General features: G+C 37.2%; 35 protein-coding genes, 1 long non-coding RNA gene, 5 other non-coding genes and 3 pseudogenes across 65 annotated transcripts; 13 read left to right on the plus strand and 31 right to left on the minus strand.

Moving 5' to 3' along the window:
* The first annotated feature begins 359 nt into the window (after nucleotides 1-359).
* LOC125219084 (uncharacterized) lies at nucleotides 360-3,615 on the plus strand. Of its 5 annotated transcripts, none has more exons than XM_048120953.2 (2): nucleotides 360-2,413; nucleotides 3,235-3,615. In XM_048120953.2, exon 1 carries the CDS (start codon nucleotides 750-752, stop codon nucleotides 2,406-2,408), a length of 1,659 nt encoding a protein of 552 aa, XP_047976910.1. In that variant the 5' UTR covers nucleotides 360-749; the 3' UTR covers nucleotides 2,409-2,413; nucleotides 3,235-3,615. The 5 variants fall into 5 exon arrangements, with proteins under 5 accessions (XP_047976910.1, XP_047976911.1, XP_088914237.1 ...); XM_048120954.2 differs by having other exon boundaries at nucleotides 3,243-3,615; XM_089058111.1 differs by having other exon boundaries at nucleotides 3,246-3,615.
* On the minus strand, nucleotides 2,643-5,879 carry LOC125219086 (cytokinin riboside 5'-monophosphate phosphoribohydrolase LOG8-like). The gene is made up of 7 exons (XM_048120955.2): nucleotides 5,694-5,879; nucleotides 5,512-5,609; nucleotides 5,379-5,409; nucleotides 5,188-5,287; nucleotides 5,041-5,111; nucleotides 3,217-3,360; nucleotides 2,643-2,913 (listed from the first exon to the last, which is right to left on the minus strand). Exons 1-7 carry the CDS (start codon nucleotides 5,787-5,789, stop codon nucleotides 2,836-2,838), a joined length of 618 nt encoding a protein of 205 aa, XP_047976912.1. The 5' UTR covers nucleotides 5,790-5,879; the 3' UTR covers nucleotides 2,643-2,835.
* A 5,703-nt stretch (nucleotides 5,880-11,582) lies between these two features.
* Nucleotides 11,583-17,741, minus strand: LOC148933305 (protein FAR1-RELATED SEQUENCE 5-like; annotated as a pseudogene).
* A 579-nt stretch (nucleotides 17,742-18,320) lies between these two features.
* LOC125221201 (uncharacterized) lies at nucleotides 18,321-19,375 on the minus strand. The gene has a single exon (XM_048123326.2). It carries the CDS (start codon nucleotides 19,273-19,275, stop codon nucleotides 18,454-18,456), a length of 822 nt encoding a protein of 273 aa, XP_047979283.1. The 5' UTR covers nucleotides 19,276-19,375; the 3' UTR covers nucleotides 18,321-18,453.
* A 376-nt stretch (nucleotides 19,376-19,751) lies between these two features.
* LOC125219544 (Peptidyl-tRNA hydrolase family protein) lies at nucleotides 19,752-22,397 on the minus strand. Of its 5 annotated transcripts, none has more exons than XR_007176164.2 (9): nucleotides 22,187-22,397; nucleotides 21,819-22,032; nucleotides 21,670-21,737; nucleotides 21,530-21,580; nucleotides 21,378-21,451; nucleotides 21,016-21,074; nucleotides 20,819-20,895; nucleotides 20,361-20,529; nucleotides 19,752-20,166 (listed from the first exon to the last, which is right to left on the minus strand). XR_007176164.2 is itself a non-coding variant. In XM_048121555.2 (9 exons), the coding sequence occupies exons 2-8, from the start codon at nucleotides 22,024-22,026 to the stop codon at nucleotides 20,390-20,392; spliced, it is 627 nt and encodes a 208-aa protein (XP_047977512.1). In that variant the 5' UTR covers nucleotides 22,027-22,032; nucleotides 22,187-22,397; the 3' UTR covers nucleotides 19,752-20,206; nucleotides 20,361-20,389. The 5 variants fall into 5 exon arrangements, 3 of the variants coding, with proteins under 3 accessions (XP_047977512.1, XP_047977511.1, XP_047977510.1); XR_007176163.2 differs by having other exon boundaries at nucleotides 19,752-20,206; XM_048121555.2 differs by having other exon boundaries at nucleotides 19,752-20,206; nucleotides 20,361-20,479.
* Nucleotides 22,398-30,487: 8,090 nt separating this feature from the next.
* On the plus strand, nucleotides 30,488-37,608 carry LOC125221828 (uncharacterized). The gene is made up of 20 exons (XM_048124106.2): nucleotides 30,488-31,941; nucleotides 32,277-32,480; nucleotides 32,715-32,819; nucleotides 32,923-32,988; nucleotides 33,075-33,239; nucleotides 33,453-33,527; nucleotides 33,620-33,774; nucleotides 34,141-34,276; nucleotides 34,359-34,428; nucleotides 34,509-34,636; nucleotides 34,734-34,790; nucleotides 35,186-35,371; nucleotides 35,482-35,574; nucleotides 35,716-35,801; nucleotides 35,883-35,949; nucleotides 36,040-36,106; nucleotides 36,190-36,326; nucleotides 36,428-36,519; nucleotides 36,673-36,739; nucleotides 36,964-37,608. The coding sequence occupies exons 1-20, from the start codon at nucleotides 30,712-30,714 to the stop codon at nucleotides 37,126-37,128; spliced, it is 3,351 nt and encodes a 1,116-aa protein (XP_047980063.1). The 5' UTR covers nucleotides 30,488-30,711; the 3' UTR covers nucleotides 37,129-37,608.
* Nucleotides 37,609-38,723: 1,115 nt separating this feature from the next.
* On the plus strand, nucleotides 38,724-40,202 carry LOC125185425 (ethylene-responsive transcription factor ERN1 pseudogene; annotated as a pseudogene).
* Nucleotides 40,203-47,393: 7,191 nt separating this feature from the next.
* Nucleotides 47,394-53,291, minus strand: LOC125221200 (uncharacterized). Its single transcript, XM_048123325.2, has 2 exons — nucleotides 53,208-53,291; nucleotides 47,394-47,843 (listed from the first exon to the last, which is right to left on the minus strand). Exons 1-2 carry the CDS (start codon nucleotides 53,289-53,291, stop codon nucleotides 47,394-47,396), a joined length of 534 nt encoding a protein of 177 aa, XP_047979282.2.
* A 1,589-nt stretch (nucleotides 53,292-54,880) lies between these two features.
* Nucleotides 54,881-60,619, plus strand: LOC148933306 (uncharacterized). Its single transcript, XR_016134594.1, has 4 exons — nucleotides 54,881-55,665; nucleotides 57,173-57,236; nucleotides 57,693-58,903; nucleotides 58,987-60,619. It is a non-coding gene; the product is annotated as an uncharacterized LOC148933306 (long non-coding RNA).
* A 20,152-nt stretch (nucleotides 60,620-80,771) lies between these two features.
* On the plus strand, nucleotides 80,772-84,223 carry LOC125185205 (5'-adenylylsulfate reductase-like 5). Its single transcript, XM_048081705.2, has 4 exons — nucleotides 80,772-81,210; nucleotides 82,391-82,572; nucleotides 83,137-83,261; nucleotides 83,575-84,223. Exons 1-4 carry the CDS (start codon nucleotides 81,034-81,036, stop codon nucleotides 84,006-84,008), a joined length of 918 nt encoding a protein of 305 aa, XP_047937662.1. The 5' UTR covers nucleotides 80,772-81,033; the 3' UTR covers nucleotides 84,009-84,223.
* A 3,911-nt stretch (nucleotides 84,224-88,134) lies between these two features.
* LOC125224477 (arabinogalactan protein 12-like) lies at nucleotides 88,135-88,534 on the minus strand. Its single transcript, XM_048127881.2, has one exon. It carries the CDS (start codon nucleotides 88,418-88,420, stop codon nucleotides 88,244-88,246), a length of 177 nt encoding a protein of 58 aa, XP_047983838.1. The 5' UTR covers nucleotides 88,421-88,534; the 3' UTR covers nucleotides 88,135-88,243.
* An 8,088-nt stretch (nucleotides 88,535-96,622) lies between these two features.
* LOC125221945 (bZIP transcription factor RISBZ4-like) lies at nucleotides 96,623-99,143 on the plus strand. 2 transcript variants are annotated; one of them, XM_048124293.2, is made up of 4 exons: nucleotides 96,623-96,901; nucleotides 98,185-98,275; nucleotides 98,346-98,499; nucleotides 98,578-99,143. In XM_048124293.2, the coding sequence occupies exons 1-4, from the start codon at nucleotides 96,707-96,709 to the stop codon at nucleotides 99,020-99,022; spliced, it is 885 nt and encodes a 294-aa protein (XP_047980250.1). In that variant the 5' UTR covers nucleotides 96,623-96,706; the 3' UTR covers nucleotides 99,023-99,143. The 2 variants fall into 2 exon arrangements, with proteins under 2 accessions (XP_047980250.1, XP_088918612.1); XM_089062486.1 differs by having other exon boundaries at nucleotides 96,686-96,908.
* Nucleotides 99,144-99,158: 15 nt separating this feature from the next.
* On the minus strand, nucleotides 99,159-99,319 carry LOC125185720 (U1 spliceosomal RNA). Its single transcript, XR_007170225.1, has one exon. It is a non-coding gene; the product is annotated as a U1 spliceosomal RNA (small nuclear RNA).
* Nucleotides 99,320-99,875: 556 nt separating this feature from the next.
* On the minus strand, nucleotides 99,876-100,494 carry LOC125221947 (chaperone protein dnaJ-like protein). The gene is made up of 3 exons (XM_048124297.2): nucleotides 100,339-100,494; nucleotides 100,145-100,273; nucleotides 99,876-100,071 (listed from the first exon to the last, which is right to left on the minus strand). The coding sequence occupies exons 1-3, from the start codon at nucleotides 100,471-100,473 to the stop codon at nucleotides 99,994-99,996; spliced, it is 342 nt and encodes a 113-aa protein (XP_047980254.1). The 5' UTR covers nucleotides 100,474-100,494; the 3' UTR covers nucleotides 99,876-99,993.
* A 157-nt stretch (nucleotides 100,495-100,651) lies between these two features.
* LOC125221946 (sequence-specific DNA binding transcription factor) lies at nucleotides 100,652-102,924 on the minus strand. Its single transcript, XM_048124296.2, has 2 exons — nucleotides 102,480-102,924; nucleotides 100,652-101,163 (listed from the first exon to the last, which is right to left on the minus strand). Exons 1-2 carry the CDS (start codon nucleotides 102,877-102,879, stop codon nucleotides 100,754-100,756), a joined length of 810 nt encoding a protein of 269 aa, XP_047980253.1. The 5' UTR covers nucleotides 102,880-102,924; the 3' UTR covers nucleotides 100,652-100,753.
* A 1,602-nt stretch (nucleotides 102,925-104,526) lies between these two features.
* Nucleotides 104,527-105,152, plus strand: LOC125185606 (uncharacterized). Its single transcript, XM_089065086.1, has 2 exons — nucleotides 104,527-104,793; nucleotides 104,908-105,152. Exons 1-2 carry the CDS (start codon nucleotides 104,665-104,667, stop codon nucleotides 104,965-104,967), a joined length of 189 nt encoding a protein of 62 aa, XP_088921212.1. The 5' UTR covers nucleotides 104,527-104,664; the 3' UTR covers nucleotides 104,968-105,152.
* Nucleotides 105,153-105,557: 405 nt separating this feature from the next.
* On the minus strand, nucleotides 105,558-112,607 carry LOC125218810 (uncharacterized). Of its 5 annotated transcripts, none has more exons than XM_048120583.2 (13): nucleotides 112,299-112,607; nucleotides 111,331-111,395; nucleotides 110,791-110,906; nucleotides 109,883-109,989; nucleotides 109,674-109,801; nucleotides 109,289-109,465; nucleotides 108,558-108,798; nucleotides 108,329-108,408; nucleotides 108,106-108,196; nucleotides 107,748-107,847; nucleotides 107,323-107,642; nucleotides 106,806-106,885; nucleotides 105,558-105,950 (listed from the first exon to the last, which is right to left on the minus strand). In XM_048120583.2, exons 1-13 carry the CDS (start codon nucleotides 112,546-112,548, stop codon nucleotides 105,909-105,911), a joined length of 1,797 nt encoding a protein of 598 aa, XP_047976540.2. In that variant the 5' UTR covers nucleotides 112,549-112,607; the 3' UTR covers nucleotides 105,558-105,908. The 5 variants fall into 5 exon arrangements, with proteins under 5 accessions (XP_047976540.2, XP_047976539.2, XP_088924949.1 ...); XM_048120582.2 differs by having other exon boundaries at nucleotides 105,560-105,950; nucleotides 109,674-109,804; nucleotides 112,299-112,606; XM_089068823.1 differs by lacking the exon at nucleotides 106,806-106,885 and having other exon boundaries at nucleotides 105,561-105,950; nucleotides 109,674-109,804; nucleotides 112,299-112,606.
* Nucleotides 112,608-114,855: 2,248 nt separating this feature from the next.
* On the minus strand, nucleotides 114,856-116,614 carry LOC125200109 (uncharacterized). Its single transcript, XM_048097878.2, has 3 exons — nucleotides 115,865-116,614; nucleotides 115,675-115,770; nucleotides 114,856-115,176 (listed from the first exon to the last, which is right to left on the minus strand). Exons 1-2 carry the CDS (start codon nucleotides 115,958-115,960, stop codon nucleotides 115,711-115,713), a joined length of 156 nt encoding a protein of 51 aa, XP_047953835.1. The 5' UTR covers nucleotides 115,961-116,614; the 3' UTR covers nucleotides 114,856-115,176; nucleotides 115,675-115,710.
* Nucleotides 116,615-116,934: 320 nt separating this feature from the next.
* Nucleotides 116,935-120,619, minus strand: LOC125222841 (uncharacterized). Of its 2 annotated transcripts, XM_048125682.1 has the most exons (7): nucleotides 120,499-120,619; nucleotides 120,265-120,410; nucleotides 120,059-120,187; nucleotides 118,323-119,842; nucleotides 117,976-118,093; nucleotides 117,727-117,807; nucleotides 116,935-117,643 (listed from the first exon to the last, which is right to left on the minus strand). In XM_048125682.1, the coding sequence occupies exons 1-4, from the start codon at nucleotides 120,505-120,507 to the stop codon at nucleotides 118,396-118,398; spliced, it is 1,731 nt and encodes a 576-aa protein (XP_047981639.1). In that variant the 5' UTR covers nucleotides 120,508-120,619; the 3' UTR covers nucleotides 116,935-117,643; nucleotides 117,727-117,807; nucleotides 117,976-118,093; nucleotides 118,323-118,395. The 2 variants fall into 2 exon arrangements, with proteins under 2 accessions (XP_047981639.1, XP_047981638.1); XM_048125681.2 differs by lacking the exon at nucleotides 117,976-118,093.
* Nucleotides 120,620-124,414: 3,795 nt separating this feature from the next.
* On the minus strand, nucleotides 124,415-124,602 carry LOC125185802 (small nucleolar RNA snoR143). The gene has a single exon (XR_007170299.1). It is a non-coding gene; the product is annotated as a small nucleolar RNA snoR143 (small nucleolar RNA).
* A 60-nt stretch (nucleotides 124,603-124,662) lies between these two features.
* Nucleotides 124,663-124,759, minus strand: LOC125185782 (small nucleolar RNA snoR31/Z110/Z27). The gene has a single exon (XR_007170280.1). It is a non-coding gene; the product is annotated as a small nucleolar RNA snoR31/Z110/Z27 (small nucleolar RNA).
* Nucleotides 124,760-124,850: 91 nt separating this feature from the next.
* LOC125185741 (small nucleolar RNA R30/Z108) lies at nucleotides 124,851-124,950 on the minus strand. Its single transcript, XR_007170243.1, has one exon. It is a non-coding gene; the product is annotated as a small nucleolar RNA R30/Z108 (small nucleolar RNA).
* Nucleotides 124,951-125,031: 81 nt separating this feature from the next.
* Nucleotides 125,032-125,140, minus strand: LOC125185785 (small nucleolar RNA Z107/R87). The gene has a single exon (XR_007170283.1). It is a non-coding gene; the product is annotated as a small nucleolar RNA Z107/R87 (small nucleolar RNA).
* Nucleotides 125,141-130,948: 5,808 nt separating this feature from the next.
* HK5 (histidine kinase 5) lies at nucleotides 130,949-135,787 on the minus strand. Its single transcript, XM_048121244.2, has 13 exons — nucleotides 135,285-135,787; nucleotides 134,090-134,933; nucleotides 133,955-134,011; nucleotides 133,642-133,869; nucleotides 133,467-133,560; nucleotides 133,178-133,384; nucleotides 132,967-133,097; nucleotides 132,830-132,879; nucleotides 132,443-132,747; nucleotides 132,247-132,350; nucleotides 131,500-132,171; nucleotides 131,256-131,414; nucleotides 130,949-131,140 (listed from the first exon to the last, which is right to left on the minus strand). The coding sequence occupies exons 2-13, from the start codon at nucleotides 134,804-134,806 to the stop codon at nucleotides 131,018-131,020; spliced, it is 2,847 nt and encodes a 948-aa protein (XP_047977201.1). The 5' UTR covers nucleotides 134,807-134,933; nucleotides 135,285-135,787; the 3' UTR covers nucleotides 130,949-131,017.
* A 6,195-nt stretch (nucleotides 135,788-141,982) lies between these two features.
* Nucleotides 141,983-145,867, minus strand: LOC125221199 (putative cyclic nucleotide-gated ion channel 14). Of its 3 annotated transcripts, none has more exons than XM_089062636.1 (7): nucleotides 145,658-145,867; nucleotides 145,027-145,564; nucleotides 144,325-144,537; nucleotides 143,920-144,221; nucleotides 143,662-143,773; nucleotides 143,284-143,520; nucleotides 141,983-143,186 (listed from the first exon to the last, which is right to left on the minus strand). In XM_089062636.1, the coding sequence occupies exons 1-7, from the start codon at nucleotides 145,684-145,686 to the stop codon at nucleotides 142,458-142,460; spliced, it is 2,160 nt and encodes a 719-aa protein (XP_088918762.1). In that variant the 5' UTR covers nucleotides 145,687-145,867; the 3' UTR covers nucleotides 141,983-142,457. The 3 variants fall into 3 exon arrangements, with proteins under 3 accessions (XP_088918762.1, XP_088918764.1, XP_088918763.1); XM_089062638.1 differs by lacking the exon at nucleotides 145,027-145,564 and adding an exon at nucleotides 144,871-145,026 and having other exon boundaries at nucleotides 145,658-145,866; XM_089062637.1 differs by having other exon boundaries at nucleotides 145,027-145,159; nucleotides 145,658-145,866.
* A 9,943-nt stretch (nucleotides 145,868-155,810) lies between these two features.
* Nucleotides 155,811-158,450, minus strand: LOC125221198 (aluminum-activated malate transporter 2-like; annotated as a pseudogene).
* Nucleotides 158,451-162,359: 3,909 nt separating this feature from the next.
* EP3 (homolog of carrot EP3-3 chitinase) lies at nucleotides 162,360-163,976 on the minus strand. Its single transcript, XM_048121632.2, has 2 exons — nucleotides 163,530-163,976; nucleotides 162,360-162,938 (listed from the first exon to the last, which is right to left on the minus strand). The coding sequence occupies exons 1-2, from the start codon at nucleotides 163,942-163,944 to the stop codon at nucleotides 162,529-162,531; spliced, it is 825 nt and encodes a 274-aa protein (XP_047977589.1). The 5' UTR covers nucleotides 163,945-163,976; the 3' UTR covers nucleotides 162,360-162,528.
* Nucleotides 163,977-170,584: 6,608 nt separating this feature from the next.
* Nucleotides 170,585-176,338, plus strand: LOC125223013 (pentatricopeptide (PPR) repeat-containing protein / CBS domain-containing protein). Its single transcript, XM_048125955.2, has 12 exons — nucleotides 170,585-170,917; nucleotides 171,206-171,388; nucleotides 172,025-172,157; nucleotides 172,392-172,489; nucleotides 172,598-172,759; nucleotides 172,861-172,929; nucleotides 173,177-173,312; nucleotides 173,783-174,015; nucleotides 174,519-174,596; nucleotides 175,298-175,366; nucleotides 175,457-175,633; nucleotides 176,016-176,338. Exons 1-12 carry the CDS (start codon nucleotides 170,699-170,701, stop codon nucleotides 176,229-176,231), a joined length of 1,773 nt encoding a protein of 590 aa, XP_047981912.1. The 5' UTR covers nucleotides 170,585-170,698; the 3' UTR covers nucleotides 176,232-176,338.
* A 245-nt stretch (nucleotides 176,339-176,583) lies between these two features.
* LOC125223014 (uncharacterized) lies at nucleotides 176,584-178,313 on the minus strand. Its single transcript, XM_048125957.2, has one exon. The coding sequence runs from the start codon at nucleotides 178,088-178,090 to the stop codon at nucleotides 176,924-176,926; it is 1,167 nt and encodes a 388-aa protein (XP_047981914.1). The 5' UTR covers nucleotides 178,091-178,313; the 3' UTR covers nucleotides 176,584-176,923.
* A 669-nt stretch (nucleotides 178,314-178,982) lies between these two features.
* On the plus strand, nucleotides 178,983-181,399 carry LOC125223017 (protein ENHANCED DISEASE RESISTANCE 2-like). Of its 2 annotated transcripts, XM_089062392.1 has the most exons (2): nucleotides 178,983-179,968; nucleotides 180,263-181,399. In XM_089062392.1, exons 1-2 carry the CDS (start codon nucleotides 179,141-179,143, stop codon nucleotides 180,269-180,271), a joined length of 837 nt encoding a protein of 278 aa, XP_088918518.1. In that variant the 5' UTR covers nucleotides 178,983-179,140; the 3' UTR covers nucleotides 180,272-181,399. The 2 variants fall into 2 exon arrangements, with proteins under 2 accessions (XP_088918518.1, XP_047981922.1); XM_048125965.2 differs by lacking the exon at nucleotides 180,263-181,399 and having other exon boundaries at nucleotides 178,987-180,242.
* Nucleotides 180,182-183,009, minus strand: LOC125223016 (aspartyl protease family protein At5g10770-like). The gene is made up of 2 exons (XM_048125964.2): nucleotides 182,733-183,009; nucleotides 180,182-181,598 (listed from the first exon to the last, which is right to left on the minus strand). Exons 1-2 carry the CDS (start codon nucleotides 182,914-182,916, stop codon nucleotides 180,310-180,312), a joined length of 1,473 nt encoding a protein of 490 aa, XP_047981921.1. The 5' UTR covers nucleotides 182,917-183,009; the 3' UTR covers nucleotides 180,182-180,309.
* A 1,021-nt stretch (nucleotides 183,010-184,030) lies between these two features.
* LOC125223389 (zinc finger (CCCH-type) family protein / D111/G-patch domain-containing protein) lies at nucleotides 184,031-187,325 on the minus strand. 2 transcript variants are annotated; one of them, XM_048126519.2, is made up of 5 exons: nucleotides 187,127-187,325; nucleotides 186,169-186,483; nucleotides 185,652-185,712; nucleotides 184,317-185,327; nucleotides 184,031-184,203 (listed from the first exon to the last, which is right to left on the minus strand). In XM_048126519.2, the coding sequence occupies exons 1-4, from the start codon at nucleotides 187,253-187,255 to the stop codon at nucleotides 184,333-184,335; spliced, it is 1,500 nt and encodes a 499-aa protein (XP_047982476.1). In that variant the 5' UTR covers nucleotides 187,256-187,325; the 3' UTR covers nucleotides 184,031-184,203; nucleotides 184,317-184,332. The 2 variants fall into 2 exon arrangements, with proteins under 2 accessions (XP_047982476.1, XP_047982474.1); XM_048126517.2 differs by having other exon boundaries at nucleotides 184,031-185,327; nucleotides 187,127-187,324.
* Nucleotides 187,326-187,857: 532 nt separating this feature from the next.
* LOC125219369 (DnaJ/Hsp40 cysteine-rich domain superfamily protein) lies at nucleotides 187,858-189,657 on the minus strand. The gene is made up of 3 exons (XM_048121333.2): nucleotides 189,393-189,657; nucleotides 188,237-188,386; nucleotides 187,858-188,149 (listed from the first exon to the last, which is right to left on the minus strand). Exons 1-3 carry the CDS (start codon nucleotides 189,573-189,575, stop codon nucleotides 188,072-188,074), a joined length of 411 nt encoding a protein of 136 aa, XP_047977290.1. The 5' UTR covers nucleotides 189,576-189,657; the 3' UTR covers nucleotides 187,858-188,071.
* A 2,114-nt stretch (nucleotides 189,658-191,771) lies between these two features.
* LOC125219046 (uncharacterized) lies at nucleotides 191,772-194,759 on the plus strand. Its single transcript, XM_048120901.2, has 6 exons — nucleotides 191,772-191,997; nucleotides 192,126-192,182; nucleotides 192,954-193,107; nucleotides 193,968-194,065; nucleotides 194,170-194,235; nucleotides 194,444-194,759. The coding sequence occupies exons 1-6, from the start codon at nucleotides 191,869-191,871 to the stop codon at nucleotides 194,477-194,479; spliced, it is 540 nt and encodes a 179-aa protein (XP_047976858.1). The 5' UTR covers nucleotides 191,772-191,868; the 3' UTR covers nucleotides 194,480-194,759.
* Nucleotides 194,760-196,688: 1,929 nt separating this feature from the next.
* Nucleotides 196,689-199,318, plus strand: UBP22 (ubiquitin-specific protease 22). 2 transcript variants are annotated; one of them, XM_048124311.2, is made up of 4 exons: nucleotides 196,689-197,759; nucleotides 198,095-198,213; nucleotides 198,427-199,012; nucleotides 199,098-199,318. In XM_048124311.2, coding segments are annotated over exons 1-4 (1,473 nt in total). In that variant the 5' UTR covers nucleotides 196,689-196,992; the 3' UTR covers nucleotides 199,099-199,318. The 2 variants fall into 2 exon arrangements, with proteins under 2 accessions (XP_047980268.1, XP_047980267.1); XM_048124310.2 differs by having other exon boundaries at nucleotides 196,690-197,759; nucleotides 198,427-199,318.
* An 862-nt stretch (nucleotides 199,319-200,180) lies between these two features.
* On the minus strand, nucleotides 200,181-202,400 carry LOC125221958 (enhancer of rudimentary homolog). Its single transcript, XM_089062596.1, has 5 exons — nucleotides 202,290-202,400; nucleotides 201,596-201,689; nucleotides 201,499-201,519; nucleotides 200,654-200,774; nucleotides 200,181-200,531 (listed from the first exon to the last, which is right to left on the minus strand). Exons 1-5 carry the CDS (start codon nucleotides 202,290-202,292, stop codon nucleotides 200,441-200,443), a joined length of 330 nt encoding a protein of 109 aa, XP_088918722.1. The 5' UTR covers nucleotides 202,293-202,400; the 3' UTR covers nucleotides 200,181-200,440.
* Nucleotides 202,401-207,219: 4,819 nt separating this feature from the next.
* LOC125222798 (putative phospholipid hydroperoxide glutathione peroxidase) lies at nucleotides 207,220-209,496 on the minus strand. Its single transcript, XM_048125613.2, has 6 exons — nucleotides 209,185-209,496; nucleotides 208,613-208,689; nucleotides 208,431-208,492; nucleotides 208,229-208,347; nucleotides 207,993-208,160; nucleotides 207,220-207,521 (listed from the first exon to the last, which is right to left on the minus strand). Exons 1-6 carry the CDS (start codon nucleotides 209,449-209,451, stop codon nucleotides 207,492-207,494), a joined length of 723 nt encoding a protein of 240 aa, XP_047981570.1. The 5' UTR covers nucleotides 209,452-209,496; the 3' UTR covers nucleotides 207,220-207,491.
* A 932-nt stretch (nucleotides 209,497-210,428) lies between these two features.
* LOC125222797 (putative protein phosphatase 2C 60) lies at nucleotides 210,429-216,208 on the plus strand. 4 transcript variants are annotated; one of them, XM_048125611.2, is made up of 11 exons: nucleotides 210,429-210,569; nucleotides 211,216-211,338; nucleotides 212,543-212,606; nucleotides 212,697-212,805; nucleotides 213,187-213,340; nucleotides 213,420-213,545; nucleotides 213,930-214,053; nucleotides 214,286-214,362; nucleotides 215,029-215,081; nucleotides 215,293-215,347; nucleotides 215,701-216,208. In XM_048125611.2, the coding sequence occupies exons 2-11, from the start codon at nucleotides 211,222-211,224 to the stop codon at nucleotides 215,899-215,901; spliced, it is 1,080 nt and encodes a 359-aa protein (XP_047981568.1). In that variant the 5' UTR covers nucleotides 210,429-210,569; nucleotides 211,216-211,221; the 3' UTR covers nucleotides 215,902-216,208. The 4 variants fall into 4 exon arrangements, with proteins under 4 accessions (XP_047981568.1, XP_047981569.1, XP_088918724.1 ...); XM_048125612.2 differs by having other exon boundaries at nucleotides 210,435-210,569; nucleotides 211,220-211,338; XM_089062598.1 differs by lacking the exon at nucleotides 210,429-210,569 and adding an exon at nucleotides 210,666-210,684.
* Nucleotides 216,209-217,194: 986 nt separating this feature from the next.
* On the plus strand, nucleotides 217,195-220,019 carry LOC125222799 (nucleoid-associated protein At4g30620, chloroplastic-like). 2 transcript variants are annotated; one of them, XM_048125614.2, is made up of 7 exons: nucleotides 217,195-217,357; nucleotides 218,492-218,631; nucleotides 218,849-218,949; nucleotides 219,054-219,093; nucleotides 219,350-219,421; nucleotides 219,600-219,656; nucleotides 219,744-220,019. In XM_048125614.2, the coding sequence occupies exons 1-7, from the start codon at nucleotides 217,294-217,296 to the stop codon at nucleotides 219,828-219,830; spliced, it is 561 nt and encodes a 186-aa protein (XP_047981571.1). In that variant the 5' UTR covers nucleotides 217,195-217,293; the 3' UTR covers nucleotides 219,831-220,019. The 2 variants fall into 2 exon arrangements, with proteins under 2 accessions (XP_047981571.1, XP_088920072.1); XM_089063946.1 differs by having other exon boundaries at nucleotides 217,205-218,631.
* A 6,524-nt stretch (nucleotides 220,020-226,543) lies between these two features.
* On the minus strand, nucleotides 226,544-230,860 carry LOC125222006 (transmembrane 9 superfamily member 8-like). 2 transcript variants are annotated; one of them, XM_048124378.2, is made up of 8 exons: nucleotides 230,734-230,860; nucleotides 230,126-230,280; nucleotides 228,877-229,041; nucleotides 228,682-228,791; nucleotides 228,455-228,563; nucleotides 228,259-228,371; nucleotides 228,031-228,181; nucleotides 226,544-227,922 (listed from the first exon to the last, which is right to left on the minus strand). In XM_048124378.2, the coding sequence occupies exons 1-8, from the start codon at nucleotides 230,747-230,749 to the stop codon at nucleotides 226,765-226,767; spliced, it is 1,977 nt and encodes a 658-aa protein (XP_047980335.2). In that variant the 5' UTR covers nucleotides 230,750-230,860; the 3' UTR covers nucleotides 226,544-226,764. The 2 variants fall into 2 exon arrangements, with proteins under 2 accessions (XP_047980335.2, XP_088918634.1); XM_089062508.1 differs by lacking the exons at nucleotides 230,126-230,280; nucleotides 230,734-230,860 and adding an exon at nucleotides 229,723-230,087.
* Nucleotides 230,633-232,553, minus strand: LOC125222007 (premnaspirodiene oxygenase-like). The gene is made up of 2 exons (XM_048124379.2): nucleotides 231,582-232,553; nucleotides 230,633-231,453 (listed from the first exon to the last, which is right to left on the minus strand). The coding sequence occupies exons 1-2, from the start codon at nucleotides 232,509-232,511 to the stop codon at nucleotides 230,842-230,844; spliced, it is 1,542 nt and encodes a 513-aa protein (XP_047980336.1). The 5' UTR covers nucleotides 232,512-232,553; the 3' UTR covers nucleotides 230,633-230,841.
* An 8,186-nt stretch (nucleotides 232,554-240,739) lies between these two features.
* On the minus strand, nucleotides 240,740-247,816 carry LOC125219458 (pleiotropic drug resistance protein 1-like). The gene is made up of 21 exons (XM_048121434.2): nucleotides 247,277-247,816; nucleotides 247,073-247,193; nucleotides 246,809-246,982; nucleotides 246,555-246,714; nucleotides 246,385-246,461; nucleotides 245,643-245,696; nucleotides 245,483-245,573; nucleotides 245,086-245,387; nucleotides 244,730-245,011; nucleotides 244,320-244,636; nucleotides 244,077-244,237; nucleotides 243,889-243,992; nucleotides 243,651-243,801; nucleotides 243,321-243,565; nucleotides 242,899-243,231; nucleotides 242,519-242,809; nucleotides 242,207-242,424; nucleotides 241,891-242,118; nucleotides 241,635-241,806; nucleotides 241,297-241,551; nucleotides 240,740-241,213 (listed from the first exon to the last, which is right to left on the minus strand). Exons 1-21 carry the CDS (start codon nucleotides 247,627-247,629, stop codon nucleotides 240,956-240,958), a joined length of 4,347 nt encoding a protein of 1,448 aa, XP_047977391.1. The 5' UTR covers nucleotides 247,630-247,816; the 3' UTR covers nucleotides 240,740-240,955.
* Nucleotides 247,817-250,698: 2,882 nt separating this feature from the next.
* Nucleotides 250,699-254,420, minus strand: LOC125219459 (protein ARV 1-like). Its single transcript, XM_048121436.2, has 11 exons — nucleotides 254,123-254,420; nucleotides 253,768-253,931; nucleotides 253,630-253,677; nucleotides 253,455-253,544; nucleotides 253,296-253,341; nucleotides 253,112-253,194; nucleotides 252,926-253,020; nucleotides 252,560-252,626; nucleotides 251,971-252,046; nucleotides 251,606-251,788; nucleotides 250,699-251,516 (listed from the first exon to the last, which is right to left on the minus strand). Exons 2-10 carry the CDS (start codon nucleotides 253,894-253,896, stop codon nucleotides 251,691-251,693), a joined length of 732 nt encoding a protein of 243 aa, XP_047977393.2. The 5' UTR covers nucleotides 253,897-253,931; nucleotides 254,123-254,420; the 3' UTR covers nucleotides 250,699-251,516; nucleotides 251,606-251,690.
* Nucleotides 254,421-262,368: 7,948 nt separating this feature from the next.
* On the minus strand, nucleotides 262,369-264,856 carry LOC125219792 (putative WRKY transcription factor 60). Its single transcript, XM_048121858.2, has 4 exons — nucleotides 264,690-264,856; nucleotides 264,024-264,311; nucleotides 263,802-263,918; nucleotides 262,369-262,849 (listed from the first exon to the last, which is right to left on the minus strand). Exons 1-4 carry the CDS (start codon nucleotides 264,792-264,794, stop codon nucleotides 262,472-262,474), a joined length of 888 nt encoding a protein of 295 aa, XP_047977815.1. The 5' UTR covers nucleotides 264,795-264,856; the 3' UTR covers nucleotides 262,369-262,471.
* Nucleotides 264,857-278,193: the final 13,337 nt, after the last annotated feature.

Consider the following 278,193-nt stretch of genomic DNA (forward strand, 5'->3'; position numbering starts at 1 on the left):
GAATCATGTATTTTTTTTTTAAATATTTGTACTTTTTTTTAATGGAATGGATTATTTTTCCCGTATATGTGTCGTAAATTTAATTCCGTATTTTAGTAATTTTAATTCCGTAAATGTAGTATATTTTGAATTATTTTTATTGCGGCTGGCCTAAATCTGATGTGGCAGGTGGTTTTTTGAGTGTTGCTGACGTGGCAGGGGAGAGAATGGCTGGCCTATGGCTGACCTATTACCCATTGCGGATGCTCTTAGGAACTGTGGGATCCACTGATCTCGATTTATTAACTTTTTCCTGTCTGAATTGAAAATTTATTTCGGTCTCTCTCTTGTTTTACATTTACTGCACTTTCCAGGATCTAGTTTATATTTTGCTGAAATCTTCCAGATATTGAGACAATGAGATTCAGTAAAATCGCTGCTTAATTATCAAACCTCAACGGCTCAACCCAAGCTCCACCTCTCTCTCTCTCTCTCTACGAAATCTGTATCCTAAAAGTCTCTTCTTCTTTTGTCAATCAAGATCCCAATTTCTCCATCAATTAGTTTTCTGGAAGAAGGCATTAACAGATCAGAGGTGGTGGTTGTATTCAAAAATTGAAGAACAGAACACCACTCAGTTCAGCTCTACTGTAAGCTCCGATTCTCTTTCTCCGCAATCTCTTCGACTTCAATTTATCTGCAGTCTCTGTAAAGATTTCTTTTTTATGAGTCCCCTTTAAGCAAATCGGTGGAATTAGGGTTCTGCACAAATGAACGACTTCAATCCAACAGATCCCATTGGGCAGAATATAATAAAGCAAATTAGCAATGTATGTTTCTCTGTGTTTGCATTCTCTGTGCTCGTCTTCACTGTAATCGCCATCACATACCAACCCCCTGATCCATGGGAGTCGTCGAGAGCTCTGACTAAGATTTTCACCGACGTCGAAAATGCCACCTTTAAAACCGATAATTCCGTGTTGAAAACTGGTGAGGACATTGCTTCCTCTCCGGTGGCGACGCCTGAGGGCTCATTGTCACCGATTACTGAATCTTCGATTGAGGAATCTGAGTCGGAGCTTGGGACAAATGCGACCTTGAAATCTGGTTGTGAGGATTTGACTGTGGTGAATTGCTCTGATCCTAGGGTTTTGATTGCGATCCAGAGGTTTAATTTGAGGCAGTTTAAGGCTATTGCGTTTCTGGATTACCAGACGCCGGTGAATGGCTCTAAGGAGGATGAATGTGACGTGGCGTGGAGGTTTAGGAACAAAAAGGAGAAATCTTGGAGGAAGTATAGGGATTTTAGGAGATTCAAGTTGGGATATAATGATGATTGTAGTTATAAGGTGATTCGTCCGGGGCGCTGGCATTCTGGATTGAATGCGCGTCGTCCATGGATGCAATCTAGGGGGAATGGGAGGGGGCAAAGTGGTAAGTTTTCTCCCATGGTTGACAAGGAGATCAATGATACAATTCCTGTGTTGGGATCAGATTCGGAATTTAGGAAGGGAAGGTATCTGTACTATTCGAGGGGAGGGGATTATTGCAAAGGAATGAATCACTTTATCTGGAGCTTCTTGTGTGGTCTTGGCGAGGCCCAGTTTCTGAACCGGACGTTTGTGATGGATTTGAGTATTTGTTTAGCTTCTACGTACACACAGAGCAACAAGGACGAGGAAGGGAAAGATTTTAGGTTCTATTTTGATTTTGAACATCTGAAAGAGGTGTCTTCAATCGTGGAGGAAGGCGAGTTCATGAAAGACTGGAGGAGATGGGACAGAAGTCATAAGAGGAAAATCCCAGTTAGGAAGGTGGCTAGCTATAAGGTGACACCGATGCAGCTGAGGAAAGATAAGACTCCCATTATATGGAGGCAGTTTGATGCTCCTGAGCCGGAGAATTATTGGTATAGGGTGTGTGAAGGGCCGAGTGCTAAATACATTGAGAGGCCGTGGGAAGCGCTTTGGAAATCTAAAAGATTGATGAATATAGTTTCAGCAATCAGTGGGAGTATGGATTGGGATTTTGATGCAGTTCATGTGGTTCGAGGGGAGAAGGCGAAGAATAAGGAGTTATGGCCTCATCTGGATGCAGATACTTCACCGGATGCCCTGGTTGCTAAACTACAGGGGGCGGTTGCACCTTGGAGAAATTTGTACATTGCTACGAACGAACCCTTCTACAATTACTTCGATAAGCTGAGATCCCACTACAAAGTTCATTTGCTCGATGATTACCAGCATTTGTGGGGGAATGCGAGTGAATGGTACAATGAGACAACTCTGTTGAATGGTGGTCGTCCGGTTGAGTTTGATGGTTATATGAGGGTCGAAGTGGATACTGAGGTCCTTTTCCGAGCAAAGACAAGGGTGGAGACGTTCTATAACTTGACCGCAGATTGCAAGGATGGGATCAATACGTGCTAAACCAGGTTAAAAAGCACATTCCATTTATTCCGTTCTTTATGTATGTTGTTTCACATATCCTTTTTTGTCAGTCTTGTTCTGTATCTGTTTTCAAGAAAAGTGTTTGTTTCGGATCTCTGTGCCTACAGATATTTTTTGTTGTATACTTTGATAGCGATCTTGTCATTCATGATACATCTATGCTGTATCGAAATACTTTTGGTTAATTTCTAGTGGAAAATGTCACTATATATATGTGGAAATATGTTTACTTCCATTATAATTTAGTTTCCTGAAGGAATGATCAACAACAAAGAGGAACATTACAATTTAGGGCAAAAATTCATTCACATGTTTTCCCTGTTTTGCCTCTCCCTTTCACACACAACTCTGTACCATAAATAGAAAAGCTTTAGTGAGACCAAAAACTTTGAAATGTCCACAACGGTTATAAGTTTGCTGTCTCAGGGTCTTCTTCGTTCCAACTTCTACTCGGTGCTACTTGGGCTTGCACTGGATCATGGCCCTACATCAGTTCCAAATTCTGATCAGTGGGCATCGAGTAATTAAACTGCATAAGATGAAATTGTGGTTTCGACTGTAAGATTATAAGACGGCGTGTTCTAGTTTCTAGAACATGCTCGGTTTATCTGACATACAGCTCATGTTATGTAGTACTAGTATGATGTAAGAGGTTTGCTGCTTAAATGTGCTTGTTCTTGGCTACTTTTGCAAATTGTTTCTTTCTTTCCTTCTTCTTTGCATTGATGGTTTAGGGATTTTTGGTTTTTATGGTTTAAGTGATGTGAGTTAGAAAATTAATTAGTACCTCCATCTTTTGTATAAGCTCTCCAGCAGTCTTAGCAGCAATGACTATATTTCTATCTGAGTGTTTGATGAACCCTTCTTGGACACCTTTGTCGAATATCCCAAGCAAGCAGTCATAGTATCCATCGACGTTCAAGAGCCCGACCTGCTCGAGATAAACACAAACTTTGTCAAAGATAGAAAGTCCTGATGTTTACATTATTGAATTATTGAAGACACGCTGACAATTGTGTATTTTTATCAGAAGTTTATTTAATTTGAGCATCATTTAGTCTTAAATCACAATTCAATGCAAATTTGTTGGAATGTATGCATCAGGAGGCTGTATCAGAAGTCAAATCTTGGTTGCATTATTTATTAAGAGTTGCAATTATCCAAAGCTTTAGTTTGTTGATCGACATGTCTTTTTCCACTAGCGGATTTTGTGTTGTGCATAGGTCAAGTCGACCAAAATTGTTTTGGTGGGATCTCAAGTGTGGTGGAGTGGTTGCCTAGTCCAAATTCATATTTTTTCATTCATTTTTACCTTTCTTGTCTATTCATTCATTCATAAGATAAAGACACTCTCAATTGAAATTTAGTAGTACTAAAATTATGGGCTTCCTTCATAATTAAAATAAGGCATATTGGCATTAATTTAATATCATGTAACTTTTAAAAATTTTGGTTTTTTCCACAAACTTTCAATTTGGCAAATAATATCATGAACTTTTACCCGAGTTTGTTATTTTCCACCAGCGAAAATTTTTTGACAAATAATATCATGATACGGACTTTTTTCGTAATTTCTCGACAACAACTTCGATAGCTTCAAGTTCTTCAATCTTTGAGGATCGATTTTCTTGAAGCACACCCTCCAAAATTGTTCTTCAATCCATTAATACATGTGGAATTTTGTAGCTAGTGGGAAATAATATACTCGGGTAAAAGTTCGTGATATTATTGCCAAATTGAAAGTTCATGGAAAAAAACCAATTTTTTGAAAGTTCTGTGATATTAGGGCCAATATCCCTTTAAATAAAGTAAGAAACTATGCTAGTTGGGTATGCCGGATTGAGCTAGATATTTACATCGAGATCGAGGGCCTGAAAAGACATCTTATAATTAAAATTAAAATCAAAATTTAACTGGTAGTTACAGTAATAAATTTATCAAAAGTTGAAAAGTTATATTTTTATTATTGATAGTAATTTTGGAGCAGAGACGAATAAGCAAATTAAAGGAATTGGTCATGGGATTAAAATTTAACAAGTTATCAATCTCTAAATCATCAAATAGCTGATTCAATGATAATAATTTTCAAAATTTATATATATAACACGAAAATATCAAATATGAAATACCCCTATATATTTTTTAAAATTGTTGAGGGTTAATTGGCTCGAGTATCACATAGGTTTTAGCTATGTCAAAGTATATGAAGGGGATATGCTTTGTATGAGAGTTGACCAAGCAATAGAGAAGTTAATGTCTGAGGCCAAGGTCTTTGGTTCGAGTTTTGTTAAAAAATAAAAGAGTAGTGCCTTGTCTTTTGTAGTTTAGTTTTGATACACATATCTATATAGTAATCACTCCATATTAAATTTTAAAGAATTTGAAATATAAAAAGATTATTGTAATAAGTTACTAGAATAAAACATAATGAAATCATAAAATTTTTAAATTATGCTTAGAAATTACTACCTAAGTAGGTTTATAATAGATTGATTTTGCAGTATTTATTTAGGTTGCGGGGTTTTGAAGAAGTGAGTGAGTAATTAATATGAGTACAATGTTTATGATTTGAGATTTGAGAGAGAGAGAGAGATGTAGGGTTAGAGATTACTGGTTTGTTGTGAATCCCAAGTTGTGACCAGGTTATCATCTCCAGCAACTCCTCCATAGTTCCGTAGCCCCCTTTCATAAATCAAAATATATAGTAGTATGAGATTTTAATAAGAAGTTAATTTGAAGTAGTAACTTATCTGGCTACCGGGAAGCGCTATAAAGGCGTCGGCTCGACTAGCCATCTCCGCCTTGCGTTGGTGCATATCAGTCACCACCATCACCTCTCCCACTGCGTGACCAGATATCTGCAACATCCATCAACCATTCATTCATTCATCTTAATTTCTATATATACCAACACCAACACTGAGGAGATGATGTAATTAATGTAATTACCTCCACAGGGACAAGAGCTGTTGGGATAACTCTACAAAAACAATTAATCAAACATTCAAATTAATTAGCTTATTTTTTCAAGTATATACATATTGACCTAAAGTCCTAAACAAAATAAGGTAGGCTATGTTACCCTAGAACGCTGCGTCCGCCATCGTAGACCGTTTGAGACACCAAACCCATGAGCCCCACGCTCCCTCCTCCGTATACCAGATCCATCTTTTTCTTCACCTATATTGTATCGTATTGTATTCGATATATAAATATAAAATATAATCAAAGAGATAGAGAGATTGATGAGCATGCATGTTTTACCAGTTCTTTTCCAAGATCAAGAGCTGCATCACTGAATATCTTTCTATATCCAACATTACTTCCACAGAAAACACATACCCTCTTGAATTTCACCATTTCCTTTTTCTATATTCTCTCCTGTCCCTATCTCTCAACTTAATATATAGCCCATCCTACCCTCAAATACTGCTATTTTTTTTCTATTGAAAAAATAAATGCTCCTACTATTCGATTCAATACTTGTATGCATGATAAGTGATAAATGCAAAAGTTTTTTAGGGTCCATTTCTGGGCCTCTTTGAGAATATCATCATTGTTTTTTGGGTCAAAGAATGTTCCACTTTTCTTCTCCCACCAAATTACTAACTTATAGTAGTAGTGTATAATTATTTCATTTATTATTTTTACTATTTAGATGATTCGAATTTTATGCTTGGGAGATGATGTCCGGTCTTAGTCCTTACTCTACTCCATCTCTCATTGGGCATGCATGTTGTTTTTCAAGATAACTACTTTTAAGTTTTAGTCAAAATTTAAGGTCACCATAATAAGTTTTATGATTTTCAATTTTTCATAATTTTGTCGTTAAATAACTTCTAACTCGACTGATCATACAAAAAAAAAAACAGTACTAACAACTAATTTCTTGTAAAGAATTAATTTCATTCCACTCTCCAATTTCTTAATTAACATAATTCAAAATTGAAACCTCGATATAGAATTAACTAAATGGAATCGACATAGACATCCATTATTCACTGTTATATCATGAGTTGGGAAAGTGAGGGCCACATAAATCTTTCAATTGCAGCATTTATATATTTTCGTATCTGTTAAAATATGGTGATCACCAGCATGCCTACATGCTGATTAAATATCTTATTATGCCATGATGTAAATAAATAAAATATTTGAGAGGAGCACAAATTTGGTTACTGAGTTAAGTTCCAAGCGTGCAGAAGCTGCAATGATGAAAGAAGCCCCCACCATCTTTGGAGCTTCACCTCCCATTCAATATTATTAATCCATACTTTATTTGGGTGGTTACATATATAATCATGGCTTTTGATCGATTTGAAATAAATTAAATTCAAAGACCTGATTCAATCATTTATGCTACTTTTCTTTGTGTTTTAATTAACAATAACGTGTCAATCAAAATGTATATGGCTCATGAAAATGGCAATATAAATTGGATGCACAATCCTCTATATTGTATAAATTGACTTTTGAGAGAGAGAGAGAAAGATCAGAATATTGTTATAGATACATCCTCTCAGTTGCTACATGAGTTAATTTGGAGGAAACCACCAACTTCCAACTTTATTACTTTAATACTCCCTCCATCGTCATTAGGAGTCTCGGTCACTTTTGCGCACTCATTTTATAAAAATCATAATAAATAGTTAAAGTGGAGAAATGGTAAAGTAAGATAGAGAATAATGTTGGGAGTTCTCAACAATACTCTCTCTTATTTTACCATTTCTCCACTTTTACTATTTATTAGTATATAATTTTTACAAAACGAATGTGCAAAAGTGACAAGGACCCCTAATAACGGATGGAGGGAGTACTCATTTAACTAATTCAAACGGATTTCCCTCTCAGAATTTTATCTGTCTTCACACATGATAAACAAATTTGAGCAAAAGAAAATGATAACTTTGAAAAGGGAAAAAACAATCTATAATTTGTCGAATAAAATAGAAAAGATTACAATAAAAATAAAAACGAAGAAGATAAATTCTAATCCAAATTGAACGGAAACATTATATGTCAATCGAATTAAAAATTTATGAATTTTGTAACAAATAGAGAAACTTAAAATTAATAGAGAAATTTAAATTGAAAACAATTGCAATAAACATATAAAAGCAATATCAAATTCAAGAAATGGTGAAATACTTTGATAACATTCCTGACATTAGGGATGTCAGTGCAGTCCACAACTAGTGGGTTGGTCTGAATAGCCCACCAAATTTATAGGATTAGAGTTAAAAATTTCTAACCCGATAAAATTACAACTCGATTAGCGCTAATCCGCAACCCGTTAGGATCAGACCCGAAAACCCAATAAAATATTTATTGTTCTATTTGTTTGACTCTTAATTCGATATTCCATTGATTATTTTTATAATAAAGGTAATTAAAAATTTAACTTTCAATTTTATACTCCCTCCGTCCCATAATAATATGTGCATTTTCTACTATCGATCCCACAAAAATATGTGCATTCCATTTTTAGAAAGTTATACTCCCTCCGCCCCCCATAATTTATCACCATATGACCCGACACGGGTTTTAAGAAATGTAATAGAAAGTGAGTTGAAAAAGTTGGTGGCATGTGAGTCCTACTTTTATATATTAGTTTTAAAATAAAATGTGAATGAGAATGAGTTAGTGGAATGTGGGGTCCATTACCAAAAATGGTAAAAGTGAAAGGTGATAAATTTTTAGGGACGGACGAAAAAGGAAATATGTGACAAATTTTCAGGGACAGAGGGAGTATCAATTTAATAATGTAGGTCACACTATCTACTAACACTATTTTAACTACCATTCTCATCATCTCTCTTACTTTACCATACCATCCTCCACATCTCTATTACTTTACTAATTTTATTTTAATTCTTGTGTCATATCTATTGTCCATATTTTTATGGGACTGAGGGAGTGTTAAATTTTTATTATATAATAATAAGTAAATAAATTAAAAACTTCAAATCACTAAAAAAGTATATACATATCTAAATAAGGAATAAGGAGGCGTACCCGCTCTCTCCCCCTCTACGTCCTTCATAGTTGAAGCTCAACACTTTGCCTTCTCCAATTAGTTGAAGCTTGTTCTTTCTACTGTACTGCAACGAACAAGATGTAATCATTATATCTCTAGGGACGACTCGCATGAATCGAGAGTACGACGTATCTCGTCTTGCACAAAGAAGTCTCCCTGGACTCGACTTTACATTTCAGTTTCAAATTTTATACTCCTTCCATCCACCAATAAACTTTACATTTATTTTTTTACTATTTTTTATAATGAACCTCACATTCCACTAATTTTATCTTACTCGCATTTCATTATAAAATTAATAAAGTTTAGAAAAATAGGATCTACCTTCCTTTAACTTTTTCAACCTACTACTCACATTTCTTAAAATATACTCCTACTACTTATCTATAGGTTTACACTAAAACTATACTAAAAACACTTTATAGTGATTTATTAGATTCAAGTCTAAATCATTTTATATTTATCAAATAGGGAAAGGAAAGAAAGAAAAATAAAATTTCAAGAAGAAAAAAGTATGGAAAAAAACTTACCAGAGAATATAGAGCAAACTTCTATCGATGGAAAAAAGAAGAAAATAGGAAATACTAGCCTAATTAAATCTATTAATATTAGGTTAGTTATTGAGTAGTGGGCTAGCCCATATTAGTTTATTACACGTTTTTAATTGATTAGTTAGGAGTACATTTAATTATAGCATAATGCAGTAGTAGGGGAATGTTATATTGCTAACTCAATACCTAATTGCTAACTATAATTAAATAATAGTTATTAGATATTCAAATTAAGGGCCTAGATCATCAACCAAGAAATATCAATACGATCAACAAAAAATGTCAATAAAGCCATAAGATTAATTCCATAAAATATCAATAGGGGTATTAATGTCAATTAACTACATGTTTAGTTATAACTAACTTTTAAAAGAAATCCCAAAACTTTAAATTCATATAACATATATCAAATTAAAGATAATTTTATAAGGATCCAAACGATATCATATATGCATATGTTCCGACGTCAAAATTTGAAAAAAAATTCAAAAAATTTTCAATTTTTTCGTAAAGCAGAAATGTCAACATACTATATAAAATATGTCAATATAATACATGTAGAATGTCAATATAAGCAATGGGTTAACATTCTTAAAACATCGTATTGACATTCTCAAAGCATTGTGTTGATATTTCCGAAACACTATATTGACATTTTCATCTAAAGCCCTAATTTGGCATTTTTTTTAATCTGTTTTTATTTTATTAATAAAATCGAAAATTACACGTGGCAAATTGTAGACCACACGTTTTCTAAAATCCTATGGCCTTAAATTAGTTGTAGTTAGCAATTAAATGATAAGTTATCAATTGATCACTCCCCTGCAGTAGTAAATAAGTTATATTAATAAAATAAATTACTAAATATGCGATTAAATATAATAAAATAATAATTAAACATTATTAATAAAATAATTGGTGGAGCTCTAAGTTATACCATTAATAATTGAGAGAAAAGATTTGCTGCATCGTTAATATGGGCGTGTGTGAGCGACTAAATCATACATAGGCCACTTTTCATAATTTTAGAATTTTATTAACAGAATATAATTCCCTTTCATCTATTTCCATATAAGCAATATTATTTATTTCTTTTATAGCTTTTTTTATGAATTTTCCTTCTCATTCTTTATCTTTCTACACGTATGAATACTACTCATAATTAACTTTTTCTTCGCCTAAACTAGACACTATTTCATGGTTAGCTTCTGATAAAATAAAATTGCATCGTTTTTTTTTTACTCTTTAGTTTTGATGATTTTAAAAGATAGTGCTATTTTTTTCAATTTAATGATTTAAATGAGATTTAATGTCTCAATGTAAAACTAGTTTTCGAATTACTTTAAACTAGTATTGCAAAAGTTTTGGAAGAAAAATCATTAAGGACTCAGATTTTGAATGCAATAGGCTTTGAAATGATGAAACTAATTAGATACCACGAAGTACTATGAAAAATAAGATGTATTCTATAATAAATTCATCAAAAAGTTAAAATATTGTCTTAGCAACACTAAGCAAACAAAATAAAAAAAATCACTAGCTATGGACATCAAGCTTTTTCATTTGCATATTCATTGATGTCGTGATCAGGGACGAAGCCACATTGGGGCTTGGGGGGCCACTGGGCCCCCCAGCTATTCAAATTTTACCTATATATATAATAAACTGATACCATTAGCATGATTGGACCTTAGCGCAGTTGGTTTGGCTTGCGGTCTCTCTCTGTTGTTAAGTGTTCGAATCCTACAAAAGGCATAAGTCGGTATTTTTTGCGTGTTCTTTCCTTTGGCATAATTCAAATATTTTAACTACCCCACACTTTTCACATACTTTGCCAGCCAAAAGACTTCTCATTTACATATTAGTACTAATTATATTTCCATTTCTAAATTTGGATTATGTTCATAAGACAATTATATCAAATAATTGGTACCTAACTTGATTAATTTAATGTTAGTCACTGTTTGTTGTACTTTCATTTCTTTTATTATTTTAATGAATATCTATAGGAGTATAACATTTGTATGATACTCAAGTAATTATTTTATAAAAAAATCAGTAAATTTTATTTTAAACAATACTAATTCATTAATAGAATTCTTTATATGTTAATTATAGATATGTGAAAAAAATGATACTCACTGCGTCCCTAAAAAATAGTTTCATTTTGTCATTTAGGTTGTTTCTAAAAAATAATTTCATTTCAAAAAGGGTTATCCACTTTTTTCTCTTCTATCCCTTACTTTTTTCTCTTTCACTCTCTTACTTTATCGATTTTTTCTCTCCTCTCTCTTACTTTGTTGATTTTTTATCTCCTTTCTCTGACTTTACCAATTTCTCATTAAACTCATGTCTTCCACAAAGAGGGACCATTTTATATGGACGGAAGGAGAATTATATAGTACTAGTAGTTTATTAATAGCAATTTTGAAGGTGTCCCAACCGCTTTTTAATTACATTATATGCTATTTTGATATTTATGTTGCTTTTAACGATAGTACACATATATATCACTGTTTTCTACTACTTTATCTCTAATTCTTTCCCTCTCATAGCCATCTTAATCTATTGCCCACTCGTGCACTGTAAGTCGCAGCTGCTTTCGGCTATATTGATGCCGACTGAAAAATATCTACCAGTTAATAATAGTGTTTTGGACCCCCCAGTGTAAAATTTCTGGCTTCGTCTCTGGTCGTGATGGTCATCTGCAACTGATCTGAAATATAAAGATAAGAGCAAAAATAGTAAATTAAATTTATTGGTCATTTAAAAAATTAAACAATGTAAATAATGGAACTCAACTATAATATACATACCTATCTTGCAACTTCAGGCAATTACGTTTATCATGTGATGCACCACGTAGTCCACAGCCACGACAAGCCCTAGTCTTTAAAATTGACTTCTCTTTTGATGATAACATTCGCTTACCGCATCCTTTTGATCTTATCTTAGAAGGATCACCAATGGTTTTAGTTTTATCTAAGCTCTTCCTTGTTTGATTTTTGTGCATAGTTGTTGGACTAATACCCATCTCCTTGATTTTACCATGTATGTAATCAAGTTGTTCATCCAAAAACTTTGTCCCCTCGTCAGTCAAAGATGCATAATCAATTAGTGTTGATGCCTTATAAGATTACTTGGCTCGTCGTGAGATCAAAAATCTTGTTGGATCATCATTGCAGTTTTCATCATCTAATATATAAGCAACACCATTCTTTGCTTCTCGTGTAACGCCCCATTTTTTGAACCCTAATTTTTTTGGGATGTGAAAATTTTTGCATTAAATGCTTTTAATGCTATGACATATGTGGATTAATTGATGAGTGAATTAATTGCAATATTCTATGTGACCTAATTGCGATATGGAGTTGAGTTTGCGTTGAATAGTCAAACTTGTTGAATATGTGACGTGGCTATTGAATAGTCAATATTGTGGAAAATATGACGTGGCCGTGGAATGGTCAAAGTCGTTGAAAAATGTGAAGTAGAGGTGAAATCCGAATATGTGGATATTTTGATGCGGGGTGAAATAATAATTGTGGTGAATTATTTCCCTAAGGGATGAGTGAGAATTTAATAGGAGCATTATTTAAGTATGTGGAATTTTCGACCCCTCCTATTTATTGGAAAGAAATCCTATTTTTTCTTGGATTTAATTATTGCTTGGGATAATTATCCAAATTAAATCCAAAGTCCGAATATTCCTTATTTTGGTGATGAAATTTTCGAAACCCTTGTCATATAATGGGATTTTCGAAAATCCCTTATATTATGGGAGAATGGATTATTTTATTCTATTATTTGATCCCTTGTTTATTCTCTCCCATAAATAAATTCAAATATCCTAGCATATCTTGCCAAATCTAAGAAAATCTTACCATATCCTAATTTAATTAGGATTATTATTAAATCCCTCTTGAAGAAGTCAAACTACACGCCTAATTCCTTTGAAATTGGGGAGGTTATTATTCTTTTCTTGCTTCGTGATATTTTATTCTACTCCGTGAAATATTCAAATTAAATCATAGGCTAATTTAATAGCCTAGAATTCGAAATTTCCTATTTTTCTCTACCACTTTAACCCACTTAACCACCATATCTTCTCCAAATCTTGATTTATTTAATTATTAGAGTATATCTTGCACTCTATAAATAAGGAGTGAAAATCCTAAACCTAATTCATCAAAAACCGTCGCCCACTCCTCCATATTTTCGTCCACCCCTTTTCTCCATTCTCTCCAAATTTTCTCCATTAATTCTTCATCTTTTGGAGAAGAATTGAAGCTGCAATTCAAGATTTTGTTGAAGAATCAAGATTCTACTTGTTTCCTACCGATTGTTCTTTTGAAAAAGGTACTTTTATTTTGATCTTCTCTTCTTCTACCGATCAATCGGTGTTCTTGAGTCCACATGCATTTAGATCGAGTGAAGGGGAAATTTAATCAGTGAAATTTTGGATGCATGTGATAAGTGTGTGTGTGTGTGACCGAGTGTGTGTGTGTGTGTGCCCGCCTCGGTGGGCGTGCACATGCGTTGTGTGTGTGTGTGCGTGTGCGTGTGTTGTATGTGGAAACACTCATGCGTGACACGATTTGATGATAAATCTAGAGTTGTTGTGTGAATGAAAACGATATGATAATCGTACTTTGATTTTGATTGGAATATTGAAAATAATCGATGGGAAAGGGAAACGTGAGAACATGCATGATTTTGATCCATGATTGAGACTTATTTGAAATATATGAACTAAAGGTGATAGTTCGCGTTCCCGGTGTGGTAACAAGAAGAAGTGCGTTTTTGAACTCGAAGGAAATCGAGGTGGGCTTTATTCTAAACTCTCTCTTATGTTGCAAATATATGAAAGTGGAGCAATAAGGGTGGATTAAACTGTTATGCCATGCCTATGAATTATTTTGGATATTGTGTGTGCCTGATGCCTAAATTGTGAGTACGCTCCATTAGGCTAAAGGGCTATAAAAAAACGAATTCGGGTCTGAGTAGGGCCGCAAACCCTATCAGGCTAGTGTACACTGGAGATCGGGAGCCGTCCTTGCTAGTCGGCCGATCTCGTGGGCGAAATTGTGGCCACACTTCGTCGCACCATATGAAATGATGATTGATGAGAAAATGGGAGGTATTGTTTGACTGGCCAGTCCATGATATATTTTGTGATACTCGATGCTTATCTTTAAATAAATGCAAAACCTCGAGTTCACTATGGTAAGGGTGGCATAACTATAAAATGTTTTGGCATGAGTCCACTGAGTATGTTTAAAATATTCAGCCCTGCATGTGTTTTCCCTATGTGCAGGTTGAGCGGCGATGGGCGGTCGGTGGTGTTGAGATGGGTGAATCAAATAATATGGATGGTTGGGATTTTGAGTGTAGTCGTGTCCTCATACATGGCTTCGCTTTCTCTTGAAATGCTTCCGCTGAATATTTGGAAACCTTATTATCTTAGGTTGTTTTGAACTTGTTTCTTTGATTTGGAATAATGGGAATTATTGCGTTTTGTTGGAGTTACGCTAAACCTTTGACTTTTGAGCTTAGTCCATTATATCTATTAAATTTTGATTCTCGTGAGTTAGCCGTTGACTCAATGCCTTGATGCTTCATTAAATACTTGGTCAAATCTCTTCAATTGAAACCCTAGTCTACTTTTCTTGATGTCTTAAGTTCGCCTAGTTAACAGTCGCCGTATTTATTATACCCTAGAAATGTCGGGCTGTTACATCTCGTGTCCATCGCTTAAGGATATACTTGTCAGGTAGTTCAAATATTTGGTTGACACGAAGAAAGCTAGCATATGTCTGCACGGAATACCATCAAACTCAAATTTCCCACAATTACATGAGATATGGTCACTATTTTTATCATGCATCAGTAGCCTTGGTTTTGAGGACGAACTACTTTGGAAACTCATCACATTGTAAATCACAATATCATCTCTGGTAGAGGCCTGTTGCACAAAGTAACCTTGACTTTGACTCATTTCATCTTGAAATTCCGTCCATTTTTTTTCGTGTACACTTTAACCATTTGAGCTTCCTTCGGCCAATTTGTTTTGACTTTTGGTTGCTCATTCATGTCAACATGGTCTGCAACCAACTCATTGTGTCTTTGACGTCTTAGTGTCCGATTGAATCGTGTGATAAAATCCATCAATGAATTCTTGTGGGAGACATACTTTTTAAAAAATGAATGCGAACTCTCTGATCTCTGACTACTTGACATCCCAGCAAAAAATACATGACTAAAATATGTCGGAACCCACTTATGCCGCAATTCATACATCAACAATATCCAACTATTTTGTTCCAAGTTAGCACATCTAATAACCTCTTCCCATCCATTCTCAAATTCCTCATGAGATGTTGAATTTTTAATAACATTCCTTATGCTCTGATAATGATCTCGGAAAGTCACTGGAGAAATCTTGTCTGGAAATTTGTTCAATATGTGCCACAAACAATAACGATGCACTGTTTCTGGCAAAACTTGTGCAAGTGCTTTCATCATAGCAGGATCTTGATCAGTAATGATTGCTTTTGGTGCATCACTTGGCATAGCTTCCATAAACTTATTAAGCAACCAAATATACGATTCTGTCTTCTCATCACTTAGAATCCACAACCAAAAACTATCATTTGATGATGATGATTAACCCCTACGAAAGGTGTAAAAATCATTCCATACTTATTCGTGTTATAAGTGGAATCAAACACAACAACATCACCAAATGCTCCATAAGCCCTCCTTGATTTAGGATCTGCCCAAAAACATCTTTTGAATACATGATCTGAATCTATCTCATAGTCAAAGAAAAATGATTAATTTTTCTCCTTCTCGGAAGTAAAGAATTCTATCAAAGTTTCAGCATCGATCCCCTTTTGTTCCTCCCTTAATTCTCTCTCTAAATTCCTGATATCTCTTTCTGTGCAACCTACACTTTCGGGCCCCCCAGAATCCATCTCCAATAGTTGCATTTGTTGACAGGTTGGTATATTAGCTTCTGAAAATTGTTGAGTCAACACTCTCTTCACATCAGAAACACTACAGTGTGATCGGAATAAATGCACCTTTGACGGAGTAGAGAGTCCATGATTATGACCTTCCATAAAGACGCTAACACTCCAGTTGCTTGACAATGGAAATCTTTGCCTTACAATTAGTTCTAACTTCACCACGAGCTCTTATCTGAATCGGACGACCAGTTGGTGCTCGATTTCTTGAACGAGCTTCATCTGTTTGACCAGCTTTAAAGCATACAAATTGTTTCCAAACAACTTCGTTTGTCATCTTATCTTTTCTGCTATTGCTATATCTTACACTAAAACCAGCTTCACGTGCATACTGATTGTAGAATTCAAACGCATCATCTATTGATTCAAATTTCATTCCAATTTCTGGCTTTCGATCATTTGCAACTTGAGGAATATATAATTGATCGTTCATATTTTCACTCATAACACTAAGAAAATACGTTCAAAAAATTAATGTAAGCAAACATAATAATAGAAACAATTAGAAAACACAAATTGATAATTTTATAATAAGCCGGAGGTTCTTAATTGGTGGTTCCTAATTGGTATCATTACAAGTATAGATTCAGTCAAGAGACAATTAAAACATGAAACTATTTAATAAAATTAATAAGCATATACGATATAAACAAGTAAAACTAGAAAACATGTAAATTATGTAAGAAATTCCAAGCATATATAAAGACCAAGGCTTAAAACTAACCTTATGCTAACGCTCCTCGAGAGAGACGGCACTTTGAAAGTTATGGAGTAATAAAAATCTAGGGTGTGTTTGGTTTGGCGTTTAGGGACAGTTAGTGGATGATTTCTGACATTTTCTAATGTTTGGTTTGAAATATACCGTTTTTGAACGGCCTGAGTAAAAGGACCAAGGCCCGCCTTAAAATGCAATTTTCGCCAGTTAGCAATTCTTCCCAAAAACCTCTGATACCATAACTCATCACTTTCACAAAACAATTAAATACTCTGCATTTACTAATATAGTAATATAATCCTCCTTTTTATCCCCAACAACCACATTTATTCCTTCTACGCAATAAAAATTCTTCAAGCTTTCCTTCCTCCATTCACGTTTTCTATAAGCTCTCCGACGAAGACGGTAGCAAATACTCTGCATAAAACTTCATCATGTGAGAAGGTCGCCGCACACACCCAAGGTCGGACACAATTAGTAGGAAAAGCCCTAATTTTTTTTGAATCAACAGCGGAAATTCCCTAATTTAACGGAAAACCCCTCCGTCGTCCCCAGAGAACTGTCGGATAACCTCTTCTATCGGCCGGCCGAGTGGGTTTTATAGGAAAGCAGCAGCCATAACCAACACCGTGCGGGTTGCCGCAGCGCAGATGGCCTCCGTCGACAACCTCTCCGCCAACTTCGCCACCTGCTCTCGTTTGGTGAAGACAGCAGTCACCGCCGGAGCCGGAGCATAGCAGATACCGCTTGCTAGCTAGGGATTCAAGCATTTGGTTCTCGGATTGGAAGCAATGGGAGCAACATCTTGAATGCGGCTAAGCATGTGATTTAAAATTGGATGGCACAGGTGGAAATTGTTCTTATGAATATGACAATATGACAAACCAAACATAGAAAACACAATTGGGTCATACTTAATTGACAAACCAAACAATTGTACAAGAAACCATTACTCAAGAAAAGAACTTTGCAAACCAACCTCCACCCTTTTCTTGAGTAATGGTAAAGGCCGAACCAAACACACCCCAGGAGAAAACATGTATTTAAAACAAAGAAAGATACTATAACTAAAAACATAAAAAAAGTAAAGTTATAAAAGAAAGTAAAATTCTAAAATTATGGAAAAGTGGCCTACGTGTGATTTAGTCGCTCACACACGCCCATATTAATGATGCAGCGGATCTTTTCTCAATAAGTGAAGCCTCAAAGGCAATTCCTCTCCTCCTCGAGCATATTGAACGAAAATTGAAAAAAAAATAAAAATAAATCAGCTGATTCTCCTCCTCCTTCACAAACAACAGTGAACAAAAATTGAAAAAAATAATAGAACAGCTAAGGGATACATGCCTCAAGCCCTAATTAGTGATAGCTTAATTTCAAAGCTGATAAACAATTTTTGAGTTCATTTAATCATTTAATATGAGTTCTTCAAACATTTACTTAAACCTTATAGATAGATGTATCATTAAACAGGAGACTAAAATTTCCGTTATAAGATAAACGTAAAACCAAAATTAACTAGTAATATCATCATGTGTAGAGAAATAATTTGGAACTTGAATAAATAACAATCTTAGTAAGTAGCAAAAATTGTAGCAGGCCATAAAATAAAAACAAAACATGAAATGGTGTAAGAAAATCTAAACCCTAATAATCGAAATCCAAAAAACTCGTTCAAAATAAAAAAACCAAAACCCTAGCAAGAGAACATCCTGTTGGTGGTGAAATCTTCATACTTGACTCCATCCTGATTGAGATTGTGAGCTCTGACCGTCTGATTTCTCATCATCATCATCTCCTCTTGATTCCCCAAAAACTGCATCTGCGGCTGCACCATCGCCTGCAGCAAGTAAGACTGCTGCTGCTGCGGAGGCTGCACCATGTACTGCGAATACGGCTGATAAAATCCGCTTCCCGACTCGTAGTAGAATTGGCGCTGCATTTGCATATTAGCCGCATTACTAGTTCCAATCCCCATCATCACGGGGCTAGGATGCAGTCGGCGATGATCCATTAGCATCGGGTTCATATTCATAAGCTGCTGCTCTGTTTGAGGCCTCTGCTTCATCTTCAGCATTTCGATTCTAGACTTCACGCACTGCGCTTTGCTGGTCAGCGCGGCGTGGAGATGGCGGAGTTGTTGTTCGTTGTACACGTTGAGGTGGTCGGGCCGGGTCGGGTATTTGGCCTCTTGATTCTTCCGCTTCAGCTTCTTGAGTTCATCCTCGATCTGCTTCTTCCGCTCCTTGAAAAACTCCGCCACGTCGAAGCTCTTCACGCTTCCGCTGTTTTTCGACTTGTAGAGCTCGATGATGCGCCTCACTTGCTCCGGGTTCTGAGGCGGCCAGATCTCGGGCCGGCTCTGCTTCGGCCCGTAGATGATCATGCAGGCCTTCACGTCGCACAGAGTCGTGAATTCGCTCAGTTTGCGGATTAGCCCTTCTTTTCTCTTTTTGAACGTTGTGTTTCGTGATTTCTCCTTCTCGATCAACTCCATCTTCAACTTTGCCCTCCCCATTTTGCTTCACTTTGATTTTTTTTTTTCAATTGAGGCTTGGTGTGAAAAATGGGTTTGTTATTTTCTGCTTTTATAAGGAGGAGATTTCCTTATTGACAGATTATTCTACTGCCTAAATTAAGGAGATTTTGCCTTGTCTAATTTTTGGTAACAGAATCTTTAATGGCAAACACGTCAAATTATTTATGGTAGTACATTTAATACTGTACGAGTTTTATTCAATTAAAGAATAAAGAGCAAATTATTAATTGAACGAGAATCTTAATGAAAATTATTCAGCAAGTTTGATCAATGAATGAAAATAGATGAGTTAAATAATTTTTTATTTGTTTTACTTGTTTTCAATTTTCTATTTAGGGAGTAGTTTTGTTTCATTTAAATTTTTGAATCAATTTTAGAAATGATTTTGTTTTTATGGTAATTTCCTTTTCTTGCGCTGCATTTCGTAGTACTATTACACTTACGAATTAGTCACCTTTTTAAAAAGAGTCCATTTATATGTTCAATAAAATATTCCTTTTAATAACAATACTAACGATGTTCAAATTTTAACTACCATCTAGGGAATAGTACTGTAATAGTACTGTTTAGCTACACGAACACATACCAAAAGCCGCTCTACTTTAGCAGTTAATTATATTTGTAATTAATTAAAAACCCATGCATCATCTAAAGGAAAAGAAAAAAAAAAGGTATATAGGAGTACTATATTTGCGACTCTATACGCTGCGCATCAACTGCAGCACTTGACTTGATGTGATTTCCACACCTCTTCGTCTCAGCTCCTTGTGAAGCTACACGACGCACTGTTTTCCTTCGAGGTATCAGCTACTTTGAGTTGTGAATATGCTACAGGAACTAACTCCATTGGCCTCTGGCTTTGCAGCAAGTCTGCAAACGATGGTGTTCGCGTTGCCAACAACTCAATGTCCTAGACAATGAAATAGAAAAGCCAAATGCAAGAGAAAAATTTGTTTTCAGAAAGAAATATTACCTCACAGCTTCTTGATGAATGCATTTATATAAAAATGAGTGGCATGTCATACTGATATCCAATTTGAAGGTTTTGAAAAAAAAATACTAACATTCATGAAATTCGGCTTGAGTACTTCTGTCATACTGGCATGGTTTGTAGTCTCAAGTGTTTGTATTTCTGCTCCTTGTTGAAGCATCGTGCACTCTCTGTGAGGCCTTTGGACAACACCTGCGTTAGAGCATCGACACCTTCTTGTAATGCAGCATCAATCTGCCATTCTAAAAGGGGAATATTAATGAACCTTTGCCTATATGATATCAGAGATGCATTCACAAATAGTAACAAACTATCAATGTTAAGGCTATTCAAGCTAAGTATTATCAAGTATAGAGCTCAAAATTCTCTCACTAAATCATGCAAAAACTAACTATAGATCATACGAGCTATTTGTAGCACGGCAGGTTCTCCTTCCTTTAAAGTCCTTTATGCATGAGTCATGAGCATCAAGGCTACCATGTAAAGCGCACTAACATATTACTTTAAGAAAATATGAGCACCTAGACATACCCTCTCTCGAGCTCTGACATTAAATTTTTGGAGTAAGAATGCTTTTGGATCCATTTGACCGGCAGGTCTCCCAATACCTAATAAAACAAAAGAATCACACTTGATTCCGTTATTTGCAGTTAAAAAGACGTAGGAAATTGTGTTATTTGCAGTTGAAAAGACGTAAGAGATTCCTTAGTTGGGAAAAACCAACATACCGATTCTTAAACGAGGAAATTCTCTATTCCCACGAAAATGATTGATAACACTCTTCATTCTGGAAAAATCGGATGGATCGTAAAGCTCAAACAGCAGAAAGAAAGTCCCACTCACCACAGGACAAAATCCAACAATTCCTTCTCATAACAATGGCCTTTAAATTTGCACAACAGTATGACGGAAGCCACAAACAAAGTAAAATATACTAAAGAGACCTAAAACTTTGTCATGAATAGGCTTATAACATTCAGTTGAAAGATGAGAAATTTAAGGCATCTATCTTCTCTACTAGTAACGAAATCCAGCACGAAAGAAAATAAATAACCAATTAGCACAATTCACCACTAAATCTATATATTACCCGTTATGACATCCATGATTTCCAAGGGGGTTCAGACGAAGAACTCCACAGGGCAAAGTCATGTCATCATGAAGCTAAAAATGAAATATTTAGGCATCAGTATGAAAACGTATCAAGTCAATAATAGTAAGAAACACAAATTTCGTGCATACCACTAGAACTCGGTTAAGGGGAAGCTTATAGTAGGCTGCAAGAGGACCACTCTGCCACCAAAAAAGAATGTTAACTTAACTAGTTCAGCAGCACACACACAAACAGAGTAGCCATTAACAAGTCTCATTGAATCTCTTACAGATTCACCACTTAAGTTCATGTGAGTCTGAGGTTTTGCCAAGAAAACTGGAACCATATTTATAATACCTGAAAACCACATTCAGCTAATTACAAAATCAAAGTGATTTAAATTCTTAGCACAGGTGTAAGCAATCATATATAACGTGCCTTTTCCAAATATGGCTTTGCAGTGCACAGAGTCCATCGCAATCCGATGTGATTTTGCAAATGCATCAATGAATTCAAACCCCACATTATGTCTGGTGCCCATAAATTTGTCGCCTGGATTGCCCAAACCCACGAAAAGCCAAGGTCGCGGTTCAGGCAATGCGGCGGCGGTGTAAATGCAACGCTTTGGAATCTGCCTTAGAAGCATTATTCGCTGTGTTGCAACAATTTTACAGAAGGATGTCATAAATTGGGAAATGGCAATTAAAAATTGAAAAGAGTTCACAAATTCCAAATAAATGCCCTAATCCAGTTAGAATCCATAATAGTAGTTCATAAATCTTAATCCGGTATTTCTTTATACTCACACAGTCAAACTCTCCGGAATACGGCCGAAGCTAGCAAAGGTGGCTTGTGATTCTGTCACCGAGCAAACTGTTTGTTGGCGGCGGCGGCGGCGGTGGCGGTGGCGGTGGCGATGCAAAAGGAAATAGGCGGTGGCGGCTGGTTCGGGCCGAGACGATAGAATCGGGTACTGCAAATGGGCTTCTACTAGTTTATTTTTTATTTTTTTTCAATCAAACTCTCATCTTCCACTAGTTAATTTCCTGTAGTAGTATTTTTTTAATTATTTAACAAATTTGTTATGTAACTACTTCCTCAGTCTCATTTAAAATGACACATTTTCCTTTTTAGTTTGTCCCAATTAAGATGACACATTTTCTTTTTTAGAAACTTTCTCTCTCCGATTAATATACTCAACCACTTTTTCTCACTCCTATTAAAATATTAATCTTTCTTTATCTTTCTATTTTAATATTATACCAACTTTTTCTCTCTCCAATTAAATACTTTAACCAATAACTCCTAAAATCTCGTGCCAGCTAAGTAATGTGTCATTTTAGCCGGGACGGAGGGAGTAATTTATTCCTCTATGTAATTAGAACATCTCGGCTTGAAGACATCCATCTTCATTTTTCTACTCTCGATACCATAGCAGTGGAGGTATTTCTTTTTGACACGGAGATTAAGAAAAATATGTGTAATGTATTAAATAAAAAGTATGCGAGAGGAAAAAGTAGAGAGAATGAAAAGTAAGTGAAAAGAAATATGTTGACTTTTATTAAAAATGGAAATGAGTCCACTACTATGGAACGTGCCAAAATGGAAAAATGACTCTACTACTATGGAACGGAGGAAGTATTTCTCTAAAAGTGTCCACAGTGGGAGGGCCGCGGCCCTTGGCCCGGAGTTGGGCAGGGCGCCGGCCCCCCACTACCGAGCCGCAGGGTGGACGAGAGAGAGCCGAGCTCTCGGCTAGGCCGAGGCTCTTGGGCACGCGACCCGGCCCGCCACTGCAGGGGCCGAGAGCCGCGGCCCTTGGCCACCGATTTTTTTTTTTTTTTTGTATTTTTCAAAAAAAATTTATATTCATCATTTCTCATCCATTTTTTTACCCCAAACCAAACTCCACTCTTTCCAATTTTTCAATTTAAGTTTTAAAACATGGATTCCGACAATGAAGATTTTCAACGAGCGATCGATGAGGAGTTCGAAGAACTCGTTGCAGCGGTGCAAGCTGAAGCGGACGAGGAGGAGGCGGCGTTGGCGGCGGCGGCGGCCGTCCCGCGGCCGATTTACCGTCGCCGGTGTTAGAAAAAACGTGAGGAAATTTGGAAAGCTTTAAGCTTTTCATTTTCCAAATCTCTTGGCCTTTCATGTTGTGTAACCTCCAAAATGTTTATGAGGTGCCTTAATGCCGAGACCTCTCATATAGTCACTCCTATCCTATAAATAGGTGTGGATTTGAGAGATGGAAACACACCAACAATCATTCTCTCTTCTCTCTAAGCTCTCAAGCATTCTAGTTCGCATATAGGAGCATTGCATTGCTTGGTTCTCGCCTCCAATTCAAGTTCGTCGGAGCCTATGAGTTTGAGGTGCTTCAACTCGGTAGGAGGAAAGTCGTTTCATCTTTGGGGACGTTGCGCCAATCCGTGAGCACTAGCCGGGGCGTATCTCGTCTTGCGGAGAGAGAGATACCTCGATTCGACTTGAAGAAGACTATAGTTTGCATCTTGATCCTTTTTATTGTATTTACTTTGTTTTATTTACCTTCTAGTTTTTGGTTCTTTTGTAATAGCAAGAGTTTACCCGTGTAAAGGCTACACTATTTTTCAACACGGTATATCAACCGTGACCATGCCGGAGCCGACCAGCGGATGATGGAAGACTACTTCGGCGATAACCCCCGTTATCCGCCGGAGATTTTTCGTCGGCGATTCAGAATGTCGCAACGACTCTTCATCCACATTGCGTATTGTTTGTCTTAGCAGTACAGATGCTTAACCTTGCGTCATGATGCCACCGGTCGACCCGGATTGTCGACATATAAAAAGTGCACGGTGGCAATTAGGCAGCTTGCCTATGCCGGTCCTGCTGACATGTTCGACGAATATCTGCAGATGGGCGAAACGACTGCCCTTAAGACGCTGAGACAGTTTTGCAAGGGTATCAAAGAAATCTTCAAAGGGGAGTATCTACAGAAACCAACGGCCGAGGAATGCCAGAGACTGATAAATATGCACGGGACTGTGCATCATTTTCCGGGCATGATGGGCAGCATCGATTGCATGCCCTGGGACTGGAGGAACTGCCCGGTGGCTTGGAAGGGGCAATTCACTTCTGGGTTCAAAGGGCGACATCCCACGATGATCCTTGAAGCCGTTGCTGACTACCGCTTGCGAATCTGGCATGCGTATTTTGGTGTCGCTGGGTCGAACAACGACATCAACGTTCTACAATCATCGCATCTCTTCAATGATGAGTCCCGGGGTGAGGGTCCGCAGGTCAGCTTCGTGGCCAATGGCACGCAGTACAACAGGGCATATTATTTGGCCGATGGAATATATCCTCGCTGGCCCGTGTTTGTCAAGACGATCCGACAACCAGTTGGGCCGAAGTAGACCTATTTTGCAAAAAAATAAGAGGGTGCTAGGAAGGATGTTGAGCGAGCTTTTGGAGTCCTCCAAGCTCGATGGGCCATTATACGGTGTCCGGTTCGACTATGGCACGAAAATGATGTCGCAAACATCATGACTGCGTGTATCATATTGCACAATATGATAATTGATGATGAAGGCTTTGTTACAGAGCGTTGGGCACCGGAAGATGGTGCTAACACAAGTCACGGTATTGCAACCCCTCCCATGCATATGGGTGTACCACGCAGTAATGAATACTTGATTCAGTGCTTCACCGATATGCGGAGTGAAATATCACATTCAACACTGCAGGCTGATTTGGTTGAAGAGGTCTGGAACCGTAGAGGAGGGGGCGCAACGTGATATGGGTTCTCTTTATTGTTCGTGTTGTATCGAAAATTTTCATTGTATAATTTTCCTTTTTATAATATTACAGCGAAAATTTTGTTATAATATTTACTATGTGTTTTAATTATTATATGCAAATAATATTTATTATAGCTAAAATTAAAATGTAACAAATGTGGCCAAGTTTGTTGGGCAGGGCCAAGTTTGTTGGGCATGCCCAACAAATGGTGGCTTGGGCATGCCCAAGAGGGCCACCATTGTGGTCACTCTTAGAGCGTCCACAGTGGGAGGGCCGCGGCCCTTGGCCCGGGCTTGGGCAGGGCGCGGCCCCCCACTACTGAGCCGAGAGGAGGACGGGGCCTGGGGGAGTGGACGAGCGATGGCTGAGCACTCGGCCAGGCCGAGGCTCTTGGGCACGCTGCTCGGCCCGCCACTGCAAGGGCCGAGAGCCGCGGCCCTTGGTCAGATTTTGTCTTTGTTTTTGTTTTTTTTTTTTTTATTTCGAAAATTGTTTTTATAAATACTATATTCCTCCCTTTTTTTTATCTTTCTCAATTCTAAACCCTAATTTCAATCTCTACCATTTTCAAAGTCTACAAAATGCAAGGTGGAGATGATTCTCCCGGCTATGGAGAATCGGGATTTGGCAATTTTTCGTCTTCCCAACCGTGGAGATCGAGTCCGACCCCCCCTTCAACCCACCTGTGGAGTCCACAATCGCCGCCGCCGAGGCTACAGACACCCCAACTCTGGGGCTAGTCCTCCTCTCAGCCGCAGAGGAACGTGGGTCGTCCCCAATCGGGGTTCGGTGACTACCGGCCCAATATGGACGCGATCAACAACTCTTCTCAGCAATTCTAATCCTCTCAATTCCAATACACCCAATCCCCTCTATCTGAATCTGATAGATTCACGTTGGAACAGTTGATGGGAACACCACCAGAGACCCCGGTGTCCGGTACTCAAGGCGGTCACGTGCGAAGTCAAGGCGTTGGGGGGCGAAACGGCGGCGGAGGTGGGCGAAATGGCGGCAATGATGGGGGGTGAAGCGGCGGCGGTGGTCGAGGCGCCGGTCGCCAAGGAGAGCAGGGGACCGGAGGAGGTGGCGGCCGAAGTGGTAGGCGAGGCAGTGGAGGCGGACGCGGTGGCGGCGGCGGTGGCGATGGCGGTGGAGGCCGGCGGTCGACATACTACAGCAATGAAGAATCCCTTGTTGTAGCGAGAGCCTGATTAGCGGTCACGACCGATTCTATAATCGGTACGGATCAGACCGACGTTTGCTTTTGAAATCGCGTTCTCGACGTGTACAACGAATTCAAACCAGATGGGAGCGTCGAGCGTACAACTAGCCAGATCCGGAAGAAGTTCGGAAGGATTACTAAAGCGTTGAAGAGGTTCGGTGGCATATACGAGACCCAACTCCGCCTTGCTGAGAGCGGCCGCACCGAAGCTGACGTACGAGCGTTGTCGTATGCCGAAGTTTACCTACTGGGACGGATACCTCGTTTTGAGAGACTGCCTGAAATTCAGGACCCTGATCGACAAAGATCCTGTCTCTGGGCCAAAACGGACTAGACTGGGCGTCGCCGGAAACTACAGCAGTAATAGTGACTCACGCGCCTTCGACCTGAACGATGATGCTTTGGAGGAGGAGCTCCCCTCCATACTCTCTCGGCGCCCACGTCCGCAAGGCCAGCGTGCCGCAATCCGAAAATCTAGAACTGGCTCTCAATTCTCCGCTGCGACCTCTACAGCAGTGCCCTCAACACCGAGGGCGGCTTTGACTCATACCCTAGAGGTCCAGATGATGAAGCAACTTTCGGAGAATTTGGCCTTGTACGAGAAGTCAACTGATCCGGAGACCAAGAGATTCTTCTACGACCTCATTATTTGACTGAGGTTGAAGTTGGGGTGGGGCGAAGGGTCGCAGACAGGCGGTGCCAGCGGCAGTGGGGGCGGTGCAAGTGGCAGTGGCGGGGGTGGAGGCAGTGGCGCTGTGGCGGCGGTGAAGATGATGTGATGGATGGCGATGACGACACCGAGTAGGCGGGCGGTGTGCGTCATTTTTTTAATTGTATTTAAAAAAAATTCGTTGTATAATTTTACCCTATCTATAATACGACGAAAATTTGGTTTCAATTTTGAACACATTTAAAGTATGCATTTTTTTTAAAGTATGCATTTTTTTTAACTATTATAGGCATATAATTTTTATTCTAGTAATATTAAAATATAACAAAAATGTATGAAAATAATTTTAATTATTCAAATATAAAAAAAAAATGGTAGCCCGGAGGGCCACCATTGTGGTGGCCAAGTTTTCATGGGTAGGGCCAAGTTTGTTGGGCATGCCCAAGAAATGGTGGCTTGGGCATGCCCAAGAGGGCCACTATTGTGGATACCCTTAATGCCAAGACCTTTCATGTGGTCTCTCATAGCCTATAAATAGACGGGTTATACCACAACTCAAAGCATTTCTCTATTTTCTCTGTTAGCTTGCTATCATTTTAGTTTGCATTTTAGGAGCATCACATTGCTCGATTCTCGCTTCTAAATCAAGTTTGTCAATACCTATGAGTTTGAGGTGCTTCTACTCAATAGGAGGCAAGTTGTTTCATCTTTTGGGTTATTACACCAATCCGTGAGCACTAACTGAGCGTATCTCGTATTGTAGAAAAAGGGATACCTCAATTCAACTTGAAGAAGACAATGGTTTGCTTTCTGCTTACTGGTTACTGTTGTTATATTGTTATTGTTATAATCCCTTCGTCCGCCAAATGTGTTATTGTTATACTCCATTTGGTGCGGATTTAAAAAAATTGTTAGACTTTGTAAAGAAAAATGAGAAAAAAGCTAGTGAAATGTGAGTCTCATTTTTATATATTGGTTTTATAATAGAATGTGAATGTAATGAGTTAGTGAAAATGAGATCCACTTACCGAAAATGGGAAAAAAAACAAAAAACAAAATGGACAATATTTCGTGGACGGACTAAAATGGCGAAAAAAAACAACTCTCTATCTCTTAACCATCTCTTCTCTTAATTATTCATGAGTCACACTATTTCAATTTAAAAAGACAGCCATTTAAAAAACATTTCATTGAAACTACTTAATTAAAATTTACAATTCTAAAAATTTGAAAGTTATAATGGAGTAATTAAAATCCTAAAAAATTTAAAATACATAATTGAAAAATTAAAAAAACATTTCACTCCTACTGGTCAAACTTATTCCAAATATTGATATATTTGAAGGCCTTCCCAAGGAAGGTATAAAAATGTGATAAATAAGGATAAACTAAATGGAAGATAATAATATAATGATTTATTAAAACAAAAATACGTAGAAGTTCTAATGATACTAAACATAAAAGAACCTATACATAGGTTTTGTCTGTTTTAATATGCAAGTTATATACTGCAGATGGGAGTTGCATTAATTAGCATAGCGGTTAAGTAAGTACTACAGTATACACTAAATTTGGATTACATGATAAATCAATTTTAAAGTACTCTCTTCGTCCACCATTAATAGTTTCGCTTTATCATTTTAGTCCATTCACAACTAGAAGTCTATGTTTATTTTTACTAATCTATTTCACTTATAGTTTATATAATACTAAGAGTGAACTACATAAATGGTACCTGATCTTTCACTTTCGCACATAAATGGTACTCCCTCCGTCCCAAGGTATTAGACCAACTTTCCTTTTTGGGATGTCCCAACATATTAGACTCATTTCCTTTTTTAGCAAAAAGCATCTATCTTATTTTATTCTCCACCTACTTTTTTCTCTCTTCTCTCCCCTACTTTTTCCCTCTCTCATACTTTACTCTCTCCACTTTAACTATTTAAATATCAATTCCTTAAATCTTGTGCCCAAAAGAAGTGAGTCTAATACTCCGGGACGGAGGGAGTACCTGATCTTTATTTTATATCATTTTTGGTACATATTAATCACATTTTTAGTACCTGATAAGATTTTCACCCCAAAATGCCCTCTAAACAAATGCATTTTCATTTGTGTCATGGTGGGTATTTTGGGCATAAATAAAACTAGTACCAAAATTGATATTATTATATCTTCTTTCATTCTACTCACTCTTTGTACTATTATTAATAATCAATATTAATATTATAATTTTATTATTATAAATTAATAATTAATTTATTTTTAATATCATTCAAATATAGTTAATATAATTATAGTTATAATTATATTTAAATTATAATAATAATATTATAATAATTACTTAAATTATAATATAATAATAATAATAATAATAATATAAACTAGTAGTAATTAATAAATAATTATAATATAATTACTTAAATTATTAATCATATATAATATTATATAATAATAACAATTATTATTATTATTTATATTAAATTAATAGCTAATCAATATACTCTTAATAAAAATTTAAAATTGTGAATTGTATTCGTAATGATATAAAGAGTTGAATATTTTTAGTTAGGTGTTTCAACTCTAAAATGAGTATAAAATAATTTAATAAAAAATATTTAATTAATTTAATTAGGTGTTTTTTTCTTGATTTATATTATGAATACAATTAGAAGTATGTATAAAACACTAAAAAGAAAGAAGAGAAAAGAAAAAAGAGGAAACATAAACTAATGAGAAAAAAGAAAGAAGAAAATGAAGAAAAAAGAAAGAAAGAAAAAAAAATCACATCTTTGATACTCTTACTTAATTGAAATTTTCAAAAATATCCTTCATAACAAAAAAATCACATGTTTGGTACCCAGAGTTATTTTTGTCATGAGATACCAAAAACGATATAAAATAAATATTAGGTAACATTTATATGCGAAAGTGAAAGATCATGTACCATTTACGTAGTTCATTTTCAAACTAAAATGAATTTCGTATTCCACTATTTTTTTCATACACTTTTCTTTATGAATATTTATTAAAACTCATGCCAAATAATAATGAGACTCTTAAATCTTAATATCGTATGGAAGGAAGATTTTAGACCATGAAATCGATTACAACTTTAATTGGAGACCTGTATTCACACTATTAAAGTTTATAAAGTGGTAAAGTCTTATTTCATGTAGTTGTTGAATTCATAATTTATTAATTTTGCCGTATATTAAAATTATTGCCAACAAAATTCATAATTTATTAATTTTGCCGTATATTAAAATTATTGCCAACAAATCCATTTCACATCCTGCTTTACCCTAATTAGGCCCACCTGAATCATCATTCGCCGCTGCTTTATTTTCGTCCCAGATTTTCCCGCTTCCACACATCGTACCCTTCGCTGCTCACGATTGTACATTCGGCCTCGCAGGATTCCGATCCTAGAATTTACCAAACTACCCACGCACGCATTCCGCGAACGAGTGTTTGTATGCGTGGCACCGTCACTGGATAGAATCAATTACATACACAGTGTATATATAAAGAGAGAGAGGGAGAAGGAAAGAGGAAGAGAGAGAGGCGATAGAAGAGCGCCAGCGCCACCCCACACAGAAAAACAACACACCAAAAACCCTAGAGAATTATCGCGGCGACTCGGGAAGATGGACGCCGAGTCGACTCAGATTCAGCAGGCGCAATTGGCAGCTATATTGGGGGCGGACCCGGCCCCGTTCGAAACCCTGATTTCTCATCTGATGTCTTCCTCCAACGACCAGCGATCCCAGGCCGAGTCAGTCTTCAATTTGATTAAACAGAACGATCCGAACTCGCTCGTGCTCAAACTCGGCCACCTTATCTCATCGTCCGTGCACCAGGAGGCGCGCGCCATGGCCGCGATTCTCCTGCGGAAGCAATTGACCCGCGATGACTCGTATATCTGGCCGAACCTCACCGAGTCCACTCGCTCCGCTGTTAAAAACCTCCTGTTGTCCTCACTCCAGAGCGAGGAGTCAAAATCGATTATTAAGAAACTGTGCGATACCGTCTCGGAACTTGCTTCTTCGCTCGTGCCGGAGAATCAGTGGCCGGAAATCCTGCCGTTTATGTTTCAGTGCGTGACGTCTAGTGCTCCGAAGCTGCAGGAATCCGCATTCCTGATGTTCTCACAACTGGCGCAATTCATCGGGGAAACGTTGATTCCGTATATCACTGATTTGCACACTGTTTTCCTCAACGTGTTGAATAATTCCTCCGATTCAGATGTGAAGATTGCTGCGTTGAGTGCTGTCATCAATTTTATTCAGTGCTTGACGAGCTCGAGCGATCGCGATAGGTTTCAGGATTTGTTGCCAGCTATGATGAGGACATTGACGGAGTCGCTGAACTCGGGGCAGGAGGCTACTGCGCAGGAGGCGTTGGAGCTGTTGATTGAGTTGGCTGGGACGGAACCGAGGTTTTTGAGGAGGCAGATTATGGATGTTGTTGGTGCTATGTTGCAGATTGCCGAAGCTGAGAGTTTGGAGGAAGGCACGCGTCATTTAGCAATTGAATTTGTGATTACATTAGCGGAAGCAAGGGAAAGAGCACCTGGGATGATGCGCAAATTGCCGCAGTTCATTAGCAGGCTTTTTGCCAATTTGATGAATATGCTTTTGGATGTGGAGGATGATCCTGCGTGGCACAGTGCAGAAGTCAAGGACGAGGATGCAGGGGAGACAAGTAATTATAGTGTTGGGCAGGAATGCTTAGATAGGCTCTCTATAGCGCTTGGTGGGAATACAATTGTCCCTGTGGCATCCGCGCAGTTTCAAACGTGCTTTTCTTCTCCTGAGTGGCAGAAGCATCACGCAGCACTCACTGCACTTGCACAGATTGCAGAGGGTTGCTCCAAGGTACTATATAACAATAAAAGATAAAAGTATTAACTTTGCTGGATTAGAGACATTGTGAATTTTCATTATAAGAGTTTTTGTGGTCAAGTAATAACGGGGCTATTATAGACATTGTCTCATGCTCATATACAATACACCATTTATAGCCTTTTTTTAGTTGTTTTGTTAAGAGTTTTGTTTTAGATGTCCCTTTGGTGGTTTTTGACATCTCGTCTCATGCTCACGTAAGTGCATTGATATATCAGTAGCATTGGATTCTTGTACTAGCTTTGTTATCAGCGCATATGTATCTCTTATGCACCAACGTGAGAGTACAATTCATTTGCATATTGCAGGTGATGGTTAAGGATTTGGAACATGTGGTGAGCATGGTCTTGAATTCCTTTCAACATCCTCATCCACGTGTGAGATGGGCAGCAATTAATGCAATCGGTCAGCTATCAACAGACTTGGGTCCGGATTTGCAAATTCAGTTCCATCAGCATGTGCTGCCAGCTCTAGCTGCAGCTATGGATGATTTCCAAAACCCTAGAGTACAGGTTTGTGATCAGGCTTATCTTCTGCATTACTTATCAAAATATGATTTATGTGGGAGCAATTTCCAACTTGTGATCAGGCTTATTGAACAGGAGGACAGGAGGTTGAACTCCCCCTGTTTCCCAAACCTCTTCCTTTTACTAGTCATTAACTTTTGTGTATTGCTAATGTCATTTATGTTAAGTTCCTAAAACTGAATTATGTGCTTTTTAAACAGTTCTGTCCATTTTCTGCAGGCACATGCAGCTTCAGCGGTTCTTAACTTCAGTGAAAACTGCACTCCAGAAATTTTGACACCTTACTTAGATGGGATAGTGCACAAACTTCTTCTACTTCTTCAGGTGAAGTTGCGTATTAGAAAAAATATGTGGGAATATATTATAGGCATGGCTATGCAATACTAGCTGTTGCTATGGACACTGATATATGTTTTGTAAATTATAGAATTCCAAGCAAATGGTTCAGGAGGGTGCCTTAACTGCTTTAGCTTCGGTAGCTGATTCATCTCAGGTACACCATTCTCGTTATAGCTCGCGCTGTTAGTTTCTTTATTTTTGGCTGGTTTATCAGTCATGCTATTGGAATTATGATTGCAGGAACACTTCCAGAAATATTATGATGCAGTTATGCCTTACTTGAAAGTTATCTTAGAGAATGCCACAGATAAGTCTAACCGCATGCTTCGTGCAAAAGCTATGGAGTGCATCAGCTTGGTGGGGATGGCTGTTGGGAAGGAGAAATTCAAGGAGGATGCTAAGCAGGTAGGTTTAAAAAGATCTGGGTCCTGATTGTTGTATTTATGATGAATGATTATTTGTGTTTGTTTAGTGCTTTGTATTGATTGACTTGTTGCTTTACTCACTTGCGCATTCTATGCAGAATGGTGTGTTTATATCTGCAATATCAGCATCTGCCCAAGGCTCAATCATGAATCCATGATTCAATATAATAGTAGTTTCATTCATTTTTGCTAGGTAATGGGAGTGCTTATGTCACTGCAAGGATCACAAATGGAGACCGATGATCCTACTACCAGTTACATGCTACAAGTAAGCCATTTGTCCTTGAGAGCTGCAGATTTCAGATGACTTGAAAAATTAGGGCAGTAACATTATAAGAATTACTGTTTTTTCTGTTGTAGGCATGGGCCAGACTTTGCAAGTGCTTGGGCCAGGATTTCCTTCCTTATATGAGTGTGGTCATGCCTCCTCTGCTTCAGTCTGCTCAGCTAAAGCCTGATGTTATCATTACATCTGCTGATTCAGACAATGAAATTGATGAATCAGACGATGAAAGGTGAACACTGTCTTATATCATGTAGATTTATCTTTAAAAAGTCTTTTTTCATGTTTTAATGAAAATTGGCCTTATTTGCCACGGTGCCACCATTCATTCTTTATCTATTAAGTTGCCCATTAACTTCTATCAACATCCCTCTGAGAATATCCCGTGCAATGTTGAAGGTTCTTTTATGTCTTGTATCTGAAATATTTGCAAGGTAGAAGATACTGTAACTTCTTTTGTGCATCTGGAAGAGACCCACTATTTTTTTTGTGTAGTAGTACTGTTTTCTTTTGACTATCAATTCCGTGTGCTCAAATTTTTTCCAATAGTGCGTGTCTCTAATTACTTCCGGTATGAACAAATTTCTATATATTGCAGCATGGAGACCATAACCCTTGGGGATAAAAGAATTGGGATTAAGACTAGTGTCCTAGAGGAGAAGGCCACCGCTTGCAATATGTTGTGCTGCTATGCTGATGAGTTAAAGGAAGGTTTTTACCCATGGATCGATCAGGTGGGTAAAAATGGAATGGTCTGCTTGATTCCGTTGATTGTGGACCACAATTTGAAAACGTTATGGCATGTTGTGCTTGCAGGTTGCCCCAACATTGGTTCCTCTTTTGAAATTTTATTTCCATGAAGAAGTCAGGAAGGCTGCTGTCTCAGGTAATGCAGATTTTACTTTGTATGTTTCCATATACAGAGTATTAAGTTGCTAATATAGAACAACAATTCCAAATTTCTAGCAATGCCGGAGCTGTTGCGGTCTGCAAAACTGGCTGTCGATAAAGGAATTGCTCAGGGTCGTAATGAGACTTATGTTAAGCAGCTCTTAGACTTCATTGTTCCTGCTTTAGTGGAAGCCTTACACAAGGTGTTTGTTTTAGTTAATCATACAAGCTTGAGATTTGTATTCTGTTATTGATGATTATAGTATCTGGGCACTAAATATCAATTCTTATGTAACGCAGGAACCTGATATAGAGATCTGTGCAAACATGTTGGATGCGCTGAACGAATGTGTGCAGGTTGGTCACTTAAGTCCGTATCCTCTAATATTCTAGCTAAGATATTAGGTCAGTTATTTCACCATGTAAGTTGAAATCTGTGCCAGGTGAAAAGTGTGAAAAATGGAAGTCCACGCTGACCTAATTTTTCAGTCCTTACATTTCTGGTGTATCGTGTTCTGTTGATTCTTTGAAGATTTCTGTTTTGAGAAATGTTTTCATTATCACACTTTTATGCATGATTTGTAAGAGGCTGTAACAACTATCTACCTACCTTAAATTCAATTTGCTAGAGTAGTCAGTTAATTGTGCTGTTCAGTAGAGTTGTATGAGTTTTTTTTAAATGAGTTACACAATTAGTCTGAACATCATTTATTTACTATTTGTACTTAAATTTAACTCATCATTTCTCTCAGATTTCAGGATCTCTTTTAGACGAGAGCCAGGTTAGAAGCATTGTGGAAGAGATAAAACAGGTGATCATAGCTAGCTCAAGTAGAAAAAAGGAGAGAGCTGAGAGAGCCAAAGCTGAAGATTTTGATGATGAGGAGGGAGAACTTCTTAAAGAGGAAAATGAGCAAGAAGAAGAAGTATTTGACCAAGTTAGTCTATTACACTTGGCTGTTCGGGATACAACCATTTTTCAATAATATTGTCTGTTTGGAAACATGAGACCTTCCTAACCTTTTGCTTCTAATCATTTTTGTTTCAGGTTGGTGAAATATTGGGAACTTTAATTAAAACATTCAAGGGCTCCTTCTTGCCATTCTTTGATGAATTGTCATCATACCTGATGCCTATGTGGGTAAGTAATTTCCATTCATGTTTTTAATATGATATTTTCATACCTGTCTGGAACTTGTTGGTGAGCAAGATCAGTGAATTAGAACAGAGTTTAACAACTTGAAACTTGAATCTATGTCTCAGCCCTAAATTTTTCTTGCAGGGAAAGGACAAATCGGCTGAAGAGAGAAGGATTGCCATTTGCATCTTTGATGATGTAGCTGAGCAATGCCGTGACTTAGCTCTGAAGTATGTAAACATACCATGAAATATTTGAGTTTGGTCTCAGTGTGAAAATACTTACGTACTTCCTGTCATTATTTGAACTAGGTATTATGATACATATCTGCCATTCCTCTTGGAGGCATGCAATGATGAAAACACAGATGTCCGACAGGTTCGCAGAAGCTCTGGACTTTCTTTGTGTTCTCACATAATCTTAATTATGTTAATCTATCATATCCTAATTGACTAATTTTATTTCCAGGCTGCTGTATATGGACTCGGAGTGTGTGCTGAGTTTGGAAGTTCTGTGTTTAAACCACTTGTTGGAGGTAAAGCTGTCTGAATGTGGCTCATAGAAAGCAAATTTCAGCTTTATATCTTTAACCTGACCTTTCTTTGGAATCTTGTTCAGAGGCTCTTTCGAGGCTCAATGTAGTTATTAGGCACCCAAATGCTTTGCAGCCGGACAATGTGATGGCATATGATAATGCTGTTTCAGCTCTTGGAAAGATATGTCAGTATCATCGTGATAGCATTGATTCAGCTCAGGTATCTCTCTCTATATCTCTCTATCTCCATCCCCCTCTATCTTGGTACTTCCTTGCTCTTTGCATTCGATTAGTTCTAACTGTGTAAAGTTGCATTAATAGGTGGTTCCCGCCTGGTTGAATTGTTTACCTATAAAGGGTGATGTTATTGAGGCAAAAGCTGTTCACGACCAGCTTTGCTCAATGGTTGAGAGGTGAGGGGACCTGAAGTTGATCCTCGTTCCTCTTAAAATAAAATTTGCAATTTTTTTGTTTCTGGTTTTGATCATCATCTCCTGTACTTATATCTGAGTTCTCATTTCTACTTTTTCCTATATTCTGTCATTGACCACAATTTCCCCTTTTAGGTCTGATTTGGAACTTTTGGGGCCCAACAATCAGCATCTCCCGAAAATTGTTTCTGTTTTTGCTGAGGTTAGTTATGTTAAGCAATTTCAGGACCATTATTCATGTAAACCCTATAAAACATTCTTGTGTAGTCATTTTGATAGTTCTGTAACAATGTAGTTGGGATTCTGATTTTTGGTTTGAGAAGCCCTGAATCTATTCTTATCTCTGTATCCCAATTTTTGGATCTTTTATTATCTCATTTCGTTTCTTCAGTGAGGTGAGGTCGTTCTATAATTGTTTCGTTGCAGGTTCTCTGTACTGGCAAGGATCTTGCCTCGGAGCAAACTGCCAGTCGAATGGTAAATTTGTTGAGGCAGCTACAACAGACACTGCCTCCAGCAACCCTGGCCTCTACATGGTCGTCCTTGCAGCCTCAACAGCAGCTGGCATTGCAGACAATTCTCTCAACGTAGTGCTCGTGACTGATGATGCGTGTAGCAATCGTTGATTTCATATTGAGTTGTTGGTTGTGGTTTGTGCCGGTCAAGCCTTTGTTCGTCCATTCTTTCTGATGAGAGAGACGTTCCGCATTCTTTTGCACAAGTTTTGGTCGAGCCCTCCATTTCAACACGAAATGGAGGAGAGTCTGTGGACTGTATATTACAAGATCACCGGTGTTGCATCCAAAAACAGGTGGAATCCGGTGCTCTTTTATTTATTTGTGGGGTTTTGTGAACATTTGTGCTATTTGTGGATTGCCATAGAGGTAATTCCTGTCTCAGTTTTGGTCAAATAATTCATTTTTGTACTTTTATTTTTGTTACATCTGTGATTGTTAATAGTACAGGGATTTGGCAAAAACATTTTATTTGTTGGAATTCTTGTTTCCAAAAAGTCATATTTGTACTTGTAATATATATTCATTTCTACAATAGTCCCGATATTGTTGTCCACTACATTTTAGTATTTCATCATTGTGTTAATGATACTTGAATTGGTTTATGCCTATAGGAAAGCAGACAGTTTGTTATATGGTTGGAGTTGAACTGCTCCAACAACCCAAGAACCTTTTCATCTTGTCCAATCACATCTTCCTAATATTATACTACCTCCGTCTTCCAAATTTTTTTCTATTTTGACCCAACACGGGTTTTAAAAAATGTAATGGAAAGTGAGTTGAAAAAGGTAGTGGAATGTGAGTCCTATTTTTATATATTAGTTTTATAATAAAATATGAGGAGAAATGACTTAGTGGAATATGGATCCTACTATAAAAAATGGTAGAAGTGAAATGAGACAAATTTTAGAAGACGGACGGAAAAAATGGTAGAAGTGAAATGAGACAAATTTTAGAAGACGGACGGAAATAGAAAAATGAGACAAATTTTTAGGGACAGATGTAGTAGTACTAGTTCTTGGTAGTTTATGACAATGGGGATTCCAAGCATGCGCATCAAGATTCTTTATCAGTCACCTATAACTTACTCTTTTTGCCTCATTATTAGTCAATGCTATTATAGGCACATTAATAATGAAAAATACTAGCGTGTTATACTCTTCTTTTTTTTTTCATTTTTATTTGCCCTCTAAAATTAGTTCATTTTCTACCAATATTCTTTTTTCTCTCTCATTTGACCAACTTTACACTATCTTTCATACTTGATCAATTATGCATTGAAATTTGTACTAGCAACAAAACAGACATTTTTTTGGTGGACATGGGACTAGGTTTTCGTTTTTTTCCCCAAACTAGAGCATTGTAGATTCATCCACGTGGCAGGGTTTGAGAGATTCTTAAAATGTTGTGAAATTTGGCAGGCCTTCGGATTATGTTGACCAATTGAGTAAGAGAATAATATGTGAACTTCAACAACTCCAATGATAAAAGGTAAGAATTGTCTTCATCTAGACTATGTTTGACCTTGGTTTGTTTATTAGTCCATTCATGTATAATCCAAGAATGAAATGTGGCACCCATGTCCTATTTGTTTATGTGCAAACTTGAATTATTGGACGTGTATGCAAATATTGTTGTCCTTGCATAATTTGACTCTCTCTCCAAAAGGAATCTATTCTCAACTCACTAGAAGCCTAAGGAATTTGAAAGTATTATATGGATGTGACTGTGTTTTTGATAGATTGATTTAGAAGGTGTTGATTTAGTATGATTATAGGCTCAACTCATGCCATGAACCCCCTCACAAAACTGAGCACTAAAAAGAGGCCAAGAACGTGTAGAGCAATATGCAAAGATGGGATAAGGCATGCCTAGCATAATAAATATACAAAACAAACATTGAATACAATAATACTAATTAGTCATGCTTACGACTCATGATTCACTAACTACTACTCCTCCCCACACACATATTTGAAGAAACCAGTCAACTCTATACAAATCATATACACTTCAAACCAAAAAAGAGAATAAGAGACAAATGCATAAGACATATTAATCCTCCTATAAAAACACCCTATCATCTCCTTTTTCAAATCAAGACTCAACACTTCTCTCTTCCTTCTTACAATCTTAAAACATAACTAAACCAAACCATGGAACTTCAATTCCGTACCTCCTCTCCAACCAACAACAACACAACATATAAGCCCACAAACAGAAGCCCTAGCAAGAGCAAGTTTGTGGGAGTGAGGCAGAGGCCCTCGGGAAAATGGGTGGCGGAGATCAAGAACACGACCCAAAAGATCCGCATGTGGCTAGGCACATTCGACACAGCTGAGGAGGCAGCTCTGGCCTATGACGAAGCTGCCTGCCTCCTACGTGGATCCAATACACGCACCAACTTCTTGAACACCATGCCTTGCAACCCAGCCCTCTCTTTGAAGATCAAGAACTTGTTGAATCAAAAGAGGAGCCAAAATAAGGCCACTATCCCTCCAACCGCTGCTAGAAGGTATTCTGATCAAGATGTCAACATCAAGGCCATTGCTCGTAGCAGTAGTAGTAGAAGTTGTAGTAGCTCTCAATACAGTACTAATGACAACTTTAGCAGCAACCAAATGAAGGGCTCTGTTGTTTTCACCTCCAATCCATCCGAGGATGCATATAAGCCCGACTTCAGCCATTTAGAGCCACATTTCAATCAGTGTAATCAAGCTCTGGATGTTGACACACCCGCGCTTCAACCATATGTCCCTAGAAGAGGTGGGGAGGGCGCAACTGAGGCAGCCCCATTCCCGGATTTTGAAAGATTGAAGGTTGAAAGGCAGATATCAGCATCACTCTATGCCATGAATGGCATAAATGAATACTGGGATACCATCAATGAGTCAAATGATACTTTCTGGGATATTCAAACTCTCTGCCAAATGTTTTGTCCAAGTTAAACAAAAAAAGTCAATCAAAATCATTTTTCCAACATTCTGAGCATGTCAAATAGTGGCTAAATCATGTTAGAAAGAAATTGATTGAGGTGGTGGTTGTTTGGGCAGAGTATTAGATTATTTCAGAAACTTCTAGAGGGATCATCCAATGTGCCTCGTTAGTTTAGTTTGTATTTTGATTTGGATTTTCACCTATTGAAGATGAAGAACTTTCCTCATCTTTATAATAGAAGCTATTAATAAATTGTGATGCTCCTCTCCTATCATCTAAATTTTTTTTTTCTTGCAAAAGTAGGACTACATTCTATATTTCTCATCTTTTATAAGCATAAATTGTTGGAGAATTTATACTTACATAAGTTAGGTTACATTTTCTATATCAAGTTCAAGGCCTAATTAATTAATTTCGCATGCAGTGCATGCTTCGACCTTATTCAAATGGCATTTTTGAAGTAGACACAGACAATTTTTTATTTTATCAAACAATTTTGAAGGATGAGTGCAACCATATAACTAAGTTTTTTAACATAATGCCGTCTACTTCTGATTGGACAGCGAAACTTGAAACAGATTGAAAATGAATCCATGAAATCAGTGGCGGATAGGAGTACTAAATTACTTATACTTGTGATCTAAGTATATTGTATCGTATTCTATGTGTAACAAAATAACATTTAAAATTATTATGAGATTTAAATGTTTACTATGTTACTTATATTACATTTAAATAGGTTGGCTTGAGCCAGGCTCAGTTAGACTCTCGACCCAGTTCAGACAAATGACTAGATTGGATTGGGTCGAGCTGAGCTTTTATAATTTTTTTATTAAATGTGATGAATTAAAAATAATACTTCCTCCTGCCCGGAATAAGAGTTATATTTTGACTTAACACGAATTTTAAGAAATGTAAATGAGGTGACTTGAAAAAGTTGATAGAATCTGCCTAGGCCTTTAGGATCACCAGAACCCAAACCCAACCCAACCCAGGTCAACCTAGCCCATACCAATGTACAACCCAAGCCCAAGCCCAAGCCCAAGCCCAAGCCCAAGCCCAGGATCGGCTCAGGCCATGCCCAAATATGGCCCACAACTAAAAATCTTAATGGTAAATTAAGAGAGATGAGGAGAATGATAGTTAAAATAGTGTAAGTGGATAGTGAGACCTATATTATTATTAGTGTTTAATGGTCCCCTAGTGGTATAAATTGTAAAAATAAAAATTAATGTATATTAGGAATGAAATTGAGAGAACTTTCCATAAATAAAAATGAAATATTTTTATGGAACAGACGAAAAAGGAAAATGTTCTTATTTTTATGGGGCGGAGGGAGTATTATAATTACTTCTCTTCAAATCTTAACATGATATTAATTATATTTATTTTAAATTTTAATAGTAGTTTATATTTTTTTAATTCCTCTTTACATGTTAATTTTCTAAAAAATCATTGCAATAAAATTAATTTGAATGTTAATTTATATTTTCTAAATATTAATGCATTTTTTATTGTAATTTTAAAACCATCTTATGAATATATATGAATTCTAAATAAAAATATAAAATCCTATAAATATTTTAATCTTATAAATATACTATTTATTTATTTATTTATAATATCTAATACTCGTTCTATTTCCTCAAAATAGGAACTCTTTCCTTTTTGGTATGTTTCCTAGCAATAGAAACTTTTCATATTAGGAAAATGGACCCTACAATCCACTAACACTAATTCCACTACTTTTTATCTTCCTCTATCTTATTTTACATAATTTTTCTCTCCATCTCTCTTATTTTACTAATTTTGCTTTAAAACGCGTGACATTTCCAAAGTTTTTATTTTTAAGAAACAGATGGAGTATAAAATTTCAAAATACATTAAACTTTAAAACCGCGTAATCCCTCCGTCCCAAAAAAATAAGGACATTTAGGACGACATGAGAATTAATGCATAATTGGTAAAGTAAGAGCGATGAGGAGAAGAGTAGTTAAACTCAACTTTATTTTACCCAATTAATACCCGCAAGTGTACGGGGTTATCGTAGCAAACAGCAAGAAAGAGTATATCGTATCCCACAGAGACAATTTAGTGTAAACCTAAGTACCACGAACAAATTTCAACTACTATCCAGACGATCGAAGTTTTGGGTTTGAAACAAACACTACTAAAAGCATATAAATCAAAGATTAAAATAAGCACTTAAACAAGAAAGCAATTAAGCAAGCTGCAGAAAATGACGGAGGAATATGCAGAATTCAAGGATCTGATGCACAACTCATAGCCTAACCCAATTGAAATTAAATTACCATTTAAAATCTCTAGAATTGTTGAATCAATCACATATATGAATTTAACCATTTCCCAAGGTGAGAAATCCGCAGATTAAGTGTAACAATCGAAGTCCCCTTCTAATTCTTAGACTTAACTCCCAAAAGATTGATTAGATTAAAGATCCCACTCAGAATCTCAACTCTCCCGAGTTTTATTGCATAAAGGTGTGGATTATTCCTCTTTCAAGATTAAATATTTCACCTCACGATTACTCTAAGGAACCCTAACGCTACCAATTGGTGATCAAGCAATTGACAGGAAAAAGCACAGGAATAAACCAAACAATCACAAGAGCTAGATAAAACGAAATCAATTGGATTAAAACTATGAATCAATGCATCTTCACCAAGAATTCTACATAAAAGAAGTTTAGCTACTCATATTCATGGAAGAAAACAAGTCTAAACTAAAGAAAACAATGGAAAACATGATACGGAGTACAATTGGCGGAGGAATTGAAGCTTGAATCTTCAATTTTCTTCCAAGAGCGCTTGAGAGAGATGGGTTGTGTGTTTTACGGTAGTAGTGAATGAGTAGAGTTGCCCTAGACCTTCCTTCTTATTCCCCTCTTCCAAAAATCACGTTTGCAATAAGAAAATCGCCAGAATGACGTACCCGGCCGGGTGGAATTGTTGTACTGTAAAACCACCCGGCCGGGTGGGACTTCTTCGGCACTCTCCGGACTCGCCAAGGCTTAATTACTCCACCCGGCCGAGTATAGTTGTTGTACTAGAAAATCACCCGGCCGGGCGGGTCTTCTTCCGAGCTCTCTGGACTCTCCAAGGCATCTAAACACCACCCGGCCGGGTGTCATTTCTGCACATAACCTCACCCGGTCGGGTAGACCCTGTTTCGCCCCATTTTTTTTTGCCTATTTTTCCAAAAACACTTAACAAACATGTGACTTCAAAACATATAGTAATTGGCTGGAAATAACCATTTTGAGCATAAAAACTCAACAATTAAGCATATCAACACACCAATCACGACACTAAAATACGAGTTTGTCAACTCCCCCAAACTTAGACTCTTATTTGTCCTCAAATAAGAATAAGAAATCATGAAGAACAAACTCATGCATAGAGGTGGGATTGATGTTTTGCTTCAGAAAATTTTTCAAACAAGTTCGAATGTAGGATACATACAAGAATCAACCAAACATTAATTGAAGCTACTGTCTCGTATATCACCTTGTATCAATGCTCTCACAAGGTTTAGGACGTGTGATTTTCTCCCTTTTATTCTCTCTCTCACTCAAGTGTATAAGAGGTACCATAAGCACTCAAATCAAGTAACATGTAATGCTTACCATAGGCTTGCTCAACGTCAAACGTCTCCTCTGTTCTGATGTGAAAGTGAACCTAAGATCAGAAAGGTCTTTATTTGGGTTGTAATGTAGGCTCTTTGGACGGTAGGGTGAATTTAGGCTATAGTGACTAAATAATATAATTGAAGCACACATCTCCACAACAACCATTCCCCAAAATGATTCTCAATACTTGGCTTTATCAAGCTTCCTTCCAAGACACCCTTATTCAACGCCCCCATCACACTTTTTATTTATTTACAATATTTTTCTCTTCTTTTTTTTTTCTTCTAGACTTCGTCTAGCTTATACCTCCAAATATATATATATATATATATATATATATATATATATATATTTATATATATTTATATATATCTTCCCATCCTGTGTAACATTGTGATTTTCTTCCCTCTTATAGGTTTTTCGAACATTCCCTTTCAACTATCAAACACATTTTTGGCTATGAAGGCTAACTAGGGATTTTATAAGCGTATGAGGATAATAAAAGAATGCCTAACTTCATCCCTTAAGTTCACATCCATTATATAGACTCGACATGACGAGGAGCAAGTTCTAGAAACAAAAGCAAGTACCCAATCAAATCACACATGAACAAAGTATGGCTCAAATCTCACCGGGATTAGCATTGACCAAGCAAACAAGCACTTCACTCGCAATTAAATCATGAAATGATCACGCAGTCCCTAACCATTCTAACCACAATTTTTAAGACAAAAACAATTATCATCATAAGCCATCAACCCCGTACTTAGCATCAATTATCTTACATTCATCCATATTCGAATTTGAGTCCCACTGGCGGGACTTACACCAAATGACACCAAATAAAACACAAAAAAGAAATAGTCTCAAGAACACAAGTACACATCATTAGCAAGTGGAGAAAGAGGGCAACCAATCCACGTTAGAAACCCCCCCAAACTTATTCAAGACAAAGGACAGAATAAGTTTGAAGAGAAGTAGATGGTTGAGATACCTCTATTCGGCCGGCGGTGGGAACCTCGCGTAGTAAGCATGGTAGAAGGCCTGGCGGTTGGCATCACTCGCATCGAAACGAGTCTGTAGCTGCTGAAGCTGCTCTCCATAGTGATCCAGCCGAGTTCCAAAGTTGTCAAGTCGAGTGTCGCACTGGGACCTCCATGCCTCGGCGTTCGCATTCGACTGTTGTGCCTGGATCCACCGGGCCTCCTGCTGGTCTCGGCTCACCTGAAGTGATTGAACCCCCGCAACAATCTCCGCCAAGTAACTGTCCTTGGATGGCCTCCCTCGTGGTCGGCTCCTCTTGGGGTGGCTGCTCTGGCCTTCTTCATACTCCGTGGCTGGTTCTTCATCATCCTCGTGCATAGCTGCTGGAGTGGTCTCTATCTGCATGGGTTCCTCAGGGATAATTGGTTGCGGAAGATAGTCAGTGCTGACATAAATCGGCACGGCATCTGCGGCTCCTTCCCCTTGAGGGGGGTCATTCTCGATCTTCTCCAAGTGAGCGGGACTATTCATCTTCCAATTAGTCTTGTAGCCCCATCCGCTGATCGCGAAAAGTTGTGGGTCGGGGAATCTAATGCACGTGTTTGGGTCTATTCTGAAGTACCCTGTGCCCTGTCTATCAACCAAAATGATGCTAGACCTCTTGAGTGTGTCCCAGTCCAATATCATGGGACCGGGATCTGGGGTTTTCCCCTCAAAGCTTAATCCATATTTGAAAGCTAAGTCCGCCACAATTCCGCCGCAACACAGCTTGCCACCCTGTTTCTTTGATTGCCTCTCCAGGTTTTTGATTATATAATGGCCGATGTTGATCCTCCTTCGTTTGAGCATTCCCCACAATAAAAATAGTATTTCCGTGGAGATGCTGCCTGCTTCTGTGTGCGCGAAAGGAAAGTAAACCAGGGCCTTTGCCATGTACCAAAGGACAAGGTTTCTGATTGTGTTAATCTTGGCTCTGGATGGGGTGAACACCGCTTCGCTACCGATCAAGCTCCAGAACTCGTTTCTCTTATAATCCTCAGGCTGGGGATCCTTTAGAATGCCTTCCTCGCCTTCTTCCATCAGTTGGAAAAGTTCATTGAACTCTTCGACAGAAATTGTATGTTCTTCGTTAACGAGGCGGAAGGACATTGACTTGATGTTCTTCCCCGAGGACTCCACTGTGAGGGTAGTGAAGAACTCCACCATGAGGGCCTTGTAGGACCCGAGCTTCAAGGAGAACAAATGTTCAAGGTGTCCAGCTTGGATAAGGACATCCCATGATTGCTGGATTCCGAGCCCGTGGAGAATTCCCCAATTTGGGTACCGGGATGGGAGGCTGTCTAGAGCTGCCAAGGCCTCCCATTTCTTGTTTTCCCCTTTTCGAAGGGTGACACCCACCTTCTGCGGTTTGAGAGTTCTCGGTGCCATCAGTAGTAGGTACCTAGAGATAGAAATATTAGTGACTCCCCCAAACTTAGGTTACAGACAAAGATGTCGGAAGATAGACTCTATTCCTAACATCCTCAATACCAATCACCACATTTAGGGCAGACAAGCAATCTAGCTAGAAATTAGAAAGATAGACTCAATTTCTAAAATCCATAAACACAACTTAAACAATTTTGGGAGATAGACTCAATCCCTATGCTCACATAAATCATCAATTGCATCCCTTATCATGTAGTCAATGCTCAATCAAAAAATTCAACAATATTATCCTCACAACTAAAGAATAGAACAATGTTCACGTCCAACCTCAAACTTCAACTCAAGCAAGATAATGTATACTCTCAAGTCAACAATGCATACTTAATGACTTCACCATAAGCACAATTCATACCAAAACCCATACAATTTCACAAACTAAGCACAAGACTCTCACCAATTCAACTTGTAAAGGCTATAAACTTCATACCCATCACACATTGCACATCATATCCATGGGTAGAGAGGATTAGAGGTGAAGAACATACCTTTGTTGCTTCTAGTGAGAGAAAATTCAAAAAATTAGGGCTCCTTCTTGAGTTTGTTGGTAAAACTCCTCCAAATACACAAATTAATCGGATCCAAACACACTAGCAAGATGGAATTGAAGCTAGGAGGGTGGAATATGTGGTGGGTGTGTGAGACGTGAGTGAATTTGTGTGTGTTTGTGAGAAATCGGGTAGGGGGAGAGAGGCGGGTGAGAGTGAAAAAAACGCATATACCTGCTTTATACCTAGGGCATGCGGCGACGGACCCGACCGGGTGGTATTTCACAACTAATAATCCACCCGGTCGGGTGAGAGAAATTTTGTACTCTCTGGAATCCCGACGCTGTTTGGACCTGACCGGCCGGGTGGAGTTGTTGAACTGATAAATCACCCGGCCGGGTGAAACCTTTCGACCCCTCTCTGGAACTTTTCTTCACTATTTGGATGACCCGGCCGGTTGGTATTTTGTTTGCGGTAAAATCACCCGGCCGGGTGATGCCTTTTGGGCAGATTTTTATGCTTATTCCGAGTCTACACTCCCTTTTAACAAGTGTTTACAACCCAATCCTGCAAAGCGTCAATTTCCAAGCAAAACCAAGTCCACATTCCACTGAGATACTTGAGAAAGAAAACAAAACAAAGAGACTAAAGATACAAGAACCAAAAGAAAGAAGGAAAAACAAACACACCTAAAATCTAAAGAAAAATCACACAAAAAGCGATAGAGTTACCTACTAGGGGTTGCTTCCCCTAAAGCACTTTTGGTTAAAATCGTTAGCTCGACATCTCCATAGTGCATCACTGCGCCTCCAAAGAGAGACGGAACACCTCTTCCTTTTGCTCCATATAGTGGAACTTCTTCACATTCTGACCATTGGCCGTGAACACTCGCTCATCATCAGCTTCGAGCTCCAAAGCTCCATTCTTCATTACCGTCTTGACTTTGAAAGGGCCGGACCACCTTGACTTGAGCTTTCCGGAGAAGAGTTTTAGACGTGCATTGAACAGTATCACCAAATCTCCAGGGAAAAACTCCCTCTTGTCTATCATCTTGCCATGGTACGTCTTGAGGCGCTCCTTGTAAATTTCCGAGTTCTCAAATGCCTCATTCCTAAATTCATCAAGCAAGTTCAAATAAGCTTGCCTCTCCTTTCCGGCCTTATAGTAGTCGGCATTTAACTGCTTCACCGCCCAATATGATTTGTGCTCAAGCTCCACGGGAAGATGACAAGATTTCCCAAACACCAACTAATAAGGTGACATGCCGATCGACGTTTTATAAGCCGTCCTATATGCCCAAAGTGTATCATCGAGTTTCAAAGCCCAATCCTTTCTGTTGGCATTCACCGTCTTCTCCAAGATGCCTTTGATTTCTGTTGACCTTCCTTCTTATTCCCCTCTTCCAAAAATCGCGTTTGCAATAAAAAAATCGCTAGAATGACGTACCCGGCCGGGTGGAATTGTTGTACTGTAAAACCACCCGGTCGGGTGGTACTTCTTCGGCACTCTCTGGACTCGCCAAGGCTTAATTACTCCACCCGACCGGGTATAGTTGTTGTACTAGAAAATCACCCTGCCGGGTGGGTCTTCTTCCGAGCTCTCTGGACTCTCCAAGGCATCTAAATGCCACCCGACCGGGTGTCATTTCTGCACATAACCTTACCCGGTCGGGTAGACCCTGTTTCGCCCCATTTTTTGCATAGTTTGCCTAAAACACTCAACAAACACGTGAACTCCAAAACATATAGTAATTGGCTGGAAATAACCATTTTGAGCATAAAAACTCAACAATTAAGCATATCAACACACCAATCACGACACTAAAATACAAGTTTGTCAATAGTGTTAGTGGATGCTCCGAGTATGCACAAGAATGTACTTGAAGTTGAACCGAAAATGTTACTCCCGTTACTTGAAGTTGAACCGAAAATGTTAACCGGACTCCGAGTATGCACAAGAATGTACATGCTCCTAATTAAATATTTTGAGATTGTACAGTAACCTTTATAGCGTCAACTGCAGTTGTAGGTGTTTTGACAAATATAATATTTATCTTCTCCGTTATATCCATAACTAACAAGGGTTATGACATGAAGATTCACACACGACGCATGGCAAGAAGATCTTCTATTCGCGACCTCTTCTTAGTACATCGTCGTCGTGACGATGAATGCATAACACAAGTCTTACAATAAACAAGAGAAGTATTGGCTTTTTTTTTTTAATTATTAATGTCACGACCGCATTTTGCTAAGGATAGCGAAAGAGGGTAAACCGCGACTAATAAGGGGGATTAAAGAAACTGGGAAAAGAAAAGGGAAAGAACTTAAGAATTTGCACAAAGGCTAAATCAATAAATATCATAGAAAAGAAGTCAAGCATGCCATTACATGGTCTTAGTAATAGTACAAACATCACATCAATGAATCAGAGTTCGATGGTGAGATTCTACAACTTCTCACTTCACAAAAGAGCAGCAGAATAAGTCCTTACTAAACGACTTCGTGTATGAAGACACGAATCGTGGGAAGATCCACTTGATTATTTCATATCATCGACTCCGATCATTTCTCCATCCTCTTGACGTTCAACCTGCACATTTATAAATACATGCAGGGCTGAGTACATGAGTACTCAGTGGACACATGCCGAAAAGCAAAACATACAATATATAGTTGTAATCCATCAACAGTATCACACAGAGCTTTTTCTTAAAAGGCCCGAGGATACTAAATTCTTTGTCATCTTAAAAGTCCGACTGATCAGTCTAAGTTCTTCAAAACTCATACCATATCTGAGAATCGTGTACCGTGAAGGTGGCCACCTTCGGCGGACACCATAGCCGACCAACCTAGGATGGCTCACAACCCTCGCGCACATTATTCCGAACAGGATTTGCGTCCCATTGGGAACCGAATTCGTTACATAGCTTTGGCGTCGCCAAAACCCAAGGCAAATAGCCCCAACAGACAAACCTCAACAACAAACATTTTATGGCATGACAACATCTTTAAAAGAATCACAGCTCCATTTTGAGAAAAATTCATATTTCATATTTTCACAAGTATTTGCTTTATATCCACGCTACAGTGCTGGATATTAAAAGAAAGCCCACCTGATATGCTTATTTCTCAACTCGATTACTCGCTTGGCCTCACTCTCCCTTGAGTAATTTATCCCTCAGCTTTGGTGATTCTTGCTGTCCGTCGAACTGCCTTCCCCTTGCGCCACCTCGCTCCTCACTCCGTTGCACTCTGTCGAGCTTCCCGTGAATCTCGACAGAATGTATGTGTGGAGTGGGGGAGTTGATGGTGGGTTTTTATAACCAAAATTATTGGCTTCTTGTGATGACAGTTCCATGGCAGTGGCTTTGCTTAATTTGACTTAAGTGTTCCTTTACTTTTGAGCTTGAAAAGGGCTCCTATGTTCTATTGGTGAAAGTCTCATGGAATAGATCTTTGGTCCGATCCATTCCTCCATATTTGAGGGGAGAATCTGATTTTCTTGCTTATCTTTGAGCTTGTACAGTGAGCTCTCCTCACTATGTTTCCTTGTTTTGATTCCCTCTTTGGTGAAAGTTGGAATGGAGACAATTTGGGCTGATCTCATAGCTTAGTTGGCAGCTCTTTGGCTGTCTCATTCAGCCTACTCCCTTATCTTTCTTATTTGGGCTTGCTTCTCCGTCTCCTTTACTTATGTGTTCTTTTTATAATACCCTTTTTGGTGCTAGCATTTCAAGTACAAGGGCTGGAAATTTGTAGTGTGGCGGCTGGAGTTTTCGAGAAGGCCAGAGGAAGACTTTTGCTCACATCATCTCTATTTGTTGTTTACTCAAAGTGGCTAAAAGCCATTCCCTAGTCTTGTACTTGTAGAATGTGGCTTTGAACTTCCCTTGTCTAATTGTAGCCTTTTTGTTTCTTTAGAGTAGGTTAGAAAATATGGTTGTAGAAATCTTCTTATGTAAACATGTACTACTTGTGATTAATTCTTCCAAGTATTTATCTAATAAAAGTATAGCCTTTGCTTTTATCCTTGAAATGTAAATTTCCTTGCACTTTATTTCTTCCAATGAAAATACTTAGGTTATCAAAAGTCGAAAATACAACGAAGAATGTACGAGTACACGGAAAATTAATTACACTAATTAATTACACGAAATTCCAGGGCGTCACACTTAAGGCAATTCTCTCATAGTCAAAATAAAGAATCTATTTATAAATTTCACTTGTTTTCGGGTGCGATTTTTCTTCAGCAAACAACAATTTGCCTATATCTTTATTATTGAAAAGTAATTAATAAAAATGTCATATAATAAAACTACAAAATGTTTACCTCTTTAAAAAATGGACAATTCTTTAAATTATGACACTTAATACATCAACGATAAGTAATAATGAAAAACATAGAACAAAAAGAAAAAGTGAATTATTATGATATAAGCAAAATCTATTAAATTATACATTTGCTAAATGTATAAAACATGTATAAACAATGTAAAATTGATGGATGACTAACTCTTGTTATAAGCTCCATACATGATTTGATCTTGACAAATTATTAGATGAATATGTGGATATTTTTTAGTGCTAACCGACTACTACAAGAGATTTGGGCTATGAGCCACTAGCTCGACTTTCAGTGAATTTTACTAAACTTCCTAACTTTGTGTGGTAAAGCGAGGCATGAGAAATCCAAATGCCCCTAGTTACTTTCTTCTTGTATAGATAGGATTCTTGAAACTTGTGAATTGAACTTTTGTAGGGGTTTTGTTTTTGAGGGCTTATCCCAAAATTGTCACAATGTTATGCATTTATATTAACTTTATTTTCTAGTCAAAATATAGAACTTATACAATTGCTATATAATTCTTCAAAATGTCGAATGCATAATTGTTTTCAATAGGTGATTCCAAGGTTAACAACTCAAAATAAAAGTGTTTCAGAGACAGAAGGATGCCAAAAAATTCATGAAATAAGTAGATGAGTACCTGAACTTGAATGGGTCCCCTGTAACACAAAAGACATTAAAAATTTGTTCAATTTAGTTTACAATAAAAGCATAGTTGTTTGGAAGAATAAAGATCATACCTTATTATCATGCAAAACACACTCTAGACTGTTATCATTCTTATCTTCTGGAACATCTTCGTATCTACAAACACGTCTGACTTTAACTTTATATTTCTAGTCAAAATATAGAACTTATACAATTGATATATAATTCTTCAAAATGTCGAATGCAGAATTGTTTTCAATAGGTGATTCCAATGTTAACAGCTCAAAATAAAAGTGTTTCAGAGACAGAAGGATGCCAAAAACTTCATGAAATAAGTTTATGAGTACCTGAACTTGAATGGATCCCCTGTGACGTAAAAGACATTAAAAATTTGTTCAATTTAGTTTTCAATAAAAGCATAGTTGTTTGGTAGAATAAAGATCTACCTTATTATCATTCAAAACACACTATAGACTGTTATCATTCTTATCTTCTGGAACACCTTCGTATCTACAAACACATCTGACTTTAATGGCGGATTAGTGATTGACTTGGAAAGATTGTTAAGCAGGATACAAAAGGAGCCATTACTTCACAATCTAGGCTATGAGCCACTAGCTCGACCTCCGTTGAATGTTACTAAACTTCCTAACTTTGTGGTAAAGCGAGGTATGAGAAATCCAATTGCCCCTAGTCACTTCCTTCTTGTATCGATAGGAGGATTCTTGAAACTTGTGAATTGAACTTTTGTAGGGGTTTTGTTATTTAGGACTTAAAAATTGTCACAATGTTATGCATTTATATTAACTTTATATTTCTAGTCAAAATATAGAACTTATACAATTGATATATAATTCTTCAAAATGTCGAATGCAGAATTGTTTTCAATAGGTGATTCCAATGTTAACAGCTCAAAATAAAAGTGTTTCAGAGACAGAAGGATGCCAAAAACTTCATGAAATAAGTTTATGAGTACCTGAACTTGAATGGATCCCCTGTGACATAAAAGACATTAAAAATTTGTTCAATTTAGTTTACAATAAAAGCATAGTTGTTTGGTAGAATAAAGATCTACCTTATTATCATTCAAAACACACTATAGACTGTTATCATTCTTATCTTCTGGAACACCTTTGTATCTACAAACACATCTGACTTTAATGGCGTATTAGTGATTGACTTGGAAAGATTGTTAAGCAGGATACAAAAGGAGCCATTACTTCACAATCTAGGCTATGAGCCACTAGCTCGACCTCCGATGAATGTTACTCCCTCTGTCCTGCTTAAGATGACACATTTCCTTTTTTGGAAACTTTCTCTCTCCAATTAATACACTCAACCACCTTTTCTCACTCTTATTAAAATATCCATCTTTCTTTATCTCTCTACTTTAATACTTATACCCACTTTTTCTCTCTCCAATTAAACACTTTAACTAATAACTCCTAAAATCCCGTGCCGGCTAAGGAATGTGTCATCTTAGCCGGGACAGAGGGAGTACTAAACTTCCTAACTTTGTGTGGTAAAGCGAGGCATGAGAAATCCAACTGCCCCTAGTCACTTCCTTCTTTTTTTTTGGGTGTTTCAATAATTTAAATTAGAATGCGAAGAAAGTACATGAGGGACGAGCCCTTGGAGGGAGAAGTGATGCGTGCATCGAAGCTCGAAAGCTTGGTGCGGGATCGCCATGGAATGGCCCATGGTCGATTCTACTAACTACTACTCTAAAAATAACAAGACCAAACATCACGGTCTTGGTTCGCAAAAGCCATGGACAGGTCCCATGGTAGTGAAAACTACGCCCTAACTACTATCTTAAGCTAGCCATACATATCCGATGTTGGCTGCGGTTGGTACAAGAACACTTGACATGGGATCCAAAATGTGATCCTTAACTTCCGCTGTGGCGCATAGATGGAAGAATTTGAGCGACCTTGGGCTAAGGTATCGTCTTACACGTGCCCCTTTCACATGGCCGTGTATACGCCGAGGGAGATGGTTGTATCCTCAAGGCATCCAAGGACCCTTGACTTAGTGGGACAACTCCCAAACTTCAATCTTAAGCAAGCCAACATGTCCGATGTCGGCTACGGTTGATACTCAAACCCTTGATACGAACCCTTTACCCAATCCAACGGACCACCGAGACACGGGTCCAACCACACCCCTCCGAGTTCCATTGGCACGTGGAGAGAGTGGGGACTTTGTCTCTTTCCCGCGAGGCGTCCCTATCGGGTGTGGTCCCCGATAGGGCTTATCCCAAAATTGTCACAATGTTATGCATTTATATTAACTTTATATTTCTAATCAAAATATAGAACTTATACAATTGCTATGTAATTCTTCAAAATGCTAAATGTTGTGAACAAGGTCTGCACACATAAACTACACATATATAAGTCTACCTACGACAAACACAAAAATAAAGCAAAAACAAAAGAAAGAAAGAAAAAACTAACTGGAAATTTAAAAAGTAAACTAACTGCTTGGCGGGGTGCCTTGTCGAACGTTCCTCCTGCTCCTTCTTGGGGCAGGGCTCTGTGCAGGTGATTCCTCGGGTTCCTCCTCAGCAGGTTCTGTTTGGTTTCCTTCTGACTCCTCCGGTCCATCACTTTCCGCCTTCTCTGGTTCAGTGGGTTCACTATCCTGGCCTCCATGGCCACTCGGTCTAGCTTCGATACTCTCCCTTCCTCTTGCTAGCTCCTTGAGCACACTTTCCATCAAGTTTGTCCGTCTTGCCATTTCTGCCCGCGATTGCCTGTTCTCCTCTGCTAACTCAGCTACTACCCTCTCCAGATTGGCTTGCCTCTGTCCTTGTGCTTGTTCGTTCTGCCCAACTTGCCCCTCTTGGCCTTGTTGTGCCCTCCCACCAGGGACTTCTCCCATTGGGTAGAATTGAGGGACTCCTTCCCGATAGTACACGATGTTGGTGCGGACGAAAAAAGGGACATCAAATAAGACAGGAGAGTCGACCATGTACATTGGGGATAGGTCATCTGCTTCAGTCACAATGATGTTGTTACGCACGAAGGCTTCTGGTATGTGGCAGATGGACAAATTCCTAGCTGAGTGGGTAGCTATCAGGTGGCATTGGTAGGTTGTCCAGAATCCCAAGTGTAGCCTTCTTCCGCGCCTTGCGCATCACACCATATAAAACTCTGTCATCGACGTTCTGGCGGCCGAATTGGTTTTGTAACACCCCGAGTTTTCGTGCGCTAGTTTTAGAATATAAAAAAAATATGGACGAAAAGACGATTGAAATTAAGATGCAAGGAAATTTAAGTTTGTAAACTACAATTATTGGAAGAGGAAAAACGAAAAAAGATTCATATTATGTGAAAATGTCCATGTGTAAAGTATGATTTTACTGTGGGCCTTCCTTATTACAAGAATTTGAAGCTACAGCTTACTACTCTAAAGTTTTGAAGCTCTAAGACTTGATTAATAGCTAGAATTAGTAGTAAGATATATCATCCCTCCTCTCTTCTCTTTCTTCTCGATTTAAACCCCACAAGAATCGAAATGACAGCCATGTATCTGCAAGAAAGATCCGAGACAAGAAAAAGGGTATTAAAAGTAAGCTACACAAAATTCAAAGATTATGAATTTGTCAAAAATGGAAGATGCCAAGCTGTGATAGAATGTTCACTACATCATCATCCTGCCAAGAGCGAAGGAGAAAACAAAATAAAAAGGGCCATGATCTCATCAAAGATACCTTTCCAAGACTTTAACAAATTTAGTAAAGAAACATTGTACCAAGGCTGAAAAGAGATAAGCTGGAAGCCCCAAAAATAGGAGTCTTTGCCCCCAAGACTTGCTCAATTAAGTAAAGAAATATGATGCCAAGAAAGAGATGGAGCTGGCAGCCAAATATGGGAGTCTTTGTCCCCAAGTTTCCAACACGAGAGGCCTATATAAGCAGCCTCATCTCCCTTTCTCCTCCCCTCATTTTCTACACCATAAATTTCACCAAATAACTCAAGGAGCATAGCAAGGAAGGAGTGGAGGAGGAGCGAGGAGGAGTTTTGAGGCAGGACATCGGTCCCCATCTGAGAGGAATCATCAAGGCTAGGTAATCCCCTCAACACCCTCTCCATTCCATCATGTAGACCAGCCACAGAATAGTCCAAGGACTTAGTAAAGTAAGTGCCATTCTAAGATCAGTAAGTAGGATGAGTATGCAAGGACATTGAATCATAGGATTTACCACAAGACTTAGCATAATTTTTGCCCAGAACCACAATAAATTGCTTCTACCATGAATTCTAATGAATAGATACAATAATCAATCCCCACAATATCAAAGCTTAAACAACACCAATAGTCAAGAAGAATCTTCTCATAGCCACTGCCCCAAGGAATGTAAATACTTAACAGAACAAGAAAAGGGGTTAGGGGAGAAGGGCTTAGCTTTGGTTAGGCGGAGCTGATCGGCGACGTACGGGCAGCAACGAGCTCCGGGAGACCTGGCAGGAACGGAGGCGCTGCCGGAACAGCAGAATGAGACGGCGGCTGGTGTCGACGCCGTCGAGGAAAGATCGAGAGAGAGCCGTGGAGAGCGCTGCTTGCCGGAAGGAGAGCTCGGTGCAGAGCAGCGGCGTACGACGAGGGACAGCGGCGGGAGGAGCTACTGCTCACGGCGCGAAGAGCCAGCACGCCAGTGGAACTCTGAAAACCGTTGAGATAGCGGCAGTTTTCGCCGGAGAAGAAAGACGCGGCTGCTGCCCTTCAACTTAGGGATTTTGACTTAGGAGGGATCGAAGAGGAGGCAGAGCCGGCGACGCTCCGGTGACGCAGAGGAGCGGCGATTCGCTAGAGAGGCCGCGAGGAAGAGGCGGAGGCGGCTGGATCGCCGCCGAGAGAGAGAGAGAGAGAGAAGGAGGCATTGCTATATGTTTGAATTTGGGTTTTCTGTGAAGAAGGGATTTGGGGATGAAGAGTTGACCGATGGGGGAGTTCGGTGGAGTTAGAATTGGGCCACTTTAATTGCTTGGCTTGGGTCCTTTTTCATTTTATTTGGGCCAGAAGGGAGTAAATAATATAGAGCTGGGCCTGTGAATTAAATAGAAATTGGGCTAAGTCCCATTTGGTTAATTAAAGGAATGGACCAATTTTGTGAATGGAATAAATGATCAGAGATTTTAATTGTTGAGCCGAGATTTAATTACGAGGGGTTGGAATTTATTTAAGGATTTGAGTTGGAGCTCAATTAATAAATTGCCGAATAATTTACTAAGTTTCCGAAGATGGGAAAAGATGTAGTTGGGGACGCGAAAGCCGACCGGCGTCGCCCCGCGACGCTATGGGCGGCCTTGAGAAAAATTCAAAGAAAAGATTTAAGAAGGGATTTTCCAAGAATCCATATTAAATGCTCAAGTAATTATTTTAAAGATAATGGAACTTCTCTGAACTTAGTAAAGTGAATTAATAAATTCTACAAAGTAATGAAGCCGATGTGGGATTTAGAAAATCCTATCATCCGAGACTGAGATATAGGTGCTACCCATAGGATGCATGCATTTTTCCAAGGCGAAATAGTTCAAGTACTAATTAGCGTGTCACACTATTTATTTTCAAAGGTTAAATTGCTCGAGGGCAAGTGAGGTCAAAGCGAATAATTGAATTGAAGAATAAGCATATCAGGTGGGCTTTCTTTTAATATCCAGCACTATAGTGTGGATATAAAGCAAATACTTGTGAAATTATGAAAAATTATCTTTTCTCAAAATGGAGCAATGATTCTTTTCAAATTGTTGTCATGCCATAAAATGTTTTGTCATGGAATGAATTGTCATGAAATGGATTGGCATGGATTGTCATTGGATTGTCATGGAATGGATTTTGTCATGGAATGATGGGTGACCGATGGAGCGGCACTTGACTGGAATGAATGATGAATGATGAATGAGGATTTATGAAAGAACTTAGTCTAGAGACGAACTTTTAGCTCACAAAAGAACTTAGTAAGCTCGGGCCTTTTAAGAAAACCCCCGTGTGTTACTGTGATGGCTTGACAACTATATAATGTATATTTTGTTTTCGGCACGTGTCCACTGAGTACTCTTGTACTCAGCCCTGCATGTATTTATAAATGTGCAGGTTGAACGTCAAGAGGATGGAGAAATGATCGGAGTCGATGCTACTAAATAATCTAGTGGATCTTTTCACGATTCGTGTCTTCATACACGAAGTCGTCTAGTATGGACTTATTCCGCTGCTCTTTTGTGAAGTGAGACATCTTAGAATCTCACCATCGAACTCTGATTTATTGATGTAATGTTATTCTAGTTCTAAGGCCATGTAATGGTACATTTGGCTTCTATTCTATGATATGAATCGACTTGGCCTTTGGGCATATTCTCAAGTTCTTTCCCCTTTTCTTTCCCCGTTTCTTTAATCCCTCTCATTAGTCGCTGATTACCCGCTTTCGCTATCCTTAGCAAAATGCGGTCGTGACAGGTTTGTCCCAAGAGGTTGTAGCCCAGATACAGTTGTACCAATCGGAATATGGGGTTGTTGAAATGGAGTGATCTGGATATCGTGGAGGAGTACTGGCCAGCAGCGGGATGGGTCATCTCTTCCCAGGCTTCTTGGGGGTTGAAATCCACATGCCTCCTCGGTGTTCCTCTTTCTCGGATTCTCCATTCTGGTCCTATAGCCTCCTCTAGACTACACATTCCCAGCCTCACAGTCCACTCGATCAGGCTCATAGACAACTCCCTACCAAATATTCTATAGGAGATCGATACCTCATCTAGGTCCGTTGTGACTTGGAACCTAAACGTAGTGAAGAACTCCTTGGCCAATCTCACAGATATCTCGGGGTCTCTATTTTCTAATAACAATTCGAAACCCAATGCTCCCATACTGGCCAGGAAAGAATCACGGACTGACAACTCCGTTAGAGAGGGTATGTGGAGTACCTTGCCACATTTCACTTGCTTGCTACTACCCTCATTATCATCAAAAGCGTCTTGAAGCTTTTTCGTGTTGTAATGCTTCATGTCTTCCGTTAGCTCATCGGTGAGCTCCACCCGCCATCGTCGGTATACAACTCTCTCCAGCGGGTGGCGGACTAGCTCACGGTGATTGTCGGGAAGTTGTTGTTCATGATATTCCTCGCCTTCTAGACAGACGTCGCTTTCTGATTCTTCGCTGGAGGTGTACTCACTGTCACTGATCCCCCCTTGGCGTGATGAGCTTTTCTGTTCTGGCTCCCGGATCACGACGTTGGTTCTGACCGTACGTTGTTTCTTGACGACCTGCTTCTTCTTAGCAGGGTTCTTCCCTTTCCGTTTCCTCTCCTGGAGGTACTTGTCCTCATCTTCGTCTCCCTTATACTTCTCCACGGCTAGTGTTGTGTTAAAGTAAGGGCGCCATTTTGAACGTGCAGGTTTTCGGTGTTGTGTTAAAGTAAGGGTGCGTCCAACTGATCAGGATGAAAATCCCAACCTAGCTGAGTCGTTGGCACGGCGATCGGAACCTGGTATCAAATAAATTCCTCAACCCACTTCTACTGGCTAGTATAGTAGAGGTAATGGTCGAATCCCACAGAGATGGACACGTTCGGATAATTGTGGTGATAATCTGAGAAGTTTTGGTTAGCTACCACGCTTTTGGGGTTGAGTTCTACCTAGGCGTAAAATTAAAGATGGTACTCTACTGACTAGTGGACGTGAAAGTGACCGACATGTTGTTGTGTACGTGAAAATAGGGAACAAGATGTCTTAAGGATATGTGGAAAGTAGACAGTTACTAAATAAGGAAATTTAGAATAGCAGGGGATATGTGGTGCGGTGGCAACTCTGACAGGTCCTAAAAAGAGTGGATTGTGATGTTTTCTTCTTCAACAAGTATTAACAGAAATTATATGAACACAAACTCCATGGATAAACTCAGATTCTCAACTTCAAACACAAGATCCATCAATTAAAAAGCTTAAACTTGAAGATTAGCGGCTAATAACTCCAAATTACTCCTACTGGCTAACATGCAAGGTGGTAATGGCAACGCAAAACGAGAAACTCATGCACGAAAACTTAAACTGAGACATGAACTTGAAATTCCAATTAACAAACTCCAGATCTAGCCTACTCGAACGAAGACATGCATAAACACTTAGAAAATAGATGCGATAACTAGATCTAACTTTCCTAGGCAGAATGAAGCAGATTCAAACCAAAGAGAGATGCATAAAACAAACTTCATAACTAAAACGTTTGGATCTTAACGAAATACTTCAAAAGGAAACAAGATTTAAGTTTGCAACAGATCCAACGAAGAAAACAAGTAAAGATTAAACTAGGAAAGCGATTAAAGATTGTTTATGTCACTCCGGGCGATGAAACTACTACTGCTACGAGACAAACTGGCTGGAACGGTGGATGATGACTCTCCGGTGGACGTCTGGAACTTCAGGTGACCATGGTTGTGGCAAGGAACGAGAAGAATGTAGACAATGCTGAAGGAACTGATCTTCGAGAGAGAATTCTAACTAAGTGTAGTGGTTCCACTATCCGAACTAAGAACTCCTTTTCTCTCTCCAAGTGGCTTCTTTTATAGGGAGGCTTGCCTTTGCTTTTAGGGTAGACTTCCTTCGCAAAATGACTCTCTTGCCCTTGTTTATGGTTGATCATCCCAGCAATCTTTCTTCTCCATCTCGAGCCTTTTCTCAGGCATGCATCCTGGTCAGTATTGCACCCTTCTGGCGCTCTTTTCACCTGAGTTGTCTGAACCGTCTCCTACTGACTTGGACCCCTTTATCCTGCACACTTAAGCAACTTCTTTGCGGATAATACATGCAATTCACGACATACTGACCAGTAACCAAGGCTTAGAATACGACTTATCACTAAACAATGATTACAAAAGAGCACAAGTGTGATCCACGCATGAACACCTATGAAACTCTAGCATGAAACAAATCATAGGAAGAGAAAAGGAGTTATACAAAAAGTAATAGCACATGTTTATTATGCAAAGAGAGCTTCCTCAAATTTTTTCTTTCCAAATTAACAGAGAATATACACTTTCCACGCTAATAAGATTATTGATTCTTTCAGGTGCAAAATGAGTGAACAAAAGTTCCAAAATAAGAAAGAGGAAGAAAATACAAAAGGGAAAAGAATATACATAATTTTCAATTTGGTACATTTGTACTATTGCAGAATTATGAACATGAATAAAGAGGTGTGATCAATTGCTAACTTTCTTAAGTTGCTAACTTTGCTAACTCATCAACGTAGTGTATTAAAAATGTCAACATGATGACATTAAAATATCAACATATAATTTTGTTGACATTTCAATATATTGTGTTGACATTTTACTGTCATTTTGTTGATATTTTTAATACACCGTGTTGATGAGTTAACAGAGTTAGCAACTTAAAGAGTTAGCAATATAACACACCTTTTTGAATAAATAGAGCTTATTGGAGTGTTTTCCATGCTTGAGTTCAGATTATATAAATTTCCATGGTAATAATATCATGATTCTTTACAACATATATAAATTAGAGTTAATCCACTTTCATACAAGATTCTGAAATTTATAAATTGACATTTTTAAGATTGCAGTTACAAATGTTTGTTGCAAATTCTGTGTATTTATGATCAAGTACAAATGGATTAATAGATTATTTAAAAGGTAGCACACTCAACAGCAGCCTTGAAAACATGAAATTTATCTTGTATATTGTGTTTTCACAGTTTCACATGAGCACACACAATTTCTACACTAGAAGCACTATATTATTTGTAATTTTCTGTAATAGTTAAACAGGAAGCACTATGAAGAAGCACTATATTATTTGTAACATTTGCAACAAAAAAAAAAGGATTGTTACACAGCTAACTCCCATTTTCTTGCCCAAAAAGGATGAAAAAGTACTTTCACCCAACTGACACTTTTAGATTATGATAGATTTTAAGAGCATCCCCATCCGTGCTCTTAGCTAAGAGCACGGAAGTGGGCCCGGACCCACTTTTACTGCTTGTCCTTAGCTAAGAGCACAACACCCACATCTGTGCTCTTAGCTAAGGACAAGCTCAAGGGTCCCACCATTCTATTATTCAATTTAAATAAAAACATTTCCACAATATTAAAATGCATTAAAATATCCGAAATACTATTACAAATTACAAAATAATTAAAAATTACATAATTAAAATCCTAAAAATTAAAAATTACACAAATAAAATCCTAAAAATTAAAAATTACACTACTCGTTGCCGAATTTCACCCAAATGTGATTGATTAGATCTTTTTGTAGCTCAGTGTAGGCTCTTGTATCTCGCATTGTGTGTCTTCTTTCCATCCTCTCGTTCACCGTCGTATGCACACCTCGACGTGGGGGAGACCTCGCGGTTGAGCTTCCGGCTCCATCCTCGTCGTAAAAGTTACCCGCCATCGGTCCTTCGTCAGCTATAATCATGTTGTGCAAGATAATGCACGTGTACATGATGTCGGCGATATTCTTAACGTACCAAAGCCGAGAAGGGGACTTCACAATGTTGAATCGGCCTTGAAGGACACCAAAAGCTCTTTCGACGTCTTTCCGAGCAGACTCTTGACGCTGCGCAAAAAGAATCCGTCTCGGCTCTTGTGGATTGCTGAACGACTTCACGAAAGTCGACCACCTTGGGTAGATACCATCGGCGAGATAGTAACCCATGTGGTATGCATTTCCGTTGACGGTGAAGTCGATCGCCGGTGCTACACCATTCAAAACATCATCGAAGAGTGGTGAAGAATATAGCACGTTCAAGTCGTTGTTGGATCCGGCAACACCGAAATATGCATGCCAAATCCATAGGCGGTAGTCGGCGACTGCTTCAAGGATAAGCGTTGGGCCGCCACCTTTGTGGTCGCTTAAGTGTTGCCCCCTCCAAGCAGTCGGGCAATTCTTCCACTTCCAATGCATGCAGTCAATGCTGCCTAGCATACCGAGAAAACCATGGACTGTTTCGTGAAGATGAAGCAACCGTTGACAATCGTCGGTGGTGGGTGCCCGAAGGAATTCCTCGCCGAAAGCAGAACGAACGTCGTCGCAAAAAATCTTGAGGCATAGGATTCCAGTTGACTCACCGACATGCAAATACTCGTCGAAGAGGTCAGCCGTTTGCCCAGTAGCAAGTTGTCGGATGGCACAAGTACACTTTTGCAACGCCGTGAGACTTTGCCGACCGGTTGCGTCTGCACCTTCTTGAAAATATTCAACGCGGGTGGACAATGTGTTGACAATACGCATAAACAACCGTTTTGACATGCGAAAACGGCGCCGAGAGTAATCTTCTGGATACCGCGGCTGGTCGGAAAAATAGTCGGCAACGAGCCTTTCATGGGCTCCCTCTCGATCACGAGGGATGTAGCGACGTTTTGCTCTAGTTGGTTGAGGAGGAGGGGCGGGGGTATTGGCGGCGACATAGGCTTCATAGGCGGCACGATATTGTTCATAATATTCTTGTTATTCGCGCTCCGCTTCCGCAATGAGATTGGTGAAATCCATTTTTGAATTTTTGAGAGAGAGTTTGGGTGAGAGAGGAAGATGTAGATGATTAGTATGAAAAAGTATGAATAAGAGATAATTTGATGTGAAAAGTGGATGATGAATGTGTGTATTTATAGATGATTTTGGGATTAAAAAAAAAATTCACAAAAATCCAAGAAAAGCGTCTATATCCAAGAAAAGCGTCTATTTTTTTGGGAATCCAAAATTATTTTTTTTTTTATTTTTTGGTATTATTTTGAATTATTTATGCATTTTGAAAAAAAAATCGAATTTGCCAACGTTAATGTCGTTGGCCAATCAGAGCATGCCACGTATGGCTGCTCAGCGGCACGGACGTGCTCTTAGCTAAGAGCAGCGCCGTGCCGCTGGCACGGACAGACGAGCTCGTGCTCAGCGGCACGGACGGACGGACGGCTTAGAGCAACCGCTGCGGATGCTCTAAGCAGTAGTATGTCTTTTTTGGGTTCAATTAAGATCATATGAGATATCACCTCACTATAAAAAATTAAAAATAGATGAATTAAAATAAATCTGCAAGAGTGAAACAACTATTGAGATAGAAATAGAAATTGTTAAAACAAATTAAACTAAAACTAAATTAAAAGTAATTATTAATTTATGATAGAATTGTTATTTTTTTTAAATTATACTTATTCGTTCACCACTAATAGCAATATTTTTATTTTGGTCAGTTAAAAAAAATTGCAATTAAGAAACTTATTGTTATAGATTTTATTTAGAGGTTACAAACCTTAACAAATTTATAGATTGTTTACAAAATTTTATACGCTCAGTTAAACACCAACTTAGTTAAATTTAGTAACTCTGGAATGTTTGCAATACAAATGATACTTTTGAATGTACCATATTGACATTTTGGGATGCGGAAGTTGTTGCATTTCATTTTTAATAGGTGATTCCATCAATCACAATCTTGGCTACATTATTATCAGATATTTCGATATCTTTGTGCAATTTCGAATTTTGAGATGGGACTTCATAATTTCAAATTATCGAACAATTCAATTAAAAATCCGAGCTGTTAACTAAATATTCACCCCTAATTACCAACATCAACCTTTTGATCCATCCGAGATGAAATGCTTCAAAGGAAGACATAAATAGGGTTTAGAAAATAATTGAATACCTTATTCAAACAATGGAATACCTTATCAAAAAAAATAACAGAGAAGTAAGATTTACTCATTCATTCACCACCATTCTTATAGGGAATTCTTTTTTTATTGAATCGGTGTATTAGAACAGAAGAGACAACATAATTTAGAAAATAAGTTGGTATCACTATAGAATGTGATGGTGGATAATTGCTTGGATAGTAAATCTAGTGGTTTAAGCCTCCATTGATAGAGTTCCCTAGTAGGGAAAAACATTAGGATTTCGGATTAAATTGTCTAATCGGATTCAACTTGAAAATTTGAATTTTTATGAAAATGAATCCGATTCAATTTGAATTGTCCGAAAATTTGAATCTGAAACCCGCTCCGATCCGATCCGAAATTGCTTAAAAGTATGAAAATTTAAAAAATCCAATAGCAAAAATCCAAAAATTTGAAAATCCAACACCAAAGTCCGAAATTCTACCCAAATTCTATTAGAATTGTTCACAAAAGTTTATAATTATAATGTATTTTATTATAATATATTATATAATATATTTCAGATTTTGGATCACTTCATATTTAAAATATCTGATGATCCCAAACATCCAACCAACTAAATAAATATTTAATAGTTCAATATAGGTAAATTAGTTCTATAAATGTTAATATCGTTAACAGAATTTTTAAACTAATACATTTTGTTAATTACATTAAAAAAGTACCTAAAATTAACAAAAGATCCATTCATGGTGATATAATTCAAGAAAGTGTGTTATTTAATTAAATTATCATACTGGGTAATTTTTATTGAATAAATAAGAGTATATTAAATATATAAACATATTAATCATTAAATTTTATTATATTAATAACTTAAATTAATTTGGGTTAGAGAGCCACTTAAATAAAAATATATAGACATCAAGTATTATTGACAAATTATAGTAAAAGGTAAATGGATATTGTTTAATGTGAGATAAATTGGGTTGGTCAATTAAATATATTGATACTTGGATTTTGGAGCGAATCTCCTAGTCACTTTTTCTACTTCATTCGTAATCCACCTCTCATAACATAATAAAATAATCTTATAACACGTGAGTGATGATTGAGTTATGGATCCTCTCCGCTAAGATTTGGTGTGTTATGTGTATTGCCGATCATTTTTGTCTGGGCTAGTACAAAAGCCCAACTTGTGAATTAATCTAACTGGACACTGCATAATTTTAAAAACTACTACTACTAATGATTTGAACAAACATGTAACTGGCTCTAACATTTTCCTTAGAGCATCCGCAATGGGGATGGATGTCTCGGCGGATACCAAAAAACACCTCCTGCCACGTCATAAGGACATCTCATTGTACTGCCACGTCATAAGGACATCTCACTGCACAATAGCAGACATCCCCAAGGACATCCCGACGGACATCCACAATAATAAAAATTCACAAATTCACAAATATGCAATTTACGGAATTAAAATTTCGACACGAACACAGGGAAAATGCATCGATTTTATTTAAAATAGTAAAAAACATTGTCAGTCGCGCCTTATACTGTCGATGACATTGTCAGTCGTTGCCTGCCACTTTTCCATGGCGTCTAGACTCTAGAAGGCTCTGCTGCTGCTGCATGCGGGCAAGTTAGGTAAGCTCGGGATTGAGCTGGGAAGGAGCTGCTGATTGGACCTCTTGGGACCAGCCGACGCTTCCCCTAGCCATCCGCATCGCGGTCTTTTGCCCAACCGGGCGACGGCGGTGGGAAGACGATTGAGGGGTCGGGATCTCTGTCTGAGCGTCGGGAAGTGATGCACTTTTTATTAGCACTAAATAAACCTGCAAGTATACAGAGTATATATAGTATAGCTAAAGGTTAGTACCGGATATCGAACACGAGGAAGGCAAACACAAAGTGTCTATCATCTACTAAGACTCAATTACTATCTGAAAAAACAAATAGGTTTTGAAACACTTTTGAAAAACTAAAAACAATAAAAGCATAGAACAACGAAGAGCAAATAAAACACGGAGAAAGACAATAGAGATAAGGGAATCCCAGGGATGTGTGTTCACAGTTATGGTTATACAAAATTCCAACTACAATACCCTAGCACAGTTATTACTTTGAAATGACGAGTCACCTAGCTTATGCTCATGCGATACAAACGTTGATTACAAAGTTAGGGTTGTCAATCCTAACACGTAACTCCAAAAAGCTCCTAAGACCCTTGAAAAGTCCTCACTCTCAATTAACAGTGTCGTTTTAAGGGAAGCTAACTATAGTGTCTACTAAATGAATCTAACTAGCTAGAACTCTGTCACAGTTATGAAGCAAGTTATATTAAATCATACAAGATTGTGTCACTCAATCATGCAGCATCAGAACTACTTAGGGAAGAAACAAAGTAAAAACAAAACGGATATTAAATAGAAAAAGGAATTTGTATAACCAAAGTCGTTACTAACACATCCCTAGAATCCTATGAGTTTAGTTACACATAATTGAATAAACTAAAAACATAGATTGAAGGGAAGACAATTTGAACATAAAACTAAAGCAAATAAAACCCGTAGGTTGAATCCTTGTCGTTCTTGACGTTTTTGAAATCCTTCTCCAACTCCATGCACAAGTGAAGTACTCTAGCTCTTGATCTCTATGAAGTATTTTGCAAGTAGAAGCTCTCTCCTTTTGACGAAGCTTGAGGTCTTATTTATAGGGAAAAACCAATCCTTGTTGTAGAAGGAAAAGATCTCCAAAATATGGTAAATCTTGGAGCAAATCTAGGGCTTCTCGGATTCGCCGCTTTCTCCGGCGGGCCGCTACACCTTGGCCGGCGGTCGCTGCGTTGGACTCCAGAGAGTCTGTTCCCTCGGCGGCGGACCGCCGCACGACTTCCGACAGTCGCCGGACGAGACTTCTCTTCCAAGCGTATTTTTCCGAGGCGGACCGCTGCATTGATCTGCTCGTCGGGCGCCGGCGGTCGCCACACACATCCGCGGCTGTCGGCGGTCGCCGATCGCCGTCTGACTCCAGATTTCCAGACTTTGCGTTTTGGTTCCTTTTTTCGGCTCAATTATGCACGTTGATCACAAAACACGTCAAAATGACAAAATATGCATAAAGTGGACGTGTAGAGTGACTTTGACATAAAAAACGGACCAAATAATGGCCTTAAAATAGTGCAAAATCCGTGCGTATCAACTCCCCCAAACTTACATTTTTGTTTGTCCTCGAACAAAACAATAAAGACACAAGAATAGACGCACAGAATGCACAAGGACTAGACGTCATAATTGCCTCAAAAGATGGAAGAACAGATTAAGCATGTATTAACGCAATCAAATCAAGTAAGGCTTATTAGTGCACTTTCACTACTAACTCGTGGAACACCTTGAATGTTAGAGTTTGTATACTAGAAATCACGTTTCGAGTGATTGAATACTGTAAAACTCTTATTTTATTTTCCAATGAATAAAACAGATTATTTTTGTCATAATGTTGTTATGTTTTACATTTAATGGATGTTAATACATGTTTAAGTGTATAAGTTAACTTAACAAAGTCTAAGTCTTTGTTTTAGTAGACCGGTTGTGGGCGTCATCCACTTTAAGGTAACACGGTCAGTTCTAAACAAAGAAAAAGATGAATTTCACAACCTAGATGGAATTTGACTATCCATCGAGAAAGGTTGCAATGTCAGTACGCATATTTCTAAGCCTTACTGAAATAAGATGACATTGGTGTGGTATAGCACTGAACGGATCTAACAGCAAGACTTGTCCTTAGGCTATCTACTGAAAGGCGAGGTCTTGATAAATATTTGTTTCTTAATCAATGTAGGTGTGCATTGAGCATACGGTATTGATTATGCATTACTTTGACTTATCAAATGGTGCGGGTTTTTCGTAACCCAATTATCCTGATATATTGGGTAGTGGTGATCAATATCTAGCGGTGCTAGGATTGCTATTATATTGAATCGTGCGCGAGCTAAGTCTCGTTTGATAATGTCCTCAAGAGGAGCGCGAAACAATGTTTTATTATTCGGAACCTAGCTAGTTGGAGTTTGATTACTCTATGAATAATAAATAAGTGTTTCATGCTAAGTCCACTCTTGGAATTAATAAGAAGTTATTTAATTAAGTCAATAGCAGACATTAATTAATTAATGGACATTTTAATCTTAAGCGCGGGAAATGAAAGTTAAACGGAAACCCGGATTACTTGTAATTTCGGATTTGGATGGGGAGAGTTCAATATTACTTCTGTAGCGGGTGCTCGTAATATTCCAATTATAACTTATATTAAATTGTGGGTTCAATTTAATTAGTAAAAAGTAAATTGGATGAGCCCATATCCAAAACCTTCCATAGATCCCTGTCTGGGCCCAAAAGGAACTTAATATAAATAGGAGAATAAAGGAGACAGAAATAATACAATTTCATTATTTGTAATTTTCGAAAATTTCAGCCTCCCCAGCTGTAGGAATTTTCGAATTCCACTCCTATTCCCAAAAGGATTTCTTCTGTCTTCTTTATTTAAGTCTTAGTATTCTAGTAAGATCAGCCCACACTGATATTAGAGTACAGTTCGGGAACCAGAGAGAAGATTTGTGGTCTAGTATTCAAAGCATCACGTGGAGAAGAAGCTAGCCATCTTCAATTCTTTGGAGAATTAATTAGGTATTTTTCTGCTCCGTAGAAAAGTATGTTTTAGGTTTCAATATTCTTAAAGCATGATTAATTCAAGTTATGAGCATGATACATGTGATAATTACGCGAATAGATTTTGTCTAAATAATCTGCTAAATAGATTTGATTATTATGTGATTTATTGGTGTGATTAATGATTGTAAAATTATGATAATCAAGTTCAACACCGCTTCCGCTGCCGGTTCCATCATTGAATTCACGCATTCACATGTGGCAATCTTCCAAAGATGGGAAGTGTTCTCTCACTCTCAAAGTGTATAGAGGCAATGTGTATATATATAGCACTCAAATCATGCATCATGCAAGGTTTACCATAGACTTTCTCAGAGTCTAATCCCTTCTCTACTAAATGTGATTAAGCTTCAAAAGTCCAAAAGGTCTTTACATTCGGTTGTAATGTAGGCTCTTTGGTAGGTGAGGAATATTTGGCTAAAAAGTGACTAAAATAAAAAAATATCCCAAGTAGAGTTAAAGTGACTCCACTTTTCTAAACCCAAGACACTTTTAACACTTTATTTATTTTTCTCCTTCAACTCACTTTCCAATCCTTTGTAAAAAAAAAAATTCTTTTCACAACCTTCCAGGCTTTTTTTTTCTTTCTTACACATTGATGCACTTTTATTAGCACTAAATAAACCTGCAAGTATACAGAGTATATATAGTATAGCTAAAGGTTAGTACCGGATATCGAACACGGGGAAGACTAACACAAAGTGTCTATCCTCTACTGAGACTCAATTACTATATGGAAAAACATTTTGGTTTTGAAAACTTTTGAAAAACGGAAAACAATAGAAATCATAGATCAACTAAGAGCAGATAAATCAAGAGAAAAACAATAGAGATAAGGGAATCCCAGGGATGTGTGTTCACAGTTATGGTTATACAAAATTCCAACTACAATACCCTTGCACAGTTATTACTTTGATAGAACGAGTCACCTAGGTTATGCTCATGCGAAACAAACGTTGATTACAAGATTAGGGTTGTCAATCCTAACACGTAACTCCAAAAAGCTCCTAAGACCCTTAAATAGTCCTCACTCTCAATTAACAGTGTCGTTTTAAAGGAAGCTAACTGTAGTTTCTACTAAGTGGATCTAACTCGCTAGAACTCTGTCACAGTTTTGAAGCAAGTTATATTAAATCATACACGATTGTGTCACTCAATCATGCAGCATCAAAACTACTTATGGAAGAAACAAAGTAAAAACAAAACCGATATTAAAAAGAAAACGGAACTTGTATAACCAAAGTCGTTACTAACACATCCCTAGAATCCTATGAGTTTAGTTACACATAATTGAATAAGCTAAAAACATAGATTGAAGGGAAGTCAATTTGAACATAAAACTAAAGCAAATAAAACCCGTGGGTTGAATCCTTGTCGTTCTTGATGTTCTTGAAATCCTTCTCCAACTCCTTGCACCAATGAAGTACTCTAGGTCTTGATCTCTATGAGTTATTTTGCAAGTAGAAGTTCTCTCTTTTTGATGAAGCTTGAGGCCTTATTTATGGGGAAAAGCCATGCCTTGTTGTAGAAGGAAAAAAATCTCCAAAATATGGTAAAACTGGGTGCAAATCTAGGGCTTCTCGGATTCGCCGCCTTTTTCCGGCAGGCCGCCGCACCTTGGCCGGCGGTCGCCGCGTTGGATTCCAGAGAGTTTGTTCCCTCGGCGGCTGACCGCCGTACATCTTCCGGCGGTCGGTGGGCGAGACTTCTCTTCCAAGCACATTTTTCCGAGGCGGACCGCTGCATTGATCTGCCCGTCGGGCGCCGGCGGTCGCCGCACACGTCCACGGCGGTCGTCGGTCGCCGTCTGACTCCAGATTCCCAAACTTGGCGTTTTGGCACCCTTTTTCGGCTCAATTATGCACATTTCTCACAAAACACGTCAAAATACCAAAATAGACAAAATACGCAAATAATGGACGTGTAGAGTGACTTTGACATAAAAAACGGACCAAATAATGGCTTTAAAACAGTGCAAAATCCGAGCGTATCACACATCCTTTTTTTTTTAAGATCATGCACATATTTAGAATTTTTCTTGATTTCACAACTTGTACTTTCTTTACATTAAGCACACTACTTTTATATTTCCCCCTTATCTCTCTAATTCTTTTACAAAATAAGATAGCAAAAACTAACTAACCCAAGAAATTGTCCCCATTATGTTGGCTTCCAAAGAAAAGGCTTAAAGGCTCAAAATTGGCTCCAAAGGGAAAAAATTTCAAAATTTTTGAGAGGGTCGAAAATTTTTGGATAAATGCAGGCTAGAAAAGATGGCCAATCATCCTCCTAAATCAACTTAAACACTATGTAAACTTAGGCAAAACTAAGAGCAAGTTCTAAAAACATGTACACGAATGCAGATAAATCACACAAGAATGAAATAATAGGCTCAAGTCCTCACAAGGTAAAAGCATGATTCAAGGCGAACAAGCAATTTACTAATTATGCACCTTTTCACCAAACCATCAAATCAAGACGTTAAGCCACACTTAAATATAGATGGAATGTAATATCATCGGCAACTCGATCTAAAGTGTGTCCCTAAGCATGCGTGTTTCTAAGTTCTTCATGTTCAGTTCACGACATAGATTCAAGAAAACATTTTTTTGAACACAAAATTCACCTATGGGGTTTTGAAAACAAAAACAAAAACTTTAAAACACGAACCTAAACTCACGGTCCACCACTTCATGCCCTCAAACTTATTTACAACAAAGTGTAAAATAAGTTTGTATAGTCGGTAGGGACGTGAGTGAACTACTGAAAAAAAAACGTACCTTGAAAACTCTCGCATCGAGGCTAGACCGGGCGAAAGTTGAGAAACTTCGAAAAAATCGCGCTGGAAATTACGCCCAGGCGGCGGTCCGCCGCGGCATGTTCGGCGGTCGCCGCGCAATAACAGATTGTTCCAGCGAGCAGGTGGCGGACCGCCGCAGCACATGCGGCGGTCGCCACGTAGAGGTCAGAGCCTGCGAAAAATTAAACCAAAACCAAAAATACTTAAAATTAAAGCAAAATTTGTCAAAAACATAAAAAAAAAAAAAAAAAAAAAAAAAAAAAAAAAAAAATTGTCTTAAAACATCCAAAAACATGGTACAAATGTTCATTTAAAGTCATTGAGCTTGACTTCTTCAATCTTGAGGAGGAGGGAAACGGGCGTTGAGGTCGTCGAATGCACCAACAAGATAGGCGATATCGCCACTCATTGTTTGGCGCTCTTGTCGAGCCTCGGTGGCCATCCGGTGGAGCTCTTCAATCTCATGATGGCGATGCACGTCTTCAAGCCTTTGTTGCTCCCAAAATTGTTGTTCTGCCGTGTGCCAATCGCCTTGAGCCGTCCATCCTTGGCGATTGTAGGCGTTCTCCCTTAGTTGCTCCGCCCACCGGGTGTCCCAAGTGTTGGACACGTTTTGCATGTAGGAGTAGATATCTCCTAGTTGGGCGGAGGTGTTTGCTTGAAACTCCTTATCGGGGTTCGGCCATCCGCGGCGGCGGTTTGCTCTAGTCCGGCGGCGATGTCCCTCGACTTCCTCCTCTTCTTCTTCTTCTTGGCGGCGGTGGCGGCGGCACTCGACTCTCTTGGGCGTGCGAGTGCTCCCCTTCTTCGGTGTAGTGATCGATAGCATCGAAGGCGGAGTCTTCATCGGCCTCAAAGATGGGGATGTGAGCCGGGATATTCCTCTTCTTAAACTCCCCGTTGATGGGGTTAGCCTCAATGGCTCTTCGGTGCGCCGGGGTGTTGAGCTTCCAATTAACTTGGTTTGCCCAAACGTCGACCTTAGTCAACTGCGGGATGGGAACGGGGAAGTGATCCCCCGCCACTTGTAGGAAAAATCATTGACCCCAATAGTAGGTCTTCAATAACCCCACCGAGAAGAGCACCTCATAGGTGATAAAGCGTTCACCGCCATATTCCGTCAAACCGACGAAAGAAACCTCCAAATGCTCAGCGATTGCCGTGATTAACCCCCCACAACATATAACGCCGCCATCCTTCTTCGTGATCCGGTCCACATAGATAGTAAAAAGGGTTCCATAGTCGAATCCCTTCTTGTTGAGGAGGCACCAAATCACATTCAACTCTGTTTGGGAGACACTTCCCCCGTCGACCCTAGCAAACATAAGTTGGGTCATGGCTCGGTGGAGGTACCGCAAAATCGGGTTGCGGATTGAGGAAGACTTGGCGTAGCCCGCGGCGTGCTCGTGCTCATTCGTCATCGCACCCCAAACCTCATCAAAGTCATAATTATTATCGGTCTCGGGGTTGGGGTCGAAGCAATGGAAGATTCTGCAAAGATCCTCCATGGTGAGCGAGTGCCATCGGTTGCCTAGGCGGAAATCGATGCTAAGCGGGATGTTTTGCCGGCGATCCTTTGTGACCTTCAACGAGCTTAGGAACTCGAGAGTATACTTCCTAAACGACGGCCGCTTCCTCTCAAACATGTACCGAAGGCCGTTCCCATCACCTACATCACATAACGCCCAAAAGTCCTCCGCGATCCCCAAAGTTTGAAGAGGGAAATCGTGGGGGTACCTTGAGGGCGTCGTCTCTCGCGCCGACAACTTCTTCCACATAGCCTTTTGCTCGTTCGAGGCAAGGCTAATGCCATAGTTCTTCGCGTTCTCGGGCTTTCCCTTTGATCTTATTTTTCTACAAACGAAAAGTACAGCACTTAAAAAGTATACCAACAATGGGAAATCAAAGGTTCCCCCAAACTTGCACTCTTATAAGCAATACCAAAGAATCAACATGTAAGTGCAAGCTTAGGTGTACAAAAATTTCTAGATGGTATCATGGAAACATGTAGAACATAAACATTCAAACTAGGAAACACAAATCCATCCCCCAACGCGAATTCATCCCCCATGCAGAGACGTATCAACAATAAATCAATACATATCAACAATCTCTATAGGATACTCAAGTATTGCAATTCATGGAAATAATAATAGTCTCACAATGCTATGAACATGATTGCAACATAAGAACAAGTATAAACAAGAAGGAATCACTATTCACAAAGTTTCAAAACTATCACCAAAACACAATATCACCATGGAAATCCACAAATAAACATACACAATCATCCCTCATCGTAAAATAAGAGTTTTCACCGAACAATTCATCCAAAACATGCTTAAATCCATGGAAGAAGTAGAACAAAACTCAGAAATTTAGTTAGGATTCATACCTTGTGTTGAGTGAGAATTGGAGAAGATGAACTCTAAACTTGGAGAGAATTGAGAGAATGAAAGTGTGGGTGTGTGAAATTGGTGATTTATAAAGGTGGGGGTAGTGTGCAAGGAAGGAATTTTAGAAGGAATGGGAGAAAGAATGGAAAACTTACCTTTTAAACTGCATTCTTGTCTCTGGACTGCGCGCAGCGGGCCGCCGCACGGGGCGTTTAAACAGGGATTCCTGGCAGGCCGCCGCAGCCCGTTCAGCGGTTCCTCTGGCCCGCCCTAAGCCTGCCCTAAGCCCGACCTATCCTGCACATGTGAAAACACGTGTGGCGACCGCCACGCGTTAAATATATATATTTTTTAAAGGGAACGAAAATAAAGAAAATAACAAAATTAAAGAAATTGGGTTGCCTCCCAACAAGCGCTTTTGTTTTTAGTCGTTTGCTCGACTTGAAGTGGCCCACTAATTGGGCGGATCAGCGACCCGAGTGTTGAAAATGGGCATAGGAAGCAACTTGGTCCCTAGCTTCTTCCACCACTTGTACTTCCCCTTATTGGTTTTGATAACATAAATCTCGGGGTCCTCCGTGGGTGCCTTCTTCCTCTTTTGCTTCTTTTTCTGCGGGATAGAGGTGGAGGGATTAGTATCGTCCTTTTTGGGAGAACGTCTTACCTCTTTTACAATGTAGATGGTGGAGGTAGCATGATCCTCTACTTCAAAGGGGTCTTCGGGTTCGGTCAAATCCGTGACCATGATTTCCCTAAACTGTCGTTCCATCTTTGCCCGCTTTGCTTCCTCAAACTTGAGCATCTCGCTTTCGATCTTATAGGTGGATTGGCTATGGTTATCGCTAATTGTGATCCGCCACGACCTACATCAATCAAAGCTTTGCAAGTAGCAAGAAAATCTCTCCCTAAGATTAGAGGGACGTTCTTGTCTACTTTCATGTCAAGCACAATAAAATCGGCGGGAAAAATGAAATCATCGACTTTCACTAGGACATCCTCAATCATACCAACAGTTTTTATAGACGAGTTATCGGCCAACCTGAGTGTTACGTCTGAAGTTTTTAGTGGCCCAATGTTGAGCTTTTCGTAGTACTTCAGTGGCATGAGATTGATGGAAGATCCTAAATCGCATAGGGCTTTGTCAACCTTTCCCTCTCCATTCTGGCATTGGATAATGAATTGGCCCGGATCTCTCTGTTTCAATGCCTTCTCCTTTTGGATGATCTCGCTACAATGATGTGGTAGCTTAAGGTTGGCTTTTGTCGGCATTCTCTTCCTCATCACCGCCTCCCTTAGTAGCTTCGCATATTTAGGTATTTCCTGCAACGATTCAACTAGAGGAATGTTAGTATGAACCTTACAAAACATGTTCAAAAAATGCTTGAACTGCTCTTCGAGTTTAAACTTCCTCTTTGGTTGAAAAGGTAGCACAATCCCACTGTGCCGCACGAGTCCTTGCTGAGTGGCTGCATCTGCCTTGTCTATGGCGGCCCGTCGTGGTGTGTGCGGCGGTCCGCCGGCGGCTGGGCAGATTCCATTCACTGCTTCAGCGGCGGCCCGCTGCAATGGTTGCGGCGGTCCGCCGGCGGCTGGGCAGTCCCCAATTTTCTGCTTTGCCACACACTTCTTATTGATGTCATCCACTCGTGCGGCTGCCTTTGCCCTGTCCTCGTCCAACTTCTTTTGGATTTGCTCCATTTGAGTGTTGATGTTGGCTATGGCAGTTGAGATCGTGTTCATTCCCTGCTCGAGGTTGTTTATTCTAGCTTCAACCACTCCGATCTTGGTGTCATTAACCTTCCTGTCTTGCGTGATTACTTCCAAGATCCTTGTGATCCCTTGGTCATACATTTCCTCCTTCTTGGTCGCCTCAACTACTCCTCCCTTGCTAACATTAAATCCTGCGGGGGGTTGCAAGTAATTATTGTTAGAATAAGAGATATTAGCATGAGGTCGGTTTCCATTATAATTATTGAAATTATCGCCCCCCTGATTAGGGCGATAATTATTGTTGTAATTTCCATTGGAACCGCCTCCTTGCATGTAGTTGATTTCATCCACTATCGGGGCAGGAGTTTCGGGTTTAGAGACCGCTATGATGGAGGTCGGTGGAATCAGGTCCTCCTTCCTTGATGTATCCATTTGGTCCACCCTAACTCTAAGCTCGGCCAATTCCTTCGCAAAAGAACTTTCCTCGGCCTCTTCAATTGCAGCTATCCTTTTCAAGCTATGCCTTTCTTTCGACCACCCCCTGCTGTTGGTGGCGAATTCCTCTATCACTGCCATGGCTTCCTCACCTGACTTCCTTACGAATCCTCCATTTGCACCTGAATCAAGCATGGCACAAATCTTCTCGTTAAACCCATTATAGAGAATTCTTACCTGATGGTCCACGGTGAAACCATGGTTAGGGCATTTCCGGAGAAGAGCTTTGAAACGAGAAAACGCCTTGTAGAGGGGCTCGTCATGGCCTTGGATGAACTAGAAGATCTCACTTTTGAGCTTCAAAATTGTGCCCAGCGGATAGTACTTGTCGAGGAAGGCAGCTACAATGTCCTTCCATGTGGAGACCTTTTCTCTGGGCATGCATTCAAACCACTCCGTAGCAGAATCAGTTAATGAAAAGGGGAAGAGTCTTACCCTTATAGCATCGTCATCGACACCGTTCAATTTGAGAGTATTTGAGATCTCCACAAATTTGGAGAGATGGCGATTGGCATCCTCTGTAGCCCTTCCTGCAAAAGGAGTTTGCTCGACCCTTTGAATAAGGGGCATGCGTAACTCAAAATTGTTAGCGTCAATACGAGGTCCTTCGGGAAAGGTAATCAAATTCCCATGATTGAACATGTTCATCACGAGTTGTATTTCCTGATTCTTCTTCTCCAAAGCCTCGTGGGCTGCCCTTTCCGCATCTCTCTCATCCATCAGCAACTTCATCATTTCTTGTAGCTTTTCGATGTTTGTTCAGTCACCCATTGTTCCTAATCCTTTTTCACTTCTTATTTTCCTACGAGTTCTTTCAAGTTCTAAATCGTGCGGTTCTAGGCTGTCCTTCCCAGAGCAAGTTCGCATACAAAACCTGCAAGAATCTAAAACAAAAACAAATTAAAGAACTAAAATAAAAAATGAAAGCAATTAAACCCCAAAGTAGCAAAATTATCCGTTTGAAGATATCACTCCAAAGTGAATTGTCTACTCCGGCAACGACGCCAAAAACTTGATGCACTTTTTATTAGCACTAAATAAACCTGCAAGTATACAGAGTATATATAGTATAGCTAAAGGTTAGTACCGGATATCGAACACGGGGAAGACAAACAAAAAGTGTCTATCCTCTACTAAGACTCAATTACTATCTGGAAAAGCAAGTAGGTTTTGAAAATTTTTGAAAAACTAAAAACAATAAAAACATAAAACAACTAAATGCAAATAAAACACGGAGATAAGCGATAGAGATAAGGGAATCCCAGGGATGTGTGTTCACAGTTATGGTTATACAAAATTCCAACTACAATACCCTAGCACAGTTTATACTTTGAAATGACGAGTCACCTAGCTTATGCTCATGCGATACAAACGTTGATTACAAAGTTAGGGTTGTCAATCCTAACACGTAACTCCAAAAAGCTCCTAAGACCCTTGAAAATTCCTCACTCTCAATTAACAGTGTCGTTTTAAGGGAAGCTAACTGTAGTGTCTACTAAGTGAATCTAACTCGCTAGAACTCTGTCACAGTTATGAAGCAAGTTATATTAAATCATACAAGATTGTGTCACTCAATCATGCAGCATCAGAACTACTTAGGGAAGAAACAAAGTAAAAATAAAACGGATATTAAATAGAAAAAGGAATTTGTATAACCAAAGTCGTTACTAACACATGCCTAGAATCCTATGAGTTTAGTTACACATAATTGAATAAGCTAAAAACATAGATTGAAGGGAAGACAATTTGAACATAAAACTAAAGCAAATAAAACCCGTAGGTTGAATCCTTGTCGTTCTTGATGTTCTTGAAATCCTTCTCCAACTCCTTGCACAAGTGAAGTACTCTATCTCTTGATCTCTATGAAGTATTTTGCAAGTAGAAACTCTCTCCTTTTGATGAAGCTTGAGGTCTTATTTATAGGGAAAAACCAATCCTTGTTGTAGAAGGAGAAGATCTCAAAAATATGGTAAATCTTGGAGCAAATCTAGGGCTTCTCGAATTCGCCGCCTTTCTCCGGCGGGCCTCCGCACCTTGGCCGGCGGTCGCCGCGTTGGACTCCAGAGAGTCTGTTCCCTCGGCGGCGGACCGCCGCACGACTTCCGGCGGTCACCGGACGAGACTTCTCTTCCAAGCGTATTTTTCCGAGGCGGACCGCTGCATTGATCTGCCCGTCGGGCGCCGGCGGTCGCCGCACACATCCGCGGCGGTCGGCGGTCGCCGTCTCCAGATTTCCAGACTTTGCGTTTTGGCTCCCTTTTTTGGCTCAATTATGCACGTTTATCACAAAACACGTCAAAATACCAAAATAGACAAAATATGCAAATAATGGACGTGTAGAGTGACTTTGACATAAAAAATGGACCAAATAATGGCCTTAAAATAGTGCAAAATCCGAGCGTATCAGGAAGGTCATGGGTACCGGCACTGCTGTTGTACTCACCGGAGGAGTTGAGCTTCGTCCGCTTCGGCCAGCTAGCTTCAACACCCATACAAAACTTGGCGGAATTCTGCACTACATGATAGACCTCCCAATAATTGAAGACGCCGAACTTCTTCTCCTTGTCGGGGTACTGCTGCATGGACACAGTCTTCACATCCTCCATGAACATGCCACTGGTTACAGTGCGGAGGTTGTTTTGGTAGATGCTGGCAAATCGACTGAGGGCCCTCCTCAGTCGCTCCCACTGTTTCCGGCGTTGCTCTCCATCGTGAGGCTTCCCACCCGGCAGTTTGAATTTGAGGTAGCTCTGGCTAATGCGCCACCACATTCTGTCGATATGCTGGTTAGCCCCGATGTAGGGTTCCTCGACTATACCGACCCAGGCCTGAGCCAGCGCGACACACTCCGCTACGCTCCAGACGGTCCTCTTTCCCTCTCCGACCTCCTCCTCCCCCCCTCGCCCCCCCACCCTCGTCCCCCGCACGTGTGGACGAGGTAGTGCCCTTGCCCTTGCCCTTCTTCTTCGACCTCCCTACCGCTGGTGGTATCTCAGTGGGAGACTCCCTGACCGGAGATATCCCAACTCCTCAAAAGAGAAAGTCTCCAGAGGCATACTCTAGGAATCGCTAGACAATAAATCCATGTAGGGGCGATAGACATTGTCCTCAGGTGATTGGGGGACCCCCAGCCTGCTATCCCCCGTAGCGGCAGGCATGTCCTGCATCATACCGGGCATCATTCCCCCCATCAACCTTGGCGCCATCTCCGTCATCCCTCTACTCACCCCTGGCATCTGGGCACCATCCCACCTATCCAAGGGTACATATTGTAGTACACGGCATCATCCCCGCCATTTGGGGTTGGGGATCATCTCGGACATCCCTGCAGTTCCGCCGGCGTTTCCCCTACCTCCAACGGGAAACGTCTGCGTTTGTGACTCGCTCGTGGCGGGAGAATCACTGTCGTGCTCCATTTATCTTCAAAAGAAATGAAATTAGAAAGAGAGAAACTGGTTTAAACAAGTGGTGCGAATGAAATGAAGTTCAACAAGCTGTATATAGGGACGTCCGCCGGGACGTCCGTCGTGGCACCGCAATGGCGGACGTCACGACGGACGTCGCCGGAAGGCCGCGGATACCTCACATCCGCCGAAGACGTCCGCGTCCGCCTCTCTCGACCTAATGGCGGACGTCCCGCGCGGATGCCCAGCACGCCGGTCCGACGTCCGCCGGGGCATCCACTATTGCGGATGCTCTTTTATAAATCCCAAATTCATATTATAATTACTAGTTATAGTTTATTTGATCAACGTTATTGTTTTTCTATTATTCTAAATTAAAGCCATACGAAATAAATATGCTATCCAATAACTATTTCTTATTACTCTCTTCGTCATTTTTAATTTGTCATCATTTCATCGTGTACAAGTTTTAATAAATGTAATAAAAACTATGTTGAAAAAGTTTGTGGCTTACGAGTCCCATTTTTATATTGTAGTTTTACAATATGAGTGAAAATGAGTTAGTGGAATGTGAAAATTACCAAAAATGATAAAAGCGAAATGTGATAAATTTTGAAGGATAGACAAATATAAAAGTAAGTAACAAATTTTCAGAGATGGATGAAGTACTTGGTTGAAAATAATACTAATTTCATGTAGTCAAAATAATACACTTGGATTCTACTTTTAAATCTCAAAATTTTGAATTACATAAAAATAGTTTTGTTATTGGTAATTTAACTTTCTCCACTAAAATACTACGCACTTTTTTTTTATATTATTAATTATGTACTAAAAGTAAAAAACTTTGTTATTATAAAAATATTTACGAAAGAGATTGTCTGAGATAATAATACTAACATTGTTAACAATTATCTCAACAAAAAGAAAAGAGGACACGGCACCTGTAGCCATTTTAAGAAAATTCATAATATATGTAAAATTACGTCCATTTTATTCGAGGACACATAAATATATAAGAAATTAAGTATGAAATAGCGCAGGTGGAACGAAGCAGCTGAGTGAGAAAGAGTCCGGAGATTAGAAGAAGAAAAGGTGAAAAAAAACATAGGAAAGAAAACGTTTGTCAATCCTCAAATTTGCAGATTCCCTTGTAATCGATAGTTTTACAATTTTTGTTTTTCTTTTCTTTTCTTGTTTTTCTTCCCGATAGAAAAAATCCGGTTTTTTCTTTATAATAATTAGAAGAAATCTGTAATATTCCTGATTTTGTTCATGGAGTTTCCGATGGGGAAATGTGTACGTATATTCATGTGTGTATTAGCAGCATCAGCTACGTCGTTTCGGTTAGTGTCTTCATCATCGACTTGTGAACGCGATTCCATGGAATTTCTTCACGATCTGAATTCTCAGTGCCCCTTATCGATCCATTGCTCCTCGCCCCCAATTCAGGTAATTTATTAGTATAATTTGTTTGTTGTAAAAATTTCCCCCTATTATTGCACATAAGTGCGTCTAGGGTTTCAAGGCTGTTGCTTTTGCGTCTGTTGATTTAGAAAAATGCTGTAATTTTTGTTTTAATATTTATATGTCTGGATTATTCGATTTTGTATGCGTATGTCGGCTATTAGAGGGTTTTTTGATGTTATCGGTGTTGGATTGCACGCCTTTTTTCTCTCTCCATGTTTTCTTCTTTGTTATTGTGAGCTCATATTTCATCTTATTACTTGAGCTGTATGCTTTTGCGCAAAAAGAGTAAAATGACGTGGGATAGAATTGTATGGAGCTGATTGTTATTGGTATGAACATATTTTTTTTTTTTTGGCTTTGTTGGAAGCCTATATTGATTCTTGACTTGTTTGTTATCTTCTGTTTCGAAACTCTTTGTCATTGAAATTAGGTACCTCTAGTATTTCCCCTCAGAAGCCTTTGTAACTTCAAGTCATATTTGTACTGAAATATCAATTGCACACACACAAAGACACAACCTAATGAATGAGCTATGTTATTAAAATGACTTAACAGTGTTATGTACCATATGCAAGTGCCAAGTATCAACCTTAGGAATTCAACTACACATATATGTGTTGTGGTAGTTTCAGTTATAATAGTTTTAGTAGTTCGGTGGGATTGATATACAGGAGTGATGTTGATAAGCATATAAGTTAGGGGTCCCTAACTTAAACCAAAACCATGGTCAAAGGCAAAGGGTTAACTCCACCTGTGGAACCGATGTGGGATTCGAATCAATCTATTCCCCTTTCGAATCAAGTCCCACCATCCATTTACTGCCCCTTGACCAACATCTTCAGTGGCACCCCTTAGGTCACACCTTCGATTAGCCCCTTTTTGTAGCTGTAGGCCGTCCAGATCCATGTTCACGCTCGAAATTGATAACCATATAAGTTAAGGAGCCTAACTTAACCCAAAACCATGGTCAAAGCTGAAGGGTTGACTTCTGCTTATTTGATATCCCAAACTTTCATGCAGAGTCGATGTAGGATTCGTATCAGATGTAGTTCTATGTTTTAAGTTTAAATTGTCTTTATCTTTCTGCCATGTTGATTTTTTAGAGGTTTTCCTTTATGGTTTATATTTAATCATTTATTCATGCATTAATATGTAACTGAAGGTGAATGAAGAATCCCTTGAAAATGCTATGAGCTCCATTCAAGACAATGAATATACTGCAGTTCTTTTTTATGCTTCCTGGTGTCCTTTCTCAAGCATCTTCAAGTCAAGGTTTTCTACCCTTAGTTCCATGTATCCACAGATCAAACATATAATGGTCGACCAAACCTCAGTCCTACCCAGGTAAGTGTTTTCTTTTCCTTATTAACACCTCTTCAAGTTAAGAAGAGCTTATGCATTTCAAACAATGGTGAACCTATATTGTGTAGTCTCCTATAAACCAGAGATATGGGCATCTCAACTTATCCATCACACAGCATCAGCTTAACACAAAAGTAGTAGATGTCTATTTGCAGCCGTCTGTTGTTGGCACTTTCGCACTTCAAAATACAAGCTTGTTAACCTATGAAATTCCATTTACAAAATTTCTTTTCACTACCCAGAGCTTGTGGTCATTGCCGCATCTGCTTCAACAGTAGTTTGATTAAATGCCGGGCTATCTGAAGATGTTACTTGGTCAAATATTTAGTATGAATTAATCTCTTAGCTTTATATCAATAGTAGTACTTTTGTAGGGTAGGGTTCTTGATAGTTATGGTTTCTTCTGTTTCTTAGCTTATTCTATGTTCTAGCTCACCTCACTAAACTTTTAGATGCCATATTCAGTTAGGGAGGGTTATACTCTTTCTTTTTTAAATTGTTTGTGTTCAAGTCTTTGCTTTAGTTTAACTTGTCTGTTGTGTGCAGAGTCTTCTCAAGACACGGGATTCACAGTGTACCATCGCTACTGATTGTGAATAAAACTACTAGAGTGAGATATCATGGCCGAAAAGATCTCCATTCTGTTGTAAACTTCTACAAGAAAACTACAGGTACCAGTACCACCAATGGTCAAAAGTTGATTTCCTACTATTGTTCTTGATTGAGTTCATGCATATATATGTTTGTGGATTGATGAGTGCGTACATGATCTAGTTTTACTCAAATTTAGCTTAAGAATCTGATCACATTTATCTTCGTGTGTTTTCCTTCATAAATGGCCTTAACTACGTGTAACGTCCTAATATCAGAAGATGGCCAAAATAATTTTCATCCCTCCTTGAATTGTATCTTCCTTTATCTATGTGATGACATGATCAGTATATTTAAGCATTTGTGGGTGATGAAATTCTTTTATTTGGTTAGGGCTGGACCCTGTAGTGGATTTGGTAGAAGACACAACGTGCAATATTGAGAGCGAGGAGCGAGTATTTGGGGTTTGGAAAGGAGCATCATTGAAAGAGATTTTCTTAAGGGAACCTTATCTACTAATCTCTGTCGTATTTGTCATGTCAAAAGCTTTTTTATATCTCTTCCCAGAGATCGCATCTCATATAATGTCAATTTGGTTGGCATACATTCCTCATCTGAATATGGGGATCTTCGGAGAGTCGAGGCAGCTTATAGGTCGGGCACTGCATCTGATTGATGTAAAGAGAATTTGGAGCAAGCTAAAGGTGTGCAAGACTAGGAACTTCCACAGGGGAGCCAGGAATGCTCGGGTTTGGGCGTCTTCATTGGCCTCTGTTTCATTAGGCGAGACGTCATCATCTAGAGCATTATCTTCCAAGGACTTGTGAACCATTTTTGTACACCATTTGTTGCCACTGGGGTTTTCCCTTTTAACTGATGTAATCGTTAGTCTTTGCAGTCACTCTGGTTTCCTTGAGAAATATGTTATGTTATGTAAAGACTTGAGATATCGACTCTAGTGAGAGAAAAGCATGTAAATTTCTTAGACATATTCCTTTGGTTGTAAAATATACTACAAGTTGATGAGAACAAGTCCAAATAAGCGTAATGTGTTATTTACCATAGTGGTGAAACAAAGGCTAGAAATTAGAATAGACCCACCCCTACTAGATTTACTTCATTATTATGTGGCCTGATTATAAATATGTTTAGAAGAAGAAAGGAAGAAAAAATAAATTATGAGTTGGGTTAGCATGTTCTATTAATTGATGGCTTCAAGACAAAGCATACAACTAGTTTAATTATTCGAAATTTGAATAGACAGACATGCGCCTACACATGAATGATGGATGCATGCATTGTCTGGTCTCAACCTTCTATAGCATGCCATGTGCGAAACTATCTACTTAATTCATGTTCTTGACCATGAAATCTTCTCTTTTCTTTCCCTATAATGAGACCTTTTAAGCTGATTTTAATATGATATTTTGTCTCTTCTGCGGTTATTATTAGATGGAAAGCAAAATGGCTTAGTAGAGAATAAATACTCGTGATATTTGGATATGTGAAAGGTGTCTAAGTCTAACTTTGGTATTTATCCCTAATTATGTTGAAGATGCATGTGCTAATAGCATTATTAATACTGCCTTAATCAGGGACGGATCTAGAAAATCATTATAGAAGGGGCAAAAATAAATGTGGAGATATTTGAAGTGCTTGAGGAGGGGCATTTAAAGAAGAAACTAATATTAATTTTTTTTCTCCAATAGAATTTATACATAGTTATGAAATTTTGAGGGACTCCTTGCACATTAGATCCGTCCCTGGCCTTAATTATTGCCCGTTAACAAGATTCTTGTTTCAAGAAAATTAGGTGAATATTGATTTGAAAATGGAATCGTTATAAAAAAATTTCGCTAGTGTACATTAACTTGATTCTCTTCTTCTGTGTCTGTGTGCTTTCACTTATCTTCTTTTGCCGTGACCAAATTTTTTTTCCCATTAAGTATGCAACATTTGTTTTTCGCACTTGTTTTGGAAAAATTATAAAAATAAATAACTAAAGTGGTGAAAAAATAAAGTATGAGAAAAAATAATGTAGAAGAGAGTCCCTTTTACATTATTCTCTTTTTTACTTTATTTTTTCTACACTTTTAATTATTTATTACCATATTTCTAAAACATGTGAAACCCCCCCCCCCCCCCCTCGTTTTAGGGTCATTTTTTCAGAAGTTATGCGTGTCAAATTTGCTGGCAACTTCGAATTTTTCTGAGTCTTATTTTATTGCTTATAAGTGCGTAATATATATACTCAAAGCATAGATATATATGTTATCTTGTGTCACAATTAATTAATATTCATATATTAATGTGTAATTTAACTTAATTGTTAAAAGTAGTAGTATAGTAAGAACTTGCATAGAAGACAACAGTAAATGACAAGTTTGGCAATATTTTCTCAAAGAATTCTGAAAGTGGAAACTTAATTTTGGAAGACGAGTTTATTATCTAAAGAAGGCGAGCATCTCCAATGCCGGCTAGCCGATTCGCGTCGCTAGCCGGTCGGCTAGCCGAACCATTGGAGCAGGCCAGCGCCAAATCGGCGAAAAAACCGGCGTAGGCAGGCCGATTGCGTGGCGCTGGCCGATCCGCTGGCCGCCATTGTGGCGGCCCGATCGGCCAGCGGCGAATTTCGATTTTTTTTTTTTAAACCTATATAAACGCGATTTTAGTTTCATTTTCATTTGCACCACTTGTTTTAACGAGTTTTCTCTCTCTCTAACTTTCTGTACAAGAGCATCATCGAGCGATGAGTAACGCGGGTGGTAGTAGTGGTGGGGATGCTGAGGAGTACGAACGGAGGATAAACGAGGCTATGGAAGCCTACATGAACCGCGAGATGGAGCGGTACATGCGTAGGGTGGAACAGCAGGCGATACCTCGCCCTCCACGGGTTATCCACCGCCGAGCAGTGATTGATCGGGATCACGTAGCTGCACATCAACGGTTGTATGACGACTACTTTTCAGAGAACCCGCGGTTTCCCGCAAACATGTTCCGGCGGAGTTTTAGAATGCGCAGGGAGTTGTTTATGCGTATCGTTGACGCTTTGGAGCGTCGATATCTGTGTTTCCGCTTCAGGCACGATGCGGTTGGTAGACCCGTCCACACCCCTATTCAAAAGTGCACGGCGGCAATCAGGCAGTTGGCCTACGGAGGCGCGGCAGACATGTGGGATGAGTACCTCCACATCGGTGAGTCGACAGCCCTGGAATGTCTGAAGTATTTCTGTGAGGGCGTGATAAACATTTTCGGTGAGCAGTACCTTCGAAGCCCTACTCCCCAAGATTGTCAGCATTTGATGCAGATGCACGGGGAGCAGCATGGGTTCCCCGGGATGTTAGGCAGCATAGATTGTATGCACTAGGAGTGGAAGAACTGTCCGACTGGCTGGAAGAGGGCCTACACGACCGGCTACAAGTCAAAGAATCCCACGATGATCCTCGAGGCCGTAGCTGATTACCGGCTGTGGATCTGGCATGCATATTTTGGGGTAGCCGGGTCGAACAACGACCTCAACGTCCTCAACTCGTCGCCCCTATTCAACGAGAAGTATCAGGGCATCGGTCCAGCCGTCTCATTTGTGGCCAACGGCAACCGGCATGATATGGGCTACTACTTGGCGGATGGGATATACCCTAGGTGGCATGTCTTTGTGAAGACGATCAAGCACGCTAGTGATGAAAGGAAGGCCTACTTTGCGGAAAGGTAGGAGTCGGCGCGCAAGGACGTGGAGCGCGCATTTGGTGTGCTCCAGTCTCGATGGGCGGCAATTAAGCGTCCAACGCGTTTGTGGGATGTCAGATGCGTTTCCCAAATAATGTACACTTGCATTATCATGCATAACATGATCGTCGAAGACGAAGGCGTACAACTGACTAGTTGGGCCAATGACGATGAAGCCGGTCCAAGCCACGGAACGGCCACCCCTAGCGTACGACGTGGGGTACCTCTCGATGAAGCCGGCCGCCTCAAGGAATATGCCGACATGCGCCAAGTGGAAGCTCATATTCAACTCCAAAAGGATATAATTGAAGACTTGTGGGCACGGAGGACTGCACGCCGATAGTTTTTTTTCTTTATTATGTACTCCTTCCCATAATGTTAAGACAAAACTTTTGGGCACGGAGATTAAGAATTTATATTAACTTAATAGGAGAGATGAAAAAAGTAGGAAAGAGAAGAGAGAGTAAAGTAAATTATGGAATACAGTAAGAGTGATTAGATGTTTTGTCTTTAGTTAAAAAAGGAAATGACTCAACTTTATTGGGACGGACTAAAAAGGAATACGACTCAACTTTATTGGGACGGACTAAAAAGGAATACGACTCAACTTTTATGGGACGGAGGGAGTAATTTTTTTTTATCTATGTACTTTTTTTTTAATGCAATTAATGAATTTTCCTGTATATGTCTCGTAAATTTAATTTCGTAATTTAATCGTAATTTTAATTCCGTAAATATAGTATATTTTGAATTATTTTTATTGCAGTTGACCTATGGCTGATCTAAATTTGATGTGGCAGGTGGATTTTTAATTCTACTGACGTGGCAGGGAGAGAGAGTGGCTGACCTATTTGCATTAGAGATGCTAGGACGAAGAAAGAAATACATCTATGTTGATGTTTAATCATTTCGAGGGAGTGCATGCGCAACATTCTTTATTATATATGGAGTACTGTTTTATTTTTTCCATTCACATAAATGTTTTGTTTATGTCCCTAATCTTCATCGTAGTAAACATTTATAAATTCTTAAAATACCCAAAATATTATATTCTGATTCATTTCGTCGGATCTTAGGTGAAATATTTTTAGTAGAATAATTAAATACCGATTTTATACACTTATATCTAATTTTAAACATATTCTGAAAGATGTTCCCACATTTAATAATTCATTCTTTAGCTCGTAATTAATTTCATAAGAGCAATAAATAAAGTAAGAGAAGCGGTATAGAAGACATAAGTGTTATTAATAAAAAAGAGGAAAAATATGACAAGGAAATCAACAGTAGATCCAAATCCGATAAGGGAAAAAGAAGATTAAGAGATGAAAATTGATCAGAAGATGTAAGCAAAAGCCATGGCCGCCAAGGAGGCGAGGAAAGTGGGAACAAAGAGGGCTGCGTCGGAAGTGGGGGACGGCGCTGGAGCCTCTGCTGCTGCGACGCCGTTCGCGGCGGAGAGTGCCACGATTGTCAATGCAACGCCCAGAGCCTTCATCTTCTTGCCCTCCATCTCAATAATAACTTTATCAAATAAGAGATGGTGAATGTTTGTGTTGTGTGAGGACTGAGGGGGTTTTTATAGTAGAGAGAAAGGGCAGCTACCTGGATGAAATGTGAAACTATGCTCCTTTTCTTTTCACTTTCTTAACGGCTACTATAAAAAGTCTAATGGTTTAATTCTCATTAAATTGTTTAGAAAAAATCTAGTGGTTGGGAAAAATTGGAATTTTTTTGAAAATCTCAGAGTTTAGAGAAATTTCAGTGAACCTCGATAGTTTCATATATTCTACTCCTTGTTTTTTGCCACGTTGGCACTTCTAACAACACGTCAGCTTCAATTTTAAAAAAAAAAATTGAGAAAAAATCAGAAAAAACTGGAAATTCATGTATTTAGATTTAGTAAAAAAAAATCAGAAAATATTTAAAGTTCATGTATCACAGATAAATAACTCCTTTTTTAATGACACAATGAATGAAAAATCTGGCAAAAAATATAAAAGGATGGAGTGATCGAATACTCCATCCGTCCCGAATAATTCGTCTCACTTTGACCGAACACGGGTTTTAAGAAATGTAATGAAAAATGAGTTGAAATAGTTAGTGGAGTGTGAGTCCTACTTTTATATATTAGTTATAATAAAATGTGAGTATGAATGGTTTAGTGGAATATGAGGTCCACTACAAAAAAAAATAAAAGTGAAATGGGAAAAATTATGTGAGACGGACCGAAATGGAAAAATGAGACGAATTATCCGGGACGGGGGGAGTATTCGCATATTATTTTGATAGATAAAATAAAATCTTTGTAGATTAATGAATGACGGTTAAGTTACAAATTACAATGATAAAATAAGTACAGAAGAGATAATTAAGAGAAAATAATATAAATAATTAAATAAAGATTAAAATAAAATATATATTAAATTAAATATGTTATTTTTTATTATTAAAAAACGTAAAATATTATAGTAAAATGACATAAAGGAATATGATTCAAATACATTAGAAATTTAGAACCGGCAAGAATTATAATTAGTAATTCTTGTAATTAATGGCCATTATCCTTTCAATTTGGAATTGTAAAACGGTTATTCCAAATAATTTAGGTAGGACTACCAATTTTCTTAAATTATCATCTATTCTATGTAAGTAAAACTAAAGTAACGTATGGCTGCCCGAGCTGCCCGGGAAGTGGACAGGTAGGAATCACTTGTCAAAGCAAAATGTGGGCCACCACCATGCACCACTATATATCCAGCCCATTAAGGGTTTCTCAGGTTTCAAATTTTGAAATAATATTTCATGATTTGGTACTGGTGGGTAAGAAATAGGTTATCATCATAGTGAATAATTCAATTCCAGTGTGAAAGAAAATTCTTATCTTCTAATCTGACCGTTTATCTTCTACTCTTCAATATTTGATTAATAATACTAAGAGTCAGATAACAATAAAATCCCTCAAAAAATATGAGCTGAGAGACAGGTGTTGCCCATCTCCTCCACTAATACAAAAATTAGGACATATCTGATTAAACACGACGTAACTTGGATTACTTAATAATGTTTGACAAATTCCATATCTAACATTAGTTTCACTAGGGTATTAAAACTGAATTATGCTAATGGTGTTGACTTATAGGATGTTGAATTATGACTTTTTGTTCATTAGAGGTTAAGGAAAGAAAATATTTTTCGTATCTAAAATGGAGGAAGCCTCTATTCCAATGTTTTGGGCTTTTGAGATTAAATGGCAGGGGCTCTTGCTGGAGCCCATCGAGAGAAGAGCGTGGAAATAAGCCCTAATATGCAAAAGAGTGATGCTAAACAACGACAATTATACAAGGATAGAAAGTAAATATAAATATTAATTATATAATTAAATATTAGTTATAGTTAGTGAATAAATTAAAAAGACTTTAGTATCCTCATCCTCATTTTAGTTTTTTTAATCTGCATCCTTATCATTCTATTTTCAAATTTAAATTGAAGTTACATGCATTAATTATATTTTATAATTCCCAAAAAATTAAAAAATCAATACACAAATTTTGAATATATATTATAGCAGCCATCTTTAATATGATATTGCAGCAACAACCTTATGACATAATCTTTACTTAAAATTAGCAGATTATTTTGGAAAAATATTTATATACTACGAATAATAATTTCCATAACTCATTCCAGCACAAAAATATGATATAAGATGCCGATTATTTTGGAAAAAATATTTATATACTGCTAATAATAATTTCCATAACTCATTCCAACCCAAAAATGAAATAAGATGCCGATTATTTTGGAGAAAATGTTCGTATACTAATAAAAATTTACATAACTCATTCCATTACAAAAATATGAAATAACGGATGTCGGTTTATTTGGTGAAAATATTCATATACTAATAACAATTTCCATAATTCATTGACTCATTCTATTATTCATTTGACATTTCATCGGTAACCGATTTTATTCTTACTTATGATCAAATCTATCTATTCAAATATAAATTGTTATAGCATATGCCTATTGTTCATTTGACATTTCATCAAACTTATAGAGTGCATACTTTATAAGAAGATCTCATAAATTTTAGATGTTAAATGTTTGTCTACTTAAAACTTTATGAGAAGATCTCTTAAATTTTAGATGATAAATGTTTGTCGTTAATTCAAAGTTACATGGATAATAACTTTAATTAAAGTTTCAACTAGTCATTAGTGTTAACTCAACACCTGCCAAGAATTTAAACTATTATCTTTGATTTATTGGAGTTGAGGAATGATACGTAAGAGGCACACTTTTACAATTTACCCATGTTTATAGGCATCCACTTCCTATTCTAGAATCATCTACTGTACTTAATACTTTTATATTCTAAATATCTAGATTTTTATCAATAAAAATCTACTAAATAATATCTATAATCTAGACTATTCTCCTAAAATATCTAGATATTTTTTCATGCTTATTCTAGACAATTAGACATAATATCTAGATATTTGTACAATATCTATATATTTCCATTACAAAATCAAGTTTATATTCTAATATTCCAATAAGAAATAAGTCCGGCGGGGAACAAAACAAACAAAATACTTAGAACATAGTAAAGCAAATTAAACATCGCTCGAGCAATCTGGGATTAACACGACAGGGTTGAGTCTAGAAGTTCCTTCTTGATCCTTGTATGTAGTATCTAGCTTCATTTCCATGATTATATCATACAATTTTAGTAAAGGGGTTGTCCAATAGGAAGCCTTCAATTGGTTCGCCGTTACCCGCCGGCGGAATAACTCGTTCACTTCATTTTTCAATTTTGTTTGGTCTTCTTTGAGGCTCCTGCACATAGCTTCCAAATTTTTTGAGGGTGATGATTCATGAAGGCTCAACTTTGTCTTCTTTGTTGGAGTTGCGTAGGTTGTACCAGACTCTCTTTTAGGAGTGATGTTTCTGTTTGGGGTATTGGGTTTGGGGCTTTTAGTAGGAGTACTCTTCTTGAATGGAGTATGTTTGGAGCTTTTATGAGCAACCATTGTTAAAGATGAAGAATGAAGAATGTTTGGAGACAATAGGACTAAATCTGAGTTTGAAACCCTAAACTCTAATTGAGTTTGCTTTGAAATCTTCAAGAATTTATTATTGTTGGCAACAACACAACTTTCAATATAATTTTTCATCTTTATACTTCATGCGTTCATATGGATGTGTGTTTTTACCATTACTGATGTTTGTCTCAGAAGACAATCCCTACTTTTTATGTAATTAAAATCAGTAATATGCGATGTCTGTTTCAGAAGGCGATCCCTACACTACATTCATTATTGGTGATGTGATGTTATAGAGAATTTGAGCGATGGATCATATAATAGAGAAAGTAAGAGAGATGTCATGCCGTGAACATATTATGTTAATATTTATAAATTGGTTGCCATGTAACTAGCTTTGTTATTTTAATTAAAAAAATGATAATTTTATATTTTTAGTGTTAGAGCATGAGATTTGGATTTTATACATGTTAATTTGCAATAAAATCTCCTTGTTGGATGAGAATAAGTCATTATTTGAATTTTGGATTACTAGATCTCAAGCATATTAAACACTTTATCTAATCAAACAACAATGTTATTAAGATTTCTTGAATAAATCAAGAGGTTGGATGAATAAATTACTAATTGATATATCTATTATGTAACAAGAGATCTCAATCAAGACTAATATAGTTAGTATTTCTCTTACGAACCAAAGAGTTTGATGAGTATAATTCACTATGATCTAATTGTTTTCTTATGAATCAATTAGTATAAAACAACTAGGCAACGTACCTCGTGAAGAAAAGGTTGTGTGAGAATAAATTACTGATTGATCTATCAAGTTTGTAATGTTAGATCTTAAACACATTCGAAAAATCATTTAATCAAATACTATCGTTATTAGAATTTCTCTTATAAATCAAAAGATGTTGGATGAGAATAAATCACTGATTAAATTTCAGATTATTATATCTCAAGCATATTAAAAAAATTTATCTAGTCTAACAATAATGTTATTAAGATTTATTGAATTAATAAATCAAAAGGTTGGATGATATAAATCACTATTTGATCTATCTATTACTCCCTATGTTCCATAGTAATAGAGTCATTTTACCATTTTGGTACGTTCCATAGTAATAGAATCATTTCTCTTTTTAGCAAAAGTTAACACATTTTTCTACACCTCTTTTACTCTCTCTTACTTTTCTCTCTCTTCATCTCTACCTTTTTCATTTTCCACTTTATTCTTCGTTTACTTAACTCACCTAACACAATTTTTCTTAATCTCCGTGCCGAAAAGAAATGTCTCCATTAGTACCATTACTATGGAAAGGAGGGAGTATATAACATGAGATATCTCAATCAAGACTAATGTTGTTAGTATTTCTCTTACGAACCAATTAGTATCAAGTTTGTAACTTTAGATCTTAAGTACATTCAAAAATCATTTTAATCAAGTACTAATGTCATTAGAAATTTATTTATTTTATGTTAGATCTATAGTACATTAAAAAAGTTATTTAATTAAACAATAATACACCAATTAATCTATCTAATTTTGTGTTATTAAATCTAAAGCACTTTAAAATCTGAAATAAACTCGTATAACATGGACCCAGAGCATGCTTTGAAGTTCAAGTTGAAATTTGAAATAAATTGTAATCATGTTAGTTTCCGTAATTAATACAATTCGGATACGATACATCATTCTACTTTAATTAATACATACTCCATCCTACTTTTTATTTCTTCACGAGAAGTTGCTCTTTACATAGAGAAGTGGCTATTGCCCTTATTATATCTCAAATATCAGACTGAAATCTTCTAAATTTCTTCACGAGAAGCTCTTTGTCTCTGAATAGTGAGTTGAGGAATGGCATCTCATCTCAACTTCTTATACTTATTACATTGAATCTATCCAAAACAGAAAATAAAGAATAAATTTAGTATGGTGCGGAGTAGACAAATAATGTGGTGTATAGTGATGCGTGACAATATGAATATTGAGTGGAGAATAATGTAGTCGAAGCTAGGTTATAATGGATTAGTATTTCAAACAAAATTAAATCCTATAATACGTAGTATCATCGAAAGCATAAAAAATAAACCTTAAAATTCATACAATGAGCAATGCCTATAGAACGCACGCATAACAGGAAGAGAGCAAATCTTTTTAGATTTTCATAATAGAGAGTAATATGAAAGAGATGAAATGAAATGGGAGGGACATGGGAAATGAGGCGCTATTTGTGGAGTGGAATGGAATGGGAGAGAGGGAAAAGCAGCGCCAGTTTTGGGGAGGAAAAGAACTTGGTGGGGAAAACTGAATAAAAGATATAATGGTAAATTTAGGTTTTATTGAACCAGAATTACAAGTGAATCGGTTTTTTTTCTAGTTGAACCAATTTATGGTTGTACATAATGTGGTTACATAGCTTTTTTCTATGCAAAAATTAGTATTTGAAGAATAGATAGAATTAAAATAACGTAATGTAAATTAAATAACATTTTATAGAAAAAATATATAAGGTTGTAGGAGTATTATATAGGCTGAACATATTAATAAAGGTCATATGAGAATTATAGAGGCTGAAACAAAAATATTGGTTTGGAATTTGGATAGAATTACAAAACATCCACTTATCAGGTCGGATGCCTTGTTAGAGGAATCATAAGAGTGCTTTTCCCTTTTGTCTAATTATTTTGGCCAAATTGTAAAAAGAAACCATGAAAATATTAAATTCTGGTCTTTTTCATAAATTATAAAAAATAGTTACAAAAAAAATAATTTGTTTTCTAATTATTCCACAACAATAATATTTGGTGAAATTATTTCATGACATTCCTAAAATCCATATAACTATGCATATCATCATTTGTGAGTTAAACGATGTCATTTATTTGTGAAAACAATTTTATTTTATTGGAAAACATTAGCAATATATTAAATTATGCCGTTTATTCAGAAATTGCGAGACCAGTATTTTGACTAAATTTTCGTGATTATCGAACAATTTTTGGAATCGTAAACAAATAATTTTGAGACACAGGGTATTTCGGTCAATTAAAAAAAGTGTTAATATTCGAAAAAGTAAAAAGAAATGTTCACGGCCGCCTTCCAACACTGGGAAAGTAGTAACTGAATGGTGGAGAATAAAGTTTAATTAACTTTTCTTAATGAACAAGAATTCTCAAAGCTGCAAATATGGAAATACCTACTTTATCAGTTCTCCTCATGTTCCACCCAAATGCTAATAAAAGCTGTTTAACATAATTCATTTGTTTATAAAACTTTTCGATCTTCATTTCTACAATTATACTAGTAACATTTACGTATGCACAATTACTTAGATAAATGTATGACTTTGGATTATTCAGCTAACCAAAACAAAAAGTTCAGAATGAAACAATAAATGCAATGTGGTTTAAAAGGTTATAAATATTTTCTGTTATTTTTCACGACTCATTACGGTAGGATAGTAGATTGAAGAGTTTGAGATTTTTCTTGGAAGCCAATAGAGGAAAATTTGGCCTCAAATTATATGTAGGCCAAACTTACTAGAATAAGAATAACCCCAAAAAGTTGAGAGTGACAATGTTAATAAAATAGCTTCAAACATGTCAACTTTTTCCAAGGTCGGTGATCTATATGTCCCACCCACTCCACAATCAACAACCATCATTATACATAATACTCTGTACTTACCCTTTCCATCAACTCATTTTATTTTCTGCAACTTATTTTTAAAAAATAATTATAAATAATTAAAAGAATAAAAGAATAAAATAAGTGAGAAATATTATAAATAAAAATTCTTCTCTACATTTTTATTTTACTCACTATTCGCTTTGACAATTTATTAAGTATCATTTTCAAAAAATGATTGCAGAAAATGAAATAATAACTTTACAATTATGGAGCGAAAAAAGTATATTATATCCGCACCCAAAAAATTAATTATATTCTATCATTATAATCTGCTTGTCAAAATTAACTTTAATCTATTTAGAATAAGTTTTCTTTTTAGTGAGATTATGTCTATTTTATCAATACAATTAACTATTTTTTCTCGTGGACTTTCTTATTTTACCAATTTTGAGTTAACACTCAAGTTATTCACTACTAATATTATTCAAGTAGTACTACTATGGTCTCGGAATAATACATCTCAATTATTATAACATGATTTTGTATTCTATTTAACATTTTGACCTTAAAAACGCATCTTAAATTCTTAAAAAGGAATGGAGTGAAATCGAAATACTTTGCTCATTAAATTTTATACGTACGAAAATTCTCAATGTTAACATAAAACAAAATCTCAATACATGAAATTCATACCAAAATAGTGATCTATTAAATATGATTTCTTTAGTAGTGTTGCACACATCACATACAATCATTTGGGGGCACGGATGAGCATGGACATGTCTCATTCACTTTGAAGTCGGCTTCAAAAATTTTATTTATCTAATTTCAATAAAATGATTAATGAATATATGATGAGTACTGAATTATGTAAAAAACTAACAATTTTTTTATAAGCAAAAAAGAAAAGTGAGACAATTTTTTTGATGAATTGAAAGAGTAATAAACAGAGTTCCAAGGGTAAAAAAGTAAATCTCAAGAAAGAAGTACATATGTTTTCATTATAACTTCTCCCCTCATTTCCTAGTTCCCCACCTTATATACATGACATCGCCCTCTCCATTTCTTCCCTTTCTCCTCTCTCTCATTCACTCCCACTCTGCAATCAGCAATGGATAACAAGAATACGATATTGAAGAACAGTTCAATCTATGGCTGCGGCGACATGAAGAGAAGCCTATCTGAATTTGATTTTCAACAACTTTTTGGCTCTGAGGACGACAGAAAAATTCATCACTTTGAAGGCTATCATGCTCTCTTTGCCATGGACCACACCAATCATCTCACCTTCCCTTTCAAGAATATGGTTAGTGGTATGCTTTTCATATTGCTTATATATTCAAACTTGGAATTATTAATGGGATTTTGATGGAGCTATATATACAACTTTTTTCACATTAAGTAAAGAATGCATTTTTATCAGTAAGTTTTATGCAATAGAAACTTGCAAATGTTCATGAGTTTTTCATGGAGCTATAGAAAAAACTGAAATTAATTTAAAGAATAAAAGAGTTAAAGAATATTTGCAGGAGAAAGTTTGCTTGATGAGTTTTCAAGATTCCATTTTTATCGAAGGTGCTTTGATTAGACAATATTTTGTTTATCGAATATTCCATTTTCCAGTTGTAATTTTGGTTGATTTTATGCTAAGGAAAAACAATAGTGCCAAAGTAAAGTGGTGTTTGGTTTCTTTCTGAGTCAAGGTTTTTAAAAGTGAAGATTAGCTTTTATTAAAGCTCATGCTTTAGCATTGTTTTGTCTTTATACTTGGGCAATGTGGAAGCAATGATCTTTAACCACATAAGGTTTTATGTGTCATTTAAAAGTAGGAAACATGTTCAAGGTGGTGATTGATTGACCCCTTTTCCTAATCTCCAAATAACAAGCACTTCCCTTTAAGCATTCATGGAGTTGAATGTTGATTTTGGAAGCCCTCTTTTCTCTTTCATATAATATAAGCGCCCTTTTTCGAGAATCAATAACAGAGAATTGGATACATGGTTGTTGTTGATCAATCGAATTCGTATTTGGTTGATTTGATCTAGTGCAATATCTCATATCACTTGAAGTAGGTGGTGTACTTGCAAGGTGTCTGTGTTTGTTTAGAAGGTGACAAATTCTGGGATTGGTTTTTGAAATGTCATTTGTTGTCCTAACTTTTTGGCCCTAATTGTTTGTTTATAATGTTAGATTTGGCATGGAAAACACATCATATACTTGCTTCATGTCTTCTTTCTTCTTCTAGTCCTGTATCACTTTGTCATGTTCAAAGACAGCATATGTTCCTAGAGAAATTTACCCTTTTTTGAATAGTACTAATAACTCATTTGGATAAGTTGGAAGTGTGCAAAATGATGATGACTCATCAGTTTTATTACCTCAAATTTGTATAGTCATCCCTGCACATTATAAGTTTATCATTTGTACCAGATTGAATTTCTCAAGAACATCAAGGTTCAATAAATTATTGATTCTTCTGTATACCTCTAAAAACCACCAATGGTACACTCCTACCGCGAATTTGACTACATCAATCCACGCTCTCTTCATCGAACCCTCCTCTCACTCTACAGCCTTGTCGGTTTTCAGGAAGTCCGTACAGATCCATCAACTCCCAACTCGTTAGCAGAGCCGCAGTCTTGGCCTTGGACGCCCATTGAATCCCAATCATCCATCTGTGGTAACTCAAGTCAAGTGATTCTTATTCCTTTTTTCACTTGTTTTTTGTTTGAGCCCTTCTTCTTCTTCAGTCGACAGCTCGTATACCTCAAAGGGTGCGGACAATCAAGCAGTTGGCGCCAGCAGTGGCTCATCACATGACCAATCCGACGAGGAGGACATTGAAATAGAAGCTGGTTCCTATGATCACAGCGCGAACCCCATTGATGTCAAACGCATCAAAAGGTACGTGCTTTGTGACAGAAAAATGTGATAAAAACACTCGAGATAGTAGTATGCTGATAGCGAGAAACATGGTTGCAGGATGGTCTCCAACCGCGAGTCTGCGCGAAGATCTAGACGAAGGAAGCAAGCACACTTAGCAGATCTCGAACAACAGGTGGAACAGTTAAGAGGAGAGAGTGCAACTCTGTTCAAACAGCTTGCTGATGCTAATCAGCAATTCAAAGATTCCACGACAAACAACCGCGTGCTCAGATCAGACGTTGAGGCCCTAAGAGCCAAGGTGAAGCTAGCCGAGGATATGGTGGCTCGCGGCTCATTGACATCGAGCCTGAGCCATGTTCTCCAAAACTATCTCAGCACGCCACAGGACTACATCAACAGCATTCCCGGACTGATGGGGAGCCATGCAGATAATGGCTCTCCGTATTCTGGGGTTGATCAGAATCCGGAGAGCTTCAGCAGCAACGGGGTGGTGGGAGAACCGGAGATGTGGACTTGGGAGGGTCATCCCATTTCCAAATGAAGGTTTAGGGGCTTTTCCTTGTTTTATCCATTTTATGTTTTTGGATGTGTTGTGGTGGACTTTGTGGTTCTGAATTCAGTAATACCTCAATTTGATTAACTTGTAATTATATAAGTAAAAATTGAAGTAGAATTGGGCAGGGGCCGCGCGAACGCAGGCCCCCTCGGACACAAATTATGACGTAGGCTCGACCACTTGGGCCGACCTTAGGCGGGCGCCCCTCCTGTGTGCAATGGAGGTCGCCAACCTAGGCCATGGGTCTTATGGATCGCCCATTGACCCCGTCCAGGTAAGTATGTTTCTTCATTTTGCTTCTTCCCTTTATGTATCTGCTAATCCCACACCCCATCCACTGCACTTTCGATGTGGGATATCTATTTTCTTTAACATTACTTTCTTTATTTCTTTCTATCACCATTCACAACTTCATTTCATTTTGGAGTCCATGGTTTAACTAATGTATTCTTGTGCGTTGTTAGAATTTGTTACTTCTTTTTTCCTATTTTGCAAAAATCTTAGCTGAGAACTGATCATCAATTCAATAAGTAAACTAATTGTAGGAAGTAATTTAATTTATTGGAGGGAGCAAGAAAAACACGTCTTCATAGTAAAAGAATGATTTTAATTTTAACCTCTCTATATACATTGTGGAGTAGTATGTTTCTAGTTGGTATGTATTGAATAACTATAACAAATTCTTACGCACTTAAACAGTAAACTAATTAATTAGAGAAACGTTTACACAAACATTCGAAATGGAATACTTTTGTTAAACTTTCCGATTGTGTATGTGTACATGATGAGCAACTTGAGCAGAATAAGATTTCAGACAACAAACACACTTACACACAGATAGACAAAAAGAAAGAGTATATTTAAGAAGTAGATAATTGAGACATGAAATTTGTTTTAAAATGAAATGAATCCTGTAACTTTAAGTAAGTGTAAGGTGATAGAGAGATGATGGTTGGTCATTGGAGGCCATCATTTATATCTGGGAATGTGACACATTTATAGACCTTACATTTTGAACACAAGACGCTTCCAATCTGCAAAAGAGGGAACATTCCATTGAAAGAGTGGATTGAGAAAGCATTTATTAAAGAATTTGAAATTGCATACTGCTCTGCAAGAAGGGCAACGCCGATAGATCTTGTTCTTCTCCCCTTTCACATTCGTCTTAACCCCTTTACAATACTCACACACAACCCATCCTATGCCACTGCAACTTTCACACAGTATCCCACAATCCTAACAACACTCTTCTTCATCAGCTCAATCATACACCATATTTAAATTTGTAAAAATCATCATACCTGTTCTTCAACTCTGCTGCATTTCACATAAGCCCTTTTTGACTTTGTGTTTGAGTTTAGTAATTGCTGATTGATTGGGAAACTCAAATTAGGATTCGGACAAGTGGTGCTGAAAATGTTTGTAGGAAATGCCATGGCTTATTTTGGCCTCCAATCACTTTAATTTCTTTATATCCATCCACCCAATATCTATCCATCACCCCTCTTTCTGTGTCTCTGAATTTGGCCTCATATCCATCCCCTTATCACAATTTTGCCACTAGGCCAGAATTTGAAACACTGGAAAAAGATGGAAAATTCAAGAGAGTTATGGTAAATTAAAATTGTTTTGGACATTCTATTTCAAGACAATTCATTTAGTGCAGAGTTACATTTGACATTATATATATACAAAATCAAGAATTTTTTTGAAAAATCAGTTGCTTTTCTGGACTAAGTCACAAAGCTGATTAAGAGTGGTCGAGATATTCCCGAGGCAGTCTATAAGCTTATCGCCTTGGCGTCTAGTGAAATCCATTTGAACAGCCTCAGCATTCTTCAGATCTACATCATCGGCTAGGTTTCCTTCGACGATTGCATTGATCTGCAATGCTCTCTCCCACAGCATCGTGGCCAGTGTTTGCTCTTCTGACTCTGGTTGGTCTTTTGACTCAGTATTGATCTCCTCATGCAAGCTCTCAACGACGTTATCTGTGTTCTCAGCCTCTTCCGGCATGCTGCTAGATTCTTCATGTGGTTTCTTCGTGCTCGTGAAGTATCCCCAAGGATTTTGGGTTTCAAGTCTGCGCTTTTGACGCTTCATCCTTGGTCTCTGTTTCTTGGGACCTAATTTTGAAACAATGTTTAGATGTAGTAATTGTGCATTGCTTAAGGTTAAGCAAGAATGAAACCGAGTTTTATCATTCAATCATCCCCAGCCCTCAAAAACCTCCAGACGGCATAAAATGAAGTTCATAACAAACTGCTTTTGGTTAAATGTGGAACAAACATGTGTGATGGCATATTGAAGAATCAGTACCAAACAGAAGAATATGAACCAATTAAGAACGGAATGCAAACTCTCTAGACTACCTCTACCAGCTTCTGTGAGGAACAAACGACAATGACGATAAAACCAATCAATAGAGTTTGTTTTTCTTCGATGACAAAAATATATAGCTTGGAATGAGACGGAAGGCATACAGCACTAGCCCAAACAAGAATTAGGAATAGTTCAACATTAAATGGAACTTATTAATACAACTAGAGTTACATAGATATAAACAAAACTTGAGTCCATTAAGCCATAAATAAGCACCTGAACAGTAAACCACTCACCCATGCATGCAAGCTCTCCAATTATATTGTGTGAGAGAACGAACATGCACATGAGAAAGAAAGCCAGAAGCAACAGTTAATAATAATTTCATATTTATAACGAAGGAAAGATGCTGTTTGCGCCTCTTCTATCAGTATGGACTAGATAAACATAGGAAGGATCATTTGGTACTCCAAGATGTTTTCATTTTCCTAGAGAATCTGTGTTTCTCAAGTTGGTGATATGATCCATACTATGCGAAAAACCCAAAGTTCCCATTTCTAGTATACCTAGATTAATGTCCGTGATCACGATGCATAAACATCTTAAATTAGACATTTAATGCAGATTGGTATTCACAACTAAATAGCCATGTTTTAGAATAATCTTTAAAACTTTATTCTCTCTTCGAACACACCCAAGGAAGATTTATACCAAAAAGCTAGGTAAGCAAATTAATTCCATTCCAAATTAGTACTATACCACAACAGAATCAGCCTACCTCATCAAGATACACTAATCAGCCTTTGGATTTTGGTTGAGGTCAAAAGGTTAGAGTTTAAGAAGAGTTAAAGTAATAAAGGATTGAGCACACTCACTCCACCAGCAACAGACAAAACTATTAAGCACAACATACATTACATTAGAGTGATTAAATTGGCTACAAATTCAATCTAGTGAGTTGAGCCATGAAGAATAATTCTTCAACATTTCATGTTAGGGCAATCGACATTATTGTAAAACGCACGATCAATTGCAAGATTGGAAAGGAGTAACGAACATAATAATTAGGCAAAGATTGAAATTAAAAGAGTGAAGCAAAAAGGGGGGAAATTATATATACCAGTTTGAAAGAATAACTTAGGCAATTGGGCCTGCGCATCCGGATGAGTCTCCATAGCTACTTCCTCCGGCACAGCCGCATCCTCTCCGGCGACGTTGGTAGTGAGGCAGTGATCGACGGCGGCGAAGAGGTCAGGTGGAAAGAAGCGATCGGGCGGAGCTCCTTGTTTAACCCGTCGGTAGGCGGTGAGAAGGGCGTCCCAGTGGCGCTTGCACTGATTCAAGTTGCGGTTGACGTCGATGACGTTGCAGTTCTCCACGATCTGCTGCCATTTCTGGAAGGAGGGGAGAGTGGAGCCCCAGTCGGACTCGACGGCGCTGATCTCGTTCACCAGAATTAGGGATTCCTCCGCCGTCCAGTCCGGAGCGGCCTTCGACCGGGTGCGGTGCGATTCCGACATTTTTCTTTAACCTTTTTTTTAATCTTCACAACAAAATTTATCGGACTTGTATTTGTTTTTCAAATTTTATTTCTAAATATAGCAACATCAATAAAAATTTATTCTTTCTTTTTATTAAAACAGTATCACCCAACCCACGTATTTTATTTTTTTCATGCTAACTAAAATGAGAAATAATACAATTATATGCAATTTAAAAATAAATAAATAAATAAATTATTCAAATAAAATTGCTATATTGGAAAGTTAAAAAGAAAATACTAAAATAAAATTAAAACTTATACAATAGAGAAATTAAAAGAGAAAGAGGGGGGATGGAGATAGCAAAAGACTAATTACAATATTAATTTTAGAAGCATAAATAATTATACAAAAGGTCCGTTCAAAATAAGATGACCCTATAGTCACTCAATTTTAATCTCATTGTGAACAATACAATAAAAATTGAATACAGGGTTCATACTTCATATTCTGCGGCTCCTCTTCAAGTCTCATCATATCTCTCTTCTCCTTCCAATTTGATAACAGAAATATTGTGATGCTCCTTCACTTCTCACTCTCGGTCCTTGGAAAAAATCTCGTTAGTTGTCGCTAAATTGACGCCCAATCTTCGCCTCTGTACCTCGTATGCTCTATCCTTGTAGCCGTGACACACTATTGGGACATTCTCTATATCGGCATTGTTGCCTTCGCTCCATTGCCTCCTTTCTAGTTCTATGACGTCAAGCTTTCCTCTTATGGTAAGAGGAAAAATGGTATGCTTGAGTTCTATAAGGTAAGTAGGTAATGACATATTTATAGGCTAAAATATTATGCATGTAACCCTTGTAAAACCTCCCATTATAAAACCTCCCACTCACTCCACTTAGCAATTAACGATGTAGCAAGAGTCCACATACCCACTAAATTAAATCATTATAAATGTCTTATAGCAGTTTTTTACCCTTTCAAATCACGTTCATATAACTGCAATATCTAAAAAATCTATTATTAATAGTAATTTTAATCAATAAATAGCTTTTAATTAAAATAGCATAATCATATGATTACTTTTATTTGGAATAGATTGTAATAATTAATTAAATTTAACACCATGGATTAATTATAGGGAAACAAAATAAAATAGTTAAATTCTATTCCTACAATTATGGAATTCAAATTTGTGTTATATTTTAAATTTACGAACAAAATACTGTTCATTAAAATTTGGGCACAAATTAAAATTATTCTTTAACTGATCACAATTGAATTATAGTAAAATCATATTCATGGATTAATTATAGAGAAATAAAAAATGATTATATTATTTAAAAATAATTACAATTACGATTCTTTAAAATAAATTAGTTAAATCCTATCCATACAATTATGCAATTCAACCATTCTTTAAAGTTTGGTCACAAGTTTTGAATTTTAAATTTATAAACAAAAGAGCCATTCCCAAAATTTCCCCAAAATTTACAAACAAGAGGCTATTTCCTAAATACCTTCAAAATTACCCTTTTATATATTGTTATAGAAAGATGAATAAAAATTTATTCTTTCTTTATATTAAAATATGTAATTTATCTTTCTTAATTTTTTTCCCCTTTCTGCATTCTCTTTTATCTCCTTACCTATTTTTTCCTTCACTCTATTAATAAATAGACAAAAAAATTTAAAAGAGATGAATTAAATATTTAAATCTCTGTCCTACAATTAAATAGTTTCCATTTGATTAACAGAAATTACCAATTGAAGTAGCAATACCTAGTTTGTTGCAGTAACGCAACGCACGAAAAAGAGATGAATCGAAAATTCGGCGGAGGGAAGCAGCCGACGGGAACTCCGTCGTTGGCATGGTCGTCCGTCGTCGTAGTCGCGTCACTACTCGCCGGCGCTTCCATTGTGCACAACATCTACAAGCCTAATCTGGTGATTCCACTACTTTCCTGGCTAAATTGTCGCTGTGTCTACAATCTGTTCGACCAAATGCCCAACCCATTTTTTTCTAATTTTTCGTATAAATGCGATCTTTTTTGTGTGCAGAAAATCCCTCCAACCGCAGACGTCGATGAACATAAGCAAGTAGAAGGGCAGAAGCTATAAAACCATGCTTTCAAGATTTTTTTTCAAGTGAGCTTCAGAATAATATTTGGAGTTGGATTTGCTCAAACGCTAATGAAATTTTGTTGAAAAATTTATTAGATTTCTGTGTGAGTTTATCATGACTGAATGTGATTCATTTTTCAGATAATACATAGCAGCAGAAACTATAAGAATGTTTAAGATTATATTCTTGGCCGTTTTTTCCATTCATTAACCCCTCTGGCCTCTTCATGATGCATTTTTGACATGAATATGGATAACAATCTTGAAGAAATACTACAATCAACTGTCATTTATTTTGGGCAATGGAGGCAAAACTTTTCGCGGAAATTAAGAAAAATAGTGTTAGGTGAGTTAAGTAAAGAGAGAATAAAGTGAAAAATGAAAAAAGTTGAGAGATGAAAAGAGAAAAAATTAAGAGAGAATAAAGTAGGTGTGGAAAAATGTGTTGACTTTTACTAAAAAGAGAAATGACTTTATTACTATGGAACGGACGGAAATGGAAAAACGCCTCTATTACTATGGAACTAAAAGAAATGTAGCAAAAGCCATAAGAGGAAAGATTGCAAAGCAATGTTGTAAAGCATGAGAGAGAATGGACTATTATGTTTATGATTTGTTTTTTGATGATTACATGATGCCTAATCTGATATATATAGCTAACAAGAGAAGGATCTAGAAATGATGACACACACAAAATCCTCTATGGAATGCTGTTGTAATTTGATCACGCTTTGTGTGTGTGTTGGGCACGCCCATTGCCAAGGAGAACGTCCTTCCAGCTAGCATTATGACGTGGCTGATCTTCCATTACAGCTGTGGTGATAGTGTTCCCATACATCGCATCTTGATTCAGAGAAGTTGAGCTTACATCACAGTGCATAGCTTGAGTGCTTACAATACATAGGTTAACAGGAACGGAGGGAGTAGTAGTTTCTAACTTAACAACTCAAACGAGTTATTTTGCTGAGTTGAGATTCTTCCTGCAAGAGGAAGAAGATAGAGACACTTTTAAGAACAGCAGTCCATATTCGGTTGCTTACATAATAGTCCTAGAGATTTCAGTTCGGAACCGCCATGCCGGTTTCGGTTACGAATCAACAGTTTTCGGCTGAACTGATGGTTTAGTCCATGGTTTTTGACCACCTTTCAAGCCTACACCTGTTGCCCTATGCCTGCGACCTGAAAAGTCACCGGAACCGGCGAGAACCGGCCTGAATCGGCGGTTCAAAGCTGGCGGTGTCAGTTTTCAAACCGCCAGATTTATGCAACCTGAATAAAGCCCGAAAAGCCTACACCCTAGCTTGGAACCTACTTTGATCCGGCGAAATGGCAGTTCCGGTTTCTGAAAATGAGGAACCTAAACCATCCCTTGGTAACTGTTGAACCATCTGGCGGTTCGGAAATGTTGAGCCGATTCTGGTTACGAAACCGCTAGTTCGGTTCGGTTTTCTGCAACCCTACACCTGAAAAATCTACACCCTAGCCTGAAACCTACTTTAAACCTATGAATTGGCAGTTCCGGTTTCTGAAACTGAGGAACCTGAACCGGCCCTTGGTAACCGCCGAACCGGCAGTTAACCACCAGTTCAGTTCGGTTTGAGCATGTCTCCAAATAGTGAACCGGTTAACCACCAGTTCGGTTCAATTCTGAACAACATGTATGCTTAAATTGTTTAATTATTACGGAAAGGGCTGAGAATATCAAAACTTTCATAATCTTCTTCTTAGAAATGAACAAGGAGGAAAGATGCCTTCAAATATAGTAAACGACATGCTATAATTTTCATAAAATGGAGGAAGCTCCCTCAAAATTTAATACGGTTTCTTTCCTTAACCTTATACTTGAGTATTTCACCAAAATTCAACTTTAGCCGCCCTCGTCGCCAGAAGCTTTTTCCCCAGTTTTTATCTAAAGCTGAAACCACAGAATCGCAATGGGTAATTATCCTAAGATAAAAAGATAATTAGTTCAGTATATGATTACCAGACCAATATTGTACAATTTCACCCAAATTTACAAAGATGTTCCATACCAATACAAGGCATATATCAACAGTATGCCCAAACCAAAGCATGCCATATATCAGATAAAATGAAACACCAGTTAACAAATAGAGCTTCCAATATCCACGACCTGCCACTACGAAAAGTTTCCATTTTCGGACTATTTCTAGTTGAGCAATTATCTCTATTGTTCTAAGAAAACTAACAGCCTTTCCATAAAACAAATGGCTCTCATGAATCAACTCCAACAATCTGCTGTCCTACAGAATAACCCCTAGAATATAATCCTAGAACAGGAAAGAGTGGAAGATCTATCTCTAAAACAGCAAATGAGGTTCCATCATTTACCTTTCCCTCTGCCGCTTCTTCTAGTGGTTATACCCACTTTTCTTCCTTGCTTTTTCCCAGTTTTCTTTTTCTCTACAAATGGCTGAGTCACCTCTAGTTGTGATTCTTCATTTTCTATATCCATACTAGTATGAGAACTGCTGTTTATGCTATTGGTTTCTGATACAATAGGTACTTCCATGTAGGATTCAGTGAGAAGCTTGCAGTTGCCATCCATGTTGGTGGTACCATTTGTTGGCATGTTCTTGTTGCTTGCAGTATCATTATGGATTTCCTCATCGTATTGCTTTGAGTTCAGTTTGATAACTGCTCCAGGAAAACTGTTCAAGATAAAAAAGTATTATCTGGAAGAACAATAATCACCACACGAGAAGCGACAAGTCAATATACTACAGTCAGAAGGGTAACACGCAGCAAATAAGAACCTGGCTTGAGCTGGTGAGAAACCATTTGTATACAGTCTTCCTCCGAGTTCACCTACCCCAGTTTCTGGAGGTCCACTAATCTTAGCTGCATGTGGTTCGGCTAAATACCAAAGCAGAGAAAAGTCAGACCTCTTTGCACAAGTCTAATAACATTGTTCATTAAAAATAACTGCATTCTAGGTTTATCATAGTCTTATGTTTTCTTTAGCTAGTTCAAGAGAGATGTCATCAAAAGATCAGATGATATCCATAACTGCATTCTACAAATCCGTTTAGCACTTGTAATATAACACACAATAGCATACTGGCACAGAGAAAATCAGCAAAATCATGGGGGCATGAACAGAAAGCTAAGTACCATAACGCTGCTGCTCGGTACGATCAGTAGCGGTCGGCTGTGAGAGCATAGATAGAGCTTGTACGCCATGACTTAAAATTGTTTCTGGATCCTTTAAAACAGATTAAATACCATCTAAGACACCAGCATAGCAGTTTAATTCTCATTGTGTGTAGCTACTAGTTCAATGTCTAGGTCCATGCATTTGCATAATCAACAGCTAACATACAGCAGTTAGTTGTACCTTATTGATTCCAGAAGCTGAAACATCTGGATGTGATGATGGTGTTTCACCGGCCTTACCATCTTGTCTGGATTCTACAGCTGAAAGAATCAAAACGGTGAATCAGTGTTTATCAACTATGGCTTAACCTAATCTACTTATTTGAATATACAAAATTATCTAGAATTGAGAATTCAGATCTACTAAGTTGCAAAACACTAGCTGACACTGCAGAGAATACAAATCCAACCTACAAGGGCAGGATCAGCATTCACTCCAACATCCTTTGTTTTCCAGAAAGAGTGTGACTTAAATATTTCTTCTCCCACACCACCAGCTCCCGGGGACTTCTCCCTACTTGCTGCAATTACAAACAACGACGAATCATTTTTAGCGGGTGGTGTGCGCAACATATCTTCGACTGCTTTTGAGCGTACTCTCCGTAATTCTTCCTGGATATTCCAGGATCCAGATGCAAGAGCACTCTGTCTCTGAAATACAATAAACCAATTAACCAAAGCAAGTTCGTAAGATACGTAACAGATGAAAAGGCTTGCATCACATGAATAAAAAAGGAGTTTTATGTTTTAAGAAATATTATCAACATATTCGTAACAAATTTATTATTCAAAACAATTAAATGGGTATAGAGAATCACATCTGGATTTACAATGTGCCATGAGACATTAGTCAAATTACCAATCCTGTTAACAATTGATTGGAATAAGCAACTAAAAATATTTTAGGCCAAATTGAGGAATCAAACCACATGTGGTTGGTTTAATAAAACTTTGGCACAAGATTGCCTCAATCCAGCTAATTCATGGACAGATAAAGACCTTAAAGTGTGAGTTCAGATGTAGATGGCATTGACACAAAATAGTCATCAGGATTTCATACTGAAGGTAACACGGAGCTGGATCGGAAGCAATTACATATCTGACACGATAGATGGAGACACAAAAAAAATCAAAATTGCACCTTTAATGATGACCAAACTTCTTTGGTGACTGAATATGGTGTTCTTTCCTTGAAACGTTCCATAGTTGTAGTCAATGGGGTTCTCAGCCCAGCATGTTCCATAGGAGATGCCCAAGGAGGCCTTTCTCTCATATAAGATCTGGCCATATCCACAGGAGAACCAGTTCCATATTCCATCTGCATTAACAGAGATCGACGACATTATATACATATCAATATTTCTTACAAGGCAAGGAAACCTTCAGAACTCAAGGAGAAGCAAATGAATTTGTTCAAAGCGTGTCCCTCATCTAAAATATATGTAGGGCAAAAACTATGGTTGAAGAGCTCCGCGGTTATGGAAAAGTCACTTTCTCTGATATCTATCATTTAATGCATGACTTACATGGTCAATCGCAGCAGAGTTAAGATTACAAGTTCCATCTGCTACCTCTGCCACTGAACTGGACCCTTCTTTCTTCCCTTGGAACCACTTTTTAGCTTCTTGAATAGCTTTATTGAGTATATACAGACCTTCTTTTGATGGAAAAAAGTAATGTATAAATAATTAAAGACTCAAACAAAGACTTGCTACTAGATACCCTACTGCAATACCATCTGTTTGCCGAGGGGAATTTGCAATTGATCTTTTATCCCCTGCTTCAGCCGACGAGTCCATAACTCGTGAATGAAGAACTTTAGTCAGCCTATCACACTCTTCCCTGAATTAAATCAGACATCAGTGAAGTTAAATTGGAGGGGCAGATGACCGTATAACTTCCCTAAGTCATAATGCACTTTAACTGAGTAAAAAAGAACAATTATAATATGTCTAATAATTAAAGTCTTAGCTCGACAATTAAAATGTAAAGTCTAAAAGTAAATAAAGTCAGATATTGTGTATAAAACAAAAGCAAAAACACATAAATAATTAAGAAACAATATCAAATATCCACTGAACTGAGGCATTCAATAAATATATTATATAGTATGGCTATATCATAGTATATATTATCTTGTTGTATGTTTGTTCTGTATCTTATAGGAGTATTATTTTTATTTATGCCTATGTCAGTATTATTTTGCTGTGTATGTATGCATTCTATCTGCCTCAAATTTGAATTTGAATTTGAATATGAAATTGAAATTAAGGAAACAATGCACTATAAAACTCTCTAGGAGGCAGGCGGCGGGGCTAGGCGGAGAGGGAGAAATTGGGTTTTTTATCGATAGGTTTGAGATTTTAGACTTAAAAACTTTTTAATACAAATACGGGGCGGGTTATGTGGGAAAACGGTGGGGGTTATGGGTTAATGGGCTAAATATTAAAAATGAGCACCATAAAGGTTGTGCTGGCGCCATACCGCCATGGCGCCACCACGAAAAACAGGCAAAAGCCACCATGGTGATGGTGTTTTTCTTAAAATTCACCATGATATAGCACCATGTCACTGCCATGTCCGCTATTTAACAACATTGGAATCACTAAAGAGATTTCAAGATCTGCCTAAAAAGGAGATTACCTTGAAAATTCCTCCTGCATAATGAGCTGCTCAATTAACCACTTTGTTTCAGGTCTCTGCATACTACGCTGAGACTCTTGTCCATATCGTATCATTTCTCCTGCAGTCAGCTTTTCCTAGCAAAAAGGATGAGCCACATGTAATTGCACAAACTATTAGTATTTAGCAGAAATAACTTGTAAAGCAAGGATAAGTGTATAGCACCCTATTAAGCAGCCAATATTCCGGATGATAGATGCCATACTAACTTACCAAAAAATGAAACTTAAAGATAAAAAGACAATAGAGGCAATACTACGAAAAACAATTGGCGGAAAATTTCAAGAAATTGTTTCTAGACTGTCATCCAGGTGACATGAAAGAGCACGACATTTTACCCATTAAGAGTCTTCCCTACATTATTCTCCCTCTTACTTTATATTATATCCACTTTAACTATTTTATTTCATTTTTTCAAGACGAGTGCAAAAATGAAGCACCGCTTAACACAAGACATCCAGTTCAAAGTTAAGGATTCATCTAGATTAATCAGCCAGTTACCTCGTTTGAAGCATTGACTCCAAAACACGGGGTTTCATACTCATTATGGTTGCCAGCCTCATCCTCTGCCAAGTGAATAAGAAAGAAATTACAGAAAAGGCAGGAAGAGCAAATTATTTCAGGCACGCAGTGTCCAGCAGACAACTACTACAATTTAACAGAACTATTACAAAAATTTAGGAGCATTATTCTTAGTTGGGAGAATGGGGAGTCCACAAATGAAATTGTTCAAAGATAATCGACCTTCTATAACTCCCAACTAATCAATTTCTATCTCTTTCTCACCCTCCCAGCAATCGTTATCAAGCACATAGTAATAAACAAGATTAGTTCATCACAAGAAAAAATCCAATACTAACCATCAATCGTCAAACTGAGGCCCATGCCATACTTCTTTTTCCAGCATACTATAAACTTAAAACTCTTTAGATCTGGAATTTTAGCACTCGATGATGCATACAAATCCACAGAAACGAACAAGGCTACTCGAGAATGCAATTAGTGTATCCCAAAAAAATAAGAAGTGTAATTGTTAAAAGTTTTTATTTGAACTGAGAGAATATTTCTAACTTCAATTTGATAAGCTTCAACACCATCTGAAAATAAGATTAAATAGTTTAGGATTACGAATTGTGCTGGATGATAATATATGAACTCCACTCCAACATACTGAATGAAAATGTCGATCTCAACTACAACTTAGCATCTACCAAAAATCTTCTACACGAAGCATGTGCATTTCTGTTACACTATGTAGCTGTGGCCCCCGCTAACCCACTCAGCCTATTTAGTTCTAAAATTCAATGGAATGAATAAAATAGGAATGAAGCTGTACGGATGAACGGCTTCTAGAATTACGAATCAAAATTAAGAGCAGATGCGAAAGTAAACTCATATACTACTAACGTACTAGTAATTTGAAAAGCATACTAAAAATTGTAAACAAACAAACAAAGAAGAACGCGCACCCGAAGCGGAGTCTGCATCTTCAGAAGACGAGGATTCAGAGTCGGAGAAGATGGCGGAGGAGATTAATTTCCCGGCGCCGGAAGCTAGGGCGCGAGCGGAGGGTAGAATGACACCGGTAAACCAGTTAGGGGTTTTAGGCGAGGGACGAGGAGGCGGGCGATCGTAGGGAGTAAATGCGAGACGCTGCCTCCGCCGATTGGTAACCATTTTTCCGCCGGCGCCGGAGCGAGAATCAGGCAGAGCCGCCATATTGGGAGAATTTGGAAATTTTGAAAATGCAACGACTCAATCCGTTGGTTTTCAGATATCGAATAATCATTTATTTATTTATATTGTTAACAATCACAAAAGTAGTTATAAATTAAATGCACATACATTCTAAATTTCAGGCCAGATAAAGTGTACTACGTGGCATATACTCATCTCGAATGAAAATTGATTAGACTGTTATTTTATATAAATCAATTTTTATTCCTTTTTTAACTAAGATTTGATTAAATAAAAAGTATCCTCATTTGATTAGTGTAAAGAGATGAGTGAGAAGGAACAGTGATGATGTGGTTTTTAATTTTAATTTTTGAATAGATTTAACTAAAATAATGTCGTTTTGATGGTCATAAATTATATAGATACTTAATTTTTTTATTTTTTTCATTTAGATTTTTTTTAAAAAAATATATCAAAATCAGTGTATTTATGTTAAAGAAAATAAAATTTGGAGAGAGTCATAAAACAAATATTTTTCAGTACGTCTTTTTTACAAATTGTAAGAAAAAAGATAAGTGTATATAAATTGTACATGTACATATTATCATCAAATTTTTAAATTTAAATGAATTTAATTAAAAATTAATTTTATTATTATTGTATTATTATATAGCAATAAGAAAGAATTGATATAGAAATTTTATGTTCAATATTAACATGATCGAGCTTGATTAGAATTTATTGTACATTATTTAGTAAAAAAAATTCTTAAATATACAAATATTTAAGTTAAAATTTCAATTCTTTTTGAAGTGTTGCAAAATGATTAGTATGGGATTTATTTTAATCAATTAATGTTTATAAATTAATTATTAATGTAAAATGTTAAAAAAAAAAAAATTGATTATGTACGTACAATTATGTATTTATCACTACCCAATAGGTAAATAAAATATGAGATTCATCATGTTTGAGTTCTATTAATGCAAGACAACCACAATTGATAAGTATGCCCACTTTTATTATCGAGTGTGTAGTAAGATTCCTTTTGAGGTAAGAAAGTGAGGCTTCTATTTCCCTATTTTCACAAAACATTTGTAAATATTCACAATATTTTGATCTATCATTAAAAGCCGCCAATACTTAAATTAGGAGTGGGTCAATATGGTAATAAGTACCGAAAATATCGTTCAACGTATATACTCTACTACTCCCTCCGTCCCGCTTTAGCAGTCCCATTGACTTTTCTGTCATCTTTTTGTAAAAATGATAAAAAATAGTTAAAGAGGAGAAATGGTAAATTAAAAGAGAGAATAATATAGAGAAGAATCTTATCTACATAATTATCTCTCTTATTTTACCATTTCTCCACTTTAACTATTTTTTATCATTTTTACAAAAAGAGGGCAGAAAAGTCAATGGGACTGCTAAAGCGGGACGGAGGGAGTATTTCTTTGGTTGTGCTTTGTTTAATCTAAAAAGCTATACGAAGTAAAATTCCATTATGAGAATGTCATAATGTGATTGCTCTTTATAATCATAGCAAACATTAGTCAAGTGCAGTTAATCCAAATCATTATTTATAACAAAGCGGCTACCTGCAACAGAAACACACTAAAAATAGATTTGGAGCCCTTAGCCCATCTTCAAGATACGGGAATCTTCAAGTCTCGTCATCTAGCTCATCTTCGAGGTTCAACTACTTTCGAAGATGAGCTAATGATCCAATCATCCAACTTCGCCCCTTTCTATTAGATTTCATATACTGCCTGTAACTGTAAGCACTCTCGACCATGTTATATTTAGTTCTCTCTCTTTTTCATCTAGGTCAGTTCAAAATCATCGAAATTAAGAGGACATCATATGCACAAACGAGTTAAGCCAAAAGTCTTCACAGCAGAACAACAGAAATGGGCCAAGTAACAGAAGCTGCATGCATACTTTCTTCAACATGATGCAGCTCAGTAACCAAATTGATAATCTTCATTGCATCTCACAATAAGATGAGCCAAAAGGAAAATCATTTTTTCACCATAGTTAGTCTCTAACCAGCCACAGAAACACATACTCTACAGTTGTCTCTAACCATAATAGTATAATCAAACAAACAGAGCAAGCCAGACTTTGTCAGAAACTTAAAACTAGACAGACATTCAAATAACTCCTTATTGATGATGAGTAAAAGAAAATGTGAAGGTATGCAATAAGGTTCAACAAATCCCTCTATTACTTCTAACAACAATATACGATAAATGATAAGAACAAGAACAGAATGTTAATGTTTAATGCTTCATCAGAATCCTAATATTGAGGCATATAGGATAAATTAATTATGAAGGAAAAGCCTGGTTGATGAGGAAGCCAGTAAGGAATTCCATTTATAAATGCAGCACTACATACGAACTAAAATTCACATGACAACATACATTTTAGAAGAACGGGTAAAGATCTACTTAGCATCCAGAAACACATACAGATATGGTACAGCGATTATCATCCAACTATAGTTGTTAGTTTACATTCGTCAACATATATCCCCCACAGACCTCAAACAATGAAGCTATCAAGAATTGATCACGTGTAAACTGTTACACAAGAACCTGCGAATCTCCTCCAAGTGAACTTGCATAGGAACTCAGTAAAAATGAACGAATCCAGTAAAGAGATTGCCTGGGACAAGGAATAACAATCATAATTTAATCCAGGTTGTTACCTGATTGGAACACTATTGACATGGAAATTGAAAAACAGTTAAACTATCTTCAAAGTTCATTTGATAGATGTCCCTCACATTAGATAAATAGAGGCAATATCTATTAATCTCAGACTTCCAAAATCGAGCATTCTGACTTGAGCTATCATAAACTCAAGCATAACCAACGATAAAACTTTTCTCACCTTTCCAAGGAAATAGGTAGCTCAATTAATTAATTGATTTTTTTCCTTTCAACCAGAAAACCAAAATTAATTGCACTGTACAAGATCGCGAAAAAACCTAATTACACAAAAGATCAAATGACAATCCATATCTAAATTAGATTCAAACCATCACTCAAATAATCGCAAACCAAAATCCTAAGTACTAAGACATCAGCGAGTCTGAAAACTTAAATAAACACTTAATTCGAGTAAGTAATAGAACAGCAGACTCTATCGAACTCTACTTGCCTCTTTTAAAATTTCCGTAAACTGTTCACTGCTTGCTTAGTGCCTCTTAGTTCTTCCAGGCTGCTTATCAGTTGCTAGTCTGTAAACCCAATAAACCTGCACGAATAGACGCAAAAAAAGCATACATCAACGGGAAACGACAAAAACTGGACGAATTTTTGTTCTGATCTCAGATTGTAGAGATTCTAACCAGAGCGAGGACGTGAGCAACAATGAGAAGAACAACCACGAGAGGTACGAGATCGAGAAACCATGGGTGGATCATTGTTAGCTGAGATTTCGCCATTGATACTGTCTGGATTCTTAAACCCTTGCCTGTAGTTGAGCATCAATTTTTTTCCCTTTTTGAATTTTGTGATTAAAAAGGGGGGATTTGATCTATTTACTGTTTTGCCCACATGTTTTTGATTGAAATCTAATGCTAATTACTGCTATTGATTTATTCTAGAATGTACACCAAACTGTTTTGATAAAAGTGATCACTCTATTTAGGTTAACTTATAAACTATAGGAATATTATCTTTAAAATCACAAATTTTGACTTCGCTAATTTTTTTAAATACTACTATTATTTTGAGATCACAACTTTTGTCAAGATTTCGGTCAACATATTCTTAATGTGATGTTGAATAGGATTTTTTGAGATATTGACCACGAGGTCCACAACCTTGTTGTCGCAATACAATTGACATTTTTGAGATGATGGAACAAATCTCATTCAACAAATTCAGCCGGCTCTAGCTTGAAAGTAGCAAGTGCACTCATAATTCAAGGTGCGCCAACATAATTCCGGATCACAAGTCAATTGGCTTCTAAGTTCTAAGTGTGGAAACAAGCCCCACCTCCAAGTGATCTCATTGAAGAACAACTACATGTCCACCAACAAATTTCAACATTGAAGTTAATTTTAAATTTTTAGAAATTTAAATTATTGAAATTTTTATGAATCTTAATGGAGTAAATTTACTATTTACAGTGTTACTTATTTAAATTTTACAAAATGGATGATAATTATTAATAATATAATAAAATTAAATTGAGGTACAAGGAAAGGTATGGAGTTATTAGTTGTGGTTTGACGCAGAAATTGTAGGGAATGATGATATAATATAATTGGGGTATGAAATGGGGTGTTGTATACTTGTATACTCCTTGACCTAACAAGTAACAACACCATAATATTGCGTCTAAAATTTGATTCAATAAATTGAACACCGCTAGTTCAAGGATAAATACTAATTGTGTCTCCCTTAAAGCAAATGAGCAACACATGTAAGCAATTAATTCTGAAAAAAACAGATAATGTAAAATTATTCTGGACATTTCCCATCTATATTTGAAAGAACTAACATCAGATGAAGTAAACTATGTTTGAAAGATTTGGCAATCATCCCTTGTGCATAGAGAATCCAGCTTGATATCCAAGAAAATTGCAAATTTTCCACAAATGTAAATCCTAGTATGAAGGCACTTGGTACCTCCTTAAATGATACACAACCTAGTGATAGTTTATGATAATCATCCTTTAACCAAAGTTAGTTGCATCCAATTCAATAATTATATTCTCACGAGGCATTTAAGCAACTCGATGTTTGAACTCATTATGCATGTTAAAGTAGTTCCTGTTCTCCACGCATACCAGAGCACAAATGTACACTCGTTGTACCTGAAAGTATCGTCTTTCGCGAAGTAGCCTGATCGTCTGGTGGATGTTGTCACCTATGGATCACAGCCACATGCATTATGACACATTCAGAAGCTGGATGTACTGCAGCAACTTCCTTGATCTGGACGAGGCCGCAGCAACTGTCCAGGTACAAACTTTGCGATCAAAGCAAGGGAATAGAGTTGAATAAGTTTTTTTCAGATCACCAAGCTTGTTGATTGAAATATATTCATTTCTCTTGATCACTTTTGATACTGTGGATTGCCACAGAAATATCAGGGAGTTGAGGACACATAAGAAAACCTGCGAATGGGAACAATAAGAATTGAGACTAAATAACATGTAACTTAAAGGGGTAATGGAGGAGGGGGAAGAAGGACTTGTACATTTGATAGATACTTTGAACTGCTTGGATAACAGGTTGAACCTCATCAACAAATCCAGTGACCACTTTTTCATTTAGAACCCTACAAAAGATAAGGACAGAAAGGTTAACTGAGCTCACAATACTATATGCAATGATAGTTACATATTTGGCTGCAGCATTTGTTCATTATCCAGAAGGTTAAACTAACTGAGTACATGTTTCAAGGTTCTAAAATTGGTTTCATATGAATGCGGAGAATGACACTTACTCCAAGATTAGTTGATAGGCTGAATAACTGTTGCCCCAGCACCAGCTTGTGATCATCATAAGAATATTGTTCTTATTCACACAGTTGCAGTAAGGTGCCGTCACTTGATCAAAAACATCTGAGCATAATCAAGTTTTAAGTTATAAATCAATTGAAAACGGCAACGAAGTGCATGCATAAAGGCTGCAAGTATTTCAAATCTTAATACTCATTTTACTTGCAGATGTGTTCTTGATCTGTAAAAATAAATTTCCCAGCAATTATTACAGAAGTGAAAAAAAAGACCAGACAGAAAAAGGAGCAAATAACTAGCACACAAATGAGACAAAATAAATGAAGATCAATACCTCCAGGAGAACATCCCAGCTGTGCACTAACAAACAAAATGCTCCATAGAAGAAGAATGATGTCCTTTCGGTTTCACCACATGACTTCCAATTGCAGATTTCTTCTCCTTCGTAACCATAAGCGATAAAGATTGTAAACTTTATCTAGCTCCCCCATCCTGAAGCATTTCTTCATGAGTATTATAAATGGCACGTGATCAATTGTCAAATTTGTCATCAACATCTTAAAAAGTAACTCTTCAGCCTCTCTGATTTTGCTTCTAATGCAGTAGCACTTAAGTAATTCGGTATAAGTTACTATATCTGGTACACATCCTCTCCGCACCATTTCATTGTGCAGCTGGAGTGCATAACTAATGTTTCCCAGATCACAATAAGCACCAATCAACAAATTGTAGGTGACTACATCAGGGGAAATCCCATTAAACAGCATCTCAGTCATCAGATAATAAGCCTTGTCAATACTTCCATCTTTAATTTGTGTGTAAATAAGAGCATTGTATGTATAAACGTTGGGCAGTACACCAAGTTCAATCATTTTGTTTTTCATGAACAGTGCCTCTTGTACTTGTCCACGTTTTCCATAGGCATTAATCATGACATTCCAAATGAGAGGCTTGGGCACCAACGAGTTCTGCAGCATGTGTGAAATATAATAGGTTGCTCTAGATACATCTCCATTAATACACAATCCTTGGATGATCATTTTATATGTGATGTGGTCAGGAGGAATTCCCATCCTTGACATAACACCAAAAACATAACATGCCTCATCAATCCAGCCTGACTTGCATAGCTCACTGATGACTGTATTATAAGAAAAAATGTCAGGCACAAGACCACTTTTATACATTTTGCCCAAAGACTTGTACACAATGGTTAAGTCCCCTCTCAAACAATATCCATGAATAATAACATTATATGCAACAACATCGACCTCTATACCCCTTTCAAATATATCATTCCAACAAGTGATAGCTTCAACAATGCTACCACTCTTGATATGACCACCCATAAGTATGGTTGAAGTGATTAAATTTGAACTTCCACCATCATCATTGTCATCCAAGATTATCTCAAGCAGCTTTGTTGCATCCTGCAATAAGCCATTCTGGCAAAGGGTGTGCACAAGAATATTGCATGAGACCCTATTTGGCCTCACTCCATGGTTATCCATGGTAGCAAAAACATCCAGAGCTCTATCGACATCATTTACCAGACAATAACCACTCATCAAAGTGTTGTAGGTAGCACAACTAGGGCGAGGGCCATTGACTAACATCTCGTTAACAAGCCACACTGCCCTCTCCATGTCACCGCTTTTGCAAAGTGCATTTAGAAGGTAATTGTGAGTGAGGACATCAGGAATTCTAAGTTGTTGAACCTCAGTGTGCCAAAGACGTAAAGCTGCTCCTAGCTTACCTTCCAGGCACAAAGCTCTAATCAAACTTATATCACTCTTGGACACTGATTGAAAGACAAAACTATGCCCACTTGAACGCCCCCAACATATGCGTTCCCTGCAGCACAATTCGAAAAAAATTAATCGACATTGATAAAAGCCATCACTCTACAGACACGAGATCTAGTGTAGCAAAGTACTCTTTTATCACCTATTATCACATTACTAAAACAAACTAATAAATAAAACACTCAGATGCAAGTTTTTCCACAACCAAAATTGGAACAAAACCCCCAAATATTCAGCAAAGCATAAAAAATGTAACAAAACGAACCTCGTAGTTTTCAACCGATCCAAACTACACTTCAACATTGCATCCAAGGCGTTGAAAACGGCGCCCCTCGGCTCCTCATCTCCACCGTCTGAAATTTCCTTCTTCTCATTTCGATCGCTACTCATGCTCCTAATCCGGCATAAACAGCAATGATTTTACAATGCACATGAGCTGATTAGAGATAACAACTCAGGAAATGGTCCTACCTGGATTCGATTAGGTCTAAGCTGGAACTAATACGAAGGAACCGCGAAAAATAAAGAGAAATCTGGTCCTTAAACGATTCGAATGTCTGAGAGCTTCCATTCAGAATTCGGAGGAGGAAATAGGATCCTTGAGCGGGAACTAGAATCTGAGAACAATCACACGCACCACAGAAGCAATAGAGTGAGAATAAAGGATCTTAGAATGATAGAAGAATAGGAGAGCGTATCATATACCGATTGCATTGGCGGGGGGTGAGCAGCGCCGAAACGGCAACGGCAACGGCGACGGCGGCTCTCAGCTGCAGGGAATGGAGGGGTTGGGTTCCCAAGTCTCAGACCAAAGTGGTTTTGTTGAGTTGAAAATTTTGATCTATAAACTTATTGGGCCTCTAACAGAATGGCCCATATTTATAAATAGTTCATAAACTTCTTTTGTTGGTCTCAAAAAAATAAAATATAATGGGAATTTTCTAAATTTTGCACTATATGCATTTAATTTCCTAAATAAAATAATACCAAAATATAATGTAGGATTTAGTTGTTAAATTAGTTAGTCATACGGGGTAGCTATGACTAATAATATCATAACTATCCATCTAAGATTGAATTTTGAGATTGAGTCTTATGAACCAAACACACTACATATTTAATCTCTGAATACAATCTTGCAAACCGAACTTCCCCTTATAGTACTTTTACTATTATTTAAAATTTTGTGACTAAAATGACCCCAACTTGCACAGGGATGACATTTCTAGTACATTCCAAATAAATGAGAGATGTCACTTTTTGGGATTAAATTGGATGGTCTTTCATAGGGGTGTCGAAACGGGTAGCGGTTAGTGGGAAACCCTCAACCCGACCCGCTACCCGATGACAATGGAAAACGGGGCGGGATCGGGTAGTTTGTTTTAAATTTTTGTGGGTATAGGTATACCCGCTACCCGCGCGGGTATACCCGCTACCCGCGCAGGTATACCTGTCAAACCCGATAATACCCGTTATTTTTAGAATTATGATTTCAAATTTTTTATTTTAGTAAATTAGTTTCAAATCTATTTATACTCCCCAACAATACACTTTATTTTCAATTATTTATACGCGGCCAAATGAAGGATTGCAAGTTTTGTGAAAGTGAAACTTTTATTAGTTTAGTGTCTTTAGTTTTGAGATTTAAAATATTTAGACTTTTAGTTGAAGTTATTTATATTTAGACTTTTGATGAAAGTGAATTATTTTTGGTTTTATATTAAATTTTTGAATGATGATCTACTTTTAGACGTGTTTGATGTTTCTATCATATTTGCTTATTTGAAATTTGGATTTGCATTATATTTCATTCGTAGTCATATTATATTTAAGAGATGAGAAATCACCATATTTGTGCATAGTTAATAGTTGGAAATTATGCAAATACAATAAAGTAAAAAAAATACAAATCTAAAATCATAGTGTAGCAACTAACAACAATCCCAGAATTCATTCTAGAATTTCAAACATGTACATAAAATTATTGTATTAGATGACTAGCATTGATGATAAACGAAAACTAAAAGCATAATATCATTGAATAATATAATACACAATTCAAATTATGCCTGCGGGTTTGGGTACCCGCAACTACGGGCTTGGGATACCCGATGCGGGTATGGGGTTACCCGTTTAACTATACGGGTCGGGATTGGGTAGTACTCCCTCCGTTCCATAGTAATGGAGGCGTTTCTTTTCGGCACGAAAATTAAGAAAAAATTGTGTTAGGTGAGTTAAGTAAAGGGATAATAGAGTGAAAAATGAAATAAAGATAGAGAGATGAAGAGAAAAAAAAAAAGTAAGAGAGAGTAAAGTAGGTGTGGAAAAATGTGTTGACTTTTACTAAAAAAAAGAAATGACTCTATTACTATGGGACGTATCAAAATGGCAAAATGACTCTATTACTATGGAATAGAGGAAATATAATATTAAAGTTTTCGGGTACGGGTACCTGCAAAATCGGGTTTGGATACCCGTGGATACCCATTTCCACACCCCTAGACTTTCAGTAGTTGAGATCCAATTCACACCTCTTTTAAAATATGAGATCAAAGTATGCAGAGTTTTCATTAAGGAGATTTTTGTCCTTTTCTCCTCTTTTATCTTGTTTTGTCCTAAACCCTAAACTGGACACTACATACAAATATCACTTACAACTAATATACACATAATGACACAAATCAAACATAGATAGCACAAATGCATATGGCACTGCCGGTCTCGGAGGGACGGCAGGGAGAGAACTGTGAACTTGTTGGATATTTGATCGATCCTTATCTGGAGAAGGAATAATAGAAGATAAGACAACGTGTAGTTTAATCAGTTCACGTATTTTGTGAGGGAAAAGAATAAGAGAAAAAAAAAAGGAAAAAAAAAAGAAGACAAAAATCCTCTAAAATGAAAAGTTCACGTACCTCGATTTCATATATTGAAAAAGTTGTGGATTGAATCTCAAAACTGAAAAAGGTCCTTCAATTTAATCCCCAGTAAAATCTTTCTAAATAAATGACATATGAAATATCCAAAACCAAAGACATTAAATATCATACTCCCTCCGTCCCGGAGTATTAGACTCACTTCTTTTGGACACATGATTTAAGGAATTGATATTTAAATAGTTAAAGTGGAGAGAGTAAAGTATGAGAGAGGGAAAAAGTAGGAAGAGAAGAGAGAAAAAAGTAGATGGAGAATAAAATAAGATAGATGCTTTTTGCTAAAAAAATAAATGAGTCTAATATGTTGGGACATCCCAAAAGGGAAAGTTGGTCTAATACCTTGGGACGGAGGAGTAACAAATTAAAAGGAACTCATATTATAAAATTTTTAAAAATTACACACCGGAGTATTACATTTTTGTGTGTGTACATTTTCCTAGGTTTTATTTATATTGATTGTGTGTTCATATATACACGTGTGTTTTAGAGGGTATATTTAGAACTAATATTTTGACATATTTTGACATATAGGTTGAGTTGGATAGACATGACTAGGCTAATCTAACTTGTTTTAGAAACAATCATTGAAAGCGGAAATGAGCAACATGTTTGTTGCGTCCTCGCCATTCTCTGAAGTTCTACAAGTCTTGTTTGGTTTAGAATGTTGGCTAATTGAGAGATATGGTTCGATAGATAAAGTTGTGTTCTTGAAACTTTATGAAAACTACTCCTCCCTCCGTCCCGGAGTATTAGACTCACTTCTTTTGGGCACATGATTTAAGGAAGTGATATTTAAATAGTTAAAGTGGAGAGAGTAAAGTATGAGAGAGGGAAAAAGTAGGGGAGAGAAAAGAGAAAAAAGTAGGTGAAGAATAAAATAAGATAGATGCTTTTTGCTAAAAAAGGAAATGAGTCTAATATGTTGGGACATCCCAAAAAGGAAAGTTGGTCTAATACCTTGGGACGGAGGGAGTAGATCTTATGATTTTGATGTCTATAAAAGTTAATGGAGCTAGTTGATAGGATGAGAATGATGAAGAAACGAACACAAGAAAATCAAATTCGATGTTCAAACAAATGTTCTTCAATGTTACTACATTCTATCTCTTATTTAGATTATTCTCTAATTTTACTTTTTTTCAATTAACTTATTTATAAATATTTCAACCAAATACGATTAATTAGTACAAATAAATACTCCCTCCATCCCGGATAATTCGGGTCACTTTGACCGGACACGGATTTATTTTAAAAATTGTAATGAAAAGTAAGAATTGTAATGAAAAGTGGGTTGAAAAATTTGTGAAATGTGAGTCCTACCTATATATAATAAAATGTTAGAAATAAAACGTTAGTAAGAATAAATTAGTAGAATATGAGGTCCAATACCAAAAATGATAAAAGTAAAGTGGGACAAATTAGTGGATCAGACCAAAATGGAAAACTGGGACGAATTATCCAGGACGGAAGAACGAATTATCCGAAACGGAGAGAGTAAATAATTTCATCGTTGATCCAAGTGGTAAAACTCAACTGCCTCTGGAGGAGGGGGATGGAACGAAACACGATTGCCGTGGAAAGCGAATTGCCGCCGGGTGAATAATAAAAAACGGAGGAGACAAATCCAAACTATAAATTTTGATCGTGGAGTATTTGAGAAAAGAAAAAAAGGAACAATTGGAATAGAATTTGATATGGATTTAGTAGACAAGCACCGTAGAAACGGCGGCGCTGATCTGTGGATCCATCTCAACGGTTGTCTGGCCGCCGCCGAGCTTAACTCGGCATTTCATTTCCGCACAATTGCTCAATGACTAGTCCATTCATTTATTGTTTTTAACAATATTGGCGCAGCCTCTTGAGCGTAGTGCGATTCGTAGGAAACAAATGTGATACAAAATTAAAAATCTAATTAGAACTTAAACAGGAAGTTTTCATCATCAGAATAAAGTTGATTTTCATCCACAGCTAGAATTAGACTGTGTCCAAAGGTGTCCTAAGATATATAAATGTATTCATCACATGATGATCCATCCGTCCAATAAAATCAAACTATAAATATGCTTTATAGAAGAAAACTATTGCTTCAAAAATAATTTAGAAAGGGGGAAATGGTTTAGTTTACTCAGTAGTGGCAAATTAGTTATTGGTTCGATTCTGCCGGCAAGCGTCCTCAATATAATTCAGAAGAGGGAGCTTTTCTATCGTCGCGGTAAACAGATCCCCAAAACCATATAGTAAAACATAAAATGAAAAGGAAAAATAAAATTAAATTAAGAGAAAAACAATAAGAAAAGGAGAGAATCGCTCAGTTCAGCGGGTGAATCGACATGCAAGTAGCAATCTCTGAGTAGAGAAAGACCTGCAATACGGTCTGTTGAGCTTGAATTTTCCAAGTCGTCACAGCGATTTTCTAATTTACTCAAATTTCAATACAACAAAAGATAGGTGAAAATGAGATGCTCTTCGGCCAAAATATAGAGCACAATACAATTGGGACTCGAATGGAAGAGATCTATATAGTGCTGATGAGTAGAACAAGAGGCGGCGCTTGCATAAATTAGGGTTTCTGGATTTTATTTCAGCGTTATTTCTAGGGCCCAAAGTTGTGAATTGTAATGGGCATATAGATTATTTATTGACTCATTCAAAAACAAAAGAGTTAAAGGCTAAAATTGGTCCTAAATATATGGTCATTTTATCTTTTTGGTCCTAAATTTTATCTTTTGGATTTTTTGGTCCTGCACATATGGAAATTTGATCATTTTGGTCCTCCGTCAATAATTCTGTTAATTTTTTAACAGTCAACGCGTTTTGTCCAATTTTGACCAGATTAGAATCATTTTAAGTCACTAATGTCTAATTATTTCCTAATTAAAGTGACCCACCCAAATCACATATTCTCATTCCATCAAACCCATCAGCGGCGGCGCTGATTCCTCCCCTCGCCTCCTCCGGCGAGTTTGCGACTGATGTTGGGTCGTCCTCCACCGCTGGTGTTTCTTCGTTTTCTCTATTCGACGAAGCATCGGTTGGAGAGAAGGCGTCGCTTCTTGGTGAACAGCCGCCCCGTTGCTGCCGCCGCTGACTCCCCGGCAGACCTGCAGCGCTACCGTCCTCCGTCAGCCTCGGCGTTGAGGCTTCAGCCGATGGGGAGCCACCGCCCATTCGCCGCTGCCCGCTCGTCGTCGTCGTCGAACTTCCGCCGTGCTCCAACTCGTCGAGAAGCACCGGCAGTGGAGGACGACCCGACGTCGGTCCAAACTCGCCGGAGGAGGCGAGGGGAGGAATCAGCGCCGATGCTCTCCAGATTCAATTAGGAGTCCTAATCTGGGGAAAATGTGAAATGATGAAGAAAGAGGCGATGGGTTTGATGGGAATGAGAATATGTGATTTGGGCCACTTTAATTAGGAAATAATTAGACATTAGTGACTTAAAATGATTTGGTAAAATTGGGCAAAACGCGTTGACTGTTAAAAAGTTAACGGAACTATTGACGGAGGACCAAAATGATCAAATTTCCATATGTGCAGGACCAAAAAATCCAAAAGATAAAGTTTATGACCAAAAAGATAAAATGACCATATGTTTAGGACCAATTTTGGCCTTAAGTCAAAACAAAATTTACGTTTTTTTAGATTTGTACAAGAGCATCTCCAATGTCGGCTAGCCAATCGGCTAACCGATTCGCGTCGCTAGCCGGTCAGCTAGCCGAACCATTGCAGCAGGCCAGTCCGAAATCGGCGAAAAAAGCGGCGTGGGCTAGCCGATCACGTGGCACTGGCCGATGCGCTGGCCGCCATTGTGGCGTGCCGATCGGCCAGCGCTATTTTTTATTTTTTTTTTAATTTTTGATGTATTTTTTTATGCATTTTTTTTATTTATAGCAATTTTAATGTATTTTTTTATGAATTTTTTTTAATTATGTAATTTTTAAATAGGCACACAGACGACAGACTAGACCCAATACAAAATTAAGACCTAAAACAGAAACATGTCATAGCGTCGGGACCCCCGTTCGGCTAGCGGCAAACTATAACGAATTCAAGGCATACTAACATTTTTTAATGTATTTTTTTAATAAATTAGTGAGGAGTAGAGTGGGGCGGTGGCTCGTGTGTGGAAGCCCGAATTTTTTTTTATTATGTAATTTTTTTGATTTTTAGTTAATGTACTTTTTTTTTATTAAAATAAAATTAACGAATTTTTCCCGTATATGTGTCGTAAATTTAATTCCGTATTTTGTGTTTAATTCCGTAAATGTAGTATTTTTTGAATTATTTTTATTGCGGCTGCCCTATGGCTGGCCTAAATCTGATGTGGCAGGTGGATTTTTAGTGCTGCTGACGTGGCAGGGAGAGAGAGTGGCTGGCCTATTTGCATTGGAGATGCTCTAAGAGCATCCACAATAAGAATAGGTCAGCTACTCTCTCTCCCTGTCACGTCATCAGTACTAAAAATCCATCTGTCACATCATCATTTTACTCAAATAAGCTAGCCTAAGGCCAGCCACAGGCTAGCCGCAATAAAAATAATTCAAAAACAACTACATTTATGGAATTAAATTTACGATAAATTACGGAATTAAATTTACAAGACATATATGGGAAAATTCATTCATTTCATTTAAAAAAAAGGTACATAAATAAAAAAAAGTACATAATTTTTTTTAAAAAAAAAACGGGCTTCCACACACGAGCCCCGCCTCTCTCTAATCGTCGTCGCCACCGCCACCCGGGACCTCCACATTGGTGGCATCTGAGCCCGCATCTGAGCCCCCCATATGTGCCCTCGCGGCATCCAAATCGACCCGCATGCTCTCGAGCATCGAGTGAAGAAACCTCTTCTCCGTGGGGTTAGTGGCGGCCCTCCAATCTTGGAAGACCTTGTACATCTGCTCCCGCGTTTTTTGACGCGAGAAGAAGGTGTACGCGGGTGGGGGGAGGGGGGCGGGGGCTGCCGACTGGACCTCCTGGGCGATAGGGGGGAGGATCCCCTCGCTGCCCGTTGCGCCCGCTTTTGGCCAACGGGGCGAGTGCGGGTCGCAAACGATGGAGGGGACGGAAACTCCTCAGCATCCGGGGGGAGGTCGTGGGAACCGCCGCTGCTGTAATCGCCAGAATAGTTCAGCTTCTGCTTCTTCGGCCACCCAGCGTCGACCCCTGCCCGGAACTTCTCGGAGTCCTTCAGCACCAGATAGCAGTTCCAGAAGGTGAACTCCTTATATTTCCCCTTCACGGGGAACAGACTCTCCGCTATCCTCCGGCAGTCCTCCTCCGTCTGCCCACTACTCCTCATGCGGAGGACGTTGGCGTACAAGCCCGAAAATCGGCCGACCGCGACCCTGATGCGTTCCCACCCCTTCCGGCACTCCTCCCCGGTGTAGTCCTTTCCGTGCGGGCAGTTCCTCCTGTAGGCTGCTCTAATCTTAGCCCACATGTTGACGATTCGTCGCAAACTGACAACCACGCCTTGGCCAGGGCGACGTACTCATTTTCCGTCCACTTCCTCCGTGTGGGGGTGTCGTCAACATCCGGCTGCGACGACTCGCCAACCACCTTGCTCTTCCCCTTGCTCTTCTTCTTCGGCGCGGCCCGACGACCCCCCCTAAAGTGTCCATCTCCCCGATATCGAACCCCAGCTCATGCAATGAGAAACGGTCATCCCCAGTGAATTGCGTCTCCATTGGGGTCGAAGCCATCAAAAAATCAAGAGTGGGACGATAGACCGTGTCCCCCCCCGGTGACCCTTGTAACCCGGGCTGCATACCGGGCTGCTGCATACCGGGATGCATCCCTCCCTGCGCGCCCGCCATCAACCCCATCATCTGTTGTAGCATCTGCTGCGGTATCTGGGTCATATCCATCTGGCTGCCCATCTGCCCCTGCATCCCCCCCTGCGCGCCCGCCATCAACCCCATCAACTGTTGCCAAGGGTTGTTGTACCCTTGGCCCATCTGCCCGCCCATCCAGACCCCACGGGTATCGTAGGAGTCTGAGATCCGCTCGTCGCCAGACTGAACTCGTTGTTGTTGTCCATCGCTCGATGTTGCTCTTGTACAGAAATTTAGAGAGAGAGAAAATTCGTTAAAACAAGTGGTGCAAATGAAAATGAAACTAAAATCGTGTATATATAGTGTTTCAAAAAAATTCAAAAAAATTAAAAATAAAAAACGGTACTGGCCGATCGGCACGCCACAATGGCGGCCAGCGCCTGGAAATCGGCGTGCGCTCGACGATTTCTACGCCGATTTGCCGCTGGCCGATTCCAATGGTTCGACTAGCCGACCGGCTAGCGACGTGAATCGACTAGCCGGTGCGCTAGCCGCCATTGTGAATTCTCTAAGGACATCATTATGTTTTACTTGAAAATATTAAATTGTGAATACAAGATGATTATTGAGTGGCACTGGATACACAATAACACTAATTTTTTTGCTTAAAAAATTAATTCGTAGTAGTATATAAATTTTATTACTCATATGATCAAATGTGGGTGGAATGAATGTGAGATTGAGATTGGTCGCCTCTTGACTTTTGTTGTATGATTACTATAGTTTTTTTCTTCTTTTCCTCCTTGTATGATTACTATAGTTAGCTAACTTGAATACGCTTTTTCCCGTCCCGATCAGGTGCATTATTTATGATCATATAATTATAATTATAATCATATAGTTAAGATAGAGTGGGTAAAAATCAAAAGTATTACTAGTACTCTATTTGTATTTAATTCAAGTAATTTAATTTAGCTAGTATTTTTTTTATTACTAGTATTATTTAAAATCATATGATTAATGATCTGTATGTGGATGAAATTTATCTTTAAAATTATAAATAATGATTCGAACCTGATATATTTTTCAAAAACTATAATGATCTTTTACTAATATTTGTGCAAAGTGTAAAATTGAATGCCTTAGAGCACTCCCAATGGTTTGGGGATAAACTCCCTTATTTCTCCCTAACTCCTGCCACATCAGCGCCACATCAGCACCAAAATTTATCCCTAGTTTTTGGCCAACTTTTAGCCAACCTCTGCAATGGTTTCTCCCTTATTTCTCCCTAACTCAACATTTCATTTTTGCATCATCACTAATTTAATTGTTTTATTTTTATATATAATAAAGCTAGCTTATTTAATTTATAAGATAAAACAAATAATAGTAATAAAGTTCGTTGTATTAAACACGGGTACACATTACAACGAAGAAAATTAAATAAAAAAAAAAGTACACGAATGGAAAAAAAAAATCAAAAAAAAAATTCAAAGAAAAAAAAATTCAAGGGCGGTGGGCGCGGTTTCTATTTGCCCACAATTCTTCGATGATATCGTGTTGTAGTGCTTGATGGGCCTCCTTCTGGTGTATGTCCATGAACGCCTGGAACCGTTCATGTTCGTTGTGCGGTACACCCTGGCGGGCGGACTCGGTTGAGACACCGTGACTCGATGATGCAACACTTGGTCATTGGTGACGTCGAGGACGCCTTCGTGTTCATCATCGATGATCATGTTATGCATGATGATGCACGCATACATGATATCGGCAATATCCCCCTGGTAGAAAAAGCGCGTCGGGCCCTTTACCAGTGCAAATCGCGATTGGAGCACCCCAAATGCCCTCTCCACATCCGGTGGGAGCGGGAGGTACCTCTTCTTCGGAAGAAGAATGTGATATTTCCTCGTCGGACTGAGCACGAGACGATGAATCAGAACTCATTTAATAAAGATGGAGAGAAAAAAGATTGAAAATTTGTGTGAATGAAGTTTGTGGGTGATGAATGGAGGAAGAGGATGAAATATTTATAGGGGTGGAAATTAGAATATGACCATTGAGGAAAAAAAAAATAAAAAAATTGATCATCGCCGAAAAATCGCCGAACAGCTCCCCACAGTGGCCGGCGATGATCCGGCGATAGCCCGGCGTTAAAACGCCGCTTGGCGTAAAATCGGTAGGAATTTCGCCGAAAAATCGCCGAACTCCTCCCAGTAGCCGGCGATAAGTCGGCGATATCCGGCGAAAAATCGCCGGATTTTCGCCGTCGCCATTGGGAGTGCTCTTACAGCGGAAAATTGTGTGGTGCATATATTATTATATTATTACTTATATTATTACCACTCAACTTTCACAAAAAACACCACAAAATTAATCTCTCGTCAACTTGGAACACGACCACTACTTAATTTTCTGACTAATGAGGCAAAACATGGACTATACATGGATATCAAAAATTTCCTCACTCAAATAAATTGTTCTGTACAAATTTGGCATACAATTTACAGCTGCATTTCAAACCAAATAATTCTGCACACATTGTCTCAAGTTTTGCAAAGTAATTGGCTTCGACACAAATGAGTCCATACCATTTGCATAGCATTCGTCTGCGCTTTCTGATACTGTATTCGCTGTCATCTGCACACGTAAAATCTTGTCAATGAGCAAAAATACTACTAGTATTTCTTTTTCCTGTTTTTGTTTTGTTTGAGGTTTGATGAATGAGAGTAGTGTATAGAGTGATCAAGCTTACTGCAATGATAGGAACCCTCTTTCTTGTTTCCTCTACTTGATGAGATGCCGCCTCCATCTCTACTCCGGCCTTCACAGCCTCTTCCCAGCTGCCTGTTTCCTCAAACGATCGGATCAATCTTGTAGCTTGAAGACCATCCATTACCGGCATGTACACATCCTGCAAACATTAGTTTCATTTTCAGTTAATATACCTAAAACAGATAAAAAACCATGTTGTTAATTTTTATTTTTATTGATCATACCATTAGAATGAGATGGTAAGTACTTCTTTGAACTGCCTTCACAGCCTCTGCTCCGTTGGAGACGACATCAATGGAATAGCCCAACTGTTTCATCATAGATTTTGCCACCATGATGTTGATCTTGTTGTCCTCAACCAGCAGTATCTTGTGTTGATTTGTCTCATCTCTCTCAACTGTATTTCTGTTTGTGGACGAGCATTCAGAAGCTGTTTCTCGAGCTGTACAATGAGAACGGTCGTGTTCTTGTTCTTTTAGGTTGTCTGAGCCTGCATGCTGGATTTCAAGCATGGATGATGTCGTCTCCATTGCACCAGCAGTCGAATCAGAAACTTCCTCTGAGGCGCCCTCGTTGCTTGCAATGTTGCTAGAAGGCAAAGGGCAGTCTTCCAGCAAACCATTGCAGTTGTTTCCGTAGCTATTTGGTAAGAGCTTGGGAATCCTTCCATTTATATGTGAAGAAAACAACGTGCCCAATGTCCGAGGCTGGAAAAGGAACACGCCTGAATTCAGATCATCGTCGTCTCCTAGGACATCTTGGTGGTCCGTATCAGATAGTTCGTCTGTCTCATCTGTATCAGAGGCTGATGAGACCTTGTAAGGCAGGACGAATGTAAAAGTAGAGCCGTGGTGCTCAACACTTGACACAGTCAGATAACCTCCCATAAGCTCAACCTACAGAAATCCATATTTTGTAATTTTAACACCATGATTTCAGATAATTTTCAATCAAGATTGAGGTATAATTACCAGTTGTTTACAGATTGCAAGGCCTAATCCTGTCCCACCATACTTCCGAGCTGTATCCGCCCCAACTTGCATGTATTTTTTGAACAAATTCGACATAGCATGCTCTGTCGTGTCAAGTTTAAAAAGCACAACTTGATATCAGCACAGAAAATGCTACCAACATTCATACTTATGGAGGAAACATGAAAAAAGGTACCAGGTATTCCAATGCCAGTGTCGTAGACATCGCAGCGGATCCACACTACTCGTTCCTCAGCCTTTTTTCGACCCTCCTTGTCTCGATCCATTTGATCGCCATTTTGATCACAGGACGTGTTTCTGAGCTCGGGTTCTTCATGAGAAGTGCTATTAATAGCGTGTCCGTTGCCATTAGTATTGGCTGAATCAGTTGATTGATCTTGAGACTTCTTCTCCGACCCTTGTTCGTTTATATCGCTTGGCTCTGGAACCACATACAGATTTATGCCAACTTTCCCTTCATGAGTAAATTTGATGGCATTGCTGTGGAAAAAAAAAAGAACATTAAAATGATAAACAAACTAACACCATCATAAATATGTTTAATATCTGGTTTGAAGGTTACCTAATCAAGTTGGTGAGTATCTGTCGAATCCTTAGGACATCTCCGATAACCTAGAACAGAACAGCACCCATAAATGCCTTTTCCCAACGAGTAAAACATTTTCCTTTTCTTGGAAATCAATGGATCCTTTGTATTACCTCGACTGGAACATCTTCTGCTACATGACCTTCTAATGTGAGTAGTTTTTGCAGTGAGGCCGCTGCTGTCTGGAGTACGTGCTTCACCACCTCTCTCGGCCGAAACTTGGTCGCCTCCAACTTCATTACTCCTATAAGATAGACAAACATCACCTCATGTTTAGACCAGCAAATGAGACTTCAAAACTAGGCAGGTCTGTAAATGTCACACCTGACTCCACCTTGGAGAGATCGAGGATGTCGTTGATCAGCTGAAGAACCAAATCTCCAGAAGACAACATCACTTTCAACAGCTGCCTTTGTTCTTTATCGAGGTTAGTGGTTGCAAGAATCTCTGTCATGCTCACAACTCCAGAGAGAGGAGACCTTATCTCATGAGACATTGTCGCCAGCATTTGTTTTGCGCGCATTGTCTCCTCTGAAGGAACGATGTAGCTACCAGATTAGCCACCATATTTTCGGCAGTCAACCTTCTAACTAAATAGTATAAGATGAATAACCTGTTATGTGGATCGTCTTGTTAAGCTCCGTCTCCATAGCCTTCTGCACAGCGATTTCCTCTCTAAGTTTCGCCATCTTCTCCCTTTTCCTGACCTGCATTGCAGTTACAGAATGCAACGGTGTGAGATTTAAAGAAACGAGCTTTTTGGATCAACGATAGAGTTGGAGATTAACCTGATCAGTAACTTCCATTCCCATGTAATTTACACCAATGGTCTCTCCTGCCTTGCTGAAAACAGGCTCCACATAGATCAAGAATGTCTTTGAACCAAACAGCTCCGTCTCAAACGTGATCTCCCTCTTTGCAGGCAATCCGCGTTCTAAAACCTCCCTTTTGAAGTCTTGGGACTCCTTCACGCCTGAGCCAGTGAAGATCTCAACGTCCGTTTTGCCTATGATATCCTGTAAAATCAGTTAATCTGAGGAATTATAGTGGCATCAAAATGCCTTAAAAAACGACACAGAATTCTCTCCATCATAACCATACCTGCTCTCCCAAGCTCGGGAAATGGTTGAAGATGAACCTATAACGCATATCCTTATCCTGCAAAACGCCCGACTCCTGTCAGCCTAGAGCCAAAAATTACAATGTGAGTGTGTCCAAATGAGAACAAATATATACCTGGTGGCCTATAACAACGGGGGCATTTTGGAGGACGAAATGCAAGAAGTTATCTGCCCTCTTCAAAACCTGAGACAGCTCCTCCACCGGAGTTGACTGCCTCTCCAAATTCTCTATACTCTCTTGCAACTTCTCCACCAACACTTGCTCCCTTTGAAGGCTAGCTTCTAGAAGCTTCTCAAGATGCATTGCTCTCTGCTTCCAGTAAACAACACTGTCATACTCCGCATCTATCGCCACTATCTTCCCTTGGGAGACGACATCTTTCCTCCTCTTAGGAGCATCTTGGTACAAGTACCTCAGATTCTCATCAAGAATGGAAATAGGCCGCTTGTCTCCACCATATCCATCCTTCTCAAACCGATGCTCCTCCAAGATCTCGAGCTTCTTGAGCTCCATTTCTTGCTGCGACTTGCTCAGCTGGTCGAGCTCCTCTCTCAGGAGGCGCACGACATTCGCCTGCTTGAACTCCCAATTCTTCACCAACTTGGCCAGCTGCCCGTTGCCCTTATCACTATAGTTTGTGAGCTCCATTAGCCTCTGAAAATCGACTATGTTAGGCTCTTTCTTGATGGTGACCTCCTCCAACATGTCTTGATCTACCCCGGGCCTCTCCACGTTGAACTGCCTGCCGGCTTCATTCATGTCCTCTGGCCACATTGAGGTCAGGACGACGTCCAAATCCTCGGGTTGATCACTTTCCATCTCACACCCCATTTCTTCTCTCTCAACAAACTATACCTCTTGCATCCACTAATTCAATGATGTAGTTCTAGCAAGCATCAACATCTCTTTGATAGCTATATTCGCCTCGTTGCAGCCTTATACTCGGTGTTTATTAAGCCTATAAGAATAAACAAAGTAGCAAGATTAATCCAAGTATTTAGGAGTAACAAAATCAACAAAACATGATAATGAAATCTGTTTTCACAGAAATGAGCCCTTCTAATGGAACAGTTGCAGTTCATCAAGATTCAATTTTTATTTCATTCTGATGCAGCCCATATAACATATAACATACAGAATATTGATAACTTTAAACACTATCAGATATAGGAATTTGACCGCAGAAAAAAGAGGTTCATTGACCGAAATTGAGAACAAATGGTAGAAAAAGTATGAACACAGCAAAAATTGAGGCTAAAACAAACAATCTCATTTGCAAGAAACCAATCAAATTCCCTAAAAAGGTAACCTTTTGGATTAAAAAAATTAATGGGAGCTTGAAGAACAAGGCTATAATCATCCAGGGCCTAAAACTTTTGACGGTAGATCTGAAAGAATCTCTTGGAAGTGGTCAGTCAAATAAAAAAAATAAGAATAGGCCAAGGTTTGGGAGCAAAATAGAAAATGTAGAGAGAGAGAGAGAGGTGGCCGGTGGGTGATGGGAGGAGAGCATGTGCAGAAACCCCAAGAAAAAAGTTAAGAAATAGAAACGTAAATTGAAAATGGTGATGTGGGATTTAGGGAAGAAGGCATGTGAGAATGAGGTGAAAAGGAATTGAATAAAAATGATTGCTTGAACTGAGTATAGTATATAATATAATGGTGTGAATTGGCAAGTTTCATGTGTGTCTACGTTAAGGAACGTGTGTAGTGTGTGTTGTGCGTGTTGTTGGTTGGATTCAGGTCTGCTAAAAGTTGGAAGTGGCTAACTCAATCACATTCATAAAATCATGAGTTGTATGTGTGGCGTCAAGTCCTGGTGTTGTTGTGTTTAGTAGAGCAGTCAGCAGAGAGAGATGAATATTAAGAAATGATTCCTTCAATCAACATGAGTATGCATATACATGCTGTGAGAGAGAGAGAGAGAAGAGATGATTTTTAAATGGTTTGCAGCCCGCCTTTAAACGAGGTAAGCTGCGTGTGGATCACACGCAACCACACTACGTGCACACATTTTTGTGTGAAAAAGTTCAGTTTTACTACCTTCTTCACAATTAACACGATACTTAAATTTTTTGACGACTATGATTTTAGTATGCTGTAATGTTTAATACTAGTAGAGCTAGGTAATAAAACAGAAGAAGAGAGTTGTACTTTATTTTGTTAGAAATGTGTCTCTATTTGCGAAATGCGAACGAACAAATCCATTTTTAATTTGATCAATTTTCATTAATTATATTTAAAATAATGAGTTTATTGGTATCTAAAAGATCAGAAATCTTGAATCACGTCAAATTCTCAATTTTAGGATACCAGAAATCGTTTTAATGATGAATTCATAGATGAAAGACCAGTAATTTAGTACTGGGATTATTAAACGAATTTTAATCTTGTACAAGATTATCGTGCACTAATGTGTAGTGAATTACATATAAAATAATGTAGAATCACATATAAATACTTCTACATGTTATAATGGAAAATATAGAATGTATAACTATGGGGAGTGATCAATTGCTAACTCATCCCTTAGTTGCTGACTACAACTAATTTAAGATCATAAGATTTTAGAAATCTTGTGGTCTATAATTTGCCATGTGTAATTTCGTTTTTCATTTTTTAATATTAAAAAGATAATAGCAAGTATCAAATTTAGGGTTTAGAAATATAATGTCAATACAGTGTATGAAATACATCAACACGAAGACATAATAATGTCAACACAATTTCATATTAACATTTTACAAGCATAATATTGACATATTATGTAAGGTGTATTGACATAAATCTATACGTAAAAAATACGAAAATTCAAAAAAAAAAATAATTTTTTTTTCAAATTTTGACGTCGGAACATATGCATGTAGTATATCGTTGGAATCCTTATAAAATTATCTTTAATTTGATATATGTTATATGAATTTAAAGTTTTGGGATTTCTTTTAAAAGGTAGTTATAACTAACTTGACATTAATACCCCTATTGATATTTATTAGAATTAATCCTATAGCCTTATTGACGTTTTTGTTGATCGTATTGACATTTCGTGGTTGATGATCTAGGCCTTTAATTTGAATTTCTAATGGCTATTATTCAGTTGTAGTTAGCAATTAAGCATTGAGTTAGCAATATAACACTCCCCGTATAACTATAGTATAAGACTCGTTTTCTCTTAGGTATTTCTTTCCATTTTCTATCATTAGAGATTTACGCAATAAAAATTTTAGGTCGGGTTTGTTGACATACAAAATAAAATTAAAAACTAATACTAGTACAATAAGGGGAGTGATCAATTGCTAACTCATTATTTAATTGCTAACTACAATTAATTTAAGGCTACATGATTTTAAAAAACATGTGGTCTACAATTTGCCACGTGTAATTTTCGTTTTTATTAATTAAATCGAAAAAGATAAAAAAACGCCAAATTAGGGTTTTGGATGAAAATGTCAATATAGTATTTCGAAAATATCAACACAATGCTTTGAGAATGTCAACACAAATTTAGGATTGACATTATATATGCTTTATATTGACATATTATCTTAGCTGCATTGATATTAACCTGTGTACGAAAAATACGAAAATTCTAGATTTTTTTTTTTCAAATTTTGACGTCGGAACATATGCATGTAGTATATTGTTGGAATCCTTATAAAATTATCTTTAATCTGATATATGTTATATGAATTTAAAGTTTTGGGATTTCTTTTAAAATTTAGTTATAACTAACTTGACATTAATACCCCTATTGATTTTTATTGGAATTAATCCTATAGCTTTATTGACGTTTTTTGTTGATTGTATTGATATTTTGTGGTTGATGATCTAGACCTTTAATTTGAATATTTAATAGCTATTATTGAGTTGTAGTTAGCAATTAAGTATTAAGTTAGCAATTTAACACTCCCCAGTATAATAATATCTTACATTGGTGTAATGATAAAATTAACTCCATAGACCACTTTTAATTTTAGGATGAAATCCAAATTTTATCTATATTAACAATCGTGAATACAAACTGAGAAAATGTAGTTTCAAGAACATTTTTATTAATCCATAAAATACACAACAAATAACAATGTGATAATCAAACACAATTTTTTGGCAGTATAGTTTTTTTTTTTTTTTTTCATCATATACTATACAGTACTAGTATGATTTACTTTTTTTCATTTTTGACTTTCTTTGACCATTTTATTACTAAAATTTGTACATGACCATACAAAGTAAAGTTATATGACCAGTATCAAACAAAATGATAATATAAAATATGGGATGATAAAGAAAAAAAAGGATTTAATTAGGCGAGAAAACAAGGGAGAGTACGTGAAGAATCTTATTAGTAAGGTTCTTAATCATTATTAATTTAATGATGGATTAGAGGGTCGATTAAAATAGTTAAATTAATTATGCATTAATTAAAGGCCCTTTGGATCCTGCAATGTCATGACTCACGGCCATTGCATTAAGGGCACGTGGACCTTAATATCACCTCTACAATTAAAATATTGAACATATCTCTGGAATATAATAACCCATTTATCTTTTCGATAAATAAGTGCTCTATAGTAATATGAATTCAAAGAAAACAAACAATTATTAGGAAAAGATTTCAATGTTGCTCTTAATAATTTTAAAGAGTATTAATAAATACGAAATACTTAAAAAAGAGAATAACATGTAGTCTACTTACTATATATGTATAGAGAATTATGCGATCAGATAGTTATGAGTTTATACTCCTTGATCGTTATCAAACTAAGTAGAGAGTACTAAAATTTTTATGGCCTTTTGCATATTTACTTCATCTCACTCATTGAGCTCAAATATTAACATTAATGATTAAAATGAAATTATTGACGTTTAAAGTTATCGGTCAAGAATCTTTGAAAGTTAGCTATCAAATAAATTGGTTAAATTATTAATTGACTATCAAGTTTGACTTTATGCCCCACTGTTTGAACACAAACTCAAGTTTGCCAAATGGCCCTAAAGTCTAAGCAGCCTCCAACTCATTAGGCACAAAAACTAATTTAATTCTGAAATAGTACAAAACTACTTTATTAATAAAAATTAGTTGTCTTAGTAGAGTACTAGTATAAAATATCATAGCTCAAATAAAAGAATGGAAGGCGCTAACATTATTCCTCACACACACAAAAAAAATTCATTATTCTCAATCTACTAGTATTTGATAATGATCAATTTTGATGAATTAATGAAATTGCCAATAACTAAAATTTTATATAACACGTCAAATAAAATGGTTCTGGTAATGAGTCATGGACTTATGTTTGTACAAGAACCTTAAGATTAATTCATTGAGTGATTTCCGAGTAACAAGGTTTTCAAGAATTATCTAAATAGGAGAACTAGTTAATTAATCATCCCCTAAACAATAGTCATAAAAAAAATTAGTGGTGCTAGAAACTTTGCTCTATATTATTAAAATTAAATAGCATAATGGGGTTGGTTGAACATGGAATCAGTCATTAAACAAATTGTTTAGCCCCAATCAAATAAAAAAATCCTGTTATGTGGGGCAAGTATTTGCTTAAGCGACGACATAATGAATATAATTAGTTGGAGGGACATGGTGATGTGATAATTAAGCCAAATTTTATATTGCAATATAGTTGTAATAGTTTAATGTTATGCACAGCTAAGCCATATTCGTCTTTGCAGTTTTCTGCTGTGGCAACTTTCTACATGACAATTCTCCCATGTGAAATTTGCCGCTATTTTATGTCTTATTGTATTATTTTGTTTTTGGGATATTGACATCTAATATCACGAAATTTTCAAAAAGTTGGGTTTTTCCCATGAACTTTAAAATTGACAAATAATATCACGAATTTTATCCCGTGTTTGTTTTTTCTCACGAATGAAAAAATTCATGTTATTTTAATAGATTGAAGAACAATTTTGGAGGGTGTGCTTTAAGGAAAACTATCTTTAAAAATTGAAAAACTTGAAACTTTCAAAATTGTTGTCGAGAAATTATGAAAAAAATCGGTATCATAATATTATTTGTGGGAATTTTTTCATTCGTGGGAAAAAACAAACACAGGGTAAAGTTCGTGATATTATTTGCCAATTTTAAAGTTCGTGGGAAAAACTCAACTTTTTGAAAGTTTCGTGATATTAGATGCCAATATCCCTTTGTTTTTCAAAGTAGTAAAATAATATTAGGAACGCCAATAAAATTTGACGATTTTATAATTAGAGGTTTGTGTGTTCAAATTCGACCAAGGCTTTCTAAGATGAAACCTACATTATTTTGCAGAAAAAATGTACTTATATCAAATCAGTTTTTTATTTATTATTAAAATGAACTACAAAAATAATAAGTAGTACTAAAAAATAGAGTTTATACTTTTTTTTTATAAATGATATAGGAATAATTATATTTTAGATACATAAAACAGGGAAAATCACAATCATCAAAACAAAATGATCAACAAAGACACTTAATTTGTGATTTTCCTCGGTTCAGATACCTAAAATGTGATTTTTCTTACATCGGGTATCCAAAAAAGTGCAAACCACAATTTTTTAGGTACCATTTTTATACTAGTTCACTCTTATTTTTATGTATTATATTATCGGATACTTATACTTATCAGGGAGTTGGGAAATTTTGAATTCATGACCTTTTAACCAATCAATCAGACTATATATGCCTTTGAACGAGCTACCTAGTATCAATTTTTAAACATATTCTTAAAATTTTCCATGAACATATTCTTAACAATTGCACGACCCTATTTATGGATAATCCAATAATCCATTTGATTAGTTATGAAGAAAAGTCTAACAGCATTGCGTGGAGCAATTTTTCGCATGTATATTAGAAACTTCAACCCTTTAATATATTAATAATATGTTTAATTAGTCTATGATCCTAATTTCTATTACGTAAAATATCCAATTTTATCAAATCTTACACTAACTTAATCTCTCAAAAAATCACAAAAGCGAAAAGAGAATGAACTGTTAAAAGTGAGCACTTTTTTTTAGCTTTAATCATGTTTTATTAAATAATTTATCTTCGCAGAAAAAACAATAATAAGTACATGATGATTCATATGAAACTAAAAACTTTTTGAGTCAATATAAAAGCTCAAGTGTAGTGCTAAACATGTAAGCCAATGCTGATCGAGTCCATCGCTTTAGTTATATTATGGCAAAATCATATGAAAAGTTAAAGCAAAATTTAACATTCACATATCATATCGAAACAAATTGCAACATGAATGTAAGATAGTAACTGAATGAAAGTTATAAGAGAATGGAGAGAGTTATAAAATAATAATTTTTCTGCATTTTCATTCTATTTTCTCCTACATTTATTCACATGAATATTCTATTCCATTATACCAAATAAATAAATGGAATGAACGTAGGAATCACATTATATTCCTTATTACATTTTAAGAGTATAGATTTAGAGATGAGTAATGGGAAACAAATAATAAAACGATTAATGATTGAAACTGGATATAAATACAGCGATTGTTGTTAAAAACAATGTTAAAAGAGCAAGAAATGTTGGAAAAATGGAAATAATATCATCATAACTGCTATTAATAATAACTCTTTCTTTAACTACTCATTACACTAATTAACACCAACTATACAATATATTTCATTTTTCCACTTATCCACTAATATTAATGATTTGAAATCTTAAAATATTCCTTTCAATATGTTTTTAGGCATATTTAATCAGAGAATTTCATGATATGATAATCAGTCACAACAACTAAAGGACACCTTACAATATTATTTTAATACTAATAAAACTCGCATAAAAATGCTGGGGACCGAAAATGAAGTTACAAAATTATCTAGCACAAGTTTGTAGCTGGAAGGACAAACTTCAAATAAAAATAAAGAATGTAATGTGTCATTTAATATTTCTATTTTTAATAATTGATTCTATTGCTCACCAAGTATATATCTTTTAAATAACTGTTTTTTATATATCATAAACAACTATAATATCAAAAGAAAACAATATCATAACCAATTCCAAGTTTTTCATGTGATTGATACATATCTGTAAAGAATCAACATATTGCTGCAATAACAATAATCACATACACTACTATCCAACAATTATAAATTTCACTAGTATCTGTCACACTCTCTCTATGTTTATGTTCCATCTCCATGGAAATTACAGTTCCAAACCTCGAATATAAACTTTACCACGCCCAGCTTGCCAGTCGTCTAAGACGAAGCACCATCAACTGAGACACGAGATGAAACATAAACACGGAGCATACGCCCTGAAAGCGACCTCTACAATGAACTTCCTATGCAAAACTAGTAGCCTAAGCACCCCCACATTCATATTCAAGCCAATGCAACAATTATAAATACTAGTCTTCATAAGAATACCTAAGACGATCGTATTGTATCACCTCCCACGCAGACTAAAAACAGCGTGTGTGGTTAAAGAGTCGAGTTCTCATCACTCATCAACATCAGCGTCAGCTGAGAAATCCGGCTCTTCAGGCTTCTGCAGCTTATGCATTTCCAAATCGTTGGCCTTCTGAGCTCCCCTCTTCGTGTTAGCTGCAAACCTTGATGCAGGGTTTTGTTGCACCTGACAAGAATTATCTGCTGCTGCTGCCGCCTGTACATCTTCCTCTTCACCATCATGTTCTTCTGATGACTGCACGTCGTGTGAGAAACAGAACGATTCACTCACGCTGAGGTTTTTAGCCATCATTCTCTTCTTGCAGCGACGCCACGCAGCCTGAATGAAGCAGGCAGCCCACGTCCTCCAATGGTGAGAGTAGTATCTAAAAGTGTGCTGCAGTTTCTTACTGTGGAGACGTCTGAACTGATTGGCAACGAATTTAAGGTCTTCTGCTCTCAGCACGAATGCTTCCACTTCATTGAGTGCTCTCACTGTTCGTGTCGAGGAAGGGAAGTTTAGGGTGGACCTAGGGAGCAGCGCCCACGCGAGCAGCTCCTCGCCGCAGAAGTCACCCGGCCTCAAGGTTGTCGAGTTGAAGAATCCTGTCCGGCCTCCATTTGTGGTCGAGCTCTCCAGCACCCCCCTAATGATGAAGAGCATCTCCGAGACGGGATCTCCCTCGCGGACAATGTAGGTGCCTTGGGTGCTCAAGGATGAGACGAGACGCTCACAGATGGCATCAAGAAGCTGATCGTCCATTTGGGAGAAAAACGGGACCTGAATATCGAAATTATGTGTATTCATCTTAGTGAAACTCCACAAGGAACATCGAGCTTATGAATTTATTGGTGGAAAATATTGTGGGAGGTCTTACACGACGAACAAGGTCTAGACAGAGGTGGCGCTTAATATCACGACGGAGATCTATTGGCAAGGCATGGAGGATCGATTCTTCATCAACTCCTCTTGTGGTAAGCCATTTGTACTGTATAAAACGTCTCACACGCTGTTGGAGAGCCTCCGGGAGTTGGCGATGCCTCATCCATTCCTCAGTGTCTCGACGCCTGAGCCTCCACTCCTCAAGCCTCACAGTCATAGATTGCAGATAGGTCTGGCATTAAGAAATAAATAAATGAATAGAGAAACATCAAAATCAGAGAGAATTATGCTTACGTTACGTGCTTCTTTTTCCTGATCATAGTTTGTAAGCTTTCAAAAGTGAGAGTTCGTATCAAACGAAAATCTGAATAACCTGCATATTTCCAATCAAATGAGCAAATAGAACAAGCCCCAAGATGGCGATGAGTATGGCGAACATAGTCTCTCCAATAAACGTGCTTGTAGACAACGTCTGGCCATAGGAACTGTATAGTGAAACAGAGAATCGTAATAAGGAATCACCCCATTTTAAACATTTCACTTTCAGCTGAGAAAAATGTAAACAACTAATGCATTGTTACAAATGATGATAACCTCATATTCTCAAAAGTGAAGAAGTTTGGAATCATACCTTAAGTTTTGCAAACCCCACCATAAACAGTAGAAGTACTTCTCTCGAAATCCAGACGACACAACGCTGTTTGCAATGGCGTTTCCAAATATTCCATACTTAAAATAGGTGGTGTCATCAGGATTGCATTTCTTGAACACCTGTGTGCTGTTTACCCATCTTCCTCTGTCATTATGGGTCAAAGTGCCACAATCGAGAAAAGGGAGTGAGCAGCCAATGCCGTTGAACTCATCCCTGCAAGCAGATTTTAAACACGTTGCGTGTCTCTCAATCGACAGCAAGTACCAGGAAGCCCCTAACACCTACAAAACAAATGGTAAACATTTTGCCCCCAAAAAGAATGAAACAAAACGAAAATTTTTCAGCGAAAACATAGAGTGCAACTCCAAGAGAAATTAGACATACATGGCTTGCTAACATGTAGAGCACCAGATTGTAAGCAGCTCCTGCCCATGCTGTCTTTGTGACGAGTCCATTAGCTTTGATGATCTCAGAACTCAACGGGAAGATGAGATACAACCGGGGGATGTATTGCAGCAAAACAATAAGCACAAGGGCATTGTTTGTATGATCAGCATGCGAGCTTCTGATTGCTGGTAATATGGACCATATGACTATCTGAATAAATGAGAAGCAAATACTTAGTTAATTCTGCCATAGAGAATCAAGACATAAAGCAAGAATCAGACAGGATTAGGATAATTTTCTTGAATATTGTTCGAGAGAAAACTACTCAAGCCTCCCTAATTGGGCATCTTTTCTTCAACAAATTACTCAAGCCCTTAATAGTTCATTCAAGATATTTCAAATACTGCCTAATTTCACCATTTGTTTCATAGATCATCTCGTTTCCTACCCTGAATCTCTACATAAACAGGTAAAACAGTAATGGCCTTAACTTTTCAAAGGACTATTAATAAAAGCAAATTCAACAAAATTACTCAAGCTTACAAAGTTCATTGAAGATTTTTCCAACAGCACCACCAAATTTCACCATTCATACCATAGATCGCCTCATTTCTCTAAACTAAATCTCTACACAAACATGCTAAACAGAAATGGCCTTAACTTTGCAAAGGACTCCCAATTGAAGCAAATTTGACTAACCTGAGGAAGAGGCAATGCTGCAATGAAATCAATGAGGAATTCCGACTTCAAGTACCTAACGGCTATCTTATTGCGGTCCATAACAAGTTCACCTTTGCCAAAAACCCTTGAGCTTGGAGATACATAAGAAATCCTAAACTTCATAATCACATGTAAGAGATAAAATGCATCTGCCACTGTCCTAAAACATGTCACTATGATCCCCAAATTCAGGTCTGTATGCATACATGAAGAATTGTCTTGACTTAGCACAGAAGGCATGTAGAAAAACAAGGGATCCACAAACAGAGCCATTATGCAAGAAAACAAAAAAACTCTGTTCCATTTTAACACAATTTCACTCCCAGGATCAAGAATTGCTTTCTTGTCTGGTTTTGACCCTTCTGGATAAACCTTAGCCCTACCAAATTTAGGAATCTTGTCTTCACATTTCCATAAATGGGCTGAGTTCTTTAACAATGGGAGTGGCTTATCTAGGTTTTCAGCCCCATTTTTCTCCAAGAAAACTTCAAGATTCCTTTTTTCTTCACTGTGAATCCTAGAAATGGGACTTAACATTTAGCCCCTGATTCAAATTGACACAAAACACAAACAATGTGGTGCAGAAAATCATACAGGGAGAAAACCCTACCTAACTAGTTTCTCCTCCTTGAAATCCATTATAGCAATGTCAAATTCCACTGCAGCAATCTTGAACTGAATCTCTGCAAACAAAAGCTATACACAGAAAAAACCGTTCTTGATTCATAATGACTGTGGCAGAATTGGCAACTGTCTTTATTTAAAATTCTATGGAAGAATCAGTGTGGAAAAAATGGAGACACAAAAAATCCGAAATGTCTTTTTGTGGATGAGGTGGAAACTTTTATTATGGTTGACTACTACCACTAATTCGTCTGCTAGCTGTAAGAATAAATGAGTCTAATGAAAACAGTTGGATATCTTTAACTTATTTGATAGTATTTCCTTATCTTTTCATTTAGATCAATCAGTTAAACAGTTAGGCATGATATAATAAGCCGAATTAGTATGTTTCGATAGTGAAATATATATTAATTAACTAAAATCTTCTAAAAATGTTTGAGTTTAATTTGATCTTCTTTGTGTAAATCAATCATTTTTATTGCACTTCTCGATTCAAATTTACGAATCATATTTCTTTGTATTTAAAACTTTTCTAGTTCTCTCTCCAACTCTTTTATTCAATTGCGCAAGTATAAAATAGATTTCGAAGGTTTTTACTCTTCAACATTGTTGGTAATCAAAACTCAAAAGCTTTCTGATACGAGTAAACTCATATCGGAGAATGATAGCGAGACATCACCGGATAAAAGCGGTCCGTTCGCTAAGGAATTCCGTCGAGCAACCGATAAACAAAGACTGAGAAAAGTAAAATGCAGAAAAGTAAAAATACAATAAAAGATAATTGTATTTCTTCAATGAATGATTCAAAAATAACAAAGACTCATACTTCCTAATAACCTAACTTAGTGATCAAGAAATGAGAAAGATGCTAAATCAATAATATATGAAATAATAGAGATATGAGAATATTCAGCAAATATACTCGTATCAACTCCCCCTGATTAAAATTCACCTTATCCTCAACAGGGGCGTATACACATAGGAACAAGGGGGTACAACCGTACCCAAAATTGTGTGGTTTAATAGTATATGTAGTCTTATCTTGACAGAATCCATATCGGGAACCATTCATCCTCTTCATATTTACTTTAACTTTCTCTTCTCCAAATTAACTTTCTTTTAATCTATATCGCCTCTAATTTAATACTATTTTGATACTCAATTCATATTTAAGTTTTTTTTATTATTTTGTTTTTAACAAATATTTATGAGTTTAACCACTAACTTGCTCTTTTAATTTAATTTTGTATTCTTTCATATTTAATTTAATATTCATTAAATATCTTTTAATACATACTCATATGACTAATATAAAGTATATATTTTTATAGTTTAAAAAAATCTCAATATAAATACTAAATTAAAATAAGTATTATAAAGTACTCCATATTTATAAAACTAACCTCCTCATTTTATTCATATCTATATAGAAGAAATATATTGCTAAATAACAAAACATGGATACTTGTATTCAAATGTATAATTTTTGTGGTACTATAAAAGAATTTATTTTTATTTTAAATTAAGTTTTTTGATAAAAAAAAAATAAAGAAAAAGATTTTATTTAAATAAACTGAATAATTGAAAAAACATAACAAAGAAAACACAAAAGATTAGTCACATTTTAAAATATTAAGTCGTTGTAATTATTTTTTGTACCCCCAAATTGAAAATCATTCCATTGATCCTCAAGGTGGAAACCACAAACCAATGAAGAACATTGAGGTATCCCCTTCGCATGATACACATGAGTGTCATTCTCAAGCATCGAGTCTGTGGGTTCCTCATCAACGTCAAGGAATGCAAGAATGCATCAGTCCATTTTTTCTCTCCCCAAACCCAATGACTCTCTATCATCAACTTGCCCTTGATCCTTCTCTTTTTTTTTTTAATCAAACACCTTCACGGTGGAGGGTTAAGTAGGACCCTCATCCCATATATATCATCAAAAAAGAGTTTACATATAGACTATCCCAAAAGTGGACAATCTGCCAACAAACTTACAATCTGCCAACAAACAAAGAAAGCAAAAACAAGAGAACCTCAAAACCTAAAATTAGGGAGGCCTAGTTGGTCCAATCTACACAAGGCTTTCACCAATGAGGGTGCCGAGTCCCTCGAGAAAACCACACTTGTCGTTGCTTTACTACCAATCTTCGCCAAGAGATCCGCAGCCTTATTGCATTCCCTGAAAATGTGAGTCATTCGCCATGAAACACCTCTCAACTCCCCTCTAATCCTTGCCAAACTATGACAAACAACCGCCGCACCCAGCTACCCCGTTGAAATCCATCTAACCACCGTCTCAGAATCTGATTCAATCCAGATATGGTCACCATATTGTTTGGCCAGTATCAAGCCCTTAAGGACAGCCAAGACCTCTGCTTCCAGCCCCGACCCAGCCTCCAAAGTTGCTGCAAAAGCAGCCAGAATCTCACCATTATGATCTCGCACAACTCCCCCTCCTCCAGCATTCTGATAGTCTGGTACGAATGCTCCATCAATATTAACTTTAATCCATGAGACATCTGGAGGTCTCCACTGCACTCTCCCTACTTTCCTTGTTCTTGGAGCAGACGACGAGCATGTCATAAAGTCCACCTTTGGACAACTCCCCTTCCACTGTTCCGGCCCCAACAACCGAGCCAAGACCAAGTTCCTGAAATATCGTATGATCCTTTTGATAATATTTTCCACCTCGAAGACTTTTTCCCAGTGAATACAATCATTTCTCTCAGTCTAGATAAACCAACATATAAGGCGTGGGATCATCACACAGATATGTTGTCTAGAACCCAAATTTAAATGCCTTTGCCACCATCTAAGACTTAAATCAATATTTCCCCCATCTTCCATAAAAGGCGGAACCTGTGGAAACCATCGAGCAAAATGGCTCCAAATCCCCCTTGCAGCCTCACCATTTACAAACAAATGTAGTCTAGTTTCAATGTTTGGTTTACTGCATCATTTACATTTTGAAGCTAGTGATATTCCCCTCCATTGCAATTTTGTATCAACCGGTACTCTATTAGCCAGATGCCTCCATAAGAAAAAGGATATCGAAGTCCCAATACATTTTCCCCAGATAAAATCGTATATTGTCCTCTTCTCTGCCCTGTGCCTTACAACCTCCCAAGCTGAGGAAACTGAGAAGTTTCCATTAGGAGATGGCCTCCATCTCGCTCTATCTCTTTCCCCTCTGTCAAAAGGTATCAGTAGAATCTTTTCAATCACCTCCAAAGGGATTCCTTGCTCCACAAATACACACCAAAGCTCCTCTTTATCCCATTCATCCTCTATCCAGAAATCACACACCCTCTGCGGAAAGGGGGTCGATTGAGGACCATATAAGCTAGCTAAGGGTACATCTAAAAGCCATGTGTCATACCAGAAGCTGATGATACCTTCTCCAAGAACCCACCCAAAACATTCTTTATACTTCAACCCAGCCTTAAACATGCGCCTCCACATCAGGCTGAACCTGTTAGACCGAGATAATACAAGAGGGAAGGAGATAGAGCAAAATTTCTGAAACATGTACCGGGCCCACAGAGAGTCCTGCTCCCGGAATCTCCACCACATCTTAAGGCTAAACGCTTCCACAACCTCTTTTAGACGACGGATACCCAAGTCTCCCTCCCCACATGGCAGGCACACCCTTTCCCATTTAATCCAATGGGTTTTGTTTGTAGAATAACAAGAACCCCAAAGATATCTTGCCAAAACTTGTTCAATTTGTTTCAAGGCCCCTTTCGTCGGTTCCAGAGCTTGAAAGATATGTATTGGAATGGCTCCAAGAACACTTTTGATCAAAATTAGACGACCTCCAAAAGATAAATGTCGATGGCTCCAGCTATGAATCCTTTTCGATATCCTGTCCCGGATGAACAGAAACAGATTTGTCCGTTTTGGGCCACGGTATATAGGAACTCCAAGATAAACAAAAGGAAGGAACCCCTGCTTGAACCCACTGACCTCACTAATCTCCGTTGCCCATGTGTTATGCCTCTCATCAAGGAAGAAGCAGCTTTTCCCCACATTTACTTTCTGTCCCGACACATTCATGTAATGCTCAAGACAATCCGAGATGCTCAACACAGCAGAACTCTGTGCCTGTGAGAAGACAATAATGTCATCTGCATAAGCTAAGTGCGAGACCCCCATGGTGTACCTAGCCGTGCGATACATCATTTCTTTCTTTCCAAGAATGAGTTGATCCAACAACTTTGACAAATATTCTGCCGCAAGAATGAACAGAGTAGGGGAAATAGGGTCACCTTGTCTTAGACCCCGAGTCGACTTAAAAAAACCTGCTGGGCATCCATTAATCAACACAGAAAACCAGCAAGGCGATATACAATGGTCAATAAGTTGTATCCACTTGTCAGAGAAACCCATCCTTTTCAAAACATTGAGAAGAAAAGGCCATTGCATCCGATCATAAGCCTTTTCCATATCCAACTTGCCCTTGATCCTTGAGCTTACCTCATCTCCAAGATAATCCTCCGCTATTGGGTCAACCAATTCAATTGGAATCAAAGTGTAACCACTGCAAACCGGGCTAAACTCAAAATTCTGAGGTGGGGTTTCATCTCCTTCAACACACACCTGCATAGACTTATCCTTCATGGTCCAGATCGACTCTTTTACCTCGACCGTTTCCCTCTCTCTCGTCTCATCATCTTCCGTTTCTTTCACAGTTAATGGCGGTCTCTTGGCATTGAATACTTCCCGTGAGGGATTAGAGTGCAGTGCAGTCACCTTAACATAAAGATCAACAAACGTAAACATAAATGAGTGTTCATACAAAGTATAGACATGCCCAGAAGCCACGTATATTCGTGTGTCTTTAGGATAGCCCACAGCACGACGCATGATCTCTATCTCACCGGGTTTGAGAGGGCAAAGTCTATCCATTTGTTTCTGAAGAGACCCTGCCCAAAGATGGAAGGCATACGAGAAGCCCCGAGGCCAATCGTTAAATCTGTATATAACCATCAGAACTATCTCCATTCCAGTTCCCACAAAATCACATAAAGAAAGATCCACCATGCCTTCCTCAACCCATAATTGAAGAACCAGGAAATACTTAGAATTGCCCAACCGATTTAAATCAAACATATTTTCAGTTTCAGGAAGAAACTTCAAAATATTACAATTCACTCTGCACCTTAACATATGGGTATCTTGAGGAACAGTATCATACCCAAGTCGATAAACAAAAGTAATCCAGGCCATTATCTGTTTTTCTTTGAACCGAGGAAAAATATTGTCACTGTAGAACCGAGCAAGAGCATATGTAGGAATGTTTACTATTGTAACATCTTCTTTCAAGTATTCAAGAAAATGATGAATTACAAACATGTCGTCGACCAACTCTGCTTCCTTGACACACTCGAAGTTGGTTAGATTATAAGTTTTTACAATCCCATCCTCCTCTTCAATGTTTAACAATACCTCTTCCTCCCCAATTTTATCTCGATTAAGTAAATGATCAATTGTACAATTGCTCGACATATGCGGTTAGGCGCTCAAGCTGTGAAACCAAGGCAACCATCGATAGTTTCGGTTCCAAATCCGGTATGTATCGTGGCGGTGGTGGCAGCAGGTGATCAAATTCTGAGCACTCGTGTAAATCACGCTGGGTGTAGGGCTGGTATGGTTGCTTCCAATCCAGGGGATCAGGTGGTTGATTGGGAAGCGGCTAACACGGGTGATAGCCGAATTGGTTTGTTTGCGGGTGTCTGTATGACTCCGGGCTAACATAATTGGGCTGTTGCGGCTGCTGAAAGTCGGGCTGTTGAGCAGCGTGGGATCGATTTGGCTACTGTCATTCCACGTGTAAATCAATCGGATGGAACAACAATAATCAAGATGCAAGAAATGTAAAGCACACAAACATATACATGGTTCAGATGAATCCTGCGTCCACGGGAAACTCAAGCTACAATGTATTCTATGGAGGAACAATACAAGATGAAGATCTTTCACAAGTAACACTACAATAATCCTCAATCTATCTAGTGTGGGTATTTAGGAATTACAAGAGATAACCGGGCGTAATACAACCCAAGAAGGAATACAGAAAAGAAATGAAACGAAAATTACAAACGGAAATCGAAACTATAAACCGTAGGAAAAGGAAATAGCCGAGTCGAGGAGGCCTCTTTCCGCAAGACGAGATACGCCCCGGTAGTGCTCTTCGGATTGGCGTTTCGTCCCCAAAGATAAAACGGCTGCGTCTCTGGTGAAGCAGCACCGCTATCAACAGAGCTCCGGCGAACTGGATGGAGGAGAGGACAAAGCTTCGACCGAAGAACAATGCAGAGAGGGAGAGAGCTTATGACGCAGAATGCTTTCTAGTATTTTTTTGGTGTGTAGAATGCATGGAATGGCTAGCCTATTTACAGGCTCGGTCCACTGTAGGGGTTCTACAGCCATGATGGCTGTCATAAATGCTAGACCATAACGGTCGTCGGTTACAAAGCGTTACAGAGTTGAGAGGCTGAATCTAGAAGCTTCTAGATTCGATCATGATGTGGATTGTCACGTGTCAGCCACGTTGGCTTACCGCGTCATACTGACGACCCACTAGCCTTGGGCCAAGCCCAAGTACCAACCCCACGAACAGGCCCAAAGACCACCCAAAGACCAATTGCCAAGATCCAAGATCCAAGGACAAGGACAGGGGCAAGGGCACGAGCACGGGCTCGGGCTCGGGCTCGCGGCGGGGTGGGCGGCGCGCGCGTGTGGGCTCTTACAACCCATCTTAGTCCACTATAATTATTACATGTAATAATCATTCTTATTAAATACTAGTTTAATAAGGTTGTAACTTCCAATGTGGGATAATTAACTCTCTTAATTATTCCTTAAGTTTCTCTCATAGTTCATTAAGTTTGCAATTTTGCACAACTTTAATCCATTATTTCTTACTCACCGGGAATCGGATTTGAGAAAATGAATATACCACGGTCATCTACTCCGAACGTAGATCGAAACTATATTATTTAATTTCACAAAATTAAATGCCTCGTTGAAATTTATAATTGGTCAAAGTCCATTGACCGGCATAGATTCCAACATCTAGCTCAAAAACGCAATTGAACTAATGAGGACTAACCAAAACAGCTGTAGTTAACACCTTTACAAATCTCAGCTCCTGAATCTAATATCTCAAAATCCACTCAAACCCTGCTTCTTCTTTTTCTTGAGAATACCGAGAGTAGAGAAAGATTGAATGAGGGTATGTATCTGTTATGTTTCTCCCTTACTCACATATTGAGTTATAAAGTAATGGGCTCAACCAATTAACTGCCCAACAACTTATTCCTTTTATTAGTCAGCCAACATGACTTGTTTCCAAACGGCCCAAATCACCATTTGAATATTTGCGAACCACATTCCTCATAAATCTCCACCTTGGTTCCAACATCTTCAAATCAACCTTCACTGTCTCCATTACCAGCTCCTTACTTCCTCTGCACCTTCACCTACTCCAAGCAATAGGCAAACTTGGCAGTTGGCAAGGCCTTTGTCAAAGCATCCGCAGGATTGTGCTTTGTCCCTATCTTTCTCACCTCCACTTCCCCTTTGCTTACTTCATCTCTCACAAAATGAAGTTTAACATCCATATGCTCACTCTTGTTATGGAAAGTCTGGTGCTTGGATAGGCAAATCATATAAACACAAGATTATAGTATAAGTTATCTATTTGTTTTGTTTCCGTTATGTACAAATAATACATTATGTACCTCAAACCACTGCACCTCGTGTTGCATTTGCAACGTTGCACTATAGATCAAGTTCCTTTTGTGCGGAGGCCCAGGCATGCAGCCATAGAAAGTGGTATAATCTCTGACTTTGCCTTTTTTTCATTTGTGAAATATACTGCGAGAGAAATTTTCCACTATCTAAGTCCTACATGTAATGTTCTACTTTAAAAATCATCTTTTTTGTAGTAACACAATGCATTCTCATAGTCCAAATGCTTTAGGTGGTTGCACAAAATCTTCACTGTAGTGAATGTTTTATGGCGACCGAGTTTCCTTACTTTATTGGAAATTACTATAAAAAAAATCATAGAAAATCTAAAAAGACTAAAAGCATGTACAAAGTGTATACATAACATCAATAATTTAGTTTGCTTAACAAATTTATTGAATGACCAATTTAATTGATTCGTAACAAATATTTTAAGAGAACAAATTTATAAACAGTATTTCTCAACATGTGAACTTTATCAAATGTTAACAACATATACTTAAAGATCTTGTTTTCTATTCTAGGATATTCTTATTTTATATATTTAGATTTTTAAATATAAAAATCTAAAGTAATTTTATTATAAAATTTAAATATTTCTATTATAAATATTTAGATATTTTTACTACATCATTCTAGGTAACTCTATTGTAATATCTAGATAAATTTGATGGTATCAACGTTGAGAACCAAACATGTTACACTACTTTGTTTCCAATCTTTGAATAATTATCAATCACATATATAATTACTAAGAAGGTCATATATTCTTGCATCTTATTCTCAGGTTGCAACATGCTTTCTTTTAGTTCATCTAAATGGGCTCTACATTTTAAATATATGTGCCGAAATAAATAAAATAAATATATGTGCCTATCTATATATGTAGGAGAAAAAGAGTTAAATTAAATTGAGAAAGGCCCAATAGCCAATATTGACTTAATTAGAAATCAAAATAGTACTAGTTGTACTATAAAATAGGAGTGTCGAAACGGGTACCGAGTATCGGGTAACTCATAACCTGACCAAATACCCGCCGGGTATTATGTACCTGTTACCAAAAACACGGGAGTCAGGTTTTGGATCGAGTATTAAAACTAAAATTATCTAAAATTGGGTATCGGGTAAACCCGATTATAAACAATTACCCGATTGAAACTTAAAACTAATGGTAGGTATAGAGTTCATAATAATATTCTAATATATACTCATATACTCATATACTCATTCCTCCAAAGTTTCACATGATATGAATTCCATCACTCACCCTAACATTTATATTTTACGAACTAAAACCACCATCTATTCCACTACCGATGTGGGATAAATAATAAACATCAATACATGATGGGTGGAGAAGGAGACTTTTGAAGGTGTAGAAAAAATATGTGCCATTACAAAAATTATTAATTATTATTATTACTACTATTATTATTATTATATAACTACAGAAGCATGAGAACTCCAATTGGAACTATGGAGGAATAAAGAGTATATTTTTTCAGTTAACACCATGGAGAGAGAAATTCTTCAAAGAAAGGATCTGTAACGTCTAATCTTTTCTCTAAACATAAAAAATAGCTCAGGTTCTACTTCTTCATTTTGGAACTGTAAACATAAAAAATAGCCCATCATATTGGCTTCGCTTTGTTCATTTTGGAATGATTCTAGTAGGTTTGTCTATTTGTATATTTATATTGAAAAAACTCTATCCCACATCGTTGATTAGTAAAGAATAGATGACCACAAACTTTATAAACTTCGGTGGTTGCCCAATTAATTTCACATGGTCACAGAGGGTGCGGGTACCCGCAGCTGCAGGTTCGGGTATTTGATGTGGGTATTCAGATACCCGAAATGCCTTGCGGGTCTGATGCAGGTGTGAAACAAATCAAACTTTTGGGTTCAGGGACCTGCAAAATCAGGTGCAGATACCCGTTTTGACACCCCTACTTTTTTACTTTACTCTATGTTATTTTATATTCTCTTTATCTCTCTATTTCTTTTCATTTTCTACTTTATTTTTCATTTACTTAACTCATTTAGCACAACTTTCCTTAAATCTACGTGCCAGAAAGAAAAGAAATATCTCCATATGGAATATTATTTTATATACAATATAAAAGAAACTATTAATATATAATATTATGTTCAAATTTCTGTGTACTTTACCGCTAATTAATGCATAATATCATCACAACAAAGATTGTTGTACTAAAGTGAGCAAAAGGAGATCCAAAAAATTCACAGTCCCTCCCTAAACCTCAACCAATATCCTCCTCACATACATTTTTGCTATAACGTACTTGCATAGTGAACTATGATTCATGCTTATATTTTCCATCACATAGCTAATAGGTAAGAGTACTAATTAATCACTCAAACACAATGTTGACACTATGTGATGCTTCAATACTTGAGATCCTCTTCACCTTTTCTCGGCTAGCCTGCCTGTTCATCTCTGGGTTGGGCTTCTTGAACTTCACCTTCGACACTAGCACCTCAACAAAGTCAGCTATCTTTACCGTGCAAGTGACAATCTCGATCAGTAGTGAGGCCACTAACACCACTGGGATTACGTCGAGGAATTCAGTTTTGTGCCAAGGCTCAGTGTTGAGTAGGGCATTGAGTGTCTTGGTCGCAGCTTTGGCGTCCATAATGTGTTTCTTGCTAGACAAAGGGCAAGTTATTGTCCGAAGCCCGATTGCGACATCTATGAGAGCTAAACTGCATTCAGAGCTAATCTTGGTGCAAAAGGCTTGGATCTTTGTACGAGGCTCTAATGGCGTCCGCGCATCCGAGTTGAGGTATATATTGAGTGTGTCAATCTTGCATGCACATTCACAGGTTGCAGACCCGATCTTGAGGTACTGGTCCCATGAGTGTCGGTACCGGAACATGTCGTGCCTCTCCCACCATGCAAAATTGACCTAAAACGAGCGATAAATACAATCAGAACCAAAGTAGAGTTGAATAAATACAATTAGTGTTGGAATCGTGGTCCGGTCAATGCAATTTGACGGATCGTTCAAGTGAAAAAATATTTAATTTTGATAAAATTAATTAATTTATAATCGATCTATGCTCTGAGTAGATGATTATGGTATATTCACTTTCTCTAGACCGATTCCCGGTGAGTGAGAAATAATATATCAAAGAATGTCACGATATATGGTGATATATAATTAATTAATTAATTAAATAATTAATTAATTTTGGACACGTATATAAAACAATGTGGCAATTGAGCATACGGAGAAAGCTTCGTAGAATGCATGCACATTGATCGGGTTGTCCAGATACATTTCTGGAATGAACAACTAACGTGAGAGGTGTCTAGATACACCCGTCTAGGTTCATTCTCCATGATTGACGTTTGTAACGTCTGTAACGTTTGTAACCGCCGACCGTTACAAATTAGCCTTAGTGGCATGTTTGACTCCACATCCTCCCATGGCCTATAAATAGCCATGTACACTCTTGCATTCTACACACCAAGACATACTTGAAATCTCTACACTCAAAGCATTCTCTGCATTCATAAGCTCTCTCTCCCTTTTGTGCATTGTTCTTCTGTCGAAGCTTTGCCCCCTCTTCCATCCAGTTCGCCAGAGCTCTGTTGATTGCGGTGTTGCTTCATCAGAGACGTAAGCCGTTTTATCTTTGAGAACGACACGCCAATCTGAGAGCACTACCGAAGCGTATCTCGTCTTGCGGAAAAAGGCCTCCTCGACTCGGCTATTTCCTTTTCTACGGTTTATAGTTTCAATTTTTCATTTGTAGTTTTGTTTTAGTTATCATTTCTGTATTCCTTCTTTTGAGTTGTATTACGACCGGCTAATCTTATCTTGTAATCACAGAATCCCCAACAATTAGAACTAAGTCGAACTTAATCAAATATACTTCCTTCATCCCTAAAAAATATAATCCAATTTTGTTATTTTGGTATGTCCTCCAAAATTAGTCTACACTCCATTTTTTGTAAATATTTCTTTCTAATAAGGTGAGCCTCATTAGCTTTTAACAATACTCCAACCATTTTTTCTTTCTATCTTTCTCATATACCAATTTCACATTATAACTCGTCTCATTCTCAAATTCTCTAAGGTACGGAAAAATTATTACCTCATCTAATCTTACTCACCAATGAGTCTTTGATGCCTTTGGAGATCAGCACGGTTTCGAAACAAAATTAAATGATCACATCAAATACTTGGATCAAACTCAAATTCTCTCAACAGAAAACCAAGATTGTAAAATGAACATACATTCCAAGAAACACCCAATTTTCTCGATGTTGGCAGCGGTGTATCTGTGAAGATCTTTGGTAGCCCAAATGGGGAGCAAGAATATGCAGATCAAAATGGCTACCCATCCTCCGATCAAGATGGCAGTCAGCCGCCTGTGCGCCGCCATGTCGAAGACGACCAGAGCGCGGTAGCCAGACACCGACATCAGAGAGAACGTCAAGATGAACACCAGAAACCCATAATCGTACCACGCCCTAAATTTGGGGAAAATCGACAAAAAGTTACCACAGCAGCTGCAAATTTCAAACAGTTATTACACCCTTTTTTCCAATTGCACGATGATTATCTGAATGTACTTACCTATTACCCCAATAGACAGGAAGATCAAAACGACCTCCACTTTGTCCGACGTCAGATTGGCCACAATGTGCGCCGCCATACCTAGAGCTCCGCCTAGCAAGGTCGCAATTGCTTTGCTCATGCCTTTTTCCAGTGTTGCTCCTGAAAATTTATCAATCAAACCTAGGTTGTCGAAGAAAGTGAATGTTGGAGAAGATTCTTACCGGCGCAGAATTCGAAGACGAAGCCGCCGCCGACGACGACGGTGATGACGACCCACATTGCTTTAACGCCGAACCCAGCGAAGAAGAGGTCGAAGTAGAAGAGAAGAGAAATCGCAGATATCGCTGATCCGACTAGACCTGCCCAAGGTTTATCGAACCGCTGGTTACGATTCCGAACCAAAACCGTAAATTTTAGAACCATGGTTCGGTTCAGGTTCTAAATTTTCGAACCGAAATCGCGACCGAACCGCCGGTTCTGGATGGTTCCGAACTGCCGGTTAACCGGCGGTTTCACGATTCCATGTGATAAAATTATTCTAATTTTGAATCTAATAACTAATTAAGCTAAAATTTTAAAATTCACATCTAAAAATCTTAGGATTAGCATTTTAACAAATTCACACAAAATCTCAAATATTTATGAAGTAATATTGATTTGATTTCGACCAAAATTAAGAATGAAATATGATTTAGTTAATCAAGATTAATTAAATTCAATTACTCTAGTTAATGCAATCACACATGATTTATTAATACTATAAATTAAATGAGCACAGTTTTTTACGTATGAATATTCTCATATGCAGTTTCCAAAATTGATTAATGAATATGGACATAGGCACATAGCATAATATGATAATACTATTATTAACATTTGGTTTAGGTATTCGAAATTGATGAGGGGATGGATTGGGAATAAGCAATGAATAGGCGAGAAACGTAAGATTGTTACTTTCAATATTTATTTTCATACGATTCACTGGAGAACAATAGAAATTATTTAGACATAAATTGTTATATAAAATTGTTACTTTCAATATTTTATTAAAACATATAATTATTACAGAACTGGAATTATGCTATAACAAGGAGTAAGAAGATATATGGTTAATTATGTCTAGAAACATCAATGTAAATAGTTCAACATCAATGCATACATAATTTATATATATAGTTTTTATATTACTAAAATGTTTGATTATGTTAATAGTTCAACGTTAATGTTTAAATAACTTTTTTCTAATGGTGACACATATTTGATGGTTAACCCAATCCCATAATTAGACCGTTATATGCTAATAATATAATTAACGCTTGGTTAATGAACATGCAGTCTTCGAAATTGAGTGGTTGGACTTGGCGGTGGGTGATGATGGTTGCACTCCTCAAGATTAATTGCACAAAACACTATTTTTTATTTTATTTTATTTTATTTTTAAATGTTGATTTTAAATTTAAATTGGATCCCATTTCCCTTCATTTCCCTTCACTCTATTCTCACTTACTTTCATCCCATTCTTGTGTTAACAAGAATTTCTCTTTTCAATCTCTCAATTCTCTCTTTGCCTCATAGTATTTCTCATTTTTGCAATTGTGTTTACATTTTGAGAATTCAAGTGCTAGTGCTACTTTTATTTATGTATTGTTTGTTATACTTATATTACTATCAAAATTGTGGATGCGTATGCAACTCAACTTAAATTTGAAAAGTCTAATTTTGAAAGTTTAAGTTGAGCTTAAGCCTTTTTCAATTTTTTCCTTTTTCCCGCATTTCATATTTTTTTTGGTTACTTTTAGACGAGTGCGACACTTGTAAATTATATCATATTGTAATTTGTTTGTAAATTATATCACATTGTAATTTGTTTGTATATTTTATCACATTGTCATTTGTTTGTAAATTTTATCACATTGTAATTTGTTTGTATATTTTAGAGTGAACTTCAAAAATGGTCCCTGGACTATGGGTTTATCTCGCCCATAGTCCCTAGACTTTAAAAATATCGCCAGTAGTCCCTGGACTAAGGGTTTATCTCGAAATTGGTCCTTTTGACTTTTTTTGGTACAAAAATGCCCTTTTGAGGGGTTTTGAGGGTTTTGGGCAATTTGGTCTTTTTACACTTTTAACATTTTAAATTTGATATTATTTCAGTTATGTACTAAATTTGATATTATTTCAAAATTTTCACTCTTCTTCCATTTTGTCATCCTTCACTTTGTTTTTTTTATTTCAATATTATATTTAATTTTATAAAATTAAATTTTAAATTTTGATTTTTAAGTATCAATAAAATTTTTAATTAAACTATTAATTCATGGACACTATAAATATTGATTAAAACTATTAATTTTTGTTATTTAATATAATATTCAGCTGAATTGAAGAAGTACACACAAATAATATTAATCATGATGGAAAAATAAAAGCTATTCTATTTAGCCTTCGTTCGGTTGTTATAATTGCTTGTGATTGAATATTATGAAGTTGACTAAAAATTTTATATAGGAGTATTTTTGTTGAAAATTACTAGTAAATTTTGATTGTTTTCAAATTAATAAACAAAAATTATATTACTCTTACATTAGATGCATATTTATTTCAAAATAAATCGTGTTATATGATATATTTATGATTAAAGCTATTAAATATTGATTAAAACTAAGTCGTTGTCATATTGATTAAATATTATACACTTTCAAATATTGATTATGACTATTAATTTTTTTTAATAATTTTTGTAATTAAAAAAATTTATTGATATTTAAAAATTAAAATTTAAAATTTTGTAATAAAGAAACAAAGTGAACGATGACAAAAGGGAAGAAGAATGATAATTTTGAAATAATATCAAATTTGGTACATAACTGAAATAATATCATATTTAAAATGTTAAAAGTGTAAAAAGACCAAATTGCCCAAACCCCCCAAAACCCCTCAGAAGGGCATTTTCGTACCAAAAAAGCCAAAAGGACCAATTTCGAGATAAACCCTTAGTCCAGGGACTACTGACGATATTTTTAAAGTCCAGGGACTATGGGCGAGATAAACCCATAGTCCAGGGACCATTTTTGTAGTTCACTCACTCTATATTTTATCACATTGTCATTTGTTTGTAATTTTTATCACATTGTAATTTGTATATGTAAATTGTAAATTTGATATAATTTTCACCTTACTCGTCTTACTTCAATTTAAACTATTCATTTTCTTGTTCCAATTTATTTTATAATTTCAAACTACATGGCAAAAAAAGAGAGGAAAAAAACCGCGAAACGAACCTAAACCGCTACGAACCGTCTAAAAACCGGTGGTTCGGAACCGAAACTAAAACCGCCGGTTTTCGAACCGAAACCGAAACAGTGAAATAGCCTAACGGTTCGGTTCCGGTTCCATATTTCCCAAAACCGGAACCGGTGGTTCCGAACCGAAACCGCCGGTTCATGAACTGTGGGCAGGTCTAGATCCGACTTTAAAAATGATTTTTCTTGAGTTTCCGCCTCAATTTTCACTGAATATTTTGGTGTTTTTATTTTTCAGTAAATATTTGGGTGTTTTTATTGGTTTGGAACTTGGAAGATTGGGGATTGAGGGATTTTATAGAAATGGACACGTACACATAGCGAGGATTGTGTTCATTTTCAGCTAGCACTATCTTATTAATGTGTATAACATATTAATTTACATATGATTACCTTATTACCAAATTTTATTTTCGATTACTTCACTTTTTTACAATGGGTGCTATTAGTTTACTTCTGTCCACAAAAATGAAAAATGACAAGTTTCTTTGGCTAATCTAGTTTTAATTACGTTTAACCCTGTAGAAGCTTTTTCTTGAGTTTTCGCCTCTATTTTTCACTATTTGGGTGTTTTTGAGAGACGGAAGATTATGAGTGGATTATATAGATTAAGAATTGGGTTACATACATTATGCTCGGGGTTTTTCGAGTCCATACAACAAAGATTGTGTTCAATTACAGCATTTAATTGTGAATAAGTTTTTTCCTACGAATTATTTGTCAGAATTTTTTCATTTTGTGTAAAATAACAAATTCGGATAAAAGTTTGTAATATTATTTGTCAAATTAAAAATTCGTGGAAAAACACCAACTTTTTAAAAGTTCCGTGATATTAGGGGCCAATATCCTATAAAAAACATTAGGTTCGAGTCTGTCGTGCATGATTCTATTTCAGATAAGAAATGTATTAAGTCAAAAATATTTATACGTGCATGTGTTTAGTGGAATTGAAAAGTGTATGTAATTAAGAGACCGAAGAAAACCCCTATAATATAATCTTTCATCACAAATAATTAAGTGAGTAGCAAAATATCACTCAATAAAAATATATTTAGATAAACAAAAGTGGATCATCTCCCCATCAACATAGTATATCTAAATTATTTAGCACATAAACTTGATAGAGTTATGCAACATGATACAGAATTAAACATTATTTAGAGAAAATGATTATATATTTTAAAAAACAATCCATAAAATTAACATCTGAGATTGGTGCCTGGATCGACCTGAAGTTGGTTGCAATAATCAGTATAATACCCTACACGGGCAGTGACGGTGGCAGCATTCCCTCCATCACATTCAAGTTGGCCGTTAATGGCTCTAATTGTGGCTCCAAAACCTTGGCTGTTAATCAGGTCATGACAATTGTTCATCCAATACCATAGAGCGGTCCGAAAGGAAATGACTCGGTCCGTCGCCACCGCCTCGGGATTGTTGATACCATCAAACCCAATGCTATTGCCGGCCGGGCCGTAGTTGAAATTCCAGGACAATTGGATCGGACCTCGCCCGTAGTAGCCCTTGCTAGGGTTACACGGGTATTGCGTGTTCGTCTCGTCGCAGTAGTCTTTAGAAGGACCGTCGATCTCTTCGATGTAACACATGTCTGTAAAAATGATAATAATATATGAGATACTCCGTACGATACGTTATTTTAATTTATAAAACTGTACAAATGAAAAATATTTTTTAAAGGAACGCTAACTTCAATTTCTAAATAGCGATGTCTAGAATTGGGTCTGATTAAGTCTTATGTTTCATTTTATTGAGACAAGAGTACTAATGTCTATACTTAATTGAAAATAATCAACTATCACTATAAGTAAATAAATTTGAAAATCAACCCAAATGAACTACTGTGAAATAAAGTTTAAATGGACCAAAATTATCGAATCTTAATCCATTATTTCACTATTTGGGATTCTTGCACATAAGAAAGGTGATATTTCTGATGGGCACGACATGGAATTAATGGTACTAGTGTATCAAAATAAGAATTCGAAAATATTAAAGTAAAAGGAAATCGATGGTCGTAGATCAAACACATGAACAAATTGAAAGCCACTAAATTAGGAATTTAGGACCACTCATAAATACTAAATTTATAATAGTATGACTTTGTTTTAGTGTTTGGTATATTTTGATTATAAATTAGTACTAATATTTTATGTAAAGATTAGTTAATTAAATAACTTACGTCCGGTTTCATGCGTGACATGGGCGAAGAAGGCCGCGATCTCCCTCCTGGAGTCGTCGGTGGACCCCACGGTGCCGAACCCCGGGTATGAGGCGAGCGCGTCGAGGAAGGCGCTGCGGGTGTAGAAGCCCTTGCCGGCGCAGGAGCTGGCTGCCTGATCAGCGATGCCGCTGAAGAAGGCGTCGGTCACGATGTCCGCCACCGAGACGCCGTTGCTGCTGGGCGGGGCGTTGCACGGCCCTGACTGACAGCCGCGGCCGCAGTAGTCGTCCCCGGTTCCGCAGTACCCCCACTGGCTGCAGCATAAGTCAGCCGCGCACCCGCAGTTTTGGGCCGAGGCTTGCTTCACCGCAGCCAGGCCCAGGAGTACTATTGCTGAGAGGAGAGATCTTCCTTGGATTAGGAGACGACCCATTTTTGAGCTTTTTTTTAATCCTGTAGTATACAACTACAGAAGAGTTGGGTATTTATAGCAATGGGACAGTTTGAAAGGGAAAAGGCGGCTCAATGGAAATCGCATTTGCAATAATAGAATATGTGAGTGGACGACTTATGACTTCGTCGAGAGAACCTTCGTGGCCGCGGCCCGGTCCAGCTCGATCCAAACCGACCCGGATTTTAGTTGACTAATCATGTACTACTGTATATATTGGGTGAAAAAGTTGTGAACGTAGATAAAAACTTTGACAAGAGTTTCAAATTTTTTCGAGTTTGAAGTTTTGAAAAACACAAGTATATTTTCTTCTTTGCATCTGATGATAAACGTTACTGCTAAAACTAATTAATCGGTCGAATAATTTAATAACCAAGTTGATTTGTTAGTTAACCAGCTATAAATTACTTATAAAAATGGAAATTGGAACAAAGTCCGAAATTCAAATCAGTTAGCCTACTAATCGATTGGGAAAGGAAAAATTATCCAAAAATATCGTAAATATCCGTGTCGGATGTGGGCATTTTTCTCCTTTATTTTTATGAGGAAATTCAAGAAAGTGAAGTTTAAGTCAGTTTTAACTTGTAAGTATAAATTAAATGCATAATCTCACTATTAAATATACCATTAGATGAATTTCAATGATAATTATTAATCACAAGATTCACAACGAACAAATATTGACTTGCTCAAATATTGAAAAGTAGACCTTTGACTTTTCCCGATTTCATACCCTATCATTTTCCTTTTATTTTTTCATTTTATAATTTTAAAATGTAGAGTGTATTTGCGTGGTTTCTTAAATCTTTATCATTATTTACTTAAAATTGCTTCTTTTTGTGTGTGAAACAGAACATATAATAAAAATATAGTATATAGCTGGAAAGTTGCCAGAGACAGAAGTTTACTTAAAAGTTAAAACAAATAGTCATTTGTTACAATATATAGCCACGATTTTAGAAAATTCTGAAATATAATCTAGAACAAAGTTTATAATTACTTATCCTCAAAACTCAAAAGCTGACTAAATTTTATATAAAGTCAGACGTAATAATACAATTCAAACCACTAGATTATTGGCAAAAGTCAATTGTTGACTAATACAACTAATCCAATTGACTTTTGGCGTTAACGAACACTAAAAATGATTTCTAAATAGTTTAATATTCTATTATTTGAGTAGCTAAGGAAATACGTTCGTAAGAGCATCCACAATGGTAAATAAGGCAACTATAGGCTAGCCTATTTCTCCTGCCACATCATTCAGCACTAAAATTCCTCCTGCCACATCATCAGGACAAGCAACTGGACAAGCAATAGGCTAGCCACAGCATCAACACTATTAATAAACAACTAATAAATTTACAGAATTAAACACAAAATGTGGAATTAAACATACGACACATATACAGAAAAATTCATTAATTTCATTAAAATAAAAAAATTACATTAATTAAAAAAAATACATAAAACCAAAAAAACTATCGCCGTGCAGTCCTCCGCGCCCACAACTCTTCAATTAAATCCTTTTGGAGTTGTATATGCGCATCCACTTGGCGCATGTCGGCATGTGCCTGGAGGCGGTCGACTTCATCGTGAGGTACCCCTCTTCGTATGTTGGGGGTGGCCATGTCGTGGCTTGGACCGACTTCATCGTCATTGGCCCAATTAGTCAGTTGTACACCTTCATCTTCGACTATCATGTTGTGCATGATAATACAGGCGTACATTATAGAAGCAATGTAGTCGACATGCCACAAACGCGTTGGACCCCTAATTGCCGCACATAGAGCCTGGAGCCCACCAAATACGCGCTCCACGTCCTTGCGCGCCGACTCCTGCCTTTCCGCAAAGTAGGTCTTCCTGTCCTCATTTGCGCATCTGATTGTCTTCACAAAGACGGCCCACCTAGGGTATATCCCATCCGCCAAGTAGTAGCCCATATCATGTCGGTTGCCGTTGGCGACAAAACTGATGGCCGGACCGACGCCCTGGCACTGCTCGTTGAAAAGGGGCGACGAGTTGAGGACGTTGAGGTCGTTGTTCAACCCGGCTACCCCAAAATACGCGTGCCAAATCCACAGTCGATAATCAGCTACAGCCTCGAGGATCATCGTGGGATTCTTTCCCTTTTAGCCGGTGGTGTAGAACCCCTTCCAGGCAGCGGGACAGTTCTTCCACTCCCAATGCATACAATCTATGCTGCCTAACATCCCCGGGAACCCATGCTTCTCCCCGTGCATCTGCATCAGATCCTGACAGTCTGTCGTGGTAGGGCTTCGAAGATACTGGTCCTTGAATATTTCAATGACACCCTCACAGAAATGCTTCAGACACTTCAGGGCAGACGTCTCACCGATGTGGAGGTACTCGTCCCACATGTCTGTCGCGCCTCCGTATGCCAACTGCCTGATTGCCGCAGTGCACTTTTGAATAGGGGTGTGGTTGGGTCTGCCAGCCGCATCGTGCCTGAAGCGGAAGCACTTATATCGACGCTCCAAAGCGTCGACGATACGCATAAACAGCTCCATGCGCATCCTAAAACGCCGCCTGAACATGTTGGCGTTAAACCGCGGCTGCTCTGCGAAGTAGTCGTCATATAGCCGCTGATGTGCAGCTACGTGATCCCGAGTAATCACTGCTCGGCGGTGGACAACGGGTGGAGGTCGAGGTACCGCTGGCTGCATAGCCCTTTGTAGCAGCCGATCTATCTCACCCTCCGTATAGGCCTCCAATGCTTCGTCCATTTGCCGTTCGTACTCCTCATCACTACTACCACTACTACGACCCGCGTTACTCATTTTGCGTTATTGCTCTTGTACATAAATTAAGAAAGAGAGAAAACACGTCAAAACAAGTGGTGCGAATGAAAATGATGTGAAAATCGCGTATATATAGTGTTTCAAAAATTTAATTAAAAAAAATTGCGCTAGCCGATCGCCAGCCTACAATGGCGGCGAGCGGATCGGCCAGCGCTCGCCGGTTGCAATGGCTCGGTGAGCGGACCGGCTAGCGTCGGGAATCGGCTAGCCGGTCGCTCGCCGATTATAGTGGATGCTCTAATGGGTTCTGGTAAGGTTTGCCTTTCTAGATAAGGCCGTTTAAACAATTATGCGTTATAGGTTAATCGATAACCATATCTCCTAAGTTTCACTATTTCAGAATTGAAAATCAATATGGGTGGTTTTGGTGCAGTATCGATACCTAGATTTTTCTTAGTTGATTCTCAGATCGGTTCTATCAGACGAATTGCAATCTTAACTCTTAATATTAATTAGGTTTTCGTGCGTAAACCTCCGGTTAAGACGCTACCCATGCCAGCATCGTTGTCCAGCGATCGCGCCATTGCACAAGTCAAGTGTGGCCCGTGCGCTGTTCCATCTATAGACACGACTCGTGCTATTTCAACTAGCAATTTTCGACATGATACGAAAACCCGACATATACATGCGCAAAGTTAATGGGTTGGGACTCAATAAGAACCCGATGATTTCAAGTTAAGTTAGGCTTGGCTCGATATTGGTTGACCCGATAACAACCAAAGTCGCAGGATTTTCTAGCCCTACGTCCAGCTTGCGCACAACTCATGCTAGAGGCTGGCTTCATACACGACCCATGCTATTGTGCCATTTAGCCAACGTCCATATGTCGTAGTCTCCGCACGACTCGTGCCAAGACTAACTTCACAAGCGACCCGTTTGGCCATGTTACAATTTTGAGACACAAAAGGGAATTGAAGGGAGGTTATGGGGCACTCCTCGAGGACAAATAACCAGGAACAAAGATAAAAGGAAAAAAGAAAGAGAATGAGGAAGAATATGGAATAATACCACAAGCATCCGATGGAATTAAGAGCATCCGCAACGTGGGCTCGATTTTGGCTCGGTCTCGTCTCGACGAGACGAGCCAGCATCGAGTCAGCGTTGCGAGGCTCGTCTCGTCGAGACGAGACGAGACATCTCGTCGCGCGACGCGACCCGGCAAGGCCGGCCTCGAGCTGGCGAGACGACGCGCGCGCCCACGTGGCGCGCGCTGGAGCGTTGCGTGACGCCCACTCGCCGGCCCGCGAGTGGGCGTCGTAATTATGACATAATAATTTTATTTTTTTTTTAAATTCGAAAAATTTGAATTTAATAAAAAAAAAAATTCAAACGGTCAAATGACCGTTGAGACCAAACGGTCGAATTTTCAAATTTTTTTTTTTTTTTAATTCTTCTATAAATATACTCCATACTCCATCGCCGGGATTATCCCAAATTCCGGAGAATTTTTTGGCGCCTGAACGCAGTTTGCCCGACTGGCCAATTGGTGGAGGCTCCGGCTCCGGCTCCGGCAGGATCAACCTCAGTCTCGGCGTCAATGCCGAGGAGGCAGCGGCTGGTGGAGACGGCAGCCGTCATGCATACAGCCAAGCCGAGACGTTGGCTCTGTACGACGCTTGGATCAGCGTCTCGTACGATCCTTTCGTCGGGAATCAACAAACCCACAAGTGTTTTTGGCTAAAAGTCACCGAAGTTTACAACGCACGAAGGCCGACGAATATCGTTCCCCGCAACGTGAAGATGCCTTGCAGTCATTGGGAGCGAAGCGACAAAGATGTCAAAAAATTTTGCGCGATATACGGGGGAGAAGAGGCGAATTATCAGAGCGGAGCCAGTGGAGCCGACATTCTGAGAGCGGCGTTGCGGGTCTTCAAAGACGACATCGGCAAAGATTTCAAACTTGTCGATGTTTGGTCGCAAGTCCACCACCTTGACAGGTGGGCTGGCGGTGTCGAGTCGGGCTCGAAACGCACGAAGCGCACGGCGCGTGGCCACTACTCGTCTAGTGATGGCGGCGAAGGCAACACCTCACGTGAGGGCACGCCAACCGATGATGTAGGGGGGTCTTCTTCCGGTGCACGACGTCGGCCGCAAGGGACCAAGGCGGCGAAGGCGGCTAGAGCCAGGGGGAGAGCGAGAGCGAGAAGGATGGGCCGCAGCGGACCAAGCCAGGCGGGCGAGGGCTCGGGCGCCGGCACGGGCACGGGCTCGCACACCCTAATGTCCATGTACCTAGTCGCCACGATGGCGGACCTCTCAAAAATGAATCCTGGCCAAGTTGCAGCCCATATGGCCGGAATTGAGTATATGAGAGCTCAACTTGGTATAGCTGCACCGCCGACTTCGGGGGATGATGATTCGCCGGCGGAGTAGTTTTTTTATTTTTTAGGATTTTAAATTATGTACTTTTTTATTTTTTAGGATTTTAAATTATGTATTTTTTTCTATTTTTTAGGCTTTTAAGTTGTAATATTTATTTTATTTTAATGAAGTGTGTTTTTATTAATTGAATTTGCTGGAATTAAAAATAAAAAGTGAAATTGAATGAATAGTTAAGAAATGGTTAAGAGATGGTTAAGAGATGGAGGGTTGCAGGTGCTGTCTCTTAGTTAAGAAATAAGCTGAAAAGTACAGTGGAGCCCATGAATAATTAAGAGATGAGACGGTTAAGAGACGGATAAGGGACAGCGTTGCAGATGGCCTAAGTAATCATTCCCAAGTCCCAATAAAAGAGTATCTTGTTCAACTTGATTTTAATACTCAGTTCAAGTAAACTTCAAATTTGTTCTTTGTAAAATACATTTTCTACTTTTTAGATTTCTGAATTTGAAATAATATCACGACAAGTTTCTGGAAAATGCAAAATATCACTTGAAGTCATTTTTTTTTTCTCTTTTACCCCTAAGCCTTAAAAAGGCACAAATGTAAAATTATCTATTTTTCATCTCTTCTCTCTCTCTTCTCATTTAATTTTTTTTTTCTATCACCTCTCTTTTCATTTCTCTATCTTCAATTTTCATGCCACTAGCTATTTGTTGACTTTGGGTTGTGCCAAAGTATGTTACTTTTGTAGCAATTTGAAAATTTAACATTACTAATATTATTTATATAGTAAAATTAAATAGTAGTATATGAATATTTATGATATTAAAAAAATGCATACATAAGTAAACAAGAAAAAAAACAAGAACCATGATAGAAGATTAAAAAGGTAATATTAAAAATTCAAATTTTTTATTCAAATAATATGTTTTCAAATTTCAACAATCATATTCTAAAGAAAAAATATTTTTCTCATTTAATATGTATATTAAATATTTTATTTATAATAGAGCTACACAGAACAAAATAAATTTATATCCACATTATGTAAGAAAATATATAAATAATAAAAATATGACATTAACTAGAAAAAGAAGAATTAATTTGATAGATAATTATATAATTTGAATTGTTAAAAGATAATCTAATAATGGAATATATAGATTTGATCGTAAAGCAATTTAATTGTTTGTTTCTATTCATCCGCAGTAAATGAGAGTTTGAGTAGTATAGATTTGAAGTTTTATTGTTTTCAATTACACGATCATTTGCAGTGGCACATATGGATCAACTCCTTATCCTATTAAACAATCATTCTCCGTAGGTATGAATATTTAAAGTGACAATTTTCTGAAAATAAAAAATCATTATTAATTTTATAGTTTGAGTTGATACAATAATCAATAGTATTGCGTAAGGTGTTGAAAAATGATGTAAATGTGGTAATACTCCTTATAATAGCACAAAATGAGTAATGTAATCTGTTTGAAAATCAGTAGAGATGGTGATTCTGCGTCCCACACGTTATCCATAACTCTTCTCTCATCTTCCATCAGCGATGACTGCTTCCTAAACCTCCATCACCCATAGAAATGCAGCTTCTGCCGCCGATTCCTCGACCTCCACCATCTCTCCTCGCGTCGCCGGCTGTCTCCTCTCTTCGCTCTCGTACCACGCCTCCTCCTAGACATTTACGCAAACGCTATGCGAGCAAGTGCCCGCCCCGCCGATCACCCGCTTCCGACCTCCCTAATCTCAAGTCGCTCACTGCTCGCATCGTCCGCCTCACTCGCCGCCGCCAACTCGCTACCGTAAGTTTCTGATTTTACCGACTACCTATTCCATTCGTTTCAATTTGCTGCTGCTGTTTTTTGGTTCCAGTTCGTCGGTGAAATTCCTATTTGATTTTACTACTCTCCAAATTCCGAATCTGTTGAAGGACATGTTATTTTATCATTTCCATTTTTTTTTAGTGTAAAATGGCTCAATGCACTTCCACTCACTCCAATTAGTAAAATATCTTTTTGGAGATTGTAACTTTGTAATATAACATGAGTCTCATTTATTTATTGTAACTTTTCTTGTTTTTATACCTCCAGATATTTGAGGAAATAGAGATTGCTAAGAAGCAGCATGGGAAGTTGAACATAATCGTGATGAATGCTGTGATGCAGGCCTGTGTTCATTGCCGTGATATTGATTCAGCTCTTAGATTCTTTGATGAAATGTCAAAGCCAGACGGTTGCGGGGTTGATGAGGTTACTTATGGTACACTTTTGAAGGTACTTGACTGCTCAGTTACTTGCTGTAAAATGTGCTTTAATAGTGGTTGAATAAATCTTACTAAGTTAAGGACTATCACTTGTTGTTCACGGAAGAAGGAATTTGTTGATGGCAATATTATTGTCTTCATTAGGTGACTTGCTAGATTAGTCTGTAAATTACTTGTATCATTGACGATGATCAATGATCAGTTAATTTCCTTTGAAGATGAGCAAAGGTCTCATTAGCCATTGATCACTAAATAGTGGTTTAAGAGATTACGCACTTTTCAGTGTTGTCTGTAAGTTGAGGACTGGGATTCATCGATAACAAACTAAAGTGTTTGGATATCGAAGTTTAATTTAGAGTGTAAAGGAGTGTCTTTTACCTTGGTACTATTGGGTTCAACTAATTTTGATTTTCAATAGATTAGAGCAGCAATGAATTATCAGGATAAATGAGTATCGTGCGTAGAGAACCATGTTAATTTCAGAATGCTGTAGCATTGTCTGAAAGCAACCTTCTTTTGTAAAGAGCTAGACATCACCATCTTCGATATTTATATATTTCTTCATATTCTGGTGACGAACAGTTTCCCATATTGTAGCAGCGCGTATAAATTTTTTCCTAGTAACTGTTATTTGTCTTTTATTAAGGGTTTGGGTGGTTCTCAAATGATTGACGAAGCATTTCAAGTTCTTGAGTCTGTGGAGAAAGGTACAGCTGCTGGTAGTCCACAGTTGTCGGCAGAGATGATTTGTGGTCTGTTGAACGCTTTAACTGAATCAGGTTAGGGTTTCGACTCATAACATTGATTTTATTTGTAGATCTGCAAGTTTTCTTTCACTAGTTTATTATATAAAATCTGGAGGAGTATCTAACTTTGTTTCTAATGGTATGAAGATATTGATAGTTCTAGTTCATTTTTCAGTGTCACATAAGGGGTCCGTCCCTTTGTCTAGTTGCCTCCAGTTTCAACTGTATCTGCTTACCTTTCTTCTCTGTATTTTTGATCTAGTGCAGGGGATCTCCGCCGTGCTAATGGACTTCTTGCAAGGTATGGTCATGTACTTCAGGAAGGTGGAGCTCCATCAATTTTGACTTTTAATTTGTTGATGAAGGTAGTTCACTTATGTGATATTCGACTGGAATTATGCAATTTCTTTTGTTTTCCCCTACCTACAGTTTCATTAGCTGATAAGTACATTGACGTGTATTTCCTCTTTCAGGGATACATAACAGCTGGTTCTCCCCAGGCAGCTTTAGGTGTACATGATGAAATACTGAGACACGGACTGAATCCTGATAGGCTGAGCTACAATACTTTAATTTTTGCGTGTATCAAGAATGAAAACTTAGAGAAAGCAATGCTACTTTATGAGCAAATGAAGGTCGCATGCAGTGTTTGAAAGGCTAGTTTAGAGCTTCCTGAATGGAGTGCTATTGTGTAATAAAAAGTTGGTTTTTTGAAGAATTATTTTGTTTGTTGCAGGATAAAGCACAGAACCACCAACACTTTGATGTTTACCCTGATCTTGTTACTTACACTACATTACTACAGGTCAGTCCTTTTTCGATATCAATATGGTTGTCTTGGAGTAGCAACAAACATCTTTGGTGTTTATGAACCAATTCTGCAATCTTCACAGGATTGAAATTTTAGCTTACTACACAGCATTTCTGAGTTTTTTATGTTTATTACTGATCGTGCAATTAATTAAGTGTTTCTTGGATGGTATTCTATTATTTGAAAAAAACTGTTGAAGATGTGCCACTGTCTGATTAATTACTCGAAACACCAATTGTAGGGTTTTGGTCGTGTCAAGGATATTAACTCAGTTGAGAAGATCTTCACAGAAATGAAATCACGTGGCAAAATGTTTATCGACCGTGTTGCATATACTACAGCTGTTGATGCACTGCTAAACTGTGGATCAATAAGAGGTATTCTATATCGACAATGCATCTTCTACTTCTTATTTTTCTCCTAAGTCTGTTAGTTTTTTCCAGCATTTCGCATTATTTGACTTTGTTTTGTATTCTATGATTTACTCCCCCAGTCCCACTTTAGGAGTTCTGGTCACCTTTGCACATCCGTTTTGTAAAAATCATAATAAATAGTTAAAGTAGACAAATGGTAAAGTAGGAGAGAGAATAATGTACACAAGACTCTTCTCTACATTATTCTCTCTCTTACTTTATCATTTTTCCACTTTAACTATTTATTATGATTTTTACAAAACGGGTGTGCAAAAGTGACCGGGACTCCTAAAGTGGGACGGAGGGAGTATGTATTATTTGGATTATAGTGCTTTGCATTGGTACTTGTTTGTACAATATCTCTTTTGCTTTGAATTCCAGTTTTTCATTGCAAAGTAGTTATTTTATGCAGTTTTCTCCGGAATAATTACTAGGTGCCCTCTGTGTATTTGGGGAGATTGTAAAACAAGCTGGCTGGAACCCTTTGTTAAGGCCCAAGCCTCACCTCTTTCTGTCGATGATGCGTGCGTTTGCTGCTAGAGGAGACTACAGCATGGTCAGGAGACTATATGAACGCATGTGGTTTGACTCATCAGGAACAATTTCCTTTTCAATACAATCAGAATCAGATCAGCTTTTAATGGAGGCAGCTTTATGTCAAGGCCAGGTAAATTGATTTAATATGTTAATGTCAGTAAAGAATTGGTGGCATCAGCATTTTCCGTTCTAGGTTGAGTTTTGTTTCCTCAATTTTTAATCATTTTGCAAGATCATGTGACATCATTTATAATATTCACAACTTAAAAATTTTAGGAAATTCTTGAAGGGACTATAATAAGTAGTTATCCGAGTCCATGAGACTATGTGAGATGATATCACTGTCCATGATTTAATGAATTCACGGGAACTCCTATGTGTTACTTTATTGGAGGGGAATTGGATCTTTCATTTGTTCATTTTTCATTTCCAATTTTTGGTTGAAATCTTAAAGATACCACAGAAGATGAATTAATATGCTTGTTTCTTTATTTGACTTCTTCAAGCATTAATGAAATTTGTTATGTCACCTCTTATAACAAGCCTAGCTCTTCATATTGTATCAACCTCTAGTTAATTTTGGTCAACAATTAGATGATTGACTCATTTCTACCATATGGATTTTTTTGGCAGGTTGATCTGGCTTTAGAAAAGCTGAAGAAAGTTGTATGGAAATGGAGGGATATATCTTGGAGTACTCGAGGTGGCATGGTATATTTTGGCTGTCCTATTTTTAGGATATAGAAAATACAAGCTTAGTACAAGTTTCAATCAAGTGCACTTAAAATTTGTTCATGTTTTTTTTGGGGTTGGAAGATTCTGGCCGATACTCGGTTTTTCCTTAGAACTATACATCCTGTCAGTCCTTTCTACACTTGGTGAGATTGTCGAATAAGAGTTTAAGATAACAATCCATGACTGAAACTATACCTGAAAACTTAAGCAGCTATCAGAATGGCTGAAAATGAATATGTGGTTTGATTGGGGGAAAGGCATATCCAAAAGGATGGTTGCTAGAGATGGAAAAACCTAAACTAACCCCAACTAAATCACTTTAGGCTTGTTGGATTGACATTTTCAACTTTAAGATATTAAAAGTATAATTTTTAAAGTCATAAAATTAAAACTTTGTTGTCAGGATTTAGCAATATTAAATGTCAAAGTATAGGGAACTAGAAACATAAACGCAAGAGCCATACTGAACTGATTTATTAAAGTGTCTCAAATAATGAAATCTTGAATGATAAAGAATGCTTGGCAATGTCTACATTTTTTCACATCTTGATGTGCTTTCTGCTCCTCTAAATCTATCTTTTACTGCAGTCTGCAGAACTATTGATTTGCATGTAAATATTTAGGCTATCTATTACTATCTAGGTACCTGGCATATAATAGTTCACATTACATTGCAGGTTGCTCTACGACTTGAGGCACTAATGGGTGTAAACAGGTCTGTGCTGAGTCCCCGTGTACTTCCCCAGGTATGTAAAAGAAGTTGTATGATATGCAAAGATGTTATTTGCATAGTTTTAGGTCTAATTCAGTTCAAATTTTACTTAAATCTGAATTAGGTATCACCTAAAGATGCAATTGAGCGCATTATGATACCGTTTGGAGAAGCTTCACCTCTTCGAGCTACTTTGAAATTGGATCAAGTGGTTATGCGTTTCTTTAATGATTCTGCTGTGCCCATCGTAGATGACTGGGGGGGCTGTGTGGGGATATTGCACCGTGAAGACTGTGATACAGTAATTTATTCCGACTCCAACTTCTTAACATTCTACGTTCTATTCCTGATCAAAATGATGAATTTCAGTGTCTCTCAAAAAGTAAAAGTTGAATTCATATCATATTTATGTTGTCAAGGCTACGAGCTTTTCTAATTCTGTACTGAGTTTCTGTATATGTTAATTTTACAGAATTGTGCGTAATGCTAGCTTAAACCAAAAGTTAAGTGCATGATTTTTCAGTAATCAATCCTCCAAACATAGATTGCTACAAAATGCCTTCATGATTATACCCTTTTAATCTTGTAGTATCATTTTTCGAGTCTCCTTCCCTTCATCATCTTGCCAGTTTTCATCCTATTATAATGTATCATAATCATTTCTCCAATTTTCTTTGCTGCAGCTAGATGCTCCACTTGCAACACTCATGAGACGTCCACCACCTTGTGTTACAAACTCAACATCATTTGGCTCTGTAATTGATCTTATGTCAGAGAAGAGGTACAAAATGGTAATAGTTGTTAAATATGGTGATGCCCATAGAATATCTTCTGGCTCAAGTTTCAAGGCTGTAGGAGTGTTTACGTATGAACAACTATGTAAGCTTACACAGAACTAATTGGAGATTACTGATGAGCAGTTTTCCCTGTCATATAGCAATAAATATTTGAGATGAGTTATCCTTGGCTTTCTTTCTTCATAAAGAACTTTTTTACTCTGCTTCAAGCCTTCAGCATATACATTTACATTGTTTATATGGCAGCTATGGCTATATTTCCTGGAAATACTATTGCTAGATTTGCAGATTAACCAGTAAGGTTAACCTTTTTTTATACTATATATTATCTGATATTCTAACTTGCTCCTTATTTACTACATAATTTCGTTCAACCTCAGGAAGATGAATTATTGGAGTCCTTCAGTTTATTTGGTTAAGATCATATGTTTAATGTTGATACAGAAATAGTTGATGGGATAAACTATCATATTATTCTATTTGTTGAATGAACAACAGATGCTAACGTATTAGCTGTAGCTTATAGCTATACTGTCATTCCATTGATGAGATATTCAGGAATTGACAGATGCTAATTGTCTTGATGATGAACTATTAATCTACCATGTATATGAACTATAAGATAGATTTTATCAAGCAACAAGTGAAGGATCACCTTGTACCGTTTTAGTGGTGTTTGATTCAACTAACTTTAAAAGATCAAATGAAAAGCAAAAGTCAGCATAAAACACATTATGTTCCACTTGCATGAGTATATACTAGTTTCCCCCTGTAAATCATTCTTGAGTGGTTTGTCATTTCTCTTGCAACGAGATGACGGTTTCAAAAGCTCCAGCAAGAGCCCTCACTTTGTTTCTCCTCATCTCGCGAAGCTTGTTTGCAGTCTCCTCGATTACATCGTTGGAAACTGGTGAGTCATACTTCCCATGTGATTTTTCTTGCTGTCTCTGAGGAACTGAATTTTCTTGCTTCTTTTCGACTGCTGGTTTGATTTCCTTAGACTCGACAACTTTACTTACAATTGCTGCTTGTTCCTCTGCTGCTACTTCGACCACTTTGACTTCTTTTTCTGTGACCTCCTCTTGGGAATTATCTGCAATGTCTTCAACTTTATCAGAGCTATTTGTTACATTCTCTTTTGTCTTGATATCGGCAGGTGTTTCGTGCTGTCCTGAGATTGTAGAAGATCCGGCAATCACAACTGTTGGCTCTGCATTACTGATAGCATTTTCAATCTTGGCCAATTTCAACGGATCTTGATCACCTCGTACTATATCATCTATGCCCTTTTCAAAGTTGCTCAAACTCTGCACCGGCTTCTCCTCGGCTTCATTGAGATAAGAATATTCTATGTCCTGAAGCTTCATTTCAGGTTCAGGAACGTTGCATATGCTTAGATCTTCATTTTTGTCAAGATTAAAGCTGGTGATCTGCCGTTCCTTTTTTGCTGGAGCACTACGTACACTCTCCTTCCTCAAACCGATGCTGCTCCTCCTCCCACTGCCAACAGACGAGGTGGAGAGGCGGCGTTTTCCTTCTTCCTTCTCCACCGGTTTCCATTTCTTAGCAGGAGGCGGTTTAGGGGGAGCAACAGCCTTGACTGGGAGTGTGGAGGCACGGCGGGCAACACCAGAAGCAGTAACAGGTGTAGCAGCAGCGACAGCAGCTGAGACGCGCGCTTTCAGTGAGGGAATAGCTGTCTTGTTGTCCAGGGGTCTTGTTCTGGTTTGTGCAGGCTTGGTTGCAGTGGCTGGGGAGGCTGGTTTCCTCGTCTGAGGCTTAGAAACACCGGTAGTAGGGGTTCTCAAAGCTGTTGGCCTAGTCTGTTTTAGTGGTGCAGTTGAAACTTTTGGTTTGGGGGAAATTTGATTTACAGCTCCTCTAAGCTTTGCTGTTCCTGTTTGTGGAGAAGCTGTTGCCTTCTCCTTGCCAGGAAAAGCATCTCTTCTTCTTGTTGCCATATAATGATTAGTCCTTCTTTATGCCTGCATTCCCAAATATGCAGCAGAAAAATCCAACTAGGCTGAGCAAATTATGTGTAGTCATACTATCCAAATGCAAATTATGTGTAGTCATACTAGCCGAGCTACATTATTAGACTACAAGATCTACATTATTAGGTGACACGTGGCATTAATCTAACGGTTACATTACAGGATCCAATGGTTGAGATTTGCTTTGATTTTTGACAGAATTTCACTTATGGACCTGATCACATCCCTATATAGATATATATATATATATATATATATATATATATATATATATATATATATAATGCGACGATGGGTTTAAAAGGAACATTTCAAACGAGGGGATTTCTCTTCCTGTTTTTGGCCATTTTCACTGACATTTTGTTTTTGTTTTATTACCGATTAAATGCAAAAGAGAATGCAAAGGAAGTGACTAAAAAATTAAATGAAGATTATTAATTTATGCAGTAGAATAGTACCTTAGATAATGCAAAAATGTTGAAATCTTTTTCTTCCCAACTAATTGATTGAGAAGAAAGAGAAATAGAATAAGATGGCAGCAAATTCTTGTTGTTATGAAAGAAAGTTGACACTATTTGAAAGAGAGAGATAAGCAGTATCTGTGAGAAGGATTGGTTACTTTGAAATCAAACCTTAAATCATGGAGAGCCCCAACTTAACAATTCTGTTATTTATCTTATTTTCTTATTTTATATTGGTATATATGCATAGGGAAGTGGTAATAGTATTATTAAAAAACTATTAACAATTTACTCATTCAAAAATGTAATAAATGGATTCAATAAAATTAGAAATGAAGTAGTACATTTTTATGAAAGAAATGAATTTCCAAAAAAATAAACGAAAGAGATGAATTAGAATCATCCCCCAAGAAATGAAAGGTAGTTAAAGTTCCCTCCTTATTTAAGTAACTGCCCAAAACAAATTCTCCTTTGTATTTCATTTTTTCGACCGTTATTTCATCGGCTAATCGCGGGCGGAGCTTTCTACTCCGTCGTCGCCACAAAATATCTAATTATGTGCTCGTCGAAACAAATGAAGATGCACCACCACCGCTCTTCCACGGCCATGGAAGATTGGAGAGAGGACGCAATCAGCCGCGGATCCTTAAAACCCGTCGATCTCAACACCGGATCTAACGGCTGGGCGGCTCCACCCGGCGATCTCTTCTCCGTCCGAGGACCTAATTACTCTACCAAAAAGGGCAAAACTCCCGCCGGCGAGTGGCTCCTCGATCCCGCCGGCGTCGATTGGATCCGATCCAACGGCAAGCTCGAAAACCTCCTCGCGCGCCGCGACAACCGCGTGATGAACGCGCTGCGCGAATCGAAGAAATCGACGCAGGAGACGTTCATAATCGCGGTGAATCTCCAGATCCCCGGCCGCGAGCATCACTCCGTGGTGTTCTACTTCTCCAGCAAGGAAGGGGAGCCGATCGGATCGAATCCTCTGCTCCACAAATTCATCAACGGATCGGATGAATATCGCAACAGCCGATTCAAAATCGTGAATAAAATCGTGAAAGGGCCGAGGATTCTGAAGACGGCGGTGGGGAGATACTCGGCGTGTCTGCTCGGCAAGGCTGTGAAATGCTGCTACCACCGGGGAGCGGATTATCTGGAAATCGATGTCGACATCGGCAGCTCCACCGTCGCCTCCGCGATTTTACGGCTAGCGTTAGGGTGCGTGAAGGCGGTTACGGTGGATTTGGGGTTCTTAGTGGAGGGGCAGACGGAGGAGGAGCTGCCGGAGAAGCTATTTGGCGCGGTGAGGATCTGCCAGATGGAGATGAGCTCGGCGAAATTTGTAGATGTCGCCGCGCCGTCGTCGGTAACCAGTAATAAGGTCTTCCCCGTCAATAGTGATAAACATTAGATACAATAGATTTCATTTTTCCATCAACTTGAGGTGCTAATTAAGCTTCTAATCTGCAATGGAAATTGCATAATGTTAATATTAATTTTTTTCTCTAAACTAGATGTTTGCTTTTCTTTGGGCCAATGTTAGTGTTAAAATCACTCTTGCTATGTGAATTGTAGTTTAGATACACACAGCAGATTTTGTGTTACCAACAATGTTACTTGCAAATTTTAGTAATAAAGGTTACACTTACTAGTTTCTGGCTTTTTACCATTTCAGTCTATCTGATTATTGCCACATACATACAACACCAATTCTCGACATAATTATTTACACCCAGCAGCTGCAAATCCAACTTTCCCTGCACCAACATCGTACACCACCTCAAACGTCTTCTGCTGCGTGTTGCCGTAGATCGCGACGCTGCTGGCGTCGCTGTTCCCAGCGAACGCCAGGCAGAGTCGCGATTTAGCGACAGCCACGAGGATCCCGGTGGGGTCCAGGTCGAGCTTGACATTGCCACCGAAGGTGAAAGATATGGTTGGAATGGAGACACTCGTGTACCCACTCAAGTCGTAACACGTGTCGAGAATGGAGTAGGCCCGAGCGATCGGGTACTTGGACATCAGCTTCCGGAAGGCAGCGCTCATCGCGCTGTAGGCTGCAGGGGGGAGGCGTGTGATGACGGTTCCCGAGTCTATAATCCCCCCGGCAGTCTGGAAGACAGAGTGCCGGATGGGCAGTTGTCGGCCTCCCACGCTTATGGAGACGATGTCGATGAAGTAGAACGACGTGCCTTGCGAACGGTCGAGGGGTGTGAAGTTTACTCGAGTGAGGGCTCTGCTTTTGCCGAGAGTCAAGTGCCCTGTTTTGCTAGAAGTTGATGGGAGGCAATAGGAGAAGTATTTCCCATATTTTGGTGCAGTTTGGGACACAATGGATAGGGCATTTCTGCCTAGACCTAGTAACCCTGCAGTGTTGCCAAACAGGCCTTGGTTGTTCTGGCCGCACCCGAAGAGAATGCTCGGGAAAACATCGGCAGCCGATATGGTGAGCTTGTCCCGGCTGAAGAACCCTACCGAGAAGGACTGGTCACCGTACTGGATGCCGTAGACGCACGTCTTAGTGCTGCAGCCAGGGCTGTTTCCGGTGGCCGAGGAGAGTTGGGAGCACTCGGCCGAGTTGCACGACACGTTCTTGTAGGAGCTTGAGGTCAAAGGGTTGAAGATCGGTTCTTGTTGTTTGTAGCAGGATCGGGCGCATGGCTGACACTGTGTCCATGTTAGGTCGCTACCCGTGTCGAACATGAGTGAGAGAGTTCTCTTGGGGGTCCCTAGGCCGACGGTAACGATGTAGTTCCCTGAGCCTAGGGATCGCCCGGACTGGACCGGGAGGTTGGTTTTCTTGTCGTCGAAATTGTTTATCTTTGAGTTGAGGTTCTCAAGTTTGTTTTTCTTCGAGTTTGAGTTAGGGTCGATTCGAGCTTGAATCGACTCGACCCTAGCTTGGTCTTGCGAGAGGATCTCACTTAGAGATGGGGCAGTGGAAGCATTATTTTGAGAGCATGGACCATGCCTGTGGAGAATTTCCATGGTTGATTTTCTCTTGTTAAAACCTGTTTCATGTAGTAATATTATTTCATCAAATTTAATGGCAATATTAAAATCTTACTATAATCTAATAGAGAAATTTAACTTAATTAAATTGCACAAGTCTGCTTAACATACTACTCTAAATTATGAAATGAGTAATTAAAAAGTAGGCAAGGTTCTACATAAAAATAAAATAGTAAGTCGATATCTATATAAACTGTTTTTTCTTGAGCTCTATAAAATTTGTGACAATGACACGGAATAAACACACACACCCCACATAAAATTGCCACCAAATGAAATTATTTTATTGAGATGAAAGAAATGAAAATTTCATAACTTAGTGTGATGATGAATACAGCTGTGCTGCACTGAAAATATGAAACTCCAATAATCCAGAAATAGGTGACATTATTGGCAGATAAAAAGCAAGAATTACAGAGATAAATGTAATAAATATCTTATGTTTTGATGTATATAAGCCTCAGAATGTTTGTTTGCTTGAAAATGACATTTGTGTTATATATGTTGGACAAGTGTACGTGAACTGAGTGTAGCATTTATTCTTGAATTATTTGAACAAATATATGAAATTATATGTGAATATATAGACAAACTTTATATACTATATCATGAGATGCCTTAGTTGCAAGTGTATGAGCTTTTTAAAGTCTTTGATATCATTACTGAGGACAAGAGAAAAAAAGATGAAATATGAATGATTCATTAATCAAGTATTAGTTGTTGAAGATTACAAATCTCAGACTAGATCTTAATTTCAATAATAATCTTGGACCATGTGAACTGAAATTAATATTTTATCATCTGCTTTTTTAATTACTAAACCAACCCACAAATAATCATAATTATTATAGATAAAAAGTTAGTTTTTCTGACTAATTCGGCAACTGTGAAAATATATTAGCCCCTAAAAAGTACTCCTATGAGCAGATATATTACTCCAATTTAAAGTTAGGTGGATATAATTATCATAATTTCCTTCAATCAGACTAGACTCATAAACATTTGTAAAACAAAAAAATTCCACTACAAAGAATAGTGTAGTTTTCTTGAACCCTAAACACACACTAACTCCTAAAATGCGATAAACATAGTAATTTAAAAAAGCAAAGAAACAAAAAGAAGAAACAACAAACCTTTGATGGTAGAGTGAGTGCAGACATCTGCTGGAAGAAAAGAGCTGATTTCAACACTACGAAAATGGGTCTCATCATTTCTGCCTTCAAAACCACTGCTTCTCTCCACAAAACATGAAATCATTGTGAAAAAATGGATAAATATTATCATCTTCACAGAAAAGGGATCATTCAGAGTGGCCATAACTGAAGATTCAACTATTTTCTTCACAAAGATTTATTGTTTTACATGAAAAAAATAAGAGATGTGTTTGTGCCTATGTGGGTTTAGTGCAAGTGATCATCACACATATATATAGAATGTTTTTCAGCTTATCTTTTCTCTTACAAGAATATACAGGTCACCCCACTATGGGAAAGATATTCTTTGCCCATTTTGTGAATGATTCTTAAATGTTTTATTTTTTTAAAATGTTTGTATGAGATGTTATACTGTAAAGTAAATTTTATTTTTTTATATATACATGATTGTATCTTTTTCTTGTTTGGCTTATATAAAATGTCTTCCCAACTAATGTATGAAATTAACAAATTCATGATAATTGATACGTCTACATTAATTTCATGTCTTGTGGTTTTTGGGAAAATGTCTGTCTTGATTTGAGAATTCATGATAGACTATATTGTTTACATTATTAACCTACTTTAACTTTAATGCTTTTTATATTTTATGCAAACCTTTACTATTAAGTGGTATATAATTACTTTTATTTTCTAAAAAATTTCTAATTTCAAATGCCAAGATGAGTTTGTCCACTTTATATTATTGATTGCGTAAATTACTCACTTCATCTCAATTAAGTTGAGTCTTATTTCTTTTCGGAATATCCTAACTAAGTTGAGTTATTTCTATAAAACATCTAATCACTCTTAATTTATCTTGTTTCCTACTTTACTTTTTCTCCTCTCCTATTTTACTTCTTATCTCCAATAAAAACAAGCAAATGTTTTCAAGCATAAAAACTTGGCATTATACGTTCTTAGAGTTTTGTCCTCACCTTATCTAGTTCGACGGAGCTTGTTTGGTTTATAGTGATGCTACTTTTAAAATGAGTCATTTCATCTTTGGTGACAACTCACCTGAATTGAGTACACTATTGGAGCAATGTGGAGCGTAGCTGTGCCTTGTGGAAAAAGACATTCCTCTACTCGGCTATTTACGATTTCTAATTTCAGTTTTCATTTTATTTCAATTTGCTCTTCTTTCTTTTGAGATTGTATTATGCTAGCAAGTCAGTATCAATTATTCCAACATCATTCACCAAATCTAAAAATAAATGCTAAAAAGAAGAGGTGGATTGGTGGGGTTTCCACTTAGAAACAAATTAATCATTACTTTTGTAGAATTACATTTAGAAATTGAAAAATCTACCCAATGTAAAAATATGAGAAGTTGTGTTCGTAAATAATTGGACGTAGTCATTTGACAATACAATCTAGGCTGAGTAATATTTCCACTGAAGCCCCAATCCTGAAAATACAAAGATTGATAAAATTTCTGGGAAATAATTAGAAACCACTCAAGGAGATGATCTTCTTGAAAGAACTCTATACAGCATAGAGATATAGTAATCTTCTACTCACCATCCCATTTGAGCTTTCAAAATTTGAGCCATTTCTTCTCCTTCTCTTTCCTAGAGACTGCATTTGATGTGGACGCATGAGCCTCCTCTGCATCGGCTAGTGCTTTCCGCGTTTCGTTGAGCTTCCGCATAGCAGCGTCATGGACGGCCTTCTCCTTCTTGTTCCGCTTCACCATTTCCTCAAGCTTGTCGACTTGCGATCTCAAGCTCTGCATCTCATCCTCATAAGCAAGGAGCGCCCGCCTATCCTCTTTCCTTGTCTCGCCGTTTGCTTTGTTCTGCTGCTGCCTCTTTGCAGAGCCGCCACCGTTCACAATCTGCCCGTGCATTGCGAGCTGGGTGTTGATAAGAGAAAACACGTCTTTCGAATCCTCCTCCTCGTCAGCAGCTTTGGTTGCAGCGGCTAATTTCTTGTCACGCATTCTCTTACCGCCCCTGGTGCGCTTCTTTGCTCGCGCCTCCTTGTTCTCGTCTTTGTCAAGAGCTTTTACAGCGTCATCAAGAGATTGCTTAGGTGCAAGAACCTTAACGGGGATAGGATTGAGCCTGCCCTGTCCGGATGCACCCAGACCCATTCCTTCACGGTATCCCATATTAGCCATCATCTTGGAAGCAATGCCACGTGTATGATTCTCCCATGTTGCAAAAATAGCAGTGTCGGTTTGGACCCCCCTCTGCAACATTGAACTTTCCAAAAACCCCAACCCTTCTGGGCTGTCATCTTCATAGTCACAAGAATCAGATTGCTCAGAACTTAGATCAGACTCTTCTTCGTCACTCCTCTGTGCATACTCAGAGTAAGTGATTGCTTCTGCTCCCAGCTTTTCTGAACTTCCATCGTCTCGAAAAATTACCTCCCCCGTTCTGAGATTCTCATCCCATGACTCTAGTTCAGCTTCTCTCCAAAAGCCAGGTTTGCTATCTGAAAGGGCCCAGATGCTGGAACCCACCAGTGACTGCTCCCAAATAGTAGGAATATATTTCTTCAAAGAAGATACGGGGACATCAATGCCTGCATATATAATGATCACCCCAGTAAGATTTTAACTGGTTATATACTGGCAGTTATCCTTGCAAATGTCAGAGGAACATAAAACATTTTTATTTTGTGTATGAAATATATGTGAACTAGATGTTTGGCTGCTTAGTCTCTCTTCAAAAGCCAAATAATATGACAAAATAACATTCGATCCAAACTAAAAAACCATATGATGTGTTCTCTAAGCACCTTTTACGGACACAAGGTTCATGAATACAAGACACAGATTTGTGCACAGGGTCAAATTGTAAACAATCTCCCAGGTCTATTGTCCAAATTTGTTATGCTAGAACATACCATGTGATAAGCGGCAATTACTACCAAATCGACATCGTTGTTGTAGAAAGAACTTGCACATCTGCACTTGCGTGGTTTAGCATTAGTGAAATCATCTGTCTAAAACCAACTTGCTTATGCATAAATGTCAGACAGAATGAAGATAACAAACATAATGCAACTCCACTGGAAGTCAAAAAACTAACAACTGAAGAATGGTCCTTTACTGCATAGACATTTACAAGCATATCGAAAAATAACCTATTTATGGAGGTGAATTGTTCCAGTAATACCTCGGAGCTATAATGGACCACAAAAAAACCTAATTATGGAGGGATATTGTTCCAATAAATTGACCACAAAATATCTCATTGAGACTGATGCAACTTCAAAGTTAAAGCCACCAAGCATGAAGTGGAAGGAGGTAGTAAAAGGAAGCAGCAGATAAACAATTGACATAATTAAGGAGATAATGGCATAAAAAATGTAAAAGGCATATTTAAGAAGTGCATTAAGACTAAAATAGTAGCCAACTCACCAACATGCTTTCAGTAGTTGGAGTCAGGAATGATATCTTTGCAGATTCTGAACCTTTCATGCCAACAATAAGCCCATTGTACCACCGCCCATCAATATGACGGAATCTACATTTTGATCCTATAGAATAGGTCTGATCCACCAACGGTTCCAGTTCCGGTTCCACATCTGTTGATTCCAGATGCCCCACTTTGACATTATCAGCGCTTACTAAACCATTCAAAGCAGAATCAGCCTCTCTTAGCAACCTCGCTCTTTTGAGCTGAAAAAGGCCCTCCTCAGCATCTCTGATGCCCCGAACAAGCTCATCGTGGATCTTCACAATACAAAACACTTATGACATTGAAGAATACAAAAGTAAAAGCAGAAACCTATAATCCTGATACGCAAATCATTTTTATTTTCGAGTAAAGCTGCATACAGCTTATGTCACCTTTACATAAGCAGTAATCTCTTTGAGTAATAATAATCACAGAGGGGAAGGAGTAATAATGGATAAGAATCTTCACCCTTTCCAATGGAGTTTCCTCAATAAATATAGAAACATGCTCGTCCTATTTAGGAAACTAACAAGATTCTCACCCCAGTAGCTCAAAACTCATAAGAGATCCTGGTTTTAGGTATTACAGCAGTATCAAATTCATACGCAACAGTGGAAATCCATACTAAAGTGCTGAAATGTGAATAACAGAAGTAAGAAAAGTCTCTAATCCACAGCTACCTCAATGAAAAACCAACTACATAAGCTAGGGAAGAAAACTAATTAGGTTGTTTTTTTAACATGAAAAACGGACGCAGTATTTTGGGGTTTCAATCGAATATAAAAACTAAATTGACATTTGATGAGAAAAGAATGAGATGAATTCAACGCAAAATATAATCCAGAGGAAAAATCCCCGCCAAATGCAATTATATAGACACGATACGAGGAGGTCTACGCATAACTGTAAGGAGCGTACCGAAAGAAGTTCGGAGTTGGAGGGGTCGACGGAGAGGGCGTCGGCGATGGCGGAGAGAGAGTCTTTCTGTTCCTTGAGTTGGAATTGGAGCTGGTCTTCCACAACCCTCGCTTCGTCTTCATCCGCCATTGGAACGCTCGGCTCAACCAGAGAGAGAGAACGAGTGACGAAATCAACGCATTTGAGGTAGTTGCGACTTTTAATTTAATGCTGCTACTCCTTTACGTTTTTAATTAAACTACAAACGGTTTTCATAGGGTGTTAAAATTATTGACAAATGATATATTTATTTTATTTTTATTTTTATTTACCTTTCTATATACCTTCTTCTTTTTGGAATTTTGGAATATGAAGGCTATATTTCACTTTTTAAGAAGATAAATACATAATATACTTTTTCTATATAATTTCTCCTCTTGAAGATACTCTTAGGAGTCACTCTTATTGTAGGCACAAATTTTAAAAAATGTAAAGAATAGTAAGTTGAAAAAAATTGTTGAATATGAGACCCACTTTTTTATATTAATTTTATAATAAAATGTAAGTGAAATGAGTTAGTAAAATGTTAATGTGAAACTTGACGCCAAATGGCAAAGTGTGACTCTTATAATGGGACAGAGGAAGTATCACATATTCACAATGCTTTTTTCTATAAAAGACATTGAATAAATGGAAAACATTAGGATTACAGATAATGTGTGGAATATGAATACAAAATCAACATAACTATATGATGAATCTATCATGGTATATAGTTGCAATGAAGAAGAAAATCACGGTATACATCCCTGTATAGATAGATACAGATACAGTAGACTGGTAGAAATGTTGATGTTATAAATACAGTAGACTGGTAGAAATGAAGCAACTTCAACCGCCAAAAAACTGAATTGAGAAGGAAAACATCATCAGCATCAACAAATATGGTTGTTAGACTGGTTCTAGCTACTTTGTTAGAGGAGGCTCTTCTAGCCACTTTGCACGAAAGCCCGTCCCTTTACAATCAGCACAGCATGCAGAACCCTGTAAACCATACAAGTGTGTAAGATGACCGGTTTTGTCTAGAGAGATCGAGTGGATTTCATTTCATGTACGCTATAGAAAGTTTACCTTCCCAGTGCAGATGACACATGTGGTGTTTCTTGAAGGAACTTGGCACAACATGTTATCACCAATGATGAAGAACCCTGTTCCACTGCACCATTTGCACTCAATGTGCCCCTTTGAGTCGCATGAAGAACAAGCAACAGGCGTTGGTTGCTGACATTTTTAATTGAATGGTTTTTGTTAGAGGAGGGAGCATCATATAGTGTAAAGAATCATTAAAGGAAGAACTTCATGAGATGCAATTATTTTCGCCAGTCTATGTATATGACTTCGAAGCACAGGAGACGATTGCAAAAAACCATTTACAGTTTGTAAACACTATTCAGAAAGGTACAAGCTTAATTCACTGATAAATTTCTTAGAGAAACAACCTATGATGTGTGTGTTAAAGTTACTTCAACTTGGTGCTTCAAAGCAACCAATGCAACTTCATGTAGCATAAAAAAGAAGCAAGACGAGTGGAAACTAATTGGCGAATATCTGACCAGCAATTTGAAAACCTACAACTTCAATAACAGGTGTCATTACTTAATCTTCATTCTATCAAGCAAGCGGTGCAACTTCACAAAGCAGAACCAGAGATGCAAGATTTGTAACAAGGGAATATCTGACTAACAATTTAAGAACCTACAACTTCAACAACAGTTTTATCCGCCAAGATCGGTTGAATAAGCTATGTTTGTAAGCATAAAGAATTTACAGCTTCACAACAGCTCTTACACATTCATCACATACAAGGCGTTGAAATTATAGGTGTTCGGCTGTCTCATCACTAACACAAAACATGGGATCGCCACAGGATCACAGAAACAGCTATGGGAGTCTATCAACATACAAAACCATCAAGAATATATCGTTCCACACCCCCTTTTGCAAACTAAATCGTAATCCTAATGGTTGCTCCTAACCTAAAATCACAATCAATTCTATTTCCAGTCAACACGAAATCCAATTATTAAAAAAGTTAAACTCGAATCATGTCTCTCTTCAACTTCCTTTCACTACGAGAATTGGCACTAGCCTATCACGGATAAGCTCGAATTTGAATACTATACCATCAAACAAGTCAATATTTAAAATATTCTCCCCCTTGAACGAAGCAGGAAACCTAGAAAAAAAAACTTGACTGAATTAATCGAAATTGATACAGAAAAGTTACCTGAGAAATCAACCACGCACGTTCCATGCGTTGCGAGAAATTAGAACTCCCGTATGACTCCACCATTGAAGCTCTCACACCAACCCTCCTCGACATAACAAATACAGCTTTTTTCGACGGCACAGCAGAATTTCCCGAATATAAATTCATCGGTCTATAACAATAACAGCTACAACTCGACATTTTTTCAGAATTTCCGCCCAATAATACCAAACTATGATTGAAAAAAGAAATTATTGATGTTGAGTGTCTTCTGTAATTAAAATATGAATTTATTGTGGCGCAAAACTGTTACGTTGAAACTTTAGTCGGCTCACGTCTCGACAACTTCTACCTGCCGCCAAATTGGGCCTTAAGGGCCGGTTAACAAGTATGGGCCTTTATTTTCTTGATTTCTCAAATCACGGGCCTGGCCTGTTGTTTATTATAAAGAATTACTAACTGAATTGTGATTTAGACACCAATTTATAAATTTGTCCTACAATTAGGAATAGGTTGGTAGATTTATAAAATTATCATCCATATAAACTATCTTGATTAATGTGATTAATTATTTGTGTTTACACGTTTGGTATACTATAGGAAATATTCATTTTATTTTCTACGTTGTTATAGCCTCCATCTCTATTACTCCACTGTCTCAACTCTCAAGTCTCCATTATTCATTTTATCACTCTACTTCTCAAGTATTTCAGTCATTTTAATCCCACTCTCTCCACGTTCAGTTCATGAAGCAGGTCTCCTATCATTTGCCTAATTTACAGTCCATAATTACAAGCACAATTGACCACGACTCCAGCGACCAGCAATTGAGCAAAACATAATTCATATAGCATAACTGAACCAAGGCGCGGTGTGATTTTTGACGAAATTGATCAGGGAATATGATTTAGGAAAAAATCATCAAAATTACCGGCGTAGAATGACGGAAATGAGAATTGCATTTGTTTTTTTTCAATGAAGATCACCTATGTCATCTCCTACTACATACACACAAACATGAGTGATGGACCCACCATTACTTATCATGTTTGTGTGTATGTAGTAGGAGATTGGCATAGGTGATCTCAAGGGGTTTTTGTTGCAGATTCATATAACTTTTTTTGCCAATATGCACATTCTTTGTCGTGGAATTGTGATCAATTTTTTGTGAATGATGGAACAGATCCAGAGAAATAAAAACAAAGAATATTTGTGTAATTTATCGATAATACGAGAGTTTATTATATTGGGCTCGTCCTTAATCATAGGCTTTAAAAATAAATAATCTATGTTATCAAACAATAATAATAATCTAATATGCCGTTATCATAGCTACCAATAGGCCTGTCAAAATGGATATCGGGTATTGGATATCCGAAAAAGTCGGATAATTGGATACCCAAAATCCGATTTTTCGAATATCGGATCGGGATCGGGTAGTGAGAATTTTGGATTATCGGGTATCGGATTACCCGATATCCGATCGGGTATACCCGAATTATCCTATTTATTTTCTAAAATTAATAAATTATATTTTTATTATAATTAAATGTAATATAATTTCTTAACTATAATTTCATTAATACTTAATGGTTAGCATATAAGATATGTAATTTACTTTTTTAATTTATGTTAGTTTCATTGACTCGTGATATTTATAATTTTGAATTATTTGATTATATTATTGTTAGATCTTGATTCTTATGAATTATTGAATTGTGATATTTATAAAGGATGAATATTTGAATTTATGAATTTTGATGGTTATTGACTTATTGTGGATGGATGAAAGATGTTAATATGTATAACTTATGAATTTTGTATTTTTTAAAAGTATGTAGTTATTTTCTTTTAAATTCGAACTACTACAAGAATTAGTTATTTTATCTTAAATTCGAGGTACTATAAGAATTTTATATTTCTAAAAGTTTGTAGTTATTTTTACTTGAATATTAGTACTTCAACATTGTATAAAATTCGAATTAAATAATATTAAATAGATCCTAAAAGTTCGTAGTTAATTTTTAAAAAAAAATCAAAATCACAATTGGGACTGGATACACGAAATAAAATTCGGTTGGATTTTGGTAATTTCAGGATCGGGTATCCGCGGGTACCCAATTTGACAGGCCTAGCTACCAAACTAAAAATTTTATATTCAAATTGATTTTGGCCAATTTTTTTTCTCAATTCTAGTTAATAAATGTGGTAAATTTAGTAATCTCGAAAATCGAAATTTATTTATGTCTCAACTTAATATGGTGCTAAACAATATAAACGTAGAAATCTTACCTAAGTCTTTATTGCAAAATAAATTGAAATCGTCAATTAATTTTTTTTTAGAAAAAGGTTAAAATTATAGCAAGAATTGGAAAAGGTCTTAAAACCAAACAGCCCCTACCGGAGCAGATCTTTGATTCACAACTAAAAGGCATCTCTTCTGCCGCAGCTGCCATTGCATAATCAGCAATTCTCAACGCGAAAAAAATTAGTTATGGACAAGGGGAAATCAGTGATGGGTTCGGGCCGGCGATGGGCAGTCGGATTCACGGACAATTCGGCGTCCTCGTCGTCACGTGATATTCCGGATCCACCGGGCTTCACTAGGGCTTCCCAAGATCAGGTATGTGCACCTTTGCAATCACCTACATGAACTACACCAAGTGAAATTATCAACTGTTTGAGCGCACACACTTAGTAGATATCGACGTTAATATTTGAGTGACGCGATTTACCTTTATTTGGGGTTAGGATGATTCAGCTGTGAGCAAGCAGAAGAAGGACGCTGAGGCAAATTGGAAAGCTCAGGTAAAATTTATGCGCTTTTAGGGATTTGATTTGGATTCGACTGCTAATTTTTATGCAGCGTGGATTTGATGTTTTGAAATAAGAATTGCTTGTAACTGAGATCGTGCTTATTATTATTTGATTCTGTTGCTTATGATTGTTCCTGATCATGAACCAATTGGGGGTGAAAAGTTTGAGTTCTTTTTTATGTTGGGGTTTGGATCGAATTGCTTGAATCTTTTGATCTATTTGACTTTGTCTAAAATGCTTTTGATCATCTCTGATGTTATCGTGTAAATGACTACTTCTGTCGAAATCTATGTGATGATTAAGGTTTAAAATGTTATTTAGTGATGTAAAGAATTCCAAATGGGAGTTATGATTTCTTAAGAGAGAGAACTTGGATTGAAGTGAAGAAATCTCAAAGGGGAAGAATTTCCTATTCTAATGTGAAGGAACTTGTCTGTAATAAAATTGCGACAGTTTGTAGGAGGAGGAAGTTTCTTATCTTTACATGTTGGGTTTCGACTGTAGCTTTAAGCTACTGCTCTGTATAGTGTTGATTCCATATTTCAGTGCTTTTTGGTCTCTGAGTAGTGAGTACTGAATGGTCTTTCTTGAGATTTGTTTAGTTTATACATCTTTGCTCTTCTTTACTATGCGTCTATGCTCATCGATTTGCAATTTTTTTAAAGATTATGTGCTTTTGCTTTTTTTGCTATTTGGCTTTATTACCGCATCTTAGTTAGTTTTATGTCTAAAACTACTGGAAACATTCATTTGTATGTACAGAAAGCATGGGAGGTCGCACAAGCACCCTTTAAGAATTTGATGATGATGGGATTCATGATGTGGATGGCCGGAAGCACGGTTCATCTATTCAGCATTGGCATAACATTTTCGGCTCTTCTACAGCCAGTCAACGCACTTCGTGGGGTTGGGAAAAGTGAGTTCACTTACAACATACTCCCGCCATTTCCTAAAAATAGGAACTTTTGAAAGGCACGGGTTTTAATGCAAAATTGGTAAAGGAAGAGAGATAGAAAGAAAAAAGTGTGTTAGTAGAAAATGGGTGTCACCTCATTAGATAGAAAGAAATTTACTAAAATGGAAAGTTTCTATTTTTAAGAAACGGACCAAAAAAGGAAAGAGTTTCTATTTTTAGGAAGCTGAGGGAATATTTAATTGCTGTGCATCACTGATTTTATTTCATATGCACTTAGTTTTTCCATTTTCTACATCAGTTGTTGCCTTCTGTGATTTGTAGTGCACTGTGCACCAGTCACCAGAAGTCATATTTATTGGCCTTACTTCAATTTTGATTGCTGATAGATTTAGGTGTTTCTGTAGTAATATTGCTGTTTTTATCTCATAGTTTGGCTTTGCAAGCTATCTAGCTGCATCGGATGCTTATCGATTCTGACAGCTTTGGTTTATCTACTCTCTCTGTCCACAAAAAGTAGTCCCATTTGTGACGGCACAGGTTTTAATGAGAAATTTGGTAAAGTAAAAGAGAAGGAGAAAAAGTAGGTAAAGTAAGAGATATATGGAGAAAAAGTAGGTTAAGTAAGAGAGATATGGAGAAAAAGTGGGTAAAGTATGAGAGAGAGACTTTTCATTTATAGAAATGGGACAATTTTTTGTGGACATCCCAAAATGGCAAAATGAGATTATTTTTCGTGGATGGGGGAGTATAATCTATGAGTGAACTGGAACATGATGGCTTTTACCTTGAAATACTCTACATCACTCTAACCTTTTCAATTCTTACACCTTAGTGACTTACGACTACTGTTGCTTTTGTAGTGTTTGAGCCATATAAGGACCACAAAGTCGACCTTCTAGCACCTAAGCTAGTATTCATCGCCCTTAATGTGGCAGCTTTAGGGCTGGGTGTCTGGAAGGTTGGTTTTCGAGCTTCTTTAGAAGTCGTTACTCATTAGAACTCCCCCCAATTGCATTTTGAAGAATTTGCGAGATCTCACTGAATTCAATTTTTTGTTGACAGCTTAACACACTTGGTCTTCTTCCAACTCATTTATCGGATTGGGTTTCATCCTTGCCCCCACCACAGGTTTGTTGATCATACTAACAACCATTTTTGTCTGAATATAAACTCAATGAATAATACTAATAATCTTGACTCTTTGTTTCATGGCTCTAAATAACTACAATACCTTGTATAGAACCAACATGTTTACAAATCATAATCTATGGAGAAGCTTCACAAATAGTATCATTGCTTTATGATGTGCTCTGATGAGTTCCGTTTTGATGTTCAGGAGGTTGAGTATTCTGGCGGAGGTATCCCGCTTTAATAGCTTCTCCTCCGGTAAAAAATAGGGCTGGACGAGAGGCGTTTTGATTGAAGGGCATGATCTGAGGTCTAGGTAAAATGCTGTATTGCTGTCTCTGATCCATGGATGCAGCTATAGAATGTCAACTTGGAACTTGGATTTTGCAGTCTGAAAAATAACTAGCAGATTTCAGTTATTCTGGGAGGAACTCTAGCATGCCTTTTTGATTTATAATCTTGGATGATGTTACATAACTTAATTTTTAGTTTTATTTAATTTTATTTTACCACTTTTTAGTGAACTTGATACTGTTAAAAATTTAAATCATCTTTTTACGTAGAAATGCAAAACGATGACACACATATTGGTGAGTCAAGCTCTCAATTTGTTGGTTTGAAGCTTTACGCTTCTTCTATGTTATGTTTTTTTTCCCTCATCCAAGTCTTTCAAGTTTTTTGTCTTTTTGCTTCATTTTACATATTCCTTATGGAATATGACATGAGCAGGTTATATTTATTTTATTTTTCAATTTTATGGTTTTCAGAATTTGGTTAGAGACTTGAATAATTGTGTCATTTTCCCTTATTTTGGTGTTAGAATAAGTATACTCCCTCCGTCTCTCTAGAAGTGAGGCGTTTTTATAAGGGTGTCTTCGGTGGCGCCCCTCCCACTAGCCCTTCCCATGCCACGTCAGCACTAGCCCTTCCCATTCCACTGCCACATCACTAGCCCTTCCCACTACACTAGGACTTCCCGCAATAAAATTAATAAATTCACAATTAAAATTAAAAATTACGGAATTAAAATTTACAGAATTAAAATTTTGACACGAGCCGTATTTTTAGAGTTTTTTTAAATAAAATAAAATAAAATAAAATCGGTGGGACGTCCGAGTGGGACGTCCTACCCACGCCACAGTGGCGCTCGTCAGGTAGGACGTCGAGCTGAGGGGCGAGGGACGGGCGTGGGCGCCCTTCCCGCCCACTATGGCGCCCGTCAGGTCGCCCGTCCCCGACGGGCGAGTGGGAGGGGCGCCGGTGGAGATACCCTAACATAGTATTACTAAAATATTGAATGACAATAATAAGTAAGAGCATCTCCATCCGTGCTCTTATATTTAAGAGCACGGAGGTGGGCCCGGACCCACTTTTACTCTTTGTCCTTAGGCAAGAGCACAAAACCCACATCCGTACTCTTCCGCAAGGACAAGCTCAAGGGTCCCACTATTCTATTATTTAATTTAAATACTTCAATTACTAAAAACATTTCTACAACATAAAAATATATTAAAATATAAAAATTATATAATTAAATCCTAAAAAATAAAAAATACATAATTAAAATTCTAAAAAATAAAAGTACATAATTAAAAAGTGATTTTTGGGGTGAAAATTTGAAAAATAAATTAAAAGTGTGTAGAAAACGGATATAATTTATTGAGAAGTGGAAAAATATTTTTTTTATAATTATAAAAAAAATTACAAAAAGAAACGAAATTGTCATTGGCCAATCGTGTGCCGCCACGTAAGGCTGCTCAGCGGCACGGACGTGCTCTTAGCTAAGAGCAGCGTTGTGCTGCTGGCACGGACGGACAGCTCGCAGCGGCAAACGGACGAGCTCGTGCTCAGCGGCACGAACGGACGGACGGATGCCACCGCTGCGGATGCTCTAAGAATTGTGGTGGATCTCACACACATGACACATCAGAGGAACGCCATCATCTACTCTTCTTATTAAAATGCAACTGTGTGCCTTATCCATTCAATACTACGCGAATATAGCCATGTACAAAATATAGAGAAGTGCCAACTATACAAACATAATTAATGATTTAAGAACCCAATACGCATAAGTACACATCAATTGGGCAGCATTAGCATCCTCAAAACAAGTTTAGCTCCCAACACTCCAAGAGCTCACTTCTTTATTTTTTATTAACCATCATAATATGTCGTGTTGGAATGACCCAAAAGTCTAGCTCATCCAATTATAATACTAAATCCATATCAATACAGACCAACTTAACAGGGGAAGAAAAATTAAAATTAAAAAGTGGAATTTTCATTTCGTTGTATTGATTGGGAAAATAGGAGAACCTTACTGCGATTTTGGTATGTGGTCCAAATCGTCAATCGCTGGCTTATCATCTCATGATCAAAATTTTCAACGGCTGTGATCTATCGATCAGAATGGTCTGTCCCACAGCGGAAATATTGAGTCGGTCTATGCAAACAAGAAAGCGACCCCATTCTCTCCTCCTCCATCTCCGCTCCTTTTTGCCACTGAGGTGGATTCAGCTCTTGATAAATTATACTAGTACTAGTATAAAAATTTAATCTTTAATATACCCATCTTTTTTTTCTATTGTTTTTCCATCTAATCAGATCAACCCTAGTTTTTTTAATTTTGGTGTTGATTCATTGTTCCCCTATTTATCTGAATCTTGATTTGCTATTTTTCTTCAAGTTCTTTTTTTCCCCTGTTCCTATCTATTAAAGATTTTTTCTTGAATAAAGATTCAATTTTTATTGATTATGTCATCAAGAAACTCTCTCTTCACAATCCCTAGACCATGCGAGCATCTAGTGGATTACAAGATGAAGCACGGATTAAAGGGTTACAATTCGATCCAAGATTTGTTGAAGTTCAGCCCTTGTGGTAGAATAACGATTGATAAATCACAGACCAGATGCAGTTCCTTTTCTGGCGGCAGATTGTTTATGTGTTTGATCTGCTCCTCAGTTACATGCTGCCAAAATCATGAATCAAATCATGCCCTTTTGCGTAGTAAATCTGTTTGTGGTCATGAGATTGGTGTTGATATGGAGAGGGCTGAGCTCTACTGCTCCGTGTGCTGTGATCAGGTCTATGATCTTGAATTTGATAGAGTTGTGATGTGCAAGAAAATGTTGGGGTTGGTTAGAAATGGGGATAATGGGGTTGTGGAGAGTGGTCAGCTGAGGCTGAGCAAGAGGAGGAGGTTGGATTTTGGGGCTGATTTGGGGTCGGAGAGTGTGAAGAGATTGGTGTTGGTGAGTAAGCAGATGTCGAAATCGTGCCTCCCGTTGGGGTTGAGGGGGTTGAACAATCTTGGGAATACTTGCTTCATGAACTCTGTGTTGCAGGCATTGCTTCATGCACCCCCTTTTAGGAATTACTTTCTCAGTGATAGGCATAACCATGAGAGGTGTAGGAAGACCTCTGCTGATAGGCTGTGTTTGCCTTGTGATGTGGATGTCATCTTTGATGCTGTTTTCTCGGGTGATCGGACGCCTTACAGTCCTGCTAAGTTTCTCTACAGGTTAGGCGATGCTGATGGATCGTTTTTTTTGCACTTTTTGGCAGTTCTTTGTTGTTGTTTGTGTTCTGTGTTTATGGATGTTAATAGTGGGATCATATTTGGGATGAGTAAGTTTGAGAAAATGGTAGCTTTAACTTCATATATTTGGAAGGATCATATTTAAGATGAGTTCTTTTGGGTTTTGATAGAGTTAAGATAATGAATTGCTATTTATATGCTTGTATTATCTGTATGTTTGAGGAAAACTTCATATATTTGGAAGGGATCTAATGATTTTTGAGACATTCTGAATCAAGAATGATGTTGTTAATTGAGGTTGTGTTCATCATTTTCAGCTGGTGGCAACACTCAGAGAATCTTGCTAGCTATGAGCAGCAAGACGCGCATGAGTTCTTTATCTCAATGCTAGATAGGATCCACGACAAGTTGGGGAAATCTAGTCTTGCAAATAAAGGTAAATTGAGCTCCAAGATTTTGCATTTCCTATTTTTGCAGATTCTTTGCTTGATATGAAAAAAAAAGGTCTCATGCTAAGCCGAATGCATAGATTCCATCAAACTTGTATAGATATTTATGCATAGAGTCTGCACTAGAGAATGTTGAAAAGATTCGATCATTCTTTTTTTTTTCTGTTTCACTGATGGGAAAATCCAACATGTTTGAACAGGAAATGTGGACTGCCAGTGTATTGCTCACAGGGTATTCTCAGGGATTCTGAGATCGGATGTCACGTGCACATCGTGTGGGTTCACGTCTTCGACCTATGATCCGTGCATGGACATCTCCCTCGACTTGAACACAGGCGCCTCCGCTGCAGCTGACTTCAGCAGCCGGCCCAAGCTGAATGAGACCTTAGCAGGCTGCTTCGACCTCTTCACGAAGCCAGAGAGGTTGGGACCGGACCAGAAACTCTACTGCGAGAACTGCCATGAGAAGCAGGACGCGCTGAAGCAGATGTCTCTGAAGAAGCTCCCGCTCGTCCTGTGCCTCCACATCAAGCGATTTGAGCACTCTCCAATCAGGAAAATGTCGAGGAAGATTGATCGGCATCTTCAGTTCCCATTCTCCTTGGACATGAGGCCTTATCTGTCCTCTTCTATAGTGAAGAAGAGATTCGGGAATAGGATGTTTTCTTTAGAGGGAGAGGAAGCAGATGTTTCTTCGACTGAGTTTGAGGTTTTTGCAGTGGTGACTCACACCGGGATGTTGGAATCTGGGCATTATGCGACGTATCTGAGGCTGAGAAACCAGTGGTATAAATGTGATGATGCTTGGATCACAGAAGTTGATGAAGAAGTGGTTAGAACTTCACAGTGCTACTTGATGTTTTATGTGCAGAAGGTGTTTTACCACAGAGGGAGTGAAGATCTCGGGTGCCAGCACATGTCACCACTGGCAGACGCGTTCGTCCCTATAGCTGGCTGTTGCTAGCCGGAGACGGCTGAGTGTGTTTCTTGTTGGGTTTTTTTCAGCCTCGGCATCACTGTAAACGACCCTTGCAATGCAACTATGTACAGATATTAACTGTTTAACATTTGACAGGGGAAGGGTTTTGGATTTATGTACTTGTCACCTCACATTTGAAAAAAATCACAATAGTGTATTGAGAAAAAGATCAATATCAAGACAAGAAGCTATGATGATCGTCAATAAAATGACAAATGTGACTTAAAATTGTGGTATACTCTATCTCTTTGCAGTCACCATCATACAGTTTCTTGAATTTTCCTGCAGCAACGAAGATGAAAAAGAGAAATCAATAGTGGATTTCTTTTTTCTATAAGAAGCAAGACTTGTCTGTCATTGATGATTGTCTCATACTGTGCAAGCACTTTGCCACGTGGATATATCGCCTAAAAGGCCATGGAGCTGATCGATCAGAATATTGAGATACTTCCAAGTTCCTATTCCAAATCAAGATGTATAATGAATTTTATGTTTCAAGTAATATACATATTGTGCACATAAAAAAATTTATGATTTGCAGTGAATAAAAAGCAAAACAATCTATTAGCTGGTCTTTTGATCAGGTCTTCTACAACTTCATAAGCCATGGAACACCTATTGTGCATTTCAAATTAAGAGAGTGGAATATTTTAGATAAGAATAAATAACTAATTTGGTAGGATAAGGAGAATATAGTGTTTATCCTAGGAAAAATAATGCACTAAAGTTTAAAATTGCTTGACTAAAAAAAACTTTTTAGTCTTATATTATTAAATGTGATAGTTTCTGATCCAAAACAGGCCAATAATATTTTAACCAGATTAACTTAATTATATTGAAATTAAAATTTAAAAGAAGAAGGTCGTTTTTTAAAAATTTAAGGAGCCATTTGCCCATTGGTTACTGTAATAATTTGCGGGATTTTTTCACTTTTCCCCAAAATTTATCAGTGTATAATACGGTGGAGAAAGGGAATTATAAAAGCAAAAAAGAAAAACATTAGTAGTATACAGCAATCAATATTTGGAGAGCCTACAAGAGCAAATTTCGATAGCAGTTTACAAGATGACGACTAGATAGAGAAACAGGCTATTAGCATTTAGCATCACTGTATTTCCACAAAATAAGGAAAATGAGATGAAGACTCACACAAGATTCAAATTTCATGATTCTAGAATGGTGCATGGTCCAGCTGAACCAAAACATGTCACACTTGAGTCCAGCATCTGTGATGATTACTGAGCCAATTTCTTCAAGTGCTGCAACGTTCTCTGCTTGATCCACTGTCTATCGTATGGAAGATATGCCTGAATTGAGTGATCATAGCTGCAAAAGCATGATGATCATCAATTCACAGGTTAATGAAGTTGGGAATCTAACTCATACACAAGTGTTATGACTGCATAAGTTCATAAGAGAGAGAGAGAGAGAGAGAGAGAGAGGTTTACACTAATGCACTCAAATCAGCAAGTCCGTCAATGAAATTGTACAGATCTGAGATATCATATGTGATATTTCTTATGGCTGGATTTAGATCCTTCAGTTTTCGTTCATATAGTCCACATATTCCTGCAGATATGAGGTGGAAAACATAGACCTTTAGCATGGGATCTTGAAATGCACACCTATATCTGAACAATTATACAATAGATCCTACTGTAAAGAGATTTAGTTCTCATTTTCTTTGCTTGATACAAATAGCTCTCATCTTAAGAAAAAGAAAAGCACAACTGCCATAAAACAAAACCAGAAAAGCTTGCATAGGCATCTTTTGTTCCCTCAATGCATCTCATTTTTATCTATCCAACATTTATTCTTTTGTAGAGTATTCTCCAAAAATCTAACTTATAAAGCACAGCTCGCCTCTACCTTGGACACTATGAAATCTGTTGCACAACTTAAATCACAAAATGATACAATTCTAACATTGTTTAGTACTTATTACTCTGATGTAGGAAACGGGTGGCTGGATGGTTGCAAAATGAATAAACAAGTACGATTAAAGAGCAAGGTTTATACCTAATGGTAAAAAACACACACACTTATCACCAAAAAGATGCGGCCATTTTCTGTTCTGGATGGCATACAAATTTAACGGTTTCCACTACTTCATCTACTGCAAGGAAGCTGAACAAACCTAGCATCTACTCAGGATACTTTTACACACACGTTGAATTGCATACGGCATAAAATACAGTTGAATCCAAAGAATTGAACATCACTAACATAAAAAGCCAACACTCATTATTTATGGAATGGATCAACGGATTCAAATTCTGCAATCTGAACTCACCTACAAATGCCAATAGCTCCGCTGCCATGTGACATCAAAGCCACTTAAAGCTGAACATTAAAAAACATTCATAAGGTGTACAATTTTTGAAGCATACCATCCATTGCTTGGCTGATCGACTCATAGTCCATGAACGTGCGGGATCCTCTGTGTTGGGATGTTTGCATCAGAATAATAGTATGCCTATTAGACTGCAAAGTGTATGACATCAGAAATAAATAACAAGTGGCAATTACATTCCTTCAAGAATGACACAAAATATCCGCAAGCATAACACTAGAAATTAAACAAAAGAAGCTACATATGATTGTACGAGAACAACACAATCAAATGCCTTCTAAACCAAAATATGTCTAAATAGGAAATTTCAAAGAGTAGCAACTGAAATTACCTTCTTTGTGGTTTATAAAAGGAAAAAGAAAACTTTCAGAAACCACTTGAACAGCAGCAATACAACATGATACTAGTATAAAAATGAGAAATACTGTAGAGATAGCAAAAAAGCAGACGGGTGAGTAAAAACAAAAATAAAAACTCCTGGAAAAAAAAAGGAAAGAAACGTGAAAAAACTGGAATTCGCAGGTAACTGACAAATACACACCATGTGCTGTTTGAAATCACGATAAACACTACCAATGTCCAATGCCAATCCAAAATAGAGATAAAAAAGTAAAGTGATTTTAGAGTATTATGTAGCGGCATAATGACGAAACCCTAACGAACCAGAGAAAGAGTACATGAACGCATAATCATAAAATCGTGTAAATGGAGTTAAAGAGGAAGAACATTACCATTTTGGAGGAGCAAATTGATACGGCAGAATGTAATGCCTGTTGTGAGTGGGTAATGTGAGTGAAGTGAAGTCTAATCTCTCTAATGCACCGACTTTGATGATTAATTTTGGGGTAGTTAAACGAAAATTATAACATCCGCAATGGTGCTTAGGCCAGCAATAGGCCAGCCATTTTCTCCCTATCACGTTAACAACACTAAAAAATCCACCTGCTACATCAGATTTAGGTCAGTCATAGGCCAGCCGCAATAAAAATAATTCAAAATATATTACATTTACGGAATTAAAATTACGATTAAATTACGAAATTAAATTTACGACACATATACGGGAAAAATAATCCATTCCATTAAAAAAAAGTACAAAGATTTTAAAAAAAAAGTACATGATTTTTTTTTTAAAAAAAGGGCTTCCACACACGAGCCCCGCCGCTCTCTACTCCTCATCGCCGTCGCCGTCGCCGTCGCCGCTGCCGCCACCCGTGGTATCTGAGCCCACGTCGGAACCCGCTAGCCGTGCCCTCGCGATCTCCAAATCAACACGCATGCTCTCGAACATCTCGTGAAGAAACATATTCTCCGTGGGGTCAGTGGCGGCCTTCCACTCTTGGAAGACCTTGTACATCTGATCCCGCGTATGGTTACGCGAATGGAGAGTGTACTCGAGTGGGGCGGGTGGGAGGGCGGAGGACTGGACCTCGTGGGGCGATAGGGGGGATCCGCCCCTCTGAGCCCGCTGCGCCCGCTTCTGTCCAACCGGGCGGGGGCGACCAGTAAATGAAGGAGGGGATGGAAACTCTTCAGCATCCGGGGGGAGGTCGTGGGATCCGCCGCTGCTGCCGTTGTAGTCGCCGCTATAGTTCAGTCGCTGCTTCTTCGGCCACCTAGCGTCGCACCCCGCCCGGAACTTCTCGGAGTCCTTCAGCAACAAGAAGCACTCCCAGAAGGTGAACTCCTTATACTTCCCCTCCAAGGGGAACTGACTCACGGCTATCCTCCGGGCGTCGTCCTCATTCTGCCCACTACTGAGCTGACGGAGGGCGTTGGCGTACAAATTCGCAAAACGGCCCACCGCGGCCCTGGTGCGCTCCCACCCCTTCCGGACCTCCTCGTTGCTGAAGTCCTTCCCGTGCGGGTAGTGCCTCCTATAGCTCTGATCTTCGCCCACATGTTGATGACCCGCTGGTTGTTCGCAACCAGCGGATCGTCGCACACCTCCAACCACCCCCTGGCCACCCCGGCGTACTCATCCTCCGTCCACTTCCTCCGGCCAGGGGTGTGGTCAACAGCGGGCTGTGATGACTCGCCGACCGCCTTGGCCTTCCCCCTCGTCTTCTTCTTCGGCGCGGCCCGCCTCGCCGGAACGGGAGTATCCGGATCCTCGAGATCGATCCCCATATCATGCAATGACAGAAGGTCATCGCCAGTGAACTGCGTCTCCACTGGGGTCGACGTGTGAGACGAAGCCGTCAAAAAATCAAGCGAGGGCCGATATACCGTGTCCCCTCCCGGTGACCCCTGAACCCCCCCTGCATCCCGGGATGCATACCGTGCTGCATCCCCCCCCCGGCATCCCGCCCTGCCACATCATCCCCATCATCTGCTGCAGCATCATCTGCTGCTGCATCTGGGGCATACCCCCCCACCCGGGCGCTGACTGCCCGCCACTCCCCTGCCCGCCGCCCGTCATCCCCAACGGCATACCCCCCTGCGCCCCCCCCCCCCCCCGGCGCACCGGCCATCATCCCCATCATCTGATTCCAAGGGATGTTAAACCCCGGGCCCATCTGCCCCCATCTAGATCCCACAGGTACCGTGAGAGTCTGAGATCCACTCGTCGCTGGACTGGACTCGTTGTTGTGATCCATCGCTCGATGATGCTCTTGTACAGAAAGTTAGAGAGAGAGAAAACTCGTTAAAATAAGTGGTGCAAATGAAAATGAAACGAAAATCGCGTTTATATAGGTTTTTAAAAAAAAAAACAAAACAAAAAAACAAAAATGGGCGTTGCCCGATCGGCCAGCGCTTCGGCCAGCACCGAGCGATCGGCCAGCCCACGCCGAAGCGCTAGCCGATTTCGCTCTCGCCGACTGCAATGGTTTGGCTAGCCGATCGGCCAGCGCGACGAATCGGCTAGCCGGTCGCTAGCCGACCATTGCGGATGCTTTTACTCTAAATTCTGTTTTCCGCCAATTTCTCATGTGATTGTATTTCTATAAAAATTTCTTTTTCTTTTTTATTTTCTCCATTTTATATAAATAGATTACTTCTGTCATTTTTATTTATCCTATCTAAATAAAAATACATAACTTTGTAAAATACTTCAATCATCTTCTTTTTAACCAAATTCTCAGATCATATTTTTCTTTTTACCTATTCCTGTTATGCATTAAAATATGTCTCACTGCAACATATACTCCTTTCTTCCCAATTAATTAAGTCCTCTTACTTCGTTCCTTTCTCTTATTGTAATTTATTTTATTTTGTTTTCATCTAATTTATTTTATTTTTTTTTCTCTAATTTGTTCAATACAATTTCTTAATACGTAACCAAAAATTTTACCTCAATTTAATTGTAATAGAGAAAGTATTACTCCCTTCGTCTCACTAAGGGCATTAGCAATGCGGAGAAGGGATCTCGTCCGGACAATGCGAGATCTTTTTCACCACCGTTTTAGAATGTGGCGAGATCTTTTTCTCCGCATTGTCCGGACGTTAGAGGGACGTGATAAATACTTCCAGTATCGGGAAGACGGCATCGGCAGACCCGGACTTACGGCGTTACAGAAGTGCACGGTTGCGATCCGGCAGTTGGCCTACGGCACCACATCGGATATGTTCGACGAGTACCTTCACGTCGGGGAGACAATTGGCCGCGATTGTCTGAAGAATTTTTGTAGGGGAGTTGTGGAAGCTTTTGGCGACACATTTGCGACGCCCGACTGCTGATGATTGCCAGAGCCCGATGAGGATGCACGAGACGGTGCATGGCTTCCCTGGAATGCTAGGGAGCATCGACTGTATGCACTGGCAGTGGAAGAATTGCCTGACGGCATGGAGAGGCCAATTTACTAGTGGCTACAAGGGCAGCCACCCGGCGATGATTCTCGAAGCCGTCGCTGACCATTGCCTCTGGATCTGGCATGCATACTTCGGTGTAGCCGGGTCGAACAACGACTCAACGTCCTCAACTCGTCCACCCTCTTCGCCGATCAATGCAGGGATCGCGGCCTGCCCATCGAGTTCACTGCCAACGGCCGCGGATATCATATGGGGTACTACTTGGCCGATAGCATATACCCAAGGTGGCTTGTTTTTGTGAAGACGATCAGCTGCCCAATTGGAGACATGAGAGTCTTGTTTGCGGCAAAGCAGGAGTCTGCGCGGAAGGATGTGGAGCGGGCTTTCAGTGTGCTCCAATCGCGGTGGGCAATTGTGAAAGGTCCGGCGCGTTTCTGGTTCAAGGAAGTCATCGCCGATGTCATGTATGCGTGCATCATCATGCATAACATGATAGTCGAACAAGAAATTGGACATGTCACCGATTGGGTTTCCGGATCTAGCTCCAGCATGACGACCACGCCTGTCGCTCGAGGATTACCGTTGGGCTTTGGTGAGGTTCTAGAGAGACAGACATCAATGCGCAGCTAACAAGACCATGCGACGCTCATGAACGACATGATTGAAGAAGTTTGGAAGCATTTCGGCCATTGAGGAATTGTAGTTTTTTTTTTATTTCGTAATGTAAAATTTGAACTTTCAATGGAATGAAGTTGTTTTCTCCAATTTTGTAGTGTTTAAATATTAAAAAAATAAATAAAATGCTTAGAATGGGGCTTAGGGCGGGCTATAATCCGCCCCATTGCAGGTGGAAGGGGGCGAAGAATAAAATGCTGATGTGGCGGTGCATAGGGCCGGGCTTATGGCGAGCTATAGTTCGCCCCATTGTAGATGCTCTAAAGATGACTCACTTTTCTTTTTAGTTTATCCCAATGAAGATGAGACAGAAGTACATATTTTTCTATATTAGATCTTATTATCTACCCTATTTCAACTTTTGTTCTTATATTGTGCTAATTATATGTTAAAATACGTGATATTTTCAAAATCTATTTTTTTCAACGAGGGTATTATTATTATTATTATTATTATTATTATTATTATTATTATTATTATTATTATTATTATTATTATTATTATTATTATTATTATTATCTTCTGTGCTAATTATATGATAAAATACGTGATATTTTCAAAATCTATTTTTTTCAACAAGGAGGGTATATTATTATTATTATTATTATTATTATTATTATTATTATTAAAACATTTATTATTTGTTAGCTGAACACAACTATTAATATAAGACACATAAATATTAACTTTGCTTTTATTTTTTATGTTTATTTCTTTTTTATATTTTATCAATTTTGCATTAAAACTTATATCATTCATTATCGAAGACAAGACTATTATATTGGAAGAATGAAAAATATTAAGTTTGCTTTTATTTTTTCTATTTTTGACATGAGAGACTATTAATATTGGACGAATGGAAAAGTATTAACTTTGCTTTTATCTGTTCTATTGTTGACATTGGAAAAAAAATATGAGTGAACTTGAAGAAAATTTCATCAATTATATTGCTTAAAATGGTTAATTAAATATAATTAATTCACTGAAGTTGTAATCGTGCAACATAAGAAATTAAATTAAATTAAATTAAATTAAATAGATCAAATGTAGTTCTTCCTTTGTCGAGAAGCATTGCAATCAAAAAATGAAATTTATTTAGATACAATAGCAACACCTTTCATTTGTATAAACGGGTATTCGTACTTCAGTGATTTCTTATAGTATTTCCTTACTGATAAGTGATAACTGAAAGACTACTATGTAAATCATTAAGATAATGAAACGATCGAGCACTCACAAATAAACAACGACTTCACTAGACAATAAGTCCAGAAATAGCAAAGTGTTAAGTATCCATGGGAATGATAGGTTTTCTCTACATGGGATCAGTATCGGTAACTTTGCCAAAGCGTCATGTTCCATAATCCGATAAACAAGATATATATATACACAAGACGAAGGATTTATTTCATCGAACTGTACTAAGAGAAGGTAGAGAGCATCGAGTTAGAGAAAATACACGGTAACAGGTGAGCATGAGCACGTGATGTATGCATACGTGGAACTCATGCTGCAAGAAGCTTCTTGATGTCCTTCTGTAGAAAAGCCGGCAAAGAATATTATTATGAGAAAAAAATTAAAGAGAGGCTTTGTTAACAAATTTACTACAGCTTGATATGGATCAAAGAGTGCACATTTCATTTCTTGATTATCTTACTGTAGAAACAGAGAGAAGGTGAGGAACTCTTTGATAGTAAATTACTACAGAATGAATTCTAAAGTGCTACAACTACAAGTATATTATTGAATTTCAAGTATCAAACTGTAGAAATATAGTACGTTCCAATGCACCGAACTCCACACCCATTTAGTTCTTGCATTGAAACAAAAGGATAACGTTTTACCAATTCAGCCAACGCCACATAACTGGACTAGAAAATTTCAAGACAGATTTAGACCTTTATATAGATGTAAAGAAAATTAGAATGCACATACCAGACCACAAAAAATATTCTTCATAAATACATTATATATGATATATTTGTTTCTCTAGGAGCTGAATTTACCTCTATCTGCAGTGGGGAGGTTGTAGGTGGATATCTTTCGACTACTTTACCATCTTTGTTCACCAGGAACTTCTCGAAATTCCATTTAACCAAATCACCTAGAAATCCTCCAGCGTTCGACTTCAGAAATTGATAAACAGGAGCGGTATTCGGTCCATTAACATCAACCTGCACAAACTAACCTTTAGGAACTGATTCACAAGTTCTACTGAAAAAGTACCATGAAGGAAATCTACCTTATCAAAAATTGGGAATTCTGCTTTGTACCGTGTACAAGCGAAATTCTTAATATCTCTATTCGATCCTGGCTCTTGGCCGCCAAATTGATTACAAGGGAAGGCCAGAATTTCGAGTCCTGCATCATATATTTGCAGATCGACCTCACGTAATCTTATTGAAAAACTTAGATATATTTGAAATATTCGTTTGAGATCTCACCTTGAGATTTGTACTTTTCGTATATTTGAGAAAGCTCGGTGTAATTTGATGAGGTCAAACCACTGAATCCACAACCAATCAATCACGTCAGTTGGCATGCACTCGATACAATGTTTCAACTTAGAGATAGGAAGTCAGATTTCGAACGCATATTCAATTTTTGAGAGAGGATAAGATATTACCATTGTGAAGCAACATTTACTATTAAGAGTATACTTCCTTTGAATTTGCTGAGCGCAACGTCCTTCCCATCAATATCCTGTTTACAGCGAGAGCAGTTCACAGTTACTCTCTAATATGAGAAAACATTATAGACATAAGTTAATAACCTTTCAAATGCTGCACATCTACTATGCAACAATTCAATGCCACACATTGAAAGAGAATAAAATGAATCCAGACACCACGGATTAGATTCGATTTCCAAGTTGTACGAGGTTCTCATTTCTGTTATTGTAAGGTTAATCCTCCTAGCGAAAAAAGTACAAACAACTCCTTGTGCTAAATACCTAATTCACTAGACAAAGAAATAGAAAGCAAAAACAAGCTATAAATCGTTACACCATGAAGATCAATAGTAGCATAAATTTTACAAGTGTACAAAGCATTGCGCTAAATAAAAACTAAATCATGCCAAATAAACACAGGAGTTAGCTAATCAAAACTATTTCTAAGCAACTTATTAGCAAGAAACACTACCGCAATGAACTTGAATTGCATTTTCTAACTGTGTGTGTGTGAGAGAGAGGGGTACCTTAACGGTGAAATCATGAATTGTCTTCTCCGTAGCAGCTCTGGCGGAAATAGAGGCAAAGGATCGAGACTTAATTGAAAACCTAGATAGAAATTGGGATAAAACGGGGAAGCCATCTCGGAAAAACGTTGATTTGGAAGAGGTGAGAGTCGAGCGATTGGACGAATCGATAAACGGAAGCGCGGAATTGGTGATGAGGTGCAGTTTAGTGAGAGCTACACTCTGCAGCGGTGGCGAGAAAATTGAAGAGAATGACATGGAAGCCATTGGCGAAGGAGGTGTGGTGTGTCAGTTTGTGATGCTGAAAATTGGAAGCTTAAATTTGTGTGGCGGATTTATATTTGGATGCAAACGCCACGTTTTCCATTAATCACCTTTTTCATATTATCTCAACTAAATTACTGGATACAATAATTATACCTAAACGAATTATCTCCTTAATAGGTATCCCGTATTTTTAATTCTAATATAAAATTAATAAAACATACTCCACTTTCTTCACAGAGTTATGTTTCAAAGAAAATAAAGGAGTATGATTTATTATTTTATTATTCGCTAGAGATTTAACTCAAATAATTTCAGATCTTTTAAAATAAATTACAACGAAAACATTATAAAAATAAAAAAGATAAAATAAGTGGACGGTAGACTAATATTAGTAAAGAATTATAGTACTACTATAATAATGAGACCCTAATTGAAATTGAATAGATTATTTCTATGGATAAATAAAAATAAAAAGGATATTACGTTTATTATAATGTGAACGGTGTATTCTCATGAGTCACGAGTAATATTTTAATTTGACAACTTGAAGCAGCTATACAATCTTATTTCCAGAAGTAAAGATTTTTAAAATACACCTTGTTGACCGAAAACATCGCTATTCTTAATTATGCTTCATATGCCTGCCCTACCAAATTAACCTAAGACCGACTTTGGAAATGAGAATATTATTTTTTAGAATTAGTCCACAACTTTTACGTACTAATTTATGTTTTTATTGAGGAAAACATTTTTACAGCTTTTACAAAATGATTAAAAAAAAGGAGAGATTTGAGACAAAAATTCGCATCAATGGCGTCGTAGAAAATAAAGAAACAGGGGAAATAAAGAAGTGGTATGGCACATAGAAATAGAATTACCTTTTACAGTCAACACAAAGTCCAAATCTTTTTGGTCACAACAACAAAACTGGAGCATTCTCTTTCTCTTTCTCGATCTCGTTTCTCTCTCTCCTCAATTCAATCTAGCTGCATTTGTTATTTGCTTTCTTTCTTTTCTTTTTCACTTGATTTCGACACCGTCGAGATTTCAGGCCAATCGCGCTTTATTTCCTTATCACGATTCCATAAATTCGTTCAATTCCTCAGCTGGGCTTCTAAGTAAGCATCCTTTCAAAGTTCCCACCTTTCATCTTGCTCAGCTCACGAGGAATTTTACTATTTGCTTCTTCTTGATTTTTATTTAGTCTGATTCGTGTATCTCTTGATTTATTAGGTCAGAGAGCTTTTTATTCTAAATTATATGGATTATCCCAGCTGTGATGTGTTTTTATGTCGGTGTATATTGGATTCTGTTCAGTTTTCTCGGGAAATTTGTGATATGGGGGTGGAAGTGATTTTGATTACTTATTGTTTAGATAGATGAAATTTTTTTCCCACTGTCCCACTCACTCTCTATTTTGATCTGTTTCAACAAATATGACCCATTTCTATAAATGAAAACACTACTATTTGTGTAAAATTAACTGTTCTATATATACACACATTATGTGTGCGTGTCTACAACTGGCTATTATGGATTACAGCCTACTCTGCTCCGGTGACTATTGAAAATTAAGAAGATATAAGTAGTACCAAAAGTTGAACTACTGTATGTGATTTTTAGTTTCAGAAATTTTTGAAACTGATTATGTTACCTCTTTGATTTCCCACTCTCTGTATTCGTGCATACATATACATACCGTGTTGTGAAATATTGGCTGCGTTTAAATGGTGTTTGCTTGAATTGACTGCATGTTCATGACAGTTAGAGATGGGAATATACCTCAGCACTCCTAAAACAGAGAAATTATCTGAAGATGGTGAAAATGATAGACTTAGGTTTGGTCTGTCCTCCATGCAAGGATGGCGTGCTAATATGGAGGATGCTGTAAGTTGTTGGTCAACTCTAATCTCTGTACCAATTAGTAATGAATTGTACAAATATTGTTTCTTTTAAGCAAGAGTGTTTTTGATAGCATGCATGCAGGCACCAACGGCTCTGTAAAAATATGAATTTTCAGTTTAACAATGCAGAATCTTGCTAGTTAGGGGCTGTTTGCAGATTTAATTGACTATATTCATGTTTTCTGTTTTCTTTTATTTAATAAGTATGATTGCGCTGACTGGAACTGAGCTCTGAAATCAATTTCCTGGTTCAGCTTCGTACATATGCCACAAAGAGATAGACTTCCTAAATTGTTACTACAGTACTCCCTCTGTCCAAGAAAGTCGTGCATACGTTGGTGTGGCAAAAATTAGGTAGTGTGTTTTGTAAATGGAGAAAAGGCCCTACTTAGTTGATTCTCATGTTAGTTAATGCAGATAATGGTGTGCTATGTTTGTAATTTCTGTAAATAGGTGTGCAAAAATTAGGGCAAAACAAAATAACTGGGAAATGTGTCCAAAAAGGGTAAGTTAAGAAGTGTGCTCTGTATTTTGTGGAACACCTCAGAATGAAAAAGTGTGTACTATTTTATGGGAAGGAGGGAGTATTGCTTTAGTCTGTCTAAGGAACAATTTGCCTCAACAATGCCTTAAGAGCTAATAGGGCTTTGTCTAACACATGTACAATGCACTTAAAGTTGGTTCGTAAGTCATGTTTTTTAAAGGAACACTGTGATATTTCCAAATGAACCATCTGGCGATCTTTCATTTACAAATCTAATCATGCTTCCTGCTCCTAATGGAATCGTAAAGGGAGAAGAAAAGATGAATCAACTCCTGAGGACATATAGGAGGTTGAAAAGGTAAAAAGGGAGAGTTGGGGCTATGAAGGAATACAGTGGATAACTTTTACCTTAAAGTTGTTCAGAAATATTTTTCAAAGATAAGTAAGTTTTGGTTATTAATTGGAGGTGATCATGCTGAATTTTCTTTATTGTTAAACAGTGCCATGATGTAAATTAGAGTACTTAATATTTTTATATGGCGAATGTCCTATTATAGTGTTTTGAACTCGTGTTTGTTATTCATAGCTAATGCAGATGAACTTTATTTTAATGCTTTCTATCATGTCTTGTTCTTGTGGATGTAACATTTACTAAAACCAAGCTAGTTGTGATGAAATATGATGTTGTTACTCTGTCTTTTAGCATGCTGCACTTCTGAATTTGGATGACTCCACATCATTCTTTGGTGTTTACGACGGCCATGGGGGTATGTTTAAGATTATCCAGCACATATATAATCTCTTTCGCATAATAACTTGAAATGAATTTTTGACTTTATCATCCCTTGATTTTTCAGGCAAGGTGGTTGCTAAATTCTGTGCTAAGTTCTTACATCATCAAGTGCTGAAGCATGAAGCATATTCAGCTGGCGATATCGGAACAGCTCTTCAGAAAGCTTTCCTCAGGTTATTTAAAACTGTTCATTTACTTCACTTCTTCGCCAGCTCTTCCAAATTTTGGTATAGGCCTGTCTTTATAGAAGTGGGAGCATGTAGAATGGCATGGCTTGCCTCTCGCACATGTGTCTATTTTCTTTCTAGATTAGGCAAAGTCTTACCAGACCATCCTCATCAGAATTCATACACACACATAATTATATATTTAATTTGGATAAAGACTGATAATCAGAAAAATCATGATGAAAGATATCGTAGTTTACAGTTACCCAAATTTGACTCTCTTTTCAAAAGATTAACAAGAAGAGTTATGTCTAATTACATGAAAGCAAGATGCATCGTTTACACTAAAAGCTGCTATATATCTAACTATATCTTTTATAAATGCAGGATGGATGAAATGATGCGTGGACAGAGAGGCTGGAGGGAGTTGGCTGTCCTGGGAGATAAAATGAACAAGTTTAGTGGTATGATAGAGGGTCTGATATGGTCTCCGAGAAGTGGTGAAAAAAATGTCCAAGTTGACGAATGGGCATTTGAGGAGGTTCTTAAATTGATCTTGGTGACTTAGTAACCATTTCCACTGTAACTTGGAGTTTTTGCTTAATATTTGCTTTGTACAGGGACCGCACTCTGATTTTTCAGGACCAACTTCTGGATGTACTGCTTGTGTTGCAGTCATAGGGGAGAAACAACTTGCTGTTGCCAATGCAGGTGATTCACGCTGCGTGATTTCCAGGAATGGTCAGGTACCATGTGTGTTTTTTCATGATCTTGGTCTACTAATTAATCTTATATAACTAATACTCCCTCCTTCCCACCATAAGCAAGGTTTCTTTTGGGCATGAGATTTAAGAAAATGATGTTTAGAGAGTTAAATGGAGAGAGAATAAAGTAGAGAAGAGAAGAGAGAATAGAGTTGGAGGGAGAATAAAGTAAGAGAGAGTATCTATGTTATATTTTGCATAAAAAGGAAATGGCTAGTTTAGGTGGGACGCCCCAAAAAGGAATACGAGTCACTTATGGACTTATGGTGGGACTCAGGGAGTACAATGTTTTCACGCTTGGTATTTAGAATGTAGCACACAGAACATATTTTCGTTTTAAATTATGATGTTATGGAATTTTGTCAGGCATACAACTTGTCAAGAGACCATAAACCCGAACTGGAGGCTGAGAGGGAAAGAATTTTAAAAGCAGGAGGATTTATCCACGCGGGGCGTGTTAATGGCAGTTTGAATCTTTCAAGAGCTATAGGTGCTGCGTGAATTTCTCGTCATTTATTTTTTTCAATTTAATGGCTAGGAGAAGAGTCTGGTCATCTTTACAACTGATCCTGGAAAATCTCATGATAGCTTTGTATATTGCGATGATCGAATTAGCTAGATCTGTTTACTTGTGAGCTGTTTTTGCTGTGATGTATACATAATTAGTCAGCTGGAGACGGTAGTTTTTGAGGTTTCTTACGGAAGAGCATGTTTTGTTGCAGGTGATATGGAATTCAAGCAGAACAAGTTTTTACCAGTAGAAAAGCAAATAGTTACTGCCGACCCAGATGTTAATACTGTGTGTATCTTCATCTTGTGTTGCATTGGATTTAGAGCATAATTATAACTTACTCCCTCCGTCCGCGAATAGGAGTCCCGTTTTTCCATTTTGGTCCGTCCACGAATAGGAGTCCCGGTTCATAATTACCATAAATGGTAAAGAGGCCCCACATTCCACCAACCCATTCCACTCACATATCATTTAAAACTAATATATACAAGTGGGACCCCTATTCCACTAACTTTCTTCCACTCACTTTTCTTAACATTTCTTAAAACCCGCACCGATAAGAAATGGGACTCCTATTGTTGGACGGAGGGAGTATTTTGTTTCTTAGGCTTTCCTGACATCTTCTGCTTTGATAAGAACGAAGCAAGTTGCACAAGTCGAACTTCAGTAAGATGAGACTTACAACCTGTGGACAGTTTATATTAAGGCTAAAAAGGATACACCACCATATGACTATCCAATAGTAATCAGTGCTATCTATATTAAGGGAATATCAAACTTAGTTAATGTAATATTCCATGTCCAGCAGCAAAATATATCTACGAGATATGGTGTTGACATTTATTAGGGAACTTTAGGTTGATCTTCTATTTGCTGCATAATCACGAGAAAACATATGAACTATACTTACTATTATACATCACAAAGCATCTGATCGTTCATGTATTAAACCAGGTTGAACTTACAGACGAGGATGAGTTCATTGTAGTTGCCTGTGATGGCATTTGGTATGTCGCCTGAACTTTTTTTTCTATTTAACCTGCATAACTTCTCTTGAGATTGCATCCTTGGGTTGAAATAAGTTTTCTTAATTGTGTTTCGTCAGTAATGATGCATTTGTTATTGCTATATGTTTGATTCTTTTGGATTTCTAGTTACAAAAGGACGTCATGTAATAATTTTCTGATTATTTGGTTTCCACTGCTATCTGCCTCTCAGGGATTGCATGTCAAGCCAACAACTTGTCGAGTTTATACATGAACAGCTGCGACATGTAAGAAGTTCTTTCCTATCTCAAAGTATAGCTTCCCGCCCTAGTAGTGGTGTTAAATTTCCAGTCGATGTGTTTTGAAGGCTTTTACTTTAGTATATGTACAAGTAAAAATGTGTTGCTGAATTCCGTGGGCAACATTCTTTGGAACGAACCTTTTCATTATCCTGAAAACTTAAATGGAGCGAAAAATCACAAAAACTTATAAAACGATGTTTTAATTGCAATAAAATTGAAAATTCATGTGAAAATCGCTAAATGGCATTGAAGTAGTAGTGTGAAATTTGATAATTATCCCATCTGTTATTACTATGATCCTCTTGTATATATCCATCTTCTCACTCTACATTGTGCAGGAGAGTAAGCTCTCGTTGGTGTGCGAAAAAGTACTAGACCGGTGCTTGGCACCTATAGCCGGAGGCGAGGGCTGCGACAACATGACCATGATACTGATCCAATTCAAGAAACCCAATCAGTCTGGGGAGCCTTCAGACAAGAAATCTCCGGCTTCTGAAGAAAAGCAACCTGAGTCATCATCCGAAGCCACCTCAGATTGAATCTTGACATAATGCAGACTCGTTCGCAGCCCTACCTGAACCAACGACACCGTGTGAGGGTTTGGATGATCTCTTCGGAGGCTTGGAGCTGCAGCGAAGATGGGTGGAACCGGTAAAAACTGAAAAGTACATGTCTTCAACGCTTCTTGCATACTTATAGATGCGTTAAGTGAAAAATTTGTATAGGTTAATTATATCAGTTCATGTATGAATAGCTCTAGCTTTGCTCCAACATGATATTTTGTAATTTGGTTCTCTGATAAATTTCCTTTGTGAAATGACGACACTACTTAAATACTTTTGCTTACATAGTTGTGCCTTGAGTTTAATGGACCCAATTTAATAGAAAAATGATTCCTATTTTATTAATCTTGTGTGGAATGTCATATTTGCATATGCTGACCGTTTTACAATAATACAAATTAGTAAATTACATTTTCACAATTATGTCATGACGAAAGAGGCTATTTTGGGTTCCATATGGTTCTACTCAAAAGGATTTATATACTCCCTCCGTCTACAAACAATAGATCTATTGTTGTTCGGCACGGGTTTTAGTGTAGAATTGGTAAAGTAAGAGAGATGAGGAGAAAAAGTAGGTAAAGTAAGAGAGATAGGGAGAAAAAGTGAGTAAAGTATGAGAGAAAGAAGAAAAAGTGAAAAAAGTATGAGAGATAAACTTTCTATTTTTAGAAAGTGATCTATTTTTTGTGGACGTCCCAAAATGGCAAAAGTGATCTATTTTTTTTGGACGGAGGGAGTATATTTTTTAACACTATTTGGTACAATTGATTTAGGCCACATTGATACCTTCACTCGTAGCTAATAGACCTTTTACATTTCAACCTTATGCAAAGATTTTGTAGCTATTTTTATAATTTATGAATCATACCAAACACAATTTGGTGTTGAGGCATTTTTCTCAAAATAGACCCCTTCCTATATTGAATTCTTTTCAAAATAGAGATCCATTTATAAATGACAATTATGTCTAATAGACTAATACTCCTCTAAAAAGATAAAGATATCACATGTCTATGTCATTTGGTCTAGTAATAAAGCGATTGATACTCGTGGCCAAAGGTATCGGGTTCGAGTTTACCGTAAAAACAGATTTTTTATAAGCAAGATATGTTTATAGTACTAACTTGTGACATAAGAGCAATTATACTATAGTTTTGTGCGGTTTAAATGTCCAAAAAGGAAATTGTGGTCGAAAAGGGAAACAAAATAAGATGAGTGGGTCAATTTAGAATATTCCTAAAAGAAATCATACACAATGGCCATTCTATCTAAATTCCTTAACGAATTTCTTCATTCGAAAAATCTCCCAACCTTCCAATTTCTTGCAGAATCCTTGAGTTCAATTGGATTTCTAGATAACTCATAGATATGGCTATGTCTCCTACTGCAGCCCTTGCTGCTCAATTTCCCTCTTCGTCTTCATTTTCCTCGTGTTAGTGATTTGTGCGTGAACGCGCGTAATCTATTTTGTTGAGAGCATGACAATTTCTTGTATCTACTAGATTGGGCAACGATGACTTGTGGTAGTAGTAGTAGTAGTAGTGTATTGCGTTTGCATTTGTCTTTGTTTATCTGATTTTTTTGAGTCCGAGACTGACAGAGAAAGAGTATATATTTCCCCCTTTTTTCCATTTGTAGGATTTTGTAAATGACGTTTTTGAAGCATTTACTTCAGTTAGGGTTCATAGTTCTAGTCACTTGGTGGAGGCCCGATAAATTTGGTCTCTTTTTTGTTTGTGGCTGAGCAGCTGAACGATTTGTTGATAAAGTTTTGTTCAAGAATGAAACTTTGGTGGTCAATGTATTCATATAGTTTGTTCCTGGTTGTTTTGGTTATATTGTGTTAAAATGATATTTGATGGAGCTATAGTCGTATGGCTAATGAATGATCCGAGGTGAACTCAAGCGTTATGAAGCTAGTGGGATATTGCATTATAGACATGGATGCAGGCTGAGACGCCATTGAAAGGCGTATGCTAAATAAATTACTTGTGTTTGACTCTGTAATACTACTGCCATAACTTTAATATTCTAATTACGGAGTAGTCTATCGCAGATTTGTATAAGTGCTCAATGAAGATTGAAGACACTAATAATGATTGTTGTAATTATTGTAGTTTCCATCGCTGCACGTAATACTTATGTCTTATTCTAGTTGATTTTGTTTTATAATCCTCGACGTTCTTTCCCTGTCATAATTCATTAGCGTCTGGGATTTTGTGGTTCTTACTTCTTAGTGCTTTATCAGTAACTCCCAAGTGGACATGCCAATCCCCTCGATGAATATGTAAGACATGTTCGGTTTTGATTACTTACAGATGTTGTCATGTGCATGATATGGCTTGATATACATTTCTTATCCTTCAAAGGCAGTATTTGGGAAGATCACAACTACTTGGAAGAGGCTTTCCCGAAAATGAATTTGGTGCCCCATGCCTTGACATATAATAAATATGGCAAAAAGCTAGTCATTGTTGAATTTGCAAAATGTGGAAACAGTTAATAGTTCTATCTGTGATCTTTTGTGTGATAAACTTCTTATATATTATGCTTTCCCCAAGTGCAGGTAAGAGACATCCGAACTCCAATATAGTTAATTTTCCAAATTTGTTAAGTCAAACTGGGAAGGTTAGAAGATCCCTTAGTGTGCGTGGTTTATTTGGTGGGAAGAAGGATAACAATGACAAGGGTGATGAAGGTAACAAGGTATGTTAGTTCTGTGCTTAGTTCAGTGCACATTGCCACATTGGGTAGCTATTCTTATTGCAATTTGCAAATTCATCTCCTATCATTATTAAAAAAAAGGACAATCCCTTTGCTTGTGTTTCCTGTCTAGATATTTGTGAAGCTTATTTATATTTCATTTTTCCTAGTACGTACTCATAATCTCATTTTAACAGTGCTTTTACAATGATTTATGTAGCCAGGATTTATGGGAAATATGCAAAATTTATACGAAACAGTAAAGAAGGCGCAGATGGTTGTCCAAGTTGAGGCAGTACGAGTGCAAAAAGAACTTGCTGCGTATATTTTAATACTTGAACTTATATTTGTTGTTATTTTCTCTGTCCATTAATAATATTTCAGTTCCATTGTATAATCACCGGGGGATTCTTTCAAACTTGCAGAGCTGAATTCGATGGCTATTGTCAAGATGAGCTAATAAAGGTATATCCTCAAATTCAGTTCTATGATACAACTGTCAATTAGTAGTTGTACAGTCTCGATAAAGTAGCACATTAAATCTTGTATGCTCCTATATTTCTATCCAAACCATTTAAAATACTTGCTGAAAAAACTTTTATGTTAGTTGTAGTAATGTACTAGTCTCATAATTTCCTGATAAAACGAACGAAGTATTTCATCTCCTTATGGACCCCCAAAGATTGTATACCTCATATAGTTTGGCTGAGTCTTTTTCTAGGCAACACTCTCTGGAAATCAACAACCTGTCCGTATTGAGATCACGGATGCTGCAATGGAGTTGGGAGCTGAGGTTATTTTAGTTCATACGATCCTTATTTCATATCTCTGTGTCATCTCGTTGTCTTAAACCACTCATATCTGATATCACTTCCTCCAGTTTTAACTGTGTCAATGATCATTCATTGCTGGAATAAGTTTCAAATACCTTCATCAACATCTTCCCTAACCACTCAACCCTCATTGTGCAGAAACTCTCTCTTCTTGTGACGGAGGCATACAAGGATGCACACCAGAAGAGCGTTGAGGTAAGAAAAGCACGAAACAAGTACAATCAAGTGTCATTCTTCTGTGTTGTGTAGTTCGTTATTCGTTTGCTTGCCCTTATTGCGCAGGCCATGAAAGAAAGAATGAGCAATCTTGCTCAGAGCTTAGGAATGCCAGGAGGAATGCCACAGGGTTTAGGAGACAGTCTCAAGTAAAATTTGGGGAGGATGGATTCAACAGAGCTTTCAATTTTGTAAACATAATAATATTTGGTTTCCACGGAGTTTAAAGTTTTACTTGTACCTCAATATGAGGATTTTTTGTCTGTTTATTGCTTCTTGTCAGCATTTAGGGCAAATATCACGCTTTAACTCCAAGTAATCCACGTATTTATTCAGAAACAATGAGGTATTTCCTGGAGAAGAAAACGTCAATCTTTTGTGTAACAAATTGATAAGTACTACTTGCGTGTTAATTATCGCAGTATCAATGATTGTCCTATTATTGTATCTGAGGGCAAAATGAGTATATTTATTATTTTTTGGAAATCGGTAAATTGAATTTTCAGTCGGTTTGAAAGCGCCTGTTTTCTCATTTAGGAGGTCCCTTTTATTAACTTATTATAGATAGAATATACTAATATAGATTTCATATTATTCTCATATTTTATTTATAAAACTGTTTTATTACAGTATTAAATAATCAAACGAACCAACAATGCAAAAAATATTGTAGTGAATTTAATTGAACCTAATAATCAAACACACCCAAAATACATAAAACATAATAGTAGTAAATTTTAATTGAATTACATTTTCAACGTAGGAAGGAGGGATCAACAGCTAAATAAACACGTGTAAGCAAAACGACACGTATGAGTCGGTGCAGAAGAGATAAGCAACCAGTGTTAATTATATATATTTGATTAATGCGTTAATAAAAACTAGTGTGGATACATAGAAAAGAAAAGAAAAGAATTAATGGCGGGTTTAAACGAGAGGGCAGGAGTGAATCCACCGCGACGGAATTTGCCGTACAATCCGTACGCTATGGCGGCGGTGGGAGTTGCGGTGGTTGGTGGAATATGGTATGTGTACCGGAACAAGTCCGACGTTACGCGCGGCCGGGGTGCTTGAGTTCATCCTATACAATACTAGTACTATTTTCTATGTACTTACTACACTAAACTACTTCCTTTTTCTTTTTCATATGCTATGTTGTATTGTGTATATACTCCAACATCATGATCAACTGATTACTTTTTGTGTCATACAGATAGACCCGAGTATTTTCTACTTTTTAATCATCTAAATAATCAATCAATCTCTATTCTATTGGTTACAAGAGATTTTATCTTAAATTAAATTAACAGAATTCTATTTGAGCACTTTTATCTTGTTTTAATTGAAAATATTATGGCATTCGATTCGTCAGATAAATTATTAGTAATAATATAAAATCATTAATATAATAATGTAATTGAAGGTCTATTGGGAAAGAATTTAAAAAATCGAAGAATTAAAGGAATTTTCCATTCTTCTTCTCATTATTGATGGGTTGTGATATTCACCAGTTTGTAAACTTGTTCATTCGTCAAATTATATATTCTCGTCCTTTCAGCAATCGAGAGCAGACCACTCCCAAATTTATTTTCAATCTTGCTTTTACAATCGCAACTTCTCACCCTTTGAAATTAATAAATACAAGTCGTCGTCTTCCACTGCTTTTATCACCATAATCCCAAATTAAGACTGAATATCACCATACCATAATCCCAAATAGAGACTGAATGTGGATTCAAAAAAAATATATATCAATAAATAGAATTAACAATGTCAAGGAAATGGCAAAATAGACAATCTATATAAAAGAAATGGCAAAATAGACAATCTATATAAAACTAAGAGCGGAGGGTTTTCATTTCATTTTTCGGTCAACCACTCACGCCATTTTCACTGTCAATTACATCGCCCATTTTACTACTTTCTCTCACTCAAAAACCAAAGACAGCTCCAAGAAAAGCTCGACCTAGGCCAGATTTACAAATTTGTAGAAAAATGAAGAAAAACGACAGGTAGATATCAAATTTAAAATTTAAAATTTGTTTTGAACTTGCTAAAAGTTCAACAAAAACGATATTTATTTTGCAATGAATGACTTAAGAGCGTCAACGGTGGCGCCCCTCCCACTAGTACTTTCCACAAAATTGTCTGCCACGTCATCACTAGCCCTTCCCATTCCACTGTCACATCACTAGGACTTCCTACTGCACTAGGACTTCCCACTAGGACTTTTCGCAATTATTCAATTTACGGACTTAAAATTTACGGAATTAAAATGTTGACATGGAATACGGAAAAATTCGAAAACTTCATTAAAAAAATTACATAATTAAAAAACAATTACATAATTTAAAGAAAATTACATAATTTAAAAAAATAAATACATTATTTAAAAATAAAATTACATAATACCCTCGGCTCTCACTCCTCCTCCTCCTCCTCGTCCCCGTCGCCCGTGCCGCTGCTGCCTCCGACGTGCCCGCCCCCAATCTCGACGCCATAATCATCAATGGGTGGCATTCCTAAATCGCGCTGACATTGATCGACCACATCCTTGCACAACCTTTTGAACACATGACCGTGAGTGTTAAACCACTTACTCGTGCTCTGCATCAGGGTCTTCGTTAGCTGCGCGCGGGCGAGACGGTCGCTACCTGGGTCTTCTGGGCCTCCGACTCGACCTCGTAGGACCCGCTGCCGCTGCCGCTTCCCCTCACCATCCGCTGCGCAGCCTATAGGGCGACGACGACGGCGAGAGTCTGTTCGTGGTAGCGGGGCCACTTCCTCGGCTTCGGGGAGCTCGTGCGAACCAGCACTGCTGCTGTACTCACCGGAAGAGTTGATCTTCGTCCGCTTCCAGCCCGAGTCGACACCCACAACAAACTTTTGCGATTCCCTAACCACGAGAAAGGTCTCCCATTGGTCAAACTCTTTGAACTTCAATTCTTTGTCGGGGTACTGGGCCAAGGCTCGTCTCTTCACATCATCCTCAGATATGCCGCTGGTTGCCATGCGCATGTTGTTTTGGTAGAGGGCGGCAAAACGACTGAGCTTAGGCCTCAACCGAAGCCACTGTTTCCGGCATTGCTCGGAAGTGCGAGGCTTCGCCCCAGACGGTTTGCATATGCGGTAGGCCTCACTAATGCGAAGCCACAATCGGTCAACATACTAGTTCGGCCCGACATAGGGATCCTCTACTACACCGACCCAGGCCTTCGCAAGTGCGGTATTTTCCCACACGGTCCAGATCGTCCTCCTCTCCTCCGCCTCATCCTCCTCCTCTGCCCCCGTGTTCGAGGAAGAGGTCGGGACTTTGCCCTCGCCCATACCTCCTCCCCTGGTCTTGCCCTTGCCTTTGCTTCTGCCCCTTGCAGCAGGCTCCGCCTCATCTGGAGTCTCACGGATCGGCGATAGCCCCACTTCGTTCCCAGCTCCTCAAAAGAGAAAGTTTCGATACCGGCGTACTGAGTCTCCGGAACAGTACTAGGGGAATCGTCGGCCAACAAATCTATATATGGGCGATAGACAGATTCCCTAGGCGTCCTTGGGCTCCTGTGCTGCATCGACCCACCCACCGCCATATTTGGCGGCGTACCGCCCATCCCCACTGCCCCGGGCATCATCCCACCCACCCCCGCCATATTTGACGGCATACCGCCCATCCCCGCTGCCCCTGCATCATCCCACCCACCCCCACCATATTTGACGGCGTACCGCCCATCTCCGCTGCCCCGGGCATCATCCCACCCATCTGACTCATCCACTGGAACATATTGTAGAACATTTGGGGAGTCATCCCCGCCATCCCCGCCATTTGGGGATTCATCCCCGCAAAGTTTCCCTCTGTTCCGGTGGGAATCGGGGGTGTGTTTCCTCCGCTCGTGGTGGGGGAATTCCTATTGTACTCCATTGTAGTAGAAATGAAATTTGTAGATTTAGAGAGAGAAACTTGTCAACACAAGTGGTGTGAATGAAATGAAGTTCAACGACCCCTATTTATAGAGTTTTAAAAAATATATAAAAACCGGACGTCCGAACGGGACGTCCGAGTGTCGCCACAACGGCGGACGTCCACCCGCCCGTGGGGAGGACGGGCGAGCCCATGCGACGGGCGTGGGTGCCCTTCGGAGCCACTACGGCGGACGTCCGGTCTGACGTCGACGACGTCCTACCGGGACGTCCGCCATTGGAGACGCTCTAATAAAAGTGAATGGTTCCAATCGAAAATGCTCCTACAGAATTGAAAGGTGTTTTTCAATTTCATACACCGATTTCTGTTGTTTTTGCGTTGCAGTTTGAGATTTTTGATTTCAACAAAGAATTAGGGTTCAGATTTTGGTGAAATATGTTTATAAGCTTCTATAGTAAGATTATTTCTGATTTGAGAATATGAATCTTTCCTGAAATTTTCAAGTTCTGATGAAATTTACAAACGTAAATGGAATAATTTGAAGTTCTTTTTATATTACTTGGTCAGATTAAATGAAAGATTAAATGAAAGTTTGAAGTTCTGATGAAATTTACAAGTAAATGAAATAATTTGAAGTTCTTTTTATATTAGTTGGTCAGATTAAATGAAAGTTTGAAGTTCTGATGAAATTTACAAACGTAAATGGAATAATTTGAAGTTCTTTTTATATTATTTGGTCAGATTATATATATTAGTTAATTATTATACATACTGCCGCTTTTGTTTCCTATATCTAATACAAATATGGATATCGAGTTAGCAAAATGTTAATTAACTATATGTTGATATTAAATTAACTATGTGTTGATAATTTGTTAGCTTTATGTTGATATTGAGTTAGCTATATGTTGATATTTGTGAATTCAAAAGCATGTTAGAATGATTATAGTACTTGACATAAGTTTGTTTCTAAATTAATTATTATTGTTTATGTTTACCTAAAATACATGGAAAAGATCTAGACTAGAGAAACATAAGATAATATGACAACCATGAGAACTTAAGGTCTTTTGCTGAAAAGGTTAAAAAAGTAAAAGCAGCAAAACAGAAACAGGAAGATAAAAAGGGAGTTGATTAAGATTCTTCAGAAGAAACGAAAATCTTACGTGCCAAATATTGTACAACTGAAGGAGAAGGAAAAAGACCATCTGATTGAATGCAACAAATATGCTAAGATTGATGTGGAAGAAGTTATTGCAAATTGGGAAAAACAGTATGAGATTTGAAGGATTACAGATAAACTTCTTTTGTGACTATTGCCATTGATTATTTTTATATGTAGAAATACTAATGGCATTACCTATATCATTTTGGACATGTTACGTGTGTGTACCTTTTGTAGATGAGTTCTGGTACTTCTCAATACAGACAAAAGGTACACGCATGTAACATGTCCAAAATGATATATGTAATGCAATTAGTATTTCTACATACAAAAATATTCAATGGCAACAATCACAAAAGAAGTTTATCTATAATCCTTCGAATCTCCTACTGTTTTTCTCAATTTGCAATAACTTCTTCCACATCAAACTTAGCATATTTGTTGTATTCAATCTGATGGTATTTTGCCTTCTCCTTCACCAACTAGCAGTTGCAATTGAATGTAGATATCACTAGAGTTGTACAATATCTGGCACGCAAGATTTTCCGTTTCTTCTGAAGAATCGTAATCAACTCCCTTTTTATCTTCCTGTTTCTGTTTTGCTGCTTTTGTCTTTTTAACCTTTTCAGCAAAAGACCTTAAGTTGTCATTGTTGTCAAAGTTATCTTCATCTTCCTCAGGTCTAGATCTTTTCCTTGTAGCTCTATTTTTGTTAAACATAAATCATGATAATTAATTTAGAAACAAACTTATGTCAAGTACTACAATCATTTTAACTGGATGTTGGATTCACAAATATCAACATAATATATTTAGCTAAGACATCATCAACATATCTAAATTAATATCAACATATAGCTAACAAAGTATCAACACATAGTTAACTTAATATCAACATATAGCTAATCAACATTTAGCTAATTCAATATTCATATTTGAACTAGATATAGGAGACAAAAGTTGTCGCGTGTGTAATTGGTAACTAATTTATAATCTGACCAACTAATGTAAACAGAACTTCTAATTATTTCATTTACATTTGTAAAATTCATCAGAACTTCAAGCTTTCAGGAAATGAAGATTCATATTCTCATATGTTATCAAATCAATCTAACCAAAGAAGCTTATAAACATATTTCACTAAAATCTGAACCCTTATTCTTTGTTGAAATCAAAAATCTCAAACTGCAACCCAAAAAAAAACAGAAATCGGTAAATGAAATTGAAAAACACCTTTCAATTCCGCAGGAGCATTTTCGATTGAAACCATTGCACTTTTTTGAAGTCGTTCATTGCAAAATAAATGTATTAGTTTCGTTTTTGTTGAAATTTTAGCAAGTTCAAAATAAATTTCGAAGTTTAAATTTGATATTTAGGTCGAGCTTTTCTTCGGAGAAGAATGAGAGTTTTAGAGCTGTTCTTTGGTTTTTGAGTGAGAGAAATGTAGTTGGAGTAGTGAAATTGAGAGTGAAAATGGCGTGAGTAGTGTGGTTGTTGAAGGTGGAGCGAATGCTTTGAGAAATGAAATGAAAACCCTGCGCTCTTAATTTTAAGTAGATTGCCTATTTTACACTTTAATTGACATTGTCAATTCTGTTTGATATTTTTTTAATTCAATCTCAGCTTTTGATTTTTGAATGAAAGGATCCACAATTAGTCTTAATTTGGGACAATGGTGATAAAAGCAGTGGAAGACGACCCTGCAAGTCATTAATCTATTTATAATTGTTAAAATATTAAATGTATGTACTCGTTTCGGTCATTAATCTATTTATCATTGTTAAAATGTATGTACTCATTTCGAGAATACGTATATAAGTTGGAAAAATGTTCAAATATTCTCTTAAAATACGCTAAAAAAGTAAAAATCGAAGGTCTACTGCTAGTATGAGAACAAGTTTATATATTATCATCCACTTCCAAAATTTGGTGACGATCTTCCCTTATGAAATCATTCACACCCAAGCAAGCACTCTCTATCGTAAACTCTGCTTTCACAACCAATCAATCATTTAATCAATCTTGACAGATGAATAAATGAGCCTCGTAAACCAGAAGCAAGCGTAGAATCCTATCGCCCCTGTTACAACGAAGAACGCGTACGACGCGATCAGCATGTACCCGAAGTAGAGCGCCCCCGACACCGGCTTCGTGATATCCAGCTTCGTGAAGAAGTAGAAAACAGCATACAAGAAGAGGTACAATGCCGATGATCCCGACGTCAGGTACGACCGCCACCACCACAGATAGTCCTCGCTGCACAGCTGAAAGTAGCAGAGCACCACCGTGATCTCTGCGCACGTCACCACCAGGATCACCAGCACGATCAGGAGGAACCCGAAGATGTAGTAGAACTGGTTCAGCCAGATGGAGGTCAAAATGAAGAACAGCTCAATGAACACGGCCCCGAACGGCAGGATTCCCCCTATCAGGATCGAGAAGATCGGGTTCATGTACCATGCCTGCTCTGGGATTTGCCTCGGGATCTTGTTCGTCTTCACAGGGTCCTCCATCGCTGCCTTCTTGAACCCAATGTGGCTCCCTAGGAAGACAAGCGGGACAGAGATGCCGAACCAGAGGAAGACAAGGGCGAACATTGTCCCAAATGGGACGGCCCCGGACGACTTCTCGCCCCAGATGAGGGCGTTGAGGACGAAGAAGAGGGCAAACGCCGTGGCCGGGAAGAGGACCGCTGTGTTCATGGCTATCCTCTTCCACTCGGTCCCTTTGAACAGCTTATAGAGACGGGCTGCAGCGTAGCCGGCAAAAATCCCCATGAAGGCCCAGAGTAGTAGCATGGCTGTCATGAGGCCGCCTCGGTTTGAAGGGGAGAGGAATCCGAGGACAGCGAAGATCATGGTGACGACGACCATTCCGAGAAACTGCACCCCTGTTCCAACGTACACACAGAGGAGATCAGAGTTGCTTGGGGGCCTGAACACGTCCGCGTGGACCAGTTTCCATCCGGTTTCTTCCTGGGCCTCCTCATGGGTCTCGAGCTCATTATACCGGGAGATGTCTCGATAGAGTGTTCTCAGCATTATCATCGCGACCATACCCGAGAGGAAGAGGACAATCATAAGAGAATTCACTATGGAGAACCAATGGATTTGATCGTCGGCCATTAGGAGGTAAGTGTCCCATCTCGACGCCCATTTCACGTTGCTTTCCTGTGTTGCAGCCATATGATTATTATGCATAGTTTATGATTAAAGATTGATCAGCTAAATAAAGAGCATTATACATGTTTATCGAAAATCATATACTAAGCTCGTTACCTGAAATGTGACATCATAAGTGAATATCACTTCTTGCTTATCTTCGACCTCTTGTGGCGAGCTTGAAGAGGTTACTATATGTTGGGCATGTGGATCACATGTCGTTAGCCGTGTGTTTCCCGTCCATTTTCCTTCATATTCATGCTTGACACTGAAGAATGAGGTACAAGGTTTCAAACAACTGGACACACAAATGAAGGGAACATGGACTATACTCTAAGAACCTACCTAAATGGTGCGACTTCAAAGCCGACGATCCTTGATGTGTAGGTTTGAGGATCCTTGTGATACTTGACGACGAAGTTCAAGTGGTTATGGAGAAAAAACTTTTCTTCCTTGCTCTGCAGAGAATAACATGAGTTTTAAGAAGATATCTTGTGCAAAAATAACCGGATGCAGTTTCCAAAATGACGAGTCAACTTACGCCTGCATATTGCCCTTTCAGCCCGACGTGGAAACCCAGCTGGTAGATCGGAGGACCTTCTTGCTCCAATCTTGGAATTGGTACAACCAAAGGAAGATTATCTAAGATCCTACAGCACATAGCGTTAGAACTATCACGAAAGATACAAATTTAAACGAAACTCTACTTTTTAACATAATTAGAGAAACTCATGTCTGTCGATTGCAATCAATATATCTTCTACATACATGTTGACCCGGTATTCATCTTCGATTTTTTCTTTGAATGCTTTTGCAGTCTTGGCATCCAACACCACTTGACAAAGAACATTGCACAACTGTGGCTCCCTCATCCGGAACTGTAACGTGACCATGCAACAACAGAAGGTTAAGGAATGAGAGAATGCCAGATAGGCAATACGCGATAAAAATAATTACACAAACCACATAAGGGGAATTCTCGATGCGATCTCCACGAAGGACTTCTCCAAGATTCTCTCTACTGTCGATTATAGTATTTGGCCGGCAGTAAGGGATAGAATAGTACAAATAAGGAAGCTGAGTTTTTATAGACGTCAATTTGTTCACTTTCACGTTCAATGGATCTCCCTGCAAGCAATTAAGCAAGAGAGCGAAATAAATGTAACACATTCAAACCAGAGAAAAATATGATTCAAGAAAGAGATATGCTTATTCATAACAGTACAAGCTGAAAACCTAATAACTAATGTAAAAGTTGATTATATCTCTATTAAGCAAGGACATTCATCAGCCTACATATACATGATAAATAATTTTTTTTTTTGAGCTATATCCATAGATGAATGAACTCCAATGCCTAAGTTTAGCATACAAAATGTTTCTAGTGTGGATCTTAGCTAGCTTTTCTACTCTTGACAGCAGAGTGGCATATCGCGTATTATGTTTACGACCACAAATATGATATCCCCAGGCATTCAATATCCAACAACAGCAACGATCACACTCAAGAAGCAATATGTTTTTTTCTACATGAATTACTCTTTCTTCGTGGTGCCAATTAACTCTCACCTTCCTTGATATCAGTTGGATTCAGAAAACATAAAAAGCAGAAAAAGTAAGAATTTTCTCACTAAATGAATTTTCTAATATAATCTCTCCATAAACTCATAATCATTTAAAGCCCCTAATTACAGGACCGTATAGCCTAGCTACCTACATACACGTTCGAACGATGCATGACTTGAATACAGTTTGAGTAAGTCGCGCGTAAACATATGTAAACCAACACTTTGTCAATAGCACACACACCTCCACATTGCCTTTTATAGCAACAAACTCTCAGATTCTTAAGCTTATCAAGAGCAAAGCACTGTAAAATCGATTCATTGCTTATCCATACCACGAAAACAGAATGCGTAATGCACATTCTACACAATACAAAATTGGTATCAATCAGTATCAGATCAAACTTCCACGCAATGAAAATTCAATAAGTCACTCATCAAAAACTGAACTCAGGATTCACTCATTTCAAATTACCTATCGCAAAAACAAGATAAAAACCGGATACAATGATTGAAATCTCAGATCATTTTAACGGAATGAAATAAAAATTGATGATCAGCCATGAATAATTCCTCAACAATCAGCAAATAGATGGTCCAATAATCGAATTCCTGATTAGCAGCTCGGAAAAATTAAAATAAAAGACCTTTTCGAAGTCTTCAGGAGCAACACCGGGAAGATAGAAACACCGGGCATCATCAGAGAAGAGAAGAATGCAGATGAGTGTGGTGATTAGAAGTGCCCGAATTGAATTGAGAGCTCTTTCCATTGTGAGATCGAGCAATCCAGAATCTAAATCTCCTGAGAGAGGAGATGTTATTTATGTGAAGAATTAATGTCGGTTGCTCAGGTTTGTTAGTTGCACTATCACTTGCTTAAAAACAATAAAGCTGCATGATTTAGATTTTAAAAGTATTACACACAGAATATCAAAGTTAATGTCATGGAATAATAAGACTCATTTAGTCCATTTATAGCAACATAGATTAAATAACACATTAAATTCAAAGTCCATAACCATAATATTCCCTCTTTAAACGCAGATTGGATTTTTTTTAATCAAAATCATTAAAAAATAAATTATACAATAAACTTTCGAATATGTCTATATGGCTGGTGATAATATATAATCAAAGAATTAAAAAGAAATACATTAATAAACGAGACAGTAAAAGTATGAATATTCTGAAAATAAATATCTACATATTTCGGACATCCAAAATAGGAAAATAAACATATATATACTCCACTTACTTTTTGATGTTTGCATGAGAAAAAAAGAAATATTAATCCTATTAGTTGGCCTTCTGCTTCAGGTGCACCTGCAGGTGGTAGTGGTCCACCTACTTATTATAACAATTCTTATGGGTGATATGGAGTGGCATTTACAAACAAATTGGCTTTTCTTACACTTGTAAGCCCATCCTTTTCAATCATATCCAAATCTTGAGCCCTAACATCTGCTGGTAATCTCCAATCAAAGTGGTAGAGCAGCTGAGCTATAGCCTGCTCCACACTAGCCAAACCAAACATGACTCCAGGGCACATTCTTCTTCCTAAACCAAACGGCAAGTAATGGAAATCAGCACCTATGAAATCCACATCCCCATTCTCGAATCTCTCGGGCTCGAACTCTTCTGGATCTTTCCAAAACCTTGGATCCCTATGCATCGCCCATACGTTCACCATCACCCTTACTTTATCAGGGATCGTGTATCCATTGACTTGGCATGTCTCCCTCGAAGCTCTAGGCAACAACGGAACCGGAGGGTGTAGCCTCAAACTCTCTTTTATCACTAGTTTTAGATATCTCAACTCATCATATTGTTCTATATTATTAGTAGCGATGCCTTCTTTCAAGACTCGTCTTACTTCAGCTTGAGCCTTAGCCATCACTTTTGGGTTTCTCATTAGCTCTACCATCGTCCAATCAATAGCCGTTGATGATGTCTCAGTTCCAGCCGAGAAAATATCCTACACATTCAACATTTTCTTAATATATTAATAAAAATGTTAGGATCGTCGACTGCACTATCGTTTGATTATATGCATGAATGAGTTTGTAATCCAACATGAATTAAACAAGTTAATTAAAAACTTACATATAACACAGCTTTGATATTGTCATTGCCAATAGGAAACTTGAGCTCCTCTCCTTCCTTCATCCTCAGCAGAACATCAATTAAATCTTCACCTCCGAACTCACCATTCCCCAATCTCCGGCCGGAATTAATATCTCCCACCATCTTCGCTAGATTCGACTTATGCTCATCAATAAGGTCATCTAAAATAAAATCCAGCTTGCGCCGCATCGTCTTCAGCCTCATCTTCGTCCAGCTCAGCGCGCTCACGATCCTCGAATTGGGGAAAAAATCCGCAATTTCAAACCCTCCCGCCATCTTCAAAGTCTCCGTCATCACCTTAATCAGAGCTCCTTTATCCTTGCACAGGCCGCCGAACGCAGCGCGGCAAGTGATGGAGCTCGTGAAGGAGAAGATCTTCTCGGTTAAATTCACGGCGTTTCCGGAAGATTCACGCAGCGAATCGACCACACGCGTGGCCTCATCAGATCTAATCGATTGGAACGATCGCACCATTCTAGGGCTGAGGAGCTCGTTGATGCAGATCTTCCGCATCTGGCGCCAGTAGTCGCCGTAGGGGCTGAAGGCGATGTCGATGTAGTTGTACCACATGATCTCCAGGGCCACGCCCTGCGGTCTGTTGGCGACGCAGGGGTCCTGATCTTTGAGGATTTGCTTGGCGATCTCCGGCGAAGAGACGACGACGGCGTCGGCCTCGCCGAGCTTGAGGTGCATTATAGGGCCGTAGTGTTTGGATAAGTCTGTGAAGCAGCGGAAGGGAGGGGAGCTTATGAGGTGGAGGTTTCCGATTATAGGAAGTTTTTTGGGGCCAGGTGGCAGTTTGATTGGAATTTTGCTCGTTCTGGATTTCGTGATGAAGAAGAAGATTATTATCGCTGGCAAAATTAGCGCTGCCGACGCCGTAGTTGATAAGCTGCACAGAGCTAGCATTTTTGTTTGCGCTTTTTTTTTTTCTGAGTGAGGAATGATTTTGCAGGATTGTTGTTTATGGATTTATTGATCTAAATGGATAAGGGGAATGCGGTGAAATTAACGTAACGGTCGATATGATATTAGAGGTGCCACGTGTTCAGTGCTGTGTGTGTATGCATGTTTAAGTGATGCGCCATTATTATACTGTAGGGCTATAGCCCTACCAAAATACTCCCTCCGTCTTAGATAATTTGACCCACTATTTCATTTCGGGCCGTCCTACATAAATTGTCCCACTTCATTTTTACTATTTTTGACAGTGGACATCATATTCCACTAACTCATTCCTACTCACATTTTATTATAAAACTAATACTTTAAAAGTAGGACCCACATCTCACTAACTTTCAACTCACTTTTTATTAGATTTTTTAAAATCCGTGTTAAATCAAAGTGTCCCAAATTATCTGGAATGAAGGGAATAATAATTTCCCGCCGCGATTGAGCATGGCAGCCCATATCGACTTCGCCTAATTCTTACTATAAATAGTTATTACCTTCTTACTCAAGAGCTGCCGAAGCACCGAATATAGGATTGTAGCTTAGTAAATCCATAAATCTATCCATAAAAATAAAAATATCTTCCTTTTTTTTTCTATAAAAATATTTTATTTTTATCTATGAAAGTTGTTCCAAACTCATTGTCCATATAAATCAATTTATTTACAATATATACTATTGGAGTTCATCATTAAATACTAATAATAATGTGAGTCTCATATCTATTAATATTATTTTAGTTTTTAACTACATTGTTCCTCATTTTTCTTATTTTACTAATTATGCATTAATTTTTGTACCGTTCCAAATATCTTTATTTTTTTTAGAACGGAGGGAATATTTTCATTTCTTTTCAATTATCTTATCAAAACCAAAACTAATACTTCTATAACAGTTTCAAATATGATTAGTTTAACAATTTTTCCTAGCCTCTTACAATTTGTAGTAGTAAACTCTTCTAAATTGTAGTAGCCAATAATGATACTCCATTTCCTCTTTTCTTTCCTCTCCCATCCATAACAGTTTTTTCATCTTCTTTCATAGATTTTTCAGCATTATTGATTCTCCAAATTTCACATGATCGTAATAACAGATCATATAAAATGGTGTCATTATATTTTGAATTTTAAGTGTCATTTAAAACAACATTAAGTTATCAGAAACAATGTAAAACTACATTATATTTGATTTTTTCACATTAATTTTAATTTTATAGAACAATTGTGAAAATTTGAAAAGTTATGATTTTATATTGGGTTTTTAGCCTATAAATACATGAACTTTGAGTATTTTCTTGTTTTTCCCTAAACTTTAAAATTTGAATATAAATGCATGAACTTTTGATGTTTTTGATTTTTCCCCAAAATCTAAAATCAAAACACATGTGGCAAGTTAAAGCGCAATCAAAACTATACCAGCATATCTATATTAATTAAAAAATAATAAATTTTAAGTCCACATCAGCCATCTTTCATAACCCTCTCTGCTCTTGTCGAGCTCTTTGTGAATGCTCTGCCAGCCACCATCGGAATAAAGCCGGAGTCTCAAGTTCCAACCTGCTGCCTCTCTCATCTCTGTAGAAGATTACATCAATGGCGGAAGGTAAAGACGCTTACGTCGTGGAAATTCCAGTGATGAACGAGGAGCAGCGCCACAGATCAGCTTGTATAGATGAGGAGCCATCCGCCGGCGCACTTCCTCCTTCTAAGTGCTAAAGCTGTGGCAGAGGGAGGAGGATCTGTTTGTTAATGTGAATCGCAAATGGACTCGATCATGCGATAGATCTTCCACCTCTGCACTCAATTCTTCCTCTTCCACGGAGAATTCTTCACGATCCTCTTCGCATCGTCATCCCGCTGCAGAATGAGCACTGAGGCAAGTGGTATCGCGTTCATGGCGCATTGCAATTGTGGAAGGTGAAGGGGCAAATGCAGATGGAGCTTGCGGAGGAGCGTGCGCGCTTCAATCTGAGTAAGGAGACGGCTGATGGAGATGCAAGCATCTCTGGCGCTATCCCGATGGCAGCGGGGTGGAGTCTTCCTGAAGAGCTCGACAAGAAAGAGTAGGAAGGGTGTGGTCCATAAGAGATTTGCTCACGTGGACTTAAAATTTATTAATTTTTAATTAATATAAATATGTTGATTGCCACATAAGCTTTAACTTGCCATATGAGTTTTGATTTTAGATTTTGGGGAAAAATAAAAAATATCAAAAGTTCATGCATTTATATTCAAATTTTAAAGTTTTGGGAAAAAACAAAAAAATACTTAAAGTTCATGTATTTATAGGCTAAAAATCATTTTATATTTGAGTTTCAAAAGTTATGAGATTGATTATAAGTGAATGCAATGTTATGATTTAAATGTTAATGATCTTTAAGAATTAGCAATGACTATTATTTGCAATAAATTATACTATAACAATTTATATTTTTATTATATAAATAATAAAATTCATGAATGTAATGGGATAAAGGATAATTGGAGTAATTTGACAATCAATTATGATTATAAAGTGTATACTTCCACTTATTTGCTATATTGATCTCAAATTAGATCACCTGTTTGAATTTCGATCCAATTTACCTTTGTTATGTTTTTCCTGTTTGAATTTCGATCCAATTTACCTTTGTTATGTTTTTCGTGGGATAAATACAATTCTCATACAAAATGTTTTACACTTGTTTCGATTTGATACAAAAAGTTTCAAGTTTACATAAATAGTACAAAAAGTTATCTCGACGTTTAATTTTAACTAGTATCATACCCGTGCGATGCACGAATTGTTTTAGTTTCATCATAGTAAATTCATTCTGAATTAATTACTTAAAATTACATACACAAGTATACTTATCTAACGGTTAAAAATAAAACTACTCTCTTCGTCCTAACTAAGTTGATACATAACTTTTGAGCATTGAGATTAAGAAATTGCGTTGAATAAATTAAATGAAAGTAAAATAAATAGGAGAGGAAAATAAGTAGGAGATATGAAGAGAGAATAAAGTAGTTGATGAAATAAAGTAAGAGTGATTAGATGTTTTATTTTTTGTCAAAAAAAAATGACTCAACTTTGTTGGGACATATAAAAAAGAGTGAACTACAAAAATGGTCCATGGACTATGGGTTTATCTCGTCCATGGTCCCTGGACTTTAAAAATATCGCCAGTAGTCCCTGAACTAAGGGTTTATCTCGAAATTGGTCCTTTTGGCTTTTTTTGGTACGAAAATACCCTTTGATATTATTTTGGGGGGTTTGGGCAATTTGGTCTTTTTACACTTTTAACATTTTAAATCTGATATTATTTTAGTTATGTACTAACTTTGATATTATTTCAAAATTATCATTCTTCTTCCATTTTGTTATCATTCACTGAATTTGTTTTTTTTATTTCAATATTAGATTTAATTTTATAAAATTAAATTTAATATTTAGATTTTTAAATATCAATAAATTTTTTTAATGAAAACTATTAATTCATGGACATTATAAATATTGATTAAAACTATTAATTTTTGTTATTTAATATAATATTCAATTGAATTGAAGAAGTACAGAAAAATAATATTAATCATGATGGAAAAATAAGAGCTATTCTATTTAGCCTCTGTTCGGTTGTTATAATTGCTTGTGATTAAATATTATGAAGTTGACTAAAAATTTGATCCTACTTAAAATTTTATATAGGAGTATTTTTGTTGAAATTTTCTAGTAAATTTTGATTGTTTTCAAATTAATAAACAAAAATTATATTAGTCTTACATTAGATGCATATTTATTTCAGAATAAATTTTGTTATATAATCTATTTATGATTAAAGCTATTATTAAATATTGATTAAAACTAAGGCGTTGTCATACCTTATTGATTACATAGTATACTATACACTATCAAATATTGATTATAACTATTAATTTTTGCTATTTAATAATTTTTATAATTAAAAAAATTTATTGATATTTAAAAATTAAAATTTAAAATTTTATAAAATTAAATCTAATATTGAAATAAAGAAACAAAGTGAAGGATGACAAAAGGGAAAAAGGATGATAAATTTGAAATAATATCAAAGTTAGTACATAACTAAAATAATATCAGATTTAAAATGTCAAAAGTGTAAAAAGACCAAATTGCCCAAACCCCCCAAAATAATATCAAAGGGTATTTTCGTACAAAAAAAAGCCAAAAGGGCCAATTTCGAGATAAACCTTTAGTCCAGGGACTACTGGCGATATTTTTAAAGTCCAGGGACTATGGGCGAGATAAACCCATAGTCCAGGGACCATTTTTGTAGTTCACTCTATAAAAAATGAATACAACTCAACTTAGTTGGGACGGAGGGAGTACAAAACAAAGAATATAAAGCTTCCGATGACCATTTTCTATTCTCTACCACAAAACGAAAACCATAATTTTATATTGTATCAATAGACAACTTAAACACTTAAACACCACACTTAAACACCATTCACATCAAATAATTAATACCCAAAAATAATTATCCATGCTAAATAGCCATTAAATTATAAAGGCTGAGTAGTTATGTATGTAGGACATAAAAAGGTTTATATGATGACAATAAATAACTTATTAATTCATGAGTTTTGAAAAAAAATTTGTAAGAAATATGAAAAATGGAATTACAAATACCATCAACCTCGTAGATACAAAAGAAAATCACACAATCTCTCGCACGTTTGAATAGGCATTCCATAGATTTTCTCACACAATATATCATCGGCTCACTTCTTTTGCAATCTACTTTTTGCTGCATCTTATGTATCATCTCATTTCCTCCCTCTTCTCGATCAATCTTGTAAATACAAATTAAAGTTTTCAAAAAAATCAAACAATCTCTCACGTGTTTGAATAAACGATTTCATAAAATTTCTCATACAATATATCATCTGTTCACTTCTTTTGCAATCTACTTTTGTTACATCATTACATTTCCTCCTCATTCTCGGTCAACTGATGATTCAACATCAAATTTCGTTATCTCATAAGGCATATTATTTTAATTTTTAGATCAATAACTTAAATGAATGAAATGTTGACAACTCAATATCAATTATCGAAATAAACTACAAAATCTTATACTCACATAAAATTGTTTTAATTTTATGCGTAAACAATTGCCTCCAACATCATTGCCTCCAACACCATAATGCACATAGTGTATATAATTCTTACATTGTATAAACGATGAAAGTTGATCAAATCTGCCCATCTCTCTTATAAAAGATGGGCAGAATAAAGTTTTAACAAAAGATAAAACCAAATAATATATTGTTTCGAAAATTTAGTGATAAATGCAAGGATTCTATAACTACCATATGTGAGATATTTGTAGTTGAAGAAAATGAATTAGGATCTTATCTTAAACCTTTCACTTGTCCCACTAATGATAAGATTAAACAACCATTTAATTTATACTACAAATATAAGTAAAACAATGATGACTAACAACATGGCAAAATAAATTTCAAAAAGCGATTTTGCCTTTGGATGAAAGAAGTCACAAAAGCATACATATACATATATTTCTACATCAAGACGATAAATATTTATTTAAATGAAACATAATCTAAAAATATACTAAATGTTACATATATTGAATACAAAACAGAAACTTGCATGGAAAAAGAATTATTTAATGATTTTAGATAATAATAAAAAAAAAAACTAAACAAACCTAATAAGATGAGAAACTATAAAACAATATCATACGGTACTAATTAATGGGTTTAGATAAATAACTGAAAACCCAATGAAATAATAAACGACAAAACACATATCATTCGGTCATAGAAAACACATTCCAAGCTAACAATAATAGATTTGTCTCTAGGTTCATCATGGAATATGAACTACTCCACATGATTTCAATATCTTCCTCTTGTAAGAATTATGATTAGAATATTAATAACATAATAATGGCTCGAAAAAAGTGTGTAAAATAAATGAATATAAATATACTACGTAGTACTATTAGCAAGGAGTAAAAACTATGCTTTTTTATAAAAATTAGTAATGCAACATGAGAAGATAATAAGGAAGTGAGTTATAAGTTACTTAAAAAAAGATTTTACCGTCGGAGGAAGTAATAATAATGTGGGATTGTGAGAATATTGTCTGACACTATGAGTATTTGGAGTGTGAAATTGTGTAGGGCATATATATACTGAAAAATGGCTTTAAAATGGTTAGGTTTATGGTGTGGAATAAATAATTGGCAGTTACATCATATAAATAATTGGCACGTATAATTCAACATTAAAGTATTCCGTCGGTTTCTTTCTCATTTAATTCTATTCAACGGTTTCATTTTATTTTTAATGTATAATATATTAATACTACACTAACTGTATAACCGTAAAAATCCATTCAAACCCATTAAGTACTTGATATAAAAGTATATTTTATTTAATCATGAATTATATTTATAAATAGAGTTGTAATGGTGACTATGTTTGAATATAACTATAGATTAGAAAGTATTCAAATTCACACCCTCAATTTGTGAATATTCAAATTTATACCCAAAATTCATAAATATTCAAAATAAGGCCAAAACTCGCCTTTTATATATGTATAGATACAAACCGTTACTACACCACTAACTCCGTTAATTAAGTGCTTATGTGGCATGTGACTCATGAACTAAATAAAAAAAATCAAAATTCTAGATATAAACTTCTCAACGCCCATAAGCAACTCTTGACATTCTTCAAGACCACACACCAGTGAACCAAGAGCAGCATTGCATCCACTTCTCACGGTAAAACTTCTCTCTCTCTTTATTTCATTTTTTTGTCAATCTTTTTGTTATTTGTTGTTATTTCTTGTAAAAAATTGTGTTTTTGAGTTCAAAGGCTAACTTACATCTGGATTTATAAAATGTCTGGTTCGACTCTATTAGCTGTACTTTGACATTTCTATGGTAAAATGCATTTGTCAATTATTAAGTATATTACGTTTGCTATTCCACTCTCACAATTCTCCGCTTTGAGTTCATCTCTAGCAAAATGTAAGATGAATGAATGGGAACTTCAAAGGCAATGCGAGTTGGAAAACAACAGCCTCTCTGTTATGTTTCTGTTCCTTCTTTTTATATTCATTTTGGTGTATTTTGATGAGTCACGTGCCACATAAGCACTTAATTAACGGAGTTAGTGCTGTAGTAACGGTTAGTATTAAAATTAAACGTCGAGATAACTTTTTGTACTATTTATGTAAACTTAAACTTTTTGTATCAAATTGAAACAAGTGTAAAACATTTTGTACTCCCTTGACACATCTTCCTTGGAATAGAGGGAGTATGAGAATTGGATTTACCCCGTTTTTCGTCAGTATCCACTCTATAAATGAATCTCAAACACAAGATTTTTTTGCTAATACATCTCGTCAGTCATCAGTCATCAGTCATCACAGAGAATCTGAGATTCTTCAACTTCAATAGTTTTATGAATATCAAAATAAAAAAGAAAAAACATCATAGGATTCCAAAGCGGGCTTCCTAATGCAACAAATATTCATTGGAATTTAATCGAACAACTCATATACAAACATGTAAGTACAATGAAATGTCTTTTCTTACCACACTATTTCGTATGGACTTTTGCTGCACATTACATGTAATCCTTCAAAATAATTGTTGCGGGTGTGCTTTTTTATCGATTCGTACCAAATTAAAGGAAATTATAGCCCAAATTTAGCATCGAAAAAATTTCCGATACCTAAGCGAACTGGAATTCTTGGAAATTCTGAGTTAAATTAGCGTAGTTTTCTACAATTTGTGTATTAATCGATTAATGTGGATTAAATTTGAGGTAAATTTGATTTTAACTATTTACCCACTCGACGACGTCGTTTGAGTCATCCTAAATCCCCAAATTGTCGTTGGAAATTCAAAATAACGAACCGACGATCGTATCAACACTTTTTGGGCTCTGTTAGAATCATCGGCATGATGATCAGATTCTTATCATGAATCTATTGATTACATGAAAAATATTACAATTGTGTTTGCAATTCTTTTCTGCTTTAGTACGATTTTGAGCAAATTCGTACTTTGTTTTGGATTATTCACGCTTTGATGTATATGGGTTTGTGATGATTCTGTTTCTGCATATGGCGATTGATGATGAGATGTAGTGAAGGATCTTATCTGCATAGATCCTTGATTGAAACCAAATGATTTTCTCATAAATGAAGGCTTCAGATAGAAACCAAAAGGACTATTTAGATCACATACACACTTTGAATATATAAGAACTCGTAATATACAAATTGGATAAACTTGATTTTATGATATACAATCCTAGGACTTACCTATACAAAATCTCTGAACTCTTCATTACTTGAGGAAATAATGATTGTAGGTGAGCAAATGCAGTTGTTTATCTCCTCTGGAAGTTGAATGTCTTGATAGAGTATGCGAAGATGAATGTGAAAAGAACGACGAATCCACATAGTATAGCTGCCACAAACCCGAGCATACCGTACTCGAATCCAAAGTAATCTTCCAGGAACTGTTTCACTGTGACACCGTTTTCCATCTCGGTTTCTATTTCTCCGAATTGAGATACTATGAAGCCGTATAACGTGTAGGACACGGGGGTACCCCAGTAGTACCATCTCCACCATATAGGCATCCTCTGTTATCGAAAATGGACGTGTTAGTTGTAGATTTCGTGATATGTAGTTGATGAGGGGTGTTTTATAGTAGATTTGAACTTACCGGTCGGGGTATGATGAAACCTGAGAAGAGATTCCAGATGCCGTAGAAGAAGGAAGAAATGATGGCAGCGATGTTGTGGTTTGGTGTGACGGCCACGGTCATCATACCGTAGAGGACAAAGTAGAGTAATGAGAAGAACAGGAAATATATGAACCATGCGAATTTCTCAGCGCTCCAGGGGAATCCCATCATCGAGAAGACTATGAGACCGTATATGAGTGATTGCACAAAGACATAAGGAATTTCGATGAGGAACTGCACAGAGAGGAAAAGATTGGTAAGTAATTTTGAATTTCTGCACTTTGCACTTAAATTGGACTTAGGCTTAGGACACCCACTTGTGAGAATGCATATGGTAATGCTGAATACATTCCGGCTGCTCTCTCTCTGTAGAAGACAGTTCGCTCGATGGCAACTACGGGTTGAACTGTTGAACCGTATTGGAAGCCGAGAAAGTTGATAGCAGCATACATAGAACCCATGGCATTGAATAGATCTTGTTGAGTATCGCTGCAATACATTGCGTTCCCAATAATATTAGCATTGAACTATGGATAGGTTTCTGTCTAGTTTAATATATGTGTGCTTACTAACCTCTTGGAGCCGAGGTCCCAGAACATTGTCCCAAATATAAGGGCAATGAAGGTTGTGAATGAGAACCTTACAGCTGTGTACGGTGGATTCCTCCAATATGACCAGTGTTGTTTCCATAGGCAGGCGATGCACTGGGTGAGGAAAGATTGGGAGTATTTAGTCGGGAAGTAGAGGTCCTTTGTGCCCGGACGAGCGACACTTAATTCCTTGATGAGGGCCTTGTTCCTCCTGTAAATTTTATGCATAAATTTGTTAGCAGTGTTGCACCCTAGAGCTAGTTCTTCTTAAACTACTAGCATGATAAAATTTGACTCACGTGTATAACTCCGACTTTTTGTAGTAGTCGGCAAACTCAATCCCCAGGGCTAGTTCTTGTGCTGAAGTAGTTACTTCCAACATCCAGGTAGCAGGATTTATACCATCTTTGATTTTCGGTACTCCTTCAATTGCTTCAAAGTACTTGATTAAGTGTGTAGAGTGGCGACCCAAAGGTCCAACATATATCTCTTCCCCTCCTCGTTTCATCAAAAATAGCTGCCGAATCACATCAAAATGTTATTTCAGTATGATATGTTGAACAAGCAACATAACTATCGAGACTGTAGGTTTATGTAATGATATAGCTTACCTCATCGAATGCTTCAAATATGTCTATGCTAGGCTGATGAATGGTGCACACCACTGTTCTTCCTGTATTTACGGTGTTTCTGACTGTTCTCATCACAATTGCAGCAGCTCTTGCATCAAGCCCTGAAGTCGGCTCGTCCATAAATATGATTGAAGGGTTTGCGACGAGTTCAACCGCAATCGTAAGCCTTTTCCGCTGCTCGGTTGAGAGGCCACTGACTCCCGGCAACCCGACTAGTCCTTCTCTCAAGGGGGTGAGTTCTACAAGGTCCATTACCTCATCAACAAATACCTGTGAGCAGAGGAGGAGGTAAAATATCAAAACAAGTCATAATAGAAAACATCAAAACAAGGCTTATTATTGAATGCCATCTTATTAACCTTTTTAGTTTTTTCATCAACTTCTTGGGGCAATCTCAACCAAGCTGAGTAAACAAGGGACTCGTAAACTGTGACATTTGGAGAATGGATGTCATTCTGCTCACAATATCCCGATATCCTAGCAAATGTCTCTTGATTCTTTGGGTATCCAGATATTGTGATATCCCCATCAATATAACCCCCAGTTTTCCTTCCAGCTAGCACATCCATCAACGTTGTTTTACCAGCCCCACTAACACCCATCAAGGCTGTAAGAACACCTGGCCTGAAAGCGCCACTGATGCCCTTTAACAGCTCCAGTTTCTCTTCTGTGGCTCCTTGAGCTCTCATTTCCTGCAAATTGAATAGGCGTATGTTATTCATCTCTACCCTCATGGTGACAAATAATTCTACTGCCTTTTCTTTTTAAATCCTGAACCTACCGCTGGCATGTCCACTGAGTATCTGACGTTGTCAAATGTGAGAGAATGCGGTTCAAATGGAAGAATCATTCCCCTTTTCCGGTTCTCAGTGAGTTCAATGGCATCTGACCTCACAGATGAAGATCCAGACGAAATGCTTCTCCGCATGCCCTCACTGCCTTGAGCTGGATTTCTGCTGATAGAGCCATGCGCATGGGAATCATCTTCAACTATTTCGGGTAAGACAGCTTGTGGTTTTTCATAAGCTGCATTGTTTAATTCAGTTAAAAAAGGTTAGTTTCTGAATGTGATCTACAACACATGTACGAGTTTAATAATTGTGAATCTCACCATCAAGATATGTTAAACATATTAGGTAAAGGATGTTAAATAGCCATACAAATCCGAACAATGCCACTACCCCAATCCAATACCAATATGCCTGAGGAAAGAACCCTCGAGACTCCAAAGCAAGAACTCCCAGTTTGGTCCCATTTACCAACTAGAAAAATACAATGGTATCTTGATTAGTTTGGATATCATGTACACTATGAAAATATTACTCATATAGATGGATATGTATGCTTACTTTGCTCCAACTGTGCCCTGTGAATTCATTAACCAGAATTGCATTCTGAGCATACATGAGTGGAGAGGACCAGTAGCCCCATAGCCACCAACTCTTCACATCCCCTACATCACCAATAAAATGTGAGGAAACATAACCAACTATTTTATCATGAGAAAGATTGAAGTGTTTGGTCTCGTTTCTTATACCCCGTGCTAGGACAAAACCACCCAAGGCGAAGAGCAGGAGCAATGCGAATAGACCAAATGTGTTTGCAACAATCATGTTCCTACCGGCTGAACCAATAAATCGGAACAATGCTGATGCTGACTGATGCACAAATAAAAGGAGAAGGTACTGCTTCAAGAACCTGCAGCCGGGACTCTTTTAAAGTTTCTACAATTGAAAAAGGGAACGAGAATATTATCATAGGTGCAGTTTGTAACTCTTACCTAGATATGTTTGGATCGAATCCAATCACGTAGTAGGTGACAAATACCCATAAAGCAACTTCAAGGAAGGTGACTGGGATTTTCAGGACCCATGAGGGTATAGCATATGCCCACGGCGGGAAGAAGTACATATCCCTTTGTTTGTAGAACACAGGTAGCTTGTAAATCGTCATGGCAAGCTCAGACATACCATTGAACATGACCATAATGACAGTGAAAAACAGAGCACCGGTGTATATACCCCCGTCCGCTATATCATCTTTACCCATTCTTGTCCTCGGGAATAGTGAAATTGAAATCAATGCCATCACAATAAGCTGAAACCAGATATAGAAAATATTACTACTTGCTATATTTTGTCAACGTAACATAATAGACAAGCAACGCGATTTTAAGTTTATATAGCTTGCCTGGAAGATCTTGAAGTAGAACACAAATGAGTTTCTCTTCATCAGCAAGTATTCTCTGTCGGCGCAGGCTTTTAGTAGTTCTTTTTTCCCAATACCAAACTTCTCCGTTGTCAAAGCTGCAGGGTGGCTTTTGGTCTTGTCGAATGGAACTGAGAGCTCATCCCCAAGCCTCCGTCCAACAATGTATGATTGGAAGGCCTCTGCAAATTCGCTAACTGTGATGTACCGGTATGGCTCATTCTTGTTTCCCCAGTATTGCTGTTGATCCTTCTTTGAAGTTACCTGCATTAGTTTCACTCTTTTCATTAGACCCATTGAAAGGCTATAAACTAACTTTGATAATTTATTTTGCTTACTTCTTGTAAGAAATCAGCCACTCCTTTTCGGGCTGGGCATATGAAACCCATGGACTCAAAGAAGTCTAACACATTCTCTCGAGGACCCTGATAGACGATCTGACCATCGGACAAGAGAACAATATCATCAAACAGATTATAGGTTTCCGGTGCTGGCTGCAGCAAGGAGATGAATGCAGTTCCTTTCATGATGTGGACATATTGCCGAAGCATATTCACGATTTGGAAAGTTGTCGAACTATCAAGACCAGTGGATATCTCGTCCATGAATAGCGCCTTCGCTGGTCCGACCAGCATTTCTCCTGTGATTTTCCACACCAGATATTAGTATCAGTCTAAGTCTTTTAAATCTTAATTTTTACTTCTTTAGTTCATTTCAAGTACTCAGTTTGTTTACCAGTCGTGACACGCTTTTTCTGCCCTCCCGAAATACCCCTTATCATCTCATCTCCGACTAAAGTGTCTGCACAGACTTCAAGCCCCAGAACCTAGAAAAAGAGTTGCTGGAATTGTTGGAATGGTCATTAAATTTGGAGTTTAATCTCTGCTTTAGGTACCTTAAGAATATAATCTGTGACAACATTTGCTTCATCTCCTTCTGTGGCTGCTGCCTACATAATAGGAAACATAATTGTTTTCATAAAAAGATTCTAAAAATATTGATAGTTCTGAATTCAGATGGGTTGGCTACATTATTGATTTCAATGCTCATTTATTATGTCAGTTTCATATTGAGTTATGAGTTTCAAATATCAGTACAGGAAATCATATAGTAAAAATTAAATTAAATCTCATTACTTTGCAATTTTGTAGGGGTCAATCTACTAACCCTGTTTTGTTAATAATTGAAAGATATACGAATCTTTAAAGCTAGAGTAGGTAAGTGGACACAAAAAACAGTTTTGTTTTACTCTATATAAATAAGTGCAGATACCTAGCGTCAGGACAGAATGCAAATAATTGGCATTAAATAAACTAACAAATTGTCACTTTCTTGTTAACAAACTTTCTTTCCCTGTCATCAGTTCTTAAAATAGGATTATCTCCAACCAACTACTGTTAAAAACTGTCTTGCCAATCAAAAAAGGCAACCGTCACGTCACTTCCCTTTTAAGATTTGATGCCAACAGATGACAAATAACGTCAGAAAATGTCAACACAACGTCAATCGGCTGACAATGTTGACATTTTCTCGGTTGACATCAAATCTAAAAATTAATGGTCCATATCATAGTTTGGAGTTCGCACAATATATAGAGTCTGCACTTGATAATATCTACCGTGTGAGTGTGTATTTACCTTCATATAGATATCTACATCAGGATCTGGTTTGATATTTGCTGCTTTCTCTCTTCTTGACAGTTCTGCCAACATATCTGTTCAACAGAATCAAACAAGACAGCACTTAACTTAGAATTAAAAATACTTCAAATTTTTCTGATAATAATTAGGAACAGTAATTCACGAACCGTATCTCGATCCAACACCCTGGCACCTGGCTGAAAATGACAAGGTTTCCCTCACAGTCATTTCTCCAATGTGCAGATCATGCTGGCTTATGTATGCTGCAGTTCTTTGCGGTACAAATTCATGCATTTCATGCCCATTGTAAGTAATTCTCCCCGAAGCCTGCCCAAAATTTTCATTCTTAGAGTTCAAGAAACACGTTCAAATGATCTCTTCCGATCAAGCATATTGACACGAGAAAAAAAGAAGCACGTACTTTTAGAGTTGGATCAAGCTTTCCGGCCAACGCAAGCAAAAGTGTAGTTTTCCCGGAACTTGGAGGACCTAACAGCAAAGTCATTCTGCATGGTTTGATGATTCCACTAACATCCTTAAGAATTGTAAAAGGCTTCTTTCTACTTGGAAGTATGTGTAGTGTGTTTAAGAATCCCTGCAAAATTACATAAATATGATATAAAAATGTTGATTTTTTTTCTTGAACTAAATATGTATGTATGTTATGTTTCTTATCTTTACTCACCTCAAACAGATTTTTGTGGAAGTTGACAAAAGTAGGCAGAGCCCTGCTTGCACTGAAGGCTTCTGCATCGATATTAAGATGCTCGTACCTCACTTCTATAGACGGAATATCGATCCCAACCCTGCAGGTCGATACAAGGAATTCTTGGATATAAGCAATCGGAAAACTCAATCAAAATCATTGACACAACAAATACAAACACACCTATCAATCCTGTTTCTGAGCTTTAACAAGAACTTCTCATTATCTTCTTCCACGGTTTGGACGAGCCTCTCGATGAGCTGCTTCTTGTCTTGGATTCCAAGGTCATGCACCTCGACCTCGTTGGCGCCTCTTGATCCAAGCAGCAAGCCTCTCCTCAGGCGGTCGAACGTGGGCAGTTTCTCTAGTGCGGCCCACTTCAAGGCCTCCTCGTCGTCTTCTTCACGCGATGATCGTGTGAACACTTCCAGCCCGGTGTTCCTCCATATGCTCGAGCTGTTCGCTCTGAAGCTTTCGTCTCGTTTGCTACTTGATCGCAAGCTACTGCTTGCTCTGTACAGATCGCCCGCATCCATTCTTGCACCTAACTCCTCTCTCTCTTCTCTTAAATGGTCTTAGTCTCCCTATAGTAGAAAAAGGGAGTGATTTTGGAATTTTTTAGGTAAAAATGGGGATGATTTGATTGAAGAGGGAAAAAAAGATTGTGCTATATATAGTTTGTCAAGATATCAAGTTTTGAGCCTGCAGTCAAGAGAGGTTTGAATAATCAAAAATTGTGGAGTTTTGGAAATTCTTAAATAAAATGGAAATATTTTATAGTTATTGTTTCTTGGAAAGTGTAGAGTTGCATTTGTTTCATTGTTGATGATAGAATACCTTCTTCTTTAATGATTATTATTAGAAGTGGAGTGGAATGAAGGCATGTATTGGAAGTTTCCTTTTTTGTTTTGCACCACAACTTATTATGTAACTGTATTTTGAATTTATCATGGTGTTGTGTTTTATTTTGTCATTTGTTGTACTCCATAAAAATAGGAATAACGTAGATTGAACAAAACTGTGGTCTTTGGATTTAGAACTGAAATATACTTGTAGTGCTTCGAGAGAGAGAGAGAGAGAGAGATTAACGGTAACATGGCATAATTAATGCAAAGTCTAAAATAGCATCTATATTAAATATTTGAAGAGATCAAGGTCGCATTGCAAGAAACAGGTTGTAAAGTTTTAGATTCTACTGAATCCATTGCGATATAATGTCAAAACTTCTAGATTACTTTAGTTCACTTATAAATTATTAATATTTCCAAAATTCAAACTTTGTAGGAATCGCTTTTCTCAAAGGAAAAACAAAACAAGTAAACTTAGACAAAAAAAATAAATTAAGCTTTCTATTACTGGGAATGATTTGAACTTCAAATTATATCTTAACGTACGAGATTAGATTTTCTGTTATGATGAAGAATCAAGAATCAAGAATCAGAGAAGGAATTCTAGGTGAAGTTAAAATGATATTGCATACGCTTCTTACAATTCACTTCATCGATGGTATTCTCCTATCTGCGATTAGGAGTCTCGATTGAGACCGTTACGGATTTTAAGAAATATTCCAATACTCTGTAGCATTATAAATGACAGTGGCTGAAAAAAAATAGGAGAAGGTGAATCTATCTTTATATAGTGGAATGTAGAACCTACTTACCACTTAGAGTAAAAATGAATTAAAATTTTTGACATTGGATGAGTCAGAGAAATAGAAAATCTGAACTCATAAACAAATGGATTATTAATTTTTCAAATTAAAATATGTGAGATTCCTAAAATTTAGAAAGGTCACTTCGCACAAGATAAACTGACAAAAGTTGAAATGAATTTTCTGTGTCATTCAACTCACAATAAATGTTCATTGTGTATTTTATTTATATAAATAAAAGGGAATTAAAAATAAGAACTCAATATTATTGGTTGCTCAGTTTCTTGGTCAACACAATCCAATTCCAATTGTAGCCTCCACATTTGAATGGTTTTGGCTCTGGGCCCACTTTGACCACGTGGCTGACCAAATACTGTACAAAATTACATTTTCACTAATTCCTATTTTTCTGAAAATTAAGATGAAAAGAATGACTAAATATATTATGTGAAATATATTCTCTTCATAAATTAAATTACTTGTACAAAATAAGATAATTGAGCATTTTCATGACCTTTCCCATTTAAATATAGGGGTATTAGAGTCTAATATCACGAAAATTTTCAAAATTTATTTTTTATTCACAAACTTCGAGATTGATATTAATATCATGAACTTAAATAATTGTTGAATTTTTCCACCATTGACAAAATCCAACTATATTAAAATGAGATGGATAACATCATTATCATTTTTCAGTGGTAAACATATATTATGTGATGTAAAAACAATTGACCTGTAGCCGGATTTTGTCATTGGAAGGAAAAAATTCAATAACTATTTAAGTTCGTGATAGTATATGTCAAATTTAAAATTTGAAGGAAAAAATAATTTTTTTTAAAATTTCGTGATATAAGACATCAATATCTCTTAAATATAAGTTGCGCGCTGGAAATTATTATAACTTTTTATAGTATGAAGTACTCCCTCCGTCCCGGCTAAGATGACACATTGCTTAGCCGGCATGGAATTTTAGGAGTTATTGGTTAAAGTGTTTAATTGGAGAGAAAGAAGGTGGGTGTAGGTATTAAAGTAGAGAGATGGAGAAAGATGAATATTTTAATAGGAGTGAGAAAAAGTAGTTGAATGTATTAATTAGAGAGAGAAAGTTACCAAAAAAAGGAAATATGTCATCTTAGTTGGGAAAAATGTGTTATATTAAGCGGGACGGAGGGAGTACTGCTATAAAAGAATGAGATGTACTTGGGATAGGTTTTACATTTGCAGTTTTTATGTGGAGTACTATATTTTACACCAACTAGATTTATTATGTAGTACTCGCCAAGACTCGAATGATTAAGGAGCGATACAATTATTTTATTTCATATAAATATACAATCCTTTTGTAGTCGTCATTGATTTATGTTTTCCATCTAATTAACCTCTAATTATTACGATTAGATTGTCTTTATGATACGTACTATAGTATAAATGGCATCGACATGTGGCGTCTTATATTTTTTAATTTTACTATTACAAATGTGTGTTAAATATGATAATTACCTATTCTTTTTTTATGTATGCTAAGGGGCTTTTCTTTATATCATAAATGGATCTTAGAAACACATGATATGAATCATATTATGTGTGTTAAGGGTTTTTTTATCTTCTTTGTTCCTTTAATCTTTTCAAAAAATTTCTGTCATATTTAAAATATTTAATTATATTTTAAAAAATGGTCTATCTTATTAAAAGATTTAATCATATTTTTTTCACTTAATTTTATCACTTTAAACAACTCCATCCAAAATCTTGTGTCATTACAAAAAATGGTCTATCTTAAATGAGACTAAGCAATATTATAGTAGTAATTTGCAACGAATTGACGTTTTTGAAATGGACAGAGTTGTATACTTCTATATAATTTACTACTCCTATTTATCACCTTGTCCTACTTAATTGCAGTTTCTATCAATTGGGTAGAAGTGTTGGGAGAATGTCGTAGACTTGTAAATTGACCAACTAGGCAAGTAAACAATTGTCCTAGGACACATCATAAGGTCCATTTCATGATGACCAGGAATTCCAAGTAGTACAGCGAATATTTTTATACATCAAGTTTGACTTTGAATTCAAACTGTACAATCGATCAGCGAAAAAAATGAAAAGAACAAAAAAAAAAAGTGCAAAATAATCTCAAATCTGATTCATTCATTGTCTGAAATATTTTGTTTGCAACTTTTTTCAGTTAAGGTATCACTAAAGTATAAACCTCATTGTTCACAGATTTTTTTAGTTCACTCAGAACAAATATATAGTAGTACTCATTCTGTCCTCGAAATAGACATGGCACTTACTTTAATACTATAAGCAAAATAGTATAGTTCGTGAATGGGAAAATATGACATTCATTAGTACTTTTTTATATTGCTGAGATAACGAGGTTATGTGTAACTTTTTTTTTTATTATGAACTATATAAACAATCTCTGATCTTTAAAAAATGAATTAATATAATTTCTGAATTTTAAAAGTAGTATGACACACTCGTACATTCATAGTCTTTTTTCACATTTTGAACAAATTTCAAAAAACAAACCAACAGTAAGTAAACCACATGGTAATCCAAACGTAGTTGCATGAGAGAAGATGAAGGAAACATACCAAGGAAAAGAGCCAACAATATCCTGTGGACTGCCCACATTTCAACGATGGGTCGACAAAATTCTCAGGTTAGATTTCTACACTCCAATAAATGGCTATAACACACGGCCAACAGTTTCAGCCCAGGATCAACAAGAACAGCAGCAATCTTAAACTTTTTCACCATTCACTGAAAAAATTTGAAAGAGCAAAAATAACATCTCAGAAATGATTGAATTGGATATATAAGAGCCAAAGGTAAAGGTCAATCCACTTCACCTCAAGGAGGGGAAGTTGATGGATAGGAACACCAAACTGCTTGATGATTTCATTGTTGACGCCATGCCACTTCTGGCAATTAGCTTTAGAGACCGAACGCTTTGCTCTGACTGGTGAAACACTTCAAACCATGTGCCAAGGCACACACAAGCAAGGATCTCCTCATCACTGAGTTGGTGATCACTAGTTTAACATAGTGATGATCAGCATGATGGCCTTAAATTTGTAGTAGCTAAACTAAGTAATTCATGATTGCTAGTGGTGTGATGGTTTTTCTTCACAGGGCATGATCATTTCAGAGACAGGCATGATTTCAAGTTAAATTAATGAGTTAGCGAATAATCTGTAGTGTCGATGTATCCCACCTTTTAAAGCCACAGTGTTGGATGATAAGACAAAAACGTCAATGATTACAATCACAGAGGAAGGGAATTCCCAGACCTACAAAACACAAATTGGGATTGAACAAAATAAGCAAATCTATACATTGATAACCCATAATAGTCACTTATAGAAAGAGGGGACTACAGATTGGCAAAATATGATCAGTTTGAACTTAAGCATAAGTACTTTTTTCCACAAACCACCAACTCAACTGTGTGACGGTTGCAAGTTCAATAAGTAGAAAATTTCAGGGTGCAGGAATAACAGTGGTATATTTGGTGGCAAATTCTGACTGAAAGAAGCAACATTGGCAAAATACTCCCATGTCCGCGTGCTATTTATAGTGGGAATTTCGCAAAGTTCAGATAGTTAAGTGGCGGGAGTTGTTACATCAAATATATGTGAGGGAGAAAATGTATAAATATGGTGTTGATAGTTCGGAGGGAACTGGATCACTTTCCCTCATTAGTAACAAAGGTCAAAGCATGCAAATGTTTGCGCTATAATAAGCTTTAAGGAAATACAACAACATGATGCTCATAAGAGCAAGCATCAGAGAATGAAACATACCATCATGGCCAAAAGAAAGATCTTAAAGTAACTTGAAACAACGACTACAAACAGCATTTGTTTCCACCTGCCAAGTAAAGAGGTATGTTACTTAATTCCTGCAACTTCTTTCTTGCAATAAAAAGACTAAAAAAAAGACTACATAACTAGCACAGTTATCCCACTTGTTGAGAAGGTTTCCATCATATTTATACATCAGAGTATCATATACTTGTATAACTGCTGTGTGCATCAATAAGGATTTATAATGTAATCTTTGCTGATAGTATGACGAATAGTTCTACTTGACAAAGAATAGCAAACACGATGCAAATAACTAGACAAACATCAGGAAGATATTTACAAATATTACGAGTAAATATTTACCCGTGAAAAATAGTTGCTGGGCTGAGAAGCTTTCTTGTGCCACAGAACAACACACAAATAAATATGAGGTTCCCAAACATTACACCAGTTAGCATCTGGAAGCACCCACCAACAAAATATAGAGTGAAGTCAATATCTGCCACCAAGAGTCAATTTTATAGAGCAAAGTAACTTTTTAATTCAAACCTTTCCAAATTCTAGCAGAAATGACGTAAAACTTGTAGGCATGGTATATTCCTTCTCATTTGTGCTCAAAACCCACATTCTGTCTAGAGCAGCTAAGGCAACACATATACTCTTATGGCATTCAAACGCACAAAGTCATCATTCCGAAACTCATGAAAATTTACAACACTTAATCACAGGATACAGATATCCAACATCCAATACACCAGCACCAATTTCCACAACAAACTCTGCCGGAAAGAAAAATGCATTTAAAAATAGTAAGTAAAATCCAATAGTATAAGAGTGTATAAAAACTTACTCAAAATATAACTATGTCAAGGGATTATATTATACAGAGTACCTCAAATTTTACAGTCTCTTTACTGAACATATTGTAGAATACATGCCGATACGCTTTGGGCTTGTGCAGAATCAAATCAAGGATGAGAATCTGAATATTAAAAAGACTAGAAAATGAAAACAATATACATCATATACTCAAAATTATGCATTATACTCTTCTTTGATTCAATTACCATTACTTCACACTCGATGTACCCATCAGCAACAGCCTTGCAATTTCCCTAAAATTAATCCCGACGGATTATTGATTAACTGATGAGGTCAAAAAGCAATAACAAAATTTGAATGAGCCAACGAAAATGAAGAATTACGCATTTCCCGAGGCGAATATTTCCTGGAGAATACTGAATGTAGAGTGTTTTGACAGGAAATCCACACTGCACACATCGGAAGTCAGTAGTAGTACGTTCCTCTTCACTAGTAGTAACACGGCCCGCCATTTTTGGTTTCGGAGAAAATCCAATTAGACGGCAACCTGATCAAAGTGAACAGTTCGGTTAATCATTACTATTCGGTAATTTTAACTAAGTAACTGAGAGTATTACGATAGGATCACAAGGAGCAATACGTATCTACGGAATCAATGGATCAATCATATTAATTTTGCAGTAGTTAATGCGCAAGCAACAAATCGTTCGCAACTTGGAAAAATGGATAGCATCAAACCTCGAAAGCCAGAGTGAAGAGGAGTCAGGAGGCCGCCAATCAAGCAAACCAGTTCCGGCAGAGTTTACGGCGACGCAAGCGGGCCGGTGAGGCAGAGGCGACGATTAGGGCTTGGGATTCCAATTTGGTGATTTGGAGCCGAATTTTTCAATTCATTTCAGAAATGACTCATCAAATTCGCATAAGAGCGTATGCAAATGCAACGACAGAAGTTTTGGGCGTCTTGAGACCGACGAATCTTCACGACTTAAGCTGCTTTCAAATTTCTCCTATATATACCCTTACTCGTCACTCTCACTAACTCCCCCCTTCCCACAATAATTTTTACTGTTATTAGAGCGTCCACGATAGAAATAGGCCAGCCACTCTCTCTCTCTCCCACGTCAACAACACTAAAAATCCACCTGCCACATCAGATTGCCAGCCACAATAAAAATAATTAAAAAACAACTACATTTACAGAATTAAATTTACGATTAAATTGCGGAATTAAATTTACGAGACATATACAGGAAAATTCATTAATTGCATTAAAAAAAATTACATTCATTTAAAATTGACTCTTGGTGGCAGATATTGACTTCACTCTATATTTTGGACCCTTAATTGCCGCCCATCGAGACTGGAGCACACCAAATGCGCGCTCCACGTCCTTGCGCGCCGACTCCTGTCGTTCCGCAAAGTAGGCCTTCTTGTCATCCGTCGCGTGCCTGGTAGTCTTCACAAAGACGGGCCACCTAGGGTATATCCCATCCGCCAAGTAGTAGCCCATATCATGTCGATTGCCGTTGGCCACAAATGAGACGACTGGACCGATGCCCTGACACTTCTCGTTGAAGAGGGGCGACGAGTTGAGGACGTTGAGGTCGTTGTTCGACCCGGCTACCCCAAAATACGCATGCCAGATCCACAGCCGGTAATCAGCTACGGCCTCGAGGATCATCGTGGGATTCTTTGACTTGTAGTCGGTCGTGTAGGCCCCCTTCCAGGCAATCGGACAGTTCTTCCACTCCGAATGCATACAATCTATGCTGCCTAACATCCCGGGAAACCCATGCTGCTCCCCGTGCATCTGCATCAGATTCTGACAATCTTGGGGGGTAGGGCTTCGAAGGTGCTCCTCACAGAAAATTTGAATCACGCCCTGACAGAAAAACTTCAGACACTGCAGAGAAGTCGTCTCACTGATGTGGAGGTACTCATCCCACATGTTTGCCGCCGCGCCTCCGTAGGCCAACTGCCTGATTGCCGCCGTGCACTTTTGGATAGGGGTGTGGCCGGGTCTGCCAGCCGCATCGTGCCTGAAGCGGAAATAAAGATATCGACGCTCCAAAGCGTAAACGATACGCATAAACAACTCCCTGCGCATTCTAAAACGCCGCCTGAACATGGTTGCTGGAAACCGCGGGTCCGGAGTGAAGTAGTCGTCATATAGGCGCTGATGTGCAGCTACGTGATCCCGATCAATCACTGCTCGGCGGTGGACAACCGGTGGAGGGCGAGGTACCGCCTGCTGTTCCACCCTTCGCATGTACCGCTCCATCTTGCGGTTCATGTAGGCCTCCATAGCCTCGTTCATCTGCCGTTCGTACTCCTCAACATCCCCACCACTACCACCACCGCTACCACCCGCGTTAAAACAAGTGGTGCAAATGAAAATGAAACTAAAATCGCGTATATATAGGTTTTCAAAAATAAAAATAAAAAAGAAAATTGGCGCTGACCAATCGGCACGCCATAATGGCGGCCAGCGCATCGGCACGCCACAATGGCGGCCCACGCCGATTTTTACGCCAACTCGCCGCTGGCCGATTGCAATGGTTCGGCTAGCTGGCACTGTGGATGCCCTTATGACCGAGTTTTAAAAAATGTAAGGAAAAGTTGGTTGGAAAAGTTAGGGGAACGTGAGACCTACTTACTAAATGGTAAAAATGGAGTGTGATAATAATTATGGAACAGACCGAAATGGAAAAGAGTGACAATTATTGTGGAACGAAGGGAGTATATTTTTACAAAAAAATTGATTCAGAATTGAATTTCATAATTCCTTTAAATTCAATTACATAAAATTCTAATTCTAATTCCAATTCAAATTTTGGATCCTAATTTCCAAATTCTAATATCCTCCGTCTCAAAAGCTATTTGCTCCATTTCTCTTAGACTATGTTTATCAGTAACCATCCAACCCAACCCAACCATCCACTTTTTCAATATTTAATTAGTTTATATCTCTTCCACACCATCAATATTCATCCAACCCAACCATTAATGTTTTTAATGGTTTATCAATGACCACCCAACCACATCCATTATATACTATTTATTTTATATATTTTAAATAATAATATTATTAATTAAAATATTGCATTATTGCAAAATTTATAAAATCACACAATAAATGATAAACTAAAAATATAAAAATAAGAGTAAAGGCCCAAAATGGTCCTCGACATATGACGATTTTATGATTTTAGTCCATAACATTATCTTTTGAATTATTTAGTCCAACACAAATGAAAACGGACCAAATTTAGTCCTTTTTGGACGGTGCCGTTTAAAACTAACGGTCAGTGGCTGTTTAAGTCAATTTTGACCAAATTAAGTTAATAATTATGTTTTATTAGAGCCTAAATTATAATCTAATATTTTTTTCTGAAAATTTTAAATGTAAAATACTTTTAACTACAAAAAATGCAAAAACTACAAAACAAAAAAAATTCTCTTTTCTCAATATAGAGTTACAATGAGTAAATCAAACTAGTAGTACTACAATTTAGGAGTAGTATTTAGAAATTTTGACTTAATCATAAATAAATTTAAATTGCATCTCTATCTCTACTACGCAACCTACAACCAATTTACACAAACTGAAACCAAATTCCACGAAAACAAAAATAGATCAGCACAGATTCACAATGCCGCTGTGGTGGGATTGTAGAAGCTTGACGGCGGTGAGATTTTAGAAAGAGAAGGAGGAAAACAAACCGAGAGGTGTGAGTTCGCCGTGGAGAAAAAAAGCAGGAGGAGGAGATGGCCTCTACGTGCCGTCGCACGGCAGCTACGACGGCCGCACGCACGGCAGAGTGAGAGAATCAGCGACGAGAGTGGGGAAGAAGAAGGAGGCGCCCCCCTCTCCTTTACAAAATTTTTTGTTAGGGTTAAGTTTATTTTCAGCTTTTTTAAATGACATCATCTTCTTTGGAATAATAGGAGTACTATATTATTTTTAAAAAATTTAAAATTCTAATCGAAAAGGTCAAAATCAACGTTAACTGTTAGTTTTAAACGACGCCATCCAAAAAGGACCAAATGTGGCCCGTTTTCAATTGTGTTGGACCAAATAATTCAAAAGATAATGTTTTGGACCAAAATCGTAAAATCGTCATATGTTGTGGACCATTTTGGGCCTTTACTCTAAAAATAAAGAAAAAATGAAATTAATAATTTGGGTTGGCTATAAATTTAGAAAATTAGAGAATAAAAAATTATGAATTTTGATATAATTTTTATAATTTATGCATATAACATATACTCCCCCCGTCCTATTAAATATGCAACATTTATTTTTCGGCACAGGATTTTAGGTAGTGTTGTTTTATGAGTTAATGAAGAGAGAAAAAAAAGTAAAGATAGTATTGTTTTCATTTTTCGAAACGTTTCATTTTTAATGGGACAAACTAAAAAAGAAAACGTTTCATTTCAAATGGGACAGAGGGAGTATAAGATAATTAAATTTTAAATAATATATTTATCAACCAATGAAATTAGAGCATCCCCATCCGTGCTCTCAGCTAAGAGCACGAAAGTGGGCCCGGACCCACTTTTACTCCTTGTCCTTAGCTAAGAGCACAACACCCACATTCGTGCCCTTAGCTAAGGACAAGCTCAAGGGTCCCACCATTCTATTATTCAATTTAAATAAAAACATTTCCACAATATTAAAATGCATTAAAAATACCCGGAATATTATTACAAATTATAAAATAATTAAAAATTACATAATTAAAATCCTAAAAATTAAAAATTACATAATTAAAATCCATAAAATTAAAAAGACCCACTACTCGTTGCCGAATTTCGCTCAAATGTGATTGATTAGATCATTTTGTAGCTCAGTGTGGGCTCTTTTATCGCGCATTGTGTGTCTTCTTACGATCCTCTTGTTCACCATCGTATGCACACCTCGGCGTGGGGGAGACCTCACGGTTGATCTTCCGGCTTCATCCTCGTCATAAAAGTTAGCCGCCATCGGTCCTTCGTCAGCTATAATCATGTTGTGCAAGATAATACACGTGTACATGATGTCGGCGATATTCTTAACGTACCAAATCCGAGAAGGGGACTTCACAATGTTGAATCAGCCTTGAAGGACCCCAAAAGCTCTTTCGACGTCGTTCCGAGCAGACTCTTGACGCTGTGCAAAAAGAATCCGTCTCGGCTCTTGTGGATTGCTGAACGACTTCACGGTCGACCACCTTGGGTAGATACCATCGACGAGATAGTAACCCATGTGGATAGTTGACGGTGAAGTTGATCGCCGGTGCTACACCATTCAAAACATCATCGAAGAGTAGTGAAGAATATAGCACGTTCAAGTCGTTGTTGGATCCGGCAACACCAAAATATGCATGCCAAATCCATAGGCGGTAGTCGGCGACCGCTTCAAGGATAAGCGTTGGGCCGCTGCCTTTGTGGCCGCTTAAGTATTGCCCCCTCCAAGCAGTCGGGCAATTCTTCCACTTCCAATGCATGCAGTTAATGCTGCCTAGCATATCGGGAAAATCGTGGACTGTTTCGTGAAGATGAAGCAACCGTTGACAATCGTCGGTGGTGGGTGCCCGAAGGAATTCCTCGACGAAAGCAGAACGAACGCCGTCGCAAAAACTCTTGAGGCATAGGATTCGAGTTGACTCACCGACATGCAAATACTCGTCGAAGAGGTCAGCCGTTTGCCCAGTAGCAAGTTGTCGGATGGCTGACTCGACTTATTTTAACACAAGTGATACCCGTAAGTGTACGGGGCTAGTGTAGCAATCAGCAAGCAAGAGTATCGTATCCCACATAGACTAATTTGTATCAACTTAACTACCACGAACAAATATTGACTACTATCTAGAGAATCGGGAAAGGTTTGGTTTTGTTCTAACACTACGGAAAGCATATAATGAACGAATAGATAAATAAAAGCAAGTAAACACGGAGTGAAAAGATATATGGAGAAAATTGTAGAACTCAAGGATCCGATGCACAACTCCAAGCTCTTATCCAATCAAATTGTCTTATCTTTTGGTGTCTCTAGAATTACTAAGTCGACCACAATTATAGATTAAACCCCCTCCCGAGGTGAGAAACCTGTAGATTAGGTGCTAGGATTGAAGTCCCCTTCTAATCCTAAAACCCCTAACTCCCAAAAGCTCGATTAGGTCAAAGACCTCACTCAAAACCTCAACTCTCCCGAGTTTTATTGCATTAAAGTGTGAATTATTCTTATTTCCAGATTAATTATTTCATCTCTCGATTAATCTAATTAATCCTACACAATCAAATGGTGATCAAGCAATTGAAAGGAATAAACCCAAGAATAATCAAATAACCACAAGAGCAAGGCAAGAACAAAATTAATTGGATAAAAACTATGAAATTAGTGCATCTTCACCACGAATTCTACAAAAAGGTTTTTAGCTACTCATGTTCTTCACAAAAACCATGTTTGAAACACAAGATTCAATGAAATACATGGAAAAAAGATTAAGATACTCATGTGAGAATGAATCTATGGAATTGCAACTTCAATCTTCCGGTTGGAAGTCTTCAATCTTCAATTCTCTCTCTCAAAGATGTTCTTGGGGGTGTGTGTGAGTGTTGGAGGCGGTAGGTGTTGAATCAATGTGAACCCTAGGCGTTTTTCCCTTTAATCTCCCATAAAAAATCGCGTTTTTGGCAAAAGAATACGCCAAAATAGCGTACCCGGCCGGGTGGAATTATAAAGAGCAAAACTCACCCGGCCGGGTGGTCATTTTCGACCCCTTTCTGGCCATTTTCGCGCAGAATTACAGGACCCGGCCGGGTGAATTTACAGTGTAAAAATTCACCCGGCCGCGTGTAAGTTTCTGGATAGCGCAGTGTTCTTGTAACGGCCATAACTTCTTCTACCGAACTTCGATTGAGGCGTGCAAGATACCCACGCGAAGTTCTTTCAAAGACGAAGAGATTGATATGCATTATGGGATGATTGGATTTCAAACTCTCCAGTAAATATTATCTAAAAGCAAGGCTGCTGCACATCCACATATTTTGTACCTTTTTCTACACATTCTTAACAAAATGGTCAACATACCAACATAATAGAGAAGTAGATATAAACATGTCCAATAATAGACAAAATATGATCAAATTCATACATAACCACCCTCTAAAACCATGTAAAATCCAAGTATGTCAATGGCACAAGTACACTTTTGCAACGTCGACAGACTTTGCCGACCGGTTGCGTCTACACCTGATTGAAAGTATTCAACACGGGTGGACATTGTGTTGACAATACGCATAAAAAACCATTTTGACATGCGAAAACGGCGCTGAAAGTAATCTTCTGGATACCGCGGCTGGTCGGGAAAATAGTTGGCAACGAGCCTTTCGTGGGCTCCCTCCCGATCACGAGGGATGTAGCGACGTTTTGATCTAGTTGGTTGAGGAGGAGGGGCGGGGGTATTGGCGGCGACATAGGCTTCATAGGTGGCACGATATTGTTCATAATATTCTTGTTCTTCGCGCTCCGCTTTCGCAATGAGATCGGTGAAATCGATTTTTGAATTTTTTTAGAGAGGGTTTGGGTGAGAGAGAAAGATGTAGATGATTTAGTATGAAAAAGTAGTATGAATGAGAGATAATTTGATGTGAAAAGTGGATGATGAATGTGTGTATTTATAGATGATTTTGGGATATAAAAAAATCACAAAAATCCAAAAAAAACGTCCACAAACGGCTCTATTTTTTGGGAATCCAAAAATATATATATTTTTTATTTTTGGTATTATTTCAAATTATTTATGATTTTTTTTTTAAAAAAACAGAAAAATCGAATTTGTCAACGGCTAAGCCGTTGGCCAATCAAATCGTGCCACATAGGGCTGCTCAGCGGCACGGACGTGCTCTTAGCTAAGAGCAGCGCTGTGCCACTGGCACGGACGGACGAGCTGCAGCGGCGGACGGACAAGGCCTGCTCAGCGGCACGGACAGACGGATGGCAAAAACTTTACTGCTGCGGATGCTCTTATGCCAAATGGCATAATCTCATTGGTTGACAAAAGAAATATGTAAGGAGACCTATGGTCTCATATGGCCAACTAGTCGACCGCTGGTTTTAGGGAGAGAGACCACAATTGAATTGTTCTTTTTCTTTTTTTAATTTGTAACTATCCACATGGCAATGGACCTGGTCGCCGATAATGGTGGTCTTACTCTTTTATTTTACCTACTTTATTCACTATTCACGTGACCTTAAATATCAATTTCTTAAATTTCATATCTAAAAAAATATTCTACATTATTCTCTATTCACTTAAACTTAAATATTAATTTCTTAAATTTCATCCAAAAAAAAAAATGCATCAATTAACTTGGGTTAGAGAGAGCATATTAAACTCTCAACTTCCAATAAACATTATAGCATAAAACTCTCTTAACTTCCAATGAACATTATATCCCTCCAACAATATCTTCTATATTGTGTAGCTTTAGGAATCAATTCAAACACATATGAGTATGATCCAACTCGCAGTTGCAATGTCCATGTTTCCATTTGTATGTCAATGTTAAAAAAGTTTTCATCCTCTTGTGGGAGAAAGTTGTCGAGGGGTACAACTCAGTATGCTCTCGAGGCCCCTTACCTACGAAGCTCGTATGCTTTGCAAAAAAATGAACCTTGAATTGCAAAAAATGTACATCTTGTACCACATTTGTAGTAAAAAATGAAAGAGGGACAATACATGTGAGACATATATTTTAAAAGATGCACTAGCCACATATGAGGATGATAAATAGAAAACAGTTTAATATATTCGAGCAAGTAGAAAGTTTTACATGCGATTACATTTTTTGAATAAATAGATATATTTAGAATTAGAATTTCAAGGATGTTTATTTTTCGAATTGAGTTTATATTGAGGTTATAATTATTTGATTTTAATTGTGAGTATTTTACTTCATGCTCATTCTATATTTCTATGAACTACAAAATCAGCGCATTTATCATCAAAAAAATTGATCCACGAAGAACATATATAATACAAATCATAGTTAATATTATTCTCTAGTACGAGTAGCTAAATTTCTAATAAAAATCGAAAATTACATTGAAAAACCTCTAGAATTTGAAACATTAATGTCACTACTTTCCGACGATATAACCTCATCGAAAATTCTTCCTGTTATAGCTGCAGCTAACGCAGTCGTGAAACTGTGATTTCTTGTCAAAGAAGAAGCCATTTTTTCAACCAAAAACTGGTGGATTTCATTGCTCTGCTCACTACCACTTTGTGATTTGCTACATTCATCACTAGCGCTGCACGGGACGGGTGTCGGCCATCCGGGAGATGGAGCTCCTCTGCCCGATGGTGATGCCACCGAAGTATCAGCTGGAGCCGGGCGGCAGTGATGGTGGTGGTGGTGATGTTGGCCCTCGTATGTGGCTACTAAGAGACTTGGATCATCCACACTCCTTTGCACCTACAGATTTATATTATAGGTGAGGAGATTTTAGTTTTGTTTTATGGAGTAATATTTACTATATTAATATTTGGGAATTGATCATATGCTACATATTTTATATAATTCTGTCTTATTTGAATAACACTCTTGTTTTATGCATGTTTAATATTATTTATTTTATTTTAACATTTAATTTGACTCTACTTTAATATATTAAAATATTTTACTGACATTTTTATTTGATTTTATTCATAAAAATCAAAGCTCCATATTAGTGCATATATTTTGTGGACCTTCACATGTAAGACAACTTTATACTCCCTCTGTAAATAGCTGTTTTGATTCGAAACATACTCTTAAAATTGTTTGACTTTCTTAAGAAAAAGTGAATGAAAAAAGTTAGTGAATTGTAAATCTCATTTTTTAATATTAATTTTGTATTGAACATGAAAAAAAAGTAATTGGATTTTCTAAATTATGAACATTTTAAAATGATAAAATGATTCTTTAAATTATGGGCGAAGAAAGTAAAAAGTTTATTTAATAAACTTTTTTATGGGTCTATCTGTAACAATAAAATGTACAAATATCCTTATCCATATCCAACCCCACCTCATACACATATTGGTAATTTTGACAGATGAGAGTTAAGACCATTAAATAAGCTAGTCCTAGCTAAAACTGTATTCAAAGAATAGATGGACTTGTACATACATATATATTATTATGTGCGAATTTTCTTATAATTTTATGTGATAAGTTATGAAATAATTTAGGGGTAGAAATAATTTCTCTTTCTTAAATGAAAATGTCTCATTTATTATCACATAGCTTAATTAGTTGGAAAATGTACTAACTTATTTTAAACAAACTTGACAGGCTTATTTATTACTCGAATAAATAAGTTAGATTTACTATCAAATATAAAATCATACGAGATATGTGTTCGTGTTCGTGTTTGGCTTCGTACCTTCTTCTTGGCTGGGCAAGCCGGGGCGAAGGAGCACTTGTAGTAAGCTCTAGGAGAAGGATTATCCCTTGTCACCTTTTGTCCATATTTTCTCCATTGGTATCCATCCTTCACTACCTATATATTCATCTTATACATCAATAAGAAATCAATATTTTGTTATTTCATCCTCAAAAGAAAAGGAAAAAAAGATGAGATTAAATAAAGTAGGAGAGCTCTCACCAGACTAAAATCAGATGGATCAATTCTTACATAAACTATTGAAGTATTTGATTTAATCACATTTGGTACATCACCAGAACACATGATATGATCCGGTGAATTATTTTGGGGATTTTGATAATTAATAATGTCGTCGGCTTTCCTCTTTCTTGTTCTTGACAGCTCTTCCTCCTCGTATTGCATCTGCTTATTAATTTCACACAAATTTGTGCTCACAATTGTCAGCAAATTCGTCAGTCTCTTGTTCTCGGATTTCACTCGACATAATTCTTCAACCAGTTCATAATCCTGCACATAATCGATTTTCTAGTTTGTCACCAATTTGAAATTGCAATCCGATTTTTAATTCTGTTTTATTTATATTCTTGCCACTTCGATTTTTCCTTTAAACCTTGCTTAGTAGTAGTAACTAGTGTTATCTGCAATAGCTTATGTAGGTGTTCGGTTTGCAAGATTATATCCCATGATTAAATTTGTATTATGTTTGATTCATGAGATTGAATTTCATGTAGATAGATAGTAATGTCATGATAATCAGTTATATCCAATCCTCTCCTACTAAATAATCTCACAACTTAATACTACTAAATTATATTCTGCTGCTGTTTTATCTAGAAAACTGAACACCAACTATAAGTATTATATGAAATATATATAAACAGATACCTGATTGTTTTTAGGAAGAGACTTCAATTCTCCACCACTAATTTCATTAGGGTTTTGGTCGGGATTGGAGTTGAGATCAATAGTAAGATTTGAGTCCTCTTCCATTGGAAATTTGCAAATGAATTATGTGAATGAGTTGTTGTGTGGAAGACAGATATATATGAATAAAATAAAGTGAGAAATTGGAGATAATGTGAAAGACCCATATAGATGTCGTCGTAATTTTGATACAGGAAAGTGACTAGGAAAGCCCTGAAGCCTTTCCAGAAAGTCGTGGTTGAAATTCATATTCTAGAATTTGTTCACTTTTGCAGTGCCTTATCATTAATTAATGATATTGGTCCCTATAACTAAAATTTTATCAAAAAAGTCATTAATTTAGGATTTGTAGTAAATTTCCAACAAACACATCTTTTCTCACTATAAAATCTAAACTACGTGATTTTGGTGACCAAATATTAAATTTATACGACTAGAAAATACCTAATTTCGGCAACAATTGAGATTTTAGGTACCAATTAAACTGAAATAGTTAAGACCTTAATTACGTGAAATACTTTGATAAGAACAAGTGAAATTGGAATGCGTAACATCAGTATCTTAATTAGTTATTAGGTGGTAGCATTTAATGTTAATTTTAGTTTTATATTATGCATGGCTGATGGCTCAAATTACTAGTATTAACGGATACCAAAGCATGTTTATCAGAATACACCCTAACATTTTTTTTCTGTTAGAAGAATAGATTAGATTGAACTTCAGTTAATTGCCTATTACAAAAAATGTGTATAAATTTATTGAGAAATCGATTTGGCAAACTATTTAATGTCTTGCAAGACAACCTTGTTTTATACGTATGTGAAAAGTCGAGGAAATTCATGTTGTCTGATCAAGTCAAGGGTCGTTGTCCAAAATAAATGCCAAGTCAATGGTCATTTGTTCTTAACGGTGGCGTTCGCTTATTAGCTAAGTTAAGAGATTATAGCCGTTTGTTTATTAGATTTTTTGGCAATTGAAACTAAAAAAAATAACATATAACTGTTCCACATCGGTGTCAAGAGAATACTGAAACTAGTATATAAATTTTATGGGTCACTCTTTCTATCACCAATTGATTTTAGGATGAAATCTATGGATTTTTATCATGGTATCAGAGTGAGTCACCAATTGTGGGTTAAAAATAACTGAGCCTGAAAATTTGGGTCAATCGTCCAATCGATAAAGACAAAAGTCCAACCCCTCCAAGCTTCACCTTGAAGGGTTTAAGAGAGGGTGTTGGCAATTGAAACTAAAAAAATAATATATAATTGTCTCACATCGGTGTGAAAAGAATACTTAGGATGGAACCTGTAAATTTCTATCATGATTGGTAACATATGATTTAATAATTTAATTTTAATTCATGTTACAATAGCCTACAGCCTACTCTTTACACTTAAATTCACACTGCGGTATGAAAGAATTATTTGGATTGGGCAGTTGAAATTTTGAAAATAAGGTCTAGAAAACGTCGAACTTTTATAATATCAAAATTCGGACAACATACTACAAATCAAACTATGACATTGAATTATTCATGAGTAACTCAGAGCCTTCTCCTCTCTTTAATTTTCCACATCATCTTGATTGTTTACTTTTTTCACTCTTTATGTTTAATTCTACTAGTACTTTGCTATTTTAGCAAAGCTATTTATTTTTTCCATTTGTAGTGTTCGAAATTTTATAAAAGACCCCTGTCAATATTTTCATTGAACACAAATATTTTCATATATTATTATTTGTACAATAATATTTAATGATGTTTATATATGTAAGGTATACCGTAAATTAGTGTATTGTGATTTGTGGTATATAAAAATTAATATTGTTGTTATATTGAAGCTTTCAGTAATACATTATATCATATATAAAATCATATTAAACTGAATATTCAAATACAATAAATCCAATATCCCTAATAGGAAAAGGATCAATTGAGTAGAAAATCATTAATTGACCAGAAAACGAAAGTGCGTCTCAGAAAGCAACAATTACATGCCACTGTAGGATCATCAATCTCTTGAAAGGAAAAGGCAAAGCAAATATGAAGTCCTTATGCTAAGTACTACATATATTTTATTTCATTATTTTCTTATAGTACAATTTTTATTTACTAAGTACTACATATATTTTATTTCATTATTTTCTTATACAATTTTTTTTATTTCACTATATCCTTGTACTAATGCATTTTATTTCATTGTGTCCTTTTACTTTTTTTTTATTGGCCTTATACTAATAGATTTTGATTAAAAAGATTTTTCGGTTGAATATTTATATAATAGGCTTTATTTTTTATTTAATTTTTTTTAGTTTATTAATTTATCTACTTTTTCTCTCATGTTTTGAAATTAGTTTAGTTTCAATATCGACTCAAGAATTATTGAAAAAATATAAAATTAATATAAAAAAAGATTTCATTTTCCTAATGATTCTTGAGTCGATATTGCAATTGAATTAATTGCAAAATAAATATGAGAAAACAGAAAAATATATAAATTTAACTAACGTATAAAAAGTTACTTAGATGTTGAAGTCCATTAAATAATGATTCAATCAAATAAAAAATAACCGTATAAAACCTCTTAAATCAAAATGCATTATTATAAGGATTTAATGATACAATTCTTTTAAAAAATGATTTGATGTAACAAAAGACAATTGGTATAAGGACTTCATGAACCAAAAAATTGTAAAATGAAGAACCTCTAAATGTGTATTGTCAAAGGAAAATGATATATGGCGTACTACCACCTTGAAAATAGAATATTTTTAAATGACACGAGTTTTAATGTACAAATGATAAAATGAGAGAGATACAGAAAAAGTAGTAGTTGAAGTACTATTAATGGAAAATGAAATTTCATAAAATGAAAAGTCTAAATTGAAGTAATATCAATGGAGAATAAAGTTACCTTATTAGAGAGAAAAAAATGTTTTTTAAAATTATAAAATTCTATTATTAAGAAACGGACGAAAATAGATATCATTTCATTTTTTTAGTATACGGATGGATTATTAACGTATCGGTATTATTGGACGTCCACCGTGATTTCTACCGATAAAATGTCAATTTATTTTAGTGTATTATGTATATATGCATATAATACCATGAGAGAGATAACCTAGCTGGATGCAGAGTGGCCATTTTTTTCTTTAGGATTAGCACTGCAAAGAAAAATTGCTACAAAGAATTGGCCAACTTTGGAAAATTTGATATAATGAGGTATGCTGCCAAACGTCACACATGCATGCAACAATTAAATGATTTAAGGAGTAGTCTATTTAAGCCAAGACTAATGAAAAATCAATGTATAATTGAAACTTGCAAAATATTTAAAACTAAACAGATAAGTGTGTTGTTGGAAATTAGCTGTACATATCTTATTATCTTTAGTGACGTTAGAAGGAATTATTACTCTCTCCGTCCCAGATAATTTGACCCAGTATTTTATTTCGGTCTGTCTCACATAATTTGTCCCATTTTACTTTTACTATTTTTGACAATGGATCCTATATTCCACTAACTCATTCTTACTCACATTTTATTATAAAACTAATACTTTAAAAATAGGACCTACATCCCACCAAATTATTCTAACTCACTTTTCATTAGATTTCTTAAATCTATTATTACTATGTTTCTTTTAAGTGACTTAGAAAGCTGGTCATGATATGTTCTGATATTTTTTAGGTCGGCCTGACTTTTATGACCTTTTGATATGTATATATCATGTTGAAGGATTAGAATTATTTTTAACATTGAAGGGATTGTTCACTCTTCCAATTCCGTGTTAAAATAATAGGAAAGAATATGTATATAAATCATGGACGAGTAGAGTGCGTGTGGGCGAGTTGAATGCGACACACACTAACCGAATAAATATCTGAAATTCTATGGAAATTTCAAGAAGTTGACAAAATGCTAAAACTACACCATTTTTCTCTTAAGGATAATAATCAGAAATTTAATCAAATTCTAGTTTGTATTATGTCTTTTGAAATTATAATACTATTAAGTTAATGAATTTTATTTTTTCTTAATTATTTTATTCATTCACAAAATATTGTCTTTCAATGATTTTAAAATATATTTTAATAAAATAAGTATTTTTTTTATTTCTTTATTTTTATTGAAATATTATCATTTTTTATAATTACCAAAAGACGTCAATTTATGGATTAATTAAAAAATTTAGAAAAAAATTGAACTTCATAATTTAATATTCCAATATTAATAGTCATGGGACATATATGATTTTGACCGAATTTCATAATTTAAAAGATTATTATTCCTTTCTTTTATAACTCCGTGTTATATAGTGAGGTAGAGTAAAAAGAAAAGTACAATAAGAAATTTTTTAAAAAATGATAATATATCAACATCAAAACTGATCAAATATGAAAAGAAGATAAAAATCTGAACTAGAGATGAACCAATCAAAAGCTAACCACTAAAAACCAAATATACAGCAATCATGAACATCAGCGTTGCATACATTTCAAAAGAAAAGAAAAAGAATAAAGAAAATAAGAGTTCTTTTTGCATCTCTGAAAAAAACAAATGGCGTATATTTTCAAATTTAGTGATCAAAGCAATTACAAACAACACTTCTGATCTAAACATTTGGTATTGTAGTTATTCAACAAAGAAAAACAAGATAAGAACATTACCAATAAAAACCCTTTAATTAGATAAAGATTTACAGTACAAATTTTAGTCTTTTCTGGAAAATATTAAGAAATACTTTCAAACTTTAGATAGAATATATGTTTACTTATTACATCTATTTCTTTTTGTCTGTACCTAATAGTGACACTTCTTTGCTTGTTTGAATCGGACTGTAATGTCGATCATTTTACCTGCACCATATGGTCATATTATAGATAGTTGTTAACAAAAAACTATTAAATTATCTTGACTGAAGCTTATAAGTCATGCTTAAGCGAAAATAAATATTCAAGATGGTGAGATTTCTTTAAAATTATAAGCCAGTTAGATCTTATATCTGTATTGTTGTCTGAGGGGTGCTTTGACATCACTGTTAAAGTGACAATGTAAAAATAACTTAGCATGCAATCTGCGATACATATATAGGCAAACAACTCAGCATAAGATTCCAAGCTGCAACAGAGATACAAAATCATAGCACTATGATGAGACCATAATTAAAATGACAACCTAAGCAAGCAATTTGCGATATATAGGCAAACAATCTATGATACATAGGTAAACAACTCGGCATATGGTTCCAAGTGATCTGCGATACATAGGCAAGCAAACCTGCCACGTGGCAAGCTAAGGTTGAATTTGCTCCTAAGTCTAGGCGTCATCATTGGTGTAGATTATCATTTGAATTTAGATTGTGATTTTAATATAACCCTGCTTGTCTAAAATCTAAAAACTAAGCTTTCAAGTTTTATAACTAATTGAAGTTCTAGTACTCCACTTAATCAGCAAATAAACTTTTATTTAAAAAATAAAAAATGCCAAATACCCATTCCTATGAAGAGATGCGGGCAACAAATCCGACAGATTGAACCTAACCAAATAACATTAGGCAAAACACATCTACTATCATATGTTGAAAAGACATATACGAGTGGTTGTAAATTGGTCAAACGATAGAGATTAATGCCTCAGAACAAAGATCTTAAGTTCGAGTCCTCCATGGTGTGACATTTAAGTTTAAATTCGTTACCTTAAAAAAAAAGAAAAAGACATGTCTTTTTTAACATATGCATGCATTGTTTTTCTTAAAATGGTGATTTTTACGCACTATTTAAGGTCGGGATTGTAATGCCATATTTTTTAACATGTGCATGTATTGTTTTTTAACTAATTAAATATTTTATCTTAAAAGGCTAATATAGCATGTTATGTTCTTTTGAAAATAGTGATTTTTACAAATTATTTAAGGTTGGGATTGAAAGTGGAGTTGAGGAACTAAGCAAACAAGGTGAATTTTCTTTTTAAATAAAGACTATGCTCCAAGTATGATTTGACGTAAAACATGATTTGGAGTATGTTTATCATATCATATTTTTGTTTTGTGAAACCTATATGAAGTGGCTTTAAGTGAAAGTTGATTTGGAGTATGTTAAAATGAATCTGGATCCTCTGCAAACCCTACTCAAATTAGTATATGCCTATGCTAGATCGTGCACCATCTTTCGATTTGTCCGGTCTAGTGACTTGGAATGTGGTCGCATTCCTTATTATATATGTTCAGATATGATAAGAGGAGGATGGATGATGGGCTGCACAACCATGTTTTACGATGAAATGTTTTAGGGTACTCGAGTCTTTTTAAAGTTAAAACTCTGAGGTCAATCATTGGTGGCTTGACAAACCATGTTTTATGAAAATATATTATGGCATGTGTTCATTGAGTATATCAAGTACTCAGCCATACACATAGTTTTAAAAATATGCAGGTTGAGCAGTGATGGATATGGTAGGTGTTGAGCAGAACCAGTGAAGATTTATAATAAACTTTAATGTTCAGAATGTGTCATGTCTTCACACATGACATTATTTCTTCTCTTGAACGCTTTCACTAATATACTATTGCTTTGTATGCATTGTTGAGATGATACTTTAATTCTTTAAAGTTATTCCAAGTTATGATCAAGTGTGCCATGTTATCCTTTTTCGTTCCCGCATCTTTAATCCTCTCATAGTCACAGTATGCCGAGCTTGTTATTCTTACTACCCTTATAGAAATTCTCTATTAGTGTTGGATCGATCATATAGTTCTTTTTGGATTGTTTTATTAGAATTTGGTCATTCCTTTTTTGAAAAAATATACATACTTATCTCTCTTGCTTTACTGTTTTCTACTTTTTCACTTTTATATTTTATTCTCACTTCACTTAGCTTATTAAATATGTATTATTAAATTTCTATGCCCAAAAGAAATGCTTCAACGCTAATGGAACATGTAGAATAATAAATAATAATCCTCATGTTCCTTTATAGCAGAGATATTTCTTTTGGCCACATATTTTAAAAAATTGTGTAAAGTGGACTAAGAAAAGAGAATAAAGTAATAAAAGAAATATAGTAGAGAGAAAAAGAGAGTATAAAGATGTGTAGTATTTTTGGTAAGAAAGAAATGACTTAGCTATAACATGGGACAATCCGAAAAGAATACGATTCAACTATATATATAAAGGGGATGGAGTGATAGTATATATTTGTAGACATATAAATTTGACGGAAGAGTATGTACTCCCTCCGTCCCAAGGTATTAGACCAACTTTCCCTTTTGGGATGTCCCAACATATTAGACTCATTTCCTTTTTTAGCAAAAAGCATCTATCTTATTTTATTCTCCACCTACTTTTTTCTCTCTTCTCTCCCATACTTTTTCCATCTCTCATACTTTACTCTCTCCACTTTAACTATTTAAATATCAATTCCTTAAATCACGTGCCCAAAAGAAGTGAGTCTAATACTCCGGGATGGAGGGAGTAATAATTAGTCCAATGAATGAAATACGTAATTATATTATTTTCTGTACTCTCTACTGATTAATCTCCCTCTCTTTATACTTTGTTTTCATGGAGAATATAGTACTTGAAGCATATGACTTTAAATACGACAGGCCTTACGGAGCCCGTTAAAGCTTGGGCCAGCCCATTAGAATTTAGACCTTGGATTGAGATTGAATCTAATTTTAAGAAAATGTTTGTATAAAGATGGATCAAAAGCAAAATTTTACGGCAAAGAGCGTGGAACGTGAAGATTGCTCGTGTGTTTAGGAAAAGTAATCAACTTGTAGATTTTATGGCAAATTTGGGTGTGAACATGCAGCCTGGGCTAGTAGTGTTTGACGAGGCACCGAGTGAGACGATGAATTTGTTGCTGAATGACCGGATGAAGACTACCCACGGTCTTATGTGCCCAATGTAGGGGCGGTGTTTGAACTTTAGGGCGACGCCCTCTTCTTGTTATTAAAAAAAAAGATGGATCAAAAGCAAAACTTTGGGATGAAAAATGCCTTAATTTACAGTGAGTCTATGAGAATATGACAACTGGTGAGCTACATTTTTGATAAATTATTGATAATATATTTATGACTAGTAGATAGACTACAGATTTGTATATTTATTACTCGCTCTATTATATAAAAGTGTGTGTTCTTAGTCGGAAATATAATTAATACATAATTGATAAAATAAAAGAGATAAAAGAAATAATTAAAATATTATTAGTAAAGAATGAGTTCCACTCTAATAGAAGAATTTCTAAAAATTATAAAATATATATTTTTATGGAACGAATAAAAAGGAAAGGAGCGTATATTTTTATTGAATAAAAGTAGTAGTAGTATTAATTTACAATTTAATAATTATAGACGTGACAGACGCTTCTTTAATTACAGCTCTGTAGGTGGGTCAAACTAAACTTGTGAAAATAATTCAAGAGGAGCAAACTGCATTAATAATAGCTATAAATCGGACATTGATTTCAGATGCGGCCACTCTAAAGTAAATTTAGTGAGCCTAAATTAATTTTACTATAAAATTGTTAGGTCTAAGAATTTAATTTCGCAAATAATGATAGAGATTTTCTCTTAGGTGCTTATATGTGTCGTTTAAGTCTATTATATGAACTACTCATTCTCGTACCTTTCAACTAAATATCATAACTAGTTTAGTCAATTTTTTTAATGAAAAGCAAAAATTTCAACCATCTTATTTTATTATATCACCTACTTTACTTTCTCTTTATCTTTCTTACTTTATTCATCTCTTCTATATTTTAATATAATTAATTTCTTAATTTTAACTCAAACTTAATTAGAATAAAGAGAGAAATATATTCAAATAATTTGTAGACATACCTAAGTTCGTTGGATATGATGTAACAAGTATTCGCTTCGTCCTAATGTATCACATATTTCTCTTTTAATTTATCACATAAAAAATATAATATTTTCATTTTTTAAAAATAATTATATACTTCATATTAGTATATAAGAATATGTTTCTCTTTTAAATTAACATATAAAACAATATTTTCTAAATTTGTTTTAGTCATTATCTAAATCTAACCTCTATCATGAAATAAAGTACAGTAACAACAATTGCTACACAATAAACTGTTAAAGTATTATGTCATGATATTTGCTAATCCATCACAAATTTGACTATAGTATATTGCAGTTATATATATAGAGACGTATTCCGACTAATACGCTAAATATATGCAAAACGTCATATTATGGGGTCTATTATATACATTCGTAATATATTCCCCCCGTCCCACTTTAGGAGTCCCGGTTTACTATTTTTGGGTGTCCCATTTTAGGAATCTCGGTTGGAATATTCCATAATTGGTAATAGGCCTCATATTCCACTCACCTTTTTCCACTCAATTTTTATTATAAAACTAATATATTAAAAGTAGGACCCACATTCCACTATTTTTTTTCACCAACTTTACTTTATATTTCTTAAAATCCGTGTCAAATTCAACCGGGACTCCTAAAGTGGGATGGAGGGAGTACATTTTAATAGGTATATAATGTACGGAGAGTGATCAATTGCTAACTAATTAGTGATCACAAAATAAGACCAAATCTTAGTCATTAGATTAGGAGATCTAGTGGTTGAAATAATGCCATTAGATTTTAAATTAAAAAATTATTAAATAAACTTAAATGGTATTAATGTCAATTCTCTTTCATCAAAATCATCTCAAAATTTTAAATTAACGTAACTCTCTCGTTTTAAATTATTTTTTCGCAAAAAATATATCAAATTAAAGATAATTTTATAAGGATTCCAATAAGATCTCAATTGCATATGTTTCGATGATGTTCGAGTGATGAAATTTGATAAATTATATTTCAATTTTCGTACATGATGATTAGCAGATTTTATCAATAAATGCAAAAAAATCTCTATGCAAAATCTCAGTATAATGTAGGTAAAATATCAATAAAAATGTGTTGATATTTTCTTGTCCTTGTATTGATATTCTCAAGTCATATTGTTGATATCTGTAATACACTATGTTAATATAAAAAAAAAAACACCCACAGAAATTATCATATGATGTATCATGTAATAACATAATGATGATATTACCCTTTTGTTGATATTTTGTTTACTCTTTATTGAAATTTGTGAGCTTTAATCTCATCCTCTCATTTCAAAATCCAAAGGTAGATTTAGTCTTAATTTTGGATTATGGTGTTATAAGTATTAGAGGAGGACCCTATAATGTACTATCATATATAATGTAAAATATATGAATTATGTATATTATCTGGGATAATACATTATATAGGCATAAAATGTAGTACTCTCTTTGTTCTATAGTCTTTGTTCTATAGTAGATGAGACGTTTCTTTTCGATACGCAATTTAAGAAAAGTTGTATTAAGTGAGTTAAGTAAAAAGAAGAATAAAGTAAGAAATGAAACGTTTTTTAAAATAGTAATAACATTATTTCTATTTTTTACTCTTCATTAACTCGTAGAAAAATACCACGCAAAATTTCATGCCAAAAAAAGAATGTTTTATTATTAATAGAATGGAAAGAGTAAGGAGCATTACTCCTATAAATTAACATGAAAGATGACAAGGCTAATTTCATGCATCGGTTATGTGGTGAAAAACACTATATTTTACTGGGTCTAACACAGTTTGTAAGCCAGGTGTGTGACGACATCGCTAGATCCAGGAAAAGCCGGAGGAAACGGACTAATGAAGGAAATGAAGGAAAGTGAGCAGAACTGAAGGGAAAAGAATGGCTAGAAGAAGGGAGTCAATAGCTGAGGGCAACAAAGACTATCTATACCTCGCTGGCTCCCACTTCAACGCCTATAAATGCAGGAGCATGCATCACACGCAATATACGATTTTTGCTCTTAGCTCACACACAAAAACACACACTTGGGAAATGGGAGTTATGGGGTAGTCTACGGTTCTAAGGGTCTCATCTTCCGAGAAAGTCATTCGTAACACCATCCTAGCGAAGGGCGAAGAAACAATCTACTTACATTCTATTTTTTGCACTTTATTTCGTTCGAACTTCACGTTTTGGAAGTCGATTTGGTTGTTGCTATTTACCGATTCATCTATGCATTTAGTTTATGTCAGGATGGTGTTTATCTTGTGTTGATCTACGTTGATTCTGTTTTGTTTGAAGTTTTATTTCGGCTGTTATATGTTAATCTCTGTTTTGGATAATTCTGTGCTTGATCTGGGGAATTCGGCTGTGGATCTGTGTTGTTGTTGTTGATCGGAGATTGTTTGGCGATTCTGTAGTTATGGGTATCTTTTTGGTCGGGTTTGTGTCGGATGCTTGGATCCGGAGTGGATTTAGCATCCGAGGTTGGATCTGAACAGGGGATTCAAGTTGTGCATGGATTTCAGACTCTTTCGCTCTTTTTTGCAATTTACTCCGTCTTGTAGCCGTAGATCTGTTTAGTTTTTAATTGTTCTTCGTTAAATTTCTTAAATCCAGTCTGCTTTGTTTTCCGGTCACGTTTCATCTCTGTTTCTATTGGGTTTTTATGCAATTTGATTTGAAGAAGATGATGTCGTTGATAGTTAGTACTTTAGTTAGTTGTTTTCCAGCTTTTCGTCCGTACTCTGCCTTTTCAGCCATGGTCCCCACCGTCAGTTTATTTCCCGGGTCTAGGTAATTTAGAATAGTTTCTTAGATCTAGTGATTGTCTCGGTTTCCAGTTTACATGCATGATTTCCGTTTTGCTTAGATCTAGCTGTTAGCGTAGCAGGTTTCAATTCCAAATTTAGTTTAGTTTCCTCAACTCAAAAATGCGTGGCAGCAGTCAACCCAAAAATAGTTCCCAAATCCATGAGCATGTTCATTTCGCATCCGTCTCTGTGGGATCGATCCCTACTTCCCTGTGCTAAATTTTAGTATACGTGGTTGAGGGTTTTTGAAGTGGTATTCTGTGTGTCTGACGACCGAGATCTTCCAACGATCCGTGAGTTCCTAGACCTTGTGATCTAGTGGATTCACTGGACCTAGGAGTCTTGTTATTCCTTACTGTGCACGCAGTCTAAACAAAAAGAAGAGGAGCTTCAAATGGCGCCGTTGCCGGGGATGGATGGCGTTTATTGTAATTGTGTTTGAGGATTTGGTGTAAATAGTTTAATTTCTGTTATTTTGTTTTTCTTGATAGTTTATGAACACGGGCTTCCATGCTGGAAGTTGGGCTAGTTCATCTGGGTCAGGGAACGGTCGATACAAGTGGCAAGTCAAAGAGTCTACGTCCACTATCACCACCAGATCAGGTTTAAGGACGGTGGACCCATTTCCGTTCGAATCAGAAAGTGAGAAGGAGTGGAATTCGTCACGAGAAAAAGACCCGAAGTCGTCAACAGGAACAGAGCATTCCGAGACTGAGGAGGAGGAAGACCCAAATATGGCTCATTTAGTAGATCCCGATCCAGAGATAGGGTCACTCACCGCACATCTCGACGGTGAACCCGCCCATGCAATAGTGTCAAACCCGCGCTGGAGGTCTATTGATATCAAGACAAATGTGCTCGGAGTTTTTCCCATATTCTCTGGACGAAGGTACGAATGTCCTTACGAATTCTTGAACGAGTTTAGTAAGCTGTGTAGCATTTAAAAGCGCCCCAACGAGGCGACTGAGGAGGATTACCGTTTACCCTCAAGAGGGAGGCTAATACTTGGCTGTTGAGGCTCCCACCTGACTCGATTAACACATGGAAGGATTTCAAGCTAGAGTTTTTGGATTATTTTTTCCCATCCAACAAGACGAATGCCTTGAAGAAGGAGATTCAGGAGTGCAAGCAAGAATATGATGAGTCTCTGAGCTCTTATTGGTCCCGATTTAAGGGACTGTTGGATGCTTGTCCGAATCATAGGATGATTGGAGCGGAGACTTACTATCTGTTTTACGAAGGTGCAAATCCTGAGTCAAAGGACTTGATGAATTCCTCAAGCGGGGGAAATTTTACCAAAAATAAAGCAAGTGAAGCCAGAGAAACCTTAGGAAGATTGATCGAGGCAAAGAAGGCCTACGATAACCCGCAGAGCATATTGAGAAGGGGGTCAGCCAATGAAGTAACGGAACAAGATGACAAGAAGGTGGAAGACATGATAGATAAATTGGAGAAAGCACTGCTGAATGCAATTGAGAAGTACAACCCTCATGTTCCAGCGGAAAATGAGAAACCCCCTGGTCCAGAGGAAAGACAACTTCAGTCTTATTACGGTCAGCCCTGTGAAAGGGAATGCCAAGCCCAAGCAAATTCGATGGGGAGCTGGAATCCAGATGGAAGTTGGAACCAAGGAAGACAAAGGGATGCCCCATGGAGGACTCATCCCAATTTTAGATGGACTGACAATGATCAAAGTTAGCCACCCCCACTGCAGATCGCGAATTATGCACACCCTCCAGAGAGGCAGTCCAACTGGTCAGGAAAAGGTCAAGAGGGGCAATTGCAAC

Source organism: Salvia hispanica, chromosome 1 (assembly GCF_029641045.1).
Source record: "Salvia hispanica isolate PSC_SH4W2 chromosome 1, Shi_PSC_v1, whole genome shotgun sequence".
Lineage (NCBI taxonomy): Eukaryota > Viridiplantae > Streptophyta > Magnoliopsida > Lamiales > Lamiaceae > Salvia > Salvia hispanica.

Coding starts and splice junctions, on each gene's coding strand:
- LOC125221958 (XM_089062596.1), bottom strand. Junction 200,775..201,498: donor GGAGCTATTGGCATTTGTAG/GTGAGTTCAGAT, acceptor TCATATCTGCAG/GAATATGTGGACTATATGAA. Junction 200,532..200,653: donor GCTGATTTGAGTGCATTAGT/GTAAACCTCTCT, acceptor ATGCTTTTGCAG/CTATGATCACTCAATTCAGG.
- LOC125221945 (XM_048124293.2), top strand. CDS start 96,707: ATGGATAACAAGAATACGATATTGAAGAACAGTTCAATCTATGGCTGC. Junction 96,902..98,184: donor CCTTCCCTTTCAAGAATATG/GTTAGTGGTATG, acceptor GTCGGTTTTCAG/GAAGTCCGTACAGATCCATC. Junction 98,500..98,577: donor GATGTCAAACGCATCAAAAG/GTACGTGCTTTG, acceptor ACATGGTTGCAG/GATGGTCTCCAACCGCGAGT.
- LOC125219544 (XM_048121554.2), bottom strand. CDS start 22,026: ATGCTTCTAAGGCAGATTCCAAAGCGTTGCATTTACACCGCCGCCGCA. Junction 21,738..21,818: donor CAAAGCCATATTTGGAAAAG/GCACGTTATATA, acceptor TGTGGTTTTCAG/GTATTATAAATATGGTTCCA. Junction 20,522..20,818: donor ATGTCAGAGCTCGAGAGAGG/GTATGTCTAGGT, acceptor TTAGAATGGCAG/ATTGATGCTGCATTACAAGA.
- LOC125224477 (XM_048127881.2), bottom strand. CDS start 88,420: ATGGAGGGCAAGAAGATGAAGGCTCTGGGCGTTGCATTGACAATCGTG.
- LOC125222007 (XM_048124379.2), bottom strand. CDS start 232,511: ATGCTAGCTCTGTGCAGCTTATCAACTACGGCGTCGGCAGCGCTAATT. Junction 231,454..231,581: donor ATATCAAAGCTGTGTTATAT/GTAAGTTTTTAA, acceptor TTGAATGTGTAG/GATATTTTCTCGGCTGGAAC.
- LOC125221200 (XM_048123325.2), bottom strand. CDS start 53,291: ATGGGCCATTCCATGGCGATCCCGCACCAAGCTTTCGAGCTTCGATGC. Junction 47,844..53,207: donor TCCAAGGGCTCGTCCCTCAT/GTACTTTCTTCG, acceptor TCACCTTATTAG/TTGGTGTTTGGGAAATCTTG.
- LOC125219458 (XM_048121434.2), bottom strand. CDS start 247,629: ATGGATGCGGGCGATCTGTACAGAGCAAGCAGTAGCTTGCGATCAAGT. Junction 242,119..242,206: donor AAAAAGTCGGAGTTATACAC/GTGAGTCAAATT, acceptor TAAAATTTACAG/GAGGAACAAGGCCCTCATCA. Junction 241,807..241,890: donor TGGGACCTCGGCTCCAAGAG/GTTAGTAAGCAC, acceptor AATGTATTGCAG/CGATACTCAACAAGATCTAT.
- LOC125200109 (XM_048097878.2), bottom strand. CDS start 115,960: ATGGCGAAATCTCAGCTAACAATGATCCACCCATGGTTTCTCGATCTC. Junction 115,771..115,864: donor TTGCTCACGTCCTCGCTCTG/GTTAGAATCTCT, acceptor CTATTCGTGCAG/GTTTATTGGGTTTACAGACT.
- LOC125219084 (XM_048120953.2), top strand. CDS start 750: ATGAACGACTTCAATCCAACAGATCCCATTGGGCAGAATATAATAAAG.
- LOC125223017 (XM_048125965.2), top strand. CDS start 179,141: ATGTGCTCGTCGAAACAAATGAAGATGCACCACCACCGCTCTTCCACG.
- LOC125221946 (XM_048124296.2), bottom strand. CDS start 102,879: ATGTCGGAATCGCACCGCACCCGGTCGAAGGCCGCTCCGGACTGGACG. Junction 101,164..102,479: donor TAAGTTATTCTTTCAAACTG/GTATATATAATT, acceptor TTTCAAAATTAG/GTCCCAAGAAACAGAGACCA.
- LOC125223013 (XM_048125955.2), top strand. CDS start 170,699: ATGCAGCTTCTGCCGCCGATTCCTCGACCTCCACCATCTCTCCTCGCG. Junction 171,389..172,024: donor CTTATGGTACACTTTTGAAG/GTACTTGACTGC, acceptor TCTTTTATTAAG/GGTTTGGGTGGTTCTCAAAT. Junction 175,634..176,015: donor ACCGTGAAGACTGTGATACA/GTAATTTATTCC, acceptor TCTTTGCTGCAG/CTAGATGCTCCACTTGCAAC.
- LOC125221201 (XM_048123326.2), bottom strand. CDS start 19,275: ATGGGGAGGGCAAAGTTGAAGATGGAGTTGATCGAGAAGGAGAAATCA.
- LOC125219459 (XM_048121436.2), bottom strand. CDS start 253,896: ATGGCGGGCCGTGTTACTACTAGTGAAGAGGAACGTACTACTACTGAC. Junction 253,545..253,629: donor ACATCGAGTGTGAAGTAATG/GTAATTGAATCA, acceptor TTTAATATTCAG/ATTCTCATCCTTGATTTGAT. Junction 252,047..252,559: donor TCTTTCTTTTGGCCATGATG/GTATGTTTCATT, acceptor TGTGTTTTGTAG/GTCTGGGAATTCCCTTCCTC.
- UBP22 (XM_048124310.2), top strand. CDS start 196,993: ATGTCATCAAGAAACTCTCTCTTCACAATCCCTAGACCATGCGAGCAT. Junction 197,760..198,094: donor CCTGCTAAGTTTCTCTACAG/GTTAGGCGATGC, acceptor CATCATTTTCAG/CTGGTGGCAACACTCAGAGA. Junction 198,214..198,426: donor ATCTAGTCTTGCAAATAAAG/GTAAATTGAGCT, acceptor ATGTTTGAACAG/GAAATGTGGACTGCCAGTGT.
- LOC125222841 (XM_048125681.2), bottom strand. Junction 120,188..120,264: donor TTAGACCTAATCGAATCCAG/GTAGGACCATTT, acceptor ATGCCGGATTAG/GAGCATGAGTAGCGATCGAA. Junction 119,843..120,058: donor GATCGGTTGAAAACTACGAG/GTTCGTTTTGTT, acceptor ATTGTGCTGCAG/GGAACGCATATGTTGGGGGC.
- LOC125218810 (XM_048120582.2), bottom strand. CDS start 112,548: ATGGCGGCTCTGCCTGATTCTCGCTCCGGCGCCGGCGGAAAAATGGTT. Junction 109,805..109,882: donor TTCCCCTCGGCAAACAGATG/GTATTGCAGTAG, acceptor TTCCATCAAAAG/AAGGTCTGTATATACTCAAT. Junction 106,886..107,322: donor AAGAAGCGGCAGAGGGAAAG/GTAAATGATGGA, acceptor CTGTGGTTTCAG/CTTTAGATAAAAACTGGGGA.
- LOC125219369 (XM_048121333.2), bottom strand. CDS start 189,575: ATGTCGAGTTGTAGCTGTTATTGTTATAGACCGATGAATTTATATTCG. Junction 188,387..189,392: donor GTGCGTGGTTGATTTCTCAG/GTAACTTTTCTG, acceptor TAAAAATGTCAG/CAACCAACGCCTGTTGCTTG. Junction 188,150..188,236: donor GTGTCATCTGCACTGGGAAG/GTAAACTTTCTA, acceptor TATGGTTTACAG/GGTTCTGCATGCTGTGCTGA.
- LOC125185205 (XM_048081705.2), top strand. CDS start 81,034: ATGGAGTTTCCGATGGGGAAATGTGTACGTATATTCATGTGTGTATTA. Junction 82,573..83,136: donor CAAACCTCAGTCCTACCCAG/GTAAGTGTTTTC, acceptor TGTTGTGTGCAG/AGTCTTCTCAAGACACGGGA. Junction 83,262..83,574: donor CTTCTACAAGAAAACTACAG/GTACCAGTACCA, acceptor TTATTTGGTTAG/GGCTGGACCCTGTAGTGGAT.
- LOC125222799 (XM_089063946.1), top strand. CDS start 218,413: ATGTGGAAACAGTTAATAGTTCTATCTGTGATCTTTTGTGTGATAAAC. Junction 218,632..218,848: donor AGGGTGATGAAGGTAACAAG/GTATGTTAGTTC, acceptor TGATTTATGTAG/CCAGGATTTATGGGAAATAT. Junction 218,950..219,053: donor GTGCAAAAAGAACTTGCTGC/GTATATTTTAAT, acceptor TCAAACTTGCAG/AGCTGAATTCGATGGCTATT.
- LOC125219046 (XM_048120901.2), top strand. CDS start 191,869: ATGGACAAGGGGAAATCAGTGATGGGTTCGGGCCGGCGATGGGCAGTC. Junction 193,108..193,967: donor ACTTCGTGGGGTTGGGAAAA/GTGAGTTCACTT, acceptor TTGCTTTTGTAG/TGTTTGAGCCATATAAGGAC. Junction 194,066..194,169: donor TAGGGCTGGGTGTCTGGAAG/GTTGGTTTTCGA, acceptor TTTTGTTGACAG/CTTAACACACTTGGTCTTCT.
- LOC125221828 (XM_048124106.2), top strand. CDS start 30,712: ATGGACGCCGAGTCGACTCAGATTCAGCAGGCGCAATTGGCAGCTATA. Junction 32,481..32,714: donor TCCAAAACCCTAGAGTACAG/GTTTGTGATCAG, acceptor CATTTTCTGCAG/GCACATGCAGCTTCAGCGGT. Junction 34,791..35,185: donor CGCTGAACGAATGTGTGCAG/GTTGGTCACTTA, acceptor CATTTCTCTCAG/ATTTCAGGATCTCTTTTAGA.
- LOC125223016 (XM_048125964.2), bottom strand. CDS start 182,916: ATGGCCACTCTGAATGATCCCTTTTCTGTGAAGATGATAATATTTATC. Junction 181,599..182,732: donor CACTCACTCTACCATCAAAG/GTTTGTTGTTTC, acceptor TACATGAAACAG/GTTTTAACAAGAGAAAATCA.
- LOC125222006 (XM_048124378.2), bottom strand. Junction 228,372..228,454: donor TGAAAGGGCAATATGCAGGC/GTAAGTTGACTC, acceptor TATTCTCTGCAG/AGCAAGGAAGAAAAGTTTTT. Junction 228,182..228,258: donor TTTGAAGTCGCACCATTTAG/GTAGGTTCTTAG, acceptor CTCATTCTTCAG/TGTCAAGCATGAATATGAAG.
- LOC125219792 (XM_048121858.2), bottom strand. CDS start 264,794: ATGGAAGAGGACTCAAATCTTACTATTGATCTCAACTCCAATCCCGAC. Junction 263,919..264,023: donor ATCCATCTGATTTTAGTCTG/GTGAGAGCTCTC, acceptor ATGAATATATAG/GTAGTGAAGGATGGATACCA. Junction 262,850..263,801: donor CTTGCCCAGCCAAGAAGAAG/GTACGAAGCCAA, acceptor ATAAATCTGTAG/GTGCAAAGGAGTGTGGATGA.
- LOC125221947 (XM_048124297.2), bottom strand. CDS start 100,473: ATGGCATTTCCTACAAACATTTTCAGCACCACTTGTCCGAATCCTAAT. Junction 100,274..100,338: donor GCAGCAGAGTTGAAGAACAG/GTATGATGATTT, acceptor GAGTGTTGTTAG/GATTGTGGGATACTGTGTGA. Junction 100,072..100,144: donor GTTGCCCTTCTTGCAGAGCA/GTATGCAATTTC, acceptor CCTCTTTTGCAG/ATTGGAAGCGTCTTGTGTTC.
- LOC125223014 (XM_048125957.2), bottom strand. CDS start 178,090: ATGGCAACAAGAAGAAGAGATGCTTTTCCTGGCAAGGAGAAGGCAACA.
- LOC125222798 (XM_048125613.2), bottom strand. CDS start 209,451: ATGGCTTCCATGTCATTCTCTTCAATTTTCTCGCCACCGCTGCAGAGT. Junction 208,348..208,430: donor CGAAAAGTACAAATCTCAAG/GTGAGATCTCAA, acceptor TATATGATGCAG/GACTCGAAATTCTGGCCTTC. Junction 207,522..207,992: donor CCTCCCCACTGCAGATAGAG/GTAAATTCAGCT, acceptor GCTTTTCTACAG/AAGGACATCAAGAAGCTTCT.
- LOC125222797 (XM_048125611.2), top strand. CDS start 211,222: ATGGGAATATACCTCAGCACTCCTAAAACAGAGAAATTATCTGAAGAT. Junction 212,806..213,186: donor CTTCAGAAAGCTTTCCTCAG/GTTATTTAAAAC, acceptor TTATAAATGCAG/GATGGATGAAATGATGCGTG. Junction 215,348..215,700: donor TACATGAACAGCTGCGACAT/GTAAGAAGTTCT, acceptor TACATTGTGCAG/GAGAGTAAGCTCTCGTTGGT.
- LOC125219086 (XM_048120955.2), bottom strand. CDS start 5,789: ATGGTGAAATTCAAGAGGGTATGTGTTTTCTGTGGAAGTAATGTTGGA. Junction 5,410..5,511: donor GGCGGACGCAGCGTTCTAGG/GTAACATAGCCT, acceptor TTGTTTTTGTAG/AGTTATCCCAACAGCTCTTG. Junction 5,112..5,187: donor CGCCTTTATAGCGCTTCCCG/GTAGCCAGATAA, acceptor GATTTATGAAAG/GGGGCTACGGAACTATGGAG.
- HK5 (XM_048121244.2), bottom strand. CDS start 134,806: ATGGGGTGTGAGATGGAAAGTGATCAACCCGAGGATTTGGACGTCGTC. Junction 132,880..132,966: donor CAGAAGATGTTCCAGTCGAG/GTAATACAAAGG, acceptor GTTCTGTTCTAG/GTTATCGGAGATGTCCTAAG. Junction 132,172..132,246: donor TTGCAATCTGTAAACAACTG/GTAATTATACCT, acceptor GGATTTCTGTAG/GTTGAGCTTATGGGAGGTTA.
- LOC125223389 (XM_048126519.2), bottom strand. CDS start 187,255: ATGGCGGATGAAGACGAAGCGAGGGTTGTGGAAGACCAGCTCCAATTC. Junction 186,484..187,126: donor CCAACTCCGAACTTCTTTCG/GTACGCTCCTTA, acceptor TGTATTGTGAAG/ATCCACGATGAGCTTGTTCG. Junction 185,713..186,168: donor CAACTACTGAAAGCATGTTG/GTGAGTTGGCTA, acceptor ACGCAAGTGCAG/ATGTGCAAGTTCTTTCTACA.
- EP3 (XM_048121632.2), bottom strand. CDS start 163,944: ATGGGTCGTCTCCTAATCCAAGGAAGATCTCTCCTCTCAGCAATAGTA. Junction 162,939..163,529: donor TGTCACGCATGAAACCGGAC/GTAAGTTATTTA, acceptor TCATTTTTACAG/ACATGTGTTACATCGAAGAG.
- LOC125185606 (XM_089065086.1), top strand. CDS start 104,665: ATGAATCGAAAATTCGGCGGAGGGAAGCAGCCGACGGGAACTCCGTCG. Junction 104,794..104,907: donor ACATCTACAAGCCTAATCTG/GTGATTCCACTA, acceptor TTTTGTGTGCAG/AAAATCCCTCCAACCGCAGA.
- LOC125221199 (XM_089062636.1), bottom strand. CDS start 145,686: ATGGATTTCAAGGAGGAGAAACTAGTTAG. Junction 144,538..145,026: donor CAGCATTGCCTCTTCCTCAG/GTTAGTCAAATT, acceptor TCATTTATTCAG/ATAGTCATATGGTCCATATT. Junction 143,774..143,919: donor TGGGGTTTGCAAAACTTAAG/GTATGATTCCAA, acceptor TTCACTATACAG/TTCCTATGGCCAGACGTTGT.